The sequence below is a fragment of the Drosophila miranda genome, chromosome 3, assembly GCF_003369915.1.
Source record: "Drosophila miranda strain MSH22 chromosome 3, D.miranda_PacBio2.1, whole genome shotgun sequence".
NCBI lineage: Eukaryota > Metazoa > Arthropoda > Insecta > Diptera > Drosophilidae > Drosophila > Drosophila miranda.
This window is the reverse complement of record NC_046676.1, coordinates 20,827,532-21,100,896: the sequence shown is the minus strand read 5'-3', so window position 1 is coordinate 21,100,896 and position 273,365 is coordinate 20,827,532. Positions and strand designations below refer to the sequence as shown.

Sequence of the window (273,365 nt, the reverse complement as noted above, 5' to 3'; positions counted from 1 at the left end):
AGCAATAGCAGCAACAAAAAGGGAAAATGGAAAACTGCTGACATATGCAGCAGCAGAAGCAGGACGACGAGCAGCCACGGCTATTGGCAATTCGGAAAAGTTCCCTGCTCGATGACAGAGTTCCGAGTAGCAAATTTTCCCCCAAACTTTGAAGTGAGCAAACGCGACTTTCATTCTCTGTGCTGCTGCTGTCGCTTTTCCTTTTCCTTTGCCTTCTCCATTTTCCTTTTCGTTTTCCACAACTTATTTGGGCTAGGTAGCGGGGGGTGGGGGGGATTGGAAAGCAAGTCGAAACTCAAGTGAGCAGCAAAGTTCAAACACCTGACAGATAGAGGGGCGCCTGGGCTCCCTCCAACCATCAAGTGGCACGCCCCCTAACATGAGTCCTCTAATAGATAAAAAGCCAGCAGCCCACCGACGACTGCTCCCTCGCTGGCGTCTCCGTCTCCCTTTTGTTGCGGTAATGAAATTTATTAGATCATTATACGGACTCTGCCTCCGTTCGTTGTCATTACCTCAACCTCCCCGATATCTGATTCCACTGCTCTGCCTGCTCCACCCACCCTCTTCGCGCTCTCCTTTTGGATGCCTGAAATTTGTTGACGCTGATTATCATTTTCAAGTTCTGACTTTTCATTATGCGAGGAATACCCTCGCAAATGGAGCGTCTTGTGGCTATGACTGGCTTTTCGCAACGCAGACAGGAAACATAGCATCAAATGTATCACACAGATGAAGATGTATCTTACAGATACTAATTTATCACACAGATGCAGATGAACATATAACACAGATACAAATTTATCGCACAGATACAAATGTATCTCACAGATACAAATGTATCTAAAAGATCATGACGAACAAGAGTTTACACAGATATATAAGAATGTATCTTATAGATACAAAACCCATGAATGGAAAATGTCATTCAGATACAAAAGTACTTACATAGCGTTCGAAAAACCTGAAGGTTGTCACAGATATCTAACAGATGCACAAATATCTCACAGGGATAGTAACTTAGAGGTGCAGCTCCTTCTCACAGATGAAAATTCTGGAAAATCAAAAGTTTTTCCCAGATTCACACGAAAATTTTTTTCAACGACAAAATGATATAAAGATATAATTGTACGTGTATTTCAGTAAGGAACAAGAACTTGAAATCCACTGACACCTGAAAGATGAAAATTTGTGCCACAGATAAACAAAACTGCAATAAAAAAAATTAATCTTTGTGATAATAAAATTGTGTGCTACAGCAATTTGATCAAAATCTAATGTAGAACCGATGGATCTTTAAGGGTATCTAACGGCTCGGCAACCCGAAGGTGCACTTCCTCCTTGTTTTCAATTTGAGCGCACAGAACAACAAAAAATGGTTTGTTTTCCCTGGAAATGTTCTTCGTCCTACTTGTGTGTTTCCTTTCTCGCATCCCGCATCCTGCACCACAGCTTTCCCCATTTGCTTTCCCCCCCACTTGCAGTGCTTTTGCACACTTTGCGGTGTTCTTTATTGTCAGAGGGGGTGTGAGGGTGTGCGTCTGCCCTATTCAATGGCTTTGGCATAATTTAACTTAATTTTTGGCACAAAATTGTAATTTGCATTAAATTTATTGAGAAGGCTGCCGCCGTGTCTCCCCGCTACACACTCCACCTGCGTCTTTCCATCTCGTTTCCCCTTGAAGTTGGTTTACTCTCGAGTGCTGCCACTCTCCCACCTTACCCCTTGAATTTTCGAGTATTTTCCATCTCAAGTTCAAGTTAATAGACTGCCAGGCACTTAAACTCATTTTTCTATTTTCTCATCGAATGCACCGTATGGAATTGCCTCCCGCAGTGTGTGGCCAAGGGAAATCTCTGTGAGGGGTAGGGCTGCATATGCGACAACTTTCAAATGAAATTGACAACCCTATCAAGTAGATGTCTGGCCTTTGACGCCCCAACCTCATGGAAAGTCGGCTACTCCCTGGTCCCGTCACACGCAGGCACACACAAAAATTAGTTGGGGGACTCCACTACGTACTCCGGAAGCGCTGTCTCCCAAAAGAAAAGTACGCAAAATCCACACAACAAGCAGGCTGCTGGGGGCTGCTGGTAGGGGCTGTTGGTAGGGGGAGTCGTTACGGTGGAGTGCTGACAATTCCCGCGGGAATGCTCGCAGAAATTCGCTTAATAACTTTCCTAGCGATGAGTGGGCGGGGCCGTCCGGGGGCATACACCTGAAGGGAAGAACCGGGGACGGGAACGTGGACTCAGACTCCAACTCTGCCGCCCTCCCAGACAGTAATTTGTTTTAACAGCGCCTTTTAAAGATATTTACAGCCTCCTGCTGCTGCTGGTGCTGCTGCTGTGGTGGGAACGAGAGTCGAGTCCTTGTCGTTGTGCTTGTTCTTGGTACCCTGAATGCCTACCTGCCTACCTGCCTGACTGCCTGCTGTGACCGTCTCTCCATAAATTACCCGCCACGCGGCGCTAATATGGCGCAACATCCATAGCATTTGCCACTTGCCGTCCCTCCTCCTCCCAAAAGATACTCCTGGACAAGGTGTCCGGCACGGACTGCCGTTCTCTACCGTTTTGGGGCTAATGCCACATTCAGTTTTCGACTGTTTACGCTGTTGCGCATACGACACGTGGACGGAGGCGGGGATGAAGATTAGTGGGAGTGGATGCCAGGGGGAGTATCTGCTACTAGGTGGAAGAGGATTAGGCAGCGGAGTGGGGTGGAGTGTAGATGCCACAAGTTGCGCTTGTTGCTTGTAGTGCGTCCAGCACTTTGAATGGACAGTGGAACGGAAGGAAAGCCCCCATTCTTCGAACAGCTTAAATATTTATGGCCATAAAACGGACAGTGGGGAATGGAAAGGGAAAGGAGGCATCGTACATGTGTTGCATGTACGAGAGAGAATGCGATTTATTGAATGAAAAGAGCGCTGGAAGGTCAATGAGGGAATGGGAATGGAACTTCAGAGAAAGAAAGTGATGTGGAGCAAGACTTCCATTGCCTTTTCCTCCCTCCACTTTCCGGTAATGCCATAATTCAATCAGAAGTTAGTTTAATGCGTTTCCCGAAACCATCAAAGCGCCGACTCGATGTCGAATATCGTGAATCAACTACGAAATTGTTTGCCCCACTGCCCCTGCCCCTGCCCCTGCGCCAGTCTGCCACCCGCACATCGCCAGAGGAGTCGAAGGGGAAAGCGGAAAATAAAAGCGAGAAAAATGTCAACCACCAAACGCCATAATAAAGCTCAAAATAAAATCAATTACGCTCGATTAAGTGAAATAGTTACATAAATTACAAATAACCAGAGCTTTTGGGGCAGGGACCCCACACAAAAAGAAAAAAATATATATATGAAACAAAGAAAATAAAGAAAGAAAATTCGCAGAAAGGGAGGAGAGAGAGGGAGAGTCGCGTTGAGATAACTATTAACATTATACGAGTGTAGGGGAAAAATAAGGAAAAAATGCCCGATTATTTTCCGCAACATAAAACAAAAGACAACAAACAGGAAAGTAGGGAGAAGAGGCAGGAGGAGGAGTGCTTTGTCTGCTGCTGCTTTGGAAAAATAATAAATAATACCATTTGATGCTCTCGAAAGCCAACAGCCCAAGCATTTAAAATACGGAATGGAATACTCTGTACATTTGCGCGCTTGTTCGTTTGTTGGATGGGTGGCGGGAGGGGGGGGGGGTTGGCTGCTGTAGCACCCCTCCATTCTGCATCCCTTGTTTGCAACTTTACGCGCAATTAATCTAAAATAAATTCATTTATAATTTGACAACAAGACTTACACAAAAAAGCGTTAATTTAAAAGCTTTAAAATAATCAAATAGAAAAGCACAAGGCATTGGAGGGTTAAGGGTGGGGCTAGAGGGGCGCAGCGCGCGAGTAAATTCGATTGCCGAAGACAAATAAACGGCTGGAGCTGAAAGGAGAGCGAAGAATACAAAAGATGTCGATAAGCAGCAGTGGCAGTGGCAGTGGCAGCAGCAGCAGCAACAACAGAAGCTACAACAATAGCAGATATAATAACAATAGCACTAAAGTATCTAGCGAGTCGTCGTTGTCGGGGAGTCTCGTCGCGTGGCGCAAGCAGAGGTTCAGGTTCAGTTCAAATTGAACGTAAAGCAATTGAAATCGAATGTCTGTCTATCGGCGGACAGCATTCCACCCGCCCCTCCTCGTCCCACCTCCACAGTGGAGTGCAGTCGGCCAAGGAAATGTTTTCATTGGTGGCACACGATTATTGTTGCTTTTGCTCTTGTCGCAGGACGACGGTGCCTCGTGTCCCGTGCCCGTAAATTATTATTTAATGACAGACCAAATTGAAAATAAATTCAAACCTAATAAGCGTTGAAATAAACGCTCGATGCGCGATGCGGTTCAAATAAATTGAGCGGCACGAGTCATTGTGTGTGGAGTGGAGTTGGGAATGTGGCAGAGTGGCATAGACTTTCGGGGGCACGTTAAATGGCTTTTAGATTGATGTGGGTGAGTGGTTAAAGGTTGCCATCGTTAGCCAGCAGCTAGGTCGGGTGGAAAAGGACTTTCAGGACATATATGCGGTACGTACGTATGGATTTCCACCATTCGGCTGTGGCATGACCCCCAAAGCTTCTCATTCGATTTGACGTGCAATTTCCGGGCTTCCCTTCACAAAAAACAAAAAACAAAAAAAAAACACGACAGAAAGTGGGAATTAAAGGCTTGCTTTTGGAAACCGAAGATTTGGACACCCTGGTGGGTCCACAATAACAATATGTCTCATGAAATTTATATGACACACGCATGTGCCATTCGATTAGTAGACTGCCTGCTGACAGAAGTACAACATAATCAAAGTTTTACGGGAATAATTTGCATAGAAATCATCATAGAGAGTCCGAAATGATTCCAGAATCATCATACCCTCTTCCTTCTTTGTTTGCAGGAGCAGAAGTAGCGGCTGCGGGAAATCCCTTGCCTGCTTTTCGGCATTCGACCATTGACCGTTGCCTTCCCTCATGCATGCCACTGGCACTGGCACTGCCACTGCCACTGCCAGTTCCACTGCGTGTGGGTCCCCTGCTGTGCGACAAACGCTGCTGTCACACAGAGATAACGGTATTATGCTCAATGACAACACAGCCACAGCCCCAAAGAGTAAAAGAGGAAGAGCATGAGAGGGGAGAGCGGACGGGGATTGGGGGTCACTCTGCCCCCGTGGGGCATTTTAAGAGCCCGCTCACTGAATCGCTCGATTGCCCAATTGCGTTAAACAAATAGACCAACAGTAATACCCTGGCCGTAGCCCAATGGCTTAACCACTCCTGCCTCACCTGCAACCTGCCCCACCACCTGCCACGCAGACAATTGTAAATTCCTTGTATGCGGTTACTAATTTTCCGCTGCGAGAGGGAGACAGAGGGAGAGAGAGAGTCAGAGCTTTGAATGCCATGAATTTTTTACAAGTGATTAAAAACCGCAAAAAAAATATCCGCAAAGAAATAATGGTAAAACGAGGCACGACATTCCACACACAGATCGGTTTTCTATATGTTATTGTTCGACTCATTTGAAATTCAATTTCCAGCGAAAGAAACCCGCATGCAGCACACGCCCGCTGCGGAGGGCAGAGGACAGGGGCACAGGGCACGGGGCAGCGCTATAACTCATATTCGATGCCCCATGCTCCACATTTGAATCCCGATTTGAATATGCAATTTCTCTGTGCGGACTATTGATTTTTCCACCCATGGGAATGGGACTGGGCGCTCTTGGCGGAGCCTCTACCTTTGTTAAAGTTAATTTGCAAAGCAAACAGAGGGCTTAAAAATACACCAATCCCACAACATGACATGTCGAGGAGGGCGTTACCTCCAATGGTGCAAAATTGGTGCTCCAAAATTGCATCATAATTGCCTGGACGCGCGCAAAAATGTAATGGAAAGATATGAGAAACACAGCTGTGAAAATATCACACGCGTTTTCGTTGGGGGCAGAGTTTTCCCATCATCGCAGAGGAGCGGATTTCCCATCCCACATTAAAGATTGAAGATTACCCTTGAAAAGACTAGAGGCACTTTCCCCGTCTAATTGGCATTTGCGGCACACATGTAGAGCCATTACCTAGGCAATAAAATACCCAAATGCCCCGAGTCTCAAGTCCCAAAAAGCAAAACCCTTACAACTTCGTAGACTCCCGACTCCCTGGAGGATATATCCATCGCAAAGCCTACAAAATGCGTACAAATTAGCCAGACGACCGAACAGAACAAAAGAACCGAGCAGACCTCTACTCTGAGGGGCTCTGTCTCCTCTTTGGCCTCGACTTTTCGACCATCATTTATGGCAGTGGACTTGGGCACAAAAGCTGGGCCAATCAGGCGGGTCCAAGAGTCCAATCACCAAATCGTGTCTTAACATAATTTTTCGTATGCTTTAGAGCCCGAACCCCCCTCTGGACCACCGACTATCCGGGGCGGGCGGGCAGCGTACAAAAAATTACATTTACGTGCTTCCAATGTGTAATTAAGGATTATTTTGTGTTCAAGTGCTCTCCCTGTCACTCTCTCTCGCTCTCTCTCTCTGTCGTGTCCTGTGGGGCTTTGTCTAGGCCCAGAAAATCAGTTCAAAAGCCAAAGCTGCGTGACTTTTCCAGCAGTTTTTCGTCTTGTTTTGTCTCTATGAAAATTGACTAATGATCCTTAGGGGAGACAGAGACAGAGAGAGAAATAGCTCTGTGTGCTTTTAAAGAACTCTTTAATGAGAAAGTAATCGAGGGAAATGCTTTCCAAGTGGCTGTCGCTCCTGTGGCTTCTTTCTTATGCACTGGACGTGTCGCTGCTGAGCCCAGTGAGCCCCTGGGAGCGTCGTGTGTTATGACACGTTCCATCGTTCGGCCACCATCCTTTGGAGCGTTTGGAGCTAAGCTTTGCAAGTCTGGTGCCAAGACCAACAAATCCCACAGCGCCGATACCTGACGGATAGATGGACGATATGTCACTACTGCCACAGCCTCACTGCTACTGCCAGGAGATGTGTGGTAAAGGATGTGTCCTTGTGTGTGTGTGTGAAGAAATTTGCATTATGCACAGTTTAACATGCAAAATGCCACTGGGATGCATGACAGGGACTTTGCCACTGCCACTCGGGCACAGCCGCTCGGACACTCCTTGAGAAGTGCAGGAGCAGGATGGAAGAAGGAGTCATGGGAGCATAGTTATTAAGCAAATTCATTTCAATCTAATCAAGTTGGTCAAACAACTTTAAATTGATTTCCCAGAGAGCAGCGGAGGAGAGAGGCTTTCTACAGAGGCCAAGAGAGGAGAGGAGAGTAGCGCAGAGAACAGGACAGAGAAAAAAGGGACAATTTTAACGGACAATTAAAATTTACGCCACAACGACAATGATAATGAGATTTTTAATAACCTCGTAAAGCACTCCGTCCACGGATCCGGTTAAGCGGTGACAATGGCAGAGCCTGCGGACGCTCCCGGACGCCCCCCGGACGCTGCACGGCAAAAGTTAAGAAAGCCGGAACGACATGCGCCGCGTTGCGTCTCTGGCCAAAAAAAAGTAGCCAAATAGCCGCGGGTTTCCCTCATTTCTTTCTTCGCTTTTCCCTTCTGCATTTTGTGGCTAAATGTTTTCCTTTGGCTCTTCTTTCGCTTTTGTTCTTTGTTCGTGCAGCAGCAAGAGACGGAAACAGCAGCAGAAACAATTAAAAGTTTCCGTTGGCACTTGCACTTCCGTGTGCCACACGGACAGGCGACCACTTGCCACATCATCCATTTAGACCCTGAGTGCGTGCCGCCCCATATCCCTCGGAAGATACCTTGGAGGCAGCAGGAACTTAATAAAGCAGTTGATTGCCCTGTGAAGTGATTAACTGGCTGTAAGATTGACCCTCTACGAAAAGGGTATTTCCAGTACAATCATAGCATCTCCTGGCGCATATGTAGGGTATCTTTAGATCCATTTAGCCTTCTGTTTGATTCTCGTCATTTAAGCGTGAAATGAGATTTTTTAAATTAATATTTGCCCTCGTGGACACAAAAGAAAAAGCGAAATTAGGGAAAATTGTCAACCGTTTGACAATTTATTTGCTTAGGCTCTAATTTCCAGCTTTCCAGCTGAGCGGAAAGTTAATGCTGTTTAATCAACGGATTGCGGTTGACGGCATCGCACCGCATCGTGTGGATAAAACCTGGGCATTAAAGTCTCTCAAAGTATGACACTAATCGCAGGCTTTGTTTCTGGAAAAAAACCCTTTTTGGGTCAAGAGGGTACAGAGGAGAAAGCTACAGATAAAAATGATCTACAGCCGGTGTCTTAGGTCCGAATTGCCATGGCTTAACATTGTCCCTTTTCAAAGGTCCTTTGGCACTTCATCCAGCAGCTGTTGATTGACGTTGACGTTGGCCAAAAGGAAACCCTGACAAAGGTTAAAGTGCAGCTAAAATTAAAATGAAAACCAGAAGAAAGAGAAGAAAATTAACAAAATCAAGTGCATTATCTAAACCGAATCAATAACCTAAGAAACGATTGCTATCAGAAGGATAAAATACCCTTACTGATCGACATTTACTTAGGTCGATCCCACCTTGAGACTTCTTCGACTGAAAGACAGTCAAAAGTTGGGTATTGAGAAGACATTTGTACAGGCTCTCAATAGCTGAAAGCTATCCTACAGCATGTACATACGCTTTAGAGGCTTTAACGCAATTTTTTCTTTCCAGAAAGATTCAAGAAAATTTCTAAAAGTACCCCCCAAAGTCTAAGTAGAAGCTAAAGGAGTGGTAAGAGGAGGTGGAAAAGGTGTGGCTGTGGGAAGGTGCTCCTACCAGCAGTATTAGGAGCAGAATAGATTGAAACGTTGCGTATACGTAATATTAGCTGTAAATATTGCACATACGCTCCGTGGCAGCAGCAGAAACATAAGGAACAGCAGCTGAAAACAACCCAAATAACGGTCAAGCAGAAATGAAATTTCCTCATTTATCTGGCCAAAACGCAAACTGCAAGCCATGCCCCATAACTCATTTCCCTCCCCCTCCACCATCTTTCTCCACAGAGGGAGCGTTGGAGTCAGCGTTGCAAGTGTTAAATGTGACCACTTAAGAGAATGACAATAGTTTTTAACTTGGCTAGAAGTTTTGGCGTCACCGCAAAGTGGTTTTAGCGCAAAAATCTCGCAGAGAGAAAGAGAGAGATATATATAAAGAGCGACCAGCAGCAACTAAAACTTTTTCCACATACAGAATCGTCTAGTGGATACATATGTATATACATATATCGTGTATAATCCTTTGCCAAATCTGGACGATATGTCGCTGCTGTTGCTGCTGCTGGAAGCGACCCAAAAACTTGACGAAATATGCTGCTAATACGAGGAACTTGTACTCTCATCTCCCAGCTCCATTAAATATGCATGTGACCTCTTCCCCTGCCACAGAGCAGAGAGCAGTACAGTCGACGGGGACAGACAGTGACAGGGCGTGCCACAAAATGCTGAGAGATACAATTCCTCAACCATCCTTGGGCCCGTGGCCAGCCTGCGATGGCATTTCAGAGCTATAAATTCCGTTAGGAACAAACACCGGGGGCTACGGCAACACCAAAAGGGCGACCAGGGGAAAACCGGAAGCGACAGTTGGTCATAGGTTTCCTTCCGGTCCGCTGACTGCTGACTGCTGGATGCGGCCAGCACTTTGCGGTCACTTCTCGTCAGGGAGCCCATCGACTCGTACGCTGAAAATTAATTTCAAATTGTCACTATCCCGCACACACACACAGTCGTCGCACTCGCATTGGCATTCTTATTCGCGGTTCGCCCTCCCCCTCCATCCTATAGCCGTATTATAGTTCAATTTCATTTGATTCCCTGACAGAAGGGTGGCTTCTGATTGAGGCCACGGCCTCCCCCTGCCATAGATACTCCGTGCAATTGTATGGCCCGAAATTGGTATGGATTCCTTGGGACCGAACCGAACTGAACCTGGTCTGTTGATTTCATAAATTTTCCAGCTGCTGCACACCCAGCAGCATGTGACCAGCGACCCTTGACCCGAACACGTTGGAAAACTTACTTAAAATTGAGGCAGCGCCTGCCTGCTGTTGCCTGCTGCTGCTGGCTGTTAAGTAATTAATTATCTCTGCAACGGATTACCAGCAGAAATTACATATGCGACTGGAAAAGCAGGGAAAAATATCATGAAGCAGGGGAAAAGTTACACATGAAATGCATTCGTCCTTGCCGGGAACCCCCTGGGAATGCGCATAAGGACCATATTTACGGTACAATACAAATGCATAAAACAAATCGATGGGTTAATCCTCCAAGGAATTAAAGAGTTCATTGTGCAACATGCAGCATGTGACAGTCGTATCGTTCCGCGTATTACTATAGGCCACATTATCGCGGGCTTGTAAGCGGCTTTAAAGCGCAGCGGACTGTCACGGGATTCGTGTAACATATGCTGCAGCCGTATCCACAGATGCCAACACAGAGGTAAAATATTCCCTTTTAAGATTACTAAAAAAACAGAGAGAATGAACTTTAAAGTATCTCTCTCTCCCTGCCCCTTGTCACATTTCATGTACACACAAACACACACGTCATATCTAATAACACAATCGAGTGGGCGGGATGGCGTATCCTGCAGGCAGATGGGAGAATGTCACTTGGCTGTCAGCATAAACCAAACACGACAGCCAATCCCCAATGCCAATGCCGCACAAAAATGCTAACTGATCTCAACTGATTGCGTGTCAACGTGGCTCTCTGCTGTCCCCCTCCCCTCTGTGGCTAAAACAAAAACAGAAAAACAGGGACCTCCCCCACCCCCCATACACATGTCAATATTTATCAGAGATAACCCTCAAAGCAAGCAGCATTTTCAGTGGCCCATTATAATGTGTGTGCAAGGCCGGGAAATCAAAACAGCAAAAAGAGAGTTTTCCTCGGGTTTTGGTTTTGTTTTGTTTTTTTACGTTTTTTACATTTAATATAAACACATTTAATTTATACAACATGACAGCGACAAGATTTTGGGTCTTAGATTGACGAGGCATAAGCAGATACACAAAGATACGCAGATACTCTGCCCAAGATACAGATACAGCGATACAGAGGGATTCAGGCAGGATATAGGGAGGCGAGCATGTGTGTGGGACTTAGTTGGCTTTCAACTGCGGATCGACCTGACAGCCAAGGCAATAGAGTGGAGCGGGGGGTTGGGGGAATGTGACATATACCTTAAAGAACTTGCAAATTGTCAGCATGTGTATCTGTATCTGTAGCTGTAGCTGTTCGTATTTGGGTTTCGAGTGGGTTTTCAGAGATGGGATACAGGGAAAACTCTGTTTCTTTGTGTGTTTTTAAGTTTGTTTGACATCACCCGTTCTCCCCGCCTGTCGACCTGTCCCCATGCCCCATGCGTATGTATAAAATTGGAAATACTCGAGGATTATATGCTGATTTAACGCATGGCAACCGAAGGAAGGGGAACATCCTTCAGGGGAAGCCAAGTTTATCCACCGCGCGCGTGTCTGTCTGTCTGTGAAATCGAGCAACTGATGGGCCAAAAGTTGAACGCCATATCTATTTGAATACACTCACACTCCTACTCGCACTCCTATTCGTATTCGTATTCGTATCTGTGTGTCTCGTTGTGTCGCCCAAAAAGTTGTGCATTAAACAAATTAATGCCATAAAATGTTCCTCAACTCAAGGAAAGTTTTCCTCCCTTCCCTTCCCCTTGCCCTCCCCGCTACACGTCCCCCCATCAATTGTTGTTTTGGGACAAATGTTTTATGTGTGTTTTTAGGGGCGCTTTTTGCGTTTGTTTATTGAAAATAAACCAAAATTTATTAACAATAAAAACGAAACTACAACTAAAACATCGAGACATAAAGTTCGTTCGGGCGCCTAAGAGATCTGGAGGTCATAAAAGATAGAAACTTTCGCCCACAAATTGCAATTGATGCCCAGATTTTTAAAAACCCAAATGAAATTAAAATCTCTTTCATGAATACGTGTATTTCTGTTGAATAAATCCATGGCAACCCTGTCAAACAATTAAAAAAACATTTTCTTTATTGCGGCACATTGGAGAGACGCCACCATGCCACCATGCCACTCATTCGGTTTTTGGCTTTGGTTTCGGTTTCCAGCTCTCATTCTGTATTCAGGGCATGAAAAACGAATGCAATACGAGATACGAGTACCTCCTCACATCCAGAGGTTGGTTATTTGTAATTGAATGGGATTTCCAGCAGCTCGCTCTGTTTGGATAATTATTAGTTGCCACAACACGCGGCGGACACTGTGGACGGTGGACTGTGAAATTTGTCTGCGGCCTGGCGCGTATTTGTATTGAGGTTTCTGGCCCTCTGATTGGCATTCATTCAGAGGCTCCCGACCTCCTCCTGCCCCCCCATAATCTGTTGTGCCGCGCGAGTAGCAGCTATGGAAATCAATCAAAGTTTTCCATCAATAACCATGCACGATCAAAAGACGAAAAGCAAAGACGAAGGAGGAGCTGGCTGTCGCCTGAACTTTGTGCAGATTGCCGTCATTGTCAACATGCATTCGATGGGAAGGACCCATCACCCACAATCCCCACACACACACAATCCACCTCGCAATCCTCGCATGTGTGCGCCATGGCAACTTCATGAAATCCTTTCGCACTATTTCATACGCTCCTGGCTCCTGGCTCCTGGCTGCTGGTTACTCCTTTCTTTCACCCGTTTCCCGAATGGCAGTAACCCGTTTTTATTGCCTTGGCGTGCTGCAAAGTGCCAAGCCAGAAAGCGCACTCGAAATGGTTTTTCCATTGCTTCCATGGGGCTATGTCTGTGTTGGCCAACACAACAAATTGTATCCACATCCACATCGAGCTGCAGCTGCAGCTGTAGTTTTGGAGGAGCAAAATCCCCAGGACTGCGTAACGGATGCGGAAACGGAAATCCGATATTATTGCGTTTGTATTCTATTAGAAGTGCGTCGATGTTGCCTGTCTGTTGCCTCCTCCTCCTCAGGTGTCTGTCTGGGCTTCTACTGCTGCCCCATATTGTGGATGAAAATTGAAATGTCATATTGGCCCTGGCTTTGCATCTGATTCTGAGCTTTGTGCCAAGCACCCAAAGAGCCAGAGAGCTAGAAAGTCAGAGATTTTTTCTGCGGCAACGTTGCAGAATCTGCCTAAATCTACAAATGAAAAACTATTGTCTCCACTTCAGTGGGTAAATTAGAGAAACGGAGGCAATGCAATCCCTGGAGTTATGTAACGAAAAAATCTATGGATTATCAAAGCGAAACACCATCGATTCGAAACCCACAGCGTAACCGAAACCAAATTTTAGGCTCCCATTACAGGAAGAGATGGTTTTATTTCTGATTGTGGCCTGATTCTTGGTGGTGCACTCTGCTTTACCATCTCTCCAGGATTCTGGGAAGCCAGCTCTTGCCAGTACTGGTCCGCTTCAGGGGGAAAATAAAGCCAAAATCTAGATATTTTCCTTTCCGAATGCAATGCGAATGCTGCGTAATGCTGGCCCTCGGCCTCGAACCCATCCTTAGAGCACTCTAATGAGTAATCGATCTGTAGGAATATAAGGATGTATTTTAATGGGTAACATTTTTCATCGGCCAAAAAACCAACCATTTTAAACGGAATTGTGCTTTAATCCGTAGGTTTTTGAATCCCAAAATAGCAAATATCTAGAAATCTGATCAGTTGTGAGTCGTTTTATAATAAACTTATGGATTTGTTAGCAAAACTCTGTAGATTTGGGAATCTATCTATTAAAATTATAGCATTTTTCTTTAAAAGCAATCGTTACGCTGGTTTTCAGAGGATGAAGTGCCAATGATAGAGTGGAATCAGATTCTATTTCAAGTATTTTGTTGGAATATACATTTGCTTAACGTTTCGTAGCAACTTTTGTTCAACTTTTATTGCATATATCGTTTCTTTTTGGGCCAGAAACAACAGTCAGCACCCACACGCATACACACTCGTCCACTCCGATAAAGAACGAAACAAAATGGAGGACACACAGACGACAGATAGCAGAGGGAGAGACAGAGAGGGTGTGCGTTATTTATTGTTGCTCAGGTTGTCAGGGCGCTAATAAAGTGGCACATAGTGGATGGACGGGGGATGGGGTACTGCTGTAGGGGGAGGAGGGGGAGAAGTCAGTGAAAGCTGTAAATAAAACGAATGCCCCAAGTGGCGTCCAACTTTGTTTGACCAAAAGTTGCCTCCTGCCACTGCCACCGGCCACTGGTTTCTGTCTATTCCGCACAGGTGCTGCCACAACTTCTATGCCACATGCCTCATGCCCCATGCCCCATGCCCCATGACTCAAGCCATGGCAAGCTCAAGTTGCACATTTTTTCCATCAAATGCGGGGGACATTTGCGGGAATATTAAAAAAGATAATTGCTGCTACTGTATGGTCGGAAAGGGACGGCATTTGGGGAAAATGGAAATTAGTGCCGTGGCATAATGTCGGACATGCATATTTCAAATTTAATTTATCACAAAAAAAACACAAAGGAAAATGAGAAACACAAAAAGCCGGATGTGAGTAGTGGGCACAATAATGTAATTAAATGTCCCACTTAAGGTGTTTGGGGAAACTGTTGGGGGAAAATCACTTTGAAGTTGTTTAAATTAAAATGCAGAAAAAAGGAACCTGAAGTTGTAATATTTACACTTAGATTTAAAAATGTATGTACAAATACCAAAAGATTTACGCCGAGATTGGAATTTCTGAATAAGAAAATGTGTTCTCTTAAATTTTAATAATTTTCATATTTAGATAAATATAATTCCCAAAAATTCCAGTATGAGCCGGGGCGCATACCATATTTATTTATTATATTTCTTTGAAAGTGTTTTATATTTTTTTATGTTTATGAATTTGATTTAATTCCACCATTTTAATAATTAATAATTGAATATTTAATTTGTATATGGGTGTTTCTCTTTTCGCTGACTCTACATACACATATATGCATTCACTTTCGGCAGAGACTGTAACCGAATTGCCATCCGAAAATATTTGCCTGGAAAATTGTTTCAAATTTGCAGAAATCGCTGCATCCCAATCTGTGCTCGAAACTAATTTCATCACAGAACAAACCCCATAACTACTTAATTTATAACGCAAAGTCAAGGACCCCCCACAACACACACACGCACAAGAGAGCAGAAGGTAGGAAGAGAAGGTGGGGGGCAGGAATTAGCATAAAAGCAAGTAATCTGCAACTTAAATGAGTTTCTGCCTCGAGTCGAGTGGCTTGGCGACGAGGAGACAGCATTATAAATAAATATCATTTAAAACAAACTGTGGAAACTCTCTTAACTAAACGTGTCTGCACTTTGTGGCACCGATTGCCGCACTCGAGTGCAATTTGAGGCATGCAACGAAAGGAGTACGGTATGGTTTTGGCTCATTTAACGGGCTATAGTTGCTGTGTAATTACCCATTAAGACAGGCCCAAAGACACCGTACAGCACAGCAGTCTCTGTCTCTCTCTCTCTACCTCTCCCTCTCGCTCTCTCTCTCTGTATCTGAATTAATGCTGTTAAATGTGTGCTAAATAATATGCCATCTCCACCTTTGATTCCGAATACTCTGCATCCATATCGGAATAAATGAGGGGAGAAGGCGTCGTATCGCATGCAAATACTTTGTTTGAAATGCGCTTGTTGACAGCTTGATAGCGTGAAAATGGGAGAAAAGGAGGAAAAGGAAGTTCAACATTCATCAGCACACCTCACATCTGAATACCAGAGTAAATGGTTAGGTCTAGGGCCATTTGTACCTATTCTTATGCATTACAAATTTAGACATGGATGCGATTACGTTGTTTTTTACAGCCAAAATGAAGCAACAAAAAATTCCTATATTCCTCCAGTGGACGTATTATAACAAAATTCTGTAGTTTCTTATGGTCTTTCCTCGTTTCTAATTGTAGTTCTTTGGTGGCAGGTGGTAGATGGCAGGTGGTAGGAACCGCAGCTTAATCAAAGCGCAGTCCTGTCCTGCATTGCCTTCGTGATTATTTGCAACGCGCCATGTCATGCCATAGCAGCTGCCAGCGAGCGCGGAGTCAACGTCAAAAGGTGGCAAGTGTCAAGCTGTGGCAGGGTCTCGCAGGAAGCAGGACAGACCTCGACACGACACGCATTTTGACAACCCAGCGCGCTGCGGCAGCATTTAATCAAGTTTGCAGCTCCGCTGTGTTTATGTCAAGTGTCTATTTGCCTATAACAAACAGAGACAGGAAGACAGGAAGACAGAGAGACAGGAAGGACTCCTCCTCGCACTTTGCACTTTACAAGGCACAACATTAATTAAACAAATAAAGTGCAGGCAGACGCAGACGCTGGCAGACAGACCACCAAATGGCTAAAAGGGGACGGGGATCAGGAGAGTCTGCAACCGCACAAGGATTCAGAGTCATAAGATTCGTAAGTGGCGGAGGGAGAGCAGAGAGACCCCTTCCCCCACACACACACACACACACGTGAACGAGAGGCGATTCTAGCTGTGCTTAATGTTGAAGCATTTGCCACACAGCTAGAGAAAGGGAAGAGGGAGAGCTGAGGGGCATACATATCCGCATAACTGTCCCAACCCACTGTCACATCGCTTTCATCCCTGCCTCCCAGTACTTCCGTTGGATACTCTCTTTTTTTTTATGTGGGATGCTTACCTGCGGAGTTTACGCCCCCGAGTCCTGCTCCTCCTCCTTCTGCCTTTTGACTGCGGCCATAATTGAATTCCTTTTTTTTACGCACGCTCATTTGTGTTTGCGTTTATATTAACAAAGCAGCAGTCAGCAGGGCAGGTCGGCCTCCGAGCTTATAAAAATACTTGTATAAAAACAGAATAAACACAGAGGGAATGAAGTCAGGGCCCGAAGACGAGGAGCAGCAGGAGGCCTGTCAACTGGCACACGTCCTGCAGCAACTGTCTATCAATTATAACTTGACTGCTATGAATTCTCCACCCCTCCCCTTATTACCACTCTACTCCCTACTGACAAGGACATGAAGTTTATTTGAATTCCTTGGGTGTCGTTTGGCTGCGGTTCTCATTCCCGCAAAAATTGTTGTGCCTTGCCAAGCCCCCTGCTAAACGAATGTTTTGTGCCCTTTAAGTCGCTCATACGAACGGATTTCCTCACTTCTGTTTTTCTTTTCATACCCTTGTGTTTTATGTTCATGGAAAAGAGGCATGTACTACTGGAAAAAATAGCAAACTAGCAGACTAGCAGAAAAATAATGCAATCCGTTCGTTTTCGCAGCCAACTCCCACTTTCTCACACTCTTAGTCCATCCAGCTGCCTAAAATCTTCCCGAATTTCCTTGAACTCCACAGTTCTTGAAGGAGTAGCAGGTATCAACAGGTCGTGACACTAATTTGTGACATTTCCTGTGTTTTTTCCGCTCAGTTTTATTTGCTTATGGGTCAGGAAATTAAAATTTGCTTGCCAAGTGGCAACATGTAATAGGAGTCTTTTAATGTCTATTAAAATGAGAGAACATTTCACAGTAGCAGAGCAAGTTTCCCGATGGAATCAGAGGGGAATCGCTGTTACAGAGAGTTTCAGGAGAGTCGCAATGTGTTGAAATGGTAATGGGTGGAAAAGGAACACTATATCTACACATCTACGTATAATATATTTATATATTCGGTGCACATGCACATGAATGCCGCTCATAAAGGCGTGCCACAATCTAGAGACCTGGAAAAAGGGATGCCATATATATGTATATATTTGAGTTCCTGTGGCACATACCAATATTTGTGCCAAACCTCTTTTAGGTTGGAGCTGAAAATTCGGTTTCTGTTCCACAAATATTGTGTTGCTGCATTGATCGGCTTTAAGATGCATGCCCCACTTTGTGCTGGGAGTGTGGGTCTCCCCTACTGTGTACTGTAGATGCAACACTTTTGCATGTTGCATTTGCTACTGTGCTGCCTGCTGCCAGCAGTCTGCACTAATTGCAGTTTGTTTCTGCTGCTGGTGCTGGTGCTGCAATCTCGCCTTCCCCCTGCAGCTGCAAGCAAGCTCAATTCTAATAACAGCTGCAGTTGTTGCAATATCCGACACTACGTCCTCATGCCACATGCCACTGTTCCACGCCCTGAAGGATTGGGGCAGCAGTAGCACATAGAAAGCAAGGGCTGGGCTGGGCTGTGCTCATAATTAAATATTAATTTGGGAGCTGGGCAAAAGTTTCCCCCGAAAACCCACTGACCGACCAATGGCCATACCCATCGCTGCAGAGCTGCTCAAGGAATTTGTTTCAATTTTTGTATAATTTATTAGCTAAATACTTTTAGTTTGTGGGGATTTGGCAGCAAACTTTCCGGGGGGGCTTCAATCACCGCTTACCGAAAAGCAGAGCCCAGAGGCAGAGTCCAGAGTCCAGTGTACAGAATCCAGAGCTAAAGCCAAAGCCGTATGCAAGCCGCTTAAGTCCTCAAGTTTATCAGGATCGTCCTACCAATGCCCAGCCAATAGACAAGCGACGAGAGTCGTTTGAAGTGGCGGCTGCTGCTGCCCCTCTCCGGTCAATCTGTATCTGAATCTGAATCCCGAATACTTCGCTCCACCCTGGCCAATGCCATGACAATCATATTTACGTGACCTGCATGTATAATTAATTCCCAGGCTCTCGATTCCTCGAGTGACTTTCGTGCAGGGTGGGGGCGGGTGCGGAGGAAAAGTTTTTCCGCCCAAAATTAAACACAAGCAACACGCAGCAAGCAACATTCGGAGTGGCAGTCAGAAGAGGGCATCTGCGTGCTTGACTTTTTGTTTCGTAAGCAGTTTCCTTCTTTCGTTTCTCAACTCTTGATCTGCCTTTTGGATACTTAACTTTTGGCTGAGATTTGGACAAGCTGCCCACCACCCACCCAACCGTGCCCTCCTTAAGCCCTGATAAGATTCCATCAGCAAAGACACACAGATACTCCACACAGAATCCAACACAGATGCTGCTGCTGCCTCTGCCTCCGCTGCTGCCTCTGTTTGAGGCTGATCCGATAATTAAGTCGGCCATTTCGCAGCGAACGGAACGGACCTTGCGGCTGCTTTCGTATTAACATGTAAATATGTCATTTATTATGCCTGTCCGTCTGTCCATCCGTCCAGCCTCTGCCACTATGCCACTATGCCACATTCTGAATGGAGCGGAGGTGCGGGTGCGTCCCTCGTCTCTTCTGGAACTATAATTAGCGGCGAGAGTGGGTGCCTTTTCATTAATGCGGCTAATAAATGGAGCTTTTGGTTAGCGGAATGCCATTAATATTTCAGGGGCTGTGGCAGCCGCAAATACTTTGAGGTTATCAATATGCTACAGTCATCCCTCCTGCCACAGGCACACTCACACGCGCACTTATACACGTACATATATGCTGGGGGATGTCATTGCATCTCCTTCTCCATCATGGCCACTGATAAACAGGAAGACTGTTTGTTTTTATTGCATAAACTACGGATAAAACTAACGCACAAGCACCGCTCACCAGCCTCTCTCACACCGTAATGGTTGTTGTTTTTAACCCATTTCCGCCGCCGACTGCTCTCATTATGACTTGGCGTTTAATGGGCAATAAGAGACACGATGCCGTTCCGCGTTTACCCTCCCACAGGATCCGCGCACACCCACACACACACACACGCATACACACACACACAGTCGATAGCCCGGGGTATTCGAGTGCGGAGCTTAAGTATAATAACCGTTCTCATCCTCTAGTCCCTGCTGCTCCCGCTCCTGATCCCTGATGGCCTGATGGCCATCCCTGTGGTAGTCCCATCCTCATCCGCACATTAAAATAAATATTTGCGCTAATCTGTCATTTGTCCTCCTCCTGCGAGATGGCTTGTCCCTCAGCCACAGGGACAGACGGCGGTAGCCAGAAGGACACATCGAGAAAGTCAATCCCCAGCAGCAGGACACGATTATAATTAAAATTTCATATTGATAATGTGTGCGCTTGTCGCACAGTGGCACATGGGTGATGTATGGCAGGAGTTGGAGCAGGAATGGAGCAACCCGCAATAGAGGAACCTTGCTCTTAAATGGAGCTAAAACTTGAATTAATATTAATATTGAGATATTATTATATATCAATCAATTTGCGGGCTCAAGTCAGAATCTCCTTTTCATTTAGTGCAAAACGGGGCCTTCATTTCTGTATTTTTCCTATAATTTTCAAACTGTGTGTGTGTGTGTTTGTGTTTTCAGGTAAATGACTACTACTACTACTACTCCCAGGAACAACTTTTAATTGGCTTTCCCCCAAAGAAAAGTGGGAGCAGCAGGAATGGCATCTGTGGTAATTAGTCAGTTCGCCTAGCACGCGCCCCAGAAGCAGCAGCAGCAGCATCTCCATTTAGTTGATTTATGTAAAACATCCCATTGCTCCCTCTCCAACTACCCCCTCGTAGCCCACGAGCCACTTGGCATAAATATAATATTATTGCCGCCTCCGCCGCTCTGCCCCCGCAAAGTAGCAGCCAGTGACAAAAGTGCGCCAAGTGTTTATGTTCTCCATCTCCCCTCTCCCCACTGCCTCGTTCGTTGCTTTTTTCATTTGTTTGTGTTTGTGTTTCTGTTCGTTTCGGATATTAATAATATATTTTTCCATGGCTCAGCACTAATACCAGATTCTGGATGCCGGATACTGGTTTGTAGATGGGAATAGTTTTTGGGTGGCAAAAGATAGAGGGATGGCGAAGGGGGGAGAAGGAAAAGCTGTGCAAAGTTTTTATTGCTCTGACACCCGCTTCATTGTAGGTGGCCACCCCTTTGACCCCCTTGACCCCTTGCCACTTTCCCTATACACAAACATATCTCTAGCTCTTTTGGTGTACCCTGTAAAGTTCTTTGAGCAGGAGGGGTATACTGGATTCATGGTGTTATATGCCGGCGAGGGAGAAGCCATTTAAGAATCGACTTTATCTATATATGGATTTCAGGTACTATATACCTGTTCTATCCTTCGATTAGTTTCGATTATATATAACAATATTATCTATCTGTTTTCCAAAAATCATCAGAAAGTCAGTTCCTTTAAGACATAGGCGAAGATACTTACCAGTTATTGGGTATCTTCTAGTCGAAGCTCTTGCCGTTTTACTTGTGTTCTCTCATAATCGCATGTTTGACGCTATAAAATCAATTCTTTATCTCTCACACATGGAGAGAGGGAGAAGAGAAAAGAAGGCGAGAAGAGGAGAGCGAGCATCAGCTATAGCTATAGTTGTATATATATATATCTTCAGCCACGACTTGAGCTTGAGTTTCAGCTTCAGCTTCAGCTGCCGGCAGCAGCAGCAGCGCCTGGTGCGTGTCATAAAAACGATTTGGCTCCGGGACCCTACGACCCCACGACGACCCCACCCTGGGCATAAAAATGATATTACGACAAGTGTTGTTATTAAGGCCAACTGTAGTAGTCAGCATCTCTCTAGCTGGGGGTCTGCTCCTGCTCCTGTCCCTGCCTCATGGCCCATGCCATGCTGTTGATGAAAGGGGAAAGAACCGCCTCCACCCCCGACTCCCAGTGATAACCGTTACAATGGCAAGATATATAAAATTTAGCTCAAATGGCTTTGGCAGCTCCAGAGCTAAACATCGCATTTATACGACGATGGGACAATGTATGTGGGTCGAAGGCGATAGAGGAGTGGCGCATAGACATAGTGGAGCGGGTGAAGAGTGGAAAAGAGAATGAAAATGAGGAAAAACAAAACAAATTGAAAAGCTCACATAAGCAGCTGATGGCACTCGAGTACTAGAAGTTGTCGTACGAGCGGACAACATGGCGTATGATTATTGCGAGTGTGAAACAAGCGGAGAACAACGACAACGACAGGGCAGCCGTAAGCAGTCGTATGAATGTACAATAATACCCTACACTCTGGACACCATATTGAGACAGGGGTATAGACGTCGAAGGGAGCAATTGGGCATAGTTGAAGCAAACTGCAGCTAGAGGAATCCGCGAATCCAGGAATGATCAGCGATAAAGGGGCAGAAAGGATTGCTCGAAGGGTAGCAATAGTTTCTGTGGAATGTTTAATTAATTATCACGTTTACTGTTTTAAGAGAATATCTGGAATTGAGAGATCAGACAGCTATAAATAAATGAATACCCAACGCAGTGAAGAGACCAAGGGCTCTACCGAAAGAAAAACTTGATTAAGGGGAGTGAAACCGCCAAAACCATCCGTGTTGCAGCCTTAAATTAGTGCAACCAAAGTCTGTGTATTACTTCATTTAATCAAAAAAGTTATAGGGCCAACAATAAACCAGAAAAAAACAAACGTACTGTCTGCCCAACATGCAAATTTGTTTATTATGTTGTGATAAGACAAATAAAAACCCAAAAAAAGACCACCGAAAAAAACAACACAGAGAGGAGAGGGAGAAACGTATGAATTTGACCACATGCATATGTAATGCGGTGCAAAAAGAGAGAGAGAGAGAGAAAATTCACGAAAACAACAGACAACGTGAGCGTGGTGAGCGTGAGGGGGGGAGATCTGAATCCCTTTTCAACGGGAGACCCGGAAAACAGACAGACGGACAGCCAACTAATGGCACTGTCAACGCGGCAGGCACTGAATGGCGGCCGCCCATGCAAATCTGTGTTGACAACGTTTAGCAGCCAAAACAGAGGAGAATACTCCTACACATACACACGTACAAATACATGCGGTGGTACGGGGCATGTGGTGGAGAAAGGGTATTCACGGGAGGTTTCTCCGAAAAGGTGAATGTAATTCTTTAGCCTCACTTTTAATATATTTGCATCGTTCGAAGATAAGGAAAGGGTATTTTATGTTCTACTCAAAGGATGCATTGAAAACTTCATTTAATTTTCAAGCGAAAGCATCCACGCGGAGGGCTGCAGAGTTTATAAGCTGCACGGGTGCTTATCATGGGTATATCTATGCGCCATGTTGCAGAAGATAGTACTCTCCCCACTGCCCCATTTCCTCTTCCCATTTGCAGTTGCTCAATCAGCAGCAGCAGCAGAAGAGCGTCCTGCCACATTTGTTGCTTGGACAAACCGTAGTCCTGGGCTGCCACCTTAGGCACTTGCCACGTTTATCTGCTTAGCCAACCGCCCGCCCCCATCTTGTGGATAGGTTGCAGCCGTATATAAATGCGGTTTTTAAGCTAAAAAAATTGTTTTTGATTGCATTCGTGCAGCAAATTGCATCAAATATTGAAGAACTATGGGTGTAAAAGTCGATATACGTGCTCCATTTCATTGCAACATTGGTTTCCGGCTCTCTCCAGGGTGGAAGCAAGGCTTTAAATTATGGCCCCAGTTTTGCATGTGATTTATACGGAGACTATTGGTGGCACGAGTGCATGCCAAAAGGCAGGAATGCCTCCTCTACCTCATCGAAAGGCACTGAGTGGAAAACGAATCGCTCGGACAATCGATATGTTCTTCAGAATATTTAATACCGATTTCCAACAGCTTTCATCCCTGAAAAAACTAATCAAAGCACACTGCCACTTAATTGTTGTAATTTAGAGCACAAAAGTGCCAATTAAAGGTAAATTAACTGCAACTCGGCGTATACGCAACGTGCAACGCCCAACCGATGCTCGAAACATTTCCAAATGCCGCATTTGCACTGCCTGCCACATTTTTGCGTATGAATGGGGATTGTTTTGATTTCCAAACAGTTTATCATCGACTGCATCCGTGTGGCTGCCAATGTGGCAGTGTGGCAACTGTGTCCCCTGCGGCAGCTGTCTCTCTCTCTCCCTCTCTCTCTCACTGGAAGAATGTGCAAATGTAATTGGCTTGCCATATGATGGGAAAACAGAGCGGTCAGGCGGCGAGTGGCCGCTAAATGAAGATTGCATTCTGCCGGCTGCAGACTTAAAGTTGCAAGAGTTTTGCCCCCTTTGCGGCTGCTGCCACACATAATCTCAGACAATATATCAGGCGGCCGCAGCACACCACTCCGTGTCCAGTTTTGTGACATTACAGCAGGACAACAGGACGGCAGGACATTCGCTGATAATGTTGTCCAGCTCCATTTGTGTCCGCTTTTTCCCATAAACATTATTCGCACATTTGCGAATCGTGGCGGCATGGGGCAATCCGTTGCGGTCTTGCCCCGTAGCTCATTGTTGTCTGGCCACCCCTCCCTCTGCGTCCGCACACTCTATTGCTGGTCCAAATAATGGCATTTTCATTGAATTTCACGCGACAAAGTCAAAAGTTTTCCCAGTAATTGCAGAGGGAGTGAGAGGGAGCGCGCTCTAATGAAGTTGGGACTCCACAGAACGTTCGCAAATGACATTTGGAAAGTGCTTGCGCCATGCGTATGGCTAATGACCAGCAGACCAGTTTTTCCGACGGTCTGAAAGTTCAAAGTCTGCTGCGGGGGATCGAGTGAATTATGAAAATTGCCCCCAGACCCCAAAAGCCTCAAGCCAGAACTCGAACTGTAGCAAATTAGGCGCACTGAATCGACATTACAAGCACGTTGCCGTTGCCGTTTCCATTGCCTGCCGCACTGTACAGTACACCTTTTCCCAGGGACGCCACACGGACACATGTGTGCGGCGGGGCTTCTGGTTCCCTTTTCGCTTTTGCTTCCCTTTTTTTTTTCCTTTTTTTTCGTCGGAACTTCACCAAATCACTTACAATATTTGGACCCGCAGTACGTGCAGGGCTTAGGAATCGCTTCCTCGTTTCCCCCAATCGAGTGTACCAGCATCCCAGTGTCATACGCACCGAAGTCCTGGCTCTTCGTTCCCCCTGCAGCTGTTGGTTTTTCCTTCGGAGTTCTTGCGGCTTGGGGCTGCTTCTCGACAAAGTTAATTTTCTTAGCGTCAAGCGTGAAATCGATATGGCCGCGAGCTGTTTCATAAGTTGAATTGAAACTCTGGAAATTGTTCAGGTTGCAGTTTTCCCATTCCGTTCGCTTTACTTTTTTCCGTTCCTTTTCCCTTCGCTCTGTCCGTCCCCTTCTTCCTTCTGGCTGCGTGAGTTGATAAATAAAATACTCAGAATTCCCGACTTGGCCGTAGGGATTGATTCTTCCGTTGCTTTCGTGGTTCGGGGGGGTTTCAATGGCTCGCAAAAAAAAAAATAAACTTTTTGAGGAGACGGCTAATAAAAATTCTCAATTCTTGCTTCTCAAGCAAACAAGTTTCATTTGCCGTCATGCTCTGGCTCTGCTTCGGCTTCGGCTTCTGCTCTGCCATTTCGTTTTGCATTTATTTTTTTTAACTGCTATTTTATTATATTTTATTTCGTTTTATTTTGTTGCTGAAAAAACCTAAGTTGGTCGCTTTGTGGACCACCAGCAAATTAAGTTAATAATAAAACAGTTGCTGGGGTTACGTTCTCGTTACGCTTTCTTTTTTTCGAGAGCGTGGTGGGGCTTGGCTAAAGTTTGGGGAAAGTTTTCTGTTTAATTTGCCGAGCGGCAGGCTTGGAGGCAGCCAGGCAGAGGCAGATCTTTAAAGTTTATGCCCCGCCGCGGCGCATTTTGAATTTAAAATTAATATTAAAAACTTTGATTTATTGTCGCCCTGACGCCGCCGAGTCGCCAGTCGACAGTCGAATATGCCAAAAGTTGTTCGACTTCGTGGAGGACAGGCCAGGACACACAGGCGACAGGAGGAGTACAGGATGTCAGATATGAAGTACAACAAAACAAAGTGTTGTATTAACATAATGTTTTACTTTATAATTTCTGGCTTTTTATTTCCGATGCTGCTGCGGCAGTCGATAACAAAACTTTGGCCAAAGCACAACTTGGATAAGGCACAAAAAAAACGCCAAAATTTAGAGCCAATAGTCGACTACGGGAGTACCCAGTGAAAGCTTGTAAATGAAACCGCGCGCTGATAGTTCTGAAATGATCTGTCATCCAGACTACGACGGATAACCCGCGTTGTTAGTGACCCCGACATTTTGAGTGTCAGCCAATTGTGACCTTAGAAAGAATTCACTCACGGAAGAGAGTGGCCCTCAAGAAACTCCCTCAGAAAATATGTAAGAACAAGACTCCATCAAATGTAGAGGCACTAAACCGAAGCTCCTTGAGCTATACTCGGCTTGAAATGATCATTTCCATCACAAAAAACTTTCTAAAGAAAAATAAGACACCTTTAGAAATTGGTGTCCCGCTAACGATGCCTTTCAGCTCTTTCGCGTAAAGTTATTATTAAAACAAGCAATTTGCTACACATCAAATCCATTCACGCCATTTCGAATTATCTAGAAAGCACGGATTGTCATGTTACATATTATGCGGCATGTATGAACCTCCCACTCAAACAGCATTCAATGTAGGGTGACAGCAGCGGCACTGGCAGCAGCAAAAAGCAAAGTTGAATTGAATTTAGCAAACTGAAGTTTTTTGAATATATTTAGCTGACTATGGTATGAAGTTGATATCTGAGACGGTAGCCATGACAGTGCCAGGAGCAGCAGCAGAACCATGCAATGAAGAAGAACGGAACCCCACTCTAAGGCGCCGTCTGCTGTGCATAATTTCAACAGTATTGTCACCTTAGCAATGCGCTGAGAAGTTGCCCCCGAAGAAGTCGCCCAAGTCGAGAACACAACCGTTTAGGCAACGTTTTTATGGCTCATTAGAGCAGACGTGGCAAATAGGTTTTCGGCTTAATTCCGAACCTTGTCAAAGTTCTTTGATCTCTGGTGCTGGTGATGCTGCTGCTTCTACTGCTGCTGCTTCTGATGCTGATGAGGGCAATGGAAATGACGATGAAGAGGATGCCAATGCCAGGGCAACATCGTTGTCCCCAAAAACCAACCGCCGGCAAAGCCACTTCCTACATGTCACGCATATCAAATGAATCCCCGACCCCTACTACTCGGAAGATACTCTCGAAGATACTCTCGTAGAACAGAGCAAAGAGCTACAAATTCGTTTATAATTTTGGCCCAAGAGTCAGAGAGAGAGAGAGAGAGTGATAGAGGGCAGAGGGCAGAGGGGGACCCCTGTTAACTGATTTTCGATAATGCTCGTAAAATCCTTGCAAAATTGTACTGCAAAAAACCCCACATTCCACAATCCACACGAGTGCCATTGGCATTTGCATTGATTTTTGTTAGGAGATTTTTCCGCAAATGGAAGGAGGAAAAGCCTGAGAGACTATCGACCACTGGGTAATATTTGGCAATAGTTTTCCCACTCGAGTGTTGAGCAAATATTCGATATTCTGCACTGCAAATATTTCGATTTCAATAAATTGTAAATTGCAATAAAATCTAATCCCCCCCCGTTAGCCTCCCTTAAGGCTTACAACTTTTTTAATATGTATGTCGGATTTATCCATATGATGAAGGTGCTACAAAAGGTTGGAAATCCGATGGATAAACTTGATTAACAGATTTCCCAGGCAGGATTGATGGAACCTTTCAGATTTCTGACACTCCTGAGCCGCAGGCCACCCTCCCTCCGCTACCTGCTAGGCATAGTTTCTGTGATTTAATTAGACGCTCAACTTGTTTGCATTATCTCCGGTTTGGCCTTTTTCTGGGGTTTTTTGTTGTGTGCTTATGGTATTTGTTGGTCTACGAGTATTATTTTGTGGCACTTTAAGCCATTTACACGCACGCATAAATCTTCCTCCTCTAATTATCTATGGGCCGGCATCAGTTGTGGACCCACATTTAAGTCACTCCTTGTCGAGCGACCTGGGTCCTGGGGATTAGTCGTCCGTCCCTACAGTGTTTATAAAACCCGCACCCAAAGGTCGTACCACACATACATACATATGTCCCCGTAGCGTAGAGGTGATAAATTACCATCGGCCAAGGTGTCATATTAAAACCAAAACACTCACACTCTCCCCTCCTCGCCCCTTTTCATGCTCATGAAAACCCGCAAACCTGTGGCCCTGCCCTTTTAAATAAACCTCAAGGATCCGCAGCAGACCCCGCTACCCCCCGAGAGAAACAGTGGGGCGGATGCCCCAGTCCTCAGTCCCCAGACCCCAATCCCATCGCATAACTAACGAGGAGCTGCTGCTCTGCACTGCTCCGCTCTGGTACTGGCACTGGCAACCGCAAATCCAAAGCCAAATCAAAAAGGGTTGCCTGCTTATCACCGCACACAGCCATAAAGTCAGAGCAGACCCTGCCCCAACCCAGCATCTCACACGCACACACACCTGTATCCTCACTCTCCCATTTGCTGCTCCTTTCAACTATTTAATATTGGCACCTGCCCGAGGGGGCCAGCAGGAGCAGCAGCAATGCCACTTAAATAATTTAAAACTAAGCTGCTGCGAGGAGATGAAAGCCCTAATATAAATAGGTATGAGAAATACCTTTATCTGTAGTACTCGAATATCTGTAGAGAATTTATGTTAAGAGAGAGAGAGAGACGGATTTATGAGGGATTCTTTGGAAAGTCCACCAAAAAATCTTTTGAGACTTGGATGAGAATATCCCTCGAAAAAAACGATTAGCGGTAAGAGCGGTACTCTTAACGAGGAAAATCGTTCATGGATTGGAATCTACAATAATATCGACAAATTATAGTTATCCTCAAACCAAATACTTTTTTGCCAAATATTTTCCCATGGATTCAAACTAGAACTCTACATATACATACGTTTATCACTTATGAATAAGTGTTAGATCGAAATTGACAATTGATTTGAAAAACAACTTAATCCATTTAAACACGACTTGAATTAAAAGAATTTATATTACATGATTACATTACATTACATGATTATGGGTTCTCCTAGACCCTTAATAGACAGAATCCTCCAGAGCTGCAGAACTCTCTCTCACTCTCTATAGAACTCTCTTTGTCTACAGAGTCTTGTAGGCTAAGTGAATACTTTGTTATTTATGGGAATCTATTGTATGTATCTGTATATGTGTATGCATTGGAAAATGTTGTTTCTATGCCCGAACTACGAGTAGGAATCTACCTCTCTCTCTTGTGTCCAGTCAAGCTGTTCCTTCTCCTTCTCCTACTCCTGTTCCTGCTCTTCCTACTCCTCCTCCTCCTGTTTCTGCTAGTGAGTAACTTTTATGGACATTTATTTGTATTACCCTTTTTGCAAAGGGGGGGATCGTAAATTTCAATTTCAGGCACTTAACACACAGCGCGCCGAAGATTATGCGACAGCAGCAGAATCTTGCCGCCAAAATGAAGTCAAATGGGGCACTGCACACACACACACACATACATGCAGAGATAGTCAGAATACACAAACATACATTCAGCACTCAATAAGATACATTTGTATCTCATAGTCAGAGCGAGAAAAAGAGAGGAATGTAGGGATGGTAGGGAAGTGAAATTTGTTTTTCTTTGCTTTTGGCTAATTAAAATGTTTACAAAAGCCAACAAATGAGGGGTGGGGAAGGCGAAATGGCGGAATCGTGCTGGGAGGGGGGGAGCGGAAAGGCAGTAGAGCATTTTTATAACGCATCGTTTCTCTTGCTTTCGCGGGAAGCGCGATTCGATTTCAGGAATTGAGAATGGAATGGAATGGCGAATGGCATAATAAATGAATAAATAACATTACATTTACATGTGTATATCTGTTTTATCTGTGTGTGAGTCTGAGTCTGTGTGTGTGTGTGTGTTCGTGTCTGTGTGTTTACGCCTTTTAACCCTTCCGTATCACCAGAGAGACCGCAAAGCTCGTGGCCTGTGTAAACACATTAATCATACAAATGCCACAGACAGAGATCGAAAGTGTTCTTGTTCTCCCTACCGCCGCACCCACACCCACGCCCCTTCCCCCATACTATACCCATATCATTTCATATCCTTCTGTTTCTGTTTTGGGGGAATCCTTCGGTGTTTCGGTTTTGCAATCATAAGCAGCAGCAGCCACACGGCAAAAGGAAATTAAAAAGCGAAAACAAGACAAAAACCAACAAAAAATTCACCAAAGAAAACAACATTAAACTAAAAAGGGGCAGTATATATTGGGCTAGAAAATACCCTCTAAATGAAGGAAAAACTAATTAAACCTCTTGAAAGTCGAGTTGAAGATAGAATTTTAATAGCGCGAAAATCTCTTTTTTTACTGAAATCAACATCCGATCAGTGGGCACTCCACGACTAAAATATACCCCACATTGACCCCACAATTACAGGGTATGAAAAAAAGGAAAAAATGAGCCAAAAGCCAAAACAAACCCAAACCGAAGCAGAAACTGGAACTGAAACTGGAACAGAAAAGAAAAGCAGAGGACAGGGAAGACACGACACGTGTGTGTGAATGTGTGTATGTGTGCGCAGCAACAAACCAAAACCAAATAATATGCAAATACTTTTACCCAAATGCAAATTTCGCTCCACTTCGCCCCCCAATCCCTTCGAAAAGGACTCTTGTGGTCTCATTTGTAATTTGTGTGTCGAAGAACTGGTGGTGGGAGGTTCCTACTACATCCACAACTAATTGAGTTGATTAGAGAGAGAAGACCTTTGACCTTTGAACTTAAGTGGAAGAAATCTCTCAATAATCTTAAGAGGAAATATACAGTACTTTCCGATTAATCATAACACACCCCAGCTCTAAGAATGCTTTAGACGTCTCCATCTATCTGTCCCTAAGACCTTTCGGGCCAGCCGAAGAATGCTGTCAATATAAATCACTGCCATGCGGAATACTCTTCGCAGCAGTGACAGGACTTTTTAGGTAATTAAATTACATATACAATCCACAGAAGAACAGGAGCAGGAGCAGAAGCAGGAGCAGGAGCGATGGCGGGGCAGACTGGCAATCATTTTCCTAGGAAAAAAGTATTTCATTCCGATAAAGCCCTCCCCCGTAATAAGCCACTTACCCGCAGGAACGCCTTGGAGCGGGCACTGTGGTGCCGGTACGGGGGTTGGGCGGGGATCGGGAGAACTTTTCCAACGTAGCTGCAGGAATTTTCTACTTTGGTTCTTTCTTGTGTCTTTGTGCCGTGAGCCTCCTCGCCTCAACAATAAGTTGACAATTTGCAAGTTATGAAAGTAAATAAGTGAAATAGTTCTACGGTTGGGAATGGGAGGAAAGCCGGAAAAGTTATGCCTCCCACTTCCACTCCCAGCCACTCGCAACCCCTGTTCCGCCCCTCAGGCTGCTCGTGGTAGAAACTACAACAAATCAACACGACTTGCAACAAATTGAAATGATGTATTAGGCCGCCAGGGATTAACGCCCAACTAATAAATCTCCCCTGGTCGTCGTCGTCGGCGTCGTCGTCATCTCTCAGTGAACCCTAGCTATGGAATACCCTACCGTAGCACCTCAATTAGGAGTTCACTCAAGCGGTGGCCCACTGTCTCCATTCATACATTAATAAGACACAAAATGTGCAGATGGAAACTTGGTCCGCCTATTCCATATGTTGGCAACTTATTTCACGGTTTTCCTGCAATTTGTCGTCTCGGGTCAATAGACAGAGCACCGAGCCCCGAGCCCCGAGACAGTCTCTTGACAGTTGTGTCGGTGGAGTATTTCTATGGATATTGTATCTGCGAGTATGTGGGTATCTCTACGAGTGTGTGACATTCAAGTAGATTTGATGGCAAAGAGCGCAGATAATGCGAGTAATTTGAGGAGAAACCATAAATTGCTGACTATTTTGTGGGGGGATGCTTATGCCTGACTATTGAAACTGTCTTCAAACGTATGAAACAGCCCTTAAATGTCAAAAAGTCTTCCATTTATAAGGAAAAGTCTTCAAATGTAGAAGAAGAAAGTCTTCTTCAAGTAACAGAAAATATCCTAGAAGAAAATGTTCAAAGGAGTTCTTTAAATAAAAGAGAAGTAAGAAAATACCCTCAAATCTACGATTCCACCTCTGGAGCAAAGGAAAACATGATTGTTCGCCTCGATTTCCATTCAATCTGCAACAGGAGAGTTTGCTCTGTAGGAGATTTTCTTTAGAAATTTTTCTGCCTCTCAATTACCATTCAATGACGAGGACTAAGGCCAAAACTAAAACAACAGAAACACAATCTTTGATAGCCAACTCCAAGTCTGGGCCTGGTCGGGGGACAAAGGAAAAGTGTCAGAATTATTATGTTGCTGTTGTCTGCCCTGCCCTGCCCTGCCATGCCCTACCCTGCCATGGCTTGCTTAGACTCATAAAAAGCTGAGGGAAAACAATATGCTCCATGCGACCCGTTGCCTTTCCTCTGAAGCAAAAACTTAAAAAACTAGCCAAGCAAAAGTCAAAGTCTTATCAGCAACCAAGTGCCAAGAAAAAATAATACCCTGCCAATGCGGAGGGGCTGGGCAAAACTAAAAGAAAGCAAAGGAAGTGTGGAAACTGCAAGGCGATATGCCGAAATATGGCTTTAAAGTTTTCTTTTCTATCTCTTTGTTTTCATGTCCCTCTCTGAATCTTCAGCACCAGCGTCGAGCTGGCGACACTTTTTGTGCCACTGGCACTATCGAGGTGTCGGAAGAGTACAGGACACTGGGAGAGAGACACTGTCATAAATTCAAATACAAATTCGGGTCCTGTTTATGTTGACACTGGGATTTTGACGGGGCGACGGCGACTGCTTCTGTCCTGACACTGATAAACAGTACTCCCCCTCGCCCCCATTCCCTGTTGAGTATTTATAGATCTCAGTGTACATCTATCTATCTATCTATCTATCTACCAGATAGATGGTTGTACATATGTATATAGCGGATAGCAGCAGCAGCAGGCAGAAGAAAAATGCTTTTTAAAAAATTACATTACATTGTCTACGCTTGAGTGGGCAGGAATTTATATTTGGTTGGGCAAAAAGGTCCTTCGCCTTTGGACCTTGGCTTCTCTCTGGCCGCTGTCGCCCATGTGGCGGACACACACCCCACACCGAAAGAAGAGAGCCCACAACAAGACACGACACCAAGTGCCAGGACAATCGATAGCAATAGCAGCCGGCAGCAGGCAGAAGGCAGCAGGCGAAACAAATTGTTCGCTGGACTATGCAATTGTCAGTCTAAGAACATTACAGGCCTTCGAACGCATCGTATCGGAGACTCAACCAGAGAGACAGAGAGAGAGCGCGAGAGTCCGGCATACATACACACATATATCACAATAAATTGCGTTGACCGAAATCATAATTATAAAACTAATTAGCTAAGAGATAAAAAAAACAAATGGCTTTATCTTAGGGAAGGGAAAGCGAACTGGAGCAGAAGCGAACTTAAAGCATTCCTCCCGGTACTTGCAGGGTAGATCAAGGGTATATTGTGCTCCTCAAGATGCATGTACCAGAAAGAAGATGCCGTTTTCTGGTCTCTCTAAGAATTAAAAGAAAGGGTATTAATAGTTGCATACATATTTGTATTTGTTTCTACACCCAGGTGCTCTCACACATAACAAAATTACTTCGATCTTCTCTCTGAATCTTCGTTTGGCATCAAACACGGCTCTCAGTAGTGCTGAGCGTAAAATAAGACCCGAAAGAGAGACAGCGGACTATCTTGTACAATTGCATCATTCTCTCAGGCATCGTTGTTGTTGCCGCTGGCAGGGCTATGGAATGAAAAAACAAAAAGAATTGCGAAACCAATTTTGCTGAGATATGGCTGATGATCGTGAGGGAAAGAGAGAGTCAAATAAGTTCGCCGTAACTGTCGTCGACGCTGAATGAAAAAATGCGCGAAAAACGCGACTTTCCGACTACTTCTATTAATAATTTAGTGATTATGTGATCTATTTGTGATTATTTCTTTTATTTTTCTTTTGCAGCCAGACAATTCTTGTGGCATTCATGGATTTACTCGAACTATAACCCAATCACCAGGTATGTCCACAGTCCATAGACCGTAAATCCGCATTTCCGTGATTTCTTCCTTATTTTCGCTCCATATTTATAGCATTCTAAGAGTGGTGGTGGGGTGTTGTGGGAAAAGAGAACATCAAGTAATGACTTTGTTGCTTGCTGGAGCTCTGAGAGCAAACTTCAAAGCAAATATCTTCCCCCATAAAAAATACAAGAAATAATTGTCATCATTTGCTGGGTCCACAGTTAATTGCAGCTGACGTCAGACATTGGCCATAGGATTGCCCACCGTTGCCATTGTTCCAGTTTCTCCTGTAGTTCCCGCCTGTTTTCCCCTCTCCTGTTGTTGGGTAAAAGTTGTCAAGTGTTCGTCATTGAGTGGTCGAGAGTCTAGGATATATATTTTTCCGCTGCCCGCTGCACGTTCATTTGCTGTGCGCATTGTGCCACAGTCGAGTGTTTGCGATGCCCCAACAGAGGAGCTGTCAGCCCAGAAACGAGAGCCAAAAAAGAGCCAAGGGAGGGCCGGCCCTTCTCTGGAAGGGGAATCGGTAAAGGAATGATCCATATTCGAAAGTTAACGCTTTAGATACGCTTCCAAAACGATCGAATAACATGGTAAATGTATCATCGCTACTATGAAAAGTATTTCGTATAATGGTTATGATCTTCAGCCGGCCCTTCTCTGGAAGGGGAATCGGTAAAGGAATGATCCATATTCGAAAGTAAACGCTTTAAATACTCTTCCAAAATGATCGAAGAACATGGTAATTGTATCATCGCTTCTATGAAAAGTATCTGGTATAATGGTGGTATGATCTTCAAACGCAAGGAACTTGCAGACGCTTCCATCACTCTGTCACAAAACGGAACTGTGAAAACATGGTACCCCTTGGGTGGGATACCCTTACGGCATGGGAAACATTGTTAAAGTGTCGTCTATGCGGCGTTACAATAACAGTCAAGTCAACAATAATAGCAACAAGCGACACAATGAGCGCGATATAATAGTAAAAGCTTTTCATGCGAGTCGAGTGTGCCGCAGTGACGTGGCGTGGCGTCCACCAATTCACCCCCCCTCACACTTCCACCACCGATGACTGTGGCATTTTGTCGGTGAATTTCTGAAGCGTTTGATGAGGCATGCCACCACTCCACCCCCACTCATACTTAAACGTACTCCCACACACATGGAAAAATTGGAAATTTATCTTTGATCTTTTTCCGAGTGCGTGTTCTCGTGTATCGCTTGATGGCAAATAAACAACGACAGAAACGAGTTTCGGTGCCTTGTTAGATCATGGAAATATGTAATGTTTTAAAGGACACCCCCTGCCCCTGAGAGGAGTGTGAAGGAAATATAAATTTAACAGGACTTAGGACACAAATATTCTTAAGCATTATATTCATCGATTGCCACCGAAACAGTGAAGAAATGCTCGCTTTTCTGATCTCCAGCAACCGGTTGCCACCGCAGGTCCCATCAAAATCCCCCAAAAAGTTTACACACAAAAGACAGAAATGTCTATATTCTGTCACAAAAACCCCAGCCATGGCGGGGTGATTAGAGATGGGCTTGGGCCTGGGCCCGTGCCCCTGCCTCTGCCCTTTGATGTAGCAAATTTTTCGGACACTGAGCCCCTAATTACTTTATTGGTGGCCTTTTCTCGTGGACTCGAGAGTTGAACCTTTTAGCCCTTTTCACTCGACATGATTTCAATTATGAGGCAGAAGCGGAGGCAGACACGGAGGCTAAGGCTGAAGCAGAGGCAGAGGCACACAGGCTTTGTCCCCGTTTGAGAGGCCACTCTCTGCTCGGGCTATTACCAACTTAATTTCATTATAAATTGAAATCTTTCTGCTGCCCCGTGGAGAAAATTGAATTTCCCACCCCTGGCCCACCTTCATTTCGTGGCATGTGGAAAGCTTGCTTCTCTGGCTCAACAAATAAGCATGATGTGGCATTATTCTCGGTCCGCAAAAAATAAACATATCCGGCATTAATCTGTACGGAAAGGAACGGAACGGAGTAGGAGTTTTCCTTGAATCACAATTGTGACTCGAAGGAAAAACAATATCTCTCGCACATAAATCCATATTAATCCGAATCTGTGGACTGAGTGGCATACACACACGTGTGTGTGGCGTCTCTCAATAAAACAGTTGCCATATCCGCTAAAGAGGCATCTTCGATTCGAGGAAATCGAGGCGGGAACCTCGATATCTCTCCCCCGTTCCATGAGTTTGTGTTTTCTTCTCCGATCATTAGCCTGACTATGAGGCACTCTCTCATCGATCCCCGGCCAAATTTTCCTTAACGAAGTCCCCTCTGAATGTAGGGCATTCTGTGGTCTGGACATTCCGCTTGTAGGACTAATATTTGTTGTTTATTTTTTGAGACCACTTTTGTTATTGTGCCTGTCATTCTGCCTGATTGGCCACTAAACACACAGAGACATTGAGTTATGGCGGAGGATTGAGGGGGTTGCTGCTAAATGATTGAGGACTATGAATCCTGCAATTAGTCAATATTTCAGTTGGTTCAACTCTTTCTTGTGGTTCCCTGAACATCGCGAACACCATTCGACAGCTTTTCGTTCGAAATTTAAGAGAAACATTCGAGAACAACATTAAGAGAAGCATTAAGAGAAGCATTAGAGCTTCTGCTCTAGTTAACAGTGGATGAAAGCTTTCTGCCTGCTAACTTAACAGCAGCCTAAGCACCAGCTGTACAGCACTACTCAATTGATTTGAAGTCCCCCTCCTTGAACACGTTGTCGTCTTAGGAAGTCTGAGACCTTAATAATCCTTGCATTACGGCAGAGTAATTTATAAAAACAATAACAAAGTTAAAACATACCACACACACACACATCCATCCATCCCTCCATCCATATGCCAGAGAGCAAATAAATTTCGTTATAATTGCAATTTAATGTAAAGGCAAAAGCCCAGCACTTGTCAGGGGACAGGACCTCAGATGGAGATGAAAATGAGCTGCAGAATGAGGCTGTAGCTGTAGCTGTAGCCGTAGCTATAGATGTATCTGTATCTGTGGTCATTGGCCACTGGCTGGAGGAGTACTCCAGTATTTGTAGTCAATATTTGATATTTGCACAGATGTTCAGCTGCCAAATTGAATATGGATTTTGCATAAAACCCACACACACACACACGCACACAAACATCACCCGATAAAGAGAGAGAGAGAGAGAGGGATATATAGATAGAAGAAGACAACATAATGATGAGGAGCAAAAAGCCAAAGTAGATCAATACTAAACTGGACTTTTGACCGGAAACCAAATTGAAAATAACAACCCAGGCAGGCAGTAGCCAGCCATGGGAGAGCATGGCCAAAAGACATGGCCACAATCGCCTCTTCCTGCCCAGAAAATACAATGCGGAGCCTAAAAACAATGTTTTCTGTGTTGCAGAAATCAAGGAGGGGCCGGAACGAGCACGGGTCACATGTGCCATCGGCTGGGGAGAGCATGAATCAATAGATGCATGAAACATTATTTTCCAATCAATTAATTTTCGGGTCACTAGATTTGCTTTGCAACACTTGCCGCTTGCAGTGACGATGGGCTCTACCTCTGCCACTGCCCCTGTGCTACACAGCTTGACCAATGAACTCTCCGGGTAAATCATATGGAATGATTCGCATCCTCTGGCTCCTCCCCGTTCCCTGACCTGACCATGGCCCTGGCCCTGTCCCTGTCCTGGCCATCGAGCATAAATGTTTAATCAAATGAAGCATGCACAAATTGGGGTTCGCTTCTGGTCCTCAGGCCACGGCCCTCGAGGCTGGGGCTGGTCAGTGGGATATCCATGGATTCATGGGTCCATGGCCGTGCCACTGATTTAATAAACATAAAATGTGTCAGCATTGTAAAATTACTTTGTCGCCGCCGGCGGCCCAAACAGCAGGACGCGGAGCAACAACAACAGCGACAGCCTCTCATGGAAACAGAACCTTAATGTATTTGTTTTTTTCTTTCTTTTTTTTATGACAAGTTTGTCATTCTACGATATATTTTTTTGTTTTTGCCATGCAATTTTCCGTTACATTGAGCTGCCCGTCCATTCGACATTGCACGACCATCGCCACACGGCGTATACGTAATGTCCGTGAAGCGAGTCAATTTTCCTCGGCCCGCCCTTTCCCGCCTGCCATATGCAAATTGAGTGCTTCGCGTCACTTCGCTTCAGTCCTGTGGAGTGACGGTGCCTGCGGCCGATAACCCTGGCGATACAGCGCCTCCGGGCGGTCAATTTTAATGGAATGTGCTGAAAATTACCGCCGCAAATAATTAAAATCAACATTTATGCAGCGGCCGGACAGTGCAATGTGGGTGGCACGGTCGAGGTCGATGTGGCACGGTTGTATAACATTCCATCCGAGTATCGTATTCCATACCCAAGAACGGGCTATATATATTGGAGTGTTTGCTTGAGTTTTAGGGTATAAAAAATCTCCGCTGACGTTTCCTGATTTCATATTATTTATTAGGATTTTCTTGTGTGTTTGCAACAATCATTAAAATTTATTTAGCAAACCCAATTAGCTTTTCCAACAAAATTCCAATAGAGAAGCTGCCACTACAAGCAAAAAAAAAACTCCAACCCACAGACACAGATAAAACGGAGACACACAACCACACACACACACAAATAGAGAGGAATAGAGAAAGAGTGAGAGAGAAATAGTCAAAGCAATAGAACCGCAATTCCATATATGAATGTAAAAAAATACTACATAAAAATACAACAAGCCAGTTACACGATAATAAAACATATTTTAGAGCAAGGAAAATGCACAACGAGAACAAGAGAGATCGAGACAGAGAGAGAGAGCGAGAGAGAGAGAGGCAGGGGGAGTAGGGGAAAATGCTTACAGCTAGAGGAGGAAAAGCAAGCACTTTTCCATTGTAAAGGCAATCTACACACAGACCACACAGGCACACCACACCGCAAACTCTCACACAAACTCCCATTCGACAGGAAAGCAAGTGGTAGGTGCACAACTGATATAAAGAACAAAGGATACCCTCTAATTGGCAACTGTCAACGAAAAAAGATGGTAAAACTTCCAAAAAGGGCAGTATTTTACAGCATTTGAACTATATTTCTTTAAACATGTTTTAATAATAGTCCAATTGAGACGACTTTTGGTATCTACGGTTCCCATATCTGAAAATAGGGCTGGCCATAGGGTTTCATAGGTTCTGGATCTCCACAGGCCTGCTCAATCCACATCCACCTTCTTCTGCACGAATAGAGCATACCCATATATGTATACATACATCCTCTACGTCTACCAAAGAGCGAGAACTACTTATGCCAGTCCACAAGGAAAGTGCATGAAAAACTATTGCCAACCGGGCGATAGAAAGGGAGAGAGTGTTTTACGCATACATCCTACTCTCTTGCACTCCCCACATATTCCATGTTTGTGGTCGGGGGTGGGTGGTTCTTGTCGGAAATTCTTGGTGCGTATGATAATAAATACTTAATCCCCAACAAAAGAATATTAAAAACAACAATAAATGGAAATGCTAAAGAGCATAAAGAAATGCATAAAAACAAATGTCGACGGAACGGTGGGCAGCCGGGGAGGAGGATAACAAAAGGCGCTTTTGAAATGTAAAATGAACTTGGGTTCTGGCTCTGGCTCTGGCTCTGACTTTGGCTTTGGTTCTGCCTTTCATGCTCTTCAAACATGCATGCATATAAAATTATACATAAAAGCAAAACGCTTATAACCAGGAGCTATGGAAGCACCAGCAGAAGAAGAAGGGGTAAACACCGTAACAACCCCCGAGCATAGAAAAAATAGAAGAAGAGCAGAGAAGATACATAATAGAAGACAATGAGTAGCGGTATTGAGATAGAGCTTGGCAAACATTAGTAATGCCTTTTCGGACCCCATACATTTTTCGCCTGTCGAAGCCATGCGTCGAATGCCAAGGAATCTGCCATTAAAATAGTGAGAGATTGTGCTTTGTAATTATTACAATAATAATCATACGCACTGTTAAACAGCGTACCCCTCCCAATCTGCGGCAGATAGAATGCTAGAGGGTTTTCGGGGTTATAATGTGCTCCTATAATTACCATTTTCTGTGGTTTCCATTTAGAGAGAGATAGAGAGAGAAAGAGAGAACATTTCAACAAATATTAACATTTTGCCGCAACGATAAGCGAAAACTTTTATGTGCGTCCTTCCATATCCTCCGACTCCTCCTCCTCTTCCGCCTGCGTGTGTGTGTGTGTATGTTCGCTGGCATTATTATAGAAATGTTTCGAAAAAACAAAAGCTGATGGCAATCTAAAGCCCAGAAAACACGCTGAAACGCTGAAAAGTTGCAAAGTGTAAAACTTTAATTACAGCTAGTTTTTGAAGGGGAAGGGGAGTGCGAGTCCATTGCACCACCGCTCCATTGAGAGAGCAGAGACGAAATGTGCGAAACTTTGCCTATTTACATATGTAGACATTAGATTATAACTTGTATTAGAAAGCACTCGAAAGGGAGTTGCACATGATGCAGGGACCATGTGCTTGTAGAGCACAGGGTTCCGCCCCTTCTCATGGCAGTAGATCAAAGTCCAAGGACACCTCCAGAACACAGAGCACACATGTACTTCTTCTACACACATTTGTCTTTCCGTTTCTGTTTCGGTTTGTTGTTCTGTTTATCAATTTTGTCTCTCTCTCTCTCTCTCTTTCTCTGACTTTTGACACGAGCCCTGGCTTGAGCGGCATTTAATTAATTTTCTGGAAAATTATGAGCATTACGTATGTGTATTTTGTGTGTGGCTCTTGACTCCCTCTGTTCTCCATTAATTCTGATAGAATGTAGTCAGCTGGTCTTTTTCTAATAAATCACTTATTGTTAGCGTCGTTTCCCTGTCTCTCCTTCAGCTTTTCTCGCAGTTTTTCCTAATTAATTCAACAAAACTTACAGTCCAACTTTTTGGCATCTTATAAATTTTAAAATGCTTAACTGCTCCCGCGACTCTCTCTCTCTCTCTCTCTCTCTCTATCCCTCTCTCTTTCTCTTTTAATGGCTTGTTGCTAATCGAATTTCATGGCATTTCATGGCATTTCCCCGGGTTTTTCCTTCGTCGTAGCCCTTCCTTTGTCACAGCACTCGCTCCTGACAGTTTAGCTGCTTTTGTGGAAGTAGTTTACATATTTTCCCTCCTCTCTAGCGGAGAAATGGAAATCCATTTAGCGTAACTCAACACTTGAGCATATTTCTCCACTCTCTCTCCGCTTAGTCCCTCTCTCGCTCTCTCGGCTTTCATTTTATCATTCCTAATATAAACTTACAGCCAGTTGACAGCTTTTTTAATTTATTTCATTAAAAAATTGTCGCTCTGGAGGAAACTTTTTCAATTCGCATGCGACAGCGACAGCCTCAGAATCAGAATCGGATTCAACTTGCAAAGCGACTCCTCTTTCTGCAGTTGATTAGTTGTGCACTTTTCTTCTTCTTTTTTTGTCCGCGGGCAGATTAGCACGTTTAACCCCTGTAACCCCTAGGGATAGAGTTGCTTGGGCCTTCAAAAGCACAAAAATACATCTGCGGAGAGATCATTGAAAACTGAGAGTGGAAAACAAACAGGGAAAACAGGCAAACACGACTCGAAGCAAATCTGCAGCACACTTGACTTTTCCCACAATTCCCGCAGGCATCCTTATCCTCCCCACCCATCAAGTTTTTCCGCCAACTCAATTAAATCTTATCGCATGGGAAAAGTGGTGGAAATGGCAGCAGCAACACAAATATCAAACAAACTAATGTCAGTTGTCATAATAAAGCGCAAATACTTTTGATGCCACTTGCTCGCTCGCCTTCTGCCTTCTGCCTGCCTCCTGGCCTCCTGGCCTCCTGCCTGCCACGCGTTCTTCTTTTTTCCCCACTATGTACGCTAGGAGGGGTGTCGGTGCCATCGAGGGTCGCCCTGTACATACACACAAAGTGAAAAGCAAACAGCTGCGCAATTTAACGTCGAAAGTGGAGCCAAGGGCACAAAGAGGGGGCTGGTGGGGGCAGAGAGGGCAAACAAAACAGACAGCCAGACAACAGACAAACACAAATATACAGCGACTATATATATATATATATTCCCTAACAGAGAGAGTATTACTCTGCCGATATGATGTGTGGCAATATCAAAAAGAAAAAGAAACTGCGGCAGGTACAGGAGATACTCCAAAGTCAGTTCGACGCACTATCTACATAAATCGGAAAAGACTTAGGCAAAGCGGAATACTATAATCAAAGACTATAAAATACCAACAACAAATTCCATTTTGGCACGAAGATCAAATTTTAATATTAACTTTTCCAGTAACATTAATTATCTGCATTTGTGTCAAATCGTCTTCTACGTTTGTAAAAAAACAGAGAAAACATAGTTCTCAAAGTTTCATAGGTTATTAGCCAACACAGAACAGGTTTATCCCATATATCTTCTCATGGAAATGTATATCAAAATCGATCTGTTAGGGTATCCAAAGTTGCTGGTAATGTATGTGTGTGTATCTATGTGCGGCACACACACGCCTGAGCCATGACTGTTGCTCCTCCTGTTCTCCTCTTCATACATATTTATAATAACTTTAATTAAGATTTTACAAGTAGATTACTTCTTAATAACAAAAACAACATCCAGATAGCAGAAACAGCAAACGCAACAACAACAACAAGGAGTGAAAACATGAGACATACATCAGGCGGCACGGAGGCACAGCAGAGCAGAGCAGAGCAGAGCATCTGCCACAGATACTCGTATTACGAGAAATTTACTTTGTTGTTTTGGCCTCCTGCTGTTGCTGTTGCTGCTGCTCATTTGGCCAGAGCCTCTTCTCCGAATGGAAGCCACATATTCTAATTGATTAACTTCATTTGAGGGCCTCTCTCGCATTCATCAAAGGCGCTTTAGGGGGCACAGAACATTCATAAATAGTTAACAGGGGATTTGCCAGCGTGTAATTGGAACAGATCCTAATGCTTGCCGTTCCAGGACTTTTTGCTAATAAATTCCCATTAAAGTTGGGGGCCGTGGAAATCGCATGGCTTCGCGTCTCATCGTTGACTGCATCTTTAGGAGCAGCAATGGCAGCAGCAGCAGCAGCAGCGGCGTCAGCAGCAGAGGCTCTCTAGATGGAAGGTGGAACAATAGTCCAGGGGTAGGACCCAAGCCCAGAGTCTGGGCAAACAACAAAGAGGAATAATTTCATTATGGCCAGCAAATCACACATGTGCAATGCGTGTTCGTGTTCTCTTTCCTCTTTCCTTTCCTCTTTTTTTGTAGCATTTAGGCACAGCTGACTGCCGGCAGGAGTGGAGGAACCTTGGAAGTTCGAGAGGCTGGTGCAACGATGGCTGCAGCCTGCACCGTGCCATGTCCTTCAGGCAGTTAGCAGTGGCACTTAAAAATTAATTAGAGAACTTATAAACAAGTGCAGCAGCATGTGCAAAACTAGCTCGAGCGGCAAATCAAACGGCACTTGACTACCACGGAGGATGGTAGAATGTTGTCGGATGCCAGGACTCTGCTGTCTAAGGATGCCAGGAGTCTTGTAGCTGCACCTGTGCCTGTGCCTTTTCCTGTGCCTTTACCTGTGCCTGTGCCTCTAATTGTGATACCTCTCGCACCTTACACCGACAGCCCGACACCCGAGACCACATTTCATGAAAATTGTGTGTGTAATTATGCATTAAGCGAGTCGTCCTCTACTTTTCACTGGCGTTGGCATAATTTTAATTAGTTTGCCCCCACACACACAGCCACAAGAGGGGGTCTGTCAGTTGAGTAAGCGGTAAGCGCCTAATATGTGCCCTGAAAGGACCCAAGATGCGGATCTAAGCTCACAAACATTTCAAAATTTGCGGTCTTTAAGCCACACACATTTCTGCAGCTGACCAGCCAGATCTGAGGTCCTTCCACTTCATCTTCATGGTCAGGTAAAACCCCCATATATCTTTCCGTGCCGCTGACTCTGCCTAGGCCTCTGCCACGTCGGTTTGACGCATGTTGTTAGTAAAACAAAATGTTGGACAATTAATTTACGATAACATGTAATTGCGGTAAGTTAAGTAGTTTTGTTTGTAATGCCTCTCGATGACATACAGGGACACAGCCAGGAGACATTCACATTGATGGCAATGACTAGGGACTCTTACTCGGACCCCGACATGGACACGGTCTTAGTCTCAGACTCCGACACGGACTCCGGACACGGTTACGGACATTGACATCGACATGGGACATGGGGACATGGGATATGTGAGACACAAGGCTTCACGTCTAATGAAATTGTTGTCGAGTTGCCTTCGAGTGGTCGAGTGCTTTGTGCGGAGGGGGAACCCACTTCACATTTCTATTTGCCACGCCTTAAACTATATATACACCATAGATATATATGTACATACATTTTTAGTACGTCGTAGTATGTCGATTGCATTGTCATGAAGTTGTCATGCCAATTATTTAATTTGTTGCCAGGAAACACATGAGCAACAGAAACGAAACAACTTCCGCCACGACGGAACGTCCTTTCGGTTTCGGAAGAAATGTGATTAGTTGAGTTTTTGTTGCTGTTGTTGTTGGGGGAACTCGGAAAAATGTATTCCTTTCCACTCACCTCACAATCACATCACATCAAAGTTTTTTGTGTGGATTTAATCGGTTGGTAGCCCCAGAAAAGGAATCTACTTGCTGCCTCGGGGCTCCATTCTAACTCCAAGAAACATTCGTGTATCTTCAGGCAAACATGGCCTATATAATTCTATGTAACCACCGGAGAAACAACAACAACAACTTAATCATTAATAATTCACAAGATCCGTACACCAACAAGCTGCATAACTAATAAACCTGCCAGAGTCCGAATCGGAGGCCGAAAGGAATCCCAGGCCCACAGAAATAATAAATAACTAAAACCCTGCGTAAACATGTGCATAATCCGAGCTCCTAAAACACATTCCCAGCGTAATAAAAAAAGGGGGAAAGGGAGGCGTATCCTCCGGGGGGTTACTTTTAATCCTCGACATACAATCGACACATTAATTTATCACTCCGAAACGTAGCATCGAAACGTAGGCCCAACAAACAAACAAACAAAAAGCCTTTCAATTAATTCCAGAGCACAGACCAGAAACGGACAAGGGGAAAGGGCAAAGGGCAAGGAGAATCCCTCTGTAAATACTTTATCGTCGTCTGGCGAATATTTTTCGGCATTTTTGGCATTTGACATATTGACTTATGAGCACTGATTTGTAAGCAGATTCTAGCGCCTTGAGCTTGCAATTAATTCATGTCCAGAGAAGCCTTCTTTTTCCCAGCCATTTGTCTTCGGACAAAAAAAGAAAAAACAACGTGGGGGAGAGAGAGGCGGCAGGATCACGAACAGAGACAGTAAGTCATCTGAGTGAGTGCATTTTTGGCAAGAAAGTCGGCGAGTGCATCACCGACACTTTCTGTGTGTGGTCTGCAAATGGTTTACTGGCGGTTAAGAGCGGCCAAGGAAACGTAATTACCGGGAGATGTGCCTGCACCCAAATGGCGGCCACATTTGTTTACGGGAATGACCGAAAGAACGCCATGCAGCAAGCCTCCAAAGGAAGTGCAAAGGTTCTCCGTGCATATGGAAATGCCCGTTGGCATTGAGGGAGAGAAAAGGAGCAAAGAATGTGGCAAGTAAATACTGAATTTAGTTGGCTTTGCCACACACACACAACCGCAGCGACATTTCCTCTTGGCAAGGCGTCGACATCATCCTTTCTTCTCTCTCTGTCGTTGTCTCTGCCTCAACTTCAATTGTATGCAGTCCTATCTGTAGAGAAGAGAGGGGTAAAGTGCAGAGGATGATTTCTCTCTGCATAAGAAAATTATGCAAAATAGTAGCAAAGTTTCAATTTCCTTCTCCTACCCGCCAAAAAAAAAAACCAGATAAAGAGAGAAAGGGAGCAAAAACAGAAAAAAAAGGATGATGGAAATGCCAAAAATAGTGGAGTGGAGAAGGAACAGGAGCACTGCTGAAATGTTGAAAGAAATAAAGAAAATTCAAAGTACAAAATTGTGGTCTCGTATAAATAAGCGTAACTTATGAAAAGTTATGAGAAACTTTTTGCCTTTTACAAGCAATACGTAATTTGGGAATGTGTACTCGTACTCATACTCGCACTCATACTCGTACATGGAGTATATGGCAGTGCTGCATGCCCCGCCCTCTGTGGCAGTGGCAATGTCAGTGGCGATGGCTTTGACGGTGTCGTGTCGACGATGACGCTGCGGATGACGATCTGGCAAAAACTTTGACAAAACAGTTTCCATCTTTTGCGCGTAGTTGTTGAAACATGCCAAGAATGATATTGAATATTAAACTTTTCGTGGTGTCCCCTCAATACCATGTTACTGGCTACACATACATAGTTCAAAAGAGTGGCGGTGCAAAGTGTGGCTGGTGAAGGCCGAAATACCAAAATAGTTACTCCGAAAACTATAAATTGGGTGTTTATTGAACGGCAGTGCCCTGAAAGCAAATCAAATGGACAAGCTTGGATATCGTTTTAGTTTTTGCATATTACTTTGAAAATAAATATTCCGAAAAATGTACTACGAAATGTGATACTCCGAAAAAATGATAATCGGAAAGTCCTAAAATAGAGCCTCTGAAGAGGTGAAACACTCCACAAAATTGTACTTTGAAAATATGTACTCCAAAAGCTGAATATCCTGAAAATTGAAATTGAAATTGAAGAATATGTTACTGTGAGAATACCGAGTTGATGGAGACCGAGAAGACGGCTGTTGCAGTTGTGAATGAAAAGACTCGCGCTCGGCCTGCATGCTGCCTGACCGCCAAATGTATTCTTTAACACCTCTTTCTCCGGTTTACTTGTTACTATTTTTAGTCAGAAACTAAAAAACTTCTAAGGATGCACTCTTAATATGAAATACCAATCGATATTGCATGGAAAATCACTCGAAACACTTTAATTCGCAAATGCGATTACTCCGAAGTCTAGCTTAGGGAGAGCACTCTGAAACACAACGTTCCTTGGGTATATATTTTATCCAATTTAATGAATTAAATATCAGAGTTCCACATGAGCTGCAACTCCAAGGGAAACCGCACATTCCGCCCAACAAGACCAAGCAGCAGCAGCACGAAACTCAAATGTTTGAACGAGATTGTGTCAAAGTATCTTGGCCACTTATGCATATGCATAGGCATCCCGGCATGTTTCCATTATAAAGGCAATAACCCAACGACGATGGCAGGACAGAAGCCCCAAGAAAAGATAGTTTATAGTTTTAATTTTTCCCAATTTTCTTGGCAGACACAGCGACAGAGAATGTCTCTGTCTGTGTGTGTGTGCATGTAAGAAATTTGCATGCCACATAAGACAATTGGCTGTCAAGCGTCTTTAGCAAAAAGACAAAGACATCTGGGGGGCAGCGGCAGCGGCCAGAAAGGGTTTTTCGGGTTGCTATTTGATTAGGCCAAAAGCTTGTTAAGGAAATTTGACTGCCAACTTGGGTGAGTGGCTTCTGCTGGCAGTGGCAGTGCTGCTGCCGTTCCTTCGAATACTTTGGGGCTGACTGTGGCTGCTGCCATCATTTGCATATAGTTTTGCCATATTTTCGCTTCGGGGCTCCTGCTACGCTTTTTTTTTTGGTAAGACATTTTTCTTTGCCGCTGCGCAAATTTAGTTAAAATTTAAGTTTAAGTTGAATATTTTCCCAGCCACACGGTTCGTTGGCTTCAATGACAGAGAAGGCACAAGGCAGAACAGAATGACTGAAAGGCGGAAGTCTGAATGCCAGATGCTGGATGGTGGATGGGGGATGGGCTGCTGCATAAGAAAATTGAAAACTATTTCGAGTGCTAACGAAGGTAAATATTGTTTCATTATGCAACAGTTTCCACAGAAAAGTTCTTTCTCCTTTGGCCAGCAAATTGTTGCACAATCAAATTGCAGCTGCAGTGGCAGCAAGCGGTTGCAAGTGTTTATCCTTGGACATTGTGTCGAGAGTGGAATCCACCCCTGACTTGTGTGTGATATCTCTTTGTTGTGTTCTTAATTGCCGTCCGCAGCAGATAAATGGAGAATGCTCGAATGGAGAATATTTTCTGATTTGTGCAACATTTTTCATAGTTCGACTGGCAGGCAGGCAGAAAGCAGAGGTCAGTCTTTGCTTTTTGTTTTTGTTTTTTGTTGAAAATAAATGCAATTAAAAGTTGCAATTAAAATTAAACTCAGGGCTCACCGCAGACGCGCAAAGAGTAGCGCATTCAACAGAATAAACATTATGCAATTATATATAATTGAAGTGCGAAAGTCACGTATACGGACGACACTCGAATTTTATGCGTGTTTTTCCATTGCTTAATGATATTAAATCCATGGCAAATAATGCAAAAAAAAAATAGTGTTTACTCAAACTCCGATGCTCTGTCGCACGGTGCGTATGATTAATGAGCCCAGTTTATATGCCAATTGGCAATATTATTTACTATCGATCGAGAGCCTTAAACTATTCTAAAACTATGGAAACTTGTGTGACACATTTTTTTATGTCACGAAATTTCGGAAACCCTGTCGCCAGTCCCTGTCGAAGAAGAGTCCTCTTTTGCATTGGAATTTATCCCTCCTCCATCCTCCTCCAATATCTGCGAACCCAAAAGAGAACCAAAACATTTTAAATGTCAATTTATAAGTGACAATTGGGCCACAGCCACCCCACCCGCACCCATCTCTGGTTGTTGCTGCGGCCGCCTGCATGCCCCAAAGCATGTGCTAACAGTTTTTGCGGGGTAATATAATATGCACAGCATGGCTTATAATAATAAAAACGCCAGCAGGGCCTGCAGCACCAGCAGCAGCAGGCCAGAGAGGTCCTGCGTGAGATGATGCAGGGTATGCGGGGGATATGCTGGACAGCAGTGACAGCTCGCGGCCGTCATACGCGTGATTGTCCCTTTGAAATATGAGAAGCTCTTTTCAATAACATTTGCCGTCGATTTCCCCCACCACCAAAAGCAGTGTCACAGTGGCACAGTGGGGCACATAGCCATGGAAATGGGATTCAAATATATGATATTTTAGATGTCTGTTGGTCGGAAGCCAAGGTGCTATCCCCCGTGCGCCAGCGAGAGGGGTCAAATACAATAAAGAACCACAACTTGGGACAGCATTCAGGGGATTCGCAGAATCAGAGTTATGTTCGCATTTATTATGCCGCAGCCGTCGCTTCTGTGGTTGCTGTCCGGAACTGCCAGACGACAACGGCCACATCCCATCCTCAATCCCGAACCCACGCTCCACGCTCCACACCCCACACCACACACCCGAGCACAAAGTTCGAATGTTTCGTTTGTAAATTAACTTTACAGCTCGCGGCGGCACGCATTTTTTAACGCCAACTTTGGTTTTTGTTCTTTTCTTTTATACATTCTGTATGTTTTCTCTTTAACCTCTGTGTGCTTTTTTTCACTTATTTTTTAACGTATCGAATGCAACGCATGCGCTATACTACGGTCGATCCATACCAACATTCCCCATATCGTTGACGTCCTCTCCGTCGCAGTCGGAACACAAAAATTTTTTAAATTAAAAAAGTTTTCCAGTTGCCATTCGGCACGTACCAATACGCAACGACAAACGGCAGTAGGAGATATATGTATAGATTTCTGACCCACTCCATTCTCCTCCCATTCTTCGATCTCCCGCACAGGCATATCGCATATCGAAAGAGCGTATGAGACGGCGACGAGGAGGGGGAGGCGTAATAAATGCGACAGAACTCAGAATGCATAGCATGTCCATTTTCGCAGTGCCCCTTCCCCTTGCCTTGGCCTCTTCTCTGCCTCTCTTGTCTTCTTTGTTGGTTTTTATTTATGTCTATTTCTGCATTATTTTTCCGCGTTTCCGCTTAAAAATTCCTTTGAGGGGGGAAATAGTAGGAGTTTATTCTATAATGAACCCGAACCTGTGTTTGTGCAGCAAAGGGTTTTGGAATCGTAGCTTTGATTAGGTCGAAAGAAAGGGCCTTATAAAGCAGCCTTCAAAGTTTCATCTAACTCATTAATATTCGTACACGGTAGGAAAAGGTAGGAGGAACCGCAGTAAGCGATGAAGAATATCTGAAATCGAGAAAACCCACCAAAATATGGAGGATTCGGGTGACTTTTACATCTTGAACGAAAAATGGTTTATCTGGGGTATTTTGCAGTCGAAATTTCTAATATTCTCTCCCATGTTGCTTTGCCAACAGAACTTAGAGTAAATATAACCAAAGAGAGAGGGACAAATATATATTTACAACCTTTGAAGGTCACAAATGGCATTCCATTGCCCAGAGATGCGCAACATTCACTCAGTCCGTCAGTCACTCCATCACTCATCCAGGCAGTCTGTCGGAAGGGGTCGGAAGGGGGCAGTCGTCCGGAGAAGAGTCAACGCCTAAAGTTTTATTACTTTTGCTGGCTGTCAACAATTTTTGCTGGGGCGTGGGGAGGGTGAACAGGGAACGGGCCTTGAGGCCGGGAAATAGATGTATGAAGCGCCAGTAAATATTATGTGCCAGGGTTGCCAGGCAGCAGCAGCCAGGCAGGAAGGGGCAGAGAGAAGGTACCGTAGCCCCATGCTTGTGCTTATTTTTTAATATTTGTGCAAGGGCTACATGTCGTATGCGCAATGGCTACAGATGATACTCCTGCTTCATGCTACTCCATGCTATGCCCCAGACAGAGGAGGAGTCTTGCAAATATTTAATCTCTGTACGTCATTTGCCCGGCAATGATAATGTGCTCCGATGTTTGCATTTGGCTGTCAGTAGTTGTTGTTGCTGGTAGTTGTTGTTTGTTGGCTGGTTGGTTGATGGCTTGTTGGCTTGTTGGCTGGTTTGCCGGTTTGGATTCCTCGTTGGTTGATGGCCAACTCAACAGCTAATATACCACAGAAAATGTTTGCCCACCGGCATTATTATTAATATTATGTGTGCAGCAGCAGCTGCTCCTTCTCCTCCTCCTCCTCCTCCGCACTCCCGCTCTGCACTCCAATCCCTTTTCCATATTAACTTTCGGCAGAAACGCACTTCATTATCCCCCCACGCCTTGTGGCACTCGAAGCACTTGTAGTACTTGTCCAATTTTTAGCAATTTCCCATGCAGCATGTTGCAAATGAAGTTGCTACGAAGTTCCTACTCCTCCTCCTACTCATCTGCATAACAGCAGTCAGTGCGAGGGGGGAGGGGGTATGCAAAAATCTAAAATAACCCCCAAAGCGGTCGCTACTTAAGAAAATTGTTTGCCAACTTTGAATGAACAGAAAAATTTGACTACTATGTATGCTACTTGTGTGTATGTGGGTCTCTATGTGTGTAATAATATTCAAATTGGCAAAATCCATTATGATCGCAAATATTATTTCAACAAGCAGAGGGCCTCGTCGCTCAGAGGCAAAACGAAGCATCGCATTCACAGGGCAACTCTGTGCGAGTGTGCCAAGTACTAGGAAAAGGGAGAGAGAGATGGATAACCATAGAATAAGAAAAAGAGAGAGAGTTTATTCCTGAAAAGCGGATATTCCAAAACGATTGATACAGTGAAAGGCCAGAAAAATAATGTTTTATTTTGTGGTTTCTATGGCAAATACATGATATAGCGATCCGATCCTGCCAATTATACATTGAGGAAAGGATCAGAATGGGATGAGGCAAATTCAATGACTTAATCCGCACAAATCACAGCCAAAGTTAGCCGTATCCAATCGCTACTGTAGCACACAGTGTGCATAGCCGAAATGTACAACCAAGGGAAACGGAAATGGGTTAAAAGTGTTGACAGTCGAACAAGGCGCAAATTATACGAGAAGTACACTCCGTCCGCAGTAGGGGGGGCCGTGGCATTGACTTTCCATGGAAATAGTACAAAAATCTCATCTCTTTTTTTGAGCGGGGCGTGCGGGGAAAGTGAAGCTGTTGAAATATTTGCACAAGATATTGGCAATTGAGTTAACAGAAAGATTGAATACAAATATCACAGAAGGAAATGCATTAATGGGTCATCGAGAGCAGCAGCAGAGCGGAGAAGAGAGCAGAGAGAGATTCCAGAGGACTCAAAAAAATACTCGTACTGTACGAATACTACTCAAACGGACTGTTTGGGTGGGGGGTAGCCGAAAATTATGTAAATTTAATCAAAATAAGTAGCAGCAGACGCGGATTGTCGGAGCTGCGGCTAAAAGCGGCTTAAACCAACACAGTCGTCGACCAAGAGCAGTTCCAAGAGCCAGGGAGTGGAAAGTGGCAGGATAATAAGGGGATCCAGCGTCCTAGCATCCTGCACCCACGATGGATGCTAAGTAGCCGCCGTTCCAGCCACATGCTGTCAACGCGCTAAACCCAAAAACAAAATCATCTTCCCAAATAACCAACAACCGACGACGACAACAACGAACGAGAGAACGGACGAACGGACAACGAGGCATAAACAGGAGCGAAAAAACAACAAGAAACGACACATACTATAACAGCTCTAAGGTACCCTCTAAATGGGAAATGGCTAAGAGCCTTCGAAGAATAAGTGGTCTATAAAAGAAGATATTCTAGTTCTGAGCTATAATAATATTTCGATCGATAAATGAAAGCATCCAAAAGCAGAGCGCAATATCTCTGAATTTGTTTTTCTCTGCATCGGATTCCACAAAACGTACTTCCTACCTTTAATACCAATACACCCCTTGAACTCTTCAGAGTATAGGGTGCTGCAAATTCCACTTGGAGCGGCCAGAAATTATGTGTAATAGAGGGGCGGAGAGAAGGCGGCGGTAGAGATGCCTAAGAGGCTGAAGACTGAAGCGAAATAAGTCATAAAGCCACCGCCATGGCAAACAATAAAAAATGTTTAATGCCTCTTATTGTTTGGGGCAAGCCGCCTAATGTCCGCTTGCAGGAGGCAAGAGGCAATCCAGAGCCCGACCCAGAGCCAGCGATAATGCCACAAACGTATTTACTCGGTACTTCACCATTTTAAAAGAAATAGTCACCGCCCTGCACAACCTTTGCGTTTCTCGTGATCTCAGAATGCACTTTGACCTCTCATTTGGAAGATAATGTAATTTTCAATTAGAGGGAGTCGCCCTGTACTGCATTACAAATTCCACATCCTCTTTCTGCTCAATCCAATCCTGTGAAATGGGTGGACATTTAAGTTGTTTTACAATTGAATTTTACATCGTTTAAAGTTTACCGCTTAGGGAGGAGTAAGAGATTTTAATGAAATAGAGGTGCAGTGCGAGAAAATGGAGTTTCATTAGAATAAAGATCTACTCGCAAAAACGATTAAGTGTGATAAATTGCTTCTGGGTATCGGAAATACAAAATTATCGAAATTAGTTATCGAATTATCAAATTAACTTGTCGAAATTTGTTATCGAGCTATCAAAATTAGTTATAGAAGTATTGAAATTATAAATTTAATTACCGAAATTGGTTATCGAATTATGAGAAACTCCATTTGTATTTAATTAATGCATCAAATTGGAACGGGAATACTTTTTGAAATGCCTAAACTATTGATCAATACCAATTCTCGGAAGAGCTAAGTCCTAGACTTCACTGTTTATCGAATGTATGGAATATTCACTATCTTATGCCCAGAAATTCAGTGGTAATTTAATAATCTCCCACTACCTCTATTCCCCTCTCTTTTTTCCCGCTTCCTGCATTTCTCTCCTATAACTTTCCCATTTCTAGTTCCACAAAAAAAAAGTTAATGTACAACAAAGCATTTTTATGGCTCCACCGCAAAAATGTTCTAATAAATGCAAACTACATTTACTGGCACTCTCTCGCACACACACACACGCACTGCGAGGCTTATTTACCACTGAAATACTCACACACACATAGATACACACACACACACCCATACATAGAACCAAAACCATTTTGAAGCACATTTTAACATCATTTTAGACATTTTTTGCACTTAATTAAGTGTAATTAAATTTGCGCTGCTTACTCGCACAATTTTCCAACGCCCACACCCCATGCTCCCACCACCCCCCCTCCCTTTTACGAACAATATTCTTTTGAGAGGGGAGCATGCCTACTAGTAGTTTTTGGGGCCGGCTCCACTTGAAGTTTGCCAAAACGCCGCCACAGCCCGAGTACCATTTACATTTTTTTTTTTACTGTAACGAGAGTTGTTCGCTTTTCAGGAAGGGTGCTTTTTGAGAGTGTGGTGTGAAGGAAGGGTGGCACTGTTTATAAACTGAAAGTGTTAGCAGAATATTGGATTGTGGCAGGGAGTACATTTTCTGCTGAGAAACATCTTTCATAGATGCGAAAATGGAAAAACAGCAACGAAAATAGTAGATGCTAGAACTGAAGCGAGATACCCTTTCTAAACGATAGAGACACAGTGATAGGATATATGCTCGTCTGACCTTTATACTGCCTGCAGCAAAAGCATTAACAAATGCCACGTTTCTAGTTCTCATAGAATGCTTCCTCCACATCATACAAGTCTCTGATTCGTGTGCATCCTTTTCTGCAAAATCCAATATTTCTCTTGCCATAATTAGCCCCAGCAAACGAGGTTGTCCCCTTTCTGGGTGTGGATTTTGGCACCACAATAGCCGGACTATGGCTGCTCCAGCAGCTCTCGGACTTTGTTTGCTCTGCTGCAGAACTTAGCCAGCAGCAGTAGCTGGTGGCCGTGCTACCAGTCCAGTAATACTCGTACTACGAATAGTGGCATGAACGAACAATGGCAGCACGTCAATCGTTTGGGGCAGGAACCCTGCCACTGGGGACTCGAGCGTTGCGGCGTTATGTATACGCCCCGTTCCGTTTCGTCTACGTGTGGTTCCTGGACGTGTGTGTGTGCTGCCGGATGTCATATTGCAAAATTGAATTTTTCGAGGTTCAACCGCCGCCACAGCTGTTTGCCTCGTCATCATTGCAATGATTTTGAATTGTTGACATCGAAATCGAAGCCGTCGAAGCAAGCAGCAGCAGCGAAGGCAAGCCCCCGTATCCTGTATCGCTATAGAAAATATCAGGCTATCAGCTTTATTTGATGTTTAGCAATTTCCTGATTTATCCCTCATGTCATTTCCGGTTTGCATTTGTATGCGTTCTGGCCACCACACACACCGTACGGGAGAGAGTCCAGCAGCAGAAGCAGCAACATAACGAAAAGAATTCCATGGCACACAAATATGATAAGCATTGAAATGAAATTGTATGCTTTCCACAGCAGATATCCACCCCTTCCAGCCCAGTACTCTCCCCTAACTAATGTATCTTTGTCTGTTTTACGTGATTTTCAATGGCATTTCCTGCTTATGAAACGATGGAAGCAGCAGAAGAGCTCCGCTTTTTGGCTATTTTTGTGGCTTTTGTTGATTCGTTTTATCAATATTTATACTGCAGTTTGCAGTTCGGACAAAATATAGGTTTTGGATGAGCTCAACAAAAAGATATTTTGTGCGAAAAAATTCTTTGGAAAAGAATCCTTCGGGCATGCGTCCAACATACATCCATTAATTGGCTTCATTTCAACATTTAATACATACGTACATGAAAAAGTTCACAGTTCATTAGAAATATCAAGTTAATTAAAATGCTCCAACATCACACAACCATTGGATTCACAGACCGCAGGAAACACACATACGCGACACCCCTACAGACCCGTCACTCTTCACCCCCCCTCTGCAAAAATGGTCGCAGTGGCCCTTGCTTTCGTTTGGTTTTTTTTTTTTGTGTTCACGAAACATTATTTTTATGCAAAACATGAACATTTAATAGGACGCTCTACGAATTTTTAATGAGGTTTTTCCAGCCGGAAAAAACAGAGGCAGGAGGCAATGTGTGGCATGTGTGGGCGTGGCTTGACTTTTTTCTTGTATATGAAGCATTTTACATGTATTATGAGCTTTAGTCTCTCACTCTCTCTCTCTCTCACTCACTCACTCTGTCTCTGTCTTTTTGCCTCAGGTGCGGCTCCAACCCTCTACCGCAGTCTCCGTTTGTGCCCCACGTATGGGTAATCAAATCAGTTGGTGCCGCATCTGCGTGCGTCACATAAATTTGCCAACATTTAGGAGATAATGAGCCACAATTAGCAAATGGCCAAAGAACAAGAGAAAGAAGGAGAGGAGTCTCTCACAGAATCAGTAGACAATATAAATGTAACTTTCGGGCAGATTTTATGACATAAACATTTTAAATAGTAGTCTCCTTTCTCCTCTCAGTGTAACCTTTAGAGCCTCCTGTATTGTGGCTTCCGCACCTTCTGAAAGTCTTCTCCAACAACCTGCCACCACCGTAACCTCAGTCTCTTCTCCCACTCGTTAGCACATAATCTTCCGCAAGTTCTTGCCACCTTTCATAACCCTGGAACGGGGGACTCTTTTTGTTCTGTAGCACTCCTTCAATGTCCAATGTCCAGTCAAATCTTTGGCATTAATTTCTCAATGTCTTCCTGCCGCCTTCCGTTTGGGGCATTGCCACACCTAAGTAAATTATCGTGTTCCACCTTTCCAGCGGTACTTAGTCATTGGGTTTCATGGGTAAACACATCTTATAAATTATTCAGAAACGCAAAAAAGCTATTTGCAACACTTTACCGTTGGGGCAGACATTTTTTAGCATTTCTTTGGGGGCGATGGCGTTGGCGATGTCGCAGCAATCACTCAAAAACTGTGGCGCCGCAACATATGCGTGTCGAGGGGGTGTAGGGAAAAACTCAGCTTCTTCACAGGTAAAACCGGGGAAAAAGCATGACAAATGAAATGTTCAACTTGCGCTTAAGGCCAACAAAAACAGCAACAATATACAAAAAAGAAGCGCTGGAAAATGAACCCCCAGAAACGCCAGGAAGAAGGGAAAAATAAATTTTGCAGTATATTTTTTGAAGCGAAGTAAACTGAAGTTGACTTGAGGCAGGGACTGAGGGAGTGGAAGAGTGGAGAGTGGAGTCGAGTGGAGTGGCATGGCACCGTGTTTTTGGCCTGACAAAGTGGCTCGTCTTACTGCCAGTTGGGAGTGGGGGTGGGGAAGGCATGTAAAATGAAGCTGATGGGGCCCTGTCCAGAACCCACTCCACATCGTACCCTTGAGTTCTTGGGGGGCACTTCTTCTTGGCTCCTGGCTCCTGGCTTGCTTTTTGCGCGAGCTGTCGCACGCCAAAGCTTCGCTCAAATATTTAACTTAAGTAAGCGTTTGTAATTAATTTCACGCTTAATACTGACACTTTACCGCACTTTTCAACACTTTTCCTCTCGCCCATTCCCATTCGCACTCCCACTCTCCCTCCCTTTGTCCTTCTCTCTATCTCTCTGGTTCCTTTTTATGGCATAATAAACACGCATTTTATAATAAAGTCAAAAAAATTGACTGCATAATTTATGGAGCGAGAAGCAAAGACAGCAAAAGAGAGAGACCGTGTTTTGTGGCAGCCTCTCTTCCTTTTTTGTTTGCTCTGTTTTATTTTTTTGGTAATTGATGTTCTTTGCTCTGCAATTAACCCACCCTTGCCCCACCTCTTAGCGCCATTTGTGGCACCTACTTGAGAGATTTATGTTTTTTTGGGGACGAGTTATGTGACGAAAGTATTTCGCTGAAAGATGTCTACCAATTACACGCAATTAACTGCCACACAAATGTCGCGCACACATGCCAAAAATCCACAAATGGGACTCAAATTGCGTGTACCTAATGTATCTGTAAAGGATTGGACAGCAAAGCTTTTCTTATGTGCAAAAGATACAGCAAGAGTCTGAAAAGAATATGGAATTAACTTATTTTATTTTGGATATCAAATCAATGGAACATTTTAACTGATTTAAGCACACCTCAAGACTAAAGTTCGACAGCAGGTGGTGGCTTCAATTTATGATTGTGCTCAAGTATACTTTTACTCGTTCTTTCCGTTCAAATATTTGAGCAGGAGAAAAATACTCGACTCATTGTCATGCTCCTCTTGTGGGTGTTGGTGGCCGCCCGCTTTCATTGGCATTTCATTATAGACAGCTGTCGCATGTCAATCCCTCACACTCTGTGGGTGGTGTTGTGTTCCACATATTTTACATGCTACGGCCATTGACAACGCATATTGATCATCCTTTAGCATAAATCGTGGTGGCAACAGAATGAATTTCCCTGCGATGCATTGCGATTGCTCTGTTCCCTGCGTTTTTTCCTGCTACTGCCACTGCTGCTGCTGCTCTGCATAATTCATGAATACACGAGCACCAGAATTGGAGTATATATTAACTCCTGTCATGTTTAATTAATTTGCTGTTTGGCCAATTAGCATACTCCTGGAGATGGAGTGGAGATGGCGAGCGGTCTCTGGCTCAGCAGCAGAAAATTCAATTTTGTTCAAATGCAAACTGAATATCTGCATGGAAATGCATCTTCATACGAGTACTCGAATATCTTTTTGGGTTCCGAAGTGTGGGATTGCGGAAATGTTTGCTCTCTGACTGGGGGAAATGTACCAATTAGTCCCTGCCCTGCATGCCAGTCCATGGCTCCCACTCCTCTTCACTTCACAGATGTAATTTCAAATCTGTAAAATGTATCTTTTGCCAGTAGTCTCTGGCAACAGCCTCTCTGCCTCAATCTTCTTGCCACAAGCCCTGCCCTGCCCTGCCCTTTACACTGTTATTCCCTTAATTATTTATGCAATTCATTTTTGGCTAAACTAATAAGTTCTTGCTGCTGTTGTTTTATCTCACAATGAAATAGTAGACACACACTCCCTCTCTCCCTCTACCTTTCTATGCAAATCATGTAGATGTTCCTGCAACACCCAGATATATTCATATTCATTGAAACCAAATGTGCTGTGAGCCTTGAGAGTCCTGCAAGTTGCTAATACGAATTATGACTGGCAAAAATATGTACCCTCTGCCACCTACGACCCTATCTTGTTGAATTACTCGAAACGAAAGTGCTGCTGCAATTTAGATAATTAAACACTTTTCTGATAAGCTAAATGGAAAATGCTTTTCCCTCAGATTCCCTATATCTTCAAAGTAGAATGTATTTGCATATCATATACGAGTGTAGTATATTCTACTACTGATGGGAGTGCTGTAACCTTCTGGAGCTGTTTTCTGTGAACTGAAAGTGCTTTTGATCTATGCAAAATCTTCAAAATATCAATATATCTTCTCTGAAAAAATTCTAAAATTACGACTGCTCTCGGCTGATCTTTGCTCGTGTTCGTACGTCAATATTTCAAAGCTATTGGCTGTCTCGCGAAGGAAAGAAAAAAGCTGAAAGGCAGGGCTCGAATGATCGCATCAGCTGATTACCGATTACCGGTAATGCAGTTCTCTCGTACTTTATGAATCACCAGACTTTATTCAGCTATACTTCCGCCTATAGACACACTCCACTTCCATGAACCCATTGGACAGTCGAACTCGCGCTGTTGCCAGAAGGTTATTGGGTCAAAGCCAGATAAGAAGACCTTGGCACTTTCGTGGATAAGCAAATAGTCCCCGATAAGACGGCACAAATACTGGGTCTATTGACTTATGGCCGATAAGTTTCGTATAAAACCAGAGCCAAGAGGTAACCCCCAATCAGTCAGAGACATGCGCTGCTCGCTGGAATTTGCATTCGGTCTGTCGTTGCTTCTTGTGGCGCTTCAGGTGAGGAAGGTGGCGGCCACTCCTGCCTCCGATGGGCGTATTGTGGGCGGCATGGAGGTTTCCACCATTGGGGAGTTTCCCTACCAGGCCTCCGTGCAGCTTAATGGCCAGCATATCTGCGGCGGCGCCGTCATCGGGGATCACTTTGTGCTGACGGCCGCCCACTGCTTTGAAGACCTGGAGCCCTGGAGCGTCCTCGATTACAGTGTGCGGGTGGGCTCCAGCGAGCACGCGAGTGGCGGGCAATTGCTCAGCTTGCAGCGGATCATTCCCCACGGCGGCTACAATCCCCAGAGCCATGACAACGACCTTGCGCTGCTCATCCTCAATGCCAGGCTCAATTTCACCGAACACCTGCAGGCGGTGCCCCTGGCAAGCGCACAGGATCCACCCACTCGGACACGGCTGCTGGTCAGCGGCTGGGGGTTCCAGAGCGAGGAGGCAGCCGGAGAACAACAGACTGGTGCTGGTGTCGCCTCCGTCCTGCGCTTCGTGGAAGTGGACCACGTGGACATCGGCCAGTGTCGGCTCGCCTACCGCCAGGTGCTGCCCATCACCCAGGGAATGCTCTGCGCCGCCCGCGACGGCCACGACAGCTGCCAGGGGGACTCTGGCGGCCCGCTGGTCGGCATCCAGGAGGACGGCAGTGCGACACTCTACGGTATTGTGTCCTGGGGCCTGGGCTGCGCCAATCCAGATTACCCAGGCGTCTACACCAGTGTGACGGCATTTCGCCGCTGGATCGATGCACAGGTGGGGGCCTGGGGCTGGAACGGCCTTCTGGCGGGGTGGAGTGGCCTCCAATGATTCGAACGAGGCTTGTCTTGGGTTTTCGGTCCATAAGTTACCTGATGCCGACCGCATTTACCAGCATTTGCTTTTCTTGCTGTGATTTCATTTGAATAAATCAATTGCCACACACATTGCCACACATTTGTAGCCACAAAACCGCAGCACACACCCGTTCGGACCAGACCTGAACACACTGGAGTTCGTTAGTCCGTTAGTCTGTCTGTTTTTCTGCCTGTCGCAGGAGTCATTTAGTCATTTAGTCAGTTGGCTGCTGCTGCGGTTTTCACACTTTTTTGGCAGCTGCTGCCCTGCCCTGCCTGTCTGTCGGCCTGTCGTCCTGGCTGTCGGTTATCTCTGGTGTTATTTCAATTTCTGTTTGGCTTATTTGTTGGCCAAAAGCCCAAAAAAGAGAGTGTGGTTCAATGAACCACTGCCTGCCACAAACGGCCACCAAATTGGATTGGCTTTCGACTCCTCGCGGATTTGGGCCCTAATCTCGATACTCAGCTAATCGGCACACAGCAATCGAATAAATTGGCGTGGCTTAGAATTGCAAACCTAAAGGCCTAAAGGCAAAAGAACTGCTTAGTCCTCAATCCGCGAGGACCATAAATAAGCATAACTGTCCAAAAATAAACAGTCTCAAAGCTAGAGTAGGGAGTGAGAGGCTTGGCCTCTCTTCACTTTCTGTGCTAAGTCATCGGTTACAATAGAAATTAGACCCTCCTCTTCCTTCCAGAGCGTATATATATATAGGATAGGAAACGAACGGCATAGTATGATATAAAATCCATGGGAAATGTCGTTCGTAAAACAAATTTTTATAGGAAAAATCCCAGTGGCTATCGAATCCCCTTTTCCTTTTTCTATACACTTTTTTTGGATTATAAAATTATAAAATCATCCAAAGACATTAAATTAAATTAAATTAAATATTCGTTAAACTTTGAATAGGGGAGGAATGCTACAAAAGAGTATTTATTCTTCAAATTCGAAATTCCTTTAAATGAAGACACAGCACTACACACAGTCATATAGAATTCCGATTGTTAGTACCATCTCTGAAAGTATTATCCCTCAAAAATCTTCTCAGAAATATACTCCATTTATTGAGGGCTTTCTTTATTTCATACACAATTTAAGATTTATTTGTCACAATCTTTCAAGTCTCTCCCCAAAACACAAACCATCGTCATTCCATATAGGATTCTCATAGAGTTTACAAGTAAATGGCTAAAGGAAATTTTCACTTTTTTTAAATTTAAACTAAAAAGTTACTTACAGATTTCTTAAAAGTTTCGATAGCCATTGCTGACAGGATGAGTGGAAAACTACTGTCCTGTTTTCTCAATGGCGTGCTCTGTGGTATTGGGGCTTATGGCTGCTGCAAGTTGGATCCTCTCGTACAGCCCTTTGGCTATATGTCGTGCGTTATGGTCTACACGCATTGCATCCTGGGGCTGATCGGCTCGCTGCGCAAGGCCGCGAACTGCTTCAACCCCCAATTGTGCCTCACGCGCACCCTTATGGAGGTCGGACATATGACGCTGATCAACACCCAGTTCTACCACTCAACGATGGGCAGCGGCCGCGCCCTGCTGTTCGGCCTGTCCATGGGCTTACTGGGGTGCCTCTCCATCCAGATGCCGAAAGGGATCTTCTGGCGCCCGGCAATCGGATTCTTTAATATACTGTGTCTCCTGTGCAACCCCCACCATGCCAGCTCCTGGGGCACCCACATGATGATAGCTGTGCTGTATGCGGCGGGCAGCGATGGTGTGTACTACCTAAAGGGGTATGATCGCCTCAGCTATGCAGAGAGACTGTACGAAGTGTGCAACATTGGCATCACCCGCTTGGCCATAAAGGCTTTCATGGAGAAGATGTAGACATTGCTACCCCTACCCCCAGCTTCCAGCATCAGTTTGTTATATTTTGTAAAAGAATTTATTTAAAAAAAAAAATAGCTCGAGACCACGTTGCAGATTGTAGGTCTTCCACTGGTAGGAGCCCGTTCCCTGCTTGCCACATTTTTGCAGCATTTGTTGCATTCCCGGGATGGGTATGTGTGTGTGTCTGCTTCTAGTTTTGTAACTCATTTGCAACTAAACTGAGTTCATTAAAGTTAATTTAAACGTGCAACATTGGCATGCCACGCCGCGGCGTGTAGAGGGGCAGGGCCACAAGGTAAGAGGGGCAGCTGCTGCTACGTGGCTTAGCTTCGATAAGTTTGACATTTGCGCAACGTAAAATTGACAACTGGGGAAACGAAAGCCAAGACCGGTACGGCAGCTCCTGGAAAATGAAAAAGTTCCCTACACTCGACTGACATTTGCATTTGTCTTTGACGCACACACACACACACACACAGAGGGAGAGGGAGAGATAGGAGAGAGAGTACGCGTAAGTAGGAAAAAGAAAAACCTTTCAAATTAGGACACAACTCCTGGAGTTGTCCTCGCGCACGTCTCCATCGTTCGTGAGGCTGTGAGATGCAAAAGAAATATGCAAATAATTAGCTACGGTATAAAAAACTCAAAAAAAGTTAGACAGCAACTGTAGCACCAGCTCCGACCAAGTCCGACTCCACTGTTGAACAGTTTTCTCCACTAATCAATTTGATGGAGAGGAGCATCCTTTTCCATGAAGGAAAGACGTACATATATGTATATCCCTATCCCTTCTCTAAAGGAAATGCATGCATCTCAAAAACGAAGACATAAAGCGAGCATTAGGAAGATTTGCATTGCCAAGCACCTCGTACGAGTGGTACGCCGTGGATCTATCCCCCAGACGGCTTTTGCACACTTTGCCGCTTTTGTTATTCCGCGTATTATGTTGCCACATGCCACAAACACTCCACTCTGCTGCTTACGTTGGGAGATATACTGAAAAGAATGCCATGCTTCCCTGGAAAAAAGTCTCCTCTAAATTGGGGATTTTTGCCTGATACTCTCTGTACGCCATAGGGCGAATGGGTATCCCGTTCAAGTCGAAGCATATGCAAAAGGCATTCCTATGCGTAAGGTAAGTGAAAGAAAGTCTGACAGAGCGACAGAGTCGGAGTCGGAGTCGGAGAGAGAAAGCATCTCGAATGGAATTGCTGAAAGGCACTAAAAGTATTATCTAAATGATAATTTGTTGCGTTGTTTGTGGAGTAATGTAATACATATGTATATATACATATGTACATATAAAAAGGCAACGAATAGAATATGCTCCCACTTTTTTTCAGTCTTTCTCTCACTCTGTTACTCTTTCTCCCACTCTACTCATAAAAAATGTATAATAAATGTAATTCCGCTTCCTTTTTCACGTCCAATGTGCGTTTCAATGGCTTTTCAAAGACTGTTTTTCGAGATCTTATTCAGTGAACATTATGTTGAATTCTTTGGCTCTTGAAACGTAGTGTTTCTGCTATTTCTGTTCTTCTATTTTGCAGCAAAACTACTCCTCGTAAATAAACGATACCCAAGAACATGAACATAAGTGAACATGGAACCCCGCCCCCATAAGTTTGTCAATTTACAAAACTATTTATTCGCAGCCCTTTACCCCAAAAGAGAACTCAATCGAATGAGAGATGCCATGTGCAACGCTTTGGGGGCCATCCCATCGCTTTGCCGCTTTACCTGCACTTTGGAGATCATTTGAAATCAATTGCAATTGCGACGCACAACTTGCAATGCAATTAAATGCCAAACAAAGTTCACAACATTCAATTCGATATAGTACTGGCTCAGAGAATTGTTCAAGAGAGTGGAGTATCTGTATCTATATCTGCGGACAAGTCAAATGCTGAAAGGCAAAACGAAAGGCACAAAAAGCCAAAAGCAAAGCTCTGATGCTCTGAAATTCAATTCTGTTGCGCTCGATTGCGTTGCATTTCAATATAAATATTTATTTTATTTATATACCAAGAGTCAGACGGGGCAATCGAACGATGCAACCAATGGAGGGGGTACCCGGGGGCACAACACAAATGGACAGGGCGACAAGTTGCAGCTGACAGTAAAAGATGTTGTGGAGCCCATTTGTTTTAGTCGATGGCCAAGCAGCACAAAGTCACATGGAGTCCTCGTCTGATTCGGCCAGCAGTTGAGTTCCGAGTTTGTTGTGGAGATTCTCTTCCTCTTCTCTTCTCTTCTGTTCTGGTATGTCCTCCTCTCAGTCTCCCCTCTTGCAATGCATTCGAATTCAATTTTCAAACTGATTTCCCCTGGATGTGTGTGTGTGCTGGCTGTATCTGTGTATCTGTCCGACTGCATTCGCCATAACTCTGGCTTTTGCCAGGGGTAACCAACTGTCACTGCGGGAGGTGGGAGGGAAAGATACTCGTCCTCGTCCTCGTTGTCCTCGTCGTTGCCGTCGTCGAAGAGCATTAGTTGTGCAGAAGCAATTGCGTTTGGCATTTGGGGAATGCAATTGGAAATAAACATGCTGGCCAATTTGTACAGCCTAAAGGAAATTCGTTGGCATTTCTCAATCTCAATCGTGGGGTGGGGAGTGCATTTCTCTGCTATTAATAGAGAATCAGAGTTCAGGCATCGTTTTGCGCTGTTTAAAGTGTATTCGAAATCAGAAATTTAATTTGAATCTGCATTATATCCAGGCATGATTCCCCGAAGGCATGACCATGAGTGGCACTATCTTAAACCTTTTTGTTTCGTTCGCCTTTTGTTTGGTCATGACCCTTGCTCGATGCTCTCTTAAACCCTCACACACACACACACACACGTTCACTTAGTCGTTGTCGTTGCCTTGAATGTGTGAGTTACAGTTATTCATGCACTCAGAGCCGCATTACGTTCGTAATGCCGTGTGTAATTATTCCTCTTTGTTTAAATATTTCACAAAGATGCACTTAAAATGTCAGCGTGCAAAAACTGTCGCGCTTCATACACACACACACACACACATAGAGGGTTACATGTGAGCGTGTGTGTTCTTGTAAGTGCCTTTGCCTCGACTATACTTATGCCCTTGCAAGGAAGGCTGTGACTATTCCGCACAGAAGGAGGTCTTTTGATCAACATTTGTACATGTATTTTATGGAAATTTGGAAAAACTATTTCTTTTTAAATTCAGACACTATTTATTTTAAAGTCTAATTTACAATATTTTATCAATTAACAATTATCATACGGAAAATTTCTTGTTTTTAAACCCATTGAAAAGTTTAGAAACTGAAGTATCATATGAATCTTCATAGTGTAGTTAAATTTGGTTCAAATCGGAGGACTGTGCCATATAGGTATTGCTATTATAAGGGTATCCAATGTTGCGGCTTTTCAAAGCCGTTTCGCACCTTTCTTGTCTCATCTTTTCGCTCTTTCATCCCCACCCTTCTTCCCGTCTCGCGCATCATTTTGTACATTTGCATTTTTATGAACATATTGCTCTCCCTCCCCCTCCCTTAGTTCCTCTCTTCTTTTGCTCCTTCTACTGTCCACCTTGTCCTAGCTCCCATAATGCAAGTCTTTTATATGCGCATACACTAAACATGCATAATGTACGTGTGTGGCAAAGAGCGACGGAGACGGAGACAGCATTAAAGCATATTAAATTACTTAAGCCAGAGAGAGAGAGAGAGAGAGAGAGAGAGCGGATGACATATGCAAAAGTTTTAAAGCATAATTTCTCAAGCATAAATCTCTGTGGCTTTTCGCGAACAAACAAAAATTAGTTGCACTCTCAGAGAGAGGAGGCTGGAGAGGGGAAAATGGAGCAGGAAGGGAAGCAAGAGAGAGAGAGAGAGGTTTTGCACAAAATGACGTTGAAGAAAAAACCCCATGCGAAAGCAACGGTAAATTATGCCCCACAATATGTCAGCGTGTTGCCAGCAAAAGACAGAGACAAAGAGAGTGAGAGTAAGAGAGAGCCCTGCCCTCACCCCCCTTTTGGCTGCTCCGTTTGTCACACAGCATGCGGTCGTGGTACGGCGAGGGCGGCGGGGGAGGGGGATGGTGCAGCACCCATTCCATGCTTAATCAGAAATTATTTGAAAATGTAAAGTCGACATGTCGGTGGTGCACGCACAGCGCGAGTGCAACCGCAGAGAACAACCAACCGCCTGCCACCACGACAACTGCAATTTGCACACGCCACGACCCCATGACCCACATCGCGTTAGGGGCAAAAACAACAACAACAAAACGAATGATGAAAAACAGAGAAAAGAAATCTGAAACATGGAGCCAAACAAAGGGAAGCAGCAACAGAAACAGAACATGGGAAAACCCCCCCACAAAGGAAGGAAAAAAGCGTGGAAGCAAGCTGCCCAAAGACAGCAGAGGAACCACCGAGGACTTTCATAGACTAATGCAAGACCTGGCACCCCGCTGGGACTGCCTGCCACAAAACAACGGCGTTGGAGTCTCCTCGAGGCTGGTGCACACAGTCGAGGCTCATTTGTTTCTTTTTTTCAGGCACAGAAAAGTCCAAGGAACCCCAACGGAAGGGAGAGTCGAAGAGGGATGTACCCTGATGTCTCGAGACTGATTTTAGCCATGAAACCCTCTTTAAATTCAAAATCCTTTTTACAAAGGATCTCCCGCTTATTTTCCACTCATCTGCTAGGCATATCCCTAATATTCTATTATCTATCCCTATCTGCATGCATCTTATGTCTTCGTACCTCCTTTTAGGGTATCTCATTCGCATATTAGTCTACCATTGTGGCAGTCAAGACAAAGGATGCCTCCTCCCAGTTCCAGCTTCATCTTGAACTACGCTGCCAAGTCGGGGGTCACTTCTTCCTTTCAACAGATCTCCCACTCCCGCTCTGACGTCTTCCCTGAAATAATAAGTCATGTTAACCGAAAAGCGTGCGTCTGTCTTTTAGTTGCTGTTATTCTTCTCCGTCTTCTCCATCTCCTGTGTTTACTCGTTGCTCCTACCTCGTCCTGTGCCATCAGCACACAAAAACTTTTCGCGCACAATCAGCTGCATTTCAACATGGCACTGCATCATTGTTGCCACTTTTGTTGCACCAGCTCCAGCTCCAGCTTCGGCTTCCATTGTTGCCTTTTGCTTATAATTTACTTTTACTTGTGCGCACGCTTTGGCTTTGTGCGCGCGGAGCGGCGTGTGTCGTGCAAAATATGTATTCGTGGCCCCAACCCCACCAGACTCCTACTACGACTCCGACCACGACTACAATGGTACCCCAGGCATTAACCATAATAATTTTCATCCAAAGAATGAATCCTGGCATGAAGCTGGATGCTTGCCACCGGGACACGTTCGGTATGCCCAGGGTTTCCTTTTCCGCGCCCTCTCTCTCTCTCTCTCTCTCTTGCTCTGTCATTGTTAATCAGCTGCTGGCAAACAAAAATTGCATTGAATCCAATGAAGGGTAGCTAGCCACCCTGGTTGGCATGCCACAAATGAATAGACGGAAAGTAATGTTACGGGGCATGCATTATGCAATTGGAGTTTACTCATCTGATATGTAGCCACCCCAGGGAAACCCACATATGTGGCAGAGCACTGTATTTTCTCATACGAGTATAAGCACCAATTTCACAGAGCCAATAATCGGGTTAGTCGAGTTAAATGAAAGATCGAAGAATTCATTGGCGGAGCTTAGCGATGGGATGAATATTTCACACGTTAAATTCTTTCAATGATTGATCAACAACGAAAATTTATTTAATTCCGTGATTCAAGAAAGTCTGATTCAAATACCAAAATAACTGCAGATTTCGCCATAATTTTGCTTTCCAGATAGACCCTTCTCCTCGAGACAGAGGATGTTCTTCGCGGCTTGGTCCTTCGTCTAAGCAACTCTGTAGTAGGCGCGAATGTCCCATCTGTCCATGGGTCCCCTTCGCACAAGCCAATTGCGCTTCCGGTGGAGACGTTCGAGAGGCTGGACGGATGTGTCCAACCACTTCTTGGCTCTACTGCTCCCCAGTTCCTCCTTTAGATCCAAGCTCTGCTCTCCGTAAAAACATGGGGGTGCGCGTATTAGATACCTTCCAGTATAGAACCTCTTTGGGATGCTTTGCAGATTAGGGAACACCAAACGTTTTAGATTCATTTTTGGGTAGAGTTTTCTAAAAATTCAAATTTTGTTCAATTTTTTGTTTGAATGTTTCATACGGAATGAAAGGCTAATACTAGGCTCTTTGCTAAGACAAAAACGAGTATATAAAACCTTGAAGTTTCTTGGCAGACTTTTGTGATTACCCAAAAAATCCCCATACATTTCCCAATCCCATCACATCGTCATCATCATTGAGTCGAGTCGAGGCCAGCCGAAAACTCTTTCAAAAGAACTTTAACTGCTGATTCCGCTGATGCTTCGGTCCGGGGATGGGGGAACTCAATTAGGCCGCGTGCACTCGCCGGATTCATTCGATTCACTCAATTCGATAATCGATTAGATTGCCCATTTTTATGAGCAGCTTGGAAAAATAAAATTGCTTACCAGCCACAAAAGTTGCCCAAGTCATAAATACATATACATATGTACGAACGTGCTAGTGCTGTGTGTGTGTGTGTGTGTGTGTGTGTGTGTGTGTGTGTGTGTGTGTGTGTTTTTTTTTTTTTTTTTCCATGGATACGCCACGGCGGGTGAGAATCTCTAAGAGACGCGACCGGCCCGTACCAGTCAACGAACTGGACTACCCCTTCGGGGCTTCCCAGCTAAACTCACCACCACGCACAGCTGCACACCTCATTCCCCGCGGGATCACCGCAAAGTATTACTTCGCGGGGATGGGTTGCCTACGTTAGGCACTCTCCTCTACGCGTCGCTCCCTTTCGCATCTTCTCAGATCGCTCTGGATGGCTATTAGGGTGTTGCTAACGCGCTGCCAGTTCTCGTCGGACTCCGTCATGAACGCCATTAGCTCCTCTGGTCGTGGGAAATACTCTGCACTTGAGCGGTACCTCGTGCAGTGGTAGATCACATGCTCCGGATCCTCGCTCTCATTCGAACACTCAGGACACTCGGGAGTATCCTCGTGTTTGAACCTATGTAGATACTTCCTGTATCCTCCGTGACCCGTCAGGAATTGGGTGAGGTGGTAGTTCATCTCTCCGTTTCTCCGCCCTATCCATGACTCAATGTCCGGGATTAGTCTATGGGTCCACCGTCCATTTGTGGCCGTGTCCCATCTTGCCTGCCATTTTTCTATCGACGCCCGCCTTTCCGACGCACGGATGGTCTCTAGCGATGCATTAGTTCGCATCCCTGCGCGCGCTTCATATACATGCGTCATCTCGAGCGCTAGTATATCCACCGGTATCATGGCCGCGAGGACCAGGGCTGCGTTATCCGACACCGTCCTATATCCAGACACTACTCGAAGAGCGCAGAGCCGATATGGCACTGACATCTTTCTTCTTAGACTCATGTTGCCGGATAGGGTTGAAGACCACACCGGCGCAGCGTACAGTAGGATCGAGGCCACTACTCTCGCCAGGAGTATGCGACGACCTGCCTTGGGTCCACCAATATTGGGGAGCATCCTTGCGAGTGCTGCCTGCATCCGGGAGGCTTTTTGACTCACGTACTCGATGTGGGCCCGGTAGTTCAATCGGTTATCCAGCATCACGCCTAGGTACCGGATTGACTCCTGCGACTTAATAGTCGCATTACCCACGCGAAACGTCGCGTACTCCACCTTCTTCCGACTCGTGATGAGTACAGCCTCCGTTTTGTGGCCAGCCAGGTCCAATCCCGCGTTTTCCATCCAGTTGGATACGATCCGGATTGCCTCGTTGGCCGTCGCCTCGACATCTCGGAGCTCTTTGGCTACCACGACCAGGGCGAGATCGTCAGCGAAACCGACAAGCGTGCATCCCTGCGGGAGCTGGAGTCTCAGGACGTCGTCGTACATTATGTTCCACAGTAGAGGTCCTAAGACTGATCCCTGTGGAACTCCGGCTGTCACCCTGTAGAGCTTTGGTCCCTCCTCCGTCTCGTACCTCAGTACCCTACCCGACAGGTAGCTGGCTATTATCCGAAGCAGGTAGGTGGGAACTCCAATTCTCCCGAGCGCCTCGTTTATCCGAGACCAGTTCGCTGAGTTAAACGCGTTACGGATATCCAGGGTCACCACCGCGCAGTACTCCTTTGTGCCAAATCTCCATCTTATTCCCTCGATCGCTCTGGATGCAATGTCGGTGACTGCCTTGATGGCGTCGACCGTTGATTTGGCCTTCCGGAATCCGTACTGGGACTCCGATAAGGCCTCCTTCTCCTGGATCACAACTTGCAGTCGGTTGTAGACGATTCTCTCCAGGGTTTTGCCGACCGTATCCAGCAAACATATTGGGCGGTATCCTGATGGTTCCTCCGGGGACTTATTTCCTTTGGGTAGAAGTATTAGCCGCTGCACTTTCCACTGCTCTGGAAACACTCCTTCCCGCAGGCATTTGTTGAACGTGTCAACAAATACTTCTGGTCTGGCGGTTGCTCCAAGCTTCAATGCCTTGTTTGGGATACCGTCCGGTCCTGGTGCCTTTTTATCCCCAATTCTCCTGGTAGCCGCTATCACCTCCTCAACAGAAATCTGTTGCCACAGCTCGGAGTCTTGGCTCGAGACGCTTTCCTCCCTATACGGGTGCTGTGGGAATAGGGCCTCCACGATGCTACGAAGCAGGATCGGGCAGGTCACTTCCGGTGTTGACTGGCTCCTTATCCTCTTGGTGACGACCTTATATGCCGTCCCCCAAGGGTTGACGTCCGCCTCCTCGCATATCTGCCTGAAGCAGGCTGACTTGCTCTTCTTTATGGCACGTTTAAGGGCTCTTTTCGCTGATCGGAGTTCCTCTCCCCTGGTTTCGAACTCAGGCCGACCTCGCGCTCTCTGGTAGCACCGTCTTGCTCGTAGGCAGGCTTTCCTTAGCTGGTTAACCTCCGCATTCCACCAGTAGCAGGGCGCTCCTCTTTTGCAAGGCTTCCTTCTTGGCATTGCCACATCACATACCTCCTCCATGAGCTTCGCCAGTTTCTGAGCCAGGCCCTCTGCCGTTTCTCGCGCAGGGCTCCAGCTGGCGTTGCGCAGATATTCCGTGAAGGTTTCCACATCCAGGTGGTCGCCCTTCCATTTAGGTCCGGTAATTTTGGCTAGCTGTCTTTTCGTTGCTGCTCCGCATTCGAAGTGGATCGCCTGGTGGTCGCTGAACGTAAACTCCTCGCTTACTCTCCACGTAGCTCCCCTATGGAGTGAGACGCTCATGAAGGTTAGGTCGATAATGGACCCTCGGCCCGCCTTGAAGTAGGTTAGCTTCCTGCCATCGTTTGCGAGTATTACGTCCAAGGACGCAAATTCCTCGAGCAGACACGTGCCTCTGGCGTTGGTTTCCTTACTGCCCCACTCTACGGACCACGCATTAAAGTCTCCCGCTATTATTACGGGGGCTCTTCCGCGCGCGTCCTCCGCTATATGCGCTAGCATACTTTGGAAGCGCGCTAGGTCCCAGCTCGGCGGGGCATAGCAGCTATAGAAGGTTACCTCTCTAAGCCTCGCTCTAACAAATCCTTCGTTGGCTGCGCATATCTCCTGGGGTTGGATTTGTACGGCCCAGATGGCCGCCTTGCCGCAACTGCTGCTGGTCCAACCGCTTCCTGGTATCGCCCTGAATGGCTCGCAGATGAGCACGACTTCGGTCTTCCTCTCCCTGACTGCTTGTCTCAGGAGAGACTGAGCAGCTTCGCAATGGTTTAAGTTCAGCTGAGTACACCTCATGCTGATCTTTTAGTCAGGGCGTTCCTAAACTGGGGGCATCTACCGCTGCCGGCCACGTGCTTCCAGTCTGCGCTCGTTCCCTTGCAGAGCATGCACTGTGGTTCCAGGCTACAGTCCTTTGCCAGGTGGTTCTCCTTTCCACATCTTCTACACAGCTTGGACCTATCTACTTTGCTACTGCACTGTCGTGCCATATGCCCAAACTCAAGACATCTGAAGCATTTGGTGACGCTGATTCGCTCACGCAGTCTGCATCTTACCCAGCCTACTTTTAGGACTCCTATTTTCAGAGCCTTTTGAGCGCTCTCCGCTGGCAGCCTGATTGTGGCCGTCTGGGTTCCGCCGTATGCCTTTCTCAGCTGGATGTCATCCGCAGACAGCTCCGCCAATTCCACCTGGCTTCTCAGAGCCTCGCATATATCCTCCGTGGTGGTTATTTCGTCCAGGTCCTTGCACTCTACGGTCACCCGGTGCGACAGGCTACGGACTTCTGCGTGCTCCTTCAGCGTATTGGCTACCAGGCTTTTAAACATCTCCGTCTCCTCTCCCGACTTGTTGAGCTGTAGAAGTAGCTCTCCTTTTTGGGTCCTCCTGATCCTGGCGACCGCATCACCGAGTCCACGCAGGGTTTCGTCCGTCCTAACCTTGCGCAGTATCTCTGCATAGGTCTTTTCACCTTTGGTGGCAATGACGATGGCGTCTGGTCGCGTCTTGTCCGCGAGCGCTCCAATCGGCTTTTGCGGCCTCTTCCTTCTGCGCCGGTTGGTCACCGTCAGAAATGGGGTCTCCTCCGGCTCCTTTCTCTCCCTTTCAGCGTGGGCGTTCTTTTCAACTGCTACTCCTGGTGTGGTCTGGACCTCGACCGCTGCCTTGGTCCTCTTTGTCCGGGGTGTTGGTGCACCTGCAGCCTGTTTCCTCTTAGGCTCCGGGAGAGGTCTGAAAATCGGTGACGTCTGAGAGGACTGGTGGGTCCTGATCACCGCCTTAGCTCCTTCGTCGTGCAGCTGGATAGCAACCAGCTCATACAGCACCCTTATGCTCTCGATCGAGTCCCGCATGGGTTGGTGTATGGATCGCCTCTTGCCATCCTCGAGCATCTCCACTAGCTGCGTGATCTCTCGTCCTAGATCGCGCAGCGCTGTGCTGCCCTGAGCTTTTTGGTGCTGCTCCGGGCCAGGGAGGGCCGGCAGCGGGGCGTCGGTCCGCTCACCAGTTGGCGTTCTCGCCATTTTTTTGCTTTTATTGAAGCCTTCTGAGTCGTTCGTCGTTATGGGTGTAATACTTTTGCTCATTTTGTTGGGTCCCAACTCGTAAGCCGTTGTCCTTGTCTGTTGTACAGTCGCGTTATGATCCCATGGTTGTCTATGCAAGCAGGGAGGCCATGCGAGGGTTGACTCCCGCCCTTATGGGGTCGGGAGTTCAGAGCCGGATCCGCGCTAGTCAGGAGTGACTCAACTGAGCCTGTACGTCCAATTTAATGGCTACGGAACAAGAAGCGTGCTTAGAGATTTGCCAATTTTTCACGGGACGGGGGCAGAAGCAGCATTAACCTAGCAGCCATTTCGGCGGGGTTTCATTCCGCGTACTAAAGTGCTAGAATGCTGGCTTCCGTCAGCCCTGGGGTCATCAATCCAAAAAAAGGGGGGTCCAGTTCCTATCCTAAGACTTTACTGGTCTCCGTCTTAGTCGCCTTCTCGTATTAGCTAGGTGTTTCACAAGTGTGTTAGACCTATCCGGGGGATACCTGGCTTGTGCCGGCGGTTACGAGTTGCTTTAGTGCTCTTTAGAGGGAGCAGAAAATCCCCGTGTCTTCTTAGTCGCCTCATACGACAAGCTGTGACATGCTGTGGTGGTATTCTACTGCCCGCTCACCACACGGGTGTGTGTGTGTGTGTGTGTGTGTGTGTGTGTGTGTGTGTGTGTGTGTGTGTGTGTGTGTGTGTGTGTGTGTGTGTGTGGAATGGAAAGTTTTCCTCTGGCGTTTGGGATCCCAAACCGAAATGCAATGCCCCCGAAAGTCAGGCCACGAAGCAAAAATAATTGATAACAGATTATGTTTTACAATCTAAGCAAAGAGCAGGTCGTCGTAGTACGAGAATTTTAATGGACGCATGAAGCGGGGCACACGTACAGAGCACCCGGATGCGGATGCGGCTCCGTTTTCGGCTGTGGCTATGGCTATGGCTACGACTCCTCCTGTTCCGGCAGTGAGTTACCCGCAAAACGTTTGCAAAACTTAATTATTTCGTTTTGACCTTTTTGTGGGCCACACACGAGCATTGGAGAGTGGAAAGTGAGAGAGGGAGGTGGGGGTAGGATGAATAGGGGAAAGAGGCCAGAGTGCAGAGAGATGGACAGTTAAAAAAGTTATTTATTTTATGGTCAAAAGTTACTTTGGCCTGTTTTATGGCTGCGGAAGTCAGAAAGGAAACGAAATCCTAGCCCCACAGTCGAACAACAGTGCTGACCATCTAGCTATTTTATTGCTGAAAACATGGAGACGCACCACCATACAACATGAGGAGGTGCTACCCAGTAGAAAAAATCAGATAAGTAATTCCAAATACAAAAACTAAATGCTCGAAGACTTCTCAAGAGTTTCCCCATATAAAGTAAGCCACATTCTCCGTTTTCTCCTCACTCCTATCTTTATATATCTTTTTGGTGGCAGGGCAGCCAATTCCAACTTCTAGTCGGTAGCAGTCATCACTGGCAGCCCCGTGTGTGGCTTTTGGAATTTTCTCGAGCGTGCAGCATAAATCAAAAAAGGAAAAATGTTATAACTATGTAAACGTGGATCTTTGTTAAATTTTAATTGTGACCTCAGCCGTCGGAGGGAGCATCAGCAGCAGCTCCCTTGGAAGCGGAGCCGGAACGAGCTGCTTCTTTGGAACCGGACCCAGCCAGAGCTGGCTGCTTGGAAGCGGACCCAGAACGAGCTTTGGAAGCGGAGAGAGCCGACGACCTGTTCCCCTTCTCGCTGAAGCCGACTACCGTCCCTGGCCGCTGATCAGTCTCCTCCGTGGCCTCGGTGGCCTCGGTGGCCTCGGTGGCCTGAGCGGCCTCAGTGGCCTCGTTCTCCTCGTCTTCCCCGACATGCGTTACGTGGGAGGCCATGCTCACCATGCTCGTTGCCGTTGCCAGATCTGCTGTGCTTCTCTTTTCGGCCAGGAGCTTTAGTACCGAGTCCTTGAAGAACTTCGTCTCGTCCAGCCTCGTGCGGTACAAGCCGGTGGGGTGATCGGGATCGAAGACAATGTTGGGCCGTATATCCCCATCGGTGACAAGGACCTTGGCCCCGGGAATCGGAAGGAACTTGAACAGACGCTTGCGCAGCTTGGGCATGAAAGTGACCTTCTGGTGGTCGGGGACGTGGAAGAGTTTGCCGGTGATCTCCGTGGAGGGCAGCACCACGGGGCGATCAATGAGGCGCCTATTCTCGGGCAGGCTCTCCTTGATAGCCTCCAACTGGCGTGCCGTCAGCTGGAGTGGGCGGTCGGCGTCCTTCCAACGCTCCTGGCCGCTGTTGAAGGCGATCTTCTTGTTGTTCTTCAGCTGCTTCCGCACCGCCCGCTTGGCCACGCAGTTGTAGACGATCTTTGGCACGTACTCGGGCACCGGGAAACTCCGCACCGAGATGGGAATGTGCAAGGGATTGGTCACCATATTGACGTACTTGGCATCAGCGAAAAGGGTGAGGTTCTTCTCCGGCTTCTTGGCCTCCTTCTTAGTGATGGCGTCCTTCTTCTTCGGCTTTGGCTTGTCTTTCTCGCTCATGAGGAAGATGTGCTGGTGGCCCCCACCCTGGACGTGACCCCAATCGGGCTCGCAGTAGCGGTCCTTCTTGATCCGCTTGTACGGCAAGCGACGGAACTTCAGGCGCTTTTGCTCGTCAATCAGAAGCTGCAGGCCCGGCTTGCTTATCTTTCCCGCCGGACAAGGACAGCTGCTCGCGTAGCTGGTGCCGTATCGTCCTGGCCCTGGCTCAAAGGTTATGTGGCGCCGCATCATAAAGCTGGGCTTCGTGGGGACGCACGATTGGCGCAGGAATAGGTGCGGATTGGGGCGAGCAGTCTTCATGACCGGCACCATGTTCTTCTGCACCTCGTAGATGTTCGTGTGGGTGTCGGCGGGCCCCGGATCGGCGGGATTACGCCAGCAGCCCGTCTCACTGGAGACCATGAAACGGGTGGTCGCTGGACGATCGCGGGCATCTAAAGGAGAATATTATTTGAGAAAAAAATACCTAACAGTGCTGCTCCTCTCCTTACTCGATAGGAAGATCCCTTTCTGTAGATTGTCCCGCTTAAACAGACGCTCGATTTCCGACGGAAGATCGTAGAATTTGAATGGAGGCGGCTTTGTCGAGACGCGTGCGTGATTTGTGTGCTGCTTGGCGAACTTCGTTCCCTTGGAGCCCTTCTTCCTGAGGTAGGGCACCGGAGGCACCCCGTAGTGATTCGGTGGCAGCTGCCATCCCTTCCACGTGGTCATGGTGCGGTCAATGCGCAGGTTGCGACGCTCCGGATACGGGTTCTTTGGCTGCTTGTCATAGCCCGTGACGTGCCGATGGTGGTCAAAGGTGGCCTTGCTGGCGCCTTCACCACGATTCTCTGGGGGAAGAGCAGAGGAAAGGGCATTGGATTCCTGTGAAAAGTCTATGGCTTCTATTAGAATGCTTACCCTTCTTGCAATCCTGATTGTAGTGCTTTCCAGCCAACCTGAATTGGCTCTTGAGCTGCGGCAATTCATCCTCCCTGATGCGATTGCCTAAAGAAATACAGGATTACTCTTGGAGGAACATGTTGAGACCGCACACCGAAGACCTACGTGACAGCATGAAGAGCGGCACACTCATCCGCGTGGCCACGAAGCTCTGCCGATCCTCATTTTTCAGTTTCTGGGGTAGCTTATGCATGGCTCTATATTGGTTCAATTTTGTAGATTGTAGAAAAATATAAATACTTCGATACAGTTAAGATAAGCTCCACAGTATTTTGTTCTATTCAAGGGATTGATTTTGATGGAGTAAATCTGCTTAAAATTCAAGGGTTACTAAGGGTAAGGTGTCGTTTAGAAACCTTAAATCTTAAGTGCAATAGCAGCCCCAAATTAAATGCTAGAGTGGTACAATCTATTCTAAATATATTATCTACACATCCATCAAAATTCGTAGGGATCGCTATAGCCCCTATACACCTTATAAAATGCTATAGCCCCCGCAAACTGAGGGAAGCAGCGAACAAATCCTTCTTAAACGTATTATCTACCCATCTATCAATTCGGATCACAAAGTGATGCCATTCTTATAGCTTAAGGGTGATATTTTTGTGTTAAAATTCCATTTGTGTTTTTTGCCCCCAATTATTTATCAATAAACAATGATAAAAAACCCCACCACTTCCCTTTTAAATTGTTACTCGTTTGTTGGCCAAATAATTTCATTACAAAGCCACAAAGATACTTTATATATGTACATAATTAGATGTATTAATGCATATGTGTATATCCACGGAGGATATACCCATGTAGCATCCATTCACGTGCACAAACACACACAGTGGCCGCATAATTAGCGTAGCGAAGCGAACTGATTAACTTGCATTCAACGATTTTCAATTGAATTTCGCAGTTGGTTGATTTGTGCCGAAAAAAAGGAAGAGAGAGCCAGGGATCGAATAAAACAAGGAGGTAGAAACTCTGTCCAAGAGGGATCGAAGCTTAAGATACCCTAGAAGAGATACCCTACCTCATTCAACGAACCTCGAGTCGAGCATAGAATCAATGTGAAGCATCGTGCACGGGCAATGTATGTTGTTTTTGAAATTCTTATGCATTTCCCTCTTCAGCATTCACTCGAGCCTCTCTCTTTTTTTATAAAAATGTATCGTATGGCAGCTAAATGATATATGTATCTATCAGACCTTTACGGTTTTTGTCTGCATCAAAAAATAAATATACAATCAAAGACATCTACAACTTTTCATATAAGTATTCACACATCTGTGGATGCTTCTTTTCCGCTTGCCAAATAGCCTCCCAAAACCATCATACCCTCACTCCAATGGGTACGATGAAAGCCACTACAAAAAGTTGTGGGAAAGCAGGGACCTGTCGTGCGACGGCGATGGCAATCAGCCATGAAGGCGGTGCAGGGGCTGGCCCCATGACGGAGGATGGAGCACTGGTTCGTGTGGAAGAAAGGAACGAAACGGATCGGAAGGGGGAAAATATGCAGCCGGGCAAATGATGAATGTGAAATGTGCCATTAATTAATTTGATTAAATGCAGGCAATCAGCCAAGCGCGGAAAGTCGCCCGGAGGTGATGCCCGCTGCAGAGTGGGGCAGACCCAATCAGTGAATGGTGGGGTGCGACGCCTCTGTAAAGTGGAAATTTCGCAAAAACCAAAGGAGAGGAAGACCAAGGTAGAATCCTGCAGTAAATAGTAAAAGTTTTGATAATGCAGATAATGCGAAAGAAACGGGAAATTTTTATTTTTTATTTATCAACATTTTTATAGGTTTTGATGACCTTCGGTTTAAGTTCACCCGGTTTGCCCTTCTTGCCCTTGTTAGCCAACTTCGCCTCCTTCTTGGCCTTCTTTGCCTCCGCCTTGGCCTTCTTGGCGGCCTTCTTATCAGCCTTGCGCTTCTTGGCCAGGTTCACTGCAAACCAATAGAGCAGAGTATTACTTTGTATCCTATAAGATCTCACCCACTCGCCAACTTACCCTTGACTATCCGAGCGGCGGCCAGGTTGATGGGCAGCGGGGCACACTTGAAGCCCGCAGGCGGTGCCTTGCTCAGGCGGATGAACCGGAAACCGGTGGCATAGAGCATCCCCAGGCAGGCCTGCGGCCGGATGCGGCTCTTGGGCCAGTTCGTGAAGTACAGGTCCGCCCGCTTAACCTCCGCCATCTTGGCGCCCTCCGTGTCGCGCCAGTAAGGCATCACGCGGTTGATGCTTCGCTGCTGCAGCTTCCAGCTGTGCCACTTGGGGTACTTCTGGTAGCTGGTCATGCAGCTGGGTCTGTCCACGTAGAACCAGGCCTCCCCATCGGGATAGTACTTCATCTTGGCGGAGGTTCTTCCTTCTAATAAGGGAAAATGTTTGAAATGAAATTAAAATTTTGAGAAAGAGAAAAGTTTTCGTATTCTTTTTGTTAAAATGATTTTAAAATGAATTTGGAAATTTGTGTTCAAAATGAATAATTTGCAGTTATAGCCAAGCTATTGTGATGCGAGATGTCGATGTATAGATTGATTTTGATTTTTGATCTGGAGTGTCGAAAACAGCTATAAAGATAGTTTTATAGACCTTTCTAAGGGAACAGTTATGGGAACAGTCCGTCACTCCTAAGCTGATTTTTAATACTCTGAGGATTCATAGTCCGTTTTATCGAAAAATATTTTAGTCCAAATGTATCTACCCTTTTTTTTGCTGGCAATAATTAAAGAAAACTTTACATTTTGTGGTTTAAGCATCGTTGGACATATGTATGTAGTTCTCCTTAATTTACATAAATATATACTGCCCGATATGGCTGCCATAGGAACAATTGGGAATGTTTCTAAAAGTTTTAATCCCCAAAAGTACTACCTCCTTTTTAGTTTTTCAAAAGTGTTGAAAATCTTGAAAGTTCCAACAATTTCCGGTTAAAAGTCGAATGCCTGATGGAATTGAATTTATCGGAGGCTGTTATCCGCTTGCTAGTTGCATGTGCCAGGCACTTACTGGCACCAACTGCTGTAAAAACTAAGCAGCACTTGCCGCAAAAAGTTGAGCTCATTAGGAGAGGAGAGGGGGAGCTGGAGCAGCAGCAGCAGCAGCAGCAGCAGTAGTAGTAGACTGTGGCAGGAGCAGCAGCAGTAGAGTGAGTGGCCGCTTCGAAAGGACAAAGGTGATGTCGAAAAACTGTCAATTAGGTTTAATTATTTTATGCTGCAGGGGCAAACACACACACACACGGAGAGATGCTCCAATGTGGGAGACCCTTCTTATGCAACCTCAACGAGGTGGCAAGGCGGGTGTCAGCGCTCTGCGTGTGTGTGTGTGTGTGTGTGTCGTTTGCTAAGCAAAGTCAATTATCCAAGCAGCTTTGATGCAAGTAATTGGCATAATGAAATTTCCTCTTCAGTCAGCGTCCCGACAGGACCAAAACCGCAAAGAATAGAAGCCGCAACATCATCAGGAGAAGGAGGATCCGCAGGATGGCAGTGGCAGTGGCAGTGGCCATAACCGTATTAGCATATCAAGTGGGGCCACGGAAAAGCTCTTTTTTTTGTTGCCTGCGTATTGAGTAAATATTTAAGCAGTCCGGCAGCTGTCGCCGGGCATTAATGGCATACATCAGGGCCAAAAAACTTGAGCTCGAAAAGAAAAGCAGTCGAGGAAAAGCTGCTGCTGCTGCCGCTGCTCCTGCTGCTGCAGGCACTGTCCCAAAGTGCAAATATGTTGCGGCCAAAGCCGCAAAAACGTTTAAATATTTTATAAGCCAAAGGCACTTGTCAGAGACTGAGACAGGACTCCGAACCGACTAACTGCTGGTGCTTCTGCTGCTGTTGCTGTTGCAGTTACCAAATCGTCAACAACTGGGACGACAAGGATACAGACTCACACGAGCCACAGTCCAGTGGGAATGGAGGTTGGATTGGATGCGATGCCATGCGATGCGATGCGATGCGATGCGATGCCAGTCGAAGGTGCGGGCATATTGGTGGAGCAGAGAACTTCGTTGGCATCTTGGAGTTACTTGTGTTTGTCTTTCAGCTCTGATAGGTTTACTTTAACAACTCTTGCCAGATCATCAATCCTTTGAAATGTGTGTGGTTTTATTGGTTTGTGGAAGACATCTTTAAGGCCACAGAATTTAAGTTAAAAGGATATCCACACAGTCGACTATTAGAATATTCTGCTACTGCTGCTACTGTTGTTCTGCTCCTCTGGTGGCCAGCAGCTCGTTTGGCATTCCCCTAATGCCATGAATTTTCGTTGGTTGCATTTCAGGCGGCTGCGGCGGCAACGCGCGGCGAGGATGCTGCACATTGTCTTTGTCGGTTGTTGTGGTGTTTCGGGTTGGGTCGTGGGGCGCGAGGGGTAGCTTGCGGCTTGTTGCATTGTTCCGCTTCCACATGAACGACAGCTTTCCACACTTTTTATCGCTGCCATCGCCACTCTGCTACTTATTATAGAGTTTCGCTTCTTTCTTTTGCTCCGTGCGCAAATTTCCATGGGGAGGCTCGACTGGAGTGGAGTGTGTTCCGCTGCTCTGGCTGCTGCTTCTGCTGCCGGAGTTGATTTCAAACTCATGTGAAGACGCCTGGCCTCGCCTCGCAGTAGAGTCCAAAGTTAAAGCCGAACGATTCCGAATTATCGCATTTCAATTGAGTTTATCTCCACCATTCAATTTGCATAACTGAGGTCTGGAATCCATGTACAGTGTACATCCAAGGAACCAAACGACAACCTCCTGCTCCTGCTGCTGCTGTTGCTGCTCCTCATTTATGGATAATTATGTCGCCGTAGAGAAGCATCGTCTGGTTTATACTCATTTTTATCGTTGCGCATTAAAAGGCTTTTAAAATTTATTGATATTACCGACTCTATTAAATTATGCCACCACCTCTCACTCTCGCCGCTCGACTATGTGTTGTCTTTGGTGGCGCTTACCCATTCATCCATCCAACCATCCATCCCCTCCTGCTAACTGATTCCTGCCAATGGCAGTGGCAGCAGCAGCAGCAGCAGCAACATTTTCCTTGTCGCCAGCGACAGCTCCAATGCCGTCCGATGACTGACAGCAAAAATTGGCAATGCCAAAAGCATCAACGACAGCAGCCCAGCCCTGTGTGAAGGAGCAGCAGATGGAGCCATAACTGGACGGGGGAGCACAGGCTGGAGCTGCCGAGTGGGAGCAAACTCAATTTGTGTGAAAAATACTTTTAGTTACTGTGCATATTTTAAATGTAACACACAAGCAGAGCAGCCACAATGGCAGCAGCAGCAAGAGCTCCATCGTGATGTGAATTTTATAAACCAGACAAATATGAAGAACATGAAGGAGAGGCTGACTATCGCCTAACAGGAAGCAACGGATTATTTACCCTAGGCAGATCAATAATTCCTGCTGATATTGTAATGCCACTTTGATCCAATTTGTACGAGGTATGCTGAAACATATGATAACGGAAACTGTAAGGGTACTCGAAAAGGTTTTCTATGGCAACTACAGTTACTATAACCAAATATATCAAAATACATACATACATATATATGTGATCCCCTCTTCATTACAAACTCTTATTTCGAATCGTTATACCCTTTCTTCTCAAGGGTATGAACAAAAATGCTTTAAAGTGTTTGAAAGGAGCTTAAAATGGGATGAATTAATGCATAAATACTGGCAGCCATTGAAATCAGTTTATTATGCACACACACACACACACACACAAGAGACAGAGAGAGAAGCATACGTGGCGTATGATTGATAAATTTGCACTTTGACAGCCTTCGAACACAGTAGAGACACAGTAGAGAGTTCAACGAACAGCGGAAAAAACAGCTAATATAATCCTGTGGTTTAGTAGCGGAGAATACATTGCTGAATTTTGAAAATAAAATATATAAATTATCCGAAACTATTTAAATACCTACTTCAAAATACTAAAAACATATACAAAATTATTTAAAAGCGTAAAAATTCTTCGAATTTCCATCTGAAAATTGTGTACGAAAGAATGTAAAGGAAAGAAATTTTCTCTTAGAATACAAAAATATATAAAAGCAGAAATCATTGTATAAAAGTAGACATCATAGGCCCCCCGCCCCATTCCTGTCGCTCCAATTAGAATGCAACAAGCATACACAAGAAAAAACACAAAAAAAAAGAAAGAGAGGAATAAAAAGGAATCACATTTTGGCCAACATCACACTTCATTAGCACAGGTTATCGTTCCGTCTCTATATGTCTGTGTGATCCCGCGTGTGTGTGTGTGTGTGTGTGCCACGCCCCTTTGGGTGCCATTTGGAAAATTTCGCATGCACATGGCGCAGACATTTGAAAAACGGCCAAAAAGCGATCATGGCGATGGCTATGGCTATGGCTACGGCTATGGCGATGCCGAGCTAGGGAAAACCCCCGAAAAATGCAAACTCCCAAGCACGGAAAAACTGCAAAGTTCGAAAACAGACACAGACGGAAAACGCGACTAGATTTGGGAGAGTGGTGGAGTGGTGGAGTGGTAGAGGGGCAACACAGGGGCCAGACACGTAACCCCTTTAGCTGGTGTCAAAGGCAACATACAAATTCGAAGCTCCAGCAGTAGCAGCAGCAGCAACAACGGCAGGAGCTCTCGAAAAAAAAAAATTCAAATGATGGGGCGAGGGATTGGGCGCCATAAATTATGCAGCACGCGGTGGTTGCTGCAATCTGATGCCCTTCTGGCCCCATTCCCCAGAACACGCTTCCACCGCCTCCACCGAGTAGGACTCCACTGCTTTCAATTTGTGACTCCCTTTGCCCCTGCTGCTGGTGCTGCTGGGGCACTGTTGCAACTTCATTTGCTATTGGAGCCGTGAAGCTTAGCCATGGCTTTGTTGCTGCCCGCTGGAATTTGGGAACAACGGCAGCTCAATTATCAATCCGCCGCGGATCAGAGGCGGCACTAGCCAAAGGCAATCAAGCGTTCAGCTTTTGGGTCCCACGCCGAGTATTTTCGGGGAATGCGTCACAGATATGCGTACTACGTGGGGGGCTGCCCATAAAGAAAATTTTCCCATTCAGGGACTAATTAAATGTCACTCTGCCTTAATGCGCCCTCACTTTCTCCATCGCTGCTCGTCCATGGCTCCCACTCGAGGCAACTCGGCGGAAATATGATTAAAACTAATACCAATTATCGGAGGGCGCTACGACAACGCTCGGCACAGACCGGCAAAGGATTCTAGATCAAGTGGTTACCTCAACGCTGCGTGTGTCAGCGATGCCAGAGTGTCAAGGGAGCAGGGGCGCAGGCAGAAGGTGTTCACTCAATAGATAGGATCATTCCATCTATCAATCTTTTATTTGCACCACTTCTACTTCACCCCTTTTTAAGCTTTTCTTTGACTACGCCCCTGTCCTCCTTTGGAGCGCACTCTTCTGTCTTCTGCTATCGCCAGTTCTTTGCGACCCGACCCCCTTTAAACAACGTCTTCATTAGCCAGAACTTCAGACACTCTATATCTCTCTCTTTCTCTATTGCTATCTGTCTTTCTCCTTTATCACACAGAATGAAGGAGAAGGAAGGACCAGTAAAGGAAACTAATAATTAACACTTTTTACTGCCAAGAGTCGATAATTGAATTACAGAGTGCAGTCAGTGGCACATCAACCCACACTCCGCCCCTTTTCCAACTTGGCAATTTCTTTGGTTCTGCTTCAAGGCTGAACTTCCGCTTCGTTCTTCAGTTTCTCCTTCAGCGTCATCAGCATTTCTACTCCCCTCTACCGTTCGTCGTTCGTTCAGCAGCTGCCAGAAAAATATTCGCAAATGCAATCGCTTATAAACCTAACAACAAAACGAATTGGGTGAAGACTAACAGTAACAATATAAGAGCACTAACAACAACAAAAGCGACGCGACTGAGAAGGCAAAAGGCTAAAATTCAAATGCAGTCGCCAGCAACAAAAAAAAGAAATAAATAAGTTGCAGCCAAATGAATCAAAGAAAGAGAGTGTAAGAGAGGGAAGCAATGGAATCAGATGAGTAGAATAAAGATATATTAACAAGGGATATGCGTTGAGTGCAAAGCGACATCCAAATAGAGAACAACCCGTACCCGGTATAAATATACCATGCAGTAGAATACCAGCTTTGGTGAGTAGTGTGGGGGAGTGATATGAGAAAGAGCGGCACAGCATTGGGAGGGAGAGAGACAGAAAGCTAGCCAGAACGATAGCAGAATGGTGAGAGAGGCGCCAGCATTCGACGGGGGACTCTTGCATAAAAACGTTTAATTAAAATTCAAGAGCTTCTGTTTTCAGAAGCTGCAAGTTTTTGTTTTACTTTTTCGTCCCAGCCAGCCAGCCAGCCGTCTCACCCTTTGCCACCCTATGCCACGCCCATCCACCTATTATTCGAACGTCTTGAGTAATAGGTCCGCTCCTGGTTACGATGGCCTAGAGAGGAGCCGTGAAGGCAGCAGCGGCAGCTCCCCGAACGAGGGTCAGCTATGCAAATTGGCGTCTGTTTTGGATCGGCGTTAATTACTTTGAGCTAAAGTGCAGGCGACCGAGGACCAAGTGGAATCGAGAGAAAATTGAGAGATGAGAACCAAGAAGCCGGAATGACGTCCAGAAGAAAGGAGAGAAGAGGCAAAGGGAGCCAAAGGAATGTAGATTACTGCAGAGAAAACAATTGCATTAATGATTTCACAAAAAATTATTAAACTCAACGAGAACAACCCTTGACTCGGTGTTGGCCCTAGGTTGCCGATACTCGAAAAGTTTCTGGTGCAGTTAAATTTCTGGCTTTGAAAGATAATCAGATTAATTATTCACAACTAGGATTTTCTGGAAAGATATTGGGATGTTAACTATCCGTCTACTATAGTAACAGCGCTCATAATTATGTATCTTTGAATAGTTTTCAGTCTTTTGATCCGTACATTTCAATTAATTCTCCTTCCCCCATCTATCCCTTCTACAGGGTATTTCCATCGCAATTCCAATAACGAATAAAGAGCAACTGTTGCCGGATAAGGATCAGGCAAAGCCAATGATAAATGCAACATTTTGGCTGTCCTTAATAATTTTCAATAAATCCCGACTAGAAGTGTCGATTCCCCATGGACTCTTTTTCCTTACTTTCTTTCTTTATCTGCTTCTGTCTCTTCTTCTGCCATTGCTTCTCTCTTTGCGCTTTTTGTCCATCGGCAAGGCAAACAGGGAAGTAAATTTGAAAATCCAATTTGCATTTCCATCAATAATAACAGCCGCACAAAGGAATATTAGACGAAGACGACGACGACAAGGGGGATGGGGATGCCAATGCCACCTCCTGCTCCTCTGCTCCTGCAGAGTGTCGAATGGGTTTCGGGACAAGCGGAGGAGCTGTGGGCACAGCGGGGGAACCGTCAAAAAATTTACCAATCATTAAAAATACTTCCACTTCCGTTTCCTGTGCGCACCATTTTCTAATACGCCGCCATGACTTCCGTTCCGTTTCGTTCTATCCTCCGTCCCGTCCGTCTGTCCTGGCCATTGTTTGAACAGCTAATGCTGGCCACGTTCCGGAGTCCTCGCCCCCACGTGTCCCCCCGTCGCCAGGGAGCGGCCAAGGCCTGCCACAGTTAGTCATCTCGTGCTGCTTTATGTAATTTATATCCTTGCTGCATTATCCTTTATTTACTTTACTTTTTAGCATTATACTTTCTGGTGCGTTCTTGTTCTTTTTTTCTGTTCTGTTCGGTGGCTCTGTCGCTCTGTTTTCTTTGCGCATATTTCTCTTAGGTTTGCTCCGCAAATTTATGTATAAAAATGAGCGAAATTGCAGAACACATTTTTTCCATTACTGAAAATAAATGTCTGAAGGATGTGCCCAGGCATAGGACCACTCGCCGCCCTCCAAGAAGGACGACTCACAGCTCCATCTCTGGGCTGTGTCTTAGATCAAAAAAAATCGCTCCTTACTGATGAGCTTCAATGAATTCAATCAGAATTCATTTGAATACAGTCCGTGCATACCAAAGAGGCGAGATTAAGTGGCTCTGGCCAGGAGTAGGAGTAGGAGTAGGAGTAGGAGTAAGACAAGGAGCCACTGCTAAAGCCGAGTGAAAGTGTGGAGGAGTCAACTCCTTTTGACTGATATCCTTGTGGCCTGTGTGGGGCTGCCGCTGCCTGCCCGGACTTGCCTTTGACGAATAAGTAATCAGCGCTAAGTTGGCAATTGAAAGCGATGCCCTGCCCTCTCCATCGTGGTGGTTTTCCTTCGGTTTTCCCCTGAATTTTCTCGCTCACTTCGGTCAAGTGGGGTAATGTGCAAAAAAATATGAATGTAAGAAATGAAGCAAGTTTTTCAGGGAACAGCTCAAGTCGCATTGTCGCTGTAGTATAAAGGGAGAAGGTCACCTTTCAAGGGAAAATACCTGCAGAGAGCCAGAAGGACACACACACATATGAAAGGAAATAAAGGAAAGGAAAGACAAGGCCACACAGAAACAAGAAAACCGAAGAAAACTCAAACAAAGCTCACAAAAGCAGAGAAAACCCAGAAAAAGAAGCCAAAGCTCCAGGCAGACAAAGCCGTAAATACTCTTTAAAAGATCAACAAGTAACAGGCGAATAAAGTTAAACGTAAGTTAGTTCCTTTTGAGGATGTTTTCGAATAGAATCAGGGTAGGTTTCCTTCAGGGAAAGCTTCAGCTATAACTATAGGTATTCCCTATAGTATTGAAAGGAAATCTCTTGGGCATACACGATTTTCATGTTTAGTTGAACATTTTCTTTACAAATGGATCCCAATTTGGGTGCAAAAATACTGCACATCCTTCCGCAAGTCGCAGTAGGAAATGTGCCCCCCGTAAGGGAATTCCAATATATTTAAGAGGCAGGAGCGGGCAAGACATTACATAGCATGAGGTCGCCAGAAATTATGTACAAAGATTAAGAAAGCAAACCGTTATCTACCATGCCACTGGGCGAGGACCTGGGCCGTGTTGACAGTTAATGCTGCAGGCTGAAAGATGGGGAGTACATCGCAGCGAGAGGAGCGGAGAGGATATGAGAGTCCTATCATAATGAAATTATGTATTTTCCGACCAAACAGACAGCACTTCGCATGTGGCAGATGAGCTCTGCTCTGCTTTATGGCTGAGAGATTTCCCTATGTTTTCTCTCGGTGGAATGGCTCTTAAAATTTGCTACAATAATAAAATAAAGATGGAATAAAATGAGCAAACAAATGTCGAGGGGCTGCCAGCACCAAGGAGCGTCGTACGAGCGAAAATAGAACGGAGCAGATTAAAATTAAGTATCCAATAAAAAAAGTCCAATCAAATATGCATCGCAGTATGTAAACAATTCTTGAAATTAAATGCGGAAAAAAATAACTTTAAGAGCAAGTTAATAAAATTATGTAAACTTTGATATATTCCGAATGAATTGAGCTTTAAAGTACCCAACAATTTTAGATTGTTTATTTTAGAATTTAGTGAGAACATCTTTAATATTTTTATCTTCGGCATTTCCATCATTTCAAAGATGAAAATGATCCCTTTACGAGTATTATTTTGAGATCTGCGAAGTACAGCATAACAAACAAAACATTTGAATGAAGGAGAAATTTCGACTTAATGGAGAGACAGGAAAGGAATCGTAGCCATCAGAATCCCTCCTCCCATTTTCTCCACACTGAGAGTTTTCAACAGCTCCCAAACAAAACGAACATTTAGCTCGAATCTCGAGCACTTGCCGCATCTACATCTGTTCTGGCCAACGGAATCATTTACCTGATATCCGATTGCAGTGGCAATGGCTCTGGCGTCCCCGCATGTCCTCTGTGTCCTGTTCAGTTCTGCTCTGCGTTGGAGAGTGTTGTTTCCGTTTTGCTTCGTTTGATTCCGATTCTAATTGCTTCGGTCTTTCTGGGGTCTGTGTCTGTGGGAAAATTACCTGAACAACAGTCAAACTCCAACCCCAAAATCGACAAATAATTATTCGTGCAAACCAAAATCCCCCCAAATTCCCCCAGAGAACATCGAGACAACAGGGGCAGAGGGTAAGTGAGGAGGTGACATACAGGAAAGGAAGTACCAAGTGGCAAGTGAATATTTGGACTGTAATATACCCTTACAAACAGCTTGCAATGAAGTCGAAAGTTCATTATTCATAATGTTGTACATATATGTAGATATCCATTCGATTTGTATGATTTGTGGTTGCTACAGACTAGAACCGATACGCTCTCTATACTCTCCTAGTGCTGGGTATCAAAATTAAGCAAATATCACGTCTCTCGCATTCCAACTACAGAGAAAATCAAAGACAAGCTCAGCCAATCGAGTCGATTTTTGGTACACAATGCCCCAACACGCTGCCACATGTTGTGTGGCAGCATGCCCTGGCTGCGGAGGTGCGTGTGAAAATCTTTGGACGTGTGAGCGAGTGAGTTTACCCAAACAAAGTTTCTACGTTTCGATTTTGGGATTCTGTTTGATTTTCTGTTGGGTTTTAATTACAGAAAGTGCTCGACAGGAGGCGAAAGATTGCCCAAAGAGTGTTTGCCAAATTGTAGCTAATTATTTGGATACTTTATAGCCTGCAATGGGATAGAACAGGTAGTGAAACCTTAAGCCTGGAACTCCTCTTAGTATTCACTAAGGACCCCAGACCGTATAAGGCTTCTTTCAACTGGACTCTCGGCAACATTCGAACAGAAAAGTTTCCGGGGGCCCCAAAGCATTGCTAAATCATTGAGTACAGTCAACTCTTTTAACTTTGTTGCAAATAGCAGACGCCCACTGGAGCACTGGACTCGTGCCGCTCCCCAAAGACACAAACACACTCACAGATAGCACAGAAAGGGAAAGAGGGTGTATGTGTAGGTAAATTGTAGAGTTGGCGCAAACGAGTAAAGAAATCGCTCATGCAAAACTGATTGACTGTAACGAAGGAGCTGCAAAAGAGAAACACGAAACTTGTTACAGTTGCTGCTGATTTTAGACCCGCCATCCAGTACCACCCACCCGCTCTGAAGCAGCCGCTCCCGGCTCCAACGCCCTCCCGTTCACCCAGCCAGCCGTCTGTTATCTGTCGGCGTCTATTTATGTACACACCACCCACATGTGCTGTGAACAGTGAGGCCTCTCTAAAGTATATACAAGTACAAGCTGTATCCAAGAAAACTAACCCCAAAAGAATATCCTTCCCTACTCTCCTAATTTGTATCCTCTTAAGGATGATCTTCCACGATTAATGTTTTAGAAATTTGGGATTAAAAAGTGTCGGAAATATTCAGTAAACATTCCTATATCTAATTCCGAAGAATTTAAAAGTAATATTCTCATTTAATTTGTGCGCCTTACCGATCGCCCACTGTAGTTGTGCTGCACCATAGTAGAATATGCAGCATTTTCATTTACTGTTGGCCTGATGCTGATTTTTATTGAAACGAAAATATCGTTGCCCGCGTCTGCCTTTTTCCCCTTATCGCCCTCCACGTCAGTGTGGCGCTTCTCTCTTTTTGTTGGTCAAACTTTTTGTCGGTTGCGCACTTAATTGAAAGGAATTGTTAATTTACAAGTCCCGTTCCATGTTCCACGCTACCCATCAGCCTTCAACCCATCACCCCCAGCAGGCCAGCCTCCTCCTTTCCTGCTCTTTGTGCGTGATTGGCTGCCTAAAGCTTCCAGCTTTACCTCTACCTTTGCTCCTCGATCCTGTTCAATCAATTTCTTTTGGCGCTTGCTTAAAATTTGATAAAAAAAACTTCGTATGGTGATTTCTGACGGGGATGCGGCATTTTTGGGGATCAGTGTGACCTTTTCAGTGTAACATTTTCCCCATCCAGACTAACATCCACAGTTAGGAATATGTCTGAACCGCTGTAGCGCATTTTGTTCGTCTGTCAGGCGGCTGTCAGCTTTTTTTTCCTGCTGTTCTTGTTGTTGATTCGTGACACTTATTTGTAATTTTCAGCATATAATAGCATTGTGTGTGTGGATTCTAAAGGGATTATGGCCCCCACGCCTGTCGCCGCCAAGAGCCTCCTCCTGCTACGCCCCGAGGGCTCGCTCTCTCCTCCACTTAACTGTAATAATTGCTCACGTTCTCACGCGCTCTCATCGCCAGTTTTATACTCGTATCCATGGCTACCCATGGAATCCCCTACCCTGTGGCTTTTTAAACCAATTTAGTAAAACAGTCCGACCAACAGCTCCAGCAGCAACAGCAAGTCAACCAGACCAGGTCAAAATGCTGCTCCAAGATGTGTGTAATTAGACGTGACTTCTCCTCAAGTTGTACTTCAGACTCCCATCCTACTCGTACCATCCTCCACTCTCGAAAGGAAAGGACTTAAAGGCTTCTTAGCGCTGTTGTTATTTCGAGCTTAATTGTGCGAGGGCATGCCCTCTGGGGGTTGTCGGGGTACTGCAGATTGGGGTTAGAGGCCCCGGCCATGAGGCTGGATGGTGGGATTAAAGAACCTTTCAATAGATAACCTATTGGCTCGTTCCTTTAGATGCCACCTCCCATCAACCCCAAAGTCTCACCCACCACCAGCCTCAATTAACCACGGCGAAGCTTTCCATCGACACATTAGCATTAAGCGATTCTCTCCCTCTCCACCTAACCCCTCCCTCCTTATTTCGTGCCTAATCAGATTATCAGTTACCTCAGTCGCCACGAAAAACAGCTAATTTGTGCAGCGGAAATCACAGCAAAGAACACGGCAGTGGCAGCGACAGCGACAGCGGCAGTGGCAGTGACAGTGGCAGCGGGCACAATCTGGTACGTGTTAGTTCCAGCCTCCGCCTCGGGTTTCCCTTTTAGCCGAGCAAGACACTCCGTCGCAGGCTGTTGTGGAAATTGAAAATATGTCAAATAATTACACATTTTTATGGGAATTTTTCAATTTATATGCCGTCAAGTAAACGCTGCGTGCATATCACTCTATTGACGTGCAGATGGGTGAAGTTTTTCATTTTTCTACCGTCTTACTTCTGCTGCTGCTACTTATTGACGATTATTTATGCAAATAACATACCTAAATTGACCTTGAAAAGCTTTTTCCGTTTGAAATGTAACCGACAATAGCTTTAGTAGATGGCGTGTTTCCCCTCAACGACATCTATGGGTGAAGTAATGCCAGATGTAATGTTAATCGATTGTTCTATCGAAAAAGTCCAGCTGTTTTCCTGCGATTACCCGGTTGATTCAAATTGAAATTCGAATTTTTAAATCAATTAAATGAAGAGTATCTGTTTTTTATTTTCTTCTTTCTATAAATGCTAAGGAATCTGGTTACCTCGCTGACTTCCAATAATCTCGAATATAAACAATTTCCTAAACGCAATTAAATAACATTTGACACAAATCGACAAAAATATTTTGACACTGATGCAATTCCCTGACTAAACTAAACAAAAAAACCCGAAATAGAAACAACTAAATGCTAAAAAAACCTAACAATTTTGAGTGACGCCAAAGCACAAATTCAGATATTAGCTACCTATACACCTAATATTCTACCGCTATACTATGTCTACCTCGAACTACAGACCTATACAACGTGGCACTGGTCAACAAGGATAAAGTTATCGTCAACTATTTTGCCATTGTGATTGGCATGGTGCTCATGGTATACGGGACACACGAGAACGATTTCGTCCTTATCGTGAGTGGGTGCGCCTTCAGCAGCTTCCTTCTTGAGCTCGTCATTCTTAGAGACATCGTCATCCTTCGGCGTGATCTTCTTGTCCTTGTTATCCAGTTGGGTACCACTCGCGAGCACCAAACGATTCGCCAGCAGAAGGTCGATAACATTGGTAATATTCTGCAGCGTCATTTCCTCGACGTCATTGAGTAACTCAAACAGTGGTGGTGTAATGGGGCTGTGTGTAACGAACCAGGCTGGGTGTTGGGGAGTGGGAGAAGGGCGCACGCGGTTATTCCCGGCTGGGATGCTCGTCGGCTAATTGGGGTGGTGATCTTGCCCTCCTCTCACCGGATGCCTATCCTCATTATTAACAAGTTAAAATTTATGCGTGTTACGACGAGAGTTAAGGTGGACCTAAAATTGCTTGAACACATAATTGGCCCTTTCTCCGACCTGTCCCCGAACGCTTTTCCCCGCCTCAGATCTCGTTGAGGGCGGATTGACCCTCCCTACCTTGGCCATTCCTAGGTCGCAATTTATATGGAATGACCCCTTTGCGTCGTTATGGGATCCTCAGGGGCATTTGGCTAGCCGAAGGCAAAAAAAAAACTGTGAACTAAAACATTATAAAATTTATTGAATTATGACTAAAAACTGAGCGATTCCTAAACTAAAACTAAATATAACCCAACAAAAAGTACGCATAAAAAGTAAAAGAATAAAAAAATAATATCAATAAAATTGCTTAATAATGATGAGGAATAAAACTAACAATTATCTCGGAATTCATGTATGAAGACAGTACAACAGCCAGACCGAAAGGGGGGAAGAAACGGAACAAACAATAGGGGGAATTATGTAATTATCTAAATTTCTCTTTCCTTTTCTCTCATGAGTGGAATTGCCAGGGTTAAATTTTCTTGTTCGTTCTCACTCACCCGATGATCCGCATATCCACCGACGAAGCGCTTCCCGGAGGAGATTTGGACCTGTAAAGTGAACTCCAATCGGGAGTAAATCAAAGGCACACAAAAAAAAACCTCACTCACAAATTAAACTCTTTGCTCGCTCCACTCTCACTTTGAGCGACTCATTCCACTCGAGTACAACAAAAAAGCTCTCTCTGCCCTTTCTTTTTCTTCCTTTTCTTTCGCCTGCCCTTCGCCGACTGTCGCAGACTTTAACGCACAAAAAAACTAACAAAGAAATATTACTTAACTCATTAAATTATTAACACTAATCACTTAACACTGAATCCTATTATTACTAGAGATCTCAGCCATTCCCGGTTTCTTTTAGTTTTAGATTTTCTCCCTTCCGAAATCACTCCATCGTTCCCTGGGACGGTTCCCGACGATAAAAATCACTCGCGAGACCACTCGAAAGACCCCGCCAGATCTCGGACTGCTCTTGCTTTCGCTCTAGCTGCGCTATATAGCCCTGCCTTGGCTCGCTTTTCAACAAGACGATTGAGTTTTTTTTTCTTCTTCCCCAAAAACCACTCAACTCTCGCTAGCGTGGCGTCGGTGCCCGTGTACTTGGGCCTGCAATTTTTTCCAACGCTGCTTTGGCTGCTCCTCTGGACCCCTTCTGGCGTCCCTTGGACGCTCGATCTCCTCGACGCCTCGCGTCTTTGGATCCGCGAAGCTGATCCGGGCCGCTTTGCAAAGAAAATACGGCGATGCGGCGTTCCTCCTTTGCGGTATCCACTGCGCCAATGGCCGGTCCTACACGGATGAAATTATCTGACTAGTCCAATTTTCCTTTACCCTTCTCAATCTCACCTAGGCTGGAAAACTAATGCCGGAATGCTGAAGCTCTTCTCCTCCCGCCGCGATTACACGTTTTTTTCCCTTTTTAGCACTTATAAAAAATACTTATTGGCTGTTGACAGAGAAAACGAACGCTCGGGTCGAGCGCCAAAACGGGAAGAGACCGAAGCCAAGCCCCTCAACAAGCTACAACCCTCGGGCCCTCTCAAAGGACAGGGTGAAATGCCAGAGAAAGTTGACAATCCAAGCTGTTAACTCTATCACTCTTCCTATGCCACTTTTCGTGATCTCCCCGACCTAGCCCATAGAGGGTGTTTGGTCTACCACGGCCCTTACGGTGCCGACCACTAGATGGCGCTGCGAACTAGCTCTCTCGCTGATCCAAGCGTTACAAATACCCCCCGCCGAAGATCTGACTTAGTGGTATCACACAAGTCGGATCCAAACTGCGCGGATCAGCTATTGTTTTAAGTCTTTCGCGTGGTATCGCCCAATAGACCGTCCTTGTAGATCCTCCAACTCATAATAAGCATTACCTATCTTCTTGCGGATTCTGGCCTTCACATAGGCTGGGCCCAGTTTGGCACTATAGCCAGCCTGGAAGTTGCTCTGCTTAAAGTTCCTCCGGAACACCTCTTGGCCCACTTGGTACGAAACCTCCCTTGATCTCAAATTGTAATTTCGTTCGTTTTTCTGCCTTTGCTTTTCCATTACCATTAAGGCCTTGCTACGTACCAATTCCAACGAATCCTCCTTGGAGAAGACTAGGGATTTATCTTCCAACAATCGAAGAGCTCTCAGAACTTTATACGTTTCCCCGGAGCTAACGAACTGCTGCCCAAATACCATATAATAGGGCGAAGTTCCAAGGCTAGAATGGACCGCGGTTCGCAAGGCGCAACAAATGCTGCTCAGCTCCTCGTCCCAATTTTTCTGATCGGACCTCACATAGGAACGAATGGCGGCAATTACAGATCGGTTTACTCGCTCTGACGCATTCGACTGCGGAGAGTATACTGCTGTGGCCGTGTGTGATATCTTGTGCGCTTTTAGAAACTTTTGGAAGACTTCCGACTTAAATTGCGAGCCATTGTCCGATACGATGGTCTCCGGAAAGCCAAAAGTGTGGAATAGATCTTGCTGCAGATACTTGATCACGAGATCAGCCGTTAGTTTTTTTACAGCCTTCAGGAAGACAAACTTAGAATAGTGGTCTAGTACTATAAATATGCCAATATTCCCGCTTTTTGAACGTGGATAAGGGCCGAGAAAATCTACGTATAGCTTCTGGAAAAACCTCTGCGACTCGGGTGCCACTCCCAACGGGGGTCGCTGGACAGAGTTCGGTGCTTTAGTTGCTTTACAAGTGTCGCACGCGAGTACATACGCTTTTACATCTTTGACTAAACTTGGCCAATAGAGAAACTGTCGCACTCGCTCTAGAGTCTTATGAATTCCCCCATGCGATGCTAAGGGATGGTCGTGAGCATTGGCTAGTACCTCTGGAATGAGACTCTGTGGGATCCATAACTTCCAGATAAAATGATCATGAAGAGTACTCCCTGTGGCGAAATCACACTTCCTATACACACGATCTTCGACCACCCTCAGATCCGGCAAGTTAACGTCATTGGCCCTTATTCTGCTTACCAGCTCCACATAATCGTCGGACTGAAAAGCTGGTGACTCGAGATCAACTGCTTGTCCATAACCGACATCAACGGCCGCCAACTCTTCTTCATTAACTCTGGATAAGGCATCGGGTTCAACATTTAAACGCCCACTCCGGTGTTCTATTTTGAAGTTAAAGCCCTGTAATTTCAATGCCCATCGGGCCAGCCGCGAATGTAGATCCGTCTGCGTCATGAGCCATTTTAGAGATGCATGATCGGTGATAACCGTAAAATCATGTCCCTCTATGTATGCCCTAAAACGATTGATGCAAACAATCGCCGCCAGACACTCTTGCTCGGTCACAGAATAATTTCTTTGCGCCTTATTAAGTTTTTTCGACACAAAAGCTATCGGAAATTCGTCTCCTTCCGGAGTCTTTTGCACTAAGACACCTCCAACACCTGACTTGCTGGCATCACAATGCACAAAGAAAGGTTGGCTAAAATCGGGACTACGAAGAACTGGCGCAGAGCACAACAGTTTTTTAAGTTCCTCGAACGCGGTACGTCCTTCTGAAGTCATGACAAATCTGCACTTAGGTTTCAGCAGGTCAGTGAGAGGGGAAGCTATCGACGCAAAATTTGCTATAAATTTACGATACCATCCAACCATCCCAAGGAATCTCCGTAGGGCTCTCAAAGAGTTCGGCACTGGAAAGTCTATCATGGCCGAAATTTTCCCGGGATCCGTTCGAATGACACCCTCCCCGACGATATGACCAAGATATTTCACCGAACGCATACAGAATTTGCTCTTTTCTACGTTGAGCGTTAATCCAGCCAATCGAACATGCTGCGCTACAACTCTCAACACCTTCATATGCGACTCAAAGCTATCGGAAACAATTAACAGGTCGTCCAAGTAGACGAAGACTTCATTGCGAAGTTCCGCAGGGATCACCTTGTCCATCAATCTGGTCATGGTTTGCGACGCGTTGGTGAGACCGAACGGCATAACCTTAAACTGATATAAAGGTTTACCTGGAATTGTGAAAGCAGTTTTGTCCCGAGACTCTGGATCTAAGGGTATCTGCCAATAGGCATCCTTGAGATCCAGACTCGAGATGAACATGGCTCTGGGGAGGCGACTTAGTATACCGTCTATTTGCGGCAACGGATAGGCGTCCTTTCGTGTAACAGCATTGACTTTTCGGCTGTCTAGGCAAAGTCGAACCTTTCCCGGTTTCTGGACTAGCACAACTGGAGAGGACCAGGCGCTATCAGATTCCTCAATAACTCCTAATTTGAGCATCCTATCCACTTCGGCATACAGCAGTTTCTCCACGGCTGGTGACACGGGAAAATGCCGTTGTTTTACAGGCTTAGCATCTCCTGCATCGATGGAGTGCGACAAAACCGATGTTCTACCCAAACCAGAGACTGCAAAGGATGGAAATTCCGACACAACCTTCTGCAACTCCTCTTTCTGACTTGGAATTAGTACGTGCGATTCCTGACAAATTTCTGCTACCTGCATCTCCGGAGGTAATAAATTGAACGTTGACCAAAAATCGATTCCTAGATATAAGTCCTGGCTAAGCGACGGAATGATATGTAGTTCTAAATCCTTCACGACGTTATCATAGGTGACTGGAGTTCTCAATCGACCCAGAACCTCCTGCCGCCTGCCATCTGCAGTATGAGCAACTGAGATGCCCCGTTTAAATGGAATCCTGCTGGTAATTATTTGTTTAGCCAAATTCCCACCAACTACACTCATCGCTGCCCCCGTATCTAACAACCCAAGCACTGGCCGCTCAAAAATTTTTACCTCTGCGTACGGACGTTTATCGAGCTCTTTGTATCTAATCGCATTTATTGACTTAGCTGCCTTCCAAAATGATCTCATCCGTTTGGAGTGTCTTGAATTGGATCTACGACGGAACAGTGTTTCTACAGCCTCTGCATCTGAATTAGAATTAATGAAATTATGCCATAAATTTGTTTTTACTGTACTGACGGGCTGGACTGGAATGCTCGTATCTATAACTGCCTGGTGTTGATTTTCTACTGGCTGGCGTCTGGGTTCGCGGATTTTTGGCGACGCACACTCTGAAGCTGACGAGGCTGTGTGCTCGCCATGCCGTTTTTTTTCTGACATTTTTCGCAAGCTGGTTTGTAAATGTTTGGAATGCCACACCCATAGCAAAAGATCTTGCGTTTGGATTCGCAATCCTGGTACCGATGTCCTTCCTTATGGCAGTTCCAGCATACCAAGGCCAACGCTCCTATTTCGGCTTCGCCCTCACCTTCGGAAAACTCCGTTTCGTCATCAGACATGTGCTCCTCCACCAACTCAGCTACTTGCCTACGGAAAGGGACACTCTTTTGATACCCATAATTCCGTCTCACGTCCTCCAGGAAATTCTCTCTTCGTCTGCATATTTCCCTGAGCTCCCCAACCGAAGTTATTTTTATATTGAGCAACTCGTGCCTTACTTCGGGCCTCAAATTTCTTCGCAGTATGTCTACCACAGACTTTTCTGACAAGGGAGACTCTAAACTATCCATTAGCTGGACTATGGCATCATAAAAGGCATCGAACCCTTCCTTTTCTTTCTGCTTCCGGTCCCTGATCGCCTCTCGAATGTCCACATCCGTGCGAGTGTCTCGGAACTGTTTCTTTAATGCCTGACAAAGCACATCCCATCGGACTACTACCACTGACTTATGAAACCTCCAAAAGAATTCCCGAGCCTTTCCGTCAAAGAGGATGCTAGCGTTGCTACATAGCACCGCAAAGTTGCTTTCCAGCGTTGCATGGGTGAGAGCTTCTACCCTATAGATAAAATTATCAGCGCTAATTCCATCCGCATTCCCGCTAAATCGTAGCTTCCAACCATTCATAATGTGTACGACCTTGTCCGGCCTTTGGGACAGATCGGAAGCTAAACTTCTAGGAGTGTCTCTGCCCTCTCTGTAAAATCCTGCCGATTCTCGGCCTCCGCCTGCTTCCTGACCCTGCGAACTATGGTCTGGAGCTATATTTCGAGTGTGTTGATCCCGGCCAGTCAGTTGAAGATGAGCAGCGACATTGGTTTGTATTATTTGCGCCATCTGCTCCGACAACTGGGTTAAAAGGTCGTTTTGCATGGCTCGCACTGCTTGGGTAATCATGATTCCTATATTCCCGCCATCAACTGAAGCTGAACCTGGATTATTATTTGCTGATCCCGTCGCTGGGGTGCCTGAAGCTTTTTCTTTGCTTCCTGCCTGCTGTTTGGCGGTTTGCGTGCCCGAAACCGATGCGCCGCCTTGCAACTCAAAAGTGACTCTTCCACATCTGGGACATTTAGCATTTTCCTTCGAGTAGGGGACGATGCAAGCTTTATGAAATTCGTGGCCACACCTGGTCTTGTATGAGTGCAGGGACCCAAACTCTTCCCCACACAGAATGCAAACGGACGGATTTACAGGTTCTCCCTCCATTATTGATTCCCTTCGGCACGTCAACTAGCTTTTTTTCTTCCCAGTGCTCACAATTCTTTGCCGGTCGATGACCTATCTCAACCGAGACAGCTGTTTCGGCGTTCTAGCAACTTTTTTTCTTGTGACACAAAAAAAATAAAAACTCTTTGCTTACAGCTTGAGGAAGTGAGACGCGTTTGTAACTGATAATAAAACAAAAAAACAATTTATAATTAAAAAATAAGAATAATATTTTGTGAAAATCGCAATATATAAAGAAATCAAAAAAACATTTATTTGCCTTCAAGCATAGCTTAGTTCCCCTGAAAAAAATCATATCGGAACTGGTGTGAGAAGAAAGAACAAAGATAATTTACCGCTGCTTGAGCCGTGCTAATCAGCCCTTGCAACAACAACCAAACGTTTTATTGCTTTGGAGCGCCGATCCGCAAGACAAAAACAACGACTGCAAGCTCGAGTGCGAGTAAATCGAAGCTAATCAGTTTCGTCTTCTTTACTCTCCTTCGCACTCTTGCTTCCGCGGACAGGTATGCTGGTTTTCCATCACCCGTGGCCAGGCAAACTCTTATTAAAGATTTTGTTCTGTATTTCCGAGCGTTTGATGGCTAGCTCTGCCGCATGACTATTGTAAACTATGGATGGGTCTTTGCTAAAACTCGTTATTCGTGGTCAGGGTGGACTTATTTAAAGACTTCTTCCCTGCTTTTCCAAACGTCTAACTCGTTGGGCTACGGACTCCATTACTGTAGGGTATTTAATCGCCTACTAAGCTCTACGTCCTCAGCCGTGGCTTGTCGATCGCTGCTAGCAACTTCTCAACAATAAATCCTATGCGACTGACTTGCAAAATTTAGCTGACTATGAAGATCGGTATTCTGGCCCAGATGCTGCAGCAACCGTAGTTTGAGAATAAAAGCGAATAAACGTATATGCCTCTCTTCTCAAGCCCACTACATATGTACATCGTTTGCCAGAAAAACCGAAAGTGTTTTTGATGTGTGTGTTTCTGCGATATTGTTGACCACATCGGGATGCGGTTCTACCAATTATTTTGGGTCCCATTGTTGGGCGCCACTAACTTTATAATAATGAAATTAATAATTACTTATAACTGTAACGAACCAGGCTGGGTGTTGGGGAGTGGGAGAAGGGCGCACGCGGTTATTCCCGGCTGGGATGCTCGTCGGCTAATTGGGGTGGTGATCTTGCCCTCCTCTCACCGGATGCCTATCCTCATTATTAACAAGTTAAAATTTATGCGTGTTACGACGAGAGTTAAGGTGGACCTAAAATTGCTTGAACACATAATTGGCCCTTTCTCCGACCTGTCCCCGAACGCTTTTCCCCGCCTCAGATCTCGTTGAGGGCGGATTGACCCTCCCTACCTTGGCCATTCCTAGGTCGCAATTTATATGGAATGACCCCTTTGCGTCGTTATGGGATCCTCAGGGGCATTTGGCTAGCCGAAGGCAAAAAAAAACTGTGAACTAAAACATTATAAAATTTATTGAATTATGACTAAAAACTGAGCGATTCCTAAACTAAAACTAAATATAACCCAACAAAAAGTACGCATAAAAAGTAAAAGAATAAAAAAATAATATCAATAAAATTGCTTAATAATGATGAGGAATAAAACTAACAATTATCTCGGAATTCATGTATGAAGACAGTACAACAGCCAGACCGAAAGGGGGGAAGAAACGGAACAAACAATAGGGGGAATTATGTAATTATCTAAATTTCTCTTTCCTTTTCTCTCATGAGTGGAATTGCCAGGGTTAAATTTTCTTGTTCGTTCTCACTCACCCGATGATCCGCATATCCACCGACGAAGCGCTTCCCGGAGGAGATTTGGACCTGTAAAGTGAACTCCAATCGGGAGTAAATCAAAGGCACACAAAAAAAAACCTCACTCACAAATTAAACTCTTTGCTCGCTCCACTCTCACTTTGAGCGACTCATTCCACTCGAGTACAACAAAAAAGCTCTCTCTGCCCTTTCTTTTTCTTCCTTTTCTTTCGCCTGCCCTTCGCCGACTGTCGCAGACTTTAACGCACAAAAAAACTAACAAAGAAATATTACTTAACTCATTAAATTATTAACACTAATCACTTAACACTGAATCCTATTATTACTAGAGATCTCAGCCATTCCCGGTTTCTTTTAGTTTTAGATTTTCTCCCTTCCGAAATCACTCCATCGTTCCCTGGGACGGTTCCCGACGATAAAAATCACTCGCGAGACCACTCGAAAGACCCCGCCAGATCTCGGACTGCTCTTGCTTTCGCTCTAGCTGCGCTATATAGCCCTGCCTTGGCTCGCTTTTCAACAAGACGATTGAGTTTTTTTTTTCTTCTTCCCCAAAAACCACTCAACTCTCGCTAGCGTGGCGTCGGTGCCCGTGTACTTGGGCCTGCAATTTTTTCCAACGCTGCTTTGGCTGCTCCTCTGGACCCCTTCTGGCGTCCCTTGGACGCTCGATCTCCTCGACGCCTCGCGTCTTTGGATCCGCGAAGCTGATCCGGGCCGCTTTGCAAAGAAAATACGGCGATGCGGCGTTCCTCCTTTGCGGTATCCACTGCGCCAATGGCCGGTCCTACACGGATGAAATTATCTGACTAGTCCAATTTTCCTTTACCCTTCTCAATCTCACCTAGGCTGGAAAACTAATGCCGGAATGCTGAAGCTCTTCTCCTCCCGCCGCGATTACACGTTTTTTTCCCTTTTTAGCACTTATAAAAAATACTTATTGGCTGTTGACAGAGAAAACGAACGCTCGGGTCGAGCGCCAAAACGGGAAGAGACCGAAGCCAAGCCCCTCAACAAGCTACAACCCTCGGGCCCTCTCAAAGGACAGGGTGAAATGCCAGAGAAAGTTGACAATCCAAGCTGTTAACTCTATCACTCTTCCTATGCCACTTTTCGTGATCTCCCCGACCTAGCCCATAGAGGGTGTTTGGTCTACCACGGCCCTTACGGTGCCGACCACTAGATGGCGCTGCGAACTAGCTCTCTCGCTGATCCAAGCGTTACATGTGGTGCATCTTAGTGGCCGTCTCCATCATTGGGCTGGGCTGCAACAGATTTTGCAACATGGATATCGGCGGTAGAACCGGTGAAGACGTGTGCATGCAACGGTACTTGGACGAGGTCATAGTGTGACCGCCGTGCGGATCGTTTTCGGGCTCGTTCAAGAGGAAATCTTCGGCCATAGGCTGGGGCACCATTTGCGGTTGATAGTCGAGTTCCTGTTGCACGCTATCATCCATCATAGTGGGGGACAACAGTTCTAAGTCCATTTTGGGCAAGACCATTTTGTTATAGACCTCAAAGGGCGGCGCCAGAGTAGTGGTGTCAACGGGAGCAGATGAAGCGTGGCGGCCCTTGTGGTGACCCGAAAGCGGCATTAGGGTATCATTCAGCAGCGACAGGGCATGGCTCTGGCTCATCCAAGGCTGCATCATCATCGCGGCACCTAAACACCGCACAGAATGTTAGTATTGATAATAGGCAACATCCGATGTGGCCCTCTACTTACACCAGAAGATCAGCCGAACATTGAACTTGGACATTATCAAAGAATCGATTGATATTGATTAAAGGCAGCTCTGCAAAACAAAAAACAAAAATTAAATTAACTTGAAGTAAAAGTAACAAATTTGTATAATTTCTCCGTAAAATATTTGACAAAACTTTCGCAAAAATGTATTAAATTGTTGTGCCTAATTTCCGTAAAATATTTCACAAAACTTTTTCAAATAATTTTGAATTTTTTCTATCAGAACTCACTTTTTCTGTTTGGAACATGTGCTCGACACAAAGATAGAAATAGGAATGATTTGCGAACTGCTTCGAGCCTCGTAGAGGCGTTTTGACAGGCAGCTGGGGACCAGAGAAAAGATTACCAGGTTACCCAAAAAGCGAAAAAACCGATTTTCTAATTTTCTGGTGAAATTTTCCTCCTAGGTTGCTGCTGTCAAATGTGAGTTTGACCACTAACTATACATAGATACGGATCTACATGTGCCAGTTCATACACCGAATATGGCGCAAACGAACTTTCTGGGTTAGATCGCAGGGTCTTCGGCTCTGGAGTGCTTCATCATAAGCCAGCCAACCATGGGAACCTGCTCTCAAGAGAGTTTACAAATTTTTTATTTCTTCTAGGAGCATATTTCAGGATATATTTCCATGGATAAGCGGCCCGAGGCATTAACCTTTCGTGTCCTGCGCCGCTCTCGTGATTTTCCCGCCCTCTTACCCGTTTGTATGTTGCTGGATCGATACTGCATCTACGATCGCGTGCATCGCGTACATTATTTATTTGCCAGCACTTTTTACGATGTACGACGTACGTGCTTCGCTGGTGCATACAATACCGACAACGTCTTGCCTCCTGCACCATGCATTACCTCATCGGCTTTGACCTGGTAAGTTATCCTTGTTTCCCCCCCTATTCATCTTTCCATTGACTATTTTTTCTTGGTTCTTCTTCTTTTGTTTTTGTATTCCCTCCAGCTCTCTCTGGACACAAACTGCTATGCCGCGATCATTCCGCTTACCCCGTCTGGTAAAGTTATTAAGTTATTATTTATTCATTTTATTTACTTTATTTAACTCTTCCTTTCATTTTAGCTGGTTGCCCCCTTCGGTGGCAAGGAATGACTCTTGCGTGCCCGCGGACGCCTAAATGCGCACCACCGTTTATCAGGAGCGTCTTCCGGTTCATATGAGCGAGTGTGCGATCGATGATGACTGTCGACTCCTGACCGCGGCCTGCTCCTGTGCACGGGACCACTTCAGCTTCGAGATTGGTAAGTGAATCAGTATATAATTTTGTATGTATTTTAAAATATATCTTCCTTCACAGAGGACTTATGTAGCCTAAGACAGACAGAATCATCTCCCAGCAGAACAGAAGCGCCTAAGAAGTCATCCTGGCCATAGACAGCAAGGACTTTGACTACGAGAGCCAAGGGAGGAGCTACGCGGGCTACTAGACTCTAGATATATCTCCTTGCTGTTAGATTTAAGGATATACGCATTCATTTATATAGTATATACAAAAATGTTTCCCGCTTGCTAATTTGTTTATACTAAGCTAAGTTTTAATGAATAAAACTATCCTAACTAATCATCCTTGATGTATCCTTTATCGGGAAAACTATCCCGACTACAAAAAGGCGTGGCACGTCCAGATCGGTGACCAAATAGCGGAGAAAACTAAACATTTTTGATTTGGGAAAATGTCCTTGATCCTTGATAAGGACTCCATAAAATCAAGGACATTTATCCGATCCCAGGAAGACGTCGCACGTCCCGATCTGACCAAAAGTAGCCGATAAAACTAAGTAAGTATGGTTGGGGCTGTTGGATGCCTTACCGGAGGATCAAGGAAATTTTTCCGAGCACAGGAAGCTGTCGAACGTCTCGATCGGGCCACAAATGAGGGAGAAAACAAGATATAAATGTCTGAACAAAATATCCTTGATCATTGGTCCTTGATAAGGACTCCGTCAAATCAGGAACATTTTTCCGAATACTGGAAGCCGCCGCACGCTCAGATCGGCCCATAAAAAGCAGAGAAAATAAATATTTTTGATCCTTAATATCCTTTGTCCTTGAAAAGGACTTCATAAAATCAGGGACATTTTGCCGATCACAGAAAGACGTCGCACGCCAAAATCGGCCGACAAATATCGGAGAAATCAAAACTGGTTTGTAATTTGTTATATTTGAAAATCTAGTTCAAGAAATCACTGATAGGGGCGCCACCGTACAAAGAAAAAACCTCGCGTCAAATGGCTGAAATACCAGGCGAACAGAAATCAGCAGAAGGTCGATCATGTCTTTAAGCCCCCTAAAGTATGCTGCGATTTTTTGGCAATTGCTACAGTTGCTTGTTGCCGATTTCTGTTCGCCTGGTATTTCAGCCATTTGACGCGAGGTTTTCTTTTTTGTACGGTGGCGCCCCTATCGTCGATTTCTTGAACTACATTTTCAAAGGCAGTTACAATCCAGCTTAGCTATCTCCGTTATGTGCCGGCTGATTTTGGCGTGCGACGTCTTTCTGTGATCGGCAAAATGTCCCTGATTTTATGAAGTCCTTTTCAAGGAAAAAGGATATTAAGGATCAAAAATATTTATTTTCTCTGCTTTTTATGGGCCGATCTGAGCGTGCGGCGGCTTCCAGTATTCGGAAAAATGTTCCTGATTTGACGGAGTCCTTATCAAGGACCAATGATCAAGGATATTTTGTTCAGACATTTATATCTTGTTTTCTCCCTCATTTGTGGCCCGATCGAGACGTTCGACAGCTTCCTGTGCTCGGAAAAATTTCCTTGATCCTCCGGTAAGGACTCCAACAGCCCCAACCATACTTACTTAGTTTTAACGGCTACTTTTGGTCAGATCGGGACGTGCGACGTCTTCCTGGGATCGGCAAAATGTCCTTGATTTTATGGAGTCCTTATCAAGGATCAAGGACATTTTCCCAAATCAAAAATGTTTAGTTTTCTCCGCTATTTGGTCACCGATCTGGACGTGCCACGCCTTTTTGTAGTCGGGATAGTTTTCCCGATAAAGGATACATCAAGGATGATTAGTTAGGATAGTTTTATTCATTAAAACTTAGCTTAGTATAAACAAATTAGCAAGCGGGAAACATTTTTGTATATACTATCTAAATGAATGCGTATATCCTTAAATCTAACAGCAAGGAGATATATCTAAAGTCTAGTAGCCCGCGTAGCTCCTCCCTTGGTTCTCGTAGTCAAAGTCCTTGCTGTCTATGGCCAGGATGACTTCTTAGGCGCTTCTGTTCTGCTGGGAGATGATTCTGTCTGTCTTAGGCTACATAAGTCCTCTGTGAAGGAAGATATATTTTAAAATACATACAAAATTATATACTGATTCACTTACCAATCTCGAAGCTGAAGGCCAATGTTTGATTCGGCGTATGAATTTGGTTGCTGACATTATTTCCCGTGGACGTGAACCAACAATTCCGCAATTGTTCACTGGTCCCTGCTACAGCAGACAGTACGCCACATTGTTGACTCAGCGATACACCAGCGACATCATGGCTATAGCTCGCAGCAGGACAAACAGTGGCTGCCAAAGTCCTGCCAGGATCACATTCCTTGGACCTCCCTAAAGGACGAGGAGCTACAGCGGAATCAGCCGCAGAGGATCGCGATATTAGTTTCCTGTTTCCTGTCTACTTCTAACCTCAATTTCTTTCAAACAAGAATGAAATTTAATATGAATTTCAGCTCTCTTTTGGGTTAATATAAAATTGAATATAGGTATTTTTATTCAAATGTACATATAGTTGTGTTATGCCGGATAAACTAATAATGATAAATATCAGTATGTGCATATATTTTACATACAAATAAGTGTTAAAGGCGTTTTTTCGTGTTTTTAACTCTAAATTTGTGTTCTAAGCTTGCAAAAGTCAGCCACCTTACTATTTGCCTTCTCTCCAGTGTTTTAAGTGTGTTTTCTCTCCCCTTTCTCATTTATATTGTTCTTTTCAATATCTGGTGTCTAATTTATATAAAAATAGGATAAATTCCATATTTCCGATAACACAAGCAGTAAACGGCTTTCTACTTCCACTTTTTACTTGACAGTTTTAATTATTATTTACGCAATGAAAGCTGCTATATCTGCAATGGGGAATGGTGGACCAGTGCCAACACAGGCGATCTGGTACCCGCAACTTCCGCTGGTACTTAAGATAATCACTAGCCGAGCCGCTTCCAAAACGTAGGTGACTCAACCACCTGTGACTGGGCCACCTGTGCCGGTAGTGAGACGAATGTCGCCAACGCCAGCCAGCAGAAATTAGCATGCTCCTGGATTAGTGTGCGGTGTAACCTGAAATCCGATCGAGATCCAAATCGAGAGCACATTCGGTAAAATTCATCCGTTTTTAAATGGTTTATTTAAATCGTTTACATTTGCCTCTCGGCCGGACGCACAGTCCCCACACAACTTACAATCTTCAGTGTTAATGTAATCCTTATAAGCATCCGCGATTGGCGCTCGGATCGCGTGGTATATGCATATTGTTTAGTTATCAAATACATGAGCTGACAAATGCATTTCCGTACATTTTCAATGTACAAAAAAGGGGGAAAAAGGCGGGGGATTGATTGGGGAAAATGAAGTAAGATTAAAAGTAAGGGAGAAAGCAAAATAAAGGTTCAGTTCAAATGATAAATGGATAAATTGGTTAGCGAGGGTGATCAAATTGGGGGAGGAAGATGGGAAGAGCTACAGGATTGGGACACTGCGGTACGGATGCCCACGGGGGCGTTTCTCAGTTGAGACGCTGAGTGACCGGTAACTTCTTGCGCCGTCGTCGCAATTGCTGGCTACGATCCCAGTACTCATAGTAGCGCTCCTGCTTCAGCCACTCCTGATATTTATACCACCATTCCTCCCATTTGATGTAGTCCTGCGCAAGAGAGAAGGAAAGGGATCTTTAGTTTCTGCTTTACAGAGTATGGACACTCCATTTACCTTCAGATCCAAATCCCTTAAGTAGCCACGACTCTTGTAGTACTCGTAACGGACGCGCACATCGTCCCACGACAGCATACCCGACGGTGCTGTGGTCGCCAACTCCTCCGGAAAGTGTCCGGCCGGCGCAGGCGAATACGAATAGCGACGCGGCGGCGATTCGAGACCCTCTTCAATCATCACTTTAAGAGCACCACCCGCGGAATCTTTGGTGATGCGCATATTCTCCATGTTACTGCGATCGATGCTCCATTGCGCCATTTTCCCGAAGCGCTCCGAGAGCGTTAGCCGCGTTGTGGCCGAAAACGTGGGCACCGACGGCACCTCATCGCTGTCCGAGTCACACGAATCGTCTGAACCGGACGAGGAGTTTGCATTCCCTCCACTGCCACTGGGCGCCGCTGGTTTTTTACGTTTCTCACCCTCGATCTTGATGCGTGGCCTCACCTGCTACAAACAGAGTAATTGAATGATTGGATGTGATCGTGATTCGTACGAGCTACTCCGACACTCACCTCCTTCTCCTTTTTCTTCTTCTTGGCCTGTGGAGCTGAGGCCGCAGCAGCCGTCGCTGCCGGCTCTGGTGGCTCTGGCGGACGGTGCTTGAGACGCGGATCTTCCGGCGGCGGTGAGTGACGCGACGAGCGAGCGACTTTCATGTGCGCCTCCGACGTGGCGCCGCGTTCGTGTGCGAGGTGACGCATTTTGGCGTCCCGATACTTGTCGATTGCGGACACCGAGCCGCTTCCACGCACCGGCGGTGGACTGCTGGGACGACCATGGACGCGGCCATGTGTATCCGGCGGCGGGAGTGGCGGACCCCCGGCACGATAATGCCCACGCGGCTTTGGCGGAGGGGAGCGCGGACCGCGGGATCTGTACGGGGGAGAAGATCAAGTTTGAGTATCAATGGAAACATAAGGCCGGGAGGAATGCTTACCGAGATCTATGGCGATGACTGGGCGAACAGAGGGAGCAGGAATCGTCGGAGCTGCTGCTCATTGAGCTGTTGGAACGCGAACGCATCGAGTGCTGCAGAGAGGATAAAGATTAAAGATTGGAATCGATTGATGAATGACATGACTTACCCTTGGCGGTGGCGAGGGGGGACGCTTAGAACGCGGTAGAATGTGTCCCGAACTGCGCTTGTCCAGTCCCGCCGACGATGGAGGAGGCAACGGTGGTGAGCGGCGACGGCCCAAGGGAGAACGCGACGCGTTTGGCTTGCGGCGCAAGGACGAGGAGCCGGAGCTCGGTTCGGGTGGGGAACGGGGCCGACCGTGGCCATTGCCGGGACGACGCATCATGGTATCATGGTTGGGAGAGCGCGGCATGGGAGGGGATCGCGGGCCGCCGCGACGATCCATGCCGTGCATGGGCGGCAGCGGAGACCGACGACGCGGTGGTGGCGACAGCGGCGGCGACTTGCGTAATCCGGAACGACTGCGCGAATGGGGCGAGCGGGATCGGCCAAAGCGCGGCGGTGGACCTGGCGGGGCTCCTCCGGGTGGATAGCGGCCATAGGGGGGTGGTGCTCCCTCCCCGGGGCGCGGCACGCCGTGCGGCTCGCGATCACTGTCCCCGGAGCTGCTCTCGCCCTGGATGTACATTTTCTTGTAGCCGGTATGACGCCAGCGATTGGGGTCCTTCTCCTCGGCCTCGATCAGTTTCTTGTCCCAGTAGTCGTTGGTTGTGTTGGCCCGAGCCTTCTTCATGACGTTGTCGATCTCGCGTCGCTTGCCGGCGGGCAGAGAGGGATCTGAAACGGTGAGTGGGTGGGTAGGCGGTTTAAAAATGGTTTTCGTGAGGTTCAGTCGATCCGTCGGCTTTAGTGAGAATCCCATCCCTTCTTTATGGCGCCGTTTTAGGGCCCCTTCATAACAGAGGGATAACACATCCCCGGATTATCAGACTCTCTGTCTGTTTGAGAGGGGTGGTGATTATTTGGATTGGGAGGTACCTGTTATGCGGGCAGCTGTCGGCTGCCTGTCCATGTGCAGTTTGGGATTCAAATCGGCGCGCCTGCGCGACGCCATCGCGGGCTGAATCGCTTCGATATCGATATCGCTCTAGCTCTCTTTTTTCTATCAACAATCGCGCACGTATTTATGTATGTATAGAGTATATATGTATTTATTCGTAATCGATTATGCGAACGCGGCAACACTTTACCATTTCATTTTGGCATGATACTTATTCAGAAAACATACACAAAAAGCTGCAAATATATTACAATTTATATTATAAAAAAACATGAAAGAGAGGCATTAGAAATGGCGTACAACAACAATATCAACAAGGAAGTAGAGAAGAGAGAGAGAAACTGCAGAGAGAGAGAGAGAGTACAACACGACCGGTGTGCAAGCACGAACACGAACGCGTGCGCGGGGGTCAGCTGCCAGAGGCGTTGGGCTGAAAACGCAGAGAATGCCCGAATTCCCGTACACTTTCCGGGCGAATATTTCAAGCCACGGGAGAGTCAGCGATCGCGGGGACGGGACGATACGCGATCAACTTCAACCCATGCCGCGGCGCGTCGGGCCAAGCGCATGGCCAGCAGGGGCGTAGGACGACGAATGCATGTAGGGCAAGTTAATGTAGCAGGACCGAGAGTGCTGTAGGATCGGGAGCACCGACCGGCTTTTGAACGTGTCATCCACGCATACAAACAAATTTTCACTTTTCAGCTTCTGGCCAGCTTGCACACACAAACAACACACACATGTACACGCCCCGTCACGTATGGTTTGCTTTGTCAGCAACAGCGAACGAGTGAGAGCGAGTGAGAGAGAGAGTACGAGACACTCGACGACAGCAAAAAAAATTTATCCGTTGCGAAGTACCGTTTGCAGGCATCAGCGATTGTGTAAAACGATAGTAACAGTCACTAGACTAAATTGCTTACATTGTTATACGTTTTGCGGGCACGCTTAAAGAGTTCTCGTGTGGTTTTAGTTGCAAATGAAAAAACACGGCGTTCAGTTTTTTTCTTAGAGCACCACGGCGGCCATGTTTGTCAGACCGTATGGCGCGAGTGAGAAAATACCCAGAAGCCCTACAACTTCAACAGCTGTTCTCGTCCTCACATGGTCACACTAGCGTGTGTTGCAGTAAAAATATTCAATTTTGCAATTAAATTTGTTTAATATAAAAACGGAAATGCAGCGCGAGGAAAAGCATTTTGAGATGACGCTGGACGCCGTCCTGCAGCGCCTGAACGACTTGAAGCTGGCGGTGCTGGCCATGATCCAGAAACTGGAGATGGAATACGAGACAATCAACTGGCCAACATTTCTGGACAATTTTGCTATCATTTCCAGTCATTTGACGGGGCTAACGAAGATCCTGGCCAAAGAGCAGTGTCCACCGCTAAGGAACCGAACTGTCCTGCCGCTACTGGTGTCGATGGATCGCGACGAGACGTTAATAAATATCACCGAGGGACGCGTGCCGGTCTTCTCCCACGACATTGTGCCGGACTATCTGCGAACGCGGCCCGATCCGCTTACCGAGCAGAAGATGCAGGCGAACGAGCAGAAGGCCGCCAATCTTACCAACGATGCGGCCATGAAACAGGTCACCCAGTACAACAAGGTTGTCTCCCACGTCCTGGATATGGTCAGCAAGGCGCGTGAGGAGTGGGAGATCGAGTCCTCCTCGCGCACCGGCATCCAGCAAACCAGCAGTATGGCCGACACTCAGCTCCTCGTTGCCGCGGTGGGCATGGGCAAGGGTCTGAAGATGACCAATTACGGCCCGGGGCCTGGTATGATGGTGCCGCCCTCGATTCGCGCCTCCTCGCCCATGGGCGGGCCCGCCATGAGTCCCGGCAACGTGCAGCAGCAGCTGGGCAAGGCTCCCTCGGCCGTCAAGACCAACATCAAGGCGGCCAACCAAGTGCACCCCTTCTCCCGATAGACGTCGAACGGTAGTAGTTGAAATCATAACTTTTATATTGTTGCGTTTCCGAGTGGTACAGAGTAACCCAACTGTTTGTTCCCGTTTGGGGGAATGTGTATCGTCGTAATAAATTATACATATATAGCTATTCCTAAGGCTACAAATAAGCAAATATAAACGTGAACAAGTTCAAACTCATATTAAAGTCGTTCTTCGATTCAGACCTTCGGCTCTGGCTGCGCGTGCTTCTCGTTGATGAGAATCTCGTGCAGCTTTATATCTTGCGGCGTGGAGGTGTCGACCAGCTCCAGGCACAGCGCTAGCGTGTCATCCTTCAACTTGCTCAGTCGCCGCACAATCCCGATAAACTTTTTACCCAGCGTTAGCATCCGGAAGCGTACACAGTTCTCCTGAGTCCAGAGAACGTCTGCAAGTTGGATGCCTGAATGGGATGGCACAGATAGCATTAGAAAAGTAGATAGATAAGGTTGGATGCTGGACCCCCACCATATAGTTGAGCTGGTATGGCCATCTTGGGAAGCTCGGCCAAGGCCAGAGGAAGCTTCCTTAGTTGATCACAGGCCACTACACCGTCATCGCCCACGTCCACGAAGCGCACAGTTATAATCTCATCGTAAATCTTCCGAATAATTACACTGCAAGAGGATTAGCTATTGGCTTGGTCTGTCTATTCTCCCTGTTCGAGACTTACCGATGGTAGACGTTATCACTGTCTGGAGCTGCGTAGGCCTCTCCTATGGTCACTCGTGAAGGTTGGACGCCTTGTGCCGCCGCTCCCTTGCAATGGGCCTGCAGATCCTTCATCAAATGCTGGAACTGATTGTAGCACTTGTAGGGTTGTACCTGGAATGCCGTTTTGGAACAAAGTTAACGATGGATTGCTATCGAACCATTCTTCGACTCACCGCAAAGTGTCCGGGATTGATGGAGAGGGCAATGCGCACCTCGAAGTAGGCGCCCACTGCCGGTATGGCCTCGTACTCCTTGATCGTGGGCGTGACGGGTGGGGTGACGGGAAGGACATGGTCGCTGAAGCTGAGGCTGCCGCTGCTGTGACTGGAAACCGCAGAGCCAAAGCTGTTGCGTCGCTGCAGCTGTCCGTTGGGATTGAAGTGTAGGCCGCCATCGTCGTAGGTCTGCGGACGCGTGATTCTGTTTGGGACGGGCGACGGGGTCAGGGTAGCGTTGGGGGAGTGGGGAACGAATGTAGGGGGCGTGGGACACAGTATTGATGATACGGTATGAAAAACGTTCTAGGATCTTATCGGGTAGGTAGCATTGTGATGTGAAGTGGTACGAGTATGAGTATATTTTAGTTTAGTTTCATATACAGAGATGGGAATGGAGCTCTTACGCATTATCTTACATTATCGATGTTTATTTGTTGTACATTTATTATTATTGACGTTGATCGTGGATGGGGTTAGCGATAGAGCATCATTTTGTTTCCAGTTTATCGAAAGCACTAATAGAAAATGCATTTGGATGATTTGGGGGAGCACAGATCAAATATGATATGGTATGGCATGGTGTGGTGTGGTATTATAGGGGGCTTGATTCCAATTAGAGGGGTGTGGTGATGGTGATGGGTGGGAGGGTGCGAATGATGATCGTAATTCAGGACAGTTCTACGGCATGGAACTTACCTCTGCATTTCGTATTCCATCTGGATGGCGGTGTTCACGCACATGTACATGGCATTGGCATCCTGGCCGCGCACATAAACATTGACCATCGGCAGTTTGTCACTGCCGGAACCATCCATCACCTTGAGCTGTGAATGCATGAAATGATTGTTAGCTATTGTCACATAAGGCGCCGGTTTCGGCGGAGGACACTCACGATTGCCTCGCTGCGGGGCGGCATCAGTCCACGAAGGCGTCCAAGCATGTCTCCCACGATATCGGGTACGTCGTGAAGGCGGACGCGCAGAGCCAGAGGCGGATACCCGGCCAGCGCCAGATTGTTGGCCTCCAGTCGATAGATGTTTGAGATGTGCGTCTTGCGGAGGCGCCCGTCGTCCACATAGTACACGTCGAAGGTCTCCTCTTCGGCGTTCTCCGGCTTGGTGGTGAGCATGCCGCGGTACCATTGCTTTAATCCTTCGACTGACTCGTCGCAGACAAACACCAGGCGATCGCGCAGCAGGTCCGAGTAGGTGACACGATGCTTCTCCCCAATGTCGGCCACCGTGTTGGCAATGCTGCGCTCCACAAACTTTAGATCCTCGTTACGGAGTAGAACCGTGAGGTCGCCGCCCTCGTTGATATGCGAGATGAGCACCGGATTGGACTTCTGGTCCGGACTCAGCATGGGCACCGGGGTGTTGCGACTGATGCTGTTGGCAACTAGATCGTTTAGGTGAATGTCCTCCACCGTGGAAGTGTCGTACAGGGTGCCCACCAGACAGGCGCTTCGCCTATCATCCTTCCAAATGCCCTGGGCACAGCCGCCGAGTTCGTTGAACTGCTTCTCGGTGGTAAGGATGCGAGCCACCACCCGCTGGCCGGCGAGCTCTTTAAGGAGCACGGCCTGGGCGTGCGGGTGATCCGCGAACTTTTCCAGTGCATACATGCCCATGCAGATAGCCTGTGCGGGCAGCATCAGGAACTGGGGCGGACAACCAACCAGATCTTCAAACTCAAACTGGGCCACGTCCCCAAAGTCCACAAAGTGGCAGCGGCAGGTTCGCTGCTTCGCATCCACGGAGAGCACTCGCACTCGACTCCAGCCCTCGGTGACTTCCACCAGATACATATTCTGCTCAATGGGATCCGTTATCAGTGTGCGCGCCGGCACGTGCTTGTTGAGGTGCATCGTCAACTTCTCTAGGCTGGATATCTGATCGATCAGTCGGGCCCAGACCTGTTTGGTGGAGTCGCAGTGGGTGATGTACATGCTCCAGTCGTGGTGTCGCCCTAAACTGTGGTCCACCTCGTTCATCCACGGCAGCCGAAGCTCAGGCATTTCGTGCCGCTGGAATTCTGCTCTGTTCGGCTTCGGAGAGGCGGGAACGTTGGCAAGCAGAATGAAAGAATGGACGTTATTTTCCAGACGAATCTTACTCGACTCCACAACCAGATCGTGCCAGTGGCTGGGTAGGTGGTGGTTAAAGGTCTGTTCATACCACTCCTCCAGCTTGTGGCCTATAATGCCGTTGGGGTACTGCCGCAGCTTTTGGTACAGGCCGTCGATGAACTCGTGATCCGTCAGTGTGCAGATAGCCAGCGGCTGGCGCGACTCTGCGGTGTTGATCTTCTCAATGGCCGTTCTGGCGGTCTCCCTGCGAGCCGTCGGCTCATCAGTAAACTCCTTGGGATAGCAGCTGTAAACGTAGGCGCCGACCGTCACTGAGCAGACAATTTGGCTCCGATCAACGTTCTCGAAGATGCGGTAAGCGGGCTGCTCTAAGTTTTTGAAATCGCAATACGCTTTCAGAGTGGCGATGGGGTCGCGGGTCGCATCTGAGTTGAACTCGAACTTGCTGGGGCTCCGGGATTTCGGAATTTTCGGCGATGTCCGCGGTGCTCTCTGATTGGGCTTTGTCGAGGGAGTTTCTGGCGTTTTAGGAGGAGTTATCGGCACTGCTACAGGCATTGGTGTTTGATTTGCGGTCACTGGAGTCGCCGCTGGCTGCTGTTGTAGCTTCAGTCTATCATTCACCGAGCTCCGCTGCTGCATTCCTCGATTTTTTGAGCTGATGGGCGTGTCAAAAGCAGCCCCCGGACCACCTCCACGATGCGGAGCACCGTTGCCCAGTATGGGGCGCTGAGGAGGCTTTCCCGCCATGGTTCTGCCATGGCCGTTGCCGTTGCTACGGCCATTCATGTTGCAAATATCGATGCGGCCTAAGTGCACGTCTTCTTTCGAATGGTGCTCTTTATCTTTGGCCAGCGTCTGCTCGTTGCCTGGTCTGAAATAACCGATTTTCGGAGCGACTTTCTCCAGTTCTCCGACTTTTTTGGTAGCTTGGTTCTCGCCCTGATGCTGCTTCTTATCTTTGGCCAGCACCGGCGTGTTGGAGGCGATTTTTGGAGCGACGTTCTCCAGCTTTTTGTCCAGAAGCTCTTTGGCTTCGGCCTTGCGTTGGAAATGCTCAAGCTCTTTCTCCAGCTTCTTTATTTCTTGTTTCCGCTCCTTGAGTTTTTGCTCGTCCTGCACCTTGATCTCTTCCAGCTGGCGTTGCTTCTCCTCTCCGTGCTTGCGAAGCCCATTAACCACCTCCTGCAGCTTCGCAATCTCCAATTTTTTCTCAGTCAACTCTTTCTCGTGCTGTTGTTTTAAATTTTCCTGCTGCTGTTGCAGTTGCTTCTGCAGTTGATTGTGCAGTTGATTCTGCTGTTGATTCTGCAGTTGATTCTGCAGTTTATTCTGCACGTGATTCCGTTGATGCTGCTGCTGTTGCTGCAACTGCAGCTTTTGCTGTTTCTGTTTCTGTAGCACTTCTTTTTGCTGCTGCTGCGAATACTGCTGATGCTGTTGCTGAGAATACCTTTGTTGCTGGTAAGCGGGTGCAACGTTTTGAAAAACGCGTTGCTGTGGATTCGGCCTTGAGAGGGAGCCTTTGGATTTAGAAGATTTCTGCTGCCGCACCATAGACGCAATGTGATCCGATTTCGCACTGGACTTGGCGGTGATGTAGACCTGCAAAGAGATATGGTTATTCTGGCATCCAAAAAAGTTAAAATTATTGGGACCAGGGAAAGCCTTCCGCCATTAAATTTCTGCTTGGCGAGCTCCCAGTTTGGGTATCAATGAGACCCAATAAAACTCCAGCACCCCAGCTAACTCTTCGCCCTAAGATTTCAGAGTTAGCTCAAGTGCTGCGGTGTCTGGTTTAGAAATCGCAGCTGTTTCATGTTGATTTTTGATTGCTCAGCCAAATGAATCATTTAATGCGGACTGTGGTTCATTGCTGTAATCGTCTTTCGCTCTTTATAAGGTCGGAGAGCTCCATTGAGCAATGCTGCATGGGTATGGGCAGGGTAGGGCGCCAGACGTGATATGGGGGACGGCTATACTCGATATGCAGAGAAAGCTACTCAGTATATATGTACAATGAGGATTTTGCATTCATTTAGTAAGTGCTGCTCTCATTTTGGTTGCACTCGGAATTATTGATTTGGGCGGACCGTAGAGCAATGCGTTAGGGGGTAGAGCGGCGAGTGCCAGCCCACGCACCCCCATGCAACGGAAGTAAAAATCTGCATTTGCATCTATTCTAGAATTCAAGTGTAATGCACGGACGAACAGAGATAGCAGTCGTTCGTTCACTTTCACCACACACACACACACACACAATGAGACAAAGATATGCACAGAAAAATAAAAGTTTAAATTGCTGGCATTTTCGATTTTCGTGTTACACATTTTCGTGGGGAGTGGGGCGGCCTGCATTTCAAAAAGCGCTCAATCAGCAACTAAAGAAATCGCGAGGCAAAGCTCGTAAAAGCCACAGCAACTCGCGCACTCCACTACGGCGGTTAAATAAATAAACTAAGTTAAGTAAAATGCCATTGTTTACAGTTTTTGAAGACGAACACGAAGAAGAAGGCTGTTGACACGTCGCCCCTTTTGCGGCAGGCCCCCGTGGACACAAGCGGCAGCAGCAGCAAGCAGAGGCAGCTGTAGCTTTCGGCACGCGTTGAAAGGTACTGCGGGCGGGTGCGCTCGCAAAAGCTTCGCAGCGTAGCGCCAATCGAAAGCTGAGCGAGAGAGCAAGCTCAGCGTGCTGCTGGCTGCTGGCGAGAGAAAGCCAGCAAACTTTTTGCAGTCGAGTATCGCGACAAACAGATACCCTGTACCTCTAATGATCCGACCGCAAACCTCCTTCAAAATTGCATCTGGTCTTGCCGATTTTTAAAAGCTACTTTATAAGTTATGTAAATAATCTCGACCATTGATGCTGAACAGAAAAAAATATTGAATGGGGTCGGGAATACATCCCCCGTCAGGCTGTTACAAACATATACACGAACACGATATACCCTCCTCCTAAACGACGAATACAGGGTATAACCTTTAAAGATCGGGCGAGGGTGTGTGTGCGTGCGAGTCCAAGCGGTCCAAGTGGGTGGACAGAGGCGCTAATAAGCGAAGTGTATGTAATTCCCCAAAGAATCTACAGTTCCACGTTGGTTAGGTTCCTAAAAGACATTTACCGTGCTTCCGTATGTCTGAAAGTTAAAGTTCCTGGTAGCCTCCAGCAGATCTTGGGCGCTTCTGTAGCCCAACCGGCGGAATGGCAGTGGCTCTCCCACGACCTCGCAATAGTCCTTGAGAATGTCGTCGAGGGGAACCGGCGGCCTACGCCCACTAATGATTAGCGCCCGCACCTCGGAGGTGACTACTGCAAGTATTTCTTCTCTCGAAGACATGGCGCCTCTTAATTCTTAAGACCTGCAGAGGAGAAAAAGAGAGAGACATTAGCATTTGATTAAGCATGATTCAAGTACTTTGGAATGCCCTGAACGCCTACCACCACCCACCCCCAACAATTAACAAAAAAAATCAAGCAGCAACAATTAAGCACGAAAATGAGATCTACTACAAAAAAAACAGAACAGAGATAAGAGAAAAAGAGAGTCTACAGTTAAAGAGAAACACGACCCACTGCCGCATGTTTACGGAAGCGGAATCGCACACACACACATAAAAACGTGTTGACGACGACGGCGCGGCGGCAGGAGCAGAAGAAAAAGCGTCCAGAAATCAGCAAACGCTGCATTAATCTTGTTATTCTGAACTGAACATGATCCTCCATTTGAAAAAAGATATGCACATTCATATGTTTGTGCATTAAACCCATTTTTTTGTGCATACATATGTACATTTTTTCCTCGAAATGCCTAGAGCACCCATACACTAGAGCGAGAAAAAAGTTCCGTTATTGCCGCCATTCTTATTTTACACAAACCACCAGAACTTCTTTCTGCCTACGAACTTACGATAAAAATTAAGTTTATAATATTAGCTCCAGGCTAAAAAACGTTCTTATTGAATATGCACTCGATTTTGCATAAATGTAAAGTTTGTCTGAATAGAAAACCCGTGCGGGGCCCTGTCAAACGTGCGCTGCACGATGTGCCTTTCTTTCGGTCGTTTTTTAATTCACGACACACTTCCGATAAAGTTAAATGAAAAAAGCGGCGCTTATTTAAAACACAATCGGGATCGATAAGTTATACGGTCCCTCAGAGATATACCGAAACTACGTCACATATATCGAAATATACCGTAAACATACTGACGAATTATTTGTATTACTCGTTAAGGATATTCCGTGGAATATAGCTATCTAGCTAAGACCTGAGGCTCTGAACTCATAATTTTATCCGATTATTACATACATTTTTTAGAAGACTGGTTAACTTTAAGCTCTCACTTTTATTGGATTGTTTATAAAATACGATTTAGGCAAAACCTGGAACTACACATTGGCTACATATTAACTACATTTGTATGTTATTACCAAAGGCGACACGTGATAAGCCCCATGGAAGCGCCAGTGTGAAAAACTTCCGTTATCCACTTTTTGAGAAACACGACCCACTGCCGCATGTTTACGGAAGCGGAATCGCACACACACACATAAACACGTGTTGACGACGACGGCGCGGCGGCAGGAGCAGAAGAAAAAGCGTCCAGAAATCAGCAAACGCTGCATTAATCTTGTTATTCTGAACTGAACATGATCCGCCATTTGAAAAAAGATATGCACATTCATATGTTTGTGCATTAAACCCATTTTTTTGTGCATACATATGTACATTTTTTCCTCGAAATGCCTAGAGCACCCATACACTAGAGCGAGAAAAAAGTTCCGTTATTGCCGCCATTCTTATTTTACACAAACCACCAGAACTTCTTTCTGCCTACGAACTTACGATAAAAATTAAGTTTATAATATTAGCTCCAGGCTAAAAAACGTTCTTATTGAATATGCACTCGATTTTGCATAAATGTAAAGTTTGTCTGAATAGAAAACCCGTGCGGGGCCCTGTCAAACGTGCGCTGCACGATGTGCCTTTCTTTCGGTCGTTTTTTAATTCACGACACACTTCCGATAAAGTTAAATGAAAAAAGCGGCGCTTATTTAAAACACAATCGGGATCGATAAGTTATACGGTCCCTCAGAGATATACCGAAACTACGTCACAAATATCGAAATATACCGTAAACATACTGACGAATTATTTGTATTCCTCGTTAAGGATATTCCGTGGAATATAGCTATCTAGCTAAGACCTGAGGCTCTGAACTCATAATTTTATCCGATTATTACATACATTTTTTAGAAGACTGGTTAACTTTAAGCTCTCACTTATATTGGATTGTTTATAAAATACGATTTAGGCAAAACCTGGAACTACACATTGGCTACATATTAACTACATTTGTATGTTATTACCAAAGGTGACACGTGATAAGCCCCATGGAAGCGCCAGTGTGAAAAACTTCCGTTATCCACTTTTTGAAAAGCCGTATTCTGCGACCTTTTTAAACAAATTAGATTTTGATGGCAAACGATCAGGAATCGATCGACGCTGATCACGAATTAGCATTCGATGTGCCCTGGGACATGGCTCTAAGTGGCATTTCTACACGGTTTCTACATTGGTGCATTGTACAAGAGGGTTAGTCCATAACGCGTCCTAAAATATACTGGAAAATACTATGAAAAGTATAATAATACGGTATATACGGTCTGACCCTCAGAAATATACCAAAATATAGCGTCTCATTTGATGATCTAAAAATACCAAAAAAAGAGCGTAAATACCAATACCAATACTATCGACTGGATGCGAGAACTGCGCGCCAAAAAGAAATTGTTTGAAAGTGAATAAGTGAAAATGATATTCATGCTGTAACATATTTGCGTACATTTTGTTTCAAATTGCTTCCTATCTATTTTGGAAAAAGGTATTTCAGTATATAATAATCATAAATTACTTATTTACGCATGTTTTAACACATATTTTATTTCTTAAAATAATTCTTTAAAATTTTTGAGATATTTTGTTAAATTTGCACAAATTTGCAAACAAAATAAAATTAGTAGTATACATTGTGTTAATTTCCTGTATGCACATATGTATATAAGGTGGCTCCAAATGTCGTCGTAGCTTCGCATTGCGTTGAGTTTCACAACCTACATCAAACAAAATTAAATATATGTATGTATATATGTAAGTACTATGTATGTTGAATAGTATGTAAAGGAAAATCTACCTTCAATCAGCTTAGAGTTTCATAGGTTAAACCAAATAATTTCTTGTCTGCGCATGGAAGTTGGCAGAATTTGGTTCAAAGGATGCATTGTTGCGGTGCGTGTGCAGATCGCTGGGCTTTAGATACAACTCCGTGAAATCCTCGCTGCTTACGTGTCTGCTAGGTCCTCCCAGGCATATGCCGTTCGTACTGTGACCAGAGTTTACTCTGAGTTCCACCTCCGGTTCATATATGTTCTCCACAAGACCACGATGTGACAGCGCTGTAAGCCGTCTGCGCTTTTGAACTGTCAAGTTTTGAATATTTTCAAGCCTGGCCTTTTGGGAGGCAAGGCCCGTGCAGCTCATTATAATGGCGAGCAGGACACAGAACTCAACAACAGCCATTAGTAGACTGGCGCCAAGGAAAACACTATACTGCTCCCGATACCAGATGTCTAGATGGAGCAGACATGATTCCGTATAGCGCTCCCTCTCATAGGATAAATGCTCCAGGGACTGACACTGAGACTCATTTGCTGGCTTCGGATCCAGATACGCCAATGGCTGTGGTGCATTTTCCAGTACACAGCAACTTAATGGAACAGGCCAATTGGTTTGCCCATAGCTTTGCAGACGCCACAACGATGTGTCGTAGTCCAACGAACTTTTCATTCCGCAGCAGCCAAAGCGAGTCTGTGCCAAGTCCATGGCATTGGTGAACTGCTCCTGTCCCGGTACACCGTAATAGGTCTGCAAAGATTTTACCATTTGACTCTCATCTAGGCTAATGCCCAAGCAGTGCGGCCAGAGAGTAATGGCCAGGCATATTACGGACTCGGTCAGGAGTAAGACCACGACGCTCAAAAAGTAGATACTGAGAAAGCAATAGGTATGCAGGCAACTGGCCCAAAAGCCCACGACGGATGCCAGCACCGCTACAAATCCTGCAATTGCCAGTCCTAGAGCTATGTAGTAGAGCAATGGTTGTGGTAATGCGTTCAGACGATCGCTGGGAGCGGCTATTAGTCTGGACAGCAATATGCGCTTGTTGTCGGTAAACAGGTAGCAGCCGGATAAAATGAGTAGAATACCACAAAGCTGAAAATGATATAGAAACGAATGTCCGTACATAAGAATTAAACAAAAAATGATCACGATGGAATATGGGCTTTTTTGGTCCCCTATTAGTTTACAACAGAATCTGTTTGGACTGTTCTTTGGAACACGCTAATTTACATTTCCGCCGGTCAGCCAACCATAACAAAACCGACAGAGTGAAGTTGGGTAAACTGAATAGAATCCAGGCTAAAATGTAAAACCCTAAAGGGAAAAGTGTAAATGCAGCATACTATTTACTAGAAATAGTGAAATTTGCGTGGTGCGTTGTTTAATTTATTTGCACAAAATCATACTCTGGTAATGGTGTATTAGTTTTACTTTCGGATAAACAGCTTACAAAAACTTACCAGAAATAAAAAATTGCTGAAATGGAGGGCGAACTTGTAATTGAAACAGAGCTTCATGTTTAATTTGTAGCGTGTTTTTTTCGGGTGTGGTTCAATACGTCAATTAGACAGAGTGCAATGTTTACAGCATGAAGAACGATAACGAAAGCCTATTGTGCAAGTCTTTGTAAACTGCAGTAGGCATGCTTGTAAGGTCAGAGGGGGGAGCTCTCGATAAGTGAAAAATGTAACTATTTTCATCCGACGCGTCTTGCTTAGCTGCGAATTAAAAACTGAATAGCAGAGCGAGGCAAGAGCAATGTGTGGCAAGTTCAAAGCGAAAGCGAGACACTCGAGAGAGTAAAAACTATAATGGTCTCTTCTTTTTGTACTCCCACTCATTCGCTCGCTCCATCTGCAGCCAGATGGAACCACTTGTAAAAAGCTAAAGTTACAACAAATACATGATGAACTATGCACGCGAGGGTTGATTTTTAGATTCATTATACTATACAGTTATAATATACCTATATAAAAGCAAAAACAATTTGTTTTCGAAATGGGGAAAATGTGGAGAGTCTTCGTGTAATGGGTGGGTATCTCTCTCTCTCTTTCTGTGGAGAGTCTGTTTTATCGTGATCGTTCACGATAGCCTACATGGCATACGCGGCAATGTTCCGAGGCTTCTGCGAGTTCACCCAGGACCACCCGGACACCGACAGGACAGCGACACATTCGGGCAGTCTGTCGTAACTGGGGGGATGCAAAGCACGGCCTTGGCGGGGCTGCGGTTCTGGCCCGTCTTGATCAATTTCCCCGGTGCTCCAGTCGCTCCAGTACACGTAGTCCTAGCTGCCAACCAGTACCTGAAACTTGTTGCCATCCAATAGAGGCGTCTCGTCTCCTGGTCGAATATGAGCTCCCGGCCATGGTTGCAGCTCGGATCCGTCCATCTTGGCGCGGCTTATGGAGTCCGAGGCGACTCTGTTCATGTACATCTATCCGCGACGCGTCTCGAGGACCAGGGAACGCGACTTCTCCACCCCCTTCCACAAGACCACGACTGCTGCCATCCACGCGGGTGACCTCGCCACCGACACGCTTAGGGCGTGCGCATCGCCCACATCCTTGAAGGTGTTCACCTCGCTGTACTCGGTCGAGATGCGGCCCAATGTGCTCCTGGCGCGAGAACAGCAGGAAAGCGGCAGGCACCACGCAGGGGGCTCGCGGGGCCGGTACAGGCAGAGGTGGAGCAGGCCCCTCCCCACGGCAAACGCGATCTTGTCTTGTCGGTCTTTCCATCGCAGCAGACGCCCGTTCTCAGACGAACAGCTGTTCCACCCCTACCCCCAGTCCGGGGTCTGTTCTTCTTCTTCCTTTTTCAATTGTTTTTCAATCAAATTCGTCTTCTGGGGGCTGAGTCAGGGAGAAGTGTGCCACACAAAGGGCGTCGATGGTCGTTTCGGTATCGCAACTGCAGACTCTGTGGCTCGACTTTAACTGTAAATGCGAAGAATGTGGAAAGCACGGAATAGCCGTGGAACAGCGGGGAGTGCCCTGTGACATCAGGACTTACTGTCATTTGAAGCCACTGTAGGCAGACGCACAAGGCACTTTTGCTCAAACAACAGAAATAATATAAGTATAAGAAATATAATATAAGAGTAATATAAATCTCCCAGTCTGGCAATGATATTAATTTTGTGTGCATCTGGCAGCCCTGCAGAGCGCACAAGCAGCCTTGGGCTTGGCGGCAAATTCAAACTGTATTGGCACTCAAACGCACCCTTGAGTTTTTCAAATTTCTTAATATGTTATGCGAGCGCCAGAAAGCGGAAGTATGCAGCGTGTGTTCTCAATTTAATTTCTGTATAAAGGGATTATTTTGGTTCACATTATTTGGTTGACATTTACTCGTTTTACTAAATTTTATTGTGCGTATATATTGTCTGAATTGGGAAACATCTAAACATTATAAGCATTTAAATACTATCCTCATGCAACACAAAGGTTAGCTTATTATTAATTTTTGGTCTTCACTAGAGATTTCCTTCAGCCCTTATAAAAAAGAGTTTTAGAAATATTTCCGAGGAAGTCCTTTGGGGGTATAACTGTTTATCGCTCAAAGAGTTCGTGGAAGTCGAACCCACGCAACATTGAAATAAAAAAACACAGTCAAGAGACTGCACACAAGTGATAGGGTCGAAAGGAGTTGTATAGCAAAAAGAAAAGGACACAGTAGTAGACTTCAGTCATCAAGTTGAATGGCGAGTCTGGTCTGGCGTCGTCGGCTGCGTGGGAAAGGCAAACTGTGAGTTTCCATGGTCTAAAAATATAATAAATTATGTGTGGTCACAAAAGGTTGCGCACAAGGAAACCGATAGGACAATGCAAGACAATTATAGATTGTCAGAAGGGGCCTTCGAGTTTCATAGAAACTGCCAAAATTCGCATCGAGGGTCGTAAAAGTGTTGCCAAAGGATTGCTCTTTCTGCTGGCAGTTGTGTAATTTACGGTCACTCAGAATCAGACTGACCAGCATTTTAGGCAGCTGCTTTCCGCCTCACAGCGTGCTTGCACCACACGCCTTTTCGCTGCACGTGGTCAGTATTCCCTTTTGAATCCTTTCAATACATAATGTACTACATTAAATTAAAAATTTATGTAGCATAACCAATCGCATTGTGAAGCATGTCCAATTCAGAATTTGACTTTCTAATAATCACCCTTTGGCGGCAGACCGCAGTGCTGTGTGCTCAAGCTAAGATTAAAGAAGAATATGTACATTTCCTAAGAAAGAACTACTTTAGACTGCAGTGCAAATACTCCAGATAGTTTGTACCTTTAGCCACATTCATGTGCTATGAACATCCACGGGCAGCTGACAGGAAGTCAAATGATAAATTAACTCGAGTTTTTCTTCAAGTCGCGGGCTGAGACTTTCGCTGCACGTTAGACATTTATTTTTACAGTCGTTGACATTTTTTTAATGAATTTGGGCTGCAGCTCGAGAGGGGCATAACAATTTGTCGAAAGGGGAGCAAAATGAAAACGGAGCGGTGCGAGAGTACAGCAGATGTGTGACCCAAGCTGTAGGTAGTTTTGAGTGTGTGGGATGTCCTTTTTTCGAGAAAACAAAATTGCCAGCCATACACTCTGGCCGTAGGCGTAGGACATGCGACAGGATACAACATATGCCGTGTACGCTATGTATCCCATACCCCAAAAAGAAAATTGGGATTTGATCCGCTACCTTTTATTTAGAGCTACAATTTTAAGCTTTATTTTCTTGTTTTTGTGTACTGGACATTCTACGCTTTTCCACATCCTCCATCTTATCCTCCAGCAGAATCGTCGCTAGGATACCCTTTATACTTCTTCGGAGGCAGCGTCCTGTTACTTGATGCCTTGTTAACTTTCATCTGCGGTACCGGCAACCGATGTGATGGGACAAGGATTCGACTTGTTTTTCAATGAATGTCCTTTCGCGTTAGGGCAAGAGCGTTAGAACTGCTCGTTTTTCCATTTAATGAAAGGAAAAGTACGCCTTCGTTTTACAATTTTTCGTCTTCATTTAAGTTTTTGTTGTTGTTGTTGTTGTAAGCTTGCTGGGTACTATCTGTTGTCGATTATTTTCGGGGTGTGGGGATGAGTCCAGTGCGTGGTATTTGCTTTCATGTTGCTTGGAGTTTATTAGCTTTAAGAAGCTGGGGGGAGTGGGACTGGGCAGCTCTTGGGCATTCTTTTAGAGGCTTTGGGTTACCTGGGCAGCCAGGTTCCTTTGATAATAAAGCAATTATCGGCGGGACAACTGGCTTTTCAAGAAAATCTAAACTTAAAGGGACTGAAAATATAAAGTCTTAGGGTTTTCTAGGTATAGTTTTAAAATGTTCTTGTTTTATTTACAAGAGTAACATAGAAAATCACACAAAAATTGGCCACACCGCCATTTTGCTTGGGCTGGAAACGAAGGGTTAAAAAACAACCCCCAAATAAAGCTTTTGATGGCCGCCCGTTGGTTTTGTTGCCTGTTTCGCCTGCTGTTCTGTTTGATTCGTTTGTTGTTTCTTTGTTGTACGATAAATGGGGATGATCACGCAATACGAGGTTCCACCAACTTCTGCTTTCCAACAAAAGCTTTTCGATTTGCTTACCTTTTGAGCGCAAAAAAAGGAAGGGATCGCTGTTTGCTTTTCTTTTGTGATCCAATTTTTCTTATTAATTGCTGTTCAAGTTATTCCAATACATTTGAGCTATCAGCTCACACACTCTCGGTGTTCCACAAGTAATTTAAATACATGTATGTATAAGGCACGGAGCTCGAACCACTTGCTCGCCACAGGAAATCCCCAAACTGCAGTTTGTTCCTGGAATTCGTAAAGTATACCTGCTCATGATACTGACACATATTCTTCGTGTTGATTTCTGTCTTATCTGTCTCCGTTGGCTATTCTACATCTGAGCCCAAGTGTGAGTTCCTTGTACATGCTCCTCCTAAAGGCGTTCCTTTGTCGCAGCTCATAAAAAACAATAACTAGTCAGCTGTCTGTGTGTGTGTGTGTGTATGTTTGAATAAAAAATTTATGCGGTAGCTTGGCTGGCTGACAGGAGACAGGACATAGACATGTGTCCTTTATAAGAACTGACAGTAGAAAATAGTCCAAGAATGAGAGGATTCTGAATTTTATGCCATAGCTTAAGTTGCCTAACAAATTTTCATGAGCACGGGCACCGGCCTCCCTCCCATTTCCTCGGTCCTCTAAGAACACTCAAAATTATTGGCCGGGGTTTTATTATTGTTGGGGTTTAACTCGTCTTAGGTGCTTTTTATATAGAAATAGAATGGGCTGGCTTGAGACCAAAGTCGCATAATGGTCACTTAACTGAATTTACTTTTACTGCAATGAAGAAATGAGTCTGCTCACTAGCAGTATTAACTTGAACTGATATACATATGTACATATGTGACGTACATTTTGGACGTAGTTCAGGTTACGGCATATTCCGTGGGCCCTGTGCGAAATCCGTACCAATTTCATTTGTTAGCAAAACTTCGGATAATCCTCCTAACCCTTGGTTTTGGTGTCCTTCCCGGAACAGAGTGCCCATAGTCCAGTTTAAAATTTCAAAAAGAATATGCCGCAACAATTGCATTTCTTGTTTTCATTGCAAATATCTACGGTGCAAAGCCTTAAGACTATAAATTAGGTAAGCTGTCTCCTAGCTGTGCAGTTTCTCAAAGGTTTTTCAACATTGTCTCCGAATGTAAGGTGATCTGGCTGGATTTTCTTTGTATTCTAAGTAGTCCACCCTCCCGAGGCGTGTGTTGTTAGCTGCCCTATGCCTATGTTTTCTTTGCAAATCAATTTCGATAGAACTGTTGCGAAATAAAAATAGCTCTACTTTGCGCAAAGAGTAGTTGTAGCAAAATATAACAACTCGTCTTCTCGAAAAGTGTTTTAAAATACATTTCACGATATCTAACTCTATCAAAAAGAATGCCCTCTGACTCAATGAAACCATAGAAACTACCAACCTGCTCGGTTAAGAAAATCCATGAATCCCCTGTCTTTTCCTTTGTGTACAACAACTTATCAGATTGCGAACAACATCTAGAAAAATGCCAATAAATCAAAACACCTACAAGAAAGGAAAAAGGATAAGCAGCTCAAAGAATAGAGAACTGATCGTAAAGAATAGAGACGCGGCATTGAAAAGCGAACAACTATAAATCTTGGTAAGGAGACTCAGACACACGGCATTTAAGGATTGAAGGACCATTAAAAAGGGAAAGGATTTTGACTCGATTTTATAAGGTTATTGGTACATTAACGCGTAGACAATGGCTACAGAAATGGGATTCACAGCCCAATAAATAATGGTAGAGTTACATGTTTTCTTTAACATGAGAGAGCATGTATAATCGGGGAACGAGGAGCGAAACTCTGCAAGCTTCAATTGTTTATTTAAATATCGACCTTTATAGGCACATATTTATTTAAAAAATTGTATTTACGCAAGAAAATTGGTTGATACTTTCACTGTGGATTAAACGTCACAAAGAAAAATAAATAAATCCTTCGGCCTGCAACCATCTACAATTAATCCTGTATTCTGTTCTGCATACTCCACACAGTCAGCCCAGCTGTCGTCGTGTCTAAAAGATCTCCTTTCGGTACTACAAAATTCCTTTGCAATTTGGATGCAATCGATGTCTGTATGTATATCCTTACAGTCCTGCATCCCTAATCAAATTCTACAGCATTGTCCCAAACTCAAGGTGTACATAAGGGATTATGCATATTGGCGTGCGCTTCCTTTCAGCTACTGTAGATCGGGCTCTGGCCACACACAAAACAAATAATGATTATACAAGAAACCCTCTTTCGCTCTCTGCCAGTTGTCTTTACTTTCGACACACACAGGCAAAATACGAAGACGCTTAAGAATAGTCAAGTGTCGCCCACATCGATTGTGGTAACATTTGCTATGATTTGGGTAAGAGATAAGTATGCTTCTTTTTCTTCCATTTGTAGACAAAGATGTCAGGAATGCAATGGAAAACATGGAAACGAAATCGAACGTGACGCGGAATTTAGTATATTTCGCTATTTATTGATCAGAGGGGACTCTCTAATCCGTATTAGTATGTTGTTTGCTTCAAAAATGATATCGTAAGACATCCTTTACATTTACCAACCCGAAAGCATTACCAGTAGGAGTATGACTGCTGCGGAATGAATGTGTTGAGATTTGGTTTTGTTGGTTTTTTTCAGAACAAAATAGGCATAAATATGGCTATATTTTGGCGGCGCTCTGACGTTTTCAGAGGCATTGGCCTTCTTGGGATCCTGATGTATCCTTTTGCGATTACAAAAATGTGTTCACCTTAATTGATTCTAGAGAAAGGGCATATCTGACGTCATATGGTGGTTCTCGCACGCTTTCAAAGGGGTGACCAGTTCAAGTGGTCACTCCAAAGATATCCCTTGAGGGTCGGGGGAGAGCGCCAACTGTTCGTGTTTGTAATTCGAATTTAATAGGAGACCTACCTATTATTTGTTTGTTTGCCGGCTTAGCCATTTTTTGTGGGTTTCTGTGCATTGAGTCTCCATAGGTATTCTATTTTGCCGATTGTTTGGGGTTAAATTAGAAAGAAATATAAAAAAAGGTTATAAAAAAGAGGCTAACGGCTTGGTAAACATATTTCTATTGCTTGTGGACATGCGATCATTATCTTCTGAATGTATAAGGGTTGAATTGCTTTATGGTACATACATAAAAAAGGGTTAGGTGTGAGGTGTGCTTTTTTGTAAGTCGCCATTCAGTAGAAGGTAAGGATTTTCGATTGAGGAGGAACTCTTTTCCCACAATAACTCAGCTATTACGAAAGAAAGTTGGTCAAACACTTGAAGCCGTTAGCCATCATCCATCCCTTTGGCTTTTCAAATCAGAGTGGTCGTGGCCGGTTGCTGGTGGGGGAAAGCAATTTAAATAAATACCGCATCAAACACGTCGCCTGACGAATGAGAAATTTTGATTAATAAAACACCAGGAACGGAACGGCAACGACAGCGCCGATCCGTTAAATGCCTTCGCGTGACAAACGCAAACTGTCAGCACCAGGGAACTTTCTCCTCTTTCTCCCTCTCGTGCTGTAAATTTGAACGGAACCAATACAATTTGGGAGCCCGAAATCATATGAACATGCCATAAATCAAGCGGAAATGGTAGCTCGATGATTTCGCGTTATAAACAGGCAACTTTTTGTGTAGGTAAAAAGTTCCCTTTGTTTATGTAGTGTCGAAGCCTAATAGTGTCCAGCCCACAAGCCTCATATGCGTTAACGGCTTCCTGCTTTTCTTGCCCACATTACTCACCAAAAAAAGCCCAAATCCCAAATATGTCTAGTACTTTTAGGCCATTAATCAAACTATCTCACGGGAACATCACACACGAGGAGAGCAAAAAGTCAAGAATGGGAAATGAGAGTTTCTGTATCTTATAGTGACAGATATTTACTTGTCTTGCCGCTCGGTAAGCCTAGAAAAAGGACAGCCATTCGTTTTTTTAGCATATTGGTGTGGTCCCAGAAGTAAACGGAGAAAATTGAGAAACTTGGTAGCCGCCTGTTTTTCTATGAAGTGGGAAAACAAAAAAAGAACAAAAAACACAAATAAATTCGTCTTCGGCGTTGTGTTTGAAAGGTTTTTTCTCCACTGGGGATTTTGATTGGGTCTGTAGAAAAACTCTGTTAATGTTCTTTGTAATAATGGGGTTCAGTTTAGAAGGGAAACTGCAACAAATTACATTCTTAGATATTTAAAAGAAGCTACAGTATTTGCCATTATTTTACAGCCAATCTCTCAATATTTTCCCACTTTTCTTTTCACGCCCCCAATAGCTAAGAGTCCAGAAAATTGGGCAAAAGCTATTGCCCACACAAAAGAACTCATAGGTCCGGTCGTCGATAAAACTTTTGGATAACGCAAGCCAAATGCTAAAAAATTAAGTAAGAGACACAATCAAGTGATACGAAGGTTATTTCGGTTTGCCCAGCTCGGCATCTCGCCAAATAAAAAATCACATTAGAAACACGCGTCGCCGTCAACAGCCGAAGACAAAAAAGAGGGTCTCCCTAGCGATGTAATAAATGATCTATGTAATTGACTTATATGGCAAAGACTCGGCGCAGAAGTTTAGCCAAAATGTGTTTATCTAAGAATGTGACCCAAGACCAACCACCACATACTCCACCACTGCCACCCCACAATAATCCATCCCACCCACTGACCAACCCACAAGAGGTGTGGTATTTTTTTGTAGGCAAATTTCGATTGTGTCCGTTGATTGTAGGGATAGGAAAAGGCAGCAGATAGTACGTATATTTGCGATCCGAGCTATAAGGGTGTAAATAAAAATATTAACGTGAAATCCGGGACACACGTCCGTCCGCAAACTTCTCCCGCACTTCTCCCAATCTACATCACATTCTGGGCCAAACTTTCACACATTTGCCTTGTATGCCATTGGGGAGCAGATGCATTAGCATGTTGTTCGAATTGCTGGCAATGAGGGGTTCCTTTTTCTTCTGTTTTCGACGCTGCCATTCAAATTGAGTAATCACTTGGGGAAAACAAATTTTCTCTTTTTGTGCTGATTCAACTAAAGATGTATTTAAGGGAGTTGTGTTTAAGAGTAATTGAATCGAACCGATACCAAAATCAAACCTATTCTCAATCTGTTTAAAACAACTATTTAAATGAACGAGGCAGATGCGTACGTAACTTGCATTTCAAACCAAAATTTTTACTCAGAATCAATAATTGTTCGTTCTACGATAACCGAGTGTATACCGACTGTGACTCGAGCATTCCTTGTCCTTTGTGGTTTTAGCTTACCAACTCCAATCAGTATAAAAAAAGGCAAAGAAAATATAGAACGCCTGCATGACTTTGCTAAAACTAATTACAAGTGGCCACAAATTAAGGGCGGAGTTCCCTTAATCTTCCGGCTACATGATATATATACACGTATACCCAGAAAGTACCTCGGTTTTTTAAGCCTCCCATATAGACGGGTTATCGGACACTTCTCACTAAGCAAACAATTCCTTTGACCGTAGTTAATTGCAAAGAAATGTACTTAAATAAATATTGGGAAAATATACTTGGGCAGCATCTTCAAAATGTCTTGTATGTCCCAATTGGCCAAGGCTGTTGAATTCGCATCGTCATGGGGTAAAGTTCTAGCTATCAGGACAACGAGCAGAACTATTGTTTGTAATTCCTCTGATTTTTATCGTATCTTTTTTATTCGATAAATCATTTTTACTCAACAAATATTGGTCTGTTCTATATGGATTGATAGTTTCTGATACAAGCTCTCAATCAAGATATGGGATTATAATTATGATTTTGAATTGTTAAAAAGGTATTTTGAAGTAACAACATATGAATATATAGGAGGAAGACCCTATCTTCTAACATTTTTTCACGCAATATCAGTTTGAATCTTAAATATTCCCTACATGAATTTTCAAACTTATTTCGTTGTTCCGTACTGTCCTCTTTTTGCATAACGCTGCGAACCTTCCGGCCCGGCCCCTTTCTTCTTTCGTTTCTCTTTTGCAGCATAACACTAGAAATAGGGGATTCTTTTTACTTTGAATGTTGTATTTATTTGGCATGAAAATGGGAAGAGGAAAATGTGAGATTGAAAAACATGCAAATGGCGCGCTGAAACTACTGGCACAAAGCGTTGGCCTGCGAAAGCATTGTTTGGTCGAAGCGCCAGTCTCCTCATCCTCGTCCTCATCCGCACACATCCAAAAAAGGATATGCATGGATATGCTGCCGTTGCATGCAATCAGTCACAGAAATGCCGGGCCGGCCTTTTGTTTGCGGCCTGAATGAAGCCGAAGGGAACACAAAATCATCAACAGAAACGGAAAGAGGACCATAGACCTCCGTTTGGGGTCATCGTGAGGTCAGCAACGGGATTTTCGTGCCATTGTTGACAAGGGATGCAGCTCCCATACATACATATATATATGAATATTTTGCCTGCTTTTTGGACAATTTTCACATTTTTTTCCCTTTTTTTTATATTTCCCTTATATGTTGAAAAATGTTGTGTTGCTTTTTAAAACAATTTTTTATCTGTGACCATGCAAAAGAGGATTCTGGGAGGAGGATGGATCTGCCACGCGACGTGTTGAATATAAGGTTCAGGATCGGGAGCGTGCCAAGGACCGTGTGTGCCTTTCACCTTTCACTTTTCTTCCATCCCGCCCTGGCATTTTTTTATTCTTTTTCTCATTCCTCCTATAATCGTAGCTGCATATGTTGCGTAAATTGATACGCCACATCCTTGATCCTGGCTTCATGTGGGTGGCTGGCTGCAGCATATACACACATATATGTACATATGTGAGTAGAATTTTTCATCTACTCGTGCCACAGTGTGCGCCATTTTTATTTAACCCCACACATGAGGGCTGAAACTTAAACGGGGTGGGTGCCGTTGCCATTGGGCAAAGGGGTGGGCACTCTGCATATGCGGCGTCTGCTCGTTGTCCAAACGGGTGGGCATTATGCATATTCGGTTCGGTTGGCGTAAGGGTTGATAACTCAACACCCTGCGTATGTAGATGCACGGATGCACGTTCCCATCTACACACATGCGAGCATACATATACAAAACTGAATATTTTTCGATTCTGGGACTCAACTCCATAGCTGTTAGCCATTATTGTTTTCCTCTTGTAACAAAAATTCTCACAGCCTCGCTTCGAACTCTTAAAATCTCAACGTCATTGGGAGCTTGCCGGCCGGGTCCTTGCGTTTTCCACGATTTCGTGATTCAACGCATTTCTTACACAACAATTGTATTGACTCCTGGGTCTTTAATATTCATTTTCCATTCCCAACCCTCGCTTGACATTTTGCATCACAAAAGTATGAATTTGGGATTTTCATCTCCGACACATATGTACATATACATACATATAAGATCGCTAACTGTCATTTGACTATACTATTGTTTAGTTGAGGGTTTGCCGAGTTCCCAGGGGATGTTAACTACTGGTACCCAAACAAATGCATGACTAGATAGTAGATTTAGTTTATAACGTAATTTAAATAATTTAAAACACTGGATAAACAAGTTATTACTTTATCAGCTCATTAATGATCACCCAAACAGTCCGGCGGTTTCAATCCTAAATCCACATTTCAAACATACATCATAAAAACGGAGAAACGAAAGCTAAAAATATCAAAAGAATAAAAAAACCGAAAAAGACGCAATCTCCAAGGGGCACCGAAAGCACGCGACAGAAGCGAGCGATTGGATGGGATGAGATGAGATGTGATGTGAGGGGCCACACTCGATAAAAAGATGCTGCTCTCGAGCCAAAGGTTGAGGTCTATTAAAAATCCTATTAAAAAGACGCACACAGAACACACACACACAATATGAACAACAAACAAGCAAGACGGATCGACGGAGCGGCACAAGCGCATTAAGATTTACCTATAAAAATACAAAATACAAAAAATAGGTAGGCAACTGCAGATGAGATGAGACACAAATTCAGAATGATAGGGCGGATGACTGACGATGGGAGAAACGTTTGCCAGGCACGAGATCAAGGAGCATGGGGGAAGGAAGCTGCGTCTTTTTAGGAGCATAAAAAGTGAGCTGAGCCCTCAGCTCGCATGAGGGTAGCACGCGACGAAGATCCTGATCCTTCATTCGCCGCTGACATACCTGGCAAACGTTCCTTCCTGCGGCAATGCACTTTGTCTTCCCCGATTTGGTATTCCGTTTTTGTTTCCCCATGGTTTTTTAGAAACAGCTGCCATGCGACTGGGACTGCGTCTTCGACTGGGTCTGTGACTGTGACTGGCGCATTCCAATCTTCTGGGGCGGCGACATTTTTAAAGTGTTCATTAGTCGCACATTTACATATCCAAATTGTCAACATGCCAAGGAGACGGAAGAGGAGAAACTTGTGGGGAACGCGTGCCTTGTGGTTTTTAATTGCTGTCTGCTTGAAGGGGGTGGAGAAGGCTGCTGGGATGCTGGGATGCTGCTGCTGGTGCTGCCACTGAGGATTAATGTGCTGCACACTTCGTTTGACAGTCGAGTGTTTTTGAAGGCAAGCGGCTCCCCTATTCCCCTATTCCCCTATTCCCCAACGGGCCTCCCGATCAACTCCCATGGCTGTGTTTATCTTTAGGTTTTCTCCATTTTCAGTGTCAATTTTTAGTTTGATCTGTCATTTGATCGCCGACACAGTTGGCACGATTAAAAAATTAAGTCTCCCCCCTCGGAAATTGTACAGGAATTGATTTTTTGGAGTTCGGTGACTTCCTGCTAGGTTTTTGATGACTGCATCCACGTGTCAAAAGAGGGCCTTCGTTGATAAGAGGGCGTGGCTACGCAGTATTAGGGGGAATCCTCTATAAGGTGTCGCCAGAGTTGATTAAAGAAGTGGAATTAAGCTTGCCGAAACAATAGTTTGGAGAGTTTACTCTCGCCGTTCCGTTAAGTTCAGTGACACGAAGAGTCATCCCCACTAGAGTTTAAAAGGGAATCGGAAAAATAATCATAATTGAGATTTGGTTTGGGTTTGTTTGCTATTTAGTATGGGGTGTGCTGTCCTGACGTGTCCCATTCCTCGGTTTTCTATAGTTTCTACACAAAAAGTAGTCGAACATTCGATGCAGTACAAAAACATTTTTAAAAATTGTTGCCATTGTTGCGTCAGCTAGGTCCTTTGTGTATTATCCTTTGTGTCGAGTACAACACAGTCACTCAGTCAGCCAGTTGGTCTCTCTCTCTTTATGTGCATACATACACACATACATGCGTGCGCGCGTGTGTACGAGAGGGCAAAGGTTATCTAGTCGAAACATTACGGCACAGCTGCCGCTTCCTAGATCCTAAACGGAGGGTTTCAAAGTTTCTGCGAATTTTGAGTGGAGTAAAATTTAACTGAAGCTTTTTCACTGTACTTAAAACTGTTTTGACAATTTGGTTATGCAATGTAAGGTATGTAAATGCAGATACCTGAAGCATACCATTTTCGGAACAAAAAGGATTCATCGTTCTCAATGCTGTTCATTTTTTGGCGCCATTTGTGGGCCACTGGATGACGTCCGCTTGACCAGCTGTTGGTCCTGTCTTGCCATTTAGGGGTTGATCAGAGGATGTGCTGGTCATGCGAAAAGGCAGAAGGGAAAATACTGACCAACAGACACAGACAAAGGACCTTGCCTCCATGCCTTCGACCATAGACCAGGGTTCGGAAACCCTGAGCGAAAAGGGTATACATAAGTACACAGAAACGTCGTTGTAAGATCCAATAAGTTGTTTTTGGAACACAACCTAAGCTAAAACTATGATCAGTACACTTCTTTTCGTAATAAGTAATATTTTATTTTGTTTTTAATTTTTTCTACTGAATGCTGAATGGTCAAGGGTTGCTGTTGGCCGTTGGTACTAAATTCCATGAGCCTTCTTCCACCCCCTAGTGATCGAAAAGTAACGGAAAAATCCATGCAATATAAGGTTTATTTTCAATGGTTTTTTTTTCACAAATCCTTTCGCTTCGCACGTGCCAAGATGCAACCCTATAATCAGGCTCCCCCGTCATCTGTCTCGTTGCCAACCCAACAAAATCCCATCTCCCTTTGTGAGCCTGTCGTTACCTCGGTTTTTTTGTTTTTTGTATCAATTTGCAATTTTTTTCACCCATTTTCAAGTTGATTTTCACAAACTCGCCCTTTCGGTGGTTGTGCAGGACGTCGATGATGTCCGACGGTTTAATGAAGGGGCGCGGTTTGAACGGCTCAGCTCTGATTTGCACTACTTTGCCATGCGTGACATGAAATACTTTTTTGTCCCCGTTTTCCCGGTTTTTTTTTTTTTAATTTTTTAGCAATTTCATTTGATGTTATTGTTTGAACGGGGTAAGAGAAATATCTAGAGAGCAACGGGAGGCAGATGTAGGAGCGCGTGCGGAGCGTGCCCTTATGTGTCACACTTGATTTTCAGAACACCCTAACACTGGAGTTTTGAACGAAAGGTGGTTTACAGAGTGAGTTTTATTTTGTACAAAATTTAAAAGGGGTGTTTTTTTTTCAATTATTATTTTCCCAAAATGTTCCGCATTTCTATAGGATTCGATTAAATGGAATCGTGATAATATATGCAGAAAACTCTACATATTAAAAACAATTATGAATGGTTAATTGTTTCGAGCTATGTGAATGATAAGATAGAGGTAAATTGAACACGTTTTATTCTGTTTTATTTTCATCGGTATGATAGCGTTATATTTTGGCATTACCAAAAATTATAGCCTCTGCTACAGAGAGTTTTTCCATTTTATTATGGTCAGATAGCATACTATAAGACATTATTCTCGAAGCGTGGCTGCCGACAACAAAGTGGTCCGAAGAGTATAAAGCGAGACGAATGAGAATTAATTCACAAGTGCAGAGAAAATTAACAAAAATAAGCAGCAGAAAGCAAAACACTTTTTCATTTCCAACAGCCGCCCAGCCGCCCACAGTGTTCATTCCCAACCCATCGCTGGCCTTCCCCATTCTTCGGAACCCACTTGCTAACCAAACCCCACAATTGAGGCGCTTCACTTGGCCGTTTGGCCGTTACTAGACCCTTGTTTCTCTCCTCGCTCCCTCCTTCTTTCATTCGTAAAAAATTAGATTCATTTGTGCGCGTTTGCTTTATTATTTAAATTCCTGCGTTATTTTTCTAAATTTTCGTCCTGCTGCTCGTTGTTTTGTTGTAGATACAAAAAAAGTGACGGAATTTTAATGGAAAATTCAGCTAACGTCGAAAAAAGAATGGTTAAGCAAACAAAGATTTCAAACTTGGAGTCTGTCTAAGCTGCTCTCAACTCGAAGGACACGCTAAAAGGATGTGCCGGGCGCAGTTGCGTAAATTGAAAACCAGGCGTCGACGCCAGGCATAGCAGTCCTATAGTTGGGGTACATGCTCAGAATGCCCGGCGGCTCATTTTAAGTGAAAAATGAGCAAAAAGTAAAATGAAACAATGGACCCACATAGACCCAAGACACGTAAGGCCTTTGCTACTGAAAAAATCGTGGCCAATTTGAATTTTTTTCCCACTGCTTACATTTCTAATGGCTATTTTTCGGTGGGTTAATGTGCTGTTAGGGTAAAGTAAAAAAGAAACAGCCAAAGGAGCGCTGCTACGGAGGGGGAGCCTAGAAGAAAAATAGCACTAACAGAAGGTGGACCTGGGGGGTACATTTTTCGTAGAAGATTTTTTCCACTACCTCACCGACTACCGACCACCGACTGATGAATAATGACAAGGCGAAAAAGTGGACTTTCATGCCGTTTTTGTGTATGCACTGGCTAGTTTAGAATGCGGACTGTCCATTTGGGGCAGTATCTTTAAACCTGCGGGGCAAGGATGTCGGTGCTGCTCTTCAACACTGGTAATTTGGCTTTCAAAACTCAGTCATATGGTTTAACACGGGTTTTATACTGAGCCAACCTATTTAATGATTCCATGATAATGGATCCATTCATTCTTAATTTTTTAATTCTAGATTATTTTTGCTTTGAAATATTCCAAGTGCAGAGTAAAGTTTGGTCCGTTATTTGTTAATGGGAGATTTTCTCAGATTCTTTTTTGTTAAATTGTCATCCTTTTTTTTGGTTGGACAATGATGTGGCCCGACTTTATCTGCTGTTGGTCCTCTCGTTTTCTTTTCACATTTTTTGCTGGCCATTATCGTGCTTTACTTTTTGTTTATTCAGCGGTATTCGCTTGGCTATGCTTTTAATTAGCCGCTGACCATTATGTATTATGATGACGAAGATGGGCAGCAAGTGTTCATTGTCCTGTCATTTGCATAGTAAACGTTGACTTGTTCCGCCGTCATCGCTTCTCTTTTTTTTTTAATTATAATGCGCCGACAAGCAAATGGAAGTTTTCACATGAGTTCACATGAGTGAATCGTATTATCATAGCAAACGCCTTATGGTGGCAGGTGTGAGATGTCCTTACTCCAGAATTTCCTAACCAATATGATAGAACTTAACTCACCAAAACTGGTACTGGCATGAAATGTATATACTCAGAGCTAACAATATGTTCAACACCTCAAAAAAACACGAGACCCAGACCCCCTCCAAATGGGCAAACACTTTCACAAAACCATTCATGGACATCTCCAGCAAATTAGCCAGCAATTAGCGGTGCCATCAGCGGCAAACACAACAAACAATCAAATAAGCAACCCTTTCAGAACCCTTTTTCATTTCCCCCCTCTTCTGTCTCCATAACTCAATGGCACAAGGGTGCTATTTAATAACCCATTAAATGTTGCGCGAATGCCGACAAAACGAGTAAGGGTTACTTTAACCCCTTCACAAAATTGACTTCCTAGCCACTGACACACTGACAGCTTTATCGCGTGAAGGAATTGACTTCAAAAATTGAGTGGCATACCCAGCTTTGGTTTCCGTCAGACTTGAGCCTGTATTCCTTATGGAAGTCCTAGCTTCTGTGTTGTTTCCCTTTAAGGAAATGTTGGTATGGAATGAGGCCTAGTCCAAGTACAGTTCTCACGAAACTACTGATGTAATTTATGTTCTTTTCACACTCAAGCGACATCCTGCGTCTTGGACCACTGCTTTGCCATCGTTATCCCACATTTGAATTATGACATTCATGGACGAGGTGACTGAAGTCGATTGGCGCTTACACGTAGCAGGGGTGGGGATACCTTCGCGGAAGCAAGCAGGTGTCTTGTTTGTGTCTTGTCTTACAGAAAAAACCTACAAAACGAAAACATCCCCTCGATTTACCTTAATTTAACCCTTAAGGATGCGTGTAGATGTTCATCTTTTTAAATTTAAGTGGGTAATTGTCTATTATGAGAACGATCACGAAACATTAAGTTTTGGGCTAAGAAGCGCCCGGAATAGGTCAAAACTACATAGAGGTATATGAAGGTAAATGAAACACGCCGCCGAAATAATAGATACCCTATAACCTAACTACAAAGTATTTCCAAGCCTACACCGCCTAATTTTCGCTGAAGAAGAAAACTTCTTCTAGCTTTAAACGTATTTATTTGTCCCTTTCAACTTCATGTTCCCATTCGATTCCCACAAGGAATATAGCACGTCTCTAATATTGGATTTTCTGTAAGATGGTAGCTGCTTGGGTCCTTTACAACATAAACAAATTGAAATGTGTCAGAAAAAAGCTAGGAAAAAGGTGCATCAACGAAAATTAAGAATGAGCGAATGGGAAAGGAAAGGGAAAAGTATCGCCTAAAATGAAAAATAAATACAGCCAGTTCAAAGTGGACAGGGGGCTCTCTTAAAAAGAGCCCAATGTCCTTCGTCGCTGCTGTTATTGTTGTCTGTTTTTGACAAACAAATCCTGGGGCGGCAAACCGTCGTTGTGCGTGGTTACGCTTGCCAGGACAACTGCCCAAAATGGATCTTAGTTCCTAGTTGGATGCTGCTTGTCCACTGGGCTAGAAAATTGAAATGTTTTGCCTAGCCGGTTGGCCCAAAACTCAAAGGCAAGACGCAAAATGGAAATCGACCAGTAAAGGCAGTGGAAGCAGTAGCAGCAGCAGAAGGCGGCTTCGGCAACGCGTGTCTGACTCTGCACAGAATATCGCACAAGCCTCCAGCCCAGCCAGTCCAGGCACACGTGCGTTCTGTAGGTGTTCCCTACAAGACAGCTGCCAAGACGATTTCCTTCGGTGTAAACCAATTTTCGTATCAATAAAATCGAAACTCTATTATAGTGCTTCGGTTTTTGAAGCGAAATCGAAATTCGGCAGTTTCCCTTTTCTCAAGGACACAAGAACTCTTGGTGGAGGCGTGACAAAGGCCACTAATTGTGCCGCTGAACGTCGAAAGAAAAGCGAAAGCCGCCCTCGCATTTCTGAGCCGGAAGAATGTAATTAAATGCAGGGAAAGCAGGGATCAAAAAGGGGCAGAGACGTGGAGCAGTAGTTTAAAACAGGGGCGTGAACGTGTGCAGCGTGTTTGGGCATTACATTTACCTTAAGACTGGTCGTGGGGTTCCAGTTAGTGTTGGAACTGTCCCAAACTTATACATATTTACATGAGAGGTTTTCAATGCACAGAGGATACTAGTCTTGTTAAGTCGTGGAGTAACTATTTTAAACTGGACTTGCTGTGCTGCAATCATTAATCAATCGCTTTGTATTTCAATTAGACAAATGCTTAGGGCAAGCGTGCCTCTTAAGACAAAACTACTCCACCCATCTTGAAACAAGGAACCGAACACGACGTGGGGCATAGGTCAACTCTTTCGCCTACAATTAATCAATCTCGCGTCAAATGGCCAGTTGTAAAGAATAACAATTGTAACAAACTGTCGGATGGCCTATCTATCAGGCCTGCCAGTTTCGAGCTAGTCCATCCATTTGACCTCTCACAGCGGGTGAAACGGTAGGGGGCACTTGCTTCGAGCGGGCCCTAAGATGAGTATCGTATCGGACATGACATGTGCAGCAGCCAATTCTGCTATTTATCTTATTAGCGACTTGCCAAAAGTTGGGTTCGAGTCCCTGGAGAAACAGTTTTCAACGTACATATTTTGGGTAATTATTACAAATGAAATAGCATTTTCATTGGCTGTGCACAAGCCAAGGTTTTGGGTTTCACCTGCTCGTATGCCCGTGTGTCTGTATCTTTGCCATCATGGTCGGTGTTTAAAAGACTGTTTTCAGAGACGACGACTAAGGAACATTATTGTGATAAGATTAGATTCGGTTCGGTTGGGATGGTACCATCTGCAGTTGGCACGGACAGGTAACAAAGTGCCAAGAGTTGGCAATGCCATGGCCAAGGATATAAGGAGGATTATTTGATGGAAAATGGAAAGTAGAGTATATAATTAAGGTGCCTTTGATCGAAATATGGGTCTTGAATTTTAACTGTTATTCTTAATCAAAAAATGCACTATCGGCCTTCTTCTTTGAGCAGCTCCTAAGATCAATATACTACCGAATAATATCAGTCAGCGTAAATTTCCTTCTAGTACTAATACGTATCATCGTTTTCGGACTCATTCCCAGTTTTCTATCGCTTATGTAAAAAAAGATAATATCAAAGGCCAAGGGCAAATTGAAACATTTTGTCGTTCAATCAACAAACGACGATAATCGAAAAGAAAAAGGGTAGGCTAAAGAAAATGTCAGCAATGGCCCCTAAAATGTCTTATTGCTAAACAGTTAACAAATATCAGTATGTCTTTCCGCCTTCTTGGCCCTGCCAATTTTACGTTTCAATGAAACTTCGATTATGGGACAAAGCCAATTTACAAAGGGCCCGATTGAGACATTTTCCGAAAGTATAGACCACGAAACGGCTATCGGCTACTAACTTCTTCAAGTCTCGATGCAATGTCAGAGATAAGCGGGGAGAGAACAAGAATCGGGTTAAGGGATAACAAGCGGACGGAGAGCGCAAAGGAGTTGAACAGGCCACATAATAGTGGCGCACGGTTGTATATAAAAATCATTGTTAACAAAGCGGTTTGGTGGTAATAAAAGTGGCTCCGATGACCCCAAAGTATTCACATTCTTTCCATTGTCTCGCGACCTCTTTCACCTGTCCAAAAACACATGAGCATGTGTGTGTGTGCGCCCAAGCACTCAGGACATAAGATATTGGAATGCGTTCGATTTTTATCTTTGAACCTGCTGCTACCGATTATGGCACATAAATTTGATAGGAAATTGTTCCAATTATTTCGGGTTTGGGTCATCTACTAGGTCGTTTCTTTCTTTTTTATGGACTTTGTGTGGTCGTGTCTCGCATGACGTTTTAAATGTGATTAAAGGAGAGAGTCGGTTCCGATCAGACGACACCGACCTTGTTATTACAAAAATTTACTGGTTCCTTGAATGGATAGTCTTTTATTCTATTTTGTGCTGTCCTAATTATGACTCAAAATGTGGCAGGTGAAAGTATTCCCAGTGCTCTTGAAGCAATTACATTTTACCATTTATTTAAACTATACAATTGATTCATTTATGAATCCTTTTCTATTCAAGTAGCCAAGCTAAAGCTAAATTTATTTGAATTTATCCTTCTGTTAAATCAACTCAGTGCTCACCGTTCTTTAAAATATCCTGAATATTCACAGACGTACACTCCGTACACACCGACAGACACAGGGCCGCCTGGGCATTGAATCCTATGTAAAAATATCTGTATGTCATTTTTATCTGACGCACATATGACGCACTGAACTCAAGGAATGGCAAAAATATTGAGGGAAAATTAAAATTTTTACAACTTTTGTTATATGTGTGGGTCACAAAGTATTACGTGAAAATTGCGTAAGAGGGATAGTACAAGGGGATGCAGACAAAAGTATTAATTTTTGATAGTCTCCGCAGCCGTTGGCAAATGACTCGCAAGCCACACACCATTCGCATAAAACGCGCATAAATCCTAAGGCTGGGGGCAAGGGTTTGCCAGCCAAACACCACCCCAGCCTCCCCTCCAGAGAACTTCATTGGATTATTGGATTGGGGAATGAAGGGACACGAAAATAACTATAAAGTCATTTATTAAATTTGTTTTGCCGGCCGTCATGTACCCCAAGCACAAGCATTGGCAACACGAGGACCATGGACAGAACGGCTTCGGCTGGTCAACGCAAACAATCAAAAAAGTTTTAGTTGCTCATTCCTCTCTTACCCTCTCTTACGACCCCTGGTCAAAACCCAATTTACCCCTTATGTGGGCCTGTCAAACGCATACATCAAGGACAGCCATCTCCCCGCTCTTAAGCTCCCAGTAGAAGTTCGAAAGTCCTTACTCCCCCATCGACAAAGAGCTGCCATCACACATCAGCAAGGAACATATTCGGCCGCCATTTATAAAAGCCTTGATGTCTCATATTTCCGGTTATCCAACACACGCTCCAGATACTCGCACACATGTACACAAAATTGTATATAAATATACACACTCGCACACTCGCACACTCGCACACTCACCGTATACAACGCCAATCGCCAATACATAGGGTAGATAAAATAACTTCAAGACGCAATAAAAAGGGTGAAAGCCATCCAGAGCCGTCTTTCGGCTTATGTTCTGTACGCATTCGAACATTTTATATACATGGAACGGCCGTAAAGGCCATGAAAGACAACACATACTGCGGGGCACATGTGACAAAAGTCCCACAACCGTACCCTTCAAGTGTATATATGTAGGCTGACTGGATGAGTGCGGCTGCTTTACCCTCACAAGTCTTATAAAAAGTTTTTATTTTTATATGTTTTTGCTTGGAGCGAAACCCACCCCTCGGTTTTTGCTCGAACTTGAACGAGACGAACCGGTCCGGCCAGGTCCACGGTTGTTCTTGGTTCTGGGCCACAGGCCACATGTCGTCTTTGGGTGCTGCTGCTTTTGCTGTCAAAAATAAGGGAAAAGCAACGAAAAAGCAAATGGGTTGACAGAATAGGGTTGGTGGTGTTCGCACCATCATCATAAGGGTTACTTGTGGGTGAAGAGGGTAACGCGCTGTGCGTGGTACACAGGCTATCGCTGTATGCCGGTCGCAGGTCGCCAAAAATGAAACAGGCTATCGATTTCTCTCAATCTCTAGACTTTTGGTAGCCTTTAAGTATGGCTCGTTGCTTATATAAGTGAGTAGATATGCCCACGCATTACTATTCGAGGATACTGTTCGATAAATCAATCACCTATAAATTGGGGCTAAACGCATAATGCACTTCGACAACAAATTTCAGGGACACTTGCTACCAAACTACCGCTGAAAATATTTAAAAAAAAAATGGTTTGTTGCATGGTTTTAGTTTCTAAAAAACATGGCAGGTATTTGAATTATTCAATTATAAAATGACCCTATTACCAAATAATAAAATTCTACTGCATTTCTGAGTGGACATTGAAAAATAATATATACGGGGAAAGAATAGAGAATGTGGCGAAGAAAAAATTAATTGAAATGCGAACTTTGGCTGGTTTTCTTGGAACCCGGCCGAGCGATGATTGCCACGCTTCCGCGTCCTCAATCCCATCTACAATCTTCCCCTAAAACTCCCGCAATACGAACGCTAGAGGGTACACCACCAACAGAAAGGTGGGGCGGCACATCTTGGGGGCATTTTATGAAACGGATATGAGAAACAACAAATCGCATGAAACATCATCATGACCAGGCTTAAGTGAAAGAAGGAGCAGAGGCCGTATTCATGACTCAGAATTTGCGTTTGAAAATTAAAAAATTCTTCAAAAAGCAAAAGCAGGACGTGGTCTTCGGGGTGCTAACGACGCCTGGGCGTGTTGTCCTTGTCGCTTTTGCTGTTGTTGGGGTAAACAAAGGATCAAAAGCATACTAATTGTTTTCTACTTATGCGTGGGCCGCTTGCCTCTTCAGGTCCGTCCGATGAGAGGGTACAGAGAAGGACCCACCGAGTCCTGGCCAGGGTAATCTTGGACGGCCTTTGAAGCATAATTTTACAAAATGTAATTTGCAATTAAAGACAAAACAACTGCGGCGGAGAAAGTGGAATTGGTAACGTTCTTTACTCCCCACGCCTTGGGCTTGAGTCTTCTCTTCCCTTCCCTTCTCTGTAGTTTGCCTGTTTGTAAAGGATGTTTACTTCAGCAGACGTCTACAAGCAAAATTTTAATTAATTGCGTTCAGTTAACGAGCCCAGAATATTACGCTGAAAATAAAAGTGGAAACATATTTTTTATTGCAAAAATAAACAGCAGGGAGCTAATTCTTCATGCTGCTAGATTTCCCTTAACAATTATAGAGGCGCGATGGGGGAGTATTGGGGCGCACTGGGAGGACATGCTGTGATATATGTATGTTCATAATGACGACCTCTTGACTAAAAACTATAGAATTTTCGTTTCATCAGCTTTTTACTGACCATAATTGAAGCACATTAATTAAGTTAATGGACATTTTATTTTGTGACCGTTTAGCAATGCTTACTGTTACTGTAATACCCACTGAGGTCCATTTATGCCTACTATATAACTTTTTTTTGGTGCTTATGAAATGTAATAGTCAACGGAGAAAGCATGCTTAATTAGCAGTATTCCAACTAGAGAAAGAGAGAGACAGTGAGAGCCACTGCTCAAGAAATCTTGCAAATATGAAACGCTTTATATACTTTTGTCTGTATGTGTATGTGTTTTTCCACATTCAAATTAAAAAACCAACGAATTCAGGCTGTTAAAAGATGCAATCTACGTTGCCATTGGCCGCTCTTGTATACTTTATGTAAACGGTACGTTCCCTCCCCGTTTGTCAGTCAACCCTTTTAGTTACCTTTTTACCATACTCGTAGGCCGCGCCAACCCTTTTGTTGCTAGGGGTCGTCAGGGTTGGTCGGTCTGCTTTCAACAGCCAAACAAAATGGAAAACTTATGCCCCCCAGTCGTAACTCTTCAAATATGCACGCAAAGGTAAATATCCGTAACAGGAGCAAAGCGTTTAGCCTCTAACTCAAACATTTTAGCTTTTAATTAAATGGCGGTCACACGCTTTCGTATGAGTTGGAAAAGGAGCCATAGTCATGTTGTATTTTGTGATTGTTTGTGGCTCAGTGCCAGCCGAAATACCTAAATACACCCTTAACCGCCATTCTGCAATTAACTTTGGACAGCCTTGACGTAGGAGTCGTGAAAAAGGGGTTAATCGTCGACTTGTACCCCCAAAGCAAAGCAAATAACAAGTAATAGTACGCCACAGTAGACCAGTTAGGTACGACATACGTAATTAGCCCGAGCACGAATAGAATACTATACTCAGAAGGGGTAAAACAAACGTATAAAAAAATTAAATTATTTTCTTAATTGGCGGTGGGTTGCAATAATAGAGGAGCAACTGTGACAGCTGCTGCTGACCGAGCTGACTAGCTCAACTCTTAAATTCTTTCGATATTGCCACAAATGAAACATAAGTTTTAAACGCAATTGAAAAGATGGACGCGTGTCTCTTGTATGAGCAAGCTTTACGCAGAACCTTTTGGGTTAAGTGTAATGGAAGGCATGGACTATAGCGAGTCCCAGGCAACCCTCGGTGAAACGGTAATTTCTATTCTTGTACTTGAGAATGACCAGTGAGCAGTGGATGAAAATTGTAGCAGACCCTAGTGCATTTTCTAAGTTATATAAATACTGAGGACTTCTTATGCTTTCTGCTGGGAATAAACGGTATAATGCCTTTGCATGCCTTTCTAATACATTGTCTTGTGCAGAATTTGTAGTTAATTCATTCATTTTATCATCATCCATATGGAAATTCTTGTGGTATGGTCCAATAACTGACCATCGACGGCAGATGGGAATTATCTCTATACCTGGCCGCAATTCAATTATCCTTTTTAGACTGTGCACGAGCTCGAGTTTGAATCTCCCGACTGTTGAACGAGCGGACACCTTGTGAGCCGTGGCAAGGACCGCTGTTCTACATTCCCAACCGGTACTAACTTATACAATATACTTTATACGTAATAAGACCAGCCTATGTTAGTATCGCAGCCTATGACACCCACAACGCTTCCTTCTGGGTGTTACATACATCCACATCCACCACTAAACTAATATATCCCCAAAGTCTTCGAGTACTGGGTACAAAAAGGTCTGGGCCAACATGAAATTGGGACAAGAAGCACCACGAATGTGTATGAATGACAACGAGTTTCGGGCACACACAATTGTATATCCTTGGGTCTTGGGCAAGCGAAAGGTCGACTCCACTCCCCTGCATAATATAACGTAAAGTAAAAAGTAAAGAAGAAAAAAGTAGCTCACAAAAACATTTTTCTTCGACTTATGTATGTATGACCAAGGAAATCCTTTACGCAGTATTTTTAAAAAGGGGGATTTAGGAAGGACAAGGGCCATTGGCGTACACATTCTTGCATAAAATAACAATTTGCATTAAAATTTTAATACTTCAAATATTTTCTTACAGTTTTTACATCTTTTCCGTTTTTTGAGCTCTTTGGTTACTTCTGCACGCTTAAACTTGAAAAGAATTCTAAATGGCTTCTGCTGCCCTGTAAGGGCAACAAAAAAAAAAGAAAAGAGTGTTATACACAAAATGTACAATATGTAAAGGGCTCGATATTTTCCGACCACTTGGCTTTCCAATTGATGGGGAGGCTGAAAGTTTTTTGTGTGTGTTTAAGGTAACATCTTTTTTCTTACTTTTCGGCAAACGAAACTTGTGATGTAAGAGCATTGTGTGTTTATTTGTTAATTTTCATCATAATCCAATGTTCCTCTTATTTTGTATGCTTCACGTTCAACCATTGATTTTTCGATACTAAGCAAAAACACAAATATGAACCAGAAACTGTGTACTCCCCCACAATTGAGCTATTTCTAGGTCACTTTATGCTGTGCTGTGCATTGTACGCTACCATTATCCTTTCGTCCTAGCCAACCAATAAACATCCAGGCTACTGTTGCGTCAGAATGAAATAGACAAGCGACGGGGGTCCGTTGAGGCGGGAAGCACAACCCCGAGCATCTTACTATCAAGTGAGAGAGCCGAGACGATAATCATGAAAAGGATATTGTTATCGTCTTTCGATATTGTCTTGAGGATTATTAACGAAATTGCGTACACTGTGATTTAAGGGTTGGACAATGAACGCCAATGATTACAAGATGGAACTCATGGTCGACCAAATAATGTCATCTCTTTTAGCCTACACACCAATTTCCTTTGCGATTCCACAAGTTTTTACTACATGTCTGTACATAAGTACATATGTACGTAGCTGCTGCGTGAGCTTTTGGTGCCTGATTTGATGACGCGGCGATTGGGCTTGGGATTTCGGTTTATTTCGGTACTGGAATTGGAAACGCGCAACTGTTGTGATGGGGTGTGTAGCATCCGAAGCCTAGGCGCAAATCCTTTTTAGCACATGCTCAGGCCCTTGCCTGTGGACATCTTTTCAGAAGCATTCCTGATGACTTTTCTCCACTTACGACTACGCCAACTGACAGTTTATACCTCCGGCAAATTATATGACGCATTTAACGAATATGCAACCCCTTAAGATGATCGAGGAGCCCTCATGTAGCCCACATGCCACCAATTAGTTGCGCCACACCAATCATTAAAGGAAAGTGGTTGGTTTCCTTGCAGGAAAATGAAAGTAAGCGACAGCATTCACTTCGACGAAGTCCACACAGCCCTTCCTAGGATCTTCCATCAATGCTTCAATTTGAACACACCAGTACCAGTCACCTTCACTTTCGCCGTAGGCAACCACTCAAACACATGTTCTATAATTTGGGCCTTCCTTGAGGTCTTCTCGCCGCCGTGTGCCGCCTGTTAGAGATCGACACGCCTCAGAATCTTTGGTGGTAGCACTTGCAAACTGTCTATTTTCTTTACAATTAGTTGTAACTTTCTTTATGCTGGAGTTACAACAGCTGTGTGGATGACCACTTTTTCTTTGAGCTAGTGAAGTTCTTTGGAAATGTTACCTTTAGATCTTAAAAACCAATAGCTAACCATTCATTAGTTACTTCATAAATTAAACTACTCTTTAATATACATATTAGTCTACTCTTTGGAAATATTAGCCGAAACTTAGAACGTGAACTACGTAATAAATATATATATTTAATGTTTGTTACTGGTTTTTCACAATGCACTTGTTAGCGGCTGCGGTAAATGAAATAAGAATAGAGCCACCCAAAAGCGATCAAAAGACATATGCGGTTACAGGACGGTGAGGAAACTCAAACATCACTAATTAGAATGGGTCAATATTTGCAGGGCGATCGTGAGCCACAAGCAAAGAATTGTTTGGTGCGGTGCTGGCCAAAACCAATCGCAAACCAGAAGATGAAAGCAAGGCGACAGACGCTGCAGAGGGATGTGACGGCTGCGGCGCACCGAAAGGATTCCTTATGAGCACTTGAGCGCGCGTAGACATCAATATTTGCATAAGGATAAGGCTCGTCGCGCGCCGCTAACCAAAAAAGGATGTTTGTCCTAATTGCACAAAAACGCAATGCTGCGGTTGATAAAAATTGAAGACCAACGTGAGATTTGTTTAGGACGTTGTTCGCCCGCTCCGCTCTGCATTTATTTGCTCAGAATTTATTTTGTGTAATTTTCGATAAGACTGCGGTTCAATTATAGATAAGTTTCAGCCGTGGAGCTGTGCGATCTTTTGTTCTGTCTTCCATTACAGGATGCCAGTGTGTGCCTTATACAGGTGAAGCAGTTTGATAAGATCGTGTGGAGGGGCTTATGCAAATTGGATGCTAGGCGTTTTCCGGGAAGCAGTGTTAAGTTCATGTTTGCCCGCTATTGTTTCTGGGAAAACTCTGTTCAACTAAATATTCCTTTTTGGTAAAGGACAGTTCAAGATGCTTACACTTCAATACAATACACATGCTTAAAACGATTCAGTCATCAGTCAACACCCGATACAGGTTATAATACATATATATTTTCCAGCAGTACTCAATGCATATATCAGTTCTAACCAATTTAATCACTCTACTATAATCAATTCCATATGTACTTTGATCTCACAACATGCACACCCATAGACCTTCTTCCGTGATAGTGATCTAAGTCAGCTCACGATTACCGGTAACTGAGTCCTAAATCAACGGCCTGTCACAATGCTCCCCCAGACGGGGCCAGCAAAGAAAAAGTCCACTAAATGATTAATTTGACGTGTGAGTGACTTGGATAAACGAGGAAGCCACTTGAGGATCGGATCACCTCACAGCTCCGAATTGGGCGGTCCCCCATGTCAACTCTTTCGACTGCAGCAAAGGGTGACATATTAGGCACATTAAAATGCCACAAGGCATCCACACAAGATAATTCAATTTTGAACTCTTACCGAATGGGTAAGAAAGTCAAGGAAGGGGGAAAGGCAAAGGCAAAGGGAAAGGGAAATGTGCACTCATTATCAGGCGTTTAGAGATCACGACCCTTTGCCTTTGGCTCTGTTCCCTATCGATGGCACCCTTTTGTGACTCTATCGCCTTCCGTTTTTTGTTGTTCAGCACCGTTTTTTATTCTTCTCCTTCGCGCTCTTCTTTTTACCCCTAATTTAGTGATCATCATTGGCAGTCGGCGTTCCGTTCCCCTCTTCAAAGTAGTTTGTATATGTTCTTCGAGGATCTTTGAAGAAAGGAAAGGGGTCACAGCGCACGCTTTCCTGAAACCAAAATCTCGGCATGTGCGGCGTTTCGGATCCGTATTTATTATGTTTTTTTGTGGTTGTTGTTGTTCTACTTAGCCAGAGTGGAAGATCGGGGGCTGGAAACTGTGCGGCCATATGGCGTTTATCGTTCTGACGCTCTGACGTGTGTCAGTCTCGCGGCAGCCCGGAGAACTTTCGTGTTGATTTCTTGGGGTTAATTTGTTTTGCGACTCTATTAATTGGTTTCGTCTGGTCTGGTCTTCTCGTGGGCGTTCTGTTCTCCACATTAAACGGGCAACGATTTCAGTTGAAACACTAAAACTAATTTGGTGACCCATGGACTGGACCGACTACCTTTTAGCATAAATAAAGACCTTCTTCGAACTTCCTGTTTCCCAGTTAACCAATCAACGGGGATCGTTAGCTATGTTTGATTGCACATTAATATCAATATATTTCTCTCTATAGCATTCTAACTAGCTGCATGTGTCGATCGTTAGTTTCAATGGACCATGTCGTGACGGAGGGTGAGAGTGTACTTCTGGCAAACCCAAATAAATAACTTACACTACATATACATACATACTTACATCTGTACATAGTATGAAAGCATATCGCGAGCTCCTTAACATGGGAATGTTGAATGAGTAGCAGTGTTGATTAAAGAATATTCCCAACGAAGAATAGTGTCCAATACCTTAATAATCAGACACTTCTCAGTGCTCAAGTGCTAAAGGCGCACATTCTCAATCCGTTTCATACACACTCTTATGTATGCACATATGTACATACATATGTACGAGTATGTGGACGGGATGCCAAAAATATGTACGTATGTATGTGTATTGTACTAAATGAATCTTTTGTGTACGAATTAAAAAGTTTTCTGCTTTGAATATGCCACGATAAAACGTCTTATTGAGACCGCTTAAAGCAGAGCTGCGAGCGAAACGCAACGGATTGTTGATTTCAGATGATTCGTTGCCGTTTCCTGTAGCCGAATTGGACTGTTGGATTGTTGGATTGTTGGATTGCAATTGAAATGGTGGCGATATGTGAATGGGAATTGGGGTTGTCACAAAGCTCATCCAATGTTCAAGAGGAGCCGCTGTCTTAGCACGCAAACGTAGTCATCCGCACATCACTTTCAATTGGAGGCTACGATTTGTTAGGGTTGCCACGCAACTCTAAACTAATTACAAAATTTATTGCCCTCAAAGAAATTTAAATAGATCGAATATATATTGAGCTGTGCGTGGGAAAGCAGAAAATGGAGTTGAATGTATTACAACTTAATATCTTGTAATTGAAATTTATGCTGGGAAAAGGCAAATTAAGGTGGGATGAGAAATATGAGATAGGCCGAAATGCTGAAAGAGTGGGAGGATAAAATCATTTTCTTGTAAGACTGCCAAACGCCAAGTCTTAACAGTTTGAGCGATTGACCAAAGAAAAACTTCAATACACTGGGAAAAATGATTATGGTCATTTCTTTAGACTATTCTACTAAAATGGACGAGCTCTCTGTTCTCTCTTTCGCATAGTGTACTCCCCGACAAAGTTTGTTATTCGCTTTTCGGGGGTATTTGGGACTCATTAATTACGCAGGCCAGTCCTTGCCCATTTTGGGTTGTTTGGGTGTTAATTTCAAACTTTCATCGATTGCTATACTCGAACTGACACAGGCGCACATACACACATGTCATTTAAGCAACCACCTCCCGCTCCTTATGTAATTGAAAACCAAAAGCAAAACAACAATGGCTCGTCTCCTCACATAGCTAATGTTATTTGTGGCTTCGGGATATTAGTTATTAATGAACATGTTACGAGTGTGTGTAGGCCAAGGATAAAGATGCATGAGATGAGGTGGATGGGAGGGCGGCTGGCAGATCGCATGTGTGCTTCTCAAGTTGCCCCCTATATCTTATATCACCGTTGCTATTTAAGGGTTGCGCTGGGGAAAAGCGTCTATCATCATGATGATGGTGCTTAGAAATCATCTCTTGATTCTCATTTAGCATTGTCTCGCATCTCAATATGACACAAGTAAAGATGATGTATCTGTTTTATGAGAAATGCATTTCCTCTGTATACATACTGTATATCTTTGCTTAGAAAACTAAGATCCAATTGAAATGGAACTAATTCATCAAAATGTTCCTGGAACATAAGATATTGTACATACATTTTATGATAAGTATTAAGTAAAACAGATGTGAGAAAACACATAGGGAAATTATTGTATTCTGCCGATGTTCGAACTTCTTTTAATTCCAAAAACGCTCTCGCAGGGCTTAAAGAGTTGACGCCATTTCATAAGCAATATCGATCAAACTCCGCCTACCGCACTCACTCCACTCCCGAAACGACGCCACACACAAGCGCAGGCTTCCACGTACGTGTGAGAGACGCTGTCAAAATAAAATTAATGCCCGACCACTGAATAAAGAGTTAAAGGGAAACAGCGAATAGAAACGGCAGAGGAGGGAGTGTGCGTGTGTGTGTTGTATTCGCCGCACTCACACAGTCAAAGAGTTCACGCCGAAAATCGATAAATATATAAGCAGCTTCAGAGAATTCTCTCTTTCACCCCTTTCAATGTAACAAAAATACTTTCGCTTTCAATAGAAAATATAAAACAACAAAATTAAACGGCGAATGGCAATGAAAGAGAAGCATTCGTGTGTGCATTCGCCGCTTTAATACACTCACGCACGTCAGTGTAGTGTGTGCGTCAAAGAGTATAGTATAGGGGAACAGATTCGTTGCTTCCCCTTTTTTTAAGCAAAGAGAGTGCGGCAAAGAGCGCGCAACGATGTGTCGGAAGCAAAGAGAGTTTTGCTATATTTAAGGGACTTGGAGTGGGATGGAAGAGACAGACGCTGAGCTCCAATGTAAGAAAGAGCGCAAGTCAATGGCCGCCAGACATTGAAGCAGACGGAGACGGCATTAAAAGGGTTAAATTGCGCGACATGTGGGGGCGAAAGAGAGCGAAAGTGTTAAAGTGGAGCACATGCGTGTTGTTGTGTGTCTGTGTTTTGGCGGCCATATTTGTTTGTTGTGGGCGCTCAGCAATGAAGCACGTGCAGTCGTTTTCCTCATCGCCCATTCGTCAGTTACTAGGAGGAGGTTTGGGAGCATCTTTTGTCTGATAATTCTACAGTCTTTAAACACTTTAAGGATCTCTGATTTACTAGTACGATCACAAAGATACAGTTATGTTTTTGGGAAGATGAAAAAGCTTTTCAAAGAGTACGTTGGCGGGTAAGGATAAGTTGGCAATGGAAGAATTGGACTGGCTATAACCCATAGGATCAACCTTTTATCCGTCTTATACCAACTGCAGGTTGTTTTCTTTCTACAACCCAAAAAATGAATTGTTTTCGGTCTTTCAGTGTTCTTCACATTTCGTAGACTTGCGCAAGGAATTAAATCGCAACCGGTTCTCACGAAGTCACCAAACTCTGTGGTCCCGTCCTACAGCCACACATAAATTGAACACCATCAAATAAAAATATATAAAGACTCTTAGAAAGGATTAGGAATGCTCAAACAGTCACCGAGGAAGTAAAAGGTTAGAAGCAACAAAACAAAGATAATCTTTTCATTTTTGATGAATCTGCAGGCAACGGAGGTGTTGCCTTTAGGGTTGACAGCTCCAGACACAATTACAACTTTGAAAAGGGAAAAAAGAGTCTAGACACTTGGCGCAGCAAAAAAAAAGGGTAAAAAGGATGGATAGAGGAATCCAAAAGGAAACCAATGAGCCTTGGGATCGATGCTGCGATATGACATAGATAAACAGAGACCCGAGTACTCAAGCCTAAGACTGTATTGGAAAATTGCAGTGTCATGTGTAAAATTATATGAAAAAAAAATAGCAAATGAGTCATACGAATCATCGAAAAAATCCACGAATTTTCGCTCATTTCCCTTTCTGTTTTTTAAAGGCGAGTGTTAATTGATATGAAGGTTCTTTACTTTACGTTCTTTTATTTCGAAGTATAAGTTTAGAGATTTTTCGATATCTTTGAACCCAGTCTACTTTTGGCAATTTGATCGCAGTGTCCGGTTTATTGTTTGCTTTGCGGTTGAGAAGTAGGACACTGGAAAAAGGACATAACGATAGCGTATCCTGTGCATATATGTTCATTTTCTGTGGTTTTAGTTTCCATTGTGAAAGTGAAAACGCAAACGGATGCACTTCACTGGGTCCTTCAGCTCGTCTTTATAAATTGGGCAGCATCCTTGTGGTTTTGTTTGAGTTAAGTGTTCTCATATTCTCCATTTTGGTGTTTGCTCTGGAGTCCCTGGTTTCATGCAATTTTTGCGCATCTTTTGCGCTTTGTTGAACATTCTCACAGGTGTTCGTAGGGCTCAGGTGTTTCGGTTTTGTGTGTTTTGTCCGGTTTCGGAGAGATAATCTTTCAAAATGAAGTGGGCAATGGTGGTCTCTAATCGAGGTATGGTCAAGGATAGGATAATAAATGGTGGATACAATATTAAGTCATAGGTTAAGACGGGGTGCTGCCTATGTAAATGATTTCATATTAAAAACCGACTTCGTTGTTCTAAAATACTGATTTTTTGTTTTAAATGAGCTAAGTGAAAAGATGGCAGATGGAAATACTGTATGTGTGCTCTCTATTTTCCCCTCTTATAGTATTTGCTTAGACAAGCATCCCGTCGTTTAGGCACGCACTCGAGGTCAAGCAAAGGTGACAATGTGCAGAGCAGGGCCCATGCACATACCTCAACCACGAAGACTTCTTTTTATCTCCGCTCCTGTACTCACACACTGAGATATTTCAACCAAGAAATAGGAAAAAATATCATTATTCGTCTTTTCCAAGTGGTGAGCACATGGAGACAATTGTTGCAGGAAATGAGACATTTGCTTTGGGTTTACTTAGGAGATATTTGAACTTTTTAACATTTGAAATGCAGCAGGCAATGGGCACGCTTGTCGGCTGCGAACTCCACTCCGATGGAAATAAGAGGGGCCGAGGCATTGCTGACAAAAATAGCACTATTTCAGTTGGATAAAACACACTCAAGGGGGGGAAAGAGAACGCAATCTGCTGTTCTGTTCATCCTAGAACAGAACCATAAATTTGGTCACAAGCAAACTCACTTAACTTATATTATCCCTTTTTAAATACGCCGCAGAGCCAAGAACCAAATATCATAAATACCAGGATTCCATACGTGGCTACTCCATAAAAAACCAAATGAGAAATCCATTTCAGAGTCGTCTTACTGGCCAACCTAATGGAACGTTTAATGTAAGTCAGGACGCGTAGAATGGCATAAAAAATAGTACAGGAAACTTGGAATCACGGCTTGACTTGACCGACACTCGATGCAGAACCAACCGGCAGCAGAACGGCAGCTAATTTGCCACAAAACCACGCCAATGTGTCAATGTGCTGCCATAAAAACACCAGGAGCATAAAACATGGAGTGGGGAAGGGGCTCCGTAAGCCGAGCGCAACTTATTGCGCGTGTAAGCGAAAAAATATTTGGGGCCAGGAGACCATAGCTCTGTCTGTGATGTCTGCAGTTGATTGCATTTGCGTTTATCTACTCTTGGAGAGGGTATTACCATTTTCGAGACAATACCAGCCAACGCTCTTATCCGCAACCTTGTCTGATACCAAATTGTTTCTAGTATCACTGCAACAAGAGTATAGAAGGCGCGCATTTGACCCATAGGCTCGCTGTTTGTGTCGCCTTTTTGGCTTAAGCGGCTATTTTTACGATTGAGGACACTTAGGCCTTAATATCCTTTTTAGCACTGAACTAGCTTTTATTTCCGCATTCCCAGCTATTTCCAGCCATTTCCAGCTGGTGCATAATTTGTGGTATCTTCACTTTTCTCTTACCCCGACCCAGGCCTAGAGACTCCCCTATTCACAACAAACGACACTTGTCAGCTGAATGTCAATCCTTTGCAGGTTTCCACATCCACAGGATGTGCGATGTGTAATGTGAGAACTACTACCAGTGAAAGTGTTTGTTTCCCACACATGTGGAAAGGATACAATGATGCAAGGATTCGGGCTGCGTCACTTGCTGCATGTCATGGGAAAGTGATTGTAACACATGGAAAAGGATCCGATGTATGCAACTTCAGACATTACATTCATTACGCTGCATTTTTGAATATATTTAAAGGAGAGTATCTCACACATCTCGCATGTATGTATGTAGTATGCACCTTAATTAATCTTCGGTTCATGCTTGACCAACTGAACTAATTCGAAGGAGGTAGAACGCGCCGAAAAACTCGGCTGGTCAAGCAATGATTATACAATGGCGAGTAGACCTACATATATGATATCCTGCGGTGAAGTAGTCAGACATGGTTTTCAGAACCCTCTTGGGATTCATGGTGGGACTCATGGGCTCACTATGGATCAGATGCTGCAATGGTCGAGGATATAAAAGGATCGCTTACGGAGCCGGCTCATCATCAATAATGTGAAACATGTTGCGAAAATTTTAGAGCACACTCTTAAACCTTTTTACTGGACAATGTGGCCAGCAGACAAAAGCAATAGAACAAAAATGGGACGGTCTTACAGACGAGCCGACCCGAAGCATACAAAAGGATTCACTCATTGTTTATCTCTTCTACGACAGAAAGGGCCGCGCTCTGGACACAAAATGGCTTCGTATTACCTCATTCCTGTTACGTTAAAGGAAAGCCATTCAAAAAATAAGAAAAGAAGGCCTAGTTTCGGGTGCGAAGCTTTTCATGCCCTATATGATATAGTTATCCGACTTCGATTATTTTGAGATGGCTTTCGGTGGGCGGTGCCGACGTTGCTCTTTCAACTACATAGCCTGAATGTCGGATGTCGCCTGTCATTCTGATAATAAAAATTTAAGGTCTTTGGTGCGTATGAAAGGGTATAATAATGGAAAATGGATAGTGGAATGTTTTCGCAATTAAATATGGCTTAGGCTAGCAGGTTCACCGTCTTTTTCTTAAATGCGCATTCATATTAGAATTTAAAAAAGGAACAGGGTCATTCGATACTTTTTCTTTTAATTTACTTAGTAGAAAATGTCTACGAAATCCGAGTGTCTCTATTCACGAATCGGCGTTAAAATGTCAAATGATTCTTGTCTATTTTGAGATTACTGATTCCTGTCTGACTGCTCTAGGGTTAGGGTGTTGATTATCGCGATCATACCGATAGTTTTCAACAGCAGAATGAAAGGTTTCTCGGAGAAATTTGATAGCTATGTTCTTTGATTCTCTAATTGGTGAATATTTTCTAAATAACCCATTTGCAAATCGTTCTATCGAAGCTGAAAGTAATTTTCTTTTTACCATAAATCGGTAGTCTGTTCAGTCACCTTTTGTTAGTATCCGAAGGCCCGCATTATGTCTGCAGCACACAAATGATGGGAAATCATTACACCACAAGAGCAAAAAATTGCTGAAAAACTACATATATAATATATGTATATATGAGCAATTTATTAATACTTTGTTTATTCTCGATTATAACGCCTCCATGTAACATAAATTAGAAGCCACTTACATTGACAACAGGCAAAAAGTAAGGGTGTCTATTTATAACATACATCACAAAGGGCAATTTGTGTAGAAAAAAATTGATTAACAATAAGCGGAAATATTTAGTTACGTTCGATTTAAGCGTCCAGTGAATGTTTTAGAGGCCACTATTTAGGGGGAATGTAGGGGGACAGAAACTAAAGAAATGTCACTCCGGATATGCCAGTTTATTTTATAAGCAAGAATTTGAAGTCATGCGGGCCATTCTCCATGCATCTTTGTCAATCACTATCACTTTTTTCTTTGTTGCAAGAATGTGTGGTACATATACAAAAATCATGTAGTGTGCCGTGGAATCAAACCGCTAACCACTTCCGAAATCTATTATTATGGAACCCACTTTCACCTTTTTTGCAATCTGATAAGCGATCATTAATCGACCGCACAATACAGGGCCGGATATTCCGATTCTATTTCTCGGTCCCCAAATACGATCGTTTAATCGTAACCCAAAGACCTGCCCACGTGGAAATACCATTTTGAAGGAAATTTGAATGTCTCTGGAGGCGTGTCCCCTACAGTCATTGTTCTCGTTTTGATGTGGAAATTATAGAAAATCTCCCTGTCTCTGAAATTCAATCGAAATCGAAAGTTGTCTGGACTCCACGCTGATACCGGAAATGGTTTTCACTTTTATCGAGCGCCTCTGTGATTTATTTGTGTTTTTATGTCCTAGTTACCCAAGTGTCAGGTTACGTTTTGAGGGATAACGACGAGGACCTTCAGTTAACAAAAAAGAAAAGAAAAAAAAAACGGAAAACCTAAAATCATCGAGGCATATGTGTTTTGTAGCGCTTGAACTTATATTTATTGTAGAAGAAGGCAGGACTTGAATTTTGCATGCTTGCCTCAATGCACACATTCTTCATTTCTCATCAGCAGCACCCTGGTCAGCAGGTCAGCAGTTCAGCCAAGGATGTGGCATGCAGAGCCTTCCCATGTGCTTGAAATTATTTGTTATCCTTTTGCGCAAGATTGCACATCCTCTGCGTGGGATTCCAGGATGTATTATACGCTCCATGATTAGGGTCAGGGTTTTATTCCACTTTATTTTCATTTACTCTTGGGTTACGTAGTACCTCGGTTGCAAAAGGATTTGCCTTGCACACAAGCTAATGAACTAATACGAACGATAAATCCCTCTTCGGTTACTTAGGTTACCCCCAACAAACATTCTGTAAATTCTGTAAATTTAAAGTCGGAATTGCCTAAGCTTCAACTCCAGCTGTTCCCCTTCATGGGTCAAGTTCATTAGTCCCCTTCGGACTGGCGCCACAAAGTTAATAAATATTTAACCCAGCCAAATGACCCAAGCGACTTTTGGAGCGACTTGGACATAGATAAGCCTTGCACCGCCATCACCCACGCACCACGCACCACGCACCACGCACAAAGGGGCCAAGTTCAGCAACATTTTAATTTGCCTAGTCAATAGCGATCTTTTAAAAATGCTTTTCAGCCGACTCCCCTCTCCATCTCCATAGAAATTTCCTATTGCTTATCTGTCGCTTAGTCGGTGACAGTCGATTGTAATTGCAATTGAGTAAACACAGCCGGAAATGCATTTGCTTTCACCGACAACCGCTCAGCAGACAGACTTTGGGTTATCTTTACGTTTCCCCTGAGTCTCATTGGGACCCAGTCAACTTACTTAATTGCAGTGGAAGCCCCAGTCTATTGACTTTGCTTGAGGTTGTGATTTGTGGTTATAGGCGTATTGTAGATATATGTACATACTTTTGACCAATTTCTTGGACAGCAGAGAGAAGGAAACCCCTTCTTTTCAGCTGAACTAACTTCAGAAGCCTTCCTTTACAAAGCTACAAGTTTTTAGCACATTTAAAACAAAAGAAAACACATGATATCGACTCGTCACATCCTGCTACAATGTGCCACCGATTCCTTACACACTACGTGTATGTTCGAATACCTAAAGGATTACGGCACACATCTAAGGATTCCAACGATTTTGATACCCAGAACCAGCAGCTTGTCACTCAAATTTCGAAAAGTTCTCCAAAACAGATCTCAGGGGCGGATGATCAAAGAAACAGTAGAAAGGCTAATCTTGTTGGGATGGATGTCCGTTAATTTGCTATAATATCACGTAAGAATCATAGACGAATCGATAATTTATGTTAATGCAGCAAGGTGACATCTCAATTTGTTGTCTGGGCAACATGGAGCAAAATTGAACGTGTCCACACAGTGGGCCAAAGTGCTTAGCAACCAAACAACGCCCCGAGATGTTGCTGCCTCGACGTGACCTGCCTCTTTCCATTTGCCAAAAAGCAGTGCCAAAATCCTTGCTCCTGGTTGTGCTCAGACTAATAATACATTTCATTTCAACACTTGCGTTGCCTAGGCGCCGGATTGGCAGCACTTACTCGTGGACCGGGACCAGATCACTTCCGCATGTCTCGGCTCTTTAAAAAAACAAGTGGAGATATTTGGGTTCTTTCACTTTCAGTTTTGGTTTTCAGTTACATAAATGGTGCATCTTGCACCGTCTACCGCGTATGTTCTTATGTTTATACAGTTGTTTAGCATTTTCAAATACATATATATTTTGGTTGCTCCCTTTGCATTCCTTTGTATACATATATAGTTCCTGCGATAGTGTTTACGATAGTTCTTACGAACTTAAGGAGAAGGAATATTATAATATAACTGTATATAATTCTAACGATAGTGTTACAAGCACTTTTGAACGTGTATCTTCAAGAGCAAGATTATTATATATTATTATTACATATCTTTTCCGGAATGAATTGCACTTGAGTAACAATAAAAAGAATTTCTATCCATTTGGTACTTTTTTGGACGTGAAGTTGACTAACTAACGATAACGCATGACGTGAATTTTCAGGAATTGAGTTTCAGGAGTTGAAGAATGAACAACTTTTTCATCCATTGAAATTTCTTCAACTGTAATAGCGTATTTGGTCTTTTCACGAAGAATGCCAAATACCCTGCAGTAAAAAGTCTATTGAAGTGGGCCTTGTAGGAATTATGATTAATGAATCGGCCAGACAGCAAGTTGGCCAACTGGCTGAGTGTCGCTGTAGAATTTTTAATGGTGTATCCCGATCCCCGATCCAAACAAAGCTAAAAGGCCATTGACAAAAAACAAAAAATGAACATCGCAGCCTGCGGCTTTCATACAATTTTAAAGGAGCAACGAAAGGAAGAGTCCGCTTCCTTTAGGAACCATAAATCATGCAGTTTGATTTAGGGACACCCAGGAAGGACTGACTTCATTTGTTGTAGGTGGCAATCCAGTTGATTAATTGATGTAGATTTCCTCCCAGAAAGGATTGGCCGTTCAAAATTGTCATTTGCCGCGCTTGTCGACATGGTATCTTTGCGAATCATGGCATCACCTCGTCAGCATAGCTACATGAGTAGTGCGTGTGTGAGGCCCCAGTTGCCACCCCTCGTCATATCAATTGTCGTCCTGCTGTCAACGGGCAATCAATGCAATTTACAGCTTCATTTTTGCAAATTTAAACGAACAAATTGACGAGCCCAAGGACGGTAGCCTTGTTGACAGGCCACCACTAACAAACAAAGGACATGTCCGGCTGTCCCTCAAGTTTCAACTTGAAAAGCTGCTCAACCGTGTGCAATGCGATACTTTTTTATTCTTTTTTCTTTTTTCTATTTTTTGTGTTTTTTGTAGTTTTAATGCTTTTCTTGCGCTCTCTTTTTCGTTGGCTGACTTTTCTACGACTTCACTTCTGTCTAATTGCCAAACAATCGCCGTCTGATTATCCTGTCAAGCGTCAACTTTTTGTGCGGTTTCCAATGCGTAGTTTTGCTTAATTGGATTGACTTAGGGACATGTGACTGACATCACGTCATCATCTGCTTCGCACCTTTCCATTTCCATTTTTGGTTTTGGCGCCGCTTCAAAATCGCACGCAAAACGCGTCCATGAACGGCCATGACTGAGACTGAGACTGGACCTTATCGCAACAGTTCCAAAATAGGCTGGGCCTAGATCGCCGGGCCGAACATGGAATACACTTTTACCCTTCATCGAATTGATTTTAAGTTCACTTCAATTGTAAAGCTCATTTGGTTTTTGAGTCACCAACATCCAACAGCGTGTGGTAAAAAGTTTTTCCTAAAAACTGTAGCCGGAACCCGCTTTATATTATTTGGATAGACTCTCTGCAAGTGTATGTACTTATATGAAAAAAAACCAATATAATTTGTCCAAAAATAAAAATAGAATCGCCATTAGATTATAATTGCAATTTTATTAACCCATCTCGAAATTTATTGTCATGTTGGGACAGGGCGTGGGTTACTAAAAAATATTTTTCAATCCCTTTTAATTTGACGCAAGATTGGAATGTATTTTTTTTTTGTACTATAGAAATAATATGTACATATGTATATGTATATCGAAAGATAAAAATGTACTCAATTCTGAGAATGGAACACACACTAACCGTAATGTGAAAATTGCGGACCAAATTCGTCTTTCCCCCATGGGTTAATGGATCACCTCACTACCTACTTAATGTGTTCCAGCTCTTTCTGTTGCCATGTGTATGTCTTCGACCATTCCCCCACTCTTTGACACTGAAAGGAGACTCTTGGCAAGTTCGCCTGAAAAATAAATTGCTTTGAATGCTGATAAGGAACTGGTTGACTAAAAATGCGCCCCGGGTGCATTGTACGACCTATTGATAAGCGCAGCAAAATCCTTGATCTTGACGTTGCGTTTCAACTGGCAAATTTATGTTGCCCACAGCAATCGAGTAAATTATTTGATAGGTATTTGTTCTTCTAGTGGGAATATGGCCCAGCATCGAAGTGCAGGAAAGAAACGGGAGCAGATATTGATAAGCAAGCAAGTGACTTTAAACTAAACCTGAGCTTCAGAGCCGACGGGCGACGCTATTTAATGATAAGAAAAAGGAACGCCTGAAACAAAAACCCACAAAAAACGCGTGCCTAATTATACAACAGGGAGCCATTTGCATCTGCGTTCTGATAAAACAGTGAAAAGACAGTCTCTGTTGGGAGTGCGTTGAAAAAACTTATGCCTTCACTGAGGCACGTGAATTCACGAAATCGGATTAGGAAACAGCTGGAGTCCTGAATAACGCTACCGAATTTCCACAATTGACAACTTGACTACTCCCAAAATAGGACACTAGGTCGGGATCAAGTCGGAAATAACTGTCGAAACGAAAGAAAAAAAAATAGTTACATCTTTACAAAAAGTGAATCTTACGCAACAATTGATCCTAAATAATTGAGTGACAGCCTCAGTCTTGTATGTAGGAGGCACAGGAAGTGGATATTTCGGACAACAAAACCAGGGCCAGCAAGGTAGCCTAAACCTTTTGTTATTGCAAAAAAAAAAGAGAAGGAATTCTAGTAATGGAAGCAGATGAATAGACCGAATAGACCGAAGCGGAAATGATATCAACATTTGTGGATAAACTGCAATTGGATGGCTGCCTATATAGTCTGTATATTTATTTATTACAAAAATACTTCCTTCTATTACCTCGTAACATGTACAAATATGTACGAAATAGGTATGTATTTTCCATTAAGCCAATCAATGATTTGCATACCTTCTGGCGTACTGTCTCCCGAGCCTATGTTAGGCAACGCACAGAAGCCCTTCCACAACGGACTAAGCTTTAATCCGTGGATTAATCTGATCTGCGGAACTGCGGTTTACTTATTGCGCCACAAGATTTAAAAATCCTGGCGCTAATCTTAGTAGTAGTGAAGTAGATGTAATCGGGCTCCTTTAGTTAACCATAATCCTTGACTGATCACTGGATCAGTGGCTAAGCAACATTTTCCGGGACCGAAATGATCAATTTACCTGCCCTGGCCCACTGCCCACTGCCGACTGGTCCGCTGATCATTTGAACATTTTAACTGGTATAACTTAATCCCAGGATTAAACTTTTTCTTCATGCCTGATAATAAAAAAAAAATTGGTACAATTCGTTTGTTTTGCTCAGGCTTTTACCTCTTTTGAGCAGCTGTCCCTCGGATTACGAGAGAGAAAAAACACATTGAGTCTACCTCCAGAGACGGATTAAATTTTTTCAAACAAATAAGTCAGTCTTAAGCATGGCGATTAAGCTTGATCCCCTGCAATGGGCGTAATATTGATGGATTTTCCTTTAAATCCGTATCCTAATCTCCGGCTTAGAGAGCGGCGCGATTTTTTTCGCGGCTCGGTCTGTTTTGTTTTTTCTTTTCTTTCCTTTTCCTTTTCTTCAATTCGCAAGAACGCAGGCCTTTGGGCCAATGAGGATCATAATTATGGAATTCCAAAATACACTGAGGAAGGCAGACAGAGAGAGCACTGAAGCTCAGCTACCTGTAAGCGTGGGTATCGTATCCTCTTCGCCTATCACAGGTAACCAGACCGGACCAGACTAGACCAGACCAGACCAGCCTTGAGTTGTTGGCAATTAAGAAGTCAAATTTCGCTTAAAAACCAAAGAAAAAAAGATCGTAGCAAAAACAATGCAAAAAATGTTGCAGAGCTGAACTAAATCCGGATTAAGAATGGCTGTCCTAAGGTCCTTGCATCATACACAAGGTCAGGACTCCTAGCGGTATTGTGCATTTGCATATTACCAACGGATCGTAAACGAATTCGCCGCGAAAACAGCCTCACATATGTACCGACCATACCAACAATACCAACCACCCTAGTCAGCTGCCTCGTCCTTTCCAACAGTTTATAGTCTGGCCTTGACTTTTTACGAAAGTGAGCGGTTTGACTTTTTTACCGTCTGTTGATGACTTGCTTCCGCACTTTAAAGTTTTTTATGATTAGTCCTACCTGGCGTTTATGACTGTTTAGAGTTTTTTAACCGGCCAAACTGGAAGAGTTTTTTATTAGGTTCCGTGAAAAATGTAATGCAGTCTTCTTGAATGGAACGAACCGAACCGAATCGATCTGATTTGAATCCTGAATCTTCAAAGCAACCATGCATTTCGCATGGGTTTCCTGCAATCCTGACCACTTTGTGTGCGTATATTTGTCATTTAAATTAGCTCAGGAACAGCCCACCGAAAAGCGAAAATATGTTGGAAGTATCTGCCCGGTACACACCCGGAATGTCTGTTTTCCTGGCCAAGCACCTTTCCCGCTGGTCATTTGGAACAAGACGGATTAGCCGCCTAATCCCCCTTGCGTAGGTATAACTTTCATACCTTCTTTTCTTTTTGCTCACCATTAGCGAAACATGTTGGGCAATTTTAATGTGATTGATTGCTTGCAAAGGGAAAGCATTTTCCAAGGAACTTGATTTAAAAAATAAACAGCATAATTAACAAAATTAAACTTACTTGCATACATCATGTATTGATATTGGCCTGCGGTGTCCAATTTGGGCTAGTCCGTCCTGGCCTCACGGTTGCCTAATCCCGATCCATACTGCAACGCTCACGACTAGCTCAGCTAATCCTTAATCTCTGTTTCCGAGGCTGATTAGTTCGCTTCCATTAGCCTAGGATTTGTAAACCGTGGATTCATTCAAGAATACTATGAAGTCTTGTGGTCCCTTGTAACCCTTGCAATTGAGATGCCTCGTGATCATCTTCGCCCTCCTTTGGATCTGGCGCACGCTTGGCATGCGATGAACAAGCCAGATCAAGCCATAGGTTCGTACTCATTAAATTGATATAAAACACGATCCTGCCCCTCTGCGGGAGTGATCCTGCCCCTCTCATGGTACACGCGTGATCAGAGGGCTCTAAAAAACAAGACGTGAAATATATTTTTAGGGATGCTGCTGACGTTGACGGTGGAAGTGCGGCAAGGGAGGGTCTATCTGTTTCTTTCTTTTGATATACAAATAAATATGTAGTAAAAAGTAATAATAACGCCTGTTTTTGTCATTGCCAACCATTATAGGTGCTGTAACCAAATATAATCTTTCGAAGAAGTATTCTGCGATATTTTCAATCCTTTTAGCCAGATGCCAGACAATCTTGTGCAGACTGCTGCCAAATCTCCGACTAATCTGCGATTATTAGGTCCTTGAACGAACGGGTATGGCTAAACCCAATCCCCTCCAAGGAGTTTCCATCACATTAAAAATGAGTAATTTTAAATTCAAACAATATAATGATTAGTGGCTAGTCGAGGATTGCGCAGTTTACATCCGCGGCTTATTACGGTGTGGCCAAAGAGTGCAGGGAAGGATTCAATCCAAGTCTGGACTGTAAGTATTAGGATTAGCAACCAAATCGCATGATTAGGAATAGCGGTTCCATTCTGAAGTATTCAAGAAACACACAAGATCAAGAGTGCGATGGTCTACCTCTGTCCCGTTCATGTCTGTACTTCCAACAACATTATCACGTCGTTACTACTCGATTGCCTATAAATCAAGGAACCGCACCCTTTAAAAAACCATACAAAAGCTGATCGAGTGTAACAAATGATTAAAAAATTGTGGGCACACTCATAGGCCGTACAACAATAAAAAAAAAATACCCCTATGATGTGTCCCTAGGGTTGCTTTTAGGCGCATGCGTGTGCGCGACGTGCGATTTTTAAGCCTTCACTTTCACTTTTATTTCCGCTTTTTCCCCCTTTTTTGGCCTACCAATCGTCTCTTTGTTGACAGCCCCTCGTTTTCACTCGAAATATTTGTACAAATTTGTCGTTTTTTTTATAAAAAAAAAAATGTAGAGTTTTCCTCTTTGTTTAGCTTTGTGCGTTTTGTGTTTATTTGTATTCTTTCAGGAGGTCCGGTCCGGTAAGGGTTATGTACAGCGGTAGAATTTCTATCAGACGATGAAACTAGACACGTGTAGGATGATGAAGATACAACACAACGCATCTGCTGGGATAGTACTCGTACTCGTATATGAGGTAGAACAGCTTAATATGCTGGTCTATTATATATATATATTTTTTGAGAGCTCGACACAACAATAGAAATATATATATATGAGAACCTTACTCTATAGTCACCCAAGTAGTGTTAGCCTAGGTTAGTTTTTCAAGTTTGAGCCTTATCAACAAACTATACGCACTTTCATACGCACTACTGCCCCACTTATGTGCAAACATATGGTCGCACAAGTGTGTGAAAGTCTCAGTCGTCAAATTTTTCTTCACTCTTCATTTCATATTTAACATCTCGTTTTCTTTTACTCTCGCCCGACACTAGTATACTTGACTTTGCGTCCATAGATAACCAGCAACGTCTTATCGCATACTGCCGGATCTTAATAAAATCATTTGAGCTAAGTTTCTTTGTCAATATCAAGCGAAAGGCAGCAAACATGTAGAAAAGTATTTCTGACTAATCCGCAAACCTGGGAATTAGCTGACGATGTTCTCGAACGAGTCAGATCGGCTCAAAAATCAGAAATCCTTATCAATAGGGTCATTTTTGGGTGCTTGAATTTTGTTTAATGCTTTCTGCGAATTTTCGAGAGTTTTGCGAACAATTTTCGCTGAAACTGATCTTGTTCGTTGGTTGACAGAAACCATTCGAATTTTACGTAACATTATGCAGGGCAAGGATATCCATGTCCTTTTTGGCTATTGTTCAATTTCACTTTCGAAAATTTCCACGGTAGTTCGCATTACCCGCCTGCCGAGTTCTCTGTTGTGTTCGTCCTTGGCCTACCTACGAAAACCAGCACGAAGATCTGGGCCCATTTTCAGCATAAGTTCTGCACAGCATGTCCTTGCCATAAAAATCTACATAAAACGATTTAGAAGTCAATCCGCAAAAGTCACTGCCAACGTTTAAATAACCAAAAATAAATTCCAAAAAATATCCATGCTTAAATATGTACGAGTATGTTGACTGTTTTTTATTAAGGGCCTCTGACTTGGTTTTGGTTTCTACCTGGCAAGTTTTTTATCAGTTCCTTTTTTATGACTCATTTTTTAGACGTGTGCCAACAATTAGTAGCCCATTACGCAGAATATATACATATATTCCCAAGCATTCCTGACCACAGGATATATAAAACAACAGTCCCTCTCTTTCTGTTCGGGGATCCTTTAAAAGTATCAAGGGGCAATGCTACAACTGGATTCGCTCCATAGAGAGCTGCCGCGCGACACAAAGAGAGCGAGAAAGCAGAACTAGAAGAGGGGAAATGGCTCACCATGTTTCGTTAGCTTCCGGTTCGCTCTTACAGCGCACGCTTGGATTTCCACCCCATCTGTGACGTCTTTCGCTCCCTCTCTTGCCCTATCGCCTGACTCTCCTTTGGCGTTAGTTTCATCCCCTTCATTTCCCCTTCTGGCTTATGTACAAAGGGGAAATTTCGTTTGAGGGGAAATTCAGTTTTTTACCCGTTTCGAAGTAGTGGCCTCAGATCCTTGCTCCACTTTAAATTGCCTTCAAGTGCACTTTTTTTATGAAGGCTCTAAAAAAACAAGAGTAGCGGAAGTGGCATTAAGTTTTTAAGGCCTCCCATAGGTAGCGCATAGTTTTGATTTTTTATTTTTTATGACTGCAGAATATAAAAATGCAGTGTCATAAAATCGTGAAGGTTTTTTACACGTACGGCGTAAAGTTATTTGACTAAAAGTCAACATTTTTTTGGTGAACTGTAGAGGACACAAGTATGTGTGTCAGTACATAAGGACACCCCGCTTTTGAGATTTTTAAATGTGCTAGCTATCCCTGTCGCTCCAATTTGCATAGGAAAAATCAACAGTCGTCTGTCTCTTAGGTAAAAAGTATTTCACTTTACCTCTTCGGTCGTCGGATCGTTTTTCGCCGTCGTTTCACTGCTTTCTCCCTCCCTACTCTTGCTGTCTTGCGCTTGTGTGAGTGAGCGGGAGAGCGAAGCGAGCGTGTGTGTGCTCTGAGCGTGCGAGTGTATGCGTGAGGGAGGGCGAAGCCGAAACGGAGCAGAGCGTACTTATAGTTAGCGCACGCACCGAATTTGTATCATTCGTGATTTTGGTTTGGTCGTGAGAGGAACAACAGAACTCCTCGATAAAGAAGAACACCCCATCAACTCATACACATACGCAAATTTGTTGCTTCAAAAAGGATTTCTCGGCAAAGGATACTTCCAGCTATATAAAACGTGTTCAGTCACTCTCAAATATCATTCCTCAGCGAAGACTCGTCACGGCAACATCTTAAGAATTTTTTTTTTTTTGTCTTAAAAATACAAACTATAAACGGGCAACAAATCAAATACCTCAAGGCAAACACTACTGCAGAGAAAGTTAATAAAATAACTGAAATAAATTACAATCTACCTCATTTTGTATAATCGGCGAACTTATATAAACACAAAAAGAAACTTAACACTCTACCTCAAAGTACAAAAAGTGCGTGAAACAAACAAGTTATCCTAGAATCATATCCTACAAAAAGTGCAGAAAACTTTGCTCAAATGAAAATTGTGTGTTTACACTGTATTAACTAAAAGTTATCAAGCGAATTTACAACTGGTTTTTGCTCAAATCAAGGCAAAAACGAGAAGCCCCCAACACCGCAACGAACACAGATTAATGGCTATATCAATGCTCCAGGACGCACAGACACGAAGTAAGTAAACAAAACATGCATTTCACTCAACGTTCAAGACTTGCACACAAGTCCGCTATAAGTTAGACCTGTATCAGAATGAAAGCTTGCTCTTTAACATAGCTCAGTGATAACGACGTCTCGATGTGTTCATCTTAATGTTAAACGCCATTTTTACATACAAACACGCACGTAAACACAGGCACACACACATCGAGACTCCAGAGCAATTAAGTTTTGTTTACAAGTTTGGCCAGAAAGAAACCGGCACTCAACTCGTTATTGCAACGCCCCCACCAAAACAAAGGGCTGAGAGCACAAGACAAAGAGAAATACAGAGAGAAAGAGCATGAGCAACACTCTCACACATGAACATATGTGACGTTGGTTTGCTCTTAAGCAATTTCTCTCTTAGCAAGACAGCCTCGGCTCTTCTTCTGACTCTCCTTCTCCTCAGACGTATTTTAGTGTACAATATTAAGTATAAGAAGGGTAAAGACATTTAGCTAACTTTTTTGTTTCCTTTTTTTTTTTTGTTTTAGGCCTAGCTGCTGCTTTAGCGGGAATTAAAAGGGAGGAGGTCGCTGCAGACCGCTCCATGTCACTGTCGCCTCCCATGTCAGCCAACACGTCTGCCAGCAGCGCCGCGGCCATGTACCCGGGAATGGGTCTACAACAGGCGGCCGCTGCATCAGCCTTCGGCATGCTCTCACCCACCCAACTGATGGCTGCTAACCGCCAGGCGGCTGCTTTTATGGCCCAGCTTCCAATGAGTACATTGGCCAACACACTGTTTCCCCACAATCCGGCGGCTTTGTTTGGAGCTTGGGCCGCCCAGCAGTCGCAGATGCCACCCCAGGGCACGCATATGCATTCCCCGCCCGCCAGTCCGCACTCGCCCGTGTCCACTACACCTTTGGGCAGTGGCAAGCATCCGTTGACCTCTCCCAGCAGTACACCACAGCACCGTGAGCCAGTGAAGAAGTCTCGCAAGTTATCGGTAAAGAAGGAGTTCCAGACGGAAATCACCATGAGCGTGAATGATCTCTATCACACACCGGGTGGACCCATTTCTCCGCCATCCAGCGGCAGCTCGCCCAATTCCACACACGAGGTGGCAAGCGTCGGTGCGGGAGTTACCGGCGTCGCATCCAAAGATCCCTCTCGCGACAAGAGCTTCACCTGCAAGATCTGCTCTCGCAGCTTTGGATACAAGCACGTCCTGCAGAACCACGAACGTACACACACCGGCGAGAAGCCTTTCGAATGCCCAGAGTGCCACAAGCGCTTCACCCGAGACCATCATCTGAAGACCCACATGCGTCTGCACACCGGAGAGAAGCCATATCATTGCTCCCACTGCGATCGCCAATTCGTGCAGGTGGCCAATCTTAGGCGTCACCTGCGCGTTCACACTGGGGAGCGTCCGTATACTTGCGAGATCTGCGACGGTAAATTCAGTGACTCCAATCAGCTGAAGTCCCATATGCTGGTCCACAATGGCGAGAAGCCCTTTGAGTGCGACCGTTGCCATATGAAATTCCGTCGGCGTCACCACCTGATGAATCACAAGTGTGGCATTCAGTCGCCACCCACTCCGGCCCTCTCACCTGCAATGAGTGGAGACTTTCCCATGGCAGTCACCTCTATGGCTCTGGAGCCATCCGCCAATAAATTTGCGGCTATGTGTGCAAGCTATGGGGGCTCTGACGAGTCGGTTGATCTCGAAAAGGGTTCTTTGGACGACGAGGCTCCATTGGACTTGTCTGAGGACGGCGCCAGCTCAGTAGATGGCCACTGCAGCAGTAGCATGGCCCGTCGAAAGGCCCAGGATATACGCCGTGTGTTTCGTCTACCTCCTCCCCAGATAATCCATGTCCGCAGTGAAATGCCCGAGCAAACCGAGCCTGAGGATCTCAGCATGCACTCGCCCCGCTCCACCGAATCACAAGAACAAAACGAGGATATTGATTTGGACGATTTGGATGATGCCGCTGCTCTCTATATGCGCCAGCACTAAATCAGTGAAAGCCCAAATTGTACATAGCCTTTATCAGCCTTCATTTGATGAAGTTGACTGGCAACAATCCACACAAAATTTAAGCAAAATGAAGTTTCAAAGTGGAGAGTAAACATCTTTTGCAACAGGAATTTAATGCTAAGTACAAGTAACTAAAGAAAATATAGATATTTTAGTGAAATAATTGCACAAAATTAAAAAAAAAAAAAAAAAAACAAATACACATAATTTGTACAAAATTAGCTAAACATGCCATATGCCATGCTTATCCCTGCCAAAACCCACCAAAATGAACCGAACATGTTGTGCCATTTTCAACACCTAACCTACTTTAAGTTACAAGTTTTAGATTATTTTCAACTCAGTCAAAATTGTAAATACCCAGCAAATGCAGCTGCCAATTGTAAATTATACAGCGCTCCAAAAATACTATTTTACACTTGCTAAGAATATAAAATCTATCGAATGGTTAATAGACTATATTATTTTATATATATATATATTTTTTTTTTTTATATATTTTAAAGGATTCTTAAAGAAAGCAATGCCAATCAACATTAAATCAAAATTAACTTTAAGTTAACAATAAAAACAAAATTATTTGTACGCTATTTGTTTTGTTTGCCATAAATATTTAAAAACATTATTTAACTGATTAGCTCCTAATATTTTATTGCATGAATCTTTTTTTTATTAAAGCCCAAAATATAATATTACTTTATATGTTCCTATTCAGAGTCATGTTTAGTTGAAATGTTGCTGAATGCAATGGAAAAATAAATTAATTCCAAAAATTAAACAACATTTTATGTTACCTTCTTTTTGTTTTTCTTTCTTCTTTCTTTCTTTTTCGTTAAAAGGCAAACGGTCTACGGCAATAAGTAACAGGCGAGAAAGCTGTTACACAATCTTCTTCCATATTAGAAATACCCTTGATTTTGATTTTGTTTTAGCTCTTGAGAGGCACTTAAGACAAAACAAAATAAAATGTTCGCAAGGCATCTTTGATATACACATAGCTCAATGAATAAACTTTAGCTGTAAACTGTTAAAATGTAATCGAACATATTTCAAATGTGAAAATATACAGTCTCTAATCGTAAGTCTTGAACCAAGTAAACAGGAAAAAATGCTATAACCAAATACCTCCAATACCTCTTTGTATCAAAATTGTTGTGAGCTAATACGGTATATACATATATACAACAATTTGGCAATCGTACAATTCAACTGAATTTATATACAAACATTAGACAAAAATATCGAAAAGGAAACCCAAAGTTATACATTAAGTAATTTTGATGCATATTTTATATGGATACGGGCCTAGTAATAAAACGATTTTCGAGCATTTGATGAAATACAATTTAAGTGTAAATATTAAATTATTATATACTCAATGAATAATCAGACCCCCTCTCTGTACATACGTTAGCCTCTGTAAATAGTCAGAAATACGAACTTACACTACATACTAATTTTAGTGCAATCTTTGGTTCAATTCATCGAAAGGTAATCAATCTTTTCGATGCATCCTTAGTTCGGACGTTTTAAAGTTAAAAAAATGCAACAAAATATTGTGTAATTTTCTTTGTTCATTCAAGTGTATGGTATACAAGTTCCTCAAGATTAAATGATTACAAAAAATAAAATCAAATAGTGAGCGCCCTTCGAATCCTTCGAAGCTCAGCGCATGGCACAAAAGACCTCACACATGTTTCATATTGATTATGTACATTTAAAACCTATACGAATTAAATCGTCACTATATAAACTTAGCTTGTTTAAATGTTAGGTGTAACCTGTAATAAAATACTTAAACTATACATATGTCTGTAAATGCAAAGTCAATTTCCATGTAAATATTATACTTAATATGAATCAGCTCTACTAATTGCAGCTCAAATTGTGCAATACATAAATATGTATGTATGTATATGTACAACCATATACAAAGATACGAGCCTAATCTTACGAGTATAACAAACGTCATTTACCAGTTTTGATATGTAGTCATTGAAAAACTAATAAATACATTTAGAGATCAGAATTAGAAGAATTTTAATTAACACAAAATATTCATAATATTCATATATATGATTCAATAGTATGAATTCATATGATGTAACGAGTTGTCAGCTTTGTTATCTTGAGTTTCTATTTTATTGTTGTTGTCCTTTCCGGCATTGAAACCATAAATATATGCATTCGTTCAAATATGTATTTAAGATGTATCAATTCGTTCTAAACTACAATGTATTATGTTTTCAAATGAACTTTGTGTATGCAAAACATAGAAATATATATATATATACATATATAAATATATTACATTATTGTGTTAAACAAAGGACCAAGACTTTTTTAATCAATAAGCTAAGAAACAACCCCTCCACAAAACAGAAAATTAGCCGGGGACCCGAGGCTTTTTCCGTTCCTCCAAAAGGCGACAACGGGCAGCATTATATAAATTTTTAATTTATGCAAACGAAGCCCTTTCGCATTATTTTACATTTGCCACAAGACGCCCCACTAATGCTGTCGCCACCACCCTCTCCAAACCTCCCCATTACCTAACGTCTTCGTCTTCCCTTCCCCCCATCAACCCCTCGCCGGATTTTGAACTCGCGTCTAAAGGAAGCAGCAGCTGAGCGAGAAAAAGAAATAAAAAACGCGCCGCGCAGCCAGAAAATGTCACAGTGTTTTTCCCCATTTAATCTCCAGTGAGAGAGCAAACAACTACAACGAAATGAAGGAAAGGCGACTCCCACCGCCAACCCGCCAACCCACGAACTGCTACCAACCGCCCCCCATTCAACCTTCCAGCAAAACTGACGCCTCCACTTCTTTGTGCCCCTTTCAACAGCCAAAAAAGGCTTCATCCTGTCCCGGCAGCCTCTATATAAAAAAACCCACCATGTAATACATAGAGGGCGTCTTATGTGCTTACATAGAGACGAGTAGGAGAGTGCCAGTGCCAGTGGGTGTGGGAGTGGGATGGAGCGAAATGTTCGCGTACTGCGCTGCTTATTAGCATTTTAGCCTTTCTTCGCTTGGCGTTCACCGAAAGTTGCCAGCGTACACATAAAGAAATCGTGTTGGGACGATCCGAAACTGATTCAACCTTCTATATATAACAATAAACAACTGTATATTATATATATTATTTGTAATATAATCTTTATTTGAAATACAGACAAAAATAATTATGAAACAGTAATTACTTGTGGCTAAAATTTTGTTAAGTGTAGTTCCCACTCCCACGTGTCTGCCCCTCTGTCTCTCTTTATTTTTTTTCTCTTTCTCTCTATCCTTCTCTCCCTTTCCATCTTTTTTTCAGCTTTCGAGAAAATTATTTGGACTGGGAGGCAGAAGAATTTTTTCTCAAATGAGTTTACGAGTGTTTGGCTGTTAGGATTTTTCTTTTTCGTGTGGCAAAAGAAAGAAACCCCTAAGAAAATAAAAGGCATTCAAAATAAATTTAAAGGCTTCGCCGGCAGCGAGCCACCGACGCCGCCAACTGCCGTTCATTATTCAAATTGAAAAATTATGATTCTCACCCGCGATTCGCCGAGTCCGAGCAAGAGGGCAGGGACGACCAGTCCGAGCTTGGCGCCAAACGAAGCCAGCCTCTTCTAATAAGCTGCCTCAAGTGCAATGGACGATGGAACCATGGAATGGCATGTAAGAAAGGGGATGCTGTGGAAACGACATCTGAGGCCCGGTTGCTTTCATTATCCTGCGGCCATTCGCCTCAATTAAATGTATAAAATTATGAGTGTTATTAATATGACGGCTTTGCCGTTTCGTCTTAAGGTCGAATACCATTGTGCTCTTATGGGAACACTTAGTTGGCTTCCTTTATTATGAATATCTTAGGCCTACAACGATAGGCTATGCCCATAGATGTATAAAATTCGCCTTTGACTATATCTCCATCGGTATTAAAACGTAACTATACTTGGATAGTTGACAGAATGCCACCCATGATCGCCAGAATGGCTCAGAAAAAATGAACAATAGTTGCATCAGGATCAGAACAAAGAGTTTGAAGAAGCAGAGAAAATATGCTGCCCGAATAGGCACAGACTATGCAAAATTGAGTCCATGGTCTTGTTACGGGTTTCTTCTTTCTACCCCCGGCCGTGCCTGGCAGGGTATGCGAAAAAAGGGCATGCAAATTTTGGCAAACACAATTAGCAAGGATCGGGATCAAGATCGGCCAGCCAAGACAATGCTCGAAGGAAAAGTTACACAGCACGCCGGCCACGGAGAAAGTGGAAGAAGGAGGATGAAGGACAGCACAGCATGTTGCGAAAATTGTAAGTACCAAAAGAGAGAGAGAGAGGGAGAAAAAGAGACGGAGACAGAGAGAGCTAAAAAGAATGGAAAACAAAAACTCTCATTATAAATTTACGTACATTCAGCATTTCTACTCCTTTTCGGTTGGAATTTACGAGCTCTGCTCTGCTCTCTCTTATCAAGTAAACCCCATAGCAGAAGGGGAAGAAGATGAGGTATAGAAAAAAAAGCAAAACTGAAAAACAACCCTCTCGAAGAGCGGCAACTGCGACGCCGACAGCGGCGTCGGCTGCAACGATAACGACAAACTCATTTGCATACGAAGTGCTTTCGCTTTTTCTCCGCCAACCCCTCCAGCCCGCCAGCCACCTTCGTTGTTTTCAGGCATGGCGGCATAGGCCACCTGCGTCTGTGTTAAAAAGAGATGGGTGCTTGTACTGGCGTCTCTCTCCAACCTGGGCTTTAATCAAAGAGTTTAATGCTGGATGAGCGCAGCCACAACCAGAGAAGAGCTCGGGCGGGGATGTGGCTGGGGACGGGAACGGCGCGATGCTCCTTCATCTCCTTCGTCTTTGACTGACTCGCTTCCTTTCTGCTTTCTGCTCATTATCAAGCACCGAGCGTAAAACTCATTGAGACGTTTTGCATCCCCACTCTCTATCGCCGTAAGACCCCCTTTGTGGCAAAGCTTTTCCAAACAGCAGCTTTCAGCGTTTGCTCTGACTCATTTTACTTGTATATTTTCCGTTTTTGTTCCTCCCGAGTTGCACGAGAAGCAACGTAAAAGCAGAAGGAAATTTTTGTTTAAAGAAAATTACAAACAACCCCTTTGGAATTAGAGGAAACAGAGCAAGGACAAAAATGGAAGAAAACGAGGAAGAGGAAGCGGGTAAGAGAACTCCAACGCCAACGCCAACGCAAAAGCAAAAGAAATGAGCGTATATTATTCATGGTATTAATGTCGCGAGCAAGAGTAGAAAGTACGGGATGGAGAGAAGTGACGACCCCTCCCCAAGCAAGTAAAAATCTTTAAGCTTTAAGCAGTTTCACTCGCGACGCATTTGCTGCGTAACCGATTAGGGAATTATACAGAAAATATTTCTACTTCTAGGTATTTGTTGCTTTGACAGAAATAAAAAAAAACATTCGGCAAAATAACCTACATGAAACATAAATCGAATTAGGCCCTATTCATAACCGACCTTTGACAATGAAATTCATATAAGCAACAATTTTCCCACGTTTCCCCATTCCCCCACTTGCCACACATGGTCTGCATAAGCGAAAATCCCGCCACTTTTCCACTTTTCCATAGGGGGAGTGGAGCATTCAACACATGAATTTCCATAAAAGCCAAATTGCACAACTCTATCCCTATGCCGCCGGTAGCAGTTCCGCCCATCCAACAGTAATGGCAATTCTATGATAAGAATGCTGATGATTACGTAAACATTAGACAAGTGCGACTCCTTCCGTCCTCTCCCATATGTTTTTTTTTTTTATTTGCCACAAATTTTCGACAATTTTGGACAAATTTACATGCATAAACCGCGACGACTTTGACGACGGAAACGGCAATTGCCCAACAACAAAAACAACTACAACAACAACAACAACCACAGACAAAAAGGCACTACACACGCGATTTTCATGAGTTTTACTGCTACTCTCTTGGGGAGGCCGTGGACCCTTTCTTCCCCTTTTTTTTGCACAAAAAATTTGTGAGTAAAAAGGCAAAGGAAAACGTTTGAAAATCATATGTGAGGGGTGCTGTGCTGTTTTGCTGGCTGGGGAGGACCTGTGGGGAGGAGTGCTGGTTGTTGTTGACATGTGGTGGGCGAGGAAAGTGAGCTATCAACAAGCTATCATTCACTACACATTCTCGTATCTGCTATGCATATGTGCCCCTGTGAGTGTTGGCAAACTGTTGATGCGATTTAAGCGATTTGTTGTGGGTTTTCCCTGCCCCACTTGTTTTTATTTGCTTGCTATGCAAAGCCAGAAATCGGTAACATACTCGTCAGGTCTTCTGTGCCACTCGTATGTGAAGATGCGGGAGCGGGAAGGGATGAAGGGAAGGCAAGGCGATTGATAGAGGTCAGTATTACTCGTAGTTCTTTGGGTACCGCACCGCACCCGATGTGATGTCCCAGTAAGAGGACAGTTTTTCGTGCTGCTAAATCAAATTATAGCTCATGTATGGGCCTAAAAGGATTTGCTCCGAACTGCTTATTATTTAATAATGCTGCGCACTTACTTTCGTTTCGAGTAACTAATATTTACTCATACAGTCCTGGGTCTGGGTATGTCCTAATGGATTTGTAATTCGCTTATAGAATAAAAGGCACATCAGAAAGGAAGCAAGCATGCTGGGAGCTCTCCTTCAGATATCCTTTTAACTAATTTGCGGCCATGTCCCAATGTAAGAGACAGCCTCCAACCAACTGAAAGCCACCAGATATCGGATGCGGATTCGGTATGAGGATATCTGCAAGTAAGTCCAAGCCTTGCGAATATATTTTTCTGAACCAGGCGCCACAAAATATGCAAAGCGCAATTTAACAGAGCAATGAAAAATTTTTAATTACCTTTCATATCCGGCCCAAGTGGCCCCGGGATGAAGCGGGACTCGACGGCGTATCCTTTTAATAACTAGACTGCTTTGCATAACAACAAGGAAAACATTAATTAAGATGCGGACAAAAGCAGGGACTTGGAAGACGGCAACGAAATAAGCAAATTAACAAGAGCTGGGACTTTGCATAAATGAAAGGATAATCAGCCTATCAACCGGGCCAAGGACCAAAGGCACAAAATGGCGTGCAATTAACATGGAAATGACTTTGTTTGACACTGAACTGAAAGCAAGGATCCCAATGGAAAGACAAAAGATGTCTCCGAGTGGCATCCTGGCATCCTGGCATCCTGGAGTCCCAGAGTCGTGGAGTCCTGGAGTCCTGGAGTCCTGGAGTCCGGAGGGTTAAATTAGCAAAGGACCCAAAATGAAGCCAGCAACAGCACAATGCAGCGCGGGCATAATTTAATATTTCCCATTAAGCGCGACCATTAATGAACGAAGCGAAAGCGAATCTCGCGACTGCGCAGGGCTCTCTCCACGAGCAGGAAGAACTCTCCGTAGCCCTTCGTCGTCCTCTCCTTTCCACCCATCTTATCCAGCCGGCCATGGCGAGTAATTAAGTTTATGCGAAGTACAAAATTTAATTTCGTTTGCCACCCCTTTTCAACGCCACCCCCATTTGCAGGATTGTGGGACTGGGGGGGGGGGGGGGGAACTTGGCTTTCATTTTGTTTCGTTTTTGTTTTAAATGCCTTTTGAAGTATTTGCTCCCCACACCCCACACCCCACACCCCACTCGCCGCTCTTCTTTTGCTATAAGCATCTTAACGGCATCATTTGGCGTCGAGTTGCGCAGGTGGCCACGCAGTTTTTCCTTCTTAATGTTGAATGTTTTTCATCAAGGTGGTCTTATATGTATGGGAAGTACTTTAAGGGAGAGCCTTTGACTGGAGGGGACTGCTTATAATTTTTAATTGGTCTTGTAAGTGTGCCTAAAGAAAGGGATTCTGGGGAGTGGAGTAGAATATTAAATGCTTTCGTATAAGATTGGTTAAGCAAAGAGAAAGATACCTGAAGATACATTCAAACGGCTATACTCAAAACAAAAAGAAAAAGAATAAACGAGAAGCCAAGTTTGTTGTCCAATTTTCGTGGTTACATTAATAACTATCGCCAACACATCGCACCTAGTCAATGTCCATAGAATTGCAAAATCATAAATCAATAATTTCCAGCAAAACCAAACCCCTGCCATTTGACATTAACATCGCAGCCGTGCCAGGCAGTGCGTTCCATGAACTGCGGCATATTTTCCAAATTACAAAATTGAGGAAACGAAAGAAAGCATTTCGTGCTGCTGCCGTGCTGCTGCTCTGCTGCTTCTCTGCTGCTGCCGTGCTGCATAATCAGCCCCAGCATCTATGTAGTGCCTCAGCCAACGTCGCTGCCACGCTTCCAACTCAACGATGCGCATAAATTAAGTTAACCCCTCTCAGGACGAAAAAAAAAAAAAAAAAACGAGTCGCGCGTCTGCCTCATTTTTTTTGTTCATCTATTTTTTATATCCACCGTAATGTATTTTGTGATTAACTTTCGTTTTGCATGCAACGCTGCGTGCTTTTCTTACCCCTTTGATAATGTCTGGTATGTCTGGCTCGTTTTTTCTATGGTACTCTTGATTTTTTAATAGGGGTACTTTTTTCTAGTTTCCAGTATGTTAAGCGGATCAAATAAGTAGTTTATTCGTCAAAGTTGAGCCAAAGCTTCAGATACCTTTGCATATATGGCCCTGAAATATTTTTAATAACTTTTCAAAAATATAACCTTAACGAACCCACTCACGATCCACTAACGATCTATGTTCCACTCATCACCCTGTTGGCAGCCTGCATTTTTCCCAACTCTTTTTTTCGTTACCCACATCATCCCAAATTATTCTGCCCGAGCACATGCTAAAGTACCCACGTTTTTTTTCGTTCTACCTATTCTGCAGCTCTCAAAAGTTTTAACCCTTGCACAGTTTACATGAATATTCACTTGTCAAATTCCGAACGAAAAAAAACTGTACCCCAAAAAATCGAGCATTTGTTTTTTATGATAGAGCCTGGACCTGAACCCGACAACGTCTGGGGTGAGTTTTTTAAACTTGATTTTGAAATCCCAACAGCAACACAAAGCAACAAAATGCAAATTAAAAGTTGTGGAAACCCGTTCTAAAAAGTGCTAAAGGGTTGTCGATGTCCCAGCCGCAGCCGCAGGACTTTCGACGTTGTCTGGGTAGCAGGAAAAAGGAAAAAAAAAAAATCACGAGGGGTGCGTTTGTCGTGTGTCCTGCCAGGAACAGCCACAGCCTCACTTTTTTTGAATATTTAATTTTTTTGGTATGCAAATGCCGGCTGCTAAAAAAATTACACCCTATACACAGAGAGATCTATGCATAACCTGGGATTGGAATTTCGAAATTTGAAAATTTGAAAAGGGTTTCGGTTGCTATTGACTCGCCTGCAGTTTGTAGTTTTCATTATTCCCTTTTTCTCTTTTTTCACTTTGCATACGACGATAATCCTTATTTAGGGGCCGCACACGCAGAGGGATCAGACATCGAATTTGCGCAAAGAATACTTCTGGCACACGTCCTGTTCTTGTCCTGTCTGAAGACTGAAGCTGAAGACGTTCGTCTTTGTATGCAGCGGAAATTAGTTTTTCCTCAACAGTTTCTTTCTGCCTCATTGGGCGGCTCATTTACGCCTATTAGCAGTTTTGACAGCTGCTTGCCAAGGTATACGCAAACGCAAAAAAAAACTCAAAGGCTTGCGGGCTTAAGTCCTGCCCCTGACAGCTGCCCATTGGCGTTGGCATGTCCTGCGGTGCTGATTTCCCCCGCCGGCCCTCTGGCCAGTTTCCAGCAGATCCTGATCCAAATACCTTTAACAAATAGAACGGTCAATCTGAAAAGAAGGACACATGTTCAAACAAACAGAAAGCGAGTGGTGCTGCACACTCCACTCCCACTCCCACTCCCAATGCCCCACTCCCATCCATGTGTCCCCAATAGTTGGTATAAGAAATCAGCTTGTTTCCGTGACATCATATGAGGTAAATATTGAAAAACTGGCAAACACACGTGCACAGCAGGAAGACAAAAGGTCGTGGCCCAAGACCCAAAATTGAATGTCTGACCGGCAGAAGGCTTTAATGCCGCAAATTGTGAAATTTTGAGAGCAGTTTATCCCGTGTCAGATTTTACCCTATGATATTTCCGACCATACCTTGAAGTACCTTGTACTCATTGTACATTGACCAAAAAACCGAAACAGCCTTCTCTACCCTAAAACTGCAAATTGCAGACATGCCTTATCTTCTTTCCTAGCCAAAAATCTAACGAAAGAGTTACCAAATTCTCGAGGCACTATCAACTTGAAAGAATCAGCGGAACTCTCGTGATTTAAGTGGCAGGTAGTATTGTCCTGCCGAATATCTAATAGAAAACTATAATTCCCGGTCACGTCTTTCATTTTTTGTTATGCTCAAAATTTTAATGTCCCCTCCCCCCTCCGAAAGATCCATTTGATCCCTTGACGCAAATTTGCTTACACAGGATTTTGAGCAGGCATCTATCCATGTTCTTTTCTGACTTTTGGTCATGTTTTTTTGCATCTTTTCGGCAACTTTTTACCTTTTTCTATAATTTCATTTAATTTTTTTGGCCGCCGCGTGGCGTTCTTGTAATTGACGGGGACTTTTCATTAGGCAACCAAGCAAGGATACGAAAGGATGCGCAGTGGAGAACAGAAAAAAATCTTGAGAGCTACCCTTAAAATAAAAAAATTTCTTAAAAAAGCTGAGTGTGCCAGAGGTTTTTTTCTTCTATAATTTGTGGGTCCTTGGCAGCTACAGAAAAAGGAGGGAGGGAGGACGGACCCGGTGACTACGGCGGATGTTGGCGGCAGGCTCAATTTTTTATTCCACTCTGCTTGTTGCCAGCGGCTTCTTCGAAAGAAGCAAGGGAATGGGAGAGAAATAAAATCGATGAAGTAATTTCTACTTAAGCAAGCAAGGGAAGGGATAAGGGAAGCTCCCAGCTCCCAGCTCCCAAAAGGGAGAAGATTTCTGCTCTTAAAGGCAGCTCCGAATTAGCCCAAAGCAAGAGTTGAGAGTAACAGTAATTTCAGTAATGGTGAAGACATGGCTAGCAGTTGACAGTCCTCATCCGATCCGGTCCCTTCGATCTGTGTCCCACTCATTCCCAGAAAACATGCACTAGAGTGCTCCGCTACCCCCAAAGCAATACCACACAACACCTAATACACTCTGCACTCAACCCAAAAGTTTTTTTTAGCTGGTTCTCTTAAATATAAAATTACACTATCAACATTAAGTTTAATACCCGCAAGTGAGGATGGGTGAACGAGTGGAAAATATAAAAAAAAAGGAGAGGGTTTGGGTGTGGGAGTTGACGGCGCGGCGTCAGCGACAAATTCAGAAGAGCAAGTTTCTGGCAACCGTTTTAAGTGCCAGGCCCACACAGAGAAAGTGGCTGGCAGGGTTGTCTTTTAGTGGTTGGGGGTATTCGAAAAAAATGTGCCACCCTGCAACGGAGGCAGGCGCAAGGGAAAATTCTATTGCTATTAAAAAATGTAAAAGCGAAAACAACGAAAATCGCGCGTGTAAAGCAAGAGTGGAGAATTTGAATAGCACCCACGCCGACGCTGACGCTAACCGCGCAGCCAGCGTTGACGTTGACGTTGACGTTAACGTTGGCGTTCAAGTCGACGTCAGGGGATAATGTGGAAAATTGTGTTGGGGTGCTTGTGGGTGCACCTCCCCTTACGCGGTACGCCGTACGCCGTACGCCGTACATTCAGCTCATTTGCAAAGGGTGAATGAAATTAACAGAAATGAGAAGCAGGAAAAAAACGAAAGATATCGATGGAAGTTACCAAGCCGAACGCAGCTTTGAGGAATTAATCTCGGGGGGAGCAAGGGCCTGGGTACACAGAGTATGTTGGGTGCCCAGAGGGTATGTTGGAAGCTTTTGATTCCCCGAGTCTTGATTCTTCATCATCATTAACAGCCGACCGTGCATATATCTTCTATATACTCATGTGTGTATCTTCCCGTTCCGTTGGATATGTTTGCTGTTCGGTAAAAAGGGAATCTAAGTCGTCGACAACATATCCCGAAACCAGGGTCTCGCTCTCACATGCCAGTTCAATTTCCTCATCAAACATGCTTTTAATTTTAAGAGCGCACGTCGAGGACATTGCCAAAGCCCTTTCTCACATCCTACATCCTACATCCCACACCCCCATCCCCATCGCCCCAGCCATGTTCTTTTCCTTTTGGGATACACGTAGAAAGGAAGCCCTTCGCCGTCTTTCTCATTTGCAGACTTGCTCCAAGCAAAGGGGTTGGAGTTCGTTACCACCGCTGCTGATCGATATTTTAATTTTCCATTTCTCTTTCTATTTTTCAATGCGTTTCCTTAGCTTTGGCTTTTCGCATGGTTTTTTCTTTTTATCTCATTTGCTGCTTTGATTTTCCCGCAGAGGATGTTGACGATAATGATGATGTAGCTTGCCTTGCCCTGCCTGTGTTCGGCTCTATGTGTGGCAAAGACATGTTGCCTTTTGTTCATTTGCATGGGTTTCATTAGGAGTTTCCATCCATATATTTCCATCTATATCTGCATATCTTTCATTCTCTCAGCCCGTCTCAGTCCGTGTGGGTACTCTTTCCCTCGGTGCTTTCTTTGTGGGGGCGTCGTTATTAAGTTTGCAATTTGCGCTTCCTATCTATGATTTGCTTTAATTTTTCCAGAATTATTTGCATCTCTGTTGATGCGAGACGTTTCGGAATAGAGCTATTGGGATATATTGAAGGATTCTCTAGTTGTAGGCATAGAAGCTGTGCACACATTCAAAGGACAGCGAAAAGCTTTTAGAGCTGATCTACGGTAAACTACCAAAACAATTACGCCAATTATGACAGTTATAAAAATTTGAAAGCTGCTACATAAAAACACCAACACAAAAAATACACGGCCAAATAAAATGAAAATGTTTTTGTTTCTGCGAAAATCAGCGTTAAAACACCAGTCAGAGGCATGTATGAGAGGGCACGGGAGATGCTGAGGTATGCTGGCGTCCTTCACCCACCCACTGCTAACCATAGCGAATAAAAATGTCATAAAATTTGAAAAGCAGCCGACAGATAGACAGACAGACAAGCAGCGAGGGGTGGTGGGTGGCGGGGAGCAGGGCGCAGGGAGCGCGGACTGACAAGCGATATGGGAACATATGCCTAGCGAGCATCAAGCAAGAAAGTGCAATTCCCCCGGCCCATGCCCGGGCTTGGGGTACGGTACCCCTCGGACAGACTCTGGTGCTTGTTCCAGTCGCTTCTACTAATGCAATTAGATGAGTGCCTTCGACGACGTTTCAGGGCACGCACACAAATTTTGTTAATGTGTTTCCTCGGTACAGGTAAGATGCATATGAATATTTTATAGTTCATAATAACAGGCCAGAACTGGCATTGCGACAGGCCAAGTTGGAGTTGAGGGGTGCTGCGACCCCACAATCCAAGAATATTATGTTTTAACGAATTACATTTCAGTTTAAAATAATATCTGCGATATGGCCCAACTAATTTGTTGGAAGGCAAGACGCAGCATCTATTTTGGGTAAAGACCCAAGCCATCAGCCTCTTATTTGCTTTGGCTACACGCGCAAAGGCATAAATAAATCTCATTTGCGGAGACAGGAGTCGGGCGGGCAGGCCTGGGCTGGCCTGGGCTGGCCTGGGCTGGCCTGGCCTGGCCTGGCCAGGGATGCCAAAGTTTGACCAATGGAAATTTGTTGATCTTTGGTACGTTGAAGTTTTTCTTACGCAGTCTGAAGATAAATGGCACTGAAATTAATTAAGTTGTTAATTTCCCATTAAGCACTATGGGCTGACCACGTAAGGCGCACAAACAACACAATGCAGCACATGTGGAGGTCACAGGATCGGGCTGGGGGGGTGAGGGCTCCTGACAGCACTTGACAAAATTATGTGCCAGTGGCAACATTTAACCTTTCAGCGTTGTGGAAGAGGAACGAGAAAACACAAACAAGAGCCCGAGGCATCACCAGCGCCCCACCCCCCCTTTCCACCAGAGCATTCACATATGTGAATATGTTGGCCGCAGGAGCAGCACGCGTCAACATTTAGTGCTGGTTCACGTTTACCCGCCGCCATACTCCTGTGGCCACATCACATGTGTGTTATATTTGCATAAGAAATCTCGCACCAAAAGCATTACAAATCGTTGCCCTCGCCCTCACCCTCGCCCTCGCCCACACCTACCCACCGCACATACGGTTCACCCCCAATGGTAAAGGATTCGCATGACCTCGCACCACACACGCAAGCCCATTCATTCTTCAATCCCCTTCGATTTGCTTTCTTTCTGACTCGGCTCTCGTCGCTAATAGAGCGTAATAAATGTCATGTTTCGCCAGGATCCGATCTGGCCGAGATACTCTTTTTTATGCTTTGTATTTCGATTGTTGCTGGCACTGAAAAGGGTCATACATACACACACGAGTATGTGGGAAAAGAACCCTTCGCCCGCCCCTTTTTCCTGTAGGAATGAGCTGTTTATTTGATGATACAGCGAGGCACTTCGCAATGATTTTAGATTGATGATTGATAAATGAAGTTAACCTGCCTATCAGGGAATCTAGGATAAAGATTTCCATCGCCAGATACATGAAAAGTGCTTATAAATGAAATATGGCTAATTTGTTAGTATTGTGTTCGAGAATCCCAAAGGCAAAGGCTACTTTTGGACATTTTTGGGGAAAGCACGCCCTTCCTCCTTCAACCCCAACTCCAACGCCAAGAACTGCCCCCTCCCCCGACGTATTCTACAAATTGTAACTTATATCCAGACAGAGAAAAAGCCAGAGATTCTTTTGAGCTGGGAGAGTGCTGGCTAGTGGTGTTGGGGAGAGGAGAGCGAAAACCTTTTGTTTCTATCATTTCTCAATGTCCTCACTGCCCTTGTCGTTGTCGACTCTCCCCTTGTCCCCTTTGCACCACCCATCCAGTCACCTCCTTCATTATGGCCACGATATCATGCTCTGCTGTTGGTGCTACCGCTACTTTTGGCCTACGTGCTCTTTGCTTAATTTTAAACACCCCCTCATTTGCATAAATGAATTATTTTCAACCCCAAAGCGGCAACAACAAAAAAATTAAGATTGGAATACGGAGAAGAAGGAAAAAAAAAAGGAAATGAAAATGAAAATGAGAAACAAAGTGAAAGGCGAGACGAGAAATTGCTGTGCATGCGCAAATTTTTCAAGTAGAAGAGACGCAGATGAATGGGACAGAATGGCACTTAAAAGTAAGCTTAATGGGCAACTGGCCACGTCAAGAGTTCAGGCCATAAAAAGCCCAAAGAAAAACAACAAATTTCGATAAATTCTTGTGTTCTCGGCCCTCGCCTGATAACCGTTAAACACAAACAATTAAAAATGACAGTTAGGAGGAAGCAAAGTACACAAAGGACGTAAAACTGCTTGAAGGCCAGGTGTGTGTGTCCCCCCACCCGCCTTTGCTACTCCCCTTACGCTCTCTTCAGCTCTTGGCATGAAATGACACAATTTCAATTTCAGTTTTTATACCAAAAAATGTCTCTCTAGAAAGGCAACACCGTAGTGCAACTGCGCTTCAACATCGTGCTATCCCTATCCCTATCCCTATCTCTATTCCTTGATTGACCTGCTCTACTCCCCCCATTCTGCACCCATACGGTTGTACGTAAGGTTGACAGTTTTTTCTTCCTTGTGTCCCTTTGCAGTCCTCTTTTTTTGCAGCATTTGTTTGTTTAGCAGCCAAATGTCAAGCGGGCGTTGGTTTTAGTTTTCCCATCCGCTTCATTGTGATCCCCTGATCCACAGTTGCAATTCCTTTCGGGCCCGCTCAAGAGTTACAGCCATTGTTCGGAGCAGGGTGCGTTGCACAAAATCCGTTAGCTATGTTTCTGTAATGCCCTAAATGAGCGTAAAATATTAGGCGAGATTGTGTTTAGGAGCATATTGGATGAGGTCCTTAATGGGTACCTGACTGTCCAGCCTGGCCTCCAATCAATCATTTTGTGTTTGTCTCCAGACAATTGGAAGGTACTTTTCTTCTGTATTTCGTTGTGAAGACTCACAGGCAGATCCAATGAATTTCGAAAGGCTTTACATGCAAGAACATATCTTTCCGAACTTGAGAAAACTATCTCCAATGCTACACGTATGTAAAACGAATTCTGTACAGGAATCCGGTTACTCAATACCTGCCAGGCCAGCTGTTTCTCCCTTTGATTATCTGCAAGTCGATCGATTATATACTCGTATCTTTCGATATAGATCCATCTTGTTTTGCATAATAACTGCGTATCACCTTGAATAGTTTCGGCTGTCCTTCATTTGGCAGCAGTCGGGCGTGAGCATTAGAAATGTCGGCAGTCGATGGGAAAGGCAGGTGTTCTCCTCCTTATTTTTTTGGCATGCAGCCGCTGCAATTTGAGACCCATTTCAATTTACAGTTGCATTGAAAAGGGACTGAGCACGCGGCAAGCGGAGGTGCAATTAGGACCAGGCATCATTTGAGTGGAAGTGATTAATGCCAGAGAAGTTTGAACGATGCCATCATCTTGTCCATCATCGTATTTCTCCGGGGTTCCATCTTTCTTAACCAACCGAGCTCAACATGTAACTTTGCTTTATTTTCTTGGCTTCACTAAAAAAGTCCGTTTGAAAAACAAACTCCCATCAAAGAGGCTCACGAAACAACTCAAAAGCCAAGACAAGTGGGCAAAGCAGAATGCAAACTTGTAAGTCCTTTTTCGACAGCTGCTCTGGCTACCAGAGAGTATTTATATGGGTGGCGACCACGACCACGACCACGGCTCAACAAGAAAGTTCATTAAAATTATGCCCTTTTCTAATTTTTGAATTGCTCGATGGGTGGGGTGGGGGGGGAATAGCTGCGTGGGGGAGACCGCTCGATAGGCACTTGTTTTGCCTTCCTCGTTCTTTGCTTTTGACAATAATCACTGGACTGTTAATTTGTTTCGAGCACAATTTTTGGTTGCCTCTCTTTTTCCGTTCTTCCGCTTCTCCGTTTTTCTTTCCAGATGAAGAAACTTTGGCGCATGCAAATAAGTGAATCAAAGTTTTCGAAAACACAAACAACAACGTAAGAAAAACCGAACTTTTAAAAATTCGAGAATTGGCTCTATCTGCAGAGCGGAGGGGTGGGGGTGAGGGTGTGGCACTCCCCAATTACACCCTTATCAGTTGAAAAAGGGTTAACTAGAACCTGCATCCTCATTGGTTAACTGCTCTCTGTCCAGCCCTTGTCCGAGGGTTGAGAACAATGTGGAGCTTCAAAGGGTTAAACGCCTAAAACAAAGGACGTTCCGGCAATGTCGGTCATCGAATGAGCTCTCAAACCATCCCCTACTGCACTCACTTTCTCCTTATTTATCTCCGCCTAAAGTTCAGACACAAGAAACAACCCTATCCAGAACGCAGTATACTTTTTCATAAACAAATGTTTTAAATCTATGAATTTCCAAGAGGAAAAGCCGTTCTTATGATTTTTAATAGATTTTAACTAAATGTCCGATAGAGTATACCTTCATCCATTGACAACAATGGGGTGTTTCCTCGCAATTCGATTGCAAGACCTTGTTTCCTCACAGGATTGCCGCCACCCAAACACCGTATTTCACATTTTTTAATATTGAGCACCCCCATCACTTAATTTATAACAAATGTCGTTGCTGTATTGTACAGTTTTTTGTATTGTTACTCTGTCTGGCAATGTAAAAAAAGTTTTACGCTTTTCCAAGGGTTGGCTCGGGGCAAATAATTTATGGCTCCCGTGTGTGCCTGTGCCGGTGCCCGTTCCCCCTTCTGTCTTTTGGTTCAACCAAGCTCCAACTCCCTTTCATTTTGTCTCTGTCTCTGCCTCAGTCTCACTCTTGTTCTTTCCTTCTTGCTAATCTGACATGAGCTTAATGAAAAAATCAGTGGAATTTGCGTCCTTCTTCTCGCGTTCAGTCCTCATTTGCGCTTGTGTGCGCTTTGCAATAATTTAAATTACTTAGAGCTGGGGTTCTTCATCAGTTTGTTGGGTTGGTGGGGAACGGAACAAGAGAACCTGATGAAAGTTTTCATGTACATATGTATATTTCCTTATATGTATGTATATATATCCTTAGCGCTACAGCTACAAGAGCACAAGAGCTCCTCCAATACGCGGCACAGCAATTAAAATTTTCCATTTCATTCAACCGCAAACGCAAAAAGTTTTCACCATTCTGAGTTCTATACTTTGCTTTTCTTTCACTGATTTGTTTATTTGAAGTTTATCAAAACAAGAAGATGAATGGGATGAAAAGCAAAAGGAAAATGTATTCCCTAACTGTGGTTAGCGGAAACTTCCACCCGCCCCATCCACGCTCCACTCTCCAACCTCCACCCATCCACCCATCCACCTATCCGCCATCCAGCCAATGGGGCCGTTCATTTACACTGAATTAAGTTTATCATAAACATGGCAACGGGTCTTCGTCGCAGATTTCCCCGACTAAAAATAGGCTGTCGAAGAGGAAGAAAAATTAAAGCGCCTGTCACTTGCAATTATTTCGCCCACAGGCTAAAATCCGCTTCACTTGTTCACCCCAAATGGGAAAATTAACTAAACTGATCCGTTCCGTTTGCCGAGTTAGTTGCTTTATTAATAGTGTTATATTTTGACTGTCACGATTAATTAATAGAGCAGTCCTCATCCCAAGATTTCTGCCTTTGAGAGTGTACATTAAGTATTACGAGCTGCAAATACAGTGGTATTATCATATTACTATTTGAAAGAATAGGAGGCAAGCGGCACGCTTTTTATACAAAATTCGAATACAAAAAATTACCCCACACACTGACTGCAGCTGCAGTTTATGCAAATGAGCTAAATCGGGAACGAAAAAAGGATAACAAAGGTGTCCTATGGTGGCACGTGATTTAATGTCCCGTCAGGGTTGCAATCAGAGGTTCCGCCGGCTGAATAAACGAATCTTAAATATGAATCGATTCCGGGTTCATTCCGTAGGTATGAAAGGCAAAATCAGCAAGCATTTGTAATTCAAGAGATGTTACAAAGTGCATTTCCATGAAAGGAAACTTCTTCGACTTTCCCTTGTATCAGTGTGTAGCCCTCACTCTCTATTTTAAATGTGGGTCAAGTTGTTCAACGTTATTATTCAATCAAAGACAGCTTGGGCTTTTGGTCTTTCTATAAAGACTATAAGTTTTGTGTTATTCTATCGATGGACAGGTACATAGGTCCATAGGTAGATATGTAGTCCATTCGAAAACCTTCGAATTCGTACGATTGTCCGAAAACAACTTTTATATATTTTGAGTAGCGGGTATCCTTTCGTCGAAACACCTGACTTGGTTTGGATAACTGTGTTTTGATTTCCTAAACTCGAAACTCTCCAGAGACGTTAGACACACTAAGCTCATAATTTGAATGACACAAACAGGACCTAAAAGTAGACCCATCCGATGACCCATCCATCCACACTTCACGCATAACCTTTCACCTTTTTGCTCCCCTCAGGTTCTTTGTGATTTACATTTATGTTCGATTCTCATTCAAATCCTAACCCCAATAACTTTTCAAGTGTGTTGCTGACACGTTTCGCTCTTCTCTATATTCGCATTCGCATTATTTATAAAACGAGAAAAGGAAATTGGACTGATGTTCTGGACATTTTTAAGTCCACGAAATGTCTACATTCGGTTCTCTATATGTTTCAGGACTTTTAATAATATCTATGTACGAGTAAGTTGTGTATTTTCAGCACAAATTTGGAACGAAATAAAACGAATGTTTTGAATCAAGGGGAATTGAATTATTTTAAGTATGAAGTAGGCTAAAATCAACTGGATATACAGTACTCAATACTCACACCAGAAAAATCAAGCATAAAAGTATACACAAATTGTTAACAGAATGGGTACCTGCTTGGAGCGCTATTTCTGCCCCAACAAGCCGGTTTGCAGTACTGGGAGAAGGTCCACTTTCTACTTTCCTGGCGGCGGCTCCTATGCTGGCTACTGGCAATGCAACCAGCACCAGGGCTGGGGCGTGAAGAAGACGGCAAAGCGAACTGCCAAGTACTTTTCTGACAAAAAGAAGCCCGATGGTCAGCTCGTCTATGAGGGTCAGTGGGTGATGAACAAGCGGCAAGGCATTGGATCGATGATACGCAAGCGTGGCGCAGAGGTGCAGCTGATATATGCGGGGCTGTGGTTCGACGATATGAAGTGCGGCGAGGGCAAGCAGTTCTATCCCGATGGCTGTGTCTACTTTGGAGAATGGCTTAGGAATCGACGACATGGTCTTGGCATTCAGTGGTACGCAGATGGGGGCATTTACGTGGGCGAGTGGGAGACTGGTTTCCGACATGGCTTGGGCGTCATGTTCTATGGTTTGTATGGCTAACAAGTTTAATACCATTTCTTGCTTTAAAACTATCCCGAATTTTAGCTAATGGCAATCGTTACGAAGGTCACTTTGCGCGTGGATACAAAAATGGCGAGGGTGTGTTCTATCATATGCACACTGGTCAAATCCAGAAGGGAATGTGGGAAAATGATAATGCAAAGACATCCCTGATGCAGGATGAAGTCCTCATTCGACGCAATGACAAAGTCACTCCCTATCCGATAGCACGGAATTATCTGAAATACCCCAACGAAATAATGCGCGAACTCTTCCAGAGATACAAGCCGTTCGGCGATAAGCCTCACCGTCGATTCAACGACAAGGTCAGTCTGGAATTCATTCACCACCGCCGACAGTATGCTTCCTTCGAGGAACGTATCGCCTCGCCGACTATTGTGGATCTCTATCCGGACTCTGGGTTTGTTTGCACTTGCGACTGCGCTCAGATAGCTAGAGGCGACACAAAAGTCAGCCAGACCTAAAATTGTTCTAACTGATATATGAACAACAGCTTAATACTCAAAAGCAAACAAGTGGGAACCATATTTGGTCATTTGGTCATATATATTTATTACAATGTTATATTTTTCTTGTCAAAATTCTGGAAGCTCAAGAAGGTTTAAGGGCTGGTAAAAATATAAGAGGAGCCTAATACAAATTGTTTATTAATTATTAACGTTCCATTTAGTTGTCATATAAATCTGCTTTCATTGTTCAATGTAAAGAATCGCAACCTTAGAACTTTAAGCCGACAGCGGGAGCTTTTCCACTAATGGCCGCCAAAATACCTGCGCCTCGCCACTGCCCCATACCTCGGACAACGAAATGGGCCTGCCACGCCCGAAACAATCCACCCACCCAACCAACCAGCCAACCAACCCCAACAGGCACCCAGGCACCCACGTTTTCTACTTAATGATAAAAGAAAGGACATTAGCGAGCCTCGACGCATCTCCACGTTTCAAGCGTCTTTCAAGTGAAAAGCAAAGAATTAAAAAAAATTAACAAAAAAAAAGTCAGTAAAGAAAAGCGATGGTAAAAAAGAAAGCAGACAAAAATGGGGACGCGCACAATGAAAGAAGAGCAAAAGATTTCCTCCCACCCCAACGCCCTTTCCACTGGCTAGCTCTCCATTTATCAAGTTGCTTTTATTTTGTTGCGCGGGCGTAGTTAAAAATTAATAAATGAAATTAATGCCGGCGACACTTCGCAAGGCATTGGCCAGCCAGCGCGGAAGCGAAGCTGAAGATGTTGCCAAGGCTTTCTTTGACTTGCCTCTGTTTACATCAAAAACATTTTCGTTTGAAATATTAAGCGCCTAAAAAGTCGATAATGCTTTTTTCTTGCCTGTGACAGCTGCGTCGCATGAATTTAATTAGGGCCACCCCAAATTTCCCTACAGAGGCAACACTTTTTCTTGGCCACGAGTCCAAGTCCAAGTCCAACGCAATTAACCGCCCATCCCCGCCAAGACGAAAGTAAAAACTTTTACGAAAAAAAATCTCTGTAAATTCATCTTTGTCGTTGCCGGTGATTAATCACAAGCAGGAGCCGCGGTAAGAGCCGCGGAATACTGAAAGGGAACTACGTGCCCTGACCCATTGAACAGGTGTAATGTTGGAGAAGTGTGTGTGTGTGTGTGCTCCTTTAAACTGTCCCCCCGGCGCCGTTAGGCGGTGACTACACATTTTCAAAACTTTTAGCTTAATATGCAAAAACAGGGCAAGCTTCGTGGCGGATTAAAAAGTTTTCCCAGCTTCTCCAAAAGCCTCCACCAGCAAATGGAGTAGGGCATTAAGCGCTCTAAGGCAAATTAGCGTGTGGCAAGGCTGAGCCGACTGTACCTCCGAAGACTGGTACACGCAAGAGTATTGGTTTGATTTGTGTGGAATATTCACGATTGAAAATCGGAAATAAGAAATAGGATTACTCCGATTTCCAACATACAATATTTTATAATTTAATGCATTAAATACAATACTAAAAGACTAACTAAAATTTGATAATCAAAGTTCGTATTATTCGATCCTTATCAAATGCAACAGATCGAAAGAACACAACTTTTGTATACCCTTTCGGAGTTATTACTAATTTGAGAAGATGTTTGCCACGTCGGGAAGGAAGAGCCCCCGACCCTATGAAGTATCACTAATCACTAGAGCGGCTAAAAAGAATCCAAACCGGAGCACAATATCATATAGCATAGCATATGTACTATATTATTTCCATAAATCTTGAGAAACTTAGTTTTCAATGGTATTTCAATATCAAGGATGATCTAAAATACTACCAGGAGGGTTTTTCGATGCATATGGCGGCTCAAATATGGATGGACCGAGTCCCGCTGAGGGTGAGGGAAAAGAAATCGGATTAATAATAGTCCTTCCAGGCGGGAACATTTCATCAAAGGTAGCGGTATCCAGGATTTCGTTGGCCACATCCAAAAACTTTTTAGATAGACCACGCTCCAGACCAGGAATAATTTCATTCAGATATAATTCCTGATTGCTATTGATGAGGGTGTTTCCCACTTCTCCCAAAATACGATCGCCGTTGAAGAGGTTTTCTAAGTTCAACTTAAAGTCCTTAAATTGTATGCGCATGGTCATCTTGGTGAACTTTACGTACTCTTGCCCGTCTCGCAGATAGCGAGTGCCACGCATCTTGACAAAAGCCTTAGCGTTTTCTATTTGATGGGTATCGTTTATATTGTAACAGGGGGTCTTTCCGTTTATTGAATGTTCGAACTCACCGGCGTATCCATGCATGTTTCCTCTTCCCTTAATATCCAAAAGCAGCAGATTAAGGTGCATAGAATACTTGCCCTTAAAGTCTATGCGCGGCAGAGTTATCCAAAGATCGTAGGATATCTGTGCTGGTTTGGCACTTCAGTAAAGAGAAAATAGATTAATTGATGGACTCTTGATTAGCCATTAACTCTACCTACATAAGACGATCAATAATAAAGTTGCTGCCTCCACTAGCCTCGAGGTGTGTAAACACAGCCTGGAACTGACTACTTTGGCCGAGTTCTATGTTATCCAAAGACAGAGGCTCCAATGGTGGCGTTTTATACCCGTCTCCCAGATCCCCATGCATAAGTCGTGGCTTTATCTGGTACACTGCATTAATGATGCAGCGTTCTAGCTGAGGATCATCACGGGCACATGGTTTTATAGAGGAAGCTGTGGACGATTTAATACAAAAATTATTATGTGTTTTCGATTTTCGATTTTTTAATTAATGGAATAGTTTTTAAAAATTAATTTTGTTGTTTTTTGCTATAAATCAACCTTGTGGGTGTCAACAAACGGTAATTATATGCAAGTCAGGTGCTATCGACGCATTGCCCGACCAAACTGTTACGTGCGGCACAACAAAGACTTTTTCAAGGACATTGAATAAAATTTGTGACGTTAGTCGCTTCAATCGGAGAAGTACCCCAATCAAATCACACTTTCCCACCCAATCCGCACAGCTTGAAACTTACGTAACTTGGCGCCAGTCCAAGGACACATGGCCAACGACACCAGCAGCAACAGCAAACTGTTGTAAGACCAATCGGAGATCATCTTGGGACGAGCTGCTATAAAGCACTGCGAGTAGATCTGGTAATTGAAAGAACCGTTGTCGTTGCGCTCGACCGATCGACTAACTATTCGTCAAGTCTCACACTGTGCTTTTCATTGAATTAAGCGAGGTAAACTAAAGTCTCTCTGGCCGGGCGACAGTCTCGGCGCTTTTAAGGGGCGGTCGGCGGAAAGAAGCCAGAGCCGCGCGACAAGGCGTAGATATATTTGTATCTATTGGAAATTAAGCTCACATGCCACCAGCACAGGGGCTCAGGGGCACGTGAGTTGTCGCCTCGCATGTAAAGTTGAATTTATGTAGTTTTAAGTGAATTAAAACAAAAAACTCAAGTTGCTGCTGTAATGCTTAATAATAAATTCAGGCAAATCAGCTGCGGAAATTTGAATAATAAATTTGACTACCCTCCTCTGGGGGCGAAACACTTGACGCTCAACTTGTTAAATATGCGCAAATATAGCACAGAACTAGATTGAGAATCGCATCTACATCAATCACAAAAAATACAAAATGTTTATATTTTTCGATGCAAATGCTCAGTTCGCTAACGAAGCAAACAAGAGCAAGACAAAAGGTGCTGATGACGATGAGAGGAATCTTAAGGCTTCATCCTACTACACTCTTTACACCCAGTAAAAAATGATGAATACAAGAACAGAGAGGTTGAACTTTATTTTTTTGTTTTGCACTTAGCTACAAACTAATAATACTAATAAATTAATAATAATAATGCTTCGAATGCATATTGAGTTTTAATATTGAAAGCAATAAAAGCTTATATAAAAATATGTATCGGAATTTTAATTCAATGTATTTTTATTGGGAGGCCCATCAAATGGGAAAAACTTCCTTCGGACATTCAAGCACAGGGAACCTTGGCACCCAGTGCTCGTCAGAACTGCTGGCACTATGAATGTATGTATGTTAGCATATGTATTCGAGTTCTTAAACTGTAATGTGAAAAATGAATGTAAACAGAATATACATATATTTGAAACTAAGAGCTTCGTTTAGTCGATAATCCGAGGGAAAGCCTACAGTAATTGCGCACCCTCTCAGCTCAAATCAAAAGTTACCTGGTCATAAAACCTGCCACGCATTTCGATGATGGACCCATGGAAAAAAAAGAGAAAACAGTTGGCAGACCATCAGAAAAAGCAGGTCCACCTACCATCCCCTATCATACAACTTTTCTTTTATTTATGCCGTTTTCAAGAAAATAGAAACACATCAAATTTGTAACAAATTACATTTGATGCGTGTAATAAAAATCTCGCACAGCTGGCAAACGAAAATATTCTCTCTTGTAAAGAAACAGGCGTTCACACCGCATTTTGGCCTAATTAAGTTTTCAAGTGCAATAAAATGATGGCTGGACCCTGCTATGATGTTGAGGGTGGGGTGAGTGGGCGGCAAAGTCTCTATTGCGTGCGGGCATCAAATTTGCGCACAAGTACATAAAACACAAGTTAAAAACTTAAATGGATTTACCTCAAAATGACGAAAAACAGTGATGAAGAAGATGATGGTCAAAGTACACGCGTTGAGAGTATCCTCTCATGTCATGATTCAGTCAGAAATGGCATTTATTTCTTTCCAGAACGTAACAAACCGAGCCTACGCGGCTTTACCCCCGTATCGCGTTCCTGTGATTTACGCATGTCTTTTGTGCGCTGTTCGGTTGGACCTCTTTCCTCAGCTGACTCCTCCTCATTCGAAAGGCGAGTGGACTTTTTTGTTTGGCGCTTTTTAGTTCTGTTACGCAGCTGCGTTGTCTCAACGGTTTCAAGTTGCTCTTCATTGCTTTCCTGCTCATCATCGCTTTGTGGTTTGGCACTCTGTACTTCTTTCGCTTTTCGACCCCGTCTACGCTTTGGTTGCGATTCCTCCGTATCACTGATAGGAGCTCGTCCCTGTCGTTGTCTCTTGTTAGGGGCTTGTATTATTTCCGTCTCTGCCTCTTCTTCCTCATCATTGCTTGGATCATTAGAGTGATCAATATCCTCCACATCCTCTGTAGTGCAGTCATCTTCAGCGATCTCATGGGTGTCCGTTAGACTACGTTCTATAGCCGCTTTGAGATCAGTTGATTTGATATCAAAGTCCCGCATGGTTCCAAGATGCAGATAATCTGTTAGTCTATTAAAGGTTTTGGTCTTCTTAGACAATAGGATTATGTGCTTGTTGAAGTCCTCAATAACCATTATTACTTTGGGAATAAGGCGAGTCTCTCTCAGAACTTTTGCGCGCTGTGCTTGTACGTTGCGTGTCTTGAGATGCTGATTGTCCTCATCGAGAGTATTAGCTTCTATGTAAGTAATAAGTTCATAGACATTGGCCGGCAGTTTCTTTCCTACTTCCCGTAGTAGCAGTTCGAATCTGTAAGGAGTGAATATAATACTCGTACAATAATAAATTTTTCCATACTGGACTTACTTGGTGCTTCGCATGTTAGCGTTGCTGGCGTCTGATGTGCAGCAGGACAAATAGTGCCTTGTCAGGTTCTTCAGGCATATATAGTGCTGTATCAACAATTTCATTAGTCCATCCATAGACGATCCCAGAGGAATGCAGACATTGGTGAGAGCCAATAGCGTGCGCGTAATATGAATTATTTGAGTGCAAATAGAACGCTCCATGACATCTAGATTTCCCCGCCAATAACTTTGATCTGATTCAGGCACTAGCTGACATTTGTAGCTTAAATTGTTGGCCTTTACAACGAAATATTCTACATTTAGGAGCTGCTTCTGGACGGCAACATAGAGATGTTGCAAGCAGCTCTCAGCGGTGATTGTGCTTATCGACTTTAGACCTGGATCTGGGAGATCTATTGATATATCATCATTAAGAGCGCCAAGCACATGACCCAATTGTCTGGCAATGCTTTCAAAAAAGGGACCCGAGTGCGTTTTCTGACGCTGTATGAATAGAAGGTTATGCACTAAGCCCATTTCGGGATTAACCAACTCGTGAGTACGACAAAAATTGAGGAGCCAAGTATAGGACTCAGTTGCCGCCCGCTCTCCATAATCTATATGGTCAAAGAGAATTTCCAATGACTCCAGAAGGTATACCGGCAATTTGGCGATAAAGGTATCTTTGTTGAGTGAGTCATCAGTGGCATACTCTTTCATAAACTCGTCCACCACATCCTGGATAACGTACGTCACTGCTTTGCTTCTGTTCAGGGATGCCATATCTACGATTAATAAAACGTTATTAGTTTATGAGAGTTCTGCTTCAAAAATAGTTTTTTCATTTGACTTACCAAATCCCTTGACAAATTCTTTGAACTTCTTGCTATAGGTTTCGTGGGCTGTTCGAAGGCACTCAACAAAACATTGAGCCGCCAGAGAGGATGTCTGCATGTCAAAGTCTCGCCACAGCTCAGGCAACCGTCGAATGCAGCGCTCGTAAATAATCTTGGTGATATCTGTTAACTGCTTAAAGGTACGTTTGCTGTAAGCTAGTTGCTTGTAATCAGGTTCAAGCCGAATGTTTTTTACTTTTTCGGCGGTAATCTGCACAACATAACGAACCAGGGACTCGTTGGACCGCAACTGAATGGTTTTCTCAGACGCGGCAAATGGAACGACGTCACTGAAAAGTAATTTTCAAAACATGTACATTGGAATCGGCGCAGTCGAAATGGCACTCACTCGAGGAGTAGATGAAGAAGCTTATCCAATATGGACAAGTCCCATATATTCTCAGGTTGTGTGCACATACTCTTCATTTGGATACCATTTACAGTAAGATTGAAAATGGAAGTTGTGGTATCATTGCTGACAGTTTTCTTTGATTGTTTCTGTAGCTTCTTGGAGGAGCCAGCCAAAGTCTTCAGATCGTCTAATAATTTGCAATGCTGCTTAAATAGGGGCAGAACTTGGCATATGGCATCGTTGTTTGGCTTGGAGCTGAGACATAAGTGGGAAACGATTCCTTCAATAAGATTGAGTTGTTGCAGAACTAGAGCGCATTTCAGGTGGGTGGCTGGAGGGGACTGGGAAAATATGTATGTATGTATTAGTTGAATATATGAGTTATGAGACAACGCCCAAACTTACAACGTCGTCTATTGGCAATCTGTTGGCCACCATTCGTTGCACGCAAAGGGCCAGGAGACGACTTATCTCACGTGTGTCATAGCCCGAAGGAGCACGCTCAAAGGTTACCAAGCAGTTAGCCACGAATTGAACCAACTTTCCCAGGTTATCTTTCAGCTGAATTTCCATATGTTGTTGATCGCTGGCAGTAACCAGCTGATCGTACCGTATACGAAATACTGTGTCTAAATCGTCGCCAGCTTCCTCTGCAGATGGAGTGTCAAAAAAGCTTCGAAAATGCCAATCAATTACTTGCAACACGTGAGGCACAAGCTTTGCATTTAGCTCCACGGCCCGTTGCAGATCTGTGAGAGGCACATTTCAAAATAATCAGAAGAATATCGGCTGTATGCACTTCGGTTACTTACTTTCATAAAGCGTACATCGTATGTCAAACTGCTGCTGCAAACAATTTCGCAACATTCCTATAATCTCCAGAGTAAGCATATCGAAATTGCGCTGCGGATTGCTTCGACTTCCTAGGCTATTTTGTGTCATCATTGAGTACCCGGAAATGCTCTGCTGAGTACAGAAGCTGGTTGCACTGGAGGTCTGACGCAGTGCGTTACTGTTGTTCAGCTGTTTAAGGATCATGCAAAATCCGTAAATGGCCATACGACGTTTTTGCATGCCGCTAGATATTATTAGGTTACAAATGACAAAGGCTATAAAATATATAACGATTTTTGATTGATTGGGTCTGGTACCCACCTAGAACCCATTGCTTTGCACAGCACATCAATCAGGGCATCCCGAACTCGATTCGAAATCTTCAGCAGGGGCAAAAGAAAGTTCATCATGCGCATGGCTTGTTCTCCAGGCAGCTTTAACAAAATGAATAATTTGTTAATAAAAGAAAAAATATATACATGTATTTGAATGACTTGCCCATAGCATATGCTCCATAACTGTTTGGATGGTTTTAGTGCATTCTGAGACGGTGTACGTGTCAGCTACACTTAATAGTGTTAAACATTCTAGAAAAAATACATAGTTATTAAGGAATTATTATGGGGAATCTAATACCAACCCGAAAACTGGTTTTGATCTTGATGTACAATCATCCACTCAGAGAGGAGTCTAATGATGCCTTGCCCAAAGATGAAACGTTTGCGAATGAACTTTGTTAAAAAAGTAATTGCTAGAGTATGCATTTTGGGCGAGTGCGATTTAAGCAGAAAAAATACTAGGTGGACTAGTCCTGGTGTTATCACATCTTTTCCATCTTTGTTCTGATCTATGAGCACCGTTAAGACCTGCTGCAAGTCGACTTGTTTGCGCTGTAACGAATCACGATACCAAACGGAGTAGTCTGCCAAAGTTATCTCTTCTTCATTATTCTTTATGACATTTCGCAAGAATGGCAGCAAAATGGATCGAGAGATGCGCGCAGATTCTGGATCACGATTCACACTTGTCATCGAAATAATGGCGCTAAGCATGAATGGCGTGAGAATGACATCGGGCAAATGCGAGAAGTTCTGCCAATACAAACTAACATTAGAATTCATTCAATTTAGGAGAGCCCATATTCACCCTTAACATTACGGCCAGATGTTTCTCAGTTAGTTTATACATAGTACAGTAATTCAAATGATGGAGTATAGTCTCTTCGGCCTCCCGCAGCTCTTTGTCCGAAAATGGATCTGATGGTAAAAATTAACAAATTATAGAAAGAGACACACAGTAAATTATTGAAATAATTAGGCGAACCTATGCTGTCGAAATCTGTAGAGTTGCTGCTCATGTCTGAGAACAAGCGCTTATAGTAATTGCGTTGAAAATACTTCTCCAATGCCAGCAGCGGTACAATCAGTTGTGAGGCATTTTGGCACATGGAAAAGAGCTGGAAGCACAGAGCTGGTAGCTCCATTGGCGATAGCTCCTGCAGAGCCCCGGAGAATTTATTTAATACGGTAAAAATTTCTCCGTTGCTGAGATTTATGGCCCTAAAAAGACGGAAATTTTAGTAGAATTTTTTAGCATTCTATGGGCGCAACTTACTTGAACATGTCAGCAATGGGGGTCAGGATTGAAGACGGCCATCGCATGGTACATATACTTTTCACTGTATTGTTTCTATACTCGGTTCCATCGGTTCCCACCCCATTTAGTATAAAACGTGGAGTTGCCGAAAGCAGAGCCAGTGAATCTGGCAACAAATCCTTCCAACCAACGCACTTGGCGTCTCCCTGTCGCATGCCATCCACACAGTGCTCAATAATCCAGGCCAGTTCATCAGCAGAAAAGGTGGACAAGTCCTGGGCCAATCGTGTGATCAAATCGAAGGATTGTTTATAGTTCAGCTCTACACTACGCAGCCCATCCATAAAACATTGGACGAGCGCGAAACGTTTCTTCTTGGACTCCTCGCTCTCAGTGTCGCAGGCAAGCAGAAAGTAGTTCCAGAAATTGATACCTTCACTTCGGGATATCGTGGCATTCAGAGTGTCTGTTAACTGATGAAACAATATTAGTCGATGGGGCATGCCAGACGCGGTGCTGGTGAAATGCACGAAGGCAGCACGTCTATGGTAAGGACGACTTGTTGATGCCTTGCACACACAATTTGAGACCTACCTGTTTTACTGAAGTATTTTTAATAAGCAACTCCAGTTCATCTCTCTGCCCTCTTTCGCCGTACTTTCGCACCTGCAGCTCTAGTGAATCCCGCGACATTTTTTCGCAATAAACAAATTTAATAATAAACAATAAACAAAAACGAAATCCGCGCCAGCTGGCTTGCTCAGAAATATACCGAAATACACTTCACATTTTCAAAACATACCAATAATATACCAGATTCCATCATACTCCTCGTTTTCTATATTCGGTTCAATATTACTAGCTAGCTGGGACCCCCATCCTTCAAAAAAATAATTGTATCCGATTGATGAATCTACTCTCAACAAGATTGTTTCATTCTAAGGACACCTTTTACTTTATTGCTTATAAAATTAAAATTTCTACATTGCTGCAACTCCATAGCGCGTCTTGAAAAATACTGGAAAATACTATAAAAAGCATACAAATTTGCAAGGTGTGTGAGCTAGACATGGTGTTTAAAATAAATTATAGAATTAAATATATTTAAAAATAGTAAAATCGTGACATATAGAGGCTCATATTTATGTTAATGCGCTTAAATTATATATGTGCAACTGTATATATATGAACTTTATTTCATTTCGCAAGCCTAACTAGCAATACTATAAAAGCAGCTTATTTAAAAATTCTATAGTTCATAGTCATTAATGCATAATTTTCCCATTCATATGCTCATCAATAATTGTATTCGGGAGCCTCTGACCCGGAAACCGTTGAACGGAAGACCCAGAAACGATATTGGAACTAAAAAACAGTACACTACACAATTTTGACAAGAAAATTCAATTCAAAAGGTTCCCGCCAAAACCAACTGCGTGTCTGTTGAGTATCAAAATATTTGCCAAAGGAAACAAATTGTTTATTTTATCGTTTGGCCAATCGGCGTTTCACATCTCTCAAAAATGCCCATGGTTCCCCCATTATGCGCCTAGTTTACATTAACTATAATAATCTTAAATGTTTGAAAAAGTAGACAGATCTTGCTTTCCTGGTCAAACATTTGGTCTTGAGGGACACTTTCAATATTTTCTTTAGAAAACCATAATAAAAATAGTGGAACTAGTTAGTCGGTTGTTTCCATTTTGTGAACAAATTTCTCCATTACAGCATTAAGACGCTTGCGCTCCTTGAGCTGTTGCTGCATTAGGTCTGAGATCTGTGTGCCTAGAGCCAAAAGCGCGTCCGTATTGGCTTCTGTGCGCTGGTCGTTCAAGCGAGTTTGTCTATTCATGTCCTGCAGCTCCTTTGCAATGTCCATTAGCATCGGCACCGTGCTCTCGTGTTCAATTTCTAATTCATTTACATCATTTTGAACCAGCTTGCGCTTTTTGGCAGATGGAGTTTGCGAAGTGCTAGTGCGCTCCAATTTCACGCCGATATGTCTGTCATTGATCCGGCTGAAGCAGTCATCTTCTTCCTCATCATCTTTACATAAAAAAGAAATAGTACATACATTTTTTGCGGCTTGATATTTTTGTCTTACCGTCATCTGTGGCTGTGACCTCGTCGTGCTTATCATACAAGTCACAGATCACGGCCACTGCATCCTCTAAAGCAGTGAGTGTATCCTGATACAGCGAGCCTTTGCCGCAGGCATTTGAATCTTCCAGCCTGTTATTGTTAATCTTTTTACGAATGCAGCTTTTCCAGTCTTTCCATACCTATCAAGAGCCAAGTAAGATGACGGAACATAGCGCAATTGCTCGGCACTTACTCTTTTCCACTCACAAACTTCTTTGACAGGCGGACCCACGCTATTTAACTCCTTTGAAAGCCGCTTCCAGGCGGCTTCAGCTGCCAGCTTATCACCCTTGAGGTAGTTTATGGCTATCATTGGGTGTCTCTCCATAAATGCGATGAATATGGCATCTTGCTGCGCAGTTCTGTGTTTGCCCCTGTATACAATGAGGTGGTAAGTATAAATTTTTACGAACATTTTCAACATTATTTACATGTTCCGTGGTTTTTTGTTTGACTGATTGGTCAGTTTGGCCGCTGGATTCGTTGTCACAAATCTGTGGAGAGGACAATCCGGCGTTCACTTCAGCAGTAGCAGGGAGTTGAATCTCTCCAGATTTAGATAAATCTAGCGATCTATTAATTTATTTATTTACGAAATATTTATTTACCTTATCAGTGTTACCGTGAACTTATCGATCAAATATACGGTCGGACTCTTAGAAATATACCAAAATATACCGTCTCATTTTAAAAATATACCGTAAATATACTGACGAATTCAAGTTCTATTTTACGTATTCCTCGTTTTTGATATTCCGACGAATATTACCAGCTATATAGAACATTTAGCCATGCCCACATAATTTTATACGCTTTATCAATCAATTTTCTATTTAACTGGTGTATTCTTAATACTTGCTTTTATTGCATTTTGCGTAAAAAGAGGATTTAGCGAAATAAGTCAAACAAAAAACAAGTAGCGAAATAGGTCATTTAGTGCATTCTGAGACGGTGTACCAGCTACACTTAATAGTGTTAAACATTTTAGAAAAAATACATAGTTATTAAAGAATTATTATGGGGAATCCAATACCAACCCGAAAACTGGTTTTGATCTTGATGTACAATCATCCACTCAGAGAGGAGTCTAATGATGCCTTGCCCAAAGATGAAACGTTTGCGAATGAACTTTGTTAAAAAAGTAATTGCTAGAGTATGCATTTTGGGCGAGTGCGATTTAAGCAGAAAAAATACTAGGTGGACTAGTCCTGGTGTTATCACATCTTTTCCATCTTTGTTCTGATCTATGAGCACCGTTAAGACCTGCTGCAAGTCGACTTGTTTGCGCTGTAACGAATCACGATACCAAACGGAGTAGTCTGCCAAAGTTATCTCTTCTTCATTATTCTTTATGACATTTCGCAAGAATGGCAGCAAAATGGATCGAGAGATGCGCGCAGATTCTGGATCACGATTCACACTTGTCATCGAAATAATGGCGCTGAGCATGAATGGCGTGAGAATGACATCGGGCAAATGCGAGAAGTTCTGCCAATACAAACTAACATTAGAATTCATTCAATTTAGGAGAGCCCATATTCACCCTCAACATTACGGCCAGATGTTTCTCAGTTAGTTTATACATAGTACAGTAATTCAAATGATGGAGTATAGTCTCTTCGGCCTCCCGCAGCTCTTTGTCCGAAAATGGATCTGATGGTAAAAATTAACAAATTATAGAAAGAGACACACAGTAAATTATTGAAATAATTAGGCGAACCTATGCTGTCGAAATCTGTAGAGTTGCTGCTCATGTCTGAGAACAAGCGCTTATAGTAATTGCGTTGAAAATACTTCTCCAATGCCAGCAGCGGTACAATCAGTTGTGAGGCATTTTGGCACATGGAAAAGAGCTGGAAGCACAGAGCTGGTAGCTCCATTGGCGATAGCTCCTGCAGAGCCCCGGAGAATTTATTTAATACGGTAAAAATTTCTCCGTTGCTGAGATTTATGGCCCTAAAAAGACGGAAATTTTAGTAGAATTTTTTAGCATTCTATGGGCGCAACTTACTTGAACATGTCAGCAATGGGGGTCAGGATTGAAGACGGCCATCGCATGGTACATATACTTTTCACTGTATTGTTTCTATACTCGGTTCCATCGGTTCCCACCCCATTTAGTATAAAACGTGGAGTTGCCGAAAGCAGAGCCAGTGAATCTGGCAACAAATCCTTCCAACCAACGCACTTGGCGTCTCCCTGTCGCATGCCATCCACACAGTGCTCAATAATCCAGGCCAGTTCATCAGCAGAAAAGGTGGACAAGTCCTGGGCCAATCGTGTGATCAAATCGAAGGATTGTTTATAGTTCAGCTCTACACTACGCACTTAAATTAAAAATGTGCAACTGTATATATATGAACTTTATTTCATTTCGCAAGCCTAACTAGCAATACTATAAAAGCAGCTTATTTAAAAATTGTATAGTTCATAGTCATTAATGCATAATTTTCCCATTCATATGCTCATCAATAATTGTATTCGTGAGCCTCTGACCCGGAAACCGTTGAACGGAAGACCCAGAAACGATATTGGAACTAAAAAACAGTACACTACACAATTTTGACAAGAAAATTCAATTCAAAAGGTTCCCGCCAAAACCAACTGCGTGTCTGTTGAGTATCAAAATATTTGCCAAAGGAAACAAATTGTTTATTTTATCGTTTGGCCAATCGGCGTTTCACATCTCTCAAAAATGCCCATGGTTCCCCCATTATGCGCCTAGTTTACATTAACTATAATAATCTTAAATGTTTGAAAAAGTGGACAGATCTTGCTTTCCTGGTCAAACATTTGGTCTTGAGGGACACTTTCAATATTTTCTTTAGAAAACCATAATAAAACAAGGGGGAACGTTGTGAGTTGCTGCGGACACCGCAACTCTACAGTTATACCCGATACTTAGTCAGTATGGCTCTCCTCCGGCAGACGCCGCTAATATTAAACGACACGACAAAGAGTGCGTGCGAGAGAGACAGAAAATCAGTCTGAGCGTGACGTCGGGCGCTGCGTAGCCAGTGCAAATTGATTTGTTCATTTTGGGTATAAAAATGATCCGATCTGATCCAGATTCAGCAATCTGATAGATATGGTCATTATCTATGATTCTGCGTTTTTAGTTTTCTCGAATCTGCAATATTGTGAATGCAACAGATTTTCGTCCTTTGTGGGGGCGGAAGGGGGTGGGGCGAAATTCTGAGATATACGTTTTATAGTGAGATCTAACAGAAGTGCGAATACCAAATTTGGTTACTCTAGCCTTAATAGTCTCTGAGATTTGTGGATGCCCCAGATTTTCGTACATGAAACAGAGCGAGAAAGAATGAAATTGTTTTCTTGATTCTGGCTATAATAATTATACGATCTGGTTGAGATTTTACACTCTAGAACATATAGTCATCCTCTACGATTCTGCGTATCGTATCTTTAAAAATGTGGATGCCACAGATTTTCGTCCTTTGTGGGGGCGGAAGTGGGCGGGGCGAAGTTTTGAAATATTTTTGTAGCAGTGACATATCACAGAAGTCTGGATCCAAAACATCGTTGCTCTAGCTCTTATAGTCTTTGAGCACTAGGCGCTGAAGGGGACGGACAGACGGACAGACAGACATGGCTCAATCGACTCGGCTATTGATGCTGATCAAGAATATATATACTTTATGGGGTCGGAAACGATTCCTTCTGGACGTTACACACATCCACTTTTACCACAAATCTAATATACCCCAATACTCATTTTGAGTATCGGGTATAAATAGTGGAACTAGTTAGTCGGTTGTTTCCATTTTGTGAACAAATTTCTCCATTACAGCATTAAGACGCTTGCGCTCCTTGAGCTGTTGCTGCATTAGGTCTGAGATCTGTGTGCCTAGAGCCAAAAGCGCGTCCGTATTGGCTTCTGTGCGCTGGGCGTTCAAGCGAGTTTGTCTATTCATGTCCTGCAGCTCCTTTGCAATGTCCATTAGCATCGGCACCAGCTTATCACCCTTGAGGTAGTTTATGGCTATCATTGGGTGTCTCTCCATAAATGCGATGAATATGGCATCTTGCTGCGCAGTTCTGTGTTTGCCCCTGTATACAATGAGGTGGTAAGTATACATTTTTACGAACATTTTCAACATTATTTACATGTTCCGTGGTTTTTTGTTTGACTGATTGGTCAGTTTGGCCGCTGGATTCGTTGTCACAAATCTGTGGAGAGGACAATCCGGCGTTCACTTCAGCAGTAGCAGGGAGTTGAATCTCTCCAGATTTAGATAAATCTAGCGATCTATTAATTTATTTATTTACGAAATATTTATTTACCTTATCAGTGTTACCGTGAACTTATCGATCAAATATACGGTCGGACTCTTAGAAATATACCAAAATATACCGTCTCATTTTAAAAATATACCGTAAATATACTGACGAATTCAAGTTCTATTTTACGTATTCCTCGTTTTTGATATTCCGACGAATATTACCAGCTATATAGAACATTTAGCCATGCCCACATAATTTTATACGCTTTATCAATCAATTTTCTATTTAACTGGTGTATTCTTAATACTTGCTTTTATTGCATTTTGCGTAAAAAGAGGATTTAGCGAAATAAGTCAAACAAAAAACAAGTAGCGAAATAGGTCATTTAGTGCATTCTGAGACGGTGTACCAGCTACACTTAATAGTGTTAAACATTCTAGAAAAAATACATAGTTATTAAAGAATTATTATGGGGAATCCAATACCAACCCGAAAACTGGTTTTGATCTTGATGTACAATCATCCACTCAGAGAGGAGTCTAATGATGCCTTGCCCAAAGATGAAACGTTTGCGAATGAACTTTGTTAAAAAAGTAATTGCTAGAGTATGCATTTTGGGCGAGTGCGATTTAAGCAGAAAAAATACTAGGTGGACTAGTCCTGGTGTTATCACATCTTTTCCATCTTTGTTCTGATCTATGAGCACCGTTAAGACCTGCTGCAAGTCGACTTGTTTGCGCTGTAACGAATCACGATACCAAACGGAGTAGTCTGCCAAAGTTATCTCTTCTTCATTATTCTTTATGACATTTCGCAAGAATGGCAGCAAAATGCATCGAGAGATGCGCGCAGATTCTGGATCACGATTCACACTTGTCATCGAAATAATGGCGCTGAGCATGAATGGCGTGAGAATGACATCGGGCAAATGCGAGAAGTTCTGCCAATACAAACTAACATTAGAATTCATTCAATTTAGGAGAGCCCATATTCACCCTCAACATTACGGCCAGATGTTTCTCAGTTAGTTTATACATAGTACAGTAATTCAAATGATGGAGTATAGTCTCTTCGGCCTCCCGCAGCTCTTTGTCCGAAAATGGATCTGATGGTAAAAATTAACAAATTATAGAAAGAGACACACAGTAAATTATTGAAATAATTAGGCGAACCTATGCTGTCGAAATCTGTAGAGTTGCTGCTCATGTCTGAGAACAAGCGCTTATAGTAATTGCGTTGAAAATACTTCTCCAATGCCAGCAGCGGTACAATCAGTTGTGAGGCATTTTGGCACATGGAAAAGAGCTGGAAGCACAGAGCTGGTAGCTCCATTGGCGATAGCTCCTGCAGAGCCCCGGAGAATTTATTTAATACGGTAAAAATTTCTCCGTTGCTGAGATTTATGGCCCTAAAAAGACGGAAATTTTAGTAGAATTTTTTAGCATTCTATGGGCGCAACTTACTTGAACATGTCAGCAATGGGGGTCAGGATTGAAGACGGCCATCGCATGGTACATATACTTTTCACTGTATTGTTTCTATACTCGGTTCCGTCGGTTCCCACCCCATTTAGTATAAAACGTGGAGTTGCCGAAAGCAGAGCCAGTGAATCTGGCAACAAATCCTTCCAACCAACGCACTTGGCGTCTCCCTGTCGCATGCCATCCACACAGTGCTCAATAATCCAGGCCAGTTCATCAGCAGAAAAGGTGGACAAGTCCTGGGCCAATCGTGTGATCAAATCGAAGGATTGTTTATAGTTCAGCTCTACACTACGCACTTAAATTAAAAATGTGCAACTGTATATATATGAACTTTATTTCATTTCGCAAGCCTAACTAGCAATACTATAAAAGCAGCTTATTTAAAAATTGTATAGTTCATAGTCATTAATGCATAATTTTCCCATTCATATGCTCATCAATAATTGTATTCGTGAGCCTCTGACCCGGAAACCGTTGAACGGAAGACCCAGAAACGATATTGGAACTAAAAAACAGTACACTACACAATTTTGACAAGAAAATTCAATTCAAAAGGTTCCCGCCAAAACCAACTGCGTGTCTGTTGAGTATCAAAATATTTGCCAAAGGAAACAAATTGTTTATTTTATCGTTTGGCCAATCGGCGTTTCACATCTCTCAAAAATGCCCATGGTTCCCCCATTATGCGCCTAGTTTACATTAACTATAATAATCTTAAATGTTTGAAAAAGTGGACAGATCTTGCTTTCCTGGTCAAACATTTGGTCTTGAGGGACACTTTCAATATTTTTTTTTTAGAAAACCATAATAAAACAAGGGGGAACGTTGTGAGTTGCTGCGGACACCGCAACTCTACAGTTATACCCGATACTTAGTCAGTATGGCTCTCCTCCGGCAGACGCCGCTAATATTAAACGACACGACAAAGAGTGCGTGCGAGAGAGACAGAAAATCAGTCTGAGCGTGACGTCGGGTGCTGCGTAGCCAGTGCAAATTGATTTGTTCCTTTTGGGTATAAAAATGATCCGATCTGATCCAGATTCAGCAATCTGATAGATATTGTCATTATCTATGATTCTGCGTTTTTAGTTTTCTCGAATCTGCAATATTGTGGATGCAACAGATTTTCGTCCTTTGTGGGGGCGGAAGGGGGTGGGGCGAAAATCTGAGATATACGTTTTATAGTGAGATCTAACAGAAGTGCGGATACCAAATTTGGTTACTCTAGCCTTAATAGTCTCTGAGATTTGTGGATGCCCCAGATTTTCGTACATGAAACAGAGCGAGAAAGAATGAAATTGTTTTCTTGATTCCGCTAATATTAAACGACACGACAAAGAGTGCGTGCGAGAGAGACAGAAAATCAGTCTGAGCGTGACGTCGGGCGCTGCGTAGCCAGTGCAAATTGATTTGTTCATTTTGGGTATAAAAATGATCCGATCTGATCCAGATTCAGCAATCTGATAGATATGGTCATTATCTATGATTCTGCGTTTTTAGTTTTCTCGAATCTGCAATATTGTGGATGCAACAGATTTTCGTCCTTTGTGGGGGCGGAAGGGGGTGGGGCGAAATTCTGAGATATACGTTTTATAGTGAGATCTAACAGAAGTGCGGATACCAAATTTGGTTACTCTAGCCTTAATAGTCTCTGAGATTTGTGGATGCCCCAGATTTTCGTACATGAAACAGAGCGAGAAAGAATGAAATTGTTTTCTTGATTCTGGCTATAATAATTATACGATCTGGTTGAGATTTTACACTCTAGAGCATATAGTCATCCTCTACGATTCTGCGTTTTTGGTTTTATCGTATCTTTAAAAATGTGGATGCCACAGATTTTCGTCCTTTGTGGGGGCGGAAGGGGGTGGGGCGAAATTCTGAGATATACGTTTTATAGTGAGATCTAACAGAAGTGCGGATACCAAATTTGGTTACTCTAGCTTTAATAGTCTCTGAGATTTGTGGATGCCCCAGATTTTCGTCCTTTGCGGGGGCGGAAGGGGGTGTGGCGAAATTTGGACACGAAACGGTCAAGGTCCGATATCACAGGAGTGTGGATACCAAATTTGGTTGCTCTGGCTCTTATAGGTTCTGAGATCCTTGAACTCATATTTTGCAATTGGCAAAACCGACCATGAAACCTGTGTGTTAGAGAGAGACAGAGCGAGAAAGAATGAAATTGTTTTCTTGATTCTGGCTATAATAATTATACGATCTGGTTGAGATTTTACACTCTAGAACATATAGTCATCCTCTACGATTCTGCGTTTTTGGCTTTATCGTATCTTTAAAAATGTGGATGCCACAGATTTTCGTCCTTTGTGGGGGCGGAAGTGGGCGGGGCGAAGTTTTGAAATATTTTTGTAGCAGTGACATATCACAGAAGTCTGGATCCAAAACATCGTTGCTCTAGCTCTTATAGTCTTTGAGCACTAGGCGCTGAAGGGGACGGACAGACGGACGGACGGACAGACGGACAGACAGACATGGCTCAATCGAATCGGCTATTGATGCTGATCAAGAATATATATACTTTATGGGGTCGGAAACGATTCCTTCTGGACGTTACACACATCCACTTTTACCACAAATCTAATATACCCCAATACTCATTTTGAGTATCGGGTATAAATAGTGGAACTAGTTAGTCGGTTGTTTCCATTTTGTGAACAAATTTCTCCATTACAGCATTAAGACGCTTGCGCTCCTTGAGCTGTTGCTGCATTAGGTCTGAGATCTGTGTGCCTAGAGCCAAAAGCGCGTCCGTATTGGCTTCTGTGCGCTGGGCGTTCAAGCGAGTTTGTCTATTCATGTCCTGCAGCTCCTTTGCAATGTCCATTAGCATCGGCACCGTGCTCTCGTGTTCAATTTCTAATTCATTTACATCATTTTGCACCAGCTTGCGCTTTTTGGCAGATGGAGTTTGCGAAGTGCTAGTGCGCTCCAATTTCACGCCGATATGTCTGTCATTGATCCGGCTGAAGCAGTCATCTTCTTTCTCATCATCTTTACATAAAAAAGAAATAGTACATACATTTTTTGCGGCTTGATATTTTTGTCTTACTGTCATCTGTGGCTGTGACCTCGTCGTGGTCGGTCTTGATGTCCTGCAGTTGCAAACGGTTGGAAATTTCAGGACGTGCCTTTGGACGAGATTCGACTACTCTGTCGGGCTTATCATACAAGTCACAGATCACGGCCACTGCATCCTCTAGAGCAGTGAGTGTATCCTGATACAGCGAGCCTTTGCCGCAGGCATTTGAATCTTCCAGCCTGTTATTGTTAATCTTTTTACGAATGCAGCTTTTCCAGTCTTTCCATACCTATCAAGAGCCAAGTGAGATGACGGAACATAGCGCAATTGCTCGGCACTTACTCTTTTCCACTCACAAACTTCTTTGACAGGCGGACCCACGCTATTTAACTCCTTTGAAAGCCGCTTCCAGGCGGCTTCAGCTGCCAGCTTATCATCCTTGAGGTAGTTTTTGGCTATCATTGGGTGTCTCTCCATAAATGCGATGAATATGGCATCTTGCTGCGCAGTTCTGTGTTTGCCCCTGTATACAATGAGGTGGTAAGTATAAATTTGTACGAACATTTTCAACATTATTTACATGTTCCGTGGTTTTTTGTTTGACTGATTGGTCAGTTTGGCCGCTGGATTCGTTGTCACAAATCTGTGGAGAGGACAATCCGGCGTTCACTTCAGCAGTAGCAGGGAGTTGAATCTCTCCAGATTTAGATAAATCTAGCGATCTATTAATTTATTTATTTACGAAATATTTATTTACCTTATCAGTGTTACGGTGAACTTATCGATCAAATATACGGTCGGACTCTTAGAAATATACCAAAATATACCGTCTCATTTTAAAAATATGCCGTAAATATACTGACGAATTCAAGTTCTATTTTACGTATTCCTCGTTTTTGATATTCCGACGAATATTACCAGCTATATAGAACATTTAGCCATGCCCACATAATTTTATACGCTTTATCAATCAATTTTCTATTTAACTGGTGTATTCTTAATACTTGCTTTTATTGCATTTTGCGTAAAAAGAGGTTTTAGCGAAATAAGTCAAACAAAAAACAAGTAGCGAAATAGGTCATTTAGTGCATTCTGAGACGGTGTACCAGCTACACTTAATAGTCCATAAAACATTGGACGAGCGCGAAACGTTTCTTCTTGGACTCCTCGCTCTCAGTGTCGCAGGCAAGCAGAAAGTAGTTCCAGAAATTGATACCTTCACTTCGGGATATCGTGGCATTCAGAGTGTCTGTTAACTGATGAAACAATATTAGTCGATGGGGCATGCCAGACGCGGTGCTGGTGAAATGCACGAAGGCAGCACGTCTATGGTAAGGACGACTTGTTGATGCCTTGCACACACAATTTGAGACCTACCTGTTTTACTGAAGTATTTTTAATAAGCAACTCCAGTTCATCTCTCTGCCCTCTTTCGCCGTACTTTCGCACCTGCAGCTCTAGTGAATCCCGCGACATTTTTTCGCAATAAACAAATTTAATAATAAACAATAAACAAAAACGAAATCCGCGCCAGCTGGCTTGCTCAGAAATATACCGAAATACACTTCACATTTTCAAAACATACCAATAATATACCAGATTCCATCATACTCCTCGTTTTCTATATTCGGTTCAATATTACTAGCTAGCTGGGACCCCCATCCTTGAAAAAATAATTGTATCCGATTGATGAATCTACTCTCAACAAGATTGTTTCATTCTAAGGACACCTTTTACTTTATTGCTTATAAAATTAAAATTTCTACATTGCTGCAACTCCATAGCGCGTCTTGAAAAATACTGGAAAATACTATAAAAAGCATACAAATTTGCAAGGTGTGTGAGCTAGACATGGTGTTTAAAATAAATTATAGAATTAAATATATTTAAAAATAGTAAAATCGTGACATATAGAGGCTCATATTTATGTTAATGCGCTTAAATTATATATGTGCAACTGTATATATATGAACTTTATTTCATTTCGCAAGCCTAACTAGCAATACTATAAAAGCAGCTTATTTAAAAATTGTATAGTTCATAGTCATTAATGCATAATTTTCCCATTCATATGCTCATCAATAATTGTATTCGTGAGCCTCTGACCCGGAAACCGTTGAACGGAAGACCCAGAAACGATATTGGAACTAAAAAACAGTACACTACACAATTTTGACAAGAAAATTCAATTCAAAAGGTTCCCGCCAAAACCAACTGCGTGTCTGTTGAGTATCAAAATATTTGCCAAAGGAAACAAATTGTTTATTTTATCGTTTGGCCAATCGGCGTTTCACATCTCTCAAAAATGCCCATGGTTCCCCCATTATGCGCCTAGTTTACATTAACTATAATAATCTTAAATGTTTGAAAAAGTGGACAGATCTTGCTTTCCTGGTCAAACATTTGGTCTTCAGGGACACTTTCAATATTTTCTTTAGAAAACCATAATAAAAATAGTGGAACTAGTTAGTCGGTTGTTTCCATTTTGTGAACAAATTTCTCCATTACAGCATTAAGACGCTTGCGCTCCTTGAGCTGTTGCTGCATTAGGTCTGAGATCTGTGTGCCTAGAGCCAAAAGCGCGTCCGTATTGGCTTCTGTGCGCTGGGCGTTCAAGCGAGTTTGTCTATTCATGTCCTGCAGCTCCTTTGCAATGTCCATTAGCATCGGTACCAGCTTATCACCCTTGAGGTAGTTTATGGCTATCATTGGGTGTCTCTCCATAAATGCGATGAATATGGCATCATGCTGCGCAGTTCTGTGTTTGCCCCTGTATACAATGAGGTGGTAAGTATACATTTTTACGAACATTTTCAACATTATTTACATGTTCCGTGGTTTTTTGTTTGACTGATTGGTCAGTTTGGCCGCTGGATTCGTTGTCACAAATCTGTGGAGAGGACAATCCGGCGTTCACTTCAGCAGTAGCAGGGAGTTGAATTTCTCCAGATTTGGATAAATCTAGCGATCTATTAATTTATTTATTTACGAAATATTTATTTACCTTATCAGTGTTACCGTGAACTTATCGATCAAATATACGGTCGGACTCTTAGAAATACACCAAAATATACCGTCTCATTTTAAAAATATACCGTAAATATACTGACGAATTCAAGTTCTATTTTACGTATTCCTCGTTTTTGATATTCCGACGAATATTACCAGCTATATAGAACATTTAGCCATGCCCACATAATTTTATACGCTTTATCAATCAATTTTCTATTTAACTGGTGTATTCTTAATACTTGCTTTTATTGCATTTTGCGTAAAAAGAGGATTTAGCGAAATAAGTAAAACAAAAAACAAGTAGCGAAATAGGTCATTTAGTGCATTCTGAGACGGTGTACCAGCTACACTTAATAGTGTTAAACATTCTAGAAAAAACACATAGTTATTAAAGAATTATTATGGGGAATCCAATACCAACCCAAAAACTGGTTTTGATCTTGATGTACAATCATCCACTCAGAGAGGAGTCTAATGATGCCTTGCCCAAAGATGAAACGTTTGCGAATGAACTTTGTTAAAAAAGTAATTGCTAGAGTATGCATTTTGGGCGAGTGCGATTTAAGCAGAAAAAATACTAGGTGGACTAGTCCTGGTGTTATCACATCTTTTCCATCTTTGTTCTGATCTATGAGCACCGTTAAGACCTGCTGCAAGTCGACTTGTTTGCGCTGTAACGAATCACGATACCAAACGGAGTAGTCTGCCAAAGTTATCTCTTCTTCATTATTCTATATGACATTTCGCAAGAATGGCAGCAAAATGGATCGAGAGATGCGCGCAGATTCTGGATCACGATTCACACTTGTCATCGAAATAATGGCGCTGAGCATGAATGGCGTGAGAATGACATCGGGCAAATGCGAGAAGTTCTGCCAATACAAACTAACATTAGAATTCATTCAATTTAGGAGAGCCCATATTCACCCTCAACATTACGGCCAGATGTTTCTCAGTTAGTTTATACATAGTACAGTAATTCAAATGATGGAGTATAGTCTCTTCGGCCTCCCGCAGCTCTTTGTCCGAAAATGGATCTGATGGTAAAAATTAACAAATTATAGAAAGAGACACACAGTAAATTATTGAAATAATTAGGCGAACCTATGCTGTCGAAATCTGTAGAGTTGCTGCTCATGTCTGAGAACAAGCGCTTATAGTAATTGCGTTGAAAATACTTCTCCAATGCCAGCAGCGGTACAATCAGTTGTGAGGCATTTTGGCACATGGAAAAGAGCTGGAAGCACAGAGCTGGTAGCTCCATTGGCGATAGCTCCTGCAGAGCCCCGGAGAATTTATTTAATACGGTAAAAATTTCTCCGTTGCTGAGATTTATGGCCCTAAAAAGACGGAAATTTTAGTAGAATTTTGTAGCATTCTATGGGCGCAACTTACTTGAACATGTCAGCAATGGGGGTCAGGATTGAAGACGGCCATCGCATGGTACATATACTTTTCACTGTATTGTTTCTATACTCGGTTCCATCGGTTCCCACCCCATTTAGTATAAAACGTGGAGTTGCCGAAAGCAGAGCCAGTGAATCTGGCAACAAATCCTTCCAACCAACGCACTTGGCGTCTCCCTGTCGCATGCCATCCACACAGTGCTCGATAATCCAGGCCAGTTCATCAGCAGAAAAGGTGGACAAGTCCTGGGCCAATCGTGTGATCAAATCGAAGGATTGTTTATAGTTCAGCTCTACACTACGCACTTAAATTAAATATGTGCAACTGTATATATATGAACTTTATTTCATTTCGCAAGCCTAACTAGCAATACTATAAAAGCAGCTTATTTAAAAATTGTATAGTTCATAGTCATTAATGCATAATTTTCCCATTCATATGCTCATCAATAATTGTATTCGTGAGCCTCTGACCCGGAAACCGTTGAACGGAAGACCCAGAAACGATATTGGAACTAAAAAACAGTACACTACACAATTTTGACAAGAAAATTAAATTCAAAAGTTTCCCGCCAAAACCAACTGCGTGTCTGTTGAGTATCAAAATATTTGCCAAAGGAAACAAATTGTTTATTTTATCGTTTGGCCAATCGGCGTTTCACATCTCTCAAAAATGCCCATGGTTCCCCCATTATGCGCCTAGTTTACATTTACTATAATAATCTTAAATGTTTGAAAAAGTGGACAGATCTTGCTTTCCTGGTCAAACATTTGGTCTTGAGGGACACTTTTAATATTTTCTTTAGAAAACCATAATAAAAATAGTGGAACCAGTTACTCGGTTGTTTCCATTTTGTGAACAAATTTCTCCATTACAGCATTAAGACGCTTGCGCTCCTTGAGCTGTTGCTGCATTAGGTCTGAGATCTGTGTGCCTAGAGCCAAAAGCGCGTCCGTATTGGCTTCTGTGCGCTGGGCGTTCAAGCGAGTTTGTCTATTCATGTCCTGCAGCTCCTTTGCAATGTCCATTAGCATCGGCACCGTGCTCTCGTGTTCAATTTCTAATTCATTTACATCATTTTGAACCAGCTTGCGCTTTTTGGCAGATGGAGTTTGCGAAGTGCTAGTGCGCTCCAATTTCACGCCGATATGTCTGTCATTGATCCGGCTGAAGCAGTCATCTTCTTCCTCATCATCTTTACATAAAAAAGAAATAGTACATACATTTTTTGCGGCTTGATATTTTTGTCTTACCGTCATCTGTGGCTGTGACCTCGTCGTGCTTATCATACAAGTCACAGATCACGGCCACTGCATCCTCTAGAGCAGTGAGTGTATCCTGATACAGCGAGCCTTTGCCGCAGGCATTTGAATCTTCCAGCCTGTTATTGTTAATCTTTTTACGAATGCAGCTTTTCCAGTCTTTCCATACCTATCAAGAGCCAAGTGAGATGACGGAACATAGCGCAATTGCTCGGCACTTACTCTTTTCCACTCACAAACTTCTTTGACAGGCGGACCCACGCTATTTAACTCCTTTGAAAGCCGCTTCCAGGCGGCTTCAGCTGCCAGCTTATCACCCTTGAGGTAGTTTATGGCTATCATTGGGTGTCTCTCCATAAATGCGATGAATATGGCATCTTGCTGCGCAGTTCTGTGTTTGCCCCTGTATACAATGAGGTGGTAAGTATACATTTTTACGAACATTTTCAACATTATTTACATGTTCCGTGGTTTTTTGTTTGACTGATTGGTCAGTTTGGCCGCTGGATTCGTTGTCACAAATCTGTGGAGAGGACAATCCGGCGTTCACTTCAGCAGTAGCAGGGAGTTGAATCTCTCCAGATTTAGATAAATCTAGCGATCTATTAATTTATTTATTTACGAAATATTTATTTACCTTATCAGTGTTACCGTGAACTTATCGATCAAATATACGGTCGGACTCTTAGAAATATACCAAAATATACCGTCTCATTTTAAAAATATACCGTAAATATACTGACGAGTTCAAGTTCTATTTTACGTATTCCTCGTTTTTGATATTCCGACGAATATTACCAGCTATATAGAACATTTAGCCATGCCCACATAATTTTATACGCTTTATCAATCAATTTTCTATTTAACTGGTGTATTCTTAATACTTGCTTTTATTGCATTTTGCGTAAAAAGAGGATTTAGCGAAATAAGTCAAACAAAAAACAAGTAGCGAAATAGGTCATTTAGTGCATTCTGAGACGGTGTACCAGCTACACTTAATAGTGTTAAACATTCTAGAAAAAATACATAGTTATTAAAGAATTATTATGGGGAATCCAATACCAACCCGAAAACTGGTTTTGATCTTGATGTACAATCATCCACTCAGAGAGGAGTCTAATGATGCCTTGCCCAAAGATGAAACGTTTGCGAATGAACTTTGTTAAAAAAGTAATTGCTAGAGTATGCATTTTGGGCGAGTGCGATTTAAGCAGAAAAAATACTAGGTGGACTAGTCCTGGTGTTATCACATCTTTTCCATCTTTGTTCTGATCTATGAGCACCGTTAAGACCTGCTGCAAGTCGACTTGTTTGCGCTGTAACGAATCACGATACCAAACGGAGTAGTCTGCCAAAGTTATCTCTTCTTCATTATTCTTTATGACATTTCGCAAGAATGGCAGCAAAATGGATCGAGAGATGCGCGCAGATTCTGGATCACGATTCACACTTGTCATCGAAATAATGGCGCTGAGCATGAATGGCGTGAGAATGACATCGGGAAAATGCGAGAAGTTCTGCCAATACAAACTAACATTAGAATTCATTCAATTTAGGAGAGCCCATATTCACCCTCAACATTACGGCCAGATGTTTCTCAGTTAGTTTATACATAGTACAGTAATTCAAATGATGGAGTATAGTCTCTTCGGCCTCCCGCAGCTCTTTGTCCGAAAATGGATCTGATGGTAAAAATTAACAAATTATAGAAAGAGACACACAGTAAATTATTGAAATAATTAGGCGAACCTATGCTGTCGAAATCTGTAGAGTTGCTGCTCATGTCTGAGAACAAGCGCTTATAGTAATTGCGTTGAAAATACTTCTCCAATGCCAGCAGCGGTACAATCAGTTGTGAGGCATTTTGGCACATGGAAAAGAGCTGGAAGCACAGAGCTGGTAGCTCCATTGGCGATAGCTCCTGTGGGGCGCAACTTACTTGAACATGTCAGCAATGGGGGTCAGGATTGAAGGCGGCCATCGCATGGTACATATACTTTTCACTGTATTGTTTCTATACTCGGTTCCATCGGTTCCCACCCCATTTAGTATAAAACGTGGAGTTGCCGAAAGCAGAGCCAGTGAATCTGGCAACAAATCCTTCCAACCAACGCACTTGGCGTCTCCCTGTCGCATGCCATCCACACAGTGCTCGATAATCCAGGCCAGTTCATCAGCAGAAAAGGTGGACAAGTCCTGGGCCAATCGTGTGATCAAATCGAAGGATTGTTTATAGTTCAGCTCTACACTACGCACTTAAATTAAATATGTGCAACTGTATATATATGAACTTTATTTCATTTCGCAAGCCTAACTAGCAATACTATAAAAGCAGCTTATTTAAAAATTGTATAGTTCATAGTCATTAATGCATAATTTTCCCATTCATATGCTCATCAATAATTGTATTCGTGAGCCTCTGACCCGGAAACCGTTGAACGGAAGACCCAGAAACGATATTGGAACTAAAAAACAGTACACTACACAATTTTGACAAGAAAATTCAATTCAAAAGGTTCCCGCCAAAACCAACTGCGTGTCTGTTGAGTATCAAAATATTTGCCAAAGGAAACAAATTGTTTATTTTATCGTTTGGCCAATCGGCGTTTCATAACAAATTTCTCCATTACAGCATTAAGACGCTTGCGCTCCTTGAGCTGTTGCTGCATTAGGTCTGAGATCTGTGTGCCTAGAGCCAAAAGCGCGTCCGTATTGGCTTCTGTGCGCTGGGCGTTCAAGCGAGTTTGTCTATTCATGTCCTGCAGCTCCTTTGCAATGTCCATTAGCATCGGCACCGTGCTCTCGTGTTCAATTTCTAATTCATTTACATCATTTTGAACCAGCTTGCGCTTTTTGGCAGATGGAGTTTGCGAAGTGCTAGTGCGCTCCAATTTCACGCCGATATGTCTGTCATTGATCCGGCTGAAGCAGTCATCTTCTTCCTCATCATCTTTACATAAAAAAGAAATAGTACATACATTTTTTGCGGCTTGATATTTTTGTCTTACCGTCATCTGTGGCTGTGACCTCGTCGTGCTTATCATACAAGTCACAGATCACGGCCACTGCATCCTCTAGAGCAGTGAGTGTATAATGATACAGCGAGCCTTTGCCGCAGGCATTTGAATCTTCCAGCCTGTTATTGTTAATCTTTTTACGAATGCAGCTTTTCCAGGCTTTCCATACCTATCAAGAGCCAAGTGAGATGACGGAACATAGCGCAATTGCTCGGCACTTACTCTTTTCCACTCACAAACTTCTTTGACAGGCGGACCCACGCTATTTAACTCCTTTGAAAGCCGCTTCCAGGCGGCTTCAGCTGCCAGCTTATCACCCTTGAGGTAGTTTATGGCTATCATTGGGTGTCTCTCCATAAATGCGATGAATATGGCATCTTGCTGCGCAGTTCTGTGTTTGCCCCTGTATACAATGAGGTGGTAAGTATACATTTTTACGAACATTTTCAACATTATTTACATGTTCCGTGGTTTTTTGTTTGACTGATTGGTCAGTTTGGCCGCTGGATTCGTTGTCACAAATCTGTGGAGAGGACAATCCGGCGTTCACTTCAGCAGTAGCAGGGAGTTGAATCTCTCCAGATTTAGATAAATCTAGCGATCTATTAATTTATTTATTTACGAAATATTTATTTACCTTATCAGTGTTACCGTGAACTTATCGATCAAATATACGGTCGGACTCTTAGAAATATACCAAAATATACCGTCTCATTTTAAAAATATACCGTAAATATACTGACGAATTCAAGTTCTATTTTACGTATTCCTCGTTTTTGATATTCCGACGAATATTACCAGCTATATAGAACATTTAGCCATGCCCACATAATTTTATACGCTTTATCAATCAATTTTCTATTTAACTGGTGTATTCTTAATACTTGCTTTTATTGCATTTTGCGTAAAAAGAGGATTTAGCGAAATAAGTCAAACAAAAAACAAGTAGCGAAATAGGTCATTTAGTGCATTCTGAGACGGTGTACCAGCTACACTTAATAGTGTTAAACATTCTAGAAAAAATACATAGTTATTAAAGAATTATTATGGGGAATCCAATACCAACCCGAAAACTGGTTTTGATCTTGATGTACAATCATCCACTCAGAGAGGAGTCTAATGATGCCTTGCCCAAAGATGAAACGTTTGCGAATGAACTTTGTTAAAAAAGTAATTGCTAGAGTATGCATTTTGGGCGAGTGCGATTTAAGCAGAAAAAATACTAGGTGGACTAGTCCTGGTGTTATCACATCTTTTCCATCTTTGTTCTGATCTATGAGCACCGTTAAGACCTGCTGCAAGTCGACTTGTTTGCGCTGTAACGAATCACGATACCAAACGGAGTAGTCTGCTAAAGTTATCTCCTCTTCATTATTCTTTATGACATTTCGCAAGAATGGCAGCAAAATGGATCGAGAGATGCGCGCAGATTCTGGATCACGATTCACACTTGTCATCGAAATAATGGCGCTGAGCATGAATGGCGTGAGAATGACATCGGGCAAATGCGAGAAGTTCTGCCAATACAAACTAACATTAGAATTCATTCAATTTAGGAGAGCCCATATTCACCCTCAACATTACGGCCAGATGTTTCTCAGTTAGTTTATACATAGTACAGTAATTCAAATGATGGAGTATAGTCTCTTCGGCCTCCCGCAGCTCTTTGTCCGAAAATGGATCTGATGGTAAAAATTAACAAATTATAGAAAGAGACACACAGTAAATTATTGAAATAATTAGGCGAACCTATGCTGTCGAAATCTGTAGAGTTGCTGCTCATGTCTGAGAACAAGCGCTTATAGTAATTGCGTTGAAAATACTTCTCCAATGCCAGCAGCGGTACAATCAGTTGTGAGGCATTTTGGCACATGGAAAAGAGCTGGAAGCACAGAGCTGGTAGCTCCATTGGCGATAGCTCCTGCAGAGCCCCGGAGAATTTATTTAATACGGTAAAAATTTCTCCGTTGCTGAGATTTATGGCCCTAAAAAGACGGAAATTTTAGTAGAATTTTGTAGCATTCTATGGGCGCAACTTACTTGAACATGTCAGCAATGGGGGTCAGGATTGAAGACGGCCATCGCATGGTACATATACTTTTCACTGTATTGTTTCTATACTCGGTTCCATCGGTTCCCACCCCATTTAGTATAAAACGTGGAGTTGCCGAAAGCAGAGCCAGTGAATCTGGCAACAAATCCTTCCAACCAACGCACTTGGCGTCTCCCTGTCGCATGCCATCCACACAGTGCTCGATAATCCAGGCCAGTTCATCAGCAGAAAAGGTGGACAAGTCCTGGGCCAATCGTGTGATCAAATCGAAGGATTGTTTATAGTTCAGCTCTACACTACGCACTTAAATTAAATATGTGCAACTGTATATATATGAACTTTATTTCATTTCGCAAGCCTAACTAGCAATACTATAAAAGCAGCTTATTTAAAAATTGTATAGTTCATAGTCATTAATGCATAATTTTCCCATTCATATGCTCATCAATAATTGTATTCGTGAGCCTCTGACCCGGAAACCGTTGAACGGAAGACCCAGAAACGATATTGGAACTAAAAAACAGTACACTACACAATTTTGACAAGAAAATTCAATTCAAAAGGTTCCCGCCAAAACCAACTGCGTGTCTGTTGAGTATCAAAATATTTGCCAAAGGAAACAAATTGTTTATTTTATCGTTTGGCCAATCGGCGTTTCACATCTCTCAAAAATGCCCATGGTTCCCCCATTATGCGCCTAGTTTACATTAACTATAATAATCTTAAATGTTTGAAAAAGTGGACAGATCCTGGTCCTGGTCAAACATTTGGTCTTGAGGGACACTTTCAATATTTTCTTTAGAAAACCATAATAAAAATAGTGGAACTAGTTAGTCGGTTGTTTCCATTTTGTGAACAAATTTCTCCATTACAGCATTAAGACGCTTGCGCTCCTTGAGCTGTTGCTGCATTAGGTCTGAGATCTGTGTGCCTAGAGCCAAAAGCGCGTCCGTATTGGCTTCTGTGCGCTGGGCGTTCAAGCGAGTTTGTCTATTCATGTCCTGCAGCTCCTTTGCAATGTCTATTAGAATCGGCACCGTGCTTTCGTGTTCAATTTCTAATTCATTTACATCATTTTGAACCAGCTTGCGCTTTTTGGCAGATGGAGTTTGCGAAGTGCTAGTGCGCTCCAATTTCACGCCGATATGTCTGTCATTGATCCGGCTGAAGCAGTCATCTTCTTCCTCATCATCTTTACATAAAAAAGAAATAGTACATACATTTTTTGCGGCTTGATATTTTTGTCTTACCGTCATCTGTGGCTGTGACCTCGTCGTGCTTATCATACAAGTCACAGATCACGGCCACTGCATCCTCTAGAGCAGTGAGTGTATCCTGATACAGCGAGCCTTTGCCGCAGGCATTTGAATCTTCCAGCCTGTTATTGTTAATCTTTTTACGAATGCAGCTTTTCCAGTCTTTCCATACCTATCAAGAGCCAAGTGAGATGACGGAACATAGCGCAATTGCTCGGCACTTACTCTTTTCCACTCACAAACTTCTTTGACAGGCGGACCCACGCTATTTAACTCCTTTGAAAGCCGCTTCCAGGCGGCTTCAGCTGCCAGCTTATCACCCTTGAGGTAGTTTATGGCTATCATTGGGTGTCTCTCCATAAATGCGATGAATATGGCATCTTGCTGCGCAGTTCTGTGTTTGCCCCTGTATACAATGAGGTGGTAAGTATACATTTTTACGAACATTTTCAACATTATTTACATGTTCCGTGGTTTTTTGTTTGACTGATTGGTCAGTTTGGCCGCTGGATTCGTTGTCACAAATCTGTGGAGAGGACAATCCGGCGTTCACTTCAGCAGTAGCAGGGAGTTGAATCTCTCCAGATTTAGATAAATCTAGCGATCTATTAATTTATTTATTTACGAAATATTTATTTACCTTATCAGTGTTACCGTGAACTTATCGATCAAATATACGGTCGGACTCTTAGAAATATACCAAAATATACCGTCTCATTTTAAAAATATACCGTAAATATACTGACGAGTTCAAGTTCTATTTTACGTATTCCTCGTTTTTGATATTCCGACGAATATTACCAGCTATATAGAACATTTAGTTATGCCCACATAATTTTATACGCTTTATCAATCAATTTTCTATTTAACTGGTGTATTCTTAATACTTGCTTTTATTGCATTTTGCGTAAAAAGAGGATTTAGCGAAATAAGTAAAACAAAAAACAAGTAGCGAAATAGGTCATTTAGTGCATTCTGAGACGGTGTACCAGCTACACTTAATAGTGTTAAACATTCTAGAAAAAACACATAGTTATTAAAGAATTATTATGGGGAATCCAATACCAACCCAAAAACTGGTTTTGATCTTGATGTACAATCATCCACTCAGAGAGGAGTCTAATGATGCCTTGCCCAAAGATGAAACGTTTGCGAATGAACTTTGTTAAAAAAGTAATTGCTAGAGTATGCATTTTGGGCGAGTGCGATTTAAGCAGAAAAAATACTAGGTGGACTAGTCCTGGTGTTATCACATCTTTTCCATCTTTGTTCTGATCTATGAGCACCGTTAAGACCTGCTGCAAGTCGACTTGTTTGCGCTGTAACGAATCACGATACCAAACGGAGTAGTCTGCCAAAGTTATCTCTTCTTCATTATTCTTTATGACATTTCGCAAGAATGGCAGCAAAATGGATCGAGAGATGCGCGCAGATTCTGGATCACGTTTCACACTTGTCATCGAAATAATGGCGCTGAGCATGAATGGCGTGAGAATGACATCGGGCAAATGCGAGAAGTTCTGCCAATACAAACTAACATTAGAATTCATTCAATTTACGAGAGCCCATATTCACCCTCAACATTACGGCCAGATGTTTCTCAGTTAGTTTATACATAGTACAGTAATTCAAATGATGGAGTATAGTCTCTTCGGCCTCCCGCAGCTCTTTGTCCGAAAATGGATCTGATGGTAAAAATTAACAAATTATAGAAAGAGACACACAGTAAATTATTGAAATAATTAGGCGAACCTATGCTGTCGAAATCTGTAGAGTTGCTGCTCATGTCTGAGAACAAGCGCTTATAGTAATTGCGTTGAAAATACTTCTCCAATGCCAGCAGCGGTACAATCAGTTGTGAGGCATTTTGGCACATGGAAAAGAGCTGGAAGCACAGAGCTGGTAGCTCCATTGGCGATAGCTCCTGCAGAGCCCCGGAGAATTTATTTAATACGGTAAAAATTTCTCCGTTGCTGAGATTTATGGCCCTAAAAAGACGGAAATTTTAGTAGAATTTTGTAGCATTCTATGGGCGCAACTTACTTGAACATGTCAGCAATGGGGGTCAGGATTGAAGGCGGCCATCGCATGGTACATATACTTTTCATTGTATTGTTTCTATACTCGGTTCCATCGGTTCCCACCCCATTTAGTATAAAACGTGGAGTTGCCGAAAGCAGAGCCAGTGAATCTGGCAACAAATCCTTCCAACCAACGCACTTGGCGTCTCCCTGTCGCATGCCATCCACACAGTGCTCGATAATCCAGGCCAGTTCATCAGCAGAAAAGGTGGACAAGTCCTGGGCCAATCGTGTGATCAAATCGAAGGATTGTTTATAGTTCAGCTCTACACTACGCACTTAAATTAAATATGTGCAATATATATATGTATATATATGAACTTTATTTCATTTCGCAAGCCTAACTAGCAATACTATAAAAGCAGCTTATTTAAAAATTGTATAGTTCATAGTCATTAATGCATAATTTTCCCATTCATATGCTCATCAATAATTGTATTCGTGAGCCTCTGACCCGGAAACCGTTGAACGGAAGACCCAGAAACGATATTGCCGAGCCTTCCCTCGGTCGGTTGGGCGGGAGGAGGGCTGCGTTTTGCCTGGGATCCGCGCGTAACAGCCTTCTGCTGGTGTCACACGGGCCACTTGACGGTGCAGTAACTGCATCGCCTCTTGAAAGATGCAGTCATTGCATGTCAACGTCCACACATAAAAAACAGTACACTACACAATTTTGACAAGAAAATTCAATTCAAAAGGTTCCCGCCAAAACCAACTGCGTGTCTGTTGAGTATCAAAATATTTGCCAAAGGAAACAAATTGTTTATTTTATCGTTTGGCCAATCGGCGTTTCATAACAAATTTCTCCATTACAGCATTAAGACGCTTGCGCTCCTTGAGCTGTTGCTGCATTAGGTCTGAGATCTGTGTGCCTAGAGCCAAAAGCGCGTCCGTATTGGCTTCTGTGCGCTGGGCGTTCAAGCGAGTTTGTCTATTCATGTCCTGCAGCTCCTTTGCAATGTCCATTAGAATCGGCACCGTGCTCTCGTGTTCAATTTCTAATTCATTTACATCATTTTGAACCAGCTTGCGCTTTTTGGCAGATGGAGTTTGCGAAGTGCTAGTGCGCTCCAATTTCACGCCGATATGTCTGTCATTGATCCGGCTGAAGCAGTCATCTTCTTCCTCATCATCTTTACATAAAAAAGAAATAGTACATACATTTTTTGCGGCTTGATATTTTTGTCTTACCGTCATCTGTGGCTGTGACCTCGTCGTGCTTATCATACAAGTCACAGATCACGGCCACTGCATCCTCTAGAGCAGTGAGTGTATCCTGATACAGCGAGCCTTTGCCGCAGGCATTTGAATCTTCCAGCCTGTTATAGTTAATCTTTTTACGAATGCAGCTTTTCCAGTCTTTCCATACCTATCAAGAGCCAAGTGAGATGACGGAACATAGCGCAATTGCTCGGCACTTACTCTTTTCCACTCACAAACTTCTTTGACAGGCGGACCCACGCTATTTAACTCCTTTGAAAGCCGCTTCCAGGCGGCTTCAGCTGCCAGCTTATCACCCTTGAGGTAGTTTATGGCTATCATTGGGTGTCTCTCCATAAATGCGATGAATATGGCATCTTGCTGCGCAGTTCTGTGTTTGCCCCTGTATACAATGAGGTGGTAAGTATACATTTTTACGAACATTTTCAACATTATTTACATGTTCCGTGGTTTTTTGTTTGACTGATTGGTCAGTTTGGCCGCTGGATTCGTTGTCACAAATCTGTGGAGAGGACAATCCGGCGTTCACTTCAGCAGTAGCAGGGAGTTGAATCTCTCCAGATTTAGATAAATCTAGCGATCTATTAATTTATTTATTTACGAAATATTTATTTACCTTATCAGTGTTACCGTGAACTTATCGATCAAATATACGGTCGGACTCTTAGAAATATACCAAAATATACCGTCTCATTTTAAAAATATACCGTAAATATACTGACGAATTCAAGTTCTATTTTACGTATTCCTCGTTTTTGATATTCCGACGAATATTACCAGCTATATAGAACATTTAGCCATGCCCACATAATTTTATACGCTTTATCAATCAATTTTCTATTTAACTGGTGTATTCTTAATACTTGCTTTTATTGCATTTTGCGTAAAAAGAGGATTTAGCGAAATAAGTCAAACAAAAAACAAGTAGCGAAATAGGTCATTTAGTGCATTCTGAGACGGTGTACCAGCTACACTTAATAGTGTTAAACATTCTAGAAAAAATACATAGTTATTAAAGAATTATTATGGGGAATCCAATACCAACCCGAAAACTGGTTTTGATCTTGATGTACAATCATCCACTCAGAGAGGAGTCTAATGATGCCTTGCCCAAAGATGAAACGTTTGCGAATGAACTTTGTTAAAAAAGTAATTGCTAGAGTATGCATTTTGGGCGAGTGCGATTTAAGCAGAAAAAATACTAGGTGGACTAGTCCTGGTGTTATCACATCTTTTCCATCTTTGTTCTGATCTATGAGCACCGTTAAGACCTGCTGCAAGTCGACTTGTTTGCGCTGTAACGAATCACGATACCAAACGGAGTAGTCTGCTAAAGTTATCTCTTCTTCATTATTCTTTATGACATTTCGCAAGAATGGCAGCAAAATGGATCGAGAGATGCGCGCAGATTCTGGATCACGATTCACACTTGTCATCGAAATAATGGCGCTGAGCATGAATGGCGTGAGAATGACATCGGGCAAATGCGAGAAGTTCTGCCAATACAAACTAACATTAGAATTCATTCAATTTAGGAGAGCCCATATTCACCCTCAACATTACGGCCAGATGTTTCTCAGTTAGTTTATACATAGTACAGTAATTCAAATGATGGAGTATAGTCTCTTCGGCCTCCCGCAGCTCTTTGTCCGAAAATGGATCTGATGGTAAAAATTAACAAATTATAGAAAGAGACACACAGTAAATTATTGAAATAATTAGGCGAACCTATGCTGTCGAAATCTGTAGAGTTGCTGCTCATGTCTGAGAACAAGCGCTTATAGTAATTGCGTTGAAAATACTTCTCCAATGCCAGCAGCGGTACAATCAGTTGTGAGGCATTTTGGCACATGGAAAAGAGCTGGAAGCACAGAGCTGGTAGCTCCATTGGCGATAGCTCCTGCAGAGCCCCGGAGAATTTATTTAATACGGTAAAAATTTCTCCGTTGCTGAGATTTATGGCCCTAAAAAGACGGAAATTTTAGTAGAATTTTGTAGCATTCTATGGGCGCAACTTACTTGAACATGTCAGCAATGGGGGTCAGGATTGAAGACGGCCATCGCATGGTACATATACTTTTCACTGTATTGTTTCTATACTCGGTTCCATCGGTTCCCACCCCATTTAGTATAAAACGTGGAGTTGCCGAAAGCAGAGCCAGTGAATCTGGCAACAAATCCTTCCAACCAACGCACTTGGCGTCTCCCTGTCGCATGCCATCCACACAGTGCTCGATAATCCAGGCCAGTTCATCAGCAGAAAAGGTGGACAAGTCCTGGGCCAATCGTGTGATCAAATCGAAGGATTGTTTATAGTTCAGCTCTACACTACGCACTTAAATTAAATATGTGCAACTGTATATATATGAACTTTATTTCATTTCGCAAGCCTAACTAGCAATACTATAAAAGCAGCTTATTTAAAAATTGTATAGTTCATAGTCATTAATGCATAATTTTCCCATTCATATGCTCATCAATAATTGTATTCGTGAGCCTCTGACCCGGAAACCGTTGAACGGAAGACCCAGAAACGATATTGGAACTAAAAAACAGTACACTACACAATTTTGACAAGAAAATTCAATTCAAAAGGTTCCCGCCAAAACCAACTGCGTGTCTGTTGAGTATCAAAATATTTGCCAAAGGAAACAAATTGTTTATTTTATCGTTTGGCCAATCGGCGTTTCACATCTCTCAAAAATGCCCATGGTTCCCCCATTATGCGCCTAGTTTACATTAACTATAATAATCTTAAATGTTTGAAAAAGTGGACAGATCTTGCTTTCCTGGTCAAACATTTGGTCTTGAGGGACACTTTCAATATTTTCTTTAAAAAACCATAATAAAACGAGGGGGAACGTTGTGAGTTGCTGCGGACACCGCAACTCTACAGTTATACCCGATACTTAGTCAGTATGGCTCTCCTCCGGCAGACGCCGCTAATATTAAACGACACGACAAAGAGTGCGTGCGAGAGAGACAGAAAATCAGTCTGAGCGTGACGTCGGGCGCTGCGTAGCCAGTGCAAATTGATTTGTTCCTTTTGGGTATAAAAATGATCCGATCTGATCCAGACTCAGCAATCTGATAGATATGGTCATTATCTATGATTCTGCGTTTTTAGTTTTCTCGAATCTGCAATATTGTGGATGCAACAGATTTTCGTCCTTTGTGGGGGCGGAAAGGGGTGGGGCGAAATTCTGAGATATACGTTTTATAGTGAGATCTAACAGAAGTGCGGATACCAAATTTGGTTACTCTAGCCTTAATAGTCTCTGAGATTTGTGGATGCCCCAGATTTTCGTACATGAAACAGAGCGAGAAAGAATGAATTTGTTTTCTTGATTCCGCTAATATTAAACGACACGACAAAGAGTGCGTGCGAGAGAGACAGAAAATCAGTCTGAGCGTGACGTCGGGCGCTGCGTAGCCAGTGCAAATTGATTTGTTCCTTTTGGGTATAAAAATGATCCGATCTGATCCAGACTCAGCAATCTGATAGATATGGTCATTATCTATGATTCTGCGTTTTTAGTTTTCTCGAATCTGCAATATTGTGGATGCAACAGATTTTCGTCCTTTGTGGGGGCGGAAAGGGGTGGGGCGAAATTCTGAGATATACGTTTTATAGTGAGATCTAACAGAAGTGCGGATACCAAATTTGGTTACTCTAGCCTTAATAGTCTCTGAGATTTGTGGATGCCCCAGATTTTCGTACATGAAACAGAGCGAGAAAGAATGAAATTGTTTTCTTGATTCTGGCTATAATAATTATACGATCTGGTTGAGATTTTACACTCTAGAGCATATAGTCATCCTCTACGATTCTGCGCTTTTGGTTTTATCGTATCTTTAAAAATGTGGATGCCACAGATTTTCGTCCTTTGTGGGGGCGGAAGGGGGTGGGGCGAAATTCTGAGATATACGTTTTATAGTGAGATCTAACAGAAGTGCGGATACCAAATTTGGTTACTCTAGCTTTAATAGTCTCTGAGATTTGTGGATGCCCCAGATTTTCGTCCTTTGCGGGGGCGGAAGGGGGTGTGGCGAAATTTGGACACGAAACGGTCAAGGTCCGATATCACAGGAGTGTGGATACCAAATTTGGTTGCTCTGGCTCTTATAGGTTCTGAGATCCTTGAACTCATATTTTGCAATTGGCAAAACCGACCATGAAACCTGTGTGTTAGAGAGAGACAGAGCGAGAAAGAATGAAATTGTTTTCTTGATTCTGGCTATAATAATTATACGATCTGGTTGAGATTTTACACTCTAGAACATATAGTCATCCTTTACGATTCTGCGTTTTTGGCTTTATCGTATCTTTAAAAATGTGGATGCCACAGATTTTCGTCCTTTGTGGGGGCGGAAGTGGGCGGGGCGAAGTTTTGAAATATTTTTGTAGCAGTGACATATCACAGAAGTCTGGATCCAAAACATCGTTGCTCTAGCTCTTATAGTCTTTGAGCACTAGGCGCTGAAGGGGACGGACAGACGGACAGACAGACATGGCTCAATCGACTCGGCTATTGATGCTGATCAAGAATATATATACTTTATGGGGTCGGAAACGATTCCTTCTGGACGTTACACACATCCACTTTTACCACAAATCTAATATACCCCAATACTCATTTTGAGTATCGGGTATAAATAGTGGAACTAGTTAGTCGGTTGTTTCCATTTTGTGAACAAATTTCTCCATTACAGCATTAAGACGCTTGCGCTCCTTGAGCTGTTGCTGCATTAGGTCTGAGATCTGTGTGCCTAGAGCCAAAAGCGCGTCCGTATTGGCTTCTGTGCGCTGGGCGTTCAAGCGAGTTTGTCTATTCATGTCCTGCAGCTCCTTTGCAATGTCCATTAGCATCGGCACCAGCTTATCACCCTTGAGGTAGTTTATGGCTATCATTGGGTGTCTCTCCATAAATGCGATGAATATGGCATCTTGCTGCGCAGTTCTGTGTTTGCCCCTGTATACAATGAGGTGGTAAGTATACATTTTTACGAACATTTTCAACATTATTTACATGTTCCGTGGTTTTTTGTTTGACTGATTGGTCAGTTTGGCCGCTGGATTCGTTGTCACAAATCTGTGGAGAGGACAATCCGGCGTTCACTTCAGCAGTAGCAGGGAGTTGAATCTCTCCAGATTTAGATAAATCTAGCGATCTATTAATTTATTTATTTACGAAATATTTATTTACCTTATCAGTGTTACCGTGAACTTATCGATCAAATATACGGTCGGACATTAGAAATATACCAAAATATACCGTCTCATTTTAAAAATATACCGTAAATATACTGACGAGTTCAAGTTCTATTTTACGTATTCCTCGTTTTTGATATTCCGACGAATATAACCAGCTATATAGAACATTTAGCCATGCCCACATAATTTTATACGCTTTATCAATCAATTTTCTATTTAACTGGTGTATTCTTAATACTGGCTTTTATTGCATTTTGCGTAAAAAGAGGATTTAGCGAAATAAGTCAAACAAAAAACAAGTAGCGAAATAGGTCATTTAGTGCATTCTGAGACGGTGTACCAGCTACACTTAATAGTGTTAAACATTCTAGAAAAAATACATAGTTATTAAAGAATTATTATGGGGAATCCAATACCAACCCGAAAACTGGTTTTGATCTTGATGTACAATCATCCACTCAGAGAGGAGTCTAATGATGCCTTGCCCAAAGATGAAACGTTTGCGAATGAACTTTGTTAAAAAAGTAATTGCTAGAGTATGCATTTTGGGCGAGTGCGATTTAAGCAGAAAAAATACTAGGTGGACTAGTCCTGGTGTTATCACATCTTTTCCATCTTTGTTCTGATCTATGAGCACCGTTAAGACCTGCTGCAAGTCGACTTGTTTGCGCTGTAACGAATCACGATACCAAACGGAGTAGTCTGCCAAAGTTATCTCTTCTTCATTATTCTATATGACATTTCGCAAGAATGGCAGCAAAATGGATCGAGAGATGCGCGCAGATTCTGGATCACGATTCACACTTGTCATCGAAATAATGGCGCTGAGCATGAATGGCGTGAGAATGACATCGGGCAAATGCGAGAAGTTCTGCCAATACAAACTAACATTAGAATTCATTCAATTTAGGAGAGCCCATATTCACCCTCAACATTACGGCCAGATGTTTCTCAGTTAGTTTATACATAGTACAGTAATTCAAATGATGGAGTATAGTCTCTTCGGCCTCCCGCAGCTCTTTGTCCGAAAATGGATCTGATGGTAAAAATTAACAAATTATAGAAAGAGACACACAGTAAATTATTGAAATAATTAGGCGAACCTATGCTGTCGAAATCTGTAGAGTTGCTGCTCATGTCTGAGAACAAGCGCTTATAGTAATTGCGTTGAAAATACTTCTCCAATGCCAGCAGCGGTACAATCAGTTGTGAGGCATTTTGGCACATGGAAAAGAGCTGGAAGCACAGAGCTGGTAGCTCCATTGGCGATAGCTCCTGCAGAGCCCCGGAGAATTTATTTAATACGGTAAAAATTTCTCCGTTGCTGAGATTTATGGCCCTAAAAAGACGGAAATTTTAGTAGAATTTTGTAGCATTCTATGGGCGCAACTTACTTGAACATGTCAGCAATGGGGGTCAGGATTGAAGGCGGCCATCGCATGGTACATATACTTTTCACTGTATTGTTTCTATACTCGGTTCCATCGGTTCCCACCCCATTTAGTATAAAACGTGGAGTTGCCGAAAGCAGAGCCAGTGAATCTGGCAACAAATCCTTCCAACCAACGCACTTGGCGTCTCCCTGTCGCATGCCATCCACACAGTGCTCGATAATCCAGGCCAGTTCATCAGCAGAAAAGGTGGACAAGTCCTGGGCCAATCGTGTGATCAAATCGAAGGATTGTTTATAGTTCAGCTCTACACTACGCACTTAAATTAAATATGTGCAATATATATATGTATATATATGAACTTTATTTCATTTCGCAAGCCTAACTAGCAATACTATAAAAGCAGCTTATTTAAAAATTGTATAGTTCATAGTCATTAATGCATAATTTTCCCATTCATATGCTCATCAATAATTGTATTCGTGAGCCTCTGACCCGGAAACCGTTGAACGGAAGACCCAGAAACGATATTGGAACTAAAAAACAGTACACTACACAATTTTGACAAGAAAATTTAATTCAAAAGGTTCCCGCCAAAACCAACTGCGTGTCTGTTGAGTATCAAAATATTTGCCAAAGGAAACAAATTGTTTATTTTATCGTTTGGCCAATCGGCGTTTCACATCTCTCAAAAATGCCCATGGTTCCCCCATTATGCGCCTAGTTTACATTAACTATAATAATCTTAAATGTTTGAAAAAGTGGACAGATCTTGCTTTCCTGGTCAAACATTTGGTCTTGAGGGACACTTTCAATATTTTCTTTAGAAAACCATAATAAAACGAGGGGGAACGTTGTGAGTTGCTGCGGACACCGCAACTCTACAGTTATACCCGATACTTAGTCAGTATGGCTCTCCTCCGGCAGACGCCGCTAATATTAAACGACACGACAAAGAGTGCGTGCGAGAGAGACAGAAAATCAGTCTGAGCGTGACGTCGGGTGCTGCGTAGCCAGTGCAAATTGATTTGTTCCTTTTGGGTATAAAAATGATCCGATCTGATCCAGATTCAGCAATCTGATAGATATTGTCATTATCTATGATTCTGCGTTTTTAGTTTTCTCGAATCTGCAATATTGTGGATGCAACAGATTTTCGTCCTTTGTGGGGGCGGAAGGGGGTGGGGCGAAATTCTGAGATATACGTTTTATAGTGAGATCTAACAGAAGTGCGGATACCAAATTTGGTTACTCTAGCCTTAATAGTCTCTGAGATTTGTGGATGCCCCAGATTTTCGTACATGAAACAGAGCGAGAAAGAATGAATTTGTTTTCTTGATTCCGCTAATATTAAACGACACGACAAAGAGTGCGTGCGAGAGAGACAGAAAATCAGTCTGAGCGTGACGTCGGGTGCTGCGTAGCCAGTGCAAATTGATTTGTTCCTTTTGGGTATAAAAATGATCCGATCTGATCCAGACTCAGCAATCTGATAGATATGGTCATTATCTATGATTCTGCGTTTTTAGTTTTCTCGAATCTGCAATATTGTGGATGCAACAGATTTTCGTCCTTTGTGGGGGCGGAATTGGGCGGGGCGAAGTTTTGAAATATTTTTGTAGCAGTGACATATCACAGAAGTCTGGATCCAAAACATCGTTGCTCTAGCTCTTATAGTCTTTGAGCACTAGGCGCTGAAGGGGACGGACAGACGGACAGACAGACATGGCTCAATCGACTCGGCTATTGATGCTGATCAAGAATATATATACTTTATGGGGTCGGAAACGATTCCTTCTGGACGTTACACACATCCACTTTTACCACAAATCTAATATACCCCAATACTCATTTTGAGTATCGGGTATAAATAGTGGAACTAGTTAGTCGGTTGTTTCCATTTTGTGAACAAATTTCTCCATTACAGCATTAAGACGCTTGCGCTCCTTGAGCTGTTGCTGCATTAGGTCTGAGATCTGTGTGCCTAGAGCCAAAAGCGCGTCCGTATTGGCTTCTGTGCGCTGGGCGTTCAAGCGAGTTTGTCTATTCATGTCCTGCAGCTCCTTTGCAATGTCCATTAGCATCGGCACCGTGCTCTCGTGTTCAATTTCTAATTCATTTACATCATTTTGAACCAGCTTGCGCTTTTTGGCAGATGGAGTTTGCGAAGTGCTAGTGCGCTCCAATTTCACGCCGATATGTCTGTCATTGATCCGGCTGAAGCAGTCATCTTCTTCCTCATCATCTTTACATAAAAAAGAAATAGTATACATTTTTTGCGGCTTGATATTTTTGTCTTACCGTCATCTGTGGCTGTGACCTCGTCGTGCTTATCATACAAGTCACAGATCACGGCCACTGCATCCTCTAGAGCAGTGAGTGTATCCTGATACAGCGAGCCTTTGCCGCAGGCATTTGAATCTTCCAGCCTGTTATTGTTAATCTTTTTACGAATGCAGCTTTTCCAGTCTTTCCATACCTATCAAGAGCCAAGTAAGATGACGGAACATAGCGCAATTGCTCGGCACTTACTCTTTTCCACTCACAAACTTCTTTGACAGGCGGACCCACGCTATTTAACTCCTTTGAAAGCCGCTTCCAGGCGGCTTCAGCTGCCAGCTTATCACCCTTGAGGTAGTTTTTGGCTATCATTGGGTGTCTCTCCATAAATGCGATGAATATGGCATCTTGCTGCGCAGTTCTGTGTTTGCCCCTGTATACAATGAGGTGGTAAGTATACATTTTTACGAACATTTTCAACATTATTTACATGTTCCGTGGTTTTTTGTTTGACTGATTGGTCAGTTTGGCCGCTGGATTCGTTGTCACAAATCTGTGGAGAGGACAATCCGGCGTTCACTTCAGCAGTAGCAGGGAGTTGAATCTCTCCAGATTTAGATAAATCTAGCGATCTATTAATTTATTTATTTACGAAATATTTATTTACCTTATCAGTGTTACCGTGAACTTATCGATCAAATATACGGTCGGACTCTTAGAAATATACCAAAATATACCGTCTCATTTTAAAAATATACCGTAAATATACTGACGAATTCAAGTTCTATTTTACGTATTCCTCGTTTTTGATATTCCGACGAATATTACCAGCTATATAGAACATTTAGCCATGCCCACATAATTTTATACGCTTTATCAATCAATTTTCTATTTAACTGGTGTATTCTTAATACTTGCTTTTATTGCATTTTGCGTAAAAAGAGGATTTAGCGAAATAAGTCAAACAAAAAACAAGTAGCGAAATAGGTCATTTAGTGCATTCTGAGACGGTGTACCAGCTACACTTAATAGTGTTAAACATTCTAGAAAAAATACATAGTTATTAAAGAATTATTATGGGGAATCCAATACCAACCCGAAAACTGGTTTTGATCTTGATGTACAATCATCCACTCAGAGAGGAGTCTAATGATGCCTTGCCCAAAGATGAAACGTTTGCGAATGAACTTTGTTAAAAAAGTAATTGCTAGAGTATGCATTTTGGGCGAGTGCGATTTAAGCAGAAAAAATACTAGGTGGACTAGTCCTGGTGTTATCACATCTTTTCCATCTTTGTTCTGATCTATGAGCACCGTTAAGACCTGCTGCAAGTCGACTTGTTTGCGCTGTAACGAATCACGATACCAAACGGAGTAGTCTGCTAAAGTTATCTCTTCTTCATTATTCTTTATGACATTTCGCAAGAATGGCAGCAAAATGGATCGAGAGATGCGCGCAGATTCTGGATCACGATTCACACTTGTCATCGAAATAATGGCGCTGAGCATGAATGGCGTGAGAATGACATCGGGCAAATGCGAGAAGTTCTGCCAATACAAACTAACATTAGAATTCATTCAATTTAGGAGAGCCCATATTCACCCTCAACATTACGGCCAGATGTTTCTCAGTTAGTTTATACATAGTACAGTAATTCAAATGATGGAGTATAGTCTCTTCGGCCTCCCGCAGCTCTTTGTCCGAAAATGGATCTGATGGTAAAAATTAACAAATTATAGAAAGAGACACACAGTAAATTATTGAAATAATTAGGCGAACCTATGCTGTCGAAATCTGTAGAGTTGCTGCTCATGTCTGAGAACAAGCGCTTATAGTAATTGCGTTGAAAATACTTCTCCAATGCCAGCAGCGGTACAATCAGTTGTGAGGCATTTTGGCACATGGAAAAGAGCTGGAAGCACAGAGCTGGTAGCTCCATTGGCGATAGCTCCTGCAGAGCCCCGGAGAATTTATTTAATACGGTAAAAATTTCTCCGTTGCTGAGATTTATGGCCCTAAAAAGACGGAAATTTTAGTAGAATTTTGTAGCATTCTATGGGCGCAACTTACTTGAACATGTCAGCAATGGGGGTCAGGATTGAAGACGGCCATCGCATGGTACATATACTTTTCACTGTATTGTTTCTATACTCGGTTCCATCGGTTCCCACCCCATTTAGTATAAAACGTGGAGTTGCCGAAAGCAGAGCCAGTGAATCTGGCAACAAATCCTTCCAACCAACGCACTTGGCGTCTCCCTGTCGCATGCCATCCACACAGTGCTCGATAATCCAGGCCAGTTCATCAGCAGAAAAGGTGGACAAGTCCTGGGCCAATCGTGTGATCAAATCGAAGGATTGTTTATAGTTCAGCTCTACACTACGCACTTAAATTAAATATGTGCAACTGTATATATATGAACTTTATTTCATTTCGCAAGCCTAACTAGCAATACTATAAAAGCAGCTTATTTAAAAATTGTATAGTTCATAGTCATTAATGCATAATTTTCCCATTCATATGCTCATCAATAATTGTATTCGTGAGCCTCTGACCCGGAAACCGTTGAACGGAAGACCCAGAAACGATATTGGAACTAAAAAACAGTACACTACACAATTTTGACAAGAAAATTCAATTCAAAAGGTTCCCGCCAAAACCAACTGCGTGTCTGTTGAGTATCAAAATATTTGCCAAAGGAAACAAATTGTTTATTTTATCGTTTGGCCAATCGGCGTTTCATAACAAATTTCTCCATTACAGCATTAAGACGCTTGCGCTCCTTGAGCTGTTGCTGCATTAGGTCTGAGATCTGTGTGCCTAGAGCCAAAAGCGCGTCCGTATTGGCTTCTGTGCGCTGGGCGTTCAAGCGAGTTTGTCTATTCATGTCCTGCAGCTCCTTTGCAATGTCCATTAGCATCGGCACCGTGCTCTCGTGTTCAATTTCTAATTCATTTACATCATTTTGAACCAGCTTGCGCTTTTTGGCAGATGGAGTTTGCGAAGTGCTAGTGCGCTCCAATTTCACGCCGATATGTCTGTCATTGATCCGGCTGAAGCAGTCATCTTCTTCCTCATCATCTTTACATAAAAAAGAAATAGTACATACATTTTTTGCGGCTTGATATTTTTGTCTTACCGTCATCTGTGGCTGTGACCTCGTCGTGCTTATCATACAAGTCACAGATCACGGCCACTGCATCCTCTAGAGCAGTGAGTGTATCCTGATACAGCGAGCCTTTGCCGCAGGCATTTGAATCTTCCAGCCTGTTATTGTTAATCTTTTTACGAATGCAGCTTTTTCAGTCTTTCCATACCTATCAAGAGCCAAGTGAGATGACGGAACATAGCGCAATTGCTCGGCACTTATTTTTTTCCACTCACAAACTTCTTTGACAGGCGGACCCACGCTATTTAACTCCTTTGAAAGCCGCTTCCAGGCGGCTTCAGCTGCCAGCTTATCACCCTTGAGGTAGTTTATGGCTATCATTGGGTGTCTCTCCATAAATGCGATGAATATGGCATCTTGCTGCGCAGTTCTGTGTTTGCCCCTGTATACAATGAGGTGGTAAGTATACATTTTTACGAACATTTTCAACATTATTTACATGTTCCGTGGTTTTTTGTTTGACTGATTGGTCAGTTTGGCCGCTGGATTCGTTGTCACAAATCTGTGGAGAGGACAATCCGGCGTTCACTTCAGCAGTAGCAGGGAGTTGAATCTCTCCAGATTTAGATAAATCTAGCGATCTATTAATTTATTTATTTACGAAATATTTATTTACCTTATCAGTGTTACCGTGAACTTATCGATCAAATATACGGTCGGACTCTTAGAAATATACCAAAATATACCGTCTCATTTTAAAAATATACCGTAAATATACTGACGAGTTCAAGTTCTATTTTACGTATTCCTCGTTTTTGATATTCCGACGAATATTACCAGCTATATAGAACATTTAGCCATGCCCACATAATTTTATACGCTTTATCAATCAATTTTCTATTTAACTGGTGTATTCTTAATACTTGCTTTTATTGCATTTTGCGTAAAAAGAGGATTTAGCGAAATAAGTCAAACAAAAAACAAGTAGCGAAATAGGTCATTTAGTGCATTCTGAGACGGTGTACCAGCTACACTTAATAGTGTTAAACATTCTAGAAAAAATACATAGTTATTAAAGAATTATTATGGGGAATCCAATACCAACCCGAAAACTGGTTTTGATCTTGATGTACAATCATCCACTCAGAGAGGAGTCTAATGATGCCTTGCCCAAAGATGAAACGTTTGCGAATGAACTTTGTTAAAAAAGTAATTGCTAGAGTATGCATTTTGGGCGAGTGCGATTTAAGCAGAAAAAATACTAGGTGGACTAGTCCTGGTGTTATCACATCTTTTCCATCTTTGTTCTGATCTATGAGCACCGTTAAGACCTGCTGCAAGTCGACTTGTTTGCGCTGTAACGAATCACGATACCAAACGGAGTAGTCTGCCAAAGTTATCTCTTCTTCATTATTCTTTATGACATTTCGCAAGAATGGCAGCAAAATGGATCGAGAGATGCGCGCAGATTCTGGATCACGATTCACACTTGTCATCGAAATAATGGCGCTGAGCATGAATGGCGTGAGAATGACATCGGGCAAATGCGAGAAGTTCTGCCAATACAAACTAACATTAGAATTCATTCAATTTAGGAGAGCCCATATTCACCCTCAACATTACGGCCAGATGTTTCTCAGTTAGTTTATACATAGTACAGTAATTCAAATGATGGAGTATAGTCTCTTCGGCCTCCCGCAGCTCTTTGTCCGAAAATGGATCTGATGGTAAAAATTAACAAATTATAGAAAGAGACACACAGTAAATTATTGAAATAATTAGGCGAACCTATGCTGTCGAAATCTGTAGAGTTGCTGCTCATGTCTGAGAACAAGCGCTTATAGTAATTGCGTTGAAAATACTTCTCCAATGCCAGCAGCGGTACAATCAGTTGTGAGGCATTTTGGCACATGGAAAAGAGCTGGAAGCACAGAGCTGGTAGCTCCATTGGCGATAGCTCCTGCAGAGCCCCGGAGAATTTATTTAATACGGTAAAAATTTCTCCGTTGCTGAGATTTATGGCCCTAAAAAGACGGAAATTTTAGTAGAATTTTGTAGCATTCTATGGGCGCAACTTACTTGAACATGTCAGCAATGGGGGTCAGGATTGAAGGCGGCCATCGCATGGTACATATACTTTTCACTGTATTGTTTCTATACTCGGTTCCATCGGTTCCCACCCCATTTAGTATAAAACGTGGAGTTGCCGAAAGCAGAGCCAGTGAATCTGGCAACAAATCCTTCCAACCAACGCACTTGGCGTCTCCCTGTCGCATGCCATCCACACAGTGCTCGATAATCCAGGCCAGTTCATCAGCAGAAAAGGTGGACAAGTCCTGGGCCAATCGTGTGATCAAATCGAAGGATTGTTTATAGTTCAGCTCTACACTACGCACTTAAATTAAATATGTGCAATATATATATGTATATATATGAACTTTATTTCATTTCGCAAGCCTAACTAGCAATAGTATAAAAGCAGCTTATTTAAAAATTGTATAGTTCATAGTCATTAATGCATAATTTTCCCATTCATATGCTCATCAATAATTGTATTCGTGAGCCTCTGACCCGGAAACCGTTGAACGGAAGACCCAGAAACGATATTGGAACTAAAAAACAGTACACTACACAATTTTGACAAGAAAATTCAATTCAAAAGGTTCCCGCCAAAACCAACTGCGTGTCTGTTGAGTATCAAAATATTTGCCAAAGGAAACAAATTGTTTATTTTATCGTTTGGCCAATCGGCGTTTCACATCTCTCAAAAATGCCCATGGTTCCCCCATTATGCGCCTAGTTTACATTAACTATAATAATCTTAAATGTTTGAAAAAGTGGACAGATCTTGCTTTCCTGGTCAAACATTTGGTCTTGAGGGACACTTTCAATATTTTCTTTAGAAAACCATAATAAAACGAGGGGGAACGTTGTGAGTTGCTGCGGACACCGCAACTCTACAGTTATACCCGATTAGTCATTATGGCTCTCCTCCGGCAGACGCCGCTAATATTAAACGACACGACAAAGAGTGCGTGCGAGAGAGACAGAAAATCAGTCTGAGCGTGACGTCGGGTGCTGCGTAGCCAGTGCAAATTGATTTGTTCCTTTTGGGTATAAAAATGATCCGATCTGATCCAGATTAGTCATTATGGCTCTCCTCCGGCAGACGCCGCTAATATTAAACGACACGACAAAGAGTGCGTGCGAGAGAGACAGAAAATCAGTCTGAGCGTGACGTCGGGTGCTGCGTAGCCAGTGCAAATTGATTTGTTCCTTTTGGGTATAAAAATGATCCGATCTGATCCAGATTCAGCAATCTGATAGATATTGTCATTATCTATGATTCTGCGTTTTTAGTTTTCTCGAATCTGCAATATTGTGGATGCAACAGATTTTCGTCCTTTGTGGGGGCGGAAGGGGGTGGGGCGAAATTCTGAGATATACGTTTTATAGTGAGATCTAACAGAAGTGCGGATACCAAATTTGGTTACTCTAGCCTTAATAGTCTCTGAGATTTGTGGATGCCCCAGATTTTCGTACATGAAACAGAGCGAGAAAGAATGAATTTGTTTTCTTGATTCCGCTAATATTAAACGACACGACAAAGAGTGCGTGCGAGAGAGACAGAAAATCAGTCTGAGCGTGACGTCGGGCGCTGCGTAGCCAGTGCAAATTGATTTGTTCCTTTTGGGTATAAAAATGATCCGATCTGATCCAGACTCAGCAATCTGATAGATATGGTCATTATCTATGATTCTGCGTTTTTAGTTTTCTCGAATCTGCAATATTGTGGATGCAACAGATTTTCGTCCTTTGTGGGGGCGGAAAGGGGTGGGGCGAAATTCTGAGATATACGTTTTATAGTGAGGTCTAACAGAAGTGCGGATACCAAATTTGGTTACTCTAGCCTTAATAGTCTCTGAGATTTGTGGATGCCCCAGATTTTCGTACATGAAACAGAGCGAGAAAAAATGAAATTGTTTTCTTGATTCTGGCTATAATAATTATACGATCTGGTTGAGATTTTACACTCTAGAGCATATAGTCATCCTCTACGATTCTGCGTTTTTGGTTTTATCGTATCTTTAAAAATGTGGATGCCACAGATTTTCGTCCTTTGTGGGGGCGGAAGGGGGTGGGGCGAAATTCTGAGATATACGTTTTATAGTGAGATCTAACAGAAGTGCGGATACCAAATTTGGTTACTCTAGCTTTAATAGTCTCTGAGATTTGTGGATGCCCCAGATTTTCGTCCTTTGCGGGGGCGGAAGGGGGTGTGGCGAAATTTGGACACGAAACGGTCAAGGTCCGATATCACAGGAGTGTGGATACCAAATTTGGTTGCTCTGGCTCTTATAGGTTCTGAGATCCTTGAACTCATATTTTGCAATTGGCAAAACCGACCATGAAACCTGTGTGTTAGAGAGAGACAGAGCGAGAAAGAATGAAATTGTTTTCTTGATTCTGGCTATAATAATTATACGATCTGGTTGAGATTTTACACTCTAGAACATATAGTCATCCTTTACGATTCTGCGTTTTTGGCTTTATCGTATCTTTAAAAATGTGGATGCCACAGATTTTCGTCCTTTGTGGGGGCGGAAGTGGGCGGGGCGAAGTTTTGAAATATTTTTGTAGCAGTGACATATCACAGAAGTCTGGATCCAAAACATCGTTGCTCTAGCTCTTATAGTCTTTGAGCACTAGGCGCTGAAGGGGACGGACAGACGGACAGACAGACATGGCTCAATCGACTCGGCTATTGATGCTGATCAAGAATATATATACTTTATGGGGTCGGAAACGATTCCTTCTGGACGTTACACACATCCACTTTTACCACAAATCTAATATACCCCAATACTCATTTTGAGTATCGGGTATAAATAGTGGAACTAGTTAGTCGGTTGTTTCCATTTTGTGAACAAATTTCTCCATTACAGCATTAAGACGCTTGCGCTCCTTGAGCTGTTGCTGCATTAGGTCTGAGATCTGTGTGCCTAGAGCCAAAAGCGCGTCCGTATTGGCTTCTGTGCGCTGGGCGTTCAAGCGAGTTTGTCTATTCATGTCCTGCAGCTCCTTTGCAATGTCCATTAGCATCGGCACCGTGCTCTCGTGTTCAATTTCTAATTCATTTACATCATTTTGAACCAGCTTGCGCTTTTTGGCAGATGGAGTTTGCGAAGTGCTAGTGCGCTCCAATTTCACGCCGATATGTCTGTCATTGATCCGGCTGAAGCAGTCATCTTCTTTCTCATCATCTTTACATAAAAAAGAAATAGTACATACATTTTTTGCGGCTTGATATTTTTGTCTTACTGTCATCTGTGGCTTTTGGGGCCACCAACCCGTAACTGTTTTGGAGTCAAAATTGGTAGTGTCCTTCTGGCACGAAGCCTGACCGGAGGCTTTATTCTGGTACCACGGGAGCCAGGGCCCGCGGAACTCGTTTCCGTCCTGGCTATTGGTTGCGGCCCCTTGGGGAGCTTCGTGGTGGTTGTGGTTAACACTCAAGCGAGTAGAGCTTGGGCTCGACGTGGAGTTGCGTTATACAACCTGGTGCTGTGACCCACAGATCAGCAGAGGTTTAGATAGCCTCGCTCCACACCAGGGAGGAAGACATGACCAAAACAGATTGTCTTCAACTGGTACCGGATGAACCGGGGCGCTGATTGACGCTTAAATTAATCCTGTGCTTGGCACCGTGAGATAAAGCCAATACGGCAGGTGTTCACGTAAAACACATTGACTTTAATGTCATCTGTGGCTGCGTGATGGCGTGATATATGTATATATATCGCACTAATCGAGGCTAAGCTGCAAATAAACATTAGACGCCGTGGTTGAAATCCCTCCCTGAGGAACCGCCACGTAAAATAAAGCTGAGAGATCAGATTCATTCTGTCATCTGTGGCTGTGACCTCGTCGTGGTCGGTCTTGATGTCCTGCAGTTGCAAACGGTTAGATTTCAGGACGTGCCTTTGGACGAGATTCGACTACTCTGTCGGGCTTATCATACAAGTCACAGATCACGGCCACTGCATCCTCTAGAGCAGTGAGTGTATCCTGATACAGCGAGCCTTTGCCGCAGGCATTTGAATCTTCCAGCCTGTTATTGTTAATCTTTTTACGAATGCAGCTTTTCCAGGCTTTCCATACCTATCAAGAGCCAAGTGAGATGACGGAACATAGCGCAATTGCTCGGCACTTACTCTTTTCCACTCACAAACTTCTTTGACAGGCGGACCCACGCTATTTAACTCCTTTGAAAGCCGCTTCCAGGCGGCTTCAGCTGCCAGCTTATCACCCTTGAGGTAGTTTATGGCTATCATTGGGTGTCTCTCCATAAATGCGATGAATATGGCATCTTGCTGCTCAGTTCTGTGTTTGCCCCTGTATACAATGAGGTGGTAAGTATACATTTTTACGAACATTTTCAACATTATTTACATGTTCCGTGGTTTTTTGTTTGACTGATTGGTCAGTTTGGCCGCTGGATTCGTTGTCAGAAATCTGTGGAGAGGACAATCCGGCGTTCACTTCAGCAGTAGCAGGGAGTTGAATCTCTCCAGATTTAGATAAATTTAGCGATCTATTAATTTATTTATTTACGAAATATTTATTTACCTTATCAGTGTTACCGTGAACTTATCGATCAAATATACGGTCGGACTCTTAGAAATATACCAAAATATACCGTCTCATTTTAAAAATATACCGTAAATATACTGACGAATTCAAGTTCTATTTTACGTATTCCTCGTTTTTGATATTCCGACGAATATTACCAGCTATATAGAACATTTAGCCATGCCCACATAATTTTATACGCTTTATCAATCAATTTTCTATTTAACTGGTGTATTCTTAATACTTGCTTTTATTGCATTTTGCGTAAAAAGAGGATTTAGCGAAATAAGTCAAACAAAAAACAAGTAGCGAAATAGGTCATTTAGTGCATTCTGAGACGGTGTACCAGCTACACTTAATAGTCCATAAAACATTGGACGAGCGCGAAACGTTTCTTCTTGGACTCCTCGCTCTCAGTGTCGCAGGCGAGCAGAAAGTAGTTCCAGAAATTGATACCTTCACTTCGGGATATCGTGGCATTCAGAGTGTCTGTTAACTGATGAAACAACATTAGTCGATGGGGCATGCCAGACGCGGTGCTGGTGAAATGCACGAAGGCTGCACGTCTATGGTAAGGACGACTTGTTGATGCCTTGCACACACAATTTGAGACCTACCTGTTTTACTGAAGTATTTTTAATAAGCAACTCCAGTTCATCTCTCTGCCCTCTTTCGCCGTACTTTCGCACCTGCAGCTCTAGTGAATCCCACGACATTTTTTCGCAATAAACAAATTTAATAATAAACAATAAACAAAAACGAAATCCGCGCCAGCTGGCTTGCTCAGAAATATACCGAAATACACTTCACATTTTCAAAACATACCAATAATATACCAGATTCCATCATACTCCTCGTTTTCTATATTCGGTTCAATATTATTAGCTAGCTGGGACCCCCATCCTTGAAAAAATAATTGTATCCGATTGATGAATCTACTCTCAACAAGATTGTTTCATTCTAAGGACACCTTTTACTTTATTGCTTATAAAATTAAAATTTCTACATTGCTGCAACTCCATAGCGCGTCTTGAAAAATACTGGAAAATACTATAAAAAGCATACAAATTTGCAAGGTGTGTGAGCTAGACATGGTGTTTAAAATAAATTATAGAATTAAATATATTTAAAAATAGTAAAATCGTGACATATAGAGGCTCATATTTATGATAATGCGCTTAAATTATATATGTGCAACTGTATCTATATGAACTTTATTTCATTTCGCAAGCCTAACTAGCAATACTATAAAAGCAGCTTATTTAAAAATTGTATAGTTCATAGTCATTAATGCATAATTTTCCCATTCATATGCTCATCAATAATTGTATTCGTGAGCCTCTGACCCGGAAACCGTTGAACGGAAGACCCAGAAACGATATTGGAACTAAAAAACAGTACACTACACAATTTTGACAAGAAAATTCAATTCAAAAGGTTCCCGCCAAAACCAACTGCGTGTCTGTTGAGTATCAAAATATTTGCCAAAGGAAACAAATTGTTTATTTTATCGTTTGGCCAATCGGCGTTTCACATCTCTCAAAAATGCCCATGGTTCCCCCATTATGCGCCTAGTTTACATTAACTATAATAATCTTAAATGTTTGAAAAAGTGGACAGATCTTGCTTTCCTGGTCAAACATTTGGTCTTGAGGGACACTTTCAATATTTTCTTTAGAAAACCATAATAAAAATAGTGGAACTAGTTAGTCGGTTGTTTCCATTTTGTGAACAAATTTCTCCATTACAGCATTAAGACGCTTGCGCTCCTTGAGCTGTTGCTGCATTAGGTCTGAGATCTGTGTGCCTAGAGCCAAAAGCGCGTCCGTATTGGCTTCTGTGCGCTGGGCGTTCAAGCGAGTTTGTCTATTCATGTCCTGCAGCTCCTTTGCAATGTCCATTAGAATCGGCACCGTGCTCTCGTGTTCAATTTCTAATTCATTTACATCATTTTGAACCAGCTTGCGCTTTTTGGCAGATGGAGTTTGCGAAGTGCTAGTGCGCTCCAATTTCACGCCGATATGTCTGTCATTGATCCGGCTGAAGCAGTCATCTTCTTCCTCATCATCTTTACATAAAAAAGAAATAGTACATACATTTTTTGCGGCTTGATATTTTTATCTTACCGTCATCTGTGGCTGTGACCTCGTCGTGCTTATCATACAAGTCACAGATCACGGCCACTGCATCCTCTAGAGCAGTGAGTGTATCCTGATACAGCGAGCCTTTGCCGCAGGCATTTGAATCTTCCAGCCTGTTATTGTTAATCTTTTTACGAATGCAGCTTTTCCAGTCTTTCCATACCTATCAAGAGCCAAGTGAGATGACGGAACATAGCGCAATTGCTCGGCACTTACTCTTTTCCACTCACAAACTTCTTTGACAGGCGGACCCACGCTATTTAACTCCTTTGAAAGCCGCTTCCAGGCGGCTTCAGCTGCCAGCTTATCACCCTTGAGGTAGTTTATGGCTATCATTGGGTGTCTCTCCATAAATGCGATGAATATGGCATCTTGCTGCGCAGTTCTGTGTTTGCCCCTGTATACAATGAGGTGGTAAGTATACATTTTTACGAACATTTTCAACATTATTTACATGTTCCGTGGTTTTTTGTTTGACTGATTGGTCAGTTTGGCCGCTGGATTCGTTGTCACAAATCTGTGGAGAGGACAATCCGGCGTTCACTTCAGCAGTAGCAGGGAGTTGAATCTCTCCAGATTTAGATAAATCTAGCGATCTATTAATTTATTTATTTACGAAATATTTATTTACCTTATCAGTGTTACCGTGAACTTATCGATCAAATATACGGTCGGACTCTTAGAAATATACCAAAATATACCGTCTCATTTTAAAAATGTACCGTAAATATACTGACGAATTCAAGTTCTATTTTACGTATTCCTCGTTTTTGATATTCCGACGAATATTACCAGCTATATAGAACATTTAGCCATGCCCACATAATTTTATACGCTTTATCAATCAATTTTCTATTTAACTGGTGTATTCTTAATACTTGCTTTTATTGCATTTTGCGTAAAAAGAGGTTTTAGCGAAATAAGTCAAACAAAAAACAAGTAGCGAAATAGGTCATTTAGTGCATTCTGAGACGGTGTACCAGCTACACTTAATAGTGTTAAACATTCTAGAAAAAATACATAGTTATTAAAGAATTATTATGGGGAATCCAATACCAACCCGAAAACTGGTTTTGATCTTGATGTACAATCATCCACTCAGAGAGGAGTCTAATGATGCCTTGCCCAAAGATGAAACGTTTGCGAATGAACTTTGTTAAAAAAGTAATTGCTAGAGTATGCATTTTGGGCGAGTGCGATTTAAGCAGAAAAAATACTAGGTGGACTAGTCCTGGTGTTATCACATCTTTTCCATCTTTGTTCTGATCTATGAGCACCGTTAAGACCTGCTGCAAGTCGACTTGTTTGCGCTGTAACGAATCACGATACCAAACGGAGTAGTCTGCTAAAGTTATCTCTTCTTCATTATTCTTTATGACATTTCGCAAGAATGGCAGCAAAATGGATCGAGAGATGCGCGCAGATTCTGGATCACGATTCACACTTGTCATCGAAATAATGGCGCTGAGCATGAATGGCGTGAGAATGACATCGGGCAAATGCGAGAAGTTCTGCCAATACAAACTAACATTAGAATTCATTCAATTTAGGAGAGCCCATATTCACCCTCAACATTACGGCCAGATGTTTCTCAGTTAGTTTATACATAGTACAGTAATTCAAATGATGGAGTATAGTCTCTTCGGCCTCCCGCAGCTCTTTGTCCGAAAATGGATCTGATGGTAAAAATTAACAAATTATAGAAAGAGACATACAGTAAATTATTGAAATAATTAGGCGAACCTATGCTGTCGAAATCTGTAGAGTTGCTGCTCATGTCTGAGAACAAGCGCTTATAGTAATTGCGTTGAAAATACTTCTCCAATGCCAGCAGCGGTACAATCAGTTGTGAGGCATTTTGGCACATGGAAAAGAGCTGGAAGCACAGAGCTGGTAGCTCCATTGGCGATAGCTCCTGCAGAGCCCCGGAGAATTTATTTAATACGGTAAAAATTTCTCCGTTGCTGAGATTTATGGCCCTAAAAAGACGGAAATTTTAGTAGAATTTTTTAGCATTCTATGGGCGCAACTTACTTGAACATGTCAGCAATGGGGGTCAGGATTGAAGACGGCCATCGCATGGTACATATACTTTTCACTGTATTGTTTCTATACTCGGTTCCATCGGTTCCCACCCCATTTAGTATAAAACGTGGAGTTGCCGAAAGCAGAGCCAGTGAATCTGGCAACAAATCCTTCCAACCAACGCACTTGGCGTCTCCCTGTCGCATGCCATCCACACAGTGCTCGATAATCCAGGCCAGTTCATCAGCAGAAAAGGTGGACAAGTCCTGGGCCAATCTTGTGATCAAATCGAAGGATTGTTTATAGTTCAGCTCTACACTACGCACTTAAATTAAATATGTGCAACTGTATATATATGAACTTTATTTCATTTCGCAAGCCTAACTAGCAATACTATAAAAGCAGCTTATTTAAAAATTGTATAGTTCATAGTCATTAATGCATAATTTTCCCATTCATATGCTCATCAATAATTGTATTCGTGAGCCTCTGACCCGGAAACCGTTGAACGGAAGACCCAGAAACGATATTGGAACTAAAAAACAGTACACTACACAATTTTGACAAGAAAATTCAATTCAAAAGGTTCCCGCCAAAACCAACTGCGTGTCTGTTGAGTATCAAAATATTTGCCAAAGGAAACAAATTGTTTATTTTATCGTTTGGCCAATCGGCGTTTCACATCTCTCAAAAATGCCCATGGTTCCCCCATTATGCGCCTAGTTTACATTAACTATAATAATCTTAAATGTTTGAAAAAGTGGACAGATCTTGCTTTCCTGGTCAAACATTTGGTCTTGAGGGACACTTTCAATATTTTCTTTAGAAAACCATAATAAAAATAGTGGAACTAGTTAGTCGGTTGTTTCCATTTTGTGAACAAATTTCTCCATTACAGCATTAAGACGCTTGCGCTCCTTGAGCTGTTGCTGCATTAGGTCTGAGATCTGTGTGCCTAGAGCCAAAAGCGCGTCCGTATTGGCTTCTGTGCGCTGGGCGTTCAAGCGAGTTTGTCTATTCATGTCCTGCAGCTCCTTTGCAATGTCCATTAGAATCGGCACCGTGCTCTCGTGTTCAATTTCTAATTCATTTACATCATTTTGAACCAGCTTGCGCTTTTTGGCAGATGGAGTTTGCGAAGTGCTAGTGCGCTCCAATTTCACGCCGATATGTCTGTCATTGATCCGGCTGAAGCAGTCATCTTCTTCCTCATCATCTTTACATAAAAAAGAAATAGTACATACATTTTTTGCGGCTTGATATTTTTATCTTACCGTCATCTGTGGCTGTGACCTCGTCGTGCTTATCATACAAGTCACAGATCACGGCCACTGCATCCTCTAGAGCAGTGAGTGTATCCTGATACAGCGAGCCTTTGCCGCAGGCATTTGAATCTTCCAGCCTGTTATTGTTAATCTTTTTACGAATGCAGCTTTTCCAGTCTTTCCATACCTATCAAGAGCCAAGTGAGATGACGGAACATAGCGCAATTGCTCGGCACTTACTCTTTTCCACTCACAAACTTCTTTGACAGGCGGACCCACGCTATTTAACTCCTTTGAAAGCCGCTTCCAGGCGGCTTCAGCTGCCAGCTTATCACCCTTGAGGTAGTTTATGGCTATCATTGGGTGTCTCTCCATAAATGCGATGAATATGGCATCTTGCTGCGCAGTTCTGTGTTTGCCCCTGTATACAATGAGGTGGTAAGTATACATTTTTACGAACATTTTCAACATTATTTACATGTTCCGTGGTTTTTTGTTTGACTGATTGGTCAGTTTGGCCGCTGGATTCGTTGTCACAAATCTGTGGAGAGGACAATCCGGCGTTCACTTCAGCAGTAGCAGGGAGTTGAATCTCTCCAGATTTAGATAAATCTAGCGATCTATTAATTTATTTATTTACGAAATATTTATTTACCTTATCAGTGTTACCGTGAACTTATCGATCAAATATACGGTCGGACTCTTAGAAATATACCAAAATATACCGTCTCATTTTAAAAATGTACCGTAAATATACTGACGAATTCAAGTTCTATTTTACGTATTCCTCGTTTTTGATATTCCGACGAATATTACCAGCTATATAGAACATTTAGCCATGCCCACATAATTTTATACGCTTTATCAATCAATTTTCTATTTAACTGGTGTATTCTTAATACTTGCTTTTATTGCATTTTGCGTAAAAAGAGGTTTTAGCGAAATAAGTCAAACAAAAAACAAGTAGCGAAATAGGTCATTTAGTGCATTCTGAGACGGTGTACCAGCTACACTTAATAGTGTTAAACATTCTAGAAAAAATACATAGTTATTAAAGAATTATTATGGGGAATCCAATACCAACCCGAAAACTGGTTTTGATCTTGATGTACAATCATCCACTCAGAGAGGAGTCTAATGATGCCTTGCCCAAAGATGAAACGTTTGCGAATGAACTTTGTTAAAAAAGTAATTGCTAGAGTATGCATTTTGGGCGAGTGCGATTTAAGCAGAAAAAATACTAGGTGGACTAGTCCTGGTGTTATCACATCTTTTCCATCTTTGTTCTGATCTATGAGCACCGTTAAGACCTGCTGCAAGTCGACTTGTTTGCGCTGTAACGAATCACGATACCAAACGGAGTAGTCTGCCAAAGTTATCTCTTCTTCATTATTCTTTATGACATTTCGCAAGAATGGCAGCAAAATGGATCGAGAGATGCGCGCAGATTCTGGATCACGATTCACACTTGTCATCGAAATAATGGCGCTGAGCATGAATGGCGTGAGAATGACATCGGGCAAATCCGAGAAGTTCTGCCAATACAAACTAACATTAGAATTCATTCAATTTAGGAGAGCCCATATTCACCCTCAACATTACGGCCAGATGTTTCTCAGTTAGTTTATACATAGTACAGTAATTCAAATGATGGAGTATAGTCTCTTCGGCCTCCCGCAGCTCTTTGTCCGAAAATGGATCTGATGGTAAAAATTAACAAATTATAGAAAGAGACATACAGTAAATTATTGAAATAATTAGGCGAACCTATGCTGTCGAAATCTGTAGAGTTGCTGCTCATGTCTGAGAACAAGCGCTTATAGTAATTGCGTTGAAAATACTTCTCCAATGCCAGCAGCGGTACAATCAGTTGTGAGGCATTTTGGCACATGGAAAAGAGCTGGAAGCACAGAGCTGGTAGCTCCATTGGCGATAGCTCCTGCAGAGCCCCGGAGAATTTATTTAATACGGTAAAAATTTCTCCGTTGCTGAGATTTATGGCCCTAAAAAGACGGAAATTTTAGTAGAATTTTTTAGCATTCTATGGGCGCAACTTACTTGAACATGTCAGCAATGGGGGTCAGGATTGAAGACGGCCATCGCATGGTACATATACTTTTCACTGTATTGTTTCTATACTCGGTTCCATCGGTTCCCACCCCATTTAGTATAAAACGTGGAGTTGCCGAAAGCAGAGCCAGTGAATCTGGCAACAAATCCTTCCAACCAACGCACTTGGCGTCTCCCTGTCGCATGCCATCCACACAGTGCTCGATAATCCAGGCCAGTTCATCAGCAGAAAAGGTGGACAAGTCCTGGGCCAATCTTGTGATCAAATCGAAGGATTGTTTATAGTTCAGCTCTACACTACGCACTTAAATTAAATATGTGCAACTGTATATATATGAACTTTATTTCATTTCGCAAGCCTAACTAGCAATACTATAAAAGCAGCTTATTTAAAAATTGTATAGTTCATAGTCATTAATGCATAATTTTCCCATTCATATGCTCATCAATAATTGTATTCGTGAGCCTCTGACCCGGAAACCGTTGAACGGAAGACCCAGAAACGATATTGGAACTAAAAAACAGTACACTACACAATTTTGACAAGAAAATTCAATTCAAAAGGTTCCCGCCAAAACCAACTGCGTGTCTGTTGAGTATCAAAATATTTGCCAAAGGAAACAAATTGTTTATTTTATCGTTTGGCCAATCGGCGTTTCACATCTCTCAAAAATGCCCATGGTTCCCCCATTATGCGCCTAGTTTACATTAACTATAATAATCTTAAATGTTTGAAAAAGTGGACAGATCTTGCTTTCCTGGTCAAACATTTGGTCTTGAGGGACACTTTCAATATTTTCTTTAGAAAACCATAATAAAAATAGTGGAACTAGTTAGTCGGTTGTTTCCATTTTGTGAACAAATTTCTCCATTACAGCATTAAGACGCTTGTACTCCTTGAGCTGTTGCTGCATTAGGTCTGAGATCTGTGTGCCTAGAGCCAAAAGCGCGTCCGTATTGGCTTCTGTGCGCTGGGCGTTCAAGCGAGTTTGTCTATTCATGTCCTGCAGCTCCTTTGCAATGTCCATTAGAATCGGCACCGTGCTCTCGTGTTCAATTTCTAATTCATTTACATCATTTTGAACCAGCTTGCGCTTTTTGGCAGATGGAGTTTGCGAAGTGCTAGTGCGCTCCAATTTCACGCCGATATGTCTGTCATTGATCCGGCTGAAGCAGTCATCTTCTTCCTCATCATCTTTACATAAAAAAGAAATAGTACATACATTTTTTGCGGCTTGATATTTTTGTCTTACCGTCATCTGTGGCTGTGACCTCGTCGTGCTTATCATACAAGTCACAGATCACGGCCACTGCATCCTCTAGAGCAGTGAGTGTATCCTGATACAGCGAGCCTTTGCCGCAGGCATTTGAATCTTCCAGCCTGTTATTGTTAATCTTTTTACGAATGCAGCTTTTCCAGTCTTTCCATACCTATCAAGAGCCAAGTGAGATGACGGAACATAGCGCAATTGCTCGGCACTTACTCTTTTCCACTCACAAACTTCTTTGACAGGCGGACCCACGCTATTTAACTCCTTTGAAAGCCGCTTCCAGGCGGCTTCAGCTGCCAGCTTATCACCCTTGAGGTAGTTTATGGCTATCATTGGGTGTCTCTCCATAAATGCGATGAATATGGCATCTTGCTGCGCAGTTCTGTGTTTGCCCCTGTATACAATGAGGTGGTAAGTATACATTTTTACGAACATTTTCAACATTATTTACATGTTCCGTGGTTTTTTGTTTGACTGATTGGTCAGTTTGGCCGCTGGATTCGTTGTCAGAAATCTGTGGAGAGGACAATCCGGCGTTCACTTCAGCAGTAGCAGGGAGTTGAATCTCTCCAGATTTAGATAAATCTAGCGATCTATTAATTTATTTATTTACGAAATATTTATTTACCTTATCAGTGTTACCGTGAACTTATCGATCAAATATACGGTCGGACTCTTAGAAATATACCAAAATATACCGTCTCATTTTAAAAATATACCGTAAATATACTGACGAGTTCAAGTTCTATTTTACGTATTCCTCGTTTTTGATATTCCGACGAATATTACCAGCTATATAGAACATTGAGCCATGCCCACATAATTTTATACGCTTTATCAATCAATTTTCTATTTAACTGGTGTATTCTTAATACTTGCTTTTATTGCATTTTGCGTAAAAAGAGGTTTTAGCGAAATAAGTCAAACAAAAAACAAGTAGCGAAATAGGTCATTTAGTGCATTCTGAGACGGTGTACCAGCTACACTTAATAGTGTTAAACATTCTAGAAAAAACACATAGTTATTAAAGAAATATTATGGGGAATCCAATACCAACCCAAAAACTGGTTTTGATCTTGATGTACAATCATCCACTCAGAGAGGAGTCTAATGATGCCTTGCCCAAAGATGAAACGTTTGCGAATGAACTTTGTTAAAAAAGTAATTGCTAGAGTATGCATTTTGGGCGAGTGCGATTTAAGCAGAAAAAATACTAGGTGGACTAGTCCTGGTGTTATCACATCTTTTCCATCTTTGTTCTGATCTATGAGCACCGTTAAGACCTGCTGCAAGTCGACTTGTTTGCGCTGTAACGAATCACGATACCAAACGGAGTAGTCTGCCAAAGTTATCTCTTCTTCATTATTCTTTATGACATTTCGCAAGAATGGCAGCAAAATGGATCGAGAGATGCGCGCAGATTCTGGATCACGATTCACACTTGTCATCGAAATAATGGCGCTGAGCATGAATGGCGTGAGAATGACATCGGGCAAATGCGAGAAGTTCTGCCAATACAAACTAGCATTAGAATTCATTCAATTTAGGAGAGCCCATATTCACCCTCAACATTACGGCCAGATGTTTCTCAGTTAGTTTATACATAGTACAGTAATTCAAATGATGGAGTATAGTCTCTTCGGCCTCCCGCAGCTCTTTGTCCGAAAATGGATCTGATGGTAAAAATTAACAAATTATAGAAAGAGACACACAGTAAATTATTGAAATAATTAGGCGAACCTATGCTACGTTAAAAATTTCTCCGTTACTGAGATTTATGGCCCTAAAAAGACGGAAATTTTAGTAGAATTTTGTAGCATTCTATGGGCGCAACTTACTTGAACATGTCAGCAATGGGGGTCAGGATTGAAGGCGGCCATCGCATGGTACATATACTTTTCACTGTATTGTTTCTATACTCGGTTCCATCGGTTCCCACCCCATTTAGTATAAAACGTGGAGTTGCCGAAAGCAGAGCCAGTGAATCTGGCAACAAATCCTTCCAACCAACGCACTTGGCGTCTCCCTGTCGCATGCCATCCACACAGTGCTCGATAATCCAGGCCAGTTCATCAGCAGAAAAGGTGGACAAGTCCTGGGCCAATCGTGTGATCAAATCGAAGGATTGTTTATAGTTCAGCTCTACACTACGCACTTAAATTAAATATGTGCAACTGTATATATATGAACTTTATTTCATTTCGCAAGCCTAACAGCAATACTATAAAAGCAGCTTATTTAAAAATTGTATAGTTCATAGTCATTAATGCATAATTTTCCCATTCATATGCTCATCAATAATTGTATTCGTGAGCCTCTGACCCGGAAACCGTTGAACGGAAGACCCAGAAACGATATTGGAACTAAAAAACAGTACACTACACAATTTTGACAAGAAAATTCAATTCAAAAGGTTCCCGCCAAAACCAACTGCGTGTCTGTTGAGTATCAAAATATTTGCCAAAGGAAACAAATTGTTTATTTTATCGTTTGGCCAATCGGCGTTTCATAACAAATTTCTCCATTACAGCATTAAGACGCTTGCGCTCCTTGAGCTGTTGCTGCATTAGGTCTGAGATCTGTGTGCCTAGAGCCAAAAGCGCGTCCGTATTGGCTTCTGTGCGCTGGGCGTTCAAGCGAGTTTGTCTATTCATGTCCTGCAGCTCCTTTGCAATGTCCATTAGCATCGGCACCGTGCTCTCGTGTTCAATTTCTAATTCATTTACATCATTTTGAACCAGCTTGCGCTTTTTGGCAGATGGAGTTTGCGAAGTGCTAGTGCGCTCCAATTTCACGTCGATATGTCTGTCATTGATCCGGCTGAAGCAGTCATCTTCTTCCTCATCATCTTTACATAAAATAGAAATAGTACATACATTTTTTGCGGCTTGATATTTTTGTCTTACCGTCATCTGTGGCTGTGACCTCGTCGTGCTTATCATACAAGTCACAGATCACGGCCACTGCATCCTCTAGAGCAGTGAGTGTATAATGATACAGCGAGCCTTTGCCGCAGGCATTTGAATCTTCCAGCCTGTTATTGTTAATCTTTTTACGAATGCAGCTTTTCCAGGCTTTCCATACCTATCAAGAGCCAAGTGAGATGACGGAACATAGCGCAATTGCTCGGCACTTACTCTTTTCCACTCACAAACTTCTTTGACAGGCGGACCCACGCTATTTAACTCCTTTGAAAGCCGCTTCCAGGCGGCTTCAGCTGCCAGCTTATCACCCTTGAGGTAGTTTTTGGCTATCATTGGGTGTCTCTCCATAAATGCGATGAATATGGCATCTTGCTGCGCAGTTCTGTGTTTGCCCCTGTATACAATGAGGTGGTAAGTATAAATTTTTACGAACATTTTCAACATTATTTACATGTTCCGTGGTTTTTTGTTTGACTGATTGGTCAGTTTGGCCGCTGGATTCGTTGTCACAAATCTGTGTAGAGGACAATCCGGCGTTCACTTCAGCAGTAGCAGGGAGTTGAATCTCTTCAGATTTAGATAAATCTAGCGATCTATTAATTTATTTATTTACGAAATATTTATTTACCTTATCAGTGTTACCGTGAACTTATCGATCAAATATACGGTCGGACTCTTAGAAATATACCAAAATATACCGTCTCATTTTAAAAATATACCGTAAATATACTGACGAATTCAAGTTCTATTTTACGTATTCCTCGTTTTTGATATTCCGACGAATATTACCAGCTATATAGAACATTTAGCCATGCCCACATAATTTTATACGCTTTATCAATCAATTTTCTATTTAACTGGTGTATTCTTAATACTTGCTTTTATTGCATTTTGCGTAAAAAGAGGATTTAGCGAAATAAGTCAAACAAAAAACAAGTAGCGAAATAGGTCAATCAAAACAAACGAAAAAGGAAATTGCTCAATTTTGATATTCCCTTGAATAATGCTGACTAACTAAATCTCTCAGCAATGCCCACATAGTTTTATCCTATTGATGAATAAATTTTCTACAAGATTGGATAGTTTTTAATCCTCGCTTTTATTGTATTTATTGTAAAAAAAGGTTTAAACGAAAAAGTTCAACAAAAAAAGAGTCGCTATATTGCGTGTAAGCCGTAGTATAGGCCTTTGTACACCCTATTTTGTTAATTTTATATGAAAGTATAAATATTTATATGAAGATAAAACGTAACTAATAGAGACCTTTTCTCAAATTGACATTTGTTAGACATGTTCATGTATATGATGAGTGTTTTTATATATATCTCGATCCTGATACCTATTCTTGGTCCCTACAAGAAGACAATAAGCTTTAAAATATCGTTGAAATATTGAAAATATTATTAAATAATATTGAATAATATTAAACTATATTGAAAATAAATTGTTTTTGCCTGGGATGTCAAACATATTCACAATTCTAGAACATCCATTTCCCCAGGGTATCCAAAATGTTGCATGAGTCTGGCCCATACAAATTGAATGTTGGGATATTGCTGAGCTGAAAAGGGACATTGTGGCGAGGAAAAATCCCATCAGAGGAATTCCCAAAAAAATCCCACCAAACTTAAGCGCCAAATAGAAATTGTTTGAAAGTGAATGAGCGAAAAGGATATAAATGCACTCTATTGGAATAAATGATACTCGTAAGTACGATTTGTGATCGAAAATTCAAAACCCTGAGTATGGAAGTTTCTATACCCTTTCTTCTTAAATATACCTTTGAAAAAATAGATTGATCAACAACGGCACCGATCTAGACGATCCTGCTTATGGGTATAAGTATGGGTATGTATTTGGGGTGGTTCCATAATGAAAATTAAAAATTAATTTTGAAAATTAACTTTCCGTTAATTTCAAAACGAACATAAAATAAACCGATTAATTTAATCGGCAGTACTGTGAATTATGTTTATTTCCACTGGAAATTACACAGCACTAAATAAGCACGCGCTAGTAGATTATTTAAAATTTGAAAATCGCGCCATTCTTTTTTGAAAATAGATGAATGATATTCTATTAAACTATTATTATTAATTATTTTAAGATATTAACCCTGTATCAGAACAAAGTTTAACTGAAATGATATGAAGAACTGATTTGCACATATTGCTCAGAGTTATTCACCCAGTCCCAAACGGGCCATATCTTATCACTGATATTAGTATAACTACTGATAAGCTTCTCTCAAAAATTACCACACTTGCCTCAGTTCGCACATGGGCGAGGCACTAACTTGCTCAAAGAACCCAACTTCAGTACGAACAGTCCAACAGGTGGAACAAGGTAATGCTGGAAAGCGCTGTGCACATCGGTAGATGGAAAAAAGACTTTCAAAGAGTGACGGATCGAATTATTCTGTAATAAAAGTGTGAACTGTGCTATTTTAAGAAAAAGAAATAAAGGAAGAAATCATCAGCTTAAAACAATTGCGAAGACTACCTCGAAAACTAAAAGTTGAGAGTTTCCACAAGTTAGTTTGTTATCTAATCGCAGTGGCTTCAATTGTAGTGTGTTGGCTTATATATAGTGAATCCATAAATTGGGGCGCAGGTCTGAAGTGTTCTTTTTGTGAGTTTTACACCTGACTCATTTTCCTGTGTACGCATAGTATTCATAGTTGTCGGTACCCCCGTATCGCAAACTAGCGGTATTATCTGTTGTATGGCAATGCCAATAAATATCAGCTAGCAGTCCGAAGAAAAGGGTACAAAAATTCGTTGTTGATCTTATAACAACTGATAACCGATATCGGTATCACTGCAGTACATACATACCATATACATATGTGTGTATGTATGGTCTGCACTTGACTCATTCTCGTTTACAGTGCCTTTTTTCGGGGTGGAGTGAGGGAATGTTCGGGACATGACGTCACCCTCCCTTCGATAATCTAGGCTGTAATATGGATCTATATCAGCTAGCCGACGTACGTGTTGTAAGGGCGGACGCGACAAGAACCGGAAGTGACACATTATTGCTTTCCAACGACGGATCTCAATTTAACTGTACCTATTCACTCAGATATTACCAGTACTCATCCCTTAGTCATTTATCAACCGATTAGTAACGTTTTTAAGGAATTATTGTTTTTATTTACAATGAGGTTATCAATATAGTATCTTGGCATTTACAACGAGTAAACATTGAGACACCTAAAAGCCCATTCTGCTTGCTGTTCATTGATAAGGCCACTGCGATACGGACTGGGAGAGTGAGCCATTGGAATGTGAAAAATAGGTCTAATTTCAAAACTAATTTCTGTCACTGGCAGGCCAACGATATCAGAATTTATTACTGGCTAGAATGTTTTTGGGTCAGGGCTAACCTAATAAGGCAAAAGGTTAACCATATGTGCATGTGTAATTGTAAAACCAATCGAAAGCTTAATCGAAATCAATTTGTTATAGGTTTCCAAACGAAAACGACATACCACACCATGATACCCACAAATTGCATGGCAGCAGCCCTCTGCCTGGGTCTGACCCTTATATTGGGGACTGTGCAGGCACAGGAAAATGCAATGCTGCAGATACCACCGTCACTCGTGGAGTGCTACAACACATCATATTTCATGAACCGAGACAATCGACTACCAGCCAACATGGACACGCTGATTTCGCTGATCGAGAAGGTGGAAAACAGCTACCCCACGTCCGGCGTACAGGCGGACATTAGAACAGTGGCGGTGTCCTTGCTCCATCGCTTCCGTCAGGACGGCATCAAGAGGGCCCCTGGTGTGACTGCCATCGATGGTGTTATTCCCTACAGTCCGACCGGCTTCCAGTTTCCCAAGTTTCGGATTTTGCTTTCGCGCCTCATCCCCGGCAATGCCAACAGTTTTCCCAACAGCTCGCTGACCAGTGTGGAACGATGCTCTCTACACTTCATGCTCTCCAGCACCTTCGACACGAGGGTGCGCGGCGACGAGAACACCGTTTGTAACCAGCTCTCCCAATATCGGGCGCACCGACTGCCGCGGTCAGCGAAGAACGACGACGAGAACAACTTCATCGGCGATGTTGAGTGGTTGAGTGAAGACACTCGTCCGAAGCGGGGACGCTCAGCCATCCCAGACTCGAAATATGTTCAGTTCGGAGAATTGGACTACGAGACCGACTGGGCTTATTCGGGCACGGAAGGCACCAGCCAGTGTCCCGTTGAAGACGGCCTTGTTCGTACCCCCTGGGGGACCGTTTCCGCCGGCACCGTGATAGCTGGAATTGCGGCTGGCGTTCAGCAGCAGACAGTCCAGCTAAACACCTTGCTGGCTCTGGCCAGCCAACGACGTGGGCGAGGACGCAGTCAGTCCCAGACAACCAACAGCATTGACAATCGCTGGGCGGCTACTCTGGCCGGAGACTTGGCCGAAGTCACGCTGGTGCAGGTGCCGGTGTCCACCAACAATGCAGCTTCTGTCGGCGCCACTGGGGGCTGGAACGACACGGTTCTACCGCACTGGTATTTCTTGTCGCAGCGCACCAATCTGGAAGCTACCGATGCCGAGATTCGCGGAGGCCTTGATGGCTTAATTCTGGCCAAAAATGTGGCCACCTGGAGGACGCAGGCGTCCAGCTTAAAGTTGTCCCAACTGCTTCGAATGTACTACTCCACGAATGGAGTGCTAAGCTCTGGGGTCAACGCGTGCAGTCGGCAGAGCCAGTTCCCCAATGTGGCCCCATCGGCAGAAATGACAGAGCAGACCAGTGCCTTCGCACAGGTCCTGGATCGGGAGATGCAGTTGCGTGTCACCCTCCAGCCGTTGGCCATCACCCAATTTGCTTCAACCGCCGCCCTTTCCCTGGTGACGTATGTGCGTAAGTAATCTTGATCATCATTTGAAAACTATCGCGGAACCACTCAGTACAATCATATAGCACATTTCCAAAGGATCTTTGCGAGCTTATTAGATTAACGATGCAATCAAGCAATGCATAGCGTTTCTGTCCTTGTGGATTACCCTTTTTCTTCTTATTTCTCCCACTGACTCAGCGCAATCCCTGAACGATGTTTCCTGCACGGCGACCAGCAGCCTGGACTTGACGGATGTCATCACTCCCATGACCAATTTATACATTTTCCTGGATACCTCCTGGCAGTACAGCTCCATTGTTGACTATGTGTTGTAAGTTGGCTTCCCATTGCGCTATTAACTTGTATTTTATTATACTCGATGGTCCCTTTCAGCTACGTCATGCAGCAGCTAAATATCCATCCCTATGCCAGCACAGTTACTTTGCTGTCGGCGCAGGACGGGTCGGTGATTGTGAACACCACCCACTACATCACAGATGTCTCCCAACAGTGGAATGTGACGACACAGGCGACATGTAGGTCATTGCTGGCAAGGCATTTGGATCCAAGTCTAACTTTATTTGGTTCCTCCCACAGATGCCCAGGGTCTGAACTTGCCCAATGTGCTGCTTACGATTCAGAACATTACCCAGAACCTAATGAACGCGGAGCAGACGAATTCGAGTCTGAGCGGTCACTCTTTGGTGGCCCTGATCATACCAAATCAGCAGACCATCAACGATGGTGACTCGTCCTACGCCACCACGGAAATCCAGTACATTCAAGAGCAGATACCAGATCTGCGCTTCATCTACTATGGTGGTGGGAGCATTCAGCGTTTCGCCAGCTTTGTGCGTGATTCCACCCAGGATTTGTTCCCACTAACCTTGGGTAGTACGGTCGCCACTTCGGCAGGACCAGTTGCCAAGCGCATTGCAAAAAGTAGGAAGATAGTTTCGATTTGATTGAGTTGTTGCAATGACAATGTTTGTCTTTCAGTACCTCGTCGCATCATCAATCCACGCTGCGGATCGACCTGGATCACAAGCAGCTGGGGCACTGACCAGATGGACCAGTACGTCGGCCCGGGCATGGTCAACTTCTATCGTGTGTCAGCCAACTACTTCTTCGGCACTGGCTCCAACCGCCTCGTGACTATTCAGTCCCAGAATGGTGGGAGCTATACTATCTGCACCTCGCGCAGCTATGAGTGGCCCCAGCAGAACTCAACGACAAGCTCGACCAACACGAGCACCATTGAACAGACCTGCTCTCAGATCACCGGCAACAGCTTTTCGTATGACCTGTCCAGCGCTTGCAACGGCTATTACACCATCACACAGTGTCCTGATCTGTATCTGTCAGTTCAGGCCACCACCAACACCACATCCTGCACACAGGACGCATGCCAGACACCAGATCAATGGCGTTACATTGTTTCTATGACCAACATGGGCTGCTACAGCGGAGTCTCGGGACTCGCAGCCAGCCTTTTGACAATAATGTTCGCTTTGATTCTGCAAAAGTGGTTGCAATAGTTGCATTAGTGGTACAGTAGTGCAGTAGTACTGTGGTGCAGTCGCAGAGTTCAAAATACATATACCTTCCCGTCCCTAACCGTGGGGTTAATTATTGTGTCGTTTTACATTAATCCTATACGTTTTTTAAACATTAGTTGTATGTTCCAGTGAAATAGAATAAAGTCCCCAACTAGAACTATGCACACCCCTTTTATTTCAACAGTGGTTCCCGATAGTTAGGCCCCTTACAGGCAGCGAAACTAATCAAAGTTTATTGTTCTTTGTTTCATTTTCAGCGATAATGGACTTCTTTCCGTTTCAGCAATGGTCCGATGTTTCCAATATGACAACAGTAACCACAGATATCTATGTGTTTGTCGACACATATTGGCCCTACAATTGGGTGGTGGACTACGTGGCGTAAGTTTTTCTTTACTGGGATTCCTTCATTGTGTGATTTTGATTGAATAATTCGTTGTAGGTATGTACTCCAGGGCATCAACATACATCCCTATGCCAGCAAGGTAACCCTTTTTGCAGCTTCCGATGCCTCGGTCCTTGTTAACACCACGGACTACATTATCAATGTGTATGAAGAATGGAATTCCACATCGCACTACTGGCGTAAGTTCTCGTACACAGAATCGTATGACTTACTATTATTGGCATCTCAGACCCGCCTGGATTCAATCTTCCGCTCATCCTGAATACGTTAAGCAACAGAGTGGAGGATCTACTGGAAGAGGATCGAGTCGCTGACAATCTTGGCGGACGTTCACTAATTGCTCTGCTAATCCCAAGTCCCACATCCTTTGTGAATGAGCGCGACTACGACTACTGCCAAAGTTATATAGAGCGTCTCGGGCAGAGTCTTCCGAACCTGCATTTCATTTACTACGGCGGTGGGGCTCTAGTGAGGTTCCACGACTTTGTGCAAGACCCCAGTAAAGATTTGTTTGTTTTGAACACTGAAAAGTCACCCGAGCTGTGTGGCGACCCTGTCATTACACGCATTCGGCAGGGTAAGAGCTTGGCATCTCTTGGCCTCACATTGGACAACATTTCACCTATGTCTTATGTTATTTGCAGTTCCCCGTCGCCTTTCCAATCCACGTTGCTATTCCAACGGAGCCATAAGTGAGTTTGGCATGAACTCTCTGAAGCAATTTGAGCGTTTGGGCAGCATTAATTTCTACAGACTGGATTCGCTCTACCTGCCGGTCAGGCAGAGCATGCGCTACCTCAAAATATCACCAATATCATCAATAACGTTTACAGTCTGCACGTCACGGAGTCTTGCACTGCCGTTCCGAAATCTAAGCGCCCCACTGAGGGATGGGGAGAGCTGCGAGTCAACGGCCTTGGGATCGTATAGCTACGATCTGACCGATGCCTGCACTGGCTATGACTTTGAGCCGTGTCCCCCTTTATTCTTTTCCGTGCAAGCTCAAAGTTTTGGAGAGATCTCGTGCACTGATCCGGAATGCCAGACGCCCGACGAAGCCCAATATGTCATCAGCTTAAACAATCTCGGCTGTAATGGCGCTGGGGCCCAGCAGGTGACTCTATCATTGGTGGTATCAGCTCTACTAATTGTATCCGTAGGTCACCCTTAAGGGAAAACTAGTGTGCCATACGGAAAAGTCGAATAAGCTGAACAAATATGAATAAATATAGGTGCAAATAAGTGATTTGGTCCGCGGGAAAACGTAATATATTTGGGTACAAAGTACCGTTTTAGGTACTATGATAGATCAAGTTCTCTCCGTGCTTTGAAAATTGTAGGACATGTAGAATACGTGACCATCGACACGACACGAAAAAAGTGGCGCGGCAGGGATATAACGGGATATTCTGCTTCGCAGGACTACCGCCAGAGGTCTAGAGGGCTGGGATATAACGAAAACGAAAACAGGGGCGCGCATGGATACAACGGAATCTCCTGCCTCGAAGGACTACCGCTAGAGGGCTAGAGAGTGTGACGATAAAAATCACATAAAAGTTTTCGTTACAAGAAGTGATTTTTTCTGGTATCGATATTTTATACTTTTATCGATTTTAAATTGTGGAAAAAGTACACGCACGACAAAAAAACTAAGTAGAAATGTGGATTATAGTGTGTTTATTGCTGTATATATTATACTATATTTTAATATAAGTCCTTGGGGTCAGTTAAACTAAACTGAAACATGGCCTAGTACTTAGCTGAATAGAATATCCTTTGGGTGGGAAAAAAAAACGAGAGAGAGCATGCATAATGGGCCGGTAGGTAGATAACTGAAAAGAAGTGACAATCTCGCCTAGTGGACAATGGAAAACTCCAGGGGGCGAGCTTTTTATCAAATGATGGAATTGGTTGAGCATGTCCACCGGGTGTTAATGGGCATTCCCGAAGAGGAAGCAACGATTTTGGAGATTCTGTGGGCCCTGCAAGGACTGCTGATTAACGCCAGCATCTCCGAAAGCCACAAGATGCGACTATTTGGACTCGAATCTAAGAACACTTTCGCTTTTCGTTCCTCTTTTTTTTATAATTTGTGCATTCACGAGGTGCCAGGAGTAAAAGCCAAAAGTAAAATGAAAGCCGTGAGGCGACAAGTCACTTTAATTTACGAAACGTCAACATTTTCTAGTAGGAGTGCTGTCGTCCTGCCAGTGCAACATTTTTAATAATCTAAAGATCTTTGGAGTTCCGTTCCACACTACCGACTAGCATTCAAGTGCTCGGAGTGTTCGAGGAAAAACAAAAATCATCAATTTTATTTTTGGCTTTCAGATGTAATTCTTGTCAGGAGCATGTTGAATGTCGACTGTTGACAACCCCCGCGAGTAGGCAACGATTTTGCTATTGTTGCTTTGGCAGCAAACCAAATTTTGGGGCACAAAAGGCGCTTTGTTGGAGGCGGACAGGAGCAAGGAGGTGTTTTTGTGGGGCTTTGTAATCTTTGTAATCAAGCGAAAGGATGCACAGACAGAAGTGCTGGTGCGAGGCGAGGGGTAAAGTAGAAGAGGGTGAGAGAGAGAGGGGTGTGCCTAATCGAATGTGTAACTTTAAGTTATTATATTTCAACCAAATAGGTACACAACTCTTGTCTATATAGACTATAGAGACCTGTCAGCCAACATGCATATGCCAAAGTGGAGTCAGCCCCCCCCCGTCTGGCATGCACTCTGTCTGGATGCAACACCCCAAACATCGCTCAGGGCTCATGCACATGTCAAGTGTTGCATTTGCCCCTCCACAAATTGGAAAATGTGAGCACGAGCCGCAAAACAAAATGTCAGGCAACCAATTGGCATCATCCCTGACCCCTGTCCAGGAGCAGTTTTCGAGTGACGCCTCCCCGCCTTGGTGGTTGCATTGTGTGCAAGGCCAAAGGCAAGGGCGAATGGGAATGGGAATGGGTATTGAAACTGGTTTCCTATCGCAGCACGGACTGAGCCGGTTATTAAATGACCTTAGGTCAACTTTAATGTTGCGTAAAATTGAAAAACATGAAAGCACGAGTACAAATTGGTCAACACTTATGATATCCTATTAATGTGCCCATTGTCGGAATTTGTAGCAGTGGTCAGTCCTGGCAGCAGGGGTCAGCCCCGAATAGTTTGTTTGTTTTCGTTGTCACACGTGCCACTTGTCAACTGGACAATGAGCCTTAGCCAGGACTAACCGGTTCGCGCATAAAATCCATCTTTGAAGCCTTGTAGAAAAGTCACCGGAACGTAAGCGCAAACATACTCAAGGGGGGGAGGGTACGGCACGCTCCAAGTACTTTTGACTTTGGTCGGGGCAGGCTTCTGGTGAAAATTTATATACTAACAGTTGAAAAATATAACAGAAAGGCTATGTAAATAAGGACCGCATACTTGAGCTGAAGTGCGCGAATGCCGCTAGAAAAAAGATCTGCAAAAAGAACGCCACAAAACTTTTTGCAATGTTTATTTCCGTTTTTGTTTGTAAGCTCTATGGCTGTTTATTCGTTTGTTTTTTTGTTGACTGCAGAGCATTCAATTTCTATTTCTATTTATTTAAGCAGTTTTTAGAAATAAGTTTATTTGTGTTTTAATTACATTTTTTGTAGCGTCACAAAGTGATGATAATATGAAATTATATCTTCACATTGACGAGCCGAGGCATACGCTCCAGTTCCAGAAAGGAGCAGAGTGCAGAATGTATAAAATGCTCTTTTAATCGAGCCCAACACTTACTGCCACATTACGCATACGCAAGCCAAACTTTTCGTCTTGGCCGACGCGAAAAGTTTTCCGTTTAGCGGTGGGTGGACGATTTTTGGGTACTGTGGCTGTGGAAGAAGGACGTTGGGAGCTCAGCTCAGAGTTATTTAACTTTCGATTAACTTACGTCTGTGAAACCATAAAGACAGTGTTGAAAAATCGACACAGGTAGGAGGTTTTTTAAGAAAACACAAGACATATCCCAGTAAAACGAATGGGAATTATTTATGCCGTGTATCATGTGGCCCGGCTGCCCACTTGGCTGTCCCATTCGGGCAAATAAACTTAATGAAATCTGTCAGAAAGCCGCAGCCGCAGCCGCAGCCCATCTCAACTCATTTTACTTTAGCTGGCGTCTGACAAATGTCGCCCCGAGATACAGAAGCTCGAGTTTCTATATGCACTTCTCTCACCCGTCTTGAAGGAGCCCGCCCCACTCTATATATGCTCGACTAAGCCGACCGACCGGCTGTGACCGCAAAGCAGACCCGAGCCTCGCCTCGCCTCTCCTCTCCTAGATTTGCAGTCGAGAATGTGTCTAAGACAATATTATTGCTGACTGTGCATCGAAAGTTGATGAAATACTTAAATAACATGCGATATAGGACCAGAGCCTGAGTCGCATATCAGTGGCCTGACAGGCGGAGGCTCAGGAGTGGGGACACAGGAGTATACAGAACAAAGCCGGGACGACCGCAAATCAAACTGGCTGCAAAAGTTTTTGGCCCCGAGCAATGGGTAACATGTGATAAGTTTATTGTCTTACCGCATGACGCACACACTCACGCTCGAAACTTCAAATGGAAGTGAAAAAGGACCAGGGACCAGGGACAACCAAGGACCAATATCACATTTCATACAAGAAAATATGCTTTCTTGGTAAATAAATTAAGTTGTCTCGCCCACAAATATTAATTGCCTAATTAGCATATGCGTCTGGCGTGACCGGAGACCCAAAAATCCTTTTCTGACCTGAATGGGCAAGCAGACGAGAAACCGACAAGGACGAAGCGAAGCGAAGCTCAGCTCAGTGACATTCTGAAAAGAGGAGTGCTCCCGGCAGTTTCATTATAAAGCTCACATGTTGACGGAACAGGGCACGTGACTTTGTTTGCTTCATAATTTGCCATTCATATATTATGGTGTAATGGGACCTGGAAAGCCTGGGATTTATTTGGAAACGAAGGAGCTGGCCAGCTGATATTAGCGGGTGTTGAATCGCGAGGAAGTTTACAGTTTTCTTTAGATCCAAATCCAAGCATCTGAAGCTGGAGCACATATTTGGCTTAGTCGTTTCCCTTTCATTAAAAAAGGACAAAACAAAAAACATACTCGTACATGCACATCGCGCATCGTACAAGAACTTCAGCGTCTGAATTGGGGGTTGTTAACCATTTCGGGCCCTTAATTATTGTACTTCCTTCTTTGTTCTTTGGGTATTGTTCCCAGCTCGCAGGTTCCTTTTTTTTGCCTGCCTGGAGATGCTTCAAATGTAGGCTATCGATTTTTGTTCCATTCAAATATGACATGTCCATAAATTTGAATACGCTGTTAAAGCAATCGGAATGGAATGCCTTAAAGGAATTAAAAATGTTAAATGTTAGACTGTTCTGGGAGGAACGGTCTTTCCCATCTCCCAATGAAAGTCTTATGTTAGCTTTAGCTTAAAGATAGAAAGTTTCAAAGTAGGTTTCTACAACATACCCTCTAGAGTGATATGATTATTGCATAATGATGCCTGTAATATGTTGTACGACGGTCTGTGAGGGACAGAGAAAGAATCTCGAAAGGCAAAAAATATCACATTTTGTTTAATTTTTTCAAGCGGGCCAAATCTGGTGCGGCAAAAAAGTTTGGCGACTTGGGCATGGGGCGAGAAGCAGCCGGTAACTGAAACTTTTCGGTGAATGCAGACACTCGCATACGCGTATTCCGCAGATGCCTACCCTTTGGCAATTATTTAGTGGATGCAAAGTAACAAACACTCATAACCATTTCATTAACTGCAAACGAAGCACAATGGGATGTGAGGATGGAGGATCCTCCATGAAGACGGAGCACCGTATCCTTGCGTTTTAATTGCAGATACCAAGGAAACCGCAAGCTAACAATCCATTAACTTTTTGCCACTCCACTGGAAAAACTAAGGGGCATCCCAAGGCAGTTGTTGTTTTTGCATGTAAAACGGGACGGGGGATCTCTCTTTTTTTTCTCTCACAGAGTTCACATTGCAGCTGTAGTACCTCTTCATCATCAGCAGCAGCGGCAGCGGCGGCGGCAGGAACAAACGGAGCTGCAAATGATGAAGGATACAGAAGGATGCTGCCTCAGACACACACACACACACACTAAAACAGGCTTAAATAAGTTTTTGCTCGCTTTTTCCACTCCAGGCAAAATGAGATTTCCCACTTTTTGAGTTGTTAAATGCACTTTTTTGCGTTTGTTTTGACTTTTTTCTTAAAAATTAAAAGCAGGGCAGGGGGAAACACTTTAACAGAAGTTAGCTCTTAGAAGTAATACACGACAATCAGAGTCGATTTGAATACTGCATGCAGCCTAATCCTTGTTTCCTTTCTCTGCATCATCTGCTTCGGTCTTAAAGGGATGTGCTGTCACGGTCATCAACCCCAAGTTACCCCTTTTTGTCTTGTTTTTTTTGGTTGTAGATGGGCCAACAGCTGTTCACCAAGAGCTAGGTAGGGATCCGTGAAAATAGGGATTTTGAATATTCGAATAAGGCATGCCACACACAATAGGGCTGGGAGGACGGGATGATTCCAAACAGGATGCTGTGTGCGTGCCTTTAAATGGGAATATACTCGTAAATTAATTGGGAAAGGACCTCGGGTATCCAATTTTCAATATAGCGATAAGCATCTAATAAAACTTTTGGCCCACACACGCCCATGTCCTTGACCACAAGACGCTGGAGTACGTGCCCCCAGTGGGGTGTGATTAATGAAGTGTTGACCGAGTCAAAATTAATGCAAAACTTTGGCACGTCTCGGCAAGAAAACCAAACCGAAAGGAGAACCCTTTTCTGGGGCAACACATGTGTGATGGGTAGAGGTGGTGGGGGGCCTCACTGACCCATGTGCTAAGCGGCATGTGGTCAAATGGGCAAGTTTCGGGTCCAGAATGGTCAAGAATAGTTTCAATTTACGCCTTATGAGCAAACATTCATCAAATGTGCTCCAAAAATGTGAAATGTCAAAAATTCGGGCACACACCCCCGCACACAACGACCCCTTCTGCAGCTGTTAGTGCAACCCTCATCGAGGCCGAAATGGGTTAACTGTCCGGTTTGCGAGCTCGAGCGGGTGTGAGTGTGTCCGGTTTTGGAATAATTAATCACAGACTCACATGCGATTTGTAAAGTTAATTGCCGTGGCGAAAGCTCATTCCAGAGGAGAAGGGTTCGCTGCGGTTGTGTGTAGCTCTTAGAGGGGGATCGACTGTGAGATGTCTGTGTATGGCTAAGTGCTCGGCGTGTCTCCAATTACTGACAGTTTAGCACATATTCCAACTGGACGTTGCTCGAGCATTTATTATTCATGTCCTGCCCTCTCTCCGCTACATCTGCTTTGGTCCAGGACAGGTCCAGGCGACAGCTTCGTTGAGTGTATCCTCTGCCTGGCTGCTGCCAGTACAATCTTGGTCGGATGCGACTGCAGTGTTTGCTGACGGTTGCTGAGGTGCCTTGCTGCTATAACAGTAACCAGCTATTATCCTTATACTCCGGCATGGCCAGGACCTGCTTGGCTTAAAAAGGTGTCATGAAAAATGCATGGCCAGACACCGCATGGAGGTGCTTAAATGGAAAGATAAACACA

At 43.3% G+C, this 273,365-nt stretch overlaps 39 protein-coding genes and 1 pseudogene across 53 annotated transcripts; 7 read left to right on the top strand and 33 right to left on the bottom strand.

Moving 5' to 3' along the window:
* Positions 1-59,456: 59,456 nt before the first annotated feature.
* Positions 59,457-60,449, top strand: LOC117187870 (trypsin beta). The gene has a single exon (XM_033390761.1). The coding sequence runs from the start codon at positions 59,457-59,459 to the stop codon at positions 60,318-60,320; it is 864 nt and encodes a 287-aa protein (XP_033246652.1). The 3' UTR covers positions 60,321-60,449.
* A 973-nt stretch (positions 60,450-61,422) lies between these two features.
* LOC117187869 lies at positions 61,423-62,277 on the top strand. Its single transcript, XM_033390760.1, has 2 exons — positions 61,423-61,530; positions 61,590-62,277. Exon 2 carries the CDS (start codon positions 61,625-61,627, stop codon positions 62,192-62,194), a length of 570 nt encoding a protein of 189 aa, XP_033246651.1. The 5' UTR covers positions 61,423-61,530; positions 61,590-61,624; the 3' UTR covers positions 62,195-62,277.
* A 12,362-nt stretch (positions 62,278-74,639) lies between these two features.
* On the bottom strand, positions 74,640-77,048 carry LOC108160941. The gene is made up of 4 exons (XM_017295229.2): positions 76,841-77,048; positions 76,694-76,780; positions 76,282-76,623; positions 74,640-76,224 (listed from the first exon to the last, which is right to left on the bottom strand). Exons 1-4 carry the CDS (start codon positions 76,926-76,928, stop codon positions 74,834-74,836), a joined length of 1,908 nt encoding a protein of 635 aa, XP_017150718.1. The 5' UTR covers positions 76,929-77,048; the 3' UTR covers positions 74,640-74,833.
* Positions 77,049-78,479: 1,431 nt separating this feature from the next.
* Positions 78,480-82,188, bottom strand: LOC108160926. Its single transcript, XM_017295212.2, has 3 exons — positions 82,116-82,188; positions 78,743-79,105; positions 78,480-78,677 (listed from the first exon to the last, which is right to left on the bottom strand). Exons 2-3 carry the CDS (start codon positions 79,083-79,085, stop codon positions 78,511-78,513), a joined length of 510 nt encoding a protein of 169 aa, XP_017150701.1. The 5' UTR covers positions 79,086-79,105; positions 82,116-82,188; the 3' UTR covers positions 78,480-78,510.
* Positions 82,189-91,948: 9,760 nt separating this feature from the next.
* Positions 91,949-103,127, bottom strand: LOC108158343. The gene is made up of 4 exons (XM_017290582.2): positions 103,036-103,127; positions 102,785-102,854; positions 102,280-102,721; positions 91,949-92,604 (listed from the first exon to the last, which is right to left on the bottom strand). Exons 2-4 carry the CDS (start codon positions 102,816-102,818, stop codon positions 92,274-92,276), a joined length of 807 nt encoding a protein of 268 aa, XP_017146071.2. The 5' UTR covers positions 102,819-102,854; positions 103,036-103,127; the 3' UTR covers positions 91,949-92,273.
* On the top strand, positions 103,064-104,383 carry LOC108158213. 2 transcript variants are annotated; one of them, XR_004472385.1, is made up of 5 exons: positions 103,064-103,154; positions 103,213-103,676; positions 103,765-103,816; positions 103,882-104,060; positions 104,117-104,383. XR_004472385.1 is itself a non-coding variant. In XM_017290436.2 (4 exons), exons 1-3 carry the CDS (start codon positions 103,438-103,440, stop codon positions 103,909-103,911), a joined length of 321 nt encoding a protein of 106 aa, XP_017145925.1. In that variant the 5' UTR covers positions 103,192-103,437; the 3' UTR covers positions 103,912-104,060; positions 104,117-104,383. The 2 variants fall into 2 exon arrangements, 1 of the variants encoding a protein (XP_017145925.1); XM_017290436.2 differs by lacking the exon at positions 103,064-103,154 and having other exon boundaries at positions 103,192-103,676.
* Positions 104,384-106,525: 2,142 nt separating this feature from the next.
* On the bottom strand, positions 106,526-110,809 carry LOC108159437 (basic salivary proline-rich protein 1). 4 transcript variants are annotated; one of them, XR_004472335.1, is made up of 8 exons: positions 110,684-110,808; positions 109,739-109,996; positions 108,867-109,537; positions 108,719-108,810; positions 108,294-108,654; positions 107,779-108,228; positions 107,253-107,713; positions 106,526-107,130 (listed from the first exon to the last, which is right to left on the bottom strand). XR_004472335.1 is itself a non-coding variant. In XM_017292715.2 (7 exons), exons 2-7 carry the CDS (start codon positions 109,812-109,814, stop codon positions 107,576-107,578), a joined length of 1,788 nt encoding a protein of 595 aa, XP_017148204.1. In that variant the 5' UTR covers positions 109,815-109,996; positions 110,684-110,808; the 3' UTR covers positions 107,175-107,575. The 4 variants fall into 4 exon arrangements, 3 of the variants coding, with proteins under 3 accessions (XP_017148204.1, XP_017148206.1, XP_017148205.1); XM_017292715.2 differs by lacking the exon at positions 106,526-107,130 and having other exon boundaries at positions 107,175-107,713; XM_017292716.2 differs by lacking the exon at positions 106,526-107,130 and having other exon boundaries at positions 107,576-107,713; positions 107,779-108,225; positions 110,684-110,809.
* A 30-nt stretch (positions 110,810-110,839) lies between these two features.
* LOC108159439 (mediator of RNA polymerase II transcription subunit 8) lies at positions 110,840-111,876 on the top strand. The gene has a single exon (XM_017292718.2). It carries the CDS (start codon positions 110,938-110,940, stop codon positions 111,694-111,696), a length of 759 nt encoding a protein of 252 aa, XP_017148207.1. The 5' UTR covers positions 110,840-110,937; the 3' UTR covers positions 111,697-111,876.
* On the bottom strand, positions 111,714-119,794 carry LOC108159436 (tudor domain-containing protein 7B). 5 transcript variants are annotated; one of them, XM_017292711.2, is made up of 9 exons: positions 118,647-118,855; positions 117,861-118,098; positions 113,542-116,343; positions 113,346-113,473; positions 112,605-112,851; positions 112,391-112,542; positions 112,186-112,334; positions 111,903-112,120; positions 111,714-111,835 (listed from the first exon to the last, which is right to left on the bottom strand). In XM_017292711.2, exons 2-9 carry the CDS (start codon positions 118,074-118,076, stop codon positions 111,830-111,832), a joined length of 3,918 nt encoding a protein of 1,305 aa, XP_017148200.1. In that variant the 5' UTR covers positions 118,077-118,098; positions 118,647-118,855; the 3' UTR covers positions 111,714-111,829. The 5 variants fall into 5 exon arrangements, with proteins under 5 accessions (XP_017148200.1, XP_033246411.1, XP_017148201.1 ...); XM_033390520.1 differs by lacking the exon at positions 118,647-118,855 and adding an exon at positions 119,586-119,794 and having other exon boundaries at positions 111,714-112,120; XM_017292712.2 differs by lacking the exons at positions 117,861-118,098; positions 118,647-118,855 and adding an exon at positions 117,224-117,349 and having other exon boundaries at positions 111,714-112,120.
* Positions 119,795-120,688: 894 nt separating this feature from the next.
* Positions 120,689-166,475, bottom strand: LOC108160785 (tetraspanin-8). 2 transcript variants are annotated; one of them, XM_017294991.2, is made up of 3 exons: positions 166,064-166,475; positions 120,934-122,012; positions 120,689-120,853 (listed from the first exon to the last, which is right to left on the bottom strand). In XM_017294991.2, the coding sequence occupies exons 1-2, from the start codon at positions 166,067-166,069 to the stop codon at positions 120,960-120,962; spliced, it is 1,059 nt and encodes a 352-aa protein (XP_017150480.1). In that variant the 5' UTR covers positions 166,070-166,475; the 3' UTR covers positions 120,689-120,853; positions 120,934-120,959. The 2 variants fall into 2 exon arrangements, with proteins under 2 accessions (XP_017150480.1, XP_017150479.1); XM_017294990.2 differs by lacking the exon at positions 166,064-166,475 and adding an exon at positions 122,381-122,717 and having other exon boundaries at positions 120,690-120,853.
* Positions 166,476-169,638: 3,163 nt separating this feature from the next.
* On the top strand, positions 169,639-172,756 carry LOC108160436 (protein krueppel). Its single transcript, XM_017294444.2, has 2 exons — positions 169,639-170,259; positions 170,781-172,756. Exons 1-2 carry the CDS (start codon positions 170,223-170,225, stop codon positions 172,256-172,258), a joined length of 1,515 nt encoding a protein of 504 aa, XP_017149933.1. The 5' UTR covers positions 169,639-170,222; the 3' UTR covers positions 172,259-172,756.
* A 19,369-nt stretch (positions 172,757-192,125) lies between these two features.
* Positions 192,126-193,353, top strand: LOC108159449 (MORN repeat-containing protein 3). Its single transcript, XM_017292741.2, has 2 exons — positions 192,126-192,678; positions 192,738-193,353. The coding sequence occupies exons 1-2, from the start codon at positions 192,201-192,203 to the stop codon at positions 193,175-193,177; spliced, it is 918 nt and encodes a 305-aa protein (XP_017148230.1). The 5' UTR covers positions 192,126-192,200; the 3' UTR covers positions 193,178-193,353.
* A 1,537-nt stretch (positions 193,354-194,890) lies between these two features.
* On the bottom strand, positions 194,891-196,361 carry LOC108159450 (protein takeout). The gene is made up of 4 exons (XM_017292742.2): positions 196,186-196,361; positions 195,643-195,880; positions 195,448-195,581; positions 194,891-195,381 (listed from the first exon to the last, which is right to left on the bottom strand). The coding sequence occupies exons 1-4, from the start codon at positions 196,265-196,267 to the stop codon at positions 194,963-194,965; spliced, it is 873 nt and encodes a 290-aa protein (XP_017148231.1). The 5' UTR covers positions 196,268-196,361; the 3' UTR covers positions 194,891-194,962.
* A 1,490-nt stretch (positions 196,362-197,851) lies between these two features.
* On the bottom strand, positions 197,852-203,170 carry LOC108159448 (Fanconi anemia group I protein homolog). 2 transcript variants are annotated; one of them, XM_033392110.1, is made up of 13 exons: positions 202,973-203,170; positions 202,397-202,851; positions 202,106-202,341; positions 201,929-202,038; positions 201,423-201,873; positions 201,281-201,369; positions 201,104-201,216; positions 200,761-201,026; positions 200,354-200,697; positions 199,946-200,289; positions 199,555-199,886; positions 198,720-199,485; positions 197,852-198,662 (listed from the first exon to the last, which is right to left on the bottom strand). In XM_033392110.1, the coding sequence occupies exons 1-13, from the start codon at positions 203,069-203,071 to the stop codon at positions 197,870-197,872; spliced, it is 4,398 nt and encodes a 1,465-aa protein (XP_033248001.1). In that variant the 5' UTR covers positions 203,072-203,170; the 3' UTR covers positions 197,852-197,869. The 2 variants fall into 2 exon arrangements, with proteins under 2 accessions (XP_033248001.1, XP_033248002.1); XM_033392111.1 differs by lacking the exons at positions 201,423-201,873; positions 201,929-202,038; positions 202,106-202,341; positions 202,973-203,170 and having other exon boundaries at positions 201,281-201,359; positions 202,719-202,803.
* A 647-nt stretch (positions 203,171-203,817) lies between these two features.
* LOC117188372 lies at positions 203,818-205,198 on the bottom strand. Its single transcript, XM_033392107.1, has 5 exons — positions 205,129-205,198; positions 204,952-205,014; positions 204,714-204,894; positions 204,483-204,660; positions 203,818-204,424 (listed from the first exon to the last, which is right to left on the bottom strand). Coding segments are annotated over exons 2-5 (723 nt in total). The 5' UTR covers positions 204,954-205,014; positions 205,129-205,198; the 3' UTR covers positions 203,818-204,062.
* A 177-nt stretch (positions 205,199-205,375) lies between these two features.
* LOC117188361 (Fanconi anemia group I protein homolog) lies at positions 205,376-207,353 on the bottom strand. The gene is made up of 5 exons (XM_033392092.1): positions 206,532-207,353; positions 206,241-206,476; positions 206,064-206,173; positions 205,558-206,008; positions 205,376-205,504 (listed from the first exon to the last, which is right to left on the bottom strand). The coding sequence occupies exons 1-5, from the start codon at positions 206,726-206,728 to the stop codon at positions 205,422-205,424; spliced, it is 1,077 nt and encodes a 358-aa protein (XP_033247983.1). The 5' UTR covers positions 206,729-207,353; the 3' UTR covers positions 205,376-205,421.
* Positions 207,354-208,247: 894 nt separating this feature from the next.
* Positions 208,248-216,275, bottom strand: LOC117188362. 4 transcript variants are annotated; one of them, XM_033392096.1, is made up of 6 exons: positions 216,114-216,275; positions 215,960-216,056; positions 213,629-213,712; positions 213,317-213,575; positions 213,104-213,258; positions 208,248-208,494 (listed from the first exon to the last, which is right to left on the bottom strand). In XM_033392096.1, coding segments are annotated over exons 1-6 (804 nt in total). In that variant the 5' UTR covers positions 216,116-216,275; the 3' UTR covers positions 208,248-208,287. The 4 variants fall into 4 exon arrangements, with proteins under 4 accessions (XP_033247987.1, XP_033247985.1, XP_033247986.1 ...); XM_033392094.1 differs by lacking the exon at positions 208,248-208,494 and having other exon boundaries at positions 212,861-213,258; positions 216,114-216,274; XM_033392095.1 differs by lacking the exons at positions 208,248-208,494; positions 215,960-216,056 and having other exon boundaries at positions 212,861-213,258; positions 213,629-213,809; positions 216,114-216,274.
* Positions 209,073-211,095, bottom strand: LOC117188358 (Fanconi anemia group I protein homolog). The gene is made up of 5 exons (XM_033392089.1): positions 210,229-211,095; positions 209,938-210,173; positions 209,761-209,870; positions 209,255-209,705; positions 209,073-209,201 (listed from the first exon to the last, which is right to left on the bottom strand). Exons 1-5 carry the CDS (start codon positions 210,423-210,425, stop codon positions 209,119-209,121), a joined length of 1,077 nt encoding a protein of 358 aa, XP_033247980.1. The 5' UTR covers positions 210,426-211,095; the 3' UTR covers positions 209,073-209,118.
* Positions 216,276-216,599: 324 nt separating the features above from the next.
* Positions 216,600-218,197, bottom strand: LOC117188365 (Fanconi anemia group I protein homolog). The gene is made up of 5 exons (XM_033392098.1): positions 217,694-218,197; positions 217,403-217,638; positions 217,226-217,335; positions 216,720-217,170; positions 216,600-216,666 (listed from the first exon to the last, which is right to left on the bottom strand). The coding sequence occupies exons 1-4, from the start codon at positions 217,888-217,890 to the stop codon at positions 217,030-217,032; spliced, it is 684 nt and encodes a 227-aa protein (XP_033247989.1). The 5' UTR covers positions 217,891-218,197; the 3' UTR covers positions 216,600-216,666; positions 216,720-217,029.
* A 96-nt stretch (positions 218,198-218,293) lies between these two features.
* On the bottom strand, positions 218,294-219,678 carry LOC117188369. Its single transcript, XM_033392103.1, has 5 exons — positions 219,605-219,678; positions 219,428-219,490; positions 219,190-219,370; positions 218,959-219,136; positions 218,294-218,900 (listed from the first exon to the last, which is right to left on the bottom strand). Coding segments are annotated over exons 2-5 (723 nt in total). The 5' UTR covers positions 219,430-219,490; positions 219,605-219,678; the 3' UTR covers positions 218,294-218,538.
* Positions 219,679-221,506: 1,828 nt separating this feature from the next.
* LOC117188370 lies at positions 221,507-222,691 on the bottom strand. The gene is made up of 5 exons (XM_033392104.1): positions 222,622-222,691; positions 222,445-222,507; positions 222,207-222,387; positions 221,976-222,153; positions 221,507-221,917 (listed from the first exon to the last, which is right to left on the bottom strand). Coding segments are annotated over exons 2-5 (726 nt in total). The 5' UTR covers positions 222,447-222,507; positions 222,622-222,691; the 3' UTR covers positions 221,507-221,552.
* Positions 222,692-222,868: 177 nt separating this feature from the next.
* On the bottom strand, positions 222,869-224,520 carry LOC117188356 (Fanconi anemia group I protein homolog). Its single transcript, XM_033392087.1, has 5 exons — positions 224,025-224,520; positions 223,734-223,969; positions 223,557-223,666; positions 223,051-223,501; positions 222,869-222,997 (listed from the first exon to the last, which is right to left on the bottom strand). The coding sequence occupies exons 1-5, from the start codon at positions 224,219-224,221 to the stop codon at positions 222,915-222,917; spliced, it is 1,077 nt and encodes a 358-aa protein (XP_033247978.1). The 5' UTR covers positions 224,222-224,520; the 3' UTR covers positions 222,869-222,914.
* A 108-nt stretch (positions 224,521-224,628) lies between these two features.
* LOC117188368 lies at positions 224,629-226,007 on the bottom strand. Its single transcript, XM_033392102.1, has 5 exons — positions 225,934-226,007; positions 225,757-225,819; positions 225,519-225,699; positions 225,288-225,465; positions 224,629-225,229 (listed from the first exon to the last, which is right to left on the bottom strand). Coding segments are annotated over exons 2-5 (723 nt in total). The 5' UTR covers positions 225,759-225,819; positions 225,934-226,007; the 3' UTR covers positions 224,629-224,867.
* A 2,089-nt stretch (positions 226,008-228,096) lies between these two features.
* On the bottom strand, positions 228,097-229,205 carry LOC117187842. Its single transcript, XM_033390715.1, has 4 exons — positions 229,035-229,205; positions 228,797-228,977; positions 228,566-228,743; positions 228,097-228,507 (listed from the first exon to the last, which is right to left on the bottom strand). Coding segments are annotated over exons 1-4 (726 nt in total). The 5' UTR covers positions 229,037-229,205; the 3' UTR covers positions 228,097-228,142.
* A 253-nt stretch (positions 229,206-229,458) lies between these two features.
* Positions 229,459-231,501, bottom strand: LOC117188360 (Fanconi anemia group I protein homolog). The gene is made up of 5 exons (XM_033392091.1): positions 230,615-231,501; positions 230,324-230,559; positions 230,147-230,256; positions 229,641-230,091; positions 229,459-229,587 (listed from the first exon to the last, which is right to left on the bottom strand). The coding sequence occupies exons 1-5, from the start codon at positions 230,809-230,811 to the stop codon at positions 229,505-229,507; spliced, it is 1,077 nt and encodes a 358-aa protein (XP_033247982.1). The 5' UTR covers positions 230,812-231,501; the 3' UTR covers positions 229,459-229,504.
* A 1,724-nt stretch (positions 231,502-233,225) lies between these two features.
* LOC117188366 lies at positions 233,226-233,847 on the bottom strand. The gene is made up of 3 exons (XM_033392100.1): positions 233,803-233,847; positions 233,626-233,688; positions 233,226-233,568 (listed from the first exon to the last, which is right to left on the bottom strand). Coding segments are annotated over exons 2-3 (306 nt in total). The 5' UTR covers positions 233,628-233,688; positions 233,803-233,847; the 3' UTR covers positions 233,226-233,264.
* A 263-nt stretch (positions 233,848-234,110) lies between these two features.
* LOC117188364 (Fanconi anemia group I protein homolog) lies at positions 234,111-236,103 on the bottom strand. Its single transcript, XM_033392097.1, has 5 exons — positions 235,205-236,103; positions 234,914-235,149; positions 234,737-234,846; positions 234,231-234,681; positions 234,111-234,177 (listed from the first exon to the last, which is right to left on the bottom strand). The coding sequence occupies exons 1-4, from the start codon at positions 235,399-235,401 to the stop codon at positions 234,541-234,543; spliced, it is 684 nt and encodes a 227-aa protein (XP_033247988.1). The 5' UTR covers positions 235,402-236,103; the 3' UTR covers positions 234,111-234,177; positions 234,231-234,540.
* Positions 236,104-237,047: 944 nt separating this feature from the next.
* Positions 237,048-238,218, bottom strand: LOC117188374. The gene is made up of 5 exons (XM_033392109.1): positions 238,149-238,218; positions 237,972-238,034; positions 237,734-237,914; positions 237,503-237,680; positions 237,048-237,446 (listed from the first exon to the last, which is right to left on the bottom strand). Coding segments are annotated over exons 2-5 (723 nt in total). The 5' UTR covers positions 237,974-238,034; positions 238,149-238,218; the 3' UTR covers positions 237,048-237,084.
* A 177-nt stretch (positions 238,219-238,395) lies between these two features.
* Positions 238,396-241,345, bottom strand: LOC108159453 (Fanconi anemia group I protein homolog). The gene is made up of 8 exons (XM_033392085.1): positions 241,267-241,345; positions 241,090-241,152; positions 240,621-241,032; positions 239,552-240,562; positions 239,261-239,496; positions 239,084-239,193; positions 238,578-239,028; positions 238,396-238,524 (listed from the first exon to the last, which is right to left on the bottom strand). The coding sequence occupies exons 4-8, from the start codon at positions 239,746-239,748 to the stop codon at positions 238,442-238,444; spliced, it is 1,077 nt and encodes a 358-aa protein (XP_033247976.1). The 5' UTR covers positions 239,749-240,562; positions 240,621-241,032; positions 241,090-241,152; positions 241,267-241,345; the 3' UTR covers positions 238,396-238,441.
* On the bottom strand, positions 240,198-240,971 carry LOC117185925. Its single transcript, XM_033390714.1, has 3 exons — positions 240,891-240,971; positions 240,621-240,762; positions 240,198-240,562 (listed from the first exon to the last, which is right to left on the bottom strand). The coding sequence occupies exons 1-3, from the start codon at positions 240,969-240,971 to the stop codon at positions 240,198-240,200; spliced, it is 588 nt and encodes a 195-aa protein (XP_033246605.1).
* A 168-nt stretch (positions 241,346-241,513) lies between the features above and the next one.
* On the bottom strand, positions 241,514-243,008 carry LOC117188357 (Fanconi anemia group I protein homolog). Its single transcript, XM_033392088.1, has 5 exons — positions 242,670-243,008; positions 242,379-242,614; positions 242,202-242,311; positions 241,696-242,146; positions 241,514-241,642 (listed from the first exon to the last, which is right to left on the bottom strand). The coding sequence occupies exons 1-5, from the start codon at positions 242,864-242,866 to the stop codon at positions 241,560-241,562; spliced, it is 1,077 nt and encodes a 358-aa protein (XP_033247979.1). The 5' UTR covers positions 242,867-243,008; the 3' UTR covers positions 241,514-241,559.
* A 2,442-nt stretch (positions 243,009-245,450) lies between these two features.
* LOC117188363 lies at positions 245,451-247,186 on the bottom strand (annotated as a pseudogene).
* Positions 247,187-248,684: 1,498 nt separating this feature from the next.
* On the bottom strand, positions 248,685-250,063 carry LOC117188371. Its single transcript, XM_033392106.1, has 5 exons — positions 249,996-250,063; positions 249,819-249,881; positions 249,581-249,761; positions 249,350-249,527; positions 248,685-249,291 (listed from the first exon to the last, which is right to left on the bottom strand). Coding segments are annotated over exons 2-5 (723 nt in total). The 5' UTR covers positions 249,821-249,881; positions 249,996-250,063; the 3' UTR covers positions 248,685-248,929.
* Positions 250,064-250,244: 181 nt separating this feature from the next.
* Positions 250,245-251,898, bottom strand: LOC117188359 (Fanconi anemia group I protein homolog). The gene is made up of 5 exons (XM_033392090.1): positions 251,399-251,898; positions 251,108-251,343; positions 250,931-251,040; positions 250,425-250,875; positions 250,245-250,371 (listed from the first exon to the last, which is right to left on the bottom strand). Exons 1-5 carry the CDS (start codon positions 251,593-251,595, stop codon positions 250,289-250,291), a joined length of 1,077 nt encoding a protein of 358 aa, XP_033247981.1. The 5' UTR covers positions 251,596-251,898; the 3' UTR covers positions 250,245-250,288.
* Positions 251,899-252,002: 104 nt separating this feature from the next.
* LOC117188373 lies at positions 252,003-253,377 on the bottom strand. The gene is made up of 5 exons (XM_033392108.1): positions 253,310-253,377; positions 253,133-253,195; positions 252,895-253,075; positions 252,664-252,841; positions 252,003-252,605 (listed from the first exon to the last, which is right to left on the bottom strand). Coding segments are annotated over exons 2-5 (723 nt in total). The 5' UTR covers positions 253,135-253,195; positions 253,310-253,377; the 3' UTR covers positions 252,003-252,243.
* Positions 253,378-253,557: 180 nt separating this feature from the next.
* Positions 253,558-255,212, bottom strand: LOC117188355 (Fanconi anemia group I protein homolog). Its single transcript, XM_033392086.1, has 5 exons — positions 254,713-255,212; positions 254,422-254,657; positions 254,245-254,354; positions 253,739-254,189; positions 253,558-253,685 (listed from the first exon to the last, which is right to left on the bottom strand). Exons 1-5 carry the CDS (start codon positions 254,907-254,909, stop codon positions 253,603-253,605), a joined length of 1,077 nt encoding a protein of 358 aa, XP_033247977.1. The 5' UTR covers positions 254,910-255,212; the 3' UTR covers positions 253,558-253,602.
* A 104-nt stretch (positions 255,213-255,316) lies between these two features.
* On the bottom strand, positions 255,317-256,697 carry LOC117188367. The gene is made up of 5 exons (XM_033392101.1): positions 256,624-256,697; positions 256,447-256,509; positions 256,209-256,389; positions 255,978-256,155; positions 255,317-255,919 (listed from the first exon to the last, which is right to left on the bottom strand). Coding segments are annotated over exons 2-5 (723 nt in total). The 5' UTR covers positions 256,449-256,509; positions 256,624-256,697; the 3' UTR covers positions 255,317-255,557.
* A 177-nt stretch (positions 256,698-256,874) lies between these two features.
* Positions 256,875-257,708, bottom strand: LOC108158333. Its single transcript, XM_033392099.1, has 3 exons — positions 257,559-257,708; positions 257,053-257,503; positions 256,875-256,999 (listed from the first exon to the last, which is right to left on the bottom strand). Exons 1-3 carry the CDS (start codon positions 257,598-257,600, stop codon positions 256,917-256,919), a joined length of 576 nt encoding a protein of 191 aa, XP_033247990.1. The 5' UTR covers positions 257,601-257,708; the 3' UTR covers positions 256,875-256,916.
* Positions 257,709-258,432: 724 nt separating this feature from the next.
* LOC108160632 lies at positions 258,433-259,617 on the bottom strand. The gene is made up of 5 exons (XM_033392105.1): positions 259,548-259,617; positions 259,371-259,433; positions 259,133-259,313; positions 258,902-259,079; positions 258,433-258,843 (listed from the first exon to the last, which is right to left on the bottom strand). Coding segments are annotated over exons 2-5 (726 nt in total). The 5' UTR covers positions 259,373-259,433; positions 259,548-259,617; the 3' UTR covers positions 258,433-258,478.
* Positions 259,618-260,748: 1,131 nt separating this feature from the next.
* LOC108160564 lies at positions 260,749-265,490 on the top strand. 2 transcript variants are annotated; one of them, XM_017294643.2, is made up of 6 exons: positions 260,749-260,767; positions 262,390-263,796; positions 263,972-264,104; positions 264,167-264,309; positions 264,371-264,715; positions 264,773-265,490. In XM_017294643.2, the coding sequence occupies exons 1-6, from the start codon at positions 260,752-260,754 to the stop codon at positions 265,309-265,311; spliced, it is 2,583 nt and encodes an 860-aa protein (XP_017150132.1). In that variant the 5' UTR covers positions 260,749-260,751; the 3' UTR covers positions 265,312-265,490. The 2 variants fall into 2 exon arrangements, with proteins under 2 accessions (XP_017150132.1, XP_017150133.1); XM_017294644.2 differs by lacking the exon at positions 260,749-260,767 and adding an exon at positions 261,162-261,265.
* The last annotated feature ends 7,875 nt before the right edge of the window (positions 265,491-273,365 follow it).

Coding starts and splice junctions, on each gene's coding strand:
- LOC108160564 (XM_017294644.2), top strand. CDS start 261,199: ATGGGCGAGGCACTAACTTGCTCAAAGAACCCAACTTCAGTACGAACA. Junction 261,266..262,389: donor AGTCCAACAGGTGGAACAAG/GTAATGCTGGAA, acceptor AATTTGTTATAG/GTTTCCAAACGAAAACGACA. Junction 264,310..264,370: donor TGTGACGACACAGGCGACAT/GTAGGTCATTGC, acceptor TTCCTCCCACAG/ATGCCCAGGGTCTGAACTTG.
- LOC117188359 (XM_033392090.1), bottom strand. CDS start 251,595: ATGCGACAGGGAGACGCCAAGTGCGTTGGTTGGAAGGATTTGTTGCCA. Junction 250,876..250,930: donor ATCTGGCCGTAATGTTGAGG/GTGAATATGGGC, acceptor TTGTATTGGCAG/AACTTCTCGCATTTGCCCGA. Junction 250,372..250,424: donor AGATCAAAACCAGTTTTCGG/GTTGGTATTGGA, acceptor TATTTTTTCTAG/AATGTTTAACACTATTAAGT.
- LOC117188360 (XM_033392091.1), bottom strand. CDS start 230,811: ATGCGACAGGGAGACGCCAAGTGCGTTGGTTGGAAGGATTTGTTGCCA. Junction 230,560..230,614: donor CCCATTGCTGACATGTTCAA/GTAAGTTGCGCC, acceptor CCGTCTTTTTAG/GGCCATAAATCTCAGCAACG. Junction 230,257..230,323: donor TACAGATTTCGACAGCATAG/GTTCGCCTAATT, acceptor TTTTACCATCAG/ATCCATTTTCGGACAAAGAG.
- LOC108160941 (XM_017295229.2), bottom strand. CDS start 76,928: ATGCATAAGCTACCCCAGAAACTGAAAAATGAGGATCGGCAGAGCTTC. Junction 76,624..76,693: donor CAATCAGGATTGCAAGAAGG/GTAAGCATTCTA, acceptor CTCTTCCCCCAG/AGAATCGTGGTGAAGGCGCC. Junction 76,225..76,281: donor GAAAGGGATCTTCCTATCGA/GTAAGGAGAGGA, acceptor ATTCTCCTTTAG/ATGCCCGCGATCGTCCAGCG.
- LOC117188355 (XM_033392086.1), bottom strand. CDS start 254,909: ATGCGACAGGGAGACGCCAAGTGCGTTGGTTGGAAGGATTTGTTGCCA. Junction 254,658..254,712: donor CCCATTGCTGACATGTTCAA/GTAAGTTGCGCC, acceptor CCGTCTTTTTAG/GGCCATAAATCTCAGCAACG. Junction 253,686..253,738: donor AGATCAAAACCAGTTTTCGG/GTTGGTATTGGA, acceptor TATTTTTTCTAG/AATGTTTAACACTATTAAGT.
- LOC108160632 (XM_033392105.1), bottom strand. Junction 259,080..259,132: donor AAGTTTGTGAGTGGAAAAGA/GTAAGTGCCGAG, acceptor GGCTCTTGATAG/GTATGGAAAGCCTGGAAAAG. Junction 258,844..258,901: donor GGTCACAGCCACAGATGACG/GTAAGACAAAAA, acceptor TTTTATGTAAAG/ATGATGAGGAAGAAGATGAC.
- LOC117187870 (XM_033390761.1), top strand. CDS start 59,457: ATGCGCTGCTCGCTGGAATTTGCATTCGGTCTGTCGTTGCTTCTTGTG.
- LOC117185925 (XM_033390714.1), bottom strand. CDS start 240,971: ATGATAGCCATAAACTACCTCAAGGGTGATAAGCTGGCAGCTGAAGCC. Junction 240,763..240,890: donor TTTCAAAGGAGTTAAATAGC/GTGGGTCCGCCT, acceptor ATTCGTAAAAAG/ATTAACAATAACAGGCTGGA. Junction 240,563..240,620: donor GGTCACAGCCACAGATGACG/GTAAGACAAAAA, acceptor TTTTATGTAAAG/ATGATGAGGAAGAAGATGAC.
- LOC117188374 (XM_033392109.1), bottom strand. Junction 237,681..237,733: donor AAGTTTGTGAGTGGAAAAGA/GTAAGTGCCGAG, acceptor GGCTCTTGATAG/GTATGGAAAGACTGGAAAAG. Junction 237,447..237,502: donor GGTCACAGCCACAGATGACG/GTAAGACAAAAA, acceptor TTTTATGTAAAG/ATGATGAGGAAGAAGATGAC.
- LOC117188369 (XM_033392103.1), bottom strand. Junction 219,137..219,189: donor AAGTTTGTGAGTGGAAAAGA/GTAAGTGCCGAG, acceptor GGCTCTTGATAG/GTATGGAAAGACTGGAAAAG. Junction 218,901..218,958: donor GGTCACAGCCACAGATGACG/GTAAGACAAAAA, acceptor TTTTATGTAAAG/ATGATGAGGAAGAAGATGAC.
- LOC117188357 (XM_033392088.1), bottom strand. CDS start 242,866: ATGCGACAGGGAGACGCCAAGTGCGTTGGTTGGAAGGATTTGTTGCCA. Junction 242,615..242,669: donor CCCATTGCTGACATGTTCAA/GTAAGTTGCGCC, acceptor CCGTCTTTTTAG/GGCCATAAATCTCAGCAACG. Junction 242,312..242,378: donor TACAGATTTCGACAGCATAG/GTTCGCCTAATT, acceptor TTTTACCATCAG/ATCCATTTTCGGACAAAGAG.
- LOC117188364 (XM_033392097.1), bottom strand. CDS start 235,401: ATGCGACAGGGAGACGCCAAGTGCGTTGGTTGGAAGGATTTGTTGCCA. Junction 235,150..235,204: donor CCCATTGCTGACATGTTCAA/GTAAGTTGCGCC, acceptor CCGTCTTTTTAG/GGCCATAAATCTCAGCAACG. Junction 234,682..234,736: donor ATCTGGCCGTAATGTTGAGG/GTGAATATGGGC, acceptor TTGTATTGGCAG/AACTTCTCGCATTTGCCCGA.
- LOC117187842 (XM_033390715.1), bottom strand. Junction 228,744..228,796: donor AAGTTTGTGAGTGGAAAAGA/GTAAGTGCCGAG, acceptor GGCTCTTGATAG/GTATGGAAAGACTGGAAAAG. Junction 228,508..228,565: donor GGTCACAGCCACAGATGACG/GTAAGACAAAAA, acceptor TTTTATGTAAAG/ATGATGAGGAAGAAGATGAC.
- LOC108159453 (XM_033392085.1), bottom strand. CDS start 239,748: ATGCGACAGGGAGACGCCAAGTGCGTTGGTTGGAAGGATTTGTTGCCA. Junction 239,497..239,551: donor CCCATTGCTGACATGTTCAA/GTAAGTTGCGCC, acceptor CCGTCTTTTTAG/GGCCATAAATCTCAGCAACG. Junction 239,194..239,260: donor TACAGATTTCGACAGCATAG/GTTCGCCTAATT, acceptor TTTTACCATCAG/ATCCATTTTCGGACAAAGAG.
- LOC108160926 (XM_017295212.2), bottom strand. CDS start 79,085: ATGAAGTACTATCCCGATGGGGAGGCCTGGTTCTACGTGGACAGACCC. Junction 78,678..78,742: donor CGCCGCTCGGATAGTCAAGG/GTAAGTTGGCGA, acceptor ATTGGTTTGCAG/TGAACCTGGCCAAGAAGCGC.
- LOC108159437 (XM_017292715.2), bottom strand. CDS start 109,814: ATGGCGTCGCGCAGGCGCGCCGATTTGAATCCCAAACTGCACATGGAC. Junction 108,655..108,718: donor AGTCATCGCCATAGATCTCG/GTAAGCATTCCT, acceptor TCCCCCGTACAG/ATCCCGCGGTCCGCGCTCCC. Junction 108,229..108,293: donor AGAAGAAAAAGGAGAAGGAG/GTGAGTGTCGGA, acceptor CTCTGTTTGTAG/CAGGTGAGGCCACGCATCAA.
- LOC108160785 (XM_017294990.2), bottom strand. CDS start 122,437: ATGAAGCTCTGTTTCAATTACAAGTTCGCCCTCCATTTCAGCAATTTT. Junction 122,013..122,380: donor TCAGCAATTTTTTATTTCTG/GTAAGTTTTTGT, acceptor TATCATTTTCAG/CTTTGTGGTATTCTACTCAT.
- LOC108158333 (XM_033392099.1), bottom strand. CDS start 257,600: ATGTATAAACTAACTGAGAAACATCTGGCCGTAATGTTGAGG. Junction 257,504..257,558: donor ATCTGGCCGTAATGTTGAGG/GTGAATATGGGC, acceptor TTGTATTGGCAG/AACTTCTCGCATTTGCCCGA. Junction 257,000..257,052: donor AGATCAAAACCAGTTTTTGG/GTTGGTATTGGA, acceptor TGTTTTTTCTAG/AATGTTTAACACTATTAAGT.
- LOC117188371 (XM_033392106.1), bottom strand. Junction 249,528..249,580: donor AAGTTTGTGAGTGGAAAAGA/GTAAGTGCCGAG, acceptor GGCTCTTGATAG/GTATGGAAAGACTGGAAAAG. Junction 249,292..249,349: donor GGTCACAGCCACAGATGACG/GTAAGATAAAAA, acceptor TTTTATGTAAAG/ATGATGAGGAAGAAGATGAC.
- LOC117188370 (XM_033392104.1), bottom strand. Junction 222,154..222,206: donor AAGTTTGTGAGTGGAAAAGA/GTAAGTGCCGAG, acceptor GGCTCTTGATAG/GTATGGAAAGCCTGGAAAAG. Junction 221,918..221,975: donor GGTCACAGCCACAGATGACG/GTAAGACAAAAA, acceptor TTTTATGTAAAG/ATGATGAGGAAGAAGATGAC.
- LOC117188368 (XM_033392102.1), bottom strand. Junction 225,466..225,518: donor AAGTTTGTGAGTGGAAAAGA/GTAAGTGCCGAG, acceptor GGCTCTTGATAG/GTATGGAAAGACTGGAAAAG. Junction 225,230..225,287: donor GGTCACAGCCACAGATGACG/GTAAGACAAAAA, acceptor TTTTATGTAAAG/ATGATGAGGAAGAAGATGAC.
- LOC108159449 (XM_017292741.2), top strand. CDS start 192,201: ATGGGTACCTGCTTGGAGCGCTATTTCTGCCCCAACAAGCCGGTTTGC. Junction 192,679..192,737: donor CTTGGGCGTCATGTTCTATG/GTTTGTATGGCT, acceptor CCCGAATTTTAG/CTAATGGCAATCGTTACGAA.
- LOC117188372 (XM_033392107.1), bottom strand. Junction 204,661..204,713: donor AAGTTTGTGAGTGGAAAAGA/GTAAGTGCCGAG, acceptor GGCTCTTGATAG/GTATGGAAAGACTGGAAAAG. Junction 204,425..204,482: donor GGTCACAGCCACAGATGACG/GTAAGACAAAAA, acceptor TTTTATGTAAAG/ATGATGAGGAAGAAGATGAC.
- LOC108158343 (XM_017290582.2), bottom strand. CDS start 102,818: ATGTCCAAGTTCAATGTTCGGCTGATCTTCTGGT. Junction 102,722..102,784: donor TGTTCGGCTGATCTTCTGGT/GTAAGTAGAGGG, acceptor TGCGGTGTTTAG/GTGCCGCGATGATGATGCAG. Junction 92,605..102,279: donor GCCACTAAGATGCACCACAT/GTAACGCTTGGA, acceptor CGTTACACACAG/CCCCATTACACCACCACTGT.
- LOC108159439 (XM_017292718.2), top strand. CDS start 110,938: ATGCAGCGCGAGGAAAAGCATTTTGAGATGACGCTGGACGCCGTCCTG.
- LOC108159436 (XM_033390520.1), bottom strand. CDS start 118,076: ATGTCTTCGAGAGAAGAAATACTTGCAGTAGTCACCTCCGAGGTGCGG. Junction 116,344..117,860: donor TTCAGACATACGGAAGCACG/GTAAATGTCTTT, acceptor ATCTCTTTGCAG/GTCTACATCACCGCCAAGTC. Junction 112,543..112,604: donor TCAATCCCGGACACTTTGCG/GTGAGTCGAAGA, acceptor ACGGCATTCCAG/GTACAACCCTACAAGTGCTA.
- LOC117188373 (XM_033392108.1), bottom strand. Junction 252,842..252,894: donor AAGTTTGTGAGTGGAAAAGA/GTAAGTGCCGAG, acceptor GGCTCTTGATAG/GTATGGAAAGACTGGAAAAG. Junction 252,606..252,663: donor GGTCACAGCCACAGATGACG/GTAAGATAAAAA, acceptor TTTTATGTAAAG/ATGATGAGGAAGAAGATGAC.
- LOC108159450 (XM_017292742.2), bottom strand. CDS start 196,267: ATGATCTCCGATTGGTCTTACAACAGTTTGCTGTTGCTGCTGGTGTCG. Junction 195,881..196,185: donor TTGGACTGGCGCCAAGTTAC/GTAAGTTTCAAG, acceptor AATCGTCCACAG/CTTCCTCTATAAAACCATGT. Junction 195,382..195,447: donor AAACATGCATGGATACGCCG/GTGAGTTCGAAC, acceptor CCCATCAAATAG/AAAACGCTAAGGCTTTTGTC.
- LOC108159448 (XM_033392110.1), bottom strand. CDS start 203,071: ATGTCGCGGGATTCACTAGAGCTGCAGGTGCGAAAGTACGGCGAAAGA. Junction 201,874..201,928: donor ATCTGGCCGTAATGTTAAGG/GTGAATATGGGC, acceptor TTGTATTGGCAG/AACTTCTCGCATTTGCCCGA. Junction 200,698..200,760: donor ACGATGTACGCTTTATGAAA/GTAAGTAACCGA, acceptor TGCCTCTCACAG/ATCTGCAACGGGCCGTGGAG.
- LOC117188358 (XM_033392089.1), bottom strand. CDS start 210,425: ATGCGACAGGGAGACGCCAAGTGCGTTGGTTGGAAGGATTTGTTGCCA. Junction 209,871..209,937: donor TACAGATTTCGACAGCATAG/GTTCGCCTAATT, acceptor TTTTACCATCAG/ATCCATTTTCGGACAAAGAG. Junction 209,202..209,254: donor AGATCAAAACCAGTTTTCGG/GTTGGTATTGGA, acceptor TATTTTTTCTAG/AATGTTTAACACTATTAAGT.
- LOC117188365 (XM_033392098.1), bottom strand. CDS start 217,890: ATGCGACAGGGAGACGCCAAGTGCGTTGGTTGGAAGGATTTGTTGCCA. Junction 217,639..217,693: donor CCCATTGCTGACATGTTCAA/GTAAGTTGCGCC, acceptor CCGTCTTTTTAG/GGCCATAAATCTCAGCAACG. Junction 217,336..217,402: donor TACAGATTTCGACAGCATAG/GTTCGCCTAATT, acceptor TTTTACCATCAG/ATCCATTTTCGGACAAAGAG.
- LOC117187869 (XM_033390760.1), top strand. CDS start 61,625: ATGAGTGGAAAACTACTGTCCTGTTTTCTCAATGGCGTGCTCTGTGGT.
- LOC108160436 (XM_017294444.2), top strand. CDS start 170,223: ATGGCTATATCAATGCTCCAGGACGCACAGACACGAA. Junction 170,260..170,780: donor CCAGGACGCACAGACACGAA/GTAAGTAAACAA, acceptor TTTTTGTTTTAG/GCCTAGCTGCTGCTTTAGCG.
- LOC117188362 (XM_033392096.1), bottom strand. Junction 213,713..215,959: donor ACCTCAAGGGTGATAAGCTG/GTACCGATGCTA, acceptor GATGATAAGCTG/GCAGCTGAAGCCGCCTGGAA. Junction 213,576..213,628: donor AAGTTTGTGAGTGGAAAAGA/GTAAGTGCCGAG, acceptor GGCTCTTGATAG/GTATGGAAAGACTGGAAAAG.
- LOC117188356 (XM_033392087.1), bottom strand. CDS start 224,221: ATGCGACAGGGAGACGCCAAGTGCGTTGGTTGGAAGGATTTGTTGCCA. Junction 223,970..224,024: donor CCCATTGCTGACATGTTCAA/GTAAGTTGCGCC, acceptor CCGTCTTTTTAG/GGCCATAAATCTCAGCAACG. Junction 223,502..223,556: donor ATCTGGCCGTAATGTTGAGG/GTGAATATGGGC, acceptor TTGTATTGGCAG/AACTTCTCGCATTTGCCCGA.
- LOC108158213 (XM_017290436.2), top strand. CDS start 103,438: ATGGATAAGCGGCCCGAGGCATTAACCTTTCGTGTCCTGCGCCGCTCT. Junction 103,677..103,764: donor ACCTCATCGGCTTTGACCTG/GTAAGTTATCCT, acceptor TATTCCCTCCAG/CTCTCTCTGGACACAAACTG. Junction 103,817..103,881: donor CATTCCGCTTACCCCGTCTG/GTAAAGTTATTA, acceptor CTTTCATTTTAG/CTGGTTGCCCCCTTCGGTGG.
- LOC117188361 (XM_033392092.1), bottom strand. CDS start 206,728: ATGCGACAGGGAGACGCCAAGTGCGTTGGTTGGAAGGATTTGTTGCCA. Junction 206,009..206,063: donor ATCTGGCCGTAATGTTGAGG/GTGAATATGGGC, acceptor TTGTATTGGCAG/AACTTCTCGCATTTGCCCGA. Junction 205,505..205,557: donor AGATCAAAACCAGTTTTCGG/GTTGGTATTGGA, acceptor TATTTTTTCTAA/AATGTTTAACACTATTAAGT.
- LOC117188367 (XM_033392101.1), bottom strand. Junction 256,156..256,208: donor AAGTTTGTGAGTGGAAAAGA/GTAAGTGCCGAG, acceptor GGCTCTTGATAG/GTATGGAAAGACTGGAAAAG. Junction 255,920..255,977: donor GGTCACAGCCACAGATGACG/GTAAGACAAAAA, acceptor TTTTATGTAAAG/ATGATGAGGAAGAAGATGAC.